The sequence below is a fragment of the Wyeomyia smithii genome, chromosome 1 (assembly GCF_029784165.1).
Source record: "Wyeomyia smithii strain HCP4-BCI-WySm-NY-G18 chromosome 1, ASM2978416v1, whole genome shotgun sequence".
In the NCBI taxonomy this organism is placed as follows: domain Eukaryota; kingdom Metazoa; phylum Arthropoda; class Insecta; order Diptera; family Culicidae; genus Wyeomyia; species Wyeomyia smithii.
In genome coordinates this window covers 12,405,165-12,612,395 of record NC_073694.1, presented here as the reverse complement: position 1 = coordinate 12,612,395, position 207,231 = coordinate 12,405,165, and the positions used below count along the sequence as shown (strand labels likewise).

The following is a 207,231-nucleotide window of genomic DNA, read 5'->3' as shown; positions in this document are numbered from 1 at the left end:
TTATTTGATTGATTCTAGTGATGAAGAAAGTGATTTCGCAAAACAAATTTCCTTATACGCGATTAAGAAAATGGTTTTTGGAAAGATTCAGGGCGACTCTCAGCCTAGTAAATACCCAAAAACCGCCATACGGAGGAAGGTGCCATCCAGCGTTTTCACAACGGTCTACACCGATGACCATTCCCAACGCCGCTTTCGAACGCATCTTAGGTTGTTTTTGAAGATTGAAACAGCGGTAAAGGAGAAAAATGGTTTTTTATACAACGACCGAACGAAACGGGAAAATAGTTGGTAATACTCCCGAGCAGATTTGCTTAAACCTTCCAGGTTTATTGAATAATATTGGCCAATCTTGTGAGGATTTGAGCTTTCCGCATCGTTTAGGTTGCAGACCGAAATGCCAGCCAAAATGGTCATCTCAATAAAAAAACCTTACAAATGTTTACCTGCCCGAAAATAACACCCTGTGCAAAATTTCAGCTCAATCGGAAATAAAATTGAGTAGTGGTTCACGCCGACACTTGCGTCCTACGACGTGTTTAACAAGCGAGGCAAAACACTTCGTCCTCCGAGGCCGACCAATTGAGTCCGCATTCAAAACACTCATCATCTTCGTAATATTATTACGAACATTCACTATCGAGCACAAAAAAAAACAACAGTTTGACATTTCATCAAATAGCAACGATTCGGCTCGTTGCTATCGCGTTGCCAAATTTAATAACTCACTACTACCCGAGGTGGGGATTGCTATTTCCCAAACCAATATAGCAACGCCCGGTGCGGTTGCCGCGTTATGGTGGGAGTTGCCAAACTAGCTTTAGAAACTTCAATTTAGCCAATGGTGGGCTTGCTCTAATCAAGCTTTTTTCATTTGAGCTTTGATCAGTCGAACGAGTGGAAACAAAAAAACGCTGTTTTCTATTCCATGTTAGAATTCCGGGTTAAAACTGGAAACGGTTAGAGAGTTTACCGCAATGATCCCATAATCAGGCATCTAGCCAATTGTGTAAATAACACTGGTGGACAAAATGAAACAAAAAGTGCTTTTCAAAAGCTCGAACCGAAAAAAATGAAAGATTTTAGATATTTAAGGCCCGAATACACACACGGCGTAATGAAGCCTTCTCCATACAAATTAGAATGCATAATCGCGCCTTCCGTTGGGACGCCTTTCAACCAGAACCTTTTAGCTGTTTTAGTGAAGAAGGTAGTCGTTCGCCGCCTTCGGCTGCGTACTTGACTGCCTTCCGTGTAGACACATCGTGCCTTCCACACGGTCTTGTGTCGCCTTCTTTTGGCGAAGGCGCTGGCAACGCCGTGTTGTATCATTTTTCGCCTGCTGGTGATTCTAGAAGTGTGTTGCTTTATTTTGAAGTAGAATACTTCTCTCAGGAAGTTCGGCTACATAGGGATGTAAAATGAAAATCTAAAACCGAAAAAAGTGAAAAATATGTCCAATTTCAAATGCTAATAAATCGGTTAGTATTCGATGGATTTCCTTCGTTCTTGCAGCAATAGATTGGAAAATCTTCTAAGATTCTTCCCAAAATAAGATAATTGTAATTTTATTATTCACACTATTGTACTATTGGAAATAGTCAAGCCTTGTCAAAACGAAAAATACGACCTCTGATTGGTCGTTATATGCTTGCTTCCCAAGCACGGTCGACATGATCATATACCTTGCAATTCAAAACATGCTATTTGGCCTATATCAGAGCCTGTTTCAGCCGGAGCCGCTCATAATAGTTCTAGACAGCGACAACAGCAGTCGTCCTTCCTTAGCAGCAGCACTAGACCTGTGGTTGGTCACCACGTCTCAGGAGCAGCGCGGTTTTTCTCAGCGTGTGTCGCCAGACAGCCATTATTCCCCCGTGTTGGGGCAGCATGATGATTGCCATCAGGGAATCCAGTTTCGGAAATCTAAATGCCTTTTTTAAGGCAAATAAACAAGTCATTGAAAGTTAATAATTTTTGTCAACGCAAGCAAGCATTCTGTGTTGCATCCTAGCAATTCAAATTTGTCGCACCCGTCTAGTTTACTGAATGTGAAATAGCTTCCACAGTACATGTTGTCCATGTATCTTAATTCCCCCAATGTTAGGGCAGCTCAAAGGTTGTAATTAGCAACCGATTTTGAACAGCAAAATGCTTTTTTGAAGGCAAATAAAAAAATAATTGAAGGTTAATAATTTTCTGGCATCAACACAAGCAGACATTCTGTGCGGGATGCAATCAAATTCTGTTGTAGTTGTCTAATTTTTACTTTATTTAGTAAACTCCCCACTGTAGGGGCAGCGCAAAGGCTGCGATCAGCATAACCGACATTGAATAATAAACTGCCCTGTTAGTACGCATTCACAAAAGCAGTTAGTTCGACTATGCAGAGCTAATATGAAGTCGATTCAATCAATCAGCATAAACAGAATTTCGTCGTCTCCCAGCTGCCAAGTTGCAACATGATGCAACACGCAACAGCGAGCAAACGAAATCGCTTGATGTTACAAACCGCAATAAGATACGGGCTAAAACCGTTGCGTGTGTGAGAGCACCATCGGTGTTTATTCGCTGGATACACTATCTACTGTCTACTGAACGCAATAATCTGCTTACATGCGACACGGGGACGGGAACATTTTCTTCAACCAAGCTGCACAACACTACACAAAACATGTTATTTTGTTGCTTCAATGAGAGTGCTATCGGTCCGGCTCGACAAGAAATCATTTTTGTGCATCCGTGCTACGAAACTGAGGAAAAACTATAGAAACTGAAAAAGAGGTGGAGCTTATCAAATGATCGCTCTGAGCCGGAATGAAGTCACACATATTTTTCAAGTTATATCATTCCACCACGTACGTAAAATAATTCATTCCTATTTTCATCCCTATATAAGAGCCAGTTTCAGTCGAAGCCGCTCATAATAGTTCTGAACAGCGACGACAGCAGTCCTCCCTTAGCAGCAGCGGGAGCGAGCAGTGGGTACTATCGATAGCGGATAGCGGCCACAACTGTGGCGTGGCTGCGAATAAGCGTAGCAGTTTCAGCGGATCTCACCATCGATAGCAGCAGAGCCAGCAGATGCAGGTACAGCGGATACCAATGGCGGCCACAACTGTGGCATGGCTACGGATAGCGTTGCAGGTGCTCAGCAGTTAAGCCAGCGTATAGCGGCCACAACTGTGGCATGGCTATGCATAGCGTAGCTGTTACAGCGGGTATATCAGCTCGATAGTAGCAGGGTCAGCTGATGCAACGACACTCCCTTCACTAAAATGCTGTTTCAGTGTGGTAGCAGGAAGCATCAGCAGCAGGCTTGCATGAAGTGAATACATCAGCCAGCAACTTTCTCTAAGGCCTCTGCCATAGTTGACGCGAAAAGCGGCGCGAACCGATTCGCTCGGCCGTAGGTTAATGTACAGCCACAGAACGGAAGGTCATCTGTGATACGAAAACTGCTAAGTGCTCAATGAATTTTGCAGCGCTCCCTAGGGGTGGAAAGAACGCTTTTTACACGGAAAATAAACAGAATTTATGCTACTTTTATCGAAATCAATCAAACACACTGGTATAAATCTGTCGGCGAAAACACTACAGGTTAACCCTGCTAAGCATCTGTGAGAAGGAAAACACATTATTTCTAGGGGCTTGACAACTTTATTTCATGAAAAATATTTCGGTAATATTACACGATATTGGTTAATATATTTATTAATATCTATCATTAATTTATTTATTTATTTACATTAACTTTTCAATCATAGCGACATGTTGAAACGGTTTGATCAACAAGTAGGCACGAGCGGGGAAGCGTTTTTTTGTTTTGTACGGTTGGAGACGAAGCATCACCAAGCGACAGCAAATAACTTTTTCTACTTGTTAATAGATTCTTACTAACTAAGCAAATGAAAATCGCAAATTCATGTGTTTCAAGTTGTGAATTGCTTCTAAAATGAATGAATATCAGTAGCAAGGTATGTAGCTTTACCGGATTTATAATATGAATGCATCGAAATAGTATATTATTAGATGCGATGAATTTTGGTCATCGGTTGTTTTAATAAACAACTTTAGTCTTTGGCATTTTTTTTTGCAATATAGCCGGTTGTACTTTTGGCATACCGTTTTACTATGTTTCTATACACCAACATCACAACGACGATTATATGACTTCAAAGAGTTTTGATGTAACTAGAGGTGTGTCTGGAAATGCAACGATAAACACTTAGTAACAATGAATACAATCGAATTTTGCTAGTTGCACTAAATTCGTAGCCCAACTAGTGAAGGACTTTCACGCGTTGGGTTGAGCTATCCAGGTTGCAAGATGACACCGGTTGTTTCTTTTTGTTAGGATTACTAATCACCTATTGGGTTACGCAGTGTCTTGCCCCTAGCATCCTTCAAAACAGCTGACTCAGATAGCGGCATAGATAATTGTAGAACTGTTCCTTTATTGTTTTTCAGTAATCTACTCCTTTCAACTGTGAAAATAATCAGATTATTAACACGAGTTACATGAAGTGAGAGTCGCATCTTTTATTTCAAGTCTCTAATTACCACCTCGTTTAGAGTCCTCTTAAAGAATATTCGTATATAACGTAACGTGAAGTTCGGAAATTTTCAAAACCCCCATCAACTAAGTAACGCAAATTTGCATGGTGGTCTTATGCAGTTTAACACTTCGCTGGATACCTTTCCTCCACCTCTCCCCTGAGCGCGTTATCTATTATACGAATGTTTCCATATATGAACGAACGCTAGAGGTAAGGCACTATTGATATACAATGGTGATTCGCTTACCAAATGCTCCTTAGTCGGGGGTTTGTTAGTTGGGCCCTCATCCATCTAAAAAGCGCTCTTATGTCAAAATTGAACGTCATTCAAATGCATGCAAGAAACCCAAAAAGTGAATAAATAATAAAATAAATTTTGACTACTCGTACTTGAGTTTATTTGTCATTGATTGTTGATGGTTACCTTGGATTACTCGAAAAAAAATGACATTGATTAATTCGGAGTAATCTCAGGTTACGACGCATTTCGAAACCTCTTGAAACGAACCTCTTGAGATCCTTTTTCAGTGTTCTGTAAGGTTGTCACTTTCGGTTGTCAGCAGGGATACCAAATTTGTCAGCAAAACGCTGATTTGTTTTGATTCGCAGGTATGTGCTTTTTTTTCAATCTCCATCCCGCATAATCAATAACCATAAACGGATGATAATCCATATGGTTTAACGATACCCCATACAGTCGAAACTATATCCCGAACTAGTTGTTAGGCACGTTTTATGGTTATTGATTATGCGGGATGGTTAACTACATTTTTTTCCCTATGACTTTCTCAAAATGTGTGCAGATTTTTACAGACTTCTGCCTGCTCGAGCGCATTTTTTCGAATCACGATTAGATTTTTATCAGATTTCAAAAAAAAGACTGCACAATGGAACCAGTACCTCTTACAATCGCATTATTCGTTGCCCTAGAAGCTAACCTGATCTTACTTAACCTTATTCTGCTTATTTTTATTTAAATGGCATGTCGCATGTCGCATCAATGAGTAGAAAATCTATACTCTCCAGAATGGACTAGAGTCAATCGGCAAAATATTTAATATAATCTAATAAGAGGATGAAACTAGTTTATAAATTTTATTTCCGAATAAAGATGTGATTCATTTATTATAAATATTCGGAAAATTTGCGTTAAAAAATCCATCTGTGCCATGATTTTTAAAAACTCAAAGTACTTTCTTGAGTTGCAAAAAAAAACTCACGAGCTGCATTTTATATTTTAACAATTTTCAAAAAAAACCATCTATAACACATGGTACAATTGTAAATGGAAGAATTGCAACATTACCGGTTTAAAACGCAAGATTTTTCAATAACATTGATTGTTGCTCGTGTTTCAAATCAACACTTGTCGATTACAATACCTTCGTTACACTATTGTAATATGACAAACTCCACAAATGTGAATAATTGCGAATTTTTCCCAAAACGTTTTTGCATCGAACGTAAGAGATTGTATTAAACGGGTTAAACTGTTGAAATAACCGTCAACTCAAAACATCGAATAAATTATGCCACATTATACCACTGGCAAAGTGGCATAAACGTACACGACAAATATATATTGCCCGAGAGCACAGAAAATTCAATTTTCATTTTTCAGTCCTTTTTGTGTGCACTTTCTGTTCGATCATATACATGAAGTTGACCTTCCGTTCTGTGGTACAGCTCTACTGATGGCTGTACATTAACCTACAGCCGAGCGAATCGGTTCGCGTCGCTTTTCGCGTCTATTATGGCAGAGGCCTAATGGGAAAGTTGTATCATTTTGTTCAGGAGAATATTATTGTCGGTAATATTACAGAGATGCGATTGCGTAAATCCGATTCTTTTGAGAACAAATAAAACACTTATTTGAAGAGTTAATAGCTTTTGGTACCAATAGCAGTATAGTGACAGCCTCAGCAGTAGATGCAGATGCAGCCGGTACTTCCCTGAGGCCGATGTAAAGGTAAATGGGAGCAGCACGGCGAAACAGTTCGGGTTATGCTTAGACGCGCGTCATTTTTCGTTGTTGATATTCCCCACATGAAACGACGCGCTTTCGTATGATAGCGGTGGTATTAGCGGTAGATGCATTTGCCAACACTTCCTCCAGTAAAGCCGTGTCTAGTTTTCAATGTGAAAACACCTTTCTCATTGTGTTGACCGTGCGCCTTAGTCCTCACTATCAAGGTAATACAGAGATGTAAGATAAACACTACATCCTATGATAAATTGAACAATTGTTCTTATAAGGACAACAAATGAATTAATGAAGATTTAATTTTGAATTAGAATACTTCTCTCAGGAAGTTCGGCTACATAGGGATGTAAAATGTAAATCTAAAACTGAAAAAAGTGAGAAAAATTGCAAATGCTAATAAATCGGTTAGTTTTCGATGGATTTCCTTCGTTCTTGCAGCAATAGATTAGAAAATCTTCTAAGATTCCTACCAAATGCATGAAATTGCAATTTTATCATTCGAACTATTGTACTATTGAAAACTCTTAAGCCTTGTCAAAACACAAAATTCGACCTCTGATTGATCGTTATACCGCGCTTTCCCAAGCACGGTCGGCAGAGTTATGGACCTAGTAAATTGGAAATGCATCATTTGGCCTATTTAAGAGCTTCATCAGATAATAAACAAACATTTCATCGGATATTAAATTGAACAACTGAAATTTGAAGAACACAAATGATTATTTGAAGAGTTAATATTTTCTCGTTTTGCGCTATAATCCAAAGTTAATTATCTTCATCTACATGCATACTCTGACTATTATTACGTGTTTGCGTCGCTTAGTGTTTGGCTACGGTCATGCAGAACGCAAATAACGGCGCGATGCGATTCGGCAAGACGAAATCTGTTGAAATGTATAGCTCTACTTCGCCTTAAAAAGAGCTGTACATTTCACCACGGTAAGGCGAATCGCATCGCGCCGGCATTCGCGTTCTGCATAACCGTAGCCTTTGTTCCGTTCCCGTTTAATGATGTCGTATTAAATGTGCATATTACAATTCGGCAGCACTTCAACTTCTCATTTGCACAGAATTTAAAAATATCCAATGAACTGCATTCAAAATATCAGACAAAAAGAAATTACAATACTGCCAATGAACGGTCAACGTTTATTTACTAGAAAAAATGACTGACACGCAAGCAGCCAGGTTATCTTTCTTGTAAAAGTATTCTACTTCAACCTTGCGGTCGTGGCTTTGCATACAACCTTCTTGTGATTTTTTCTTCCAACAAACATAAACAAACATGAATTGGGTGACATGACGACAAGAAGGTTGGCACACGGCAGGGTTCGAGACGGCGTGATTGCACCTTTCGTGTAGACTAGCGGAAGGCGGCAGATGCTAGAAGGCACATTAGAAGGTTTTGAAAAAGGTACTGACACTTTTCGTCTGGAAGGCGTTGCCACGCCGTGTGTGTATTCGGGCCTTTAACCATTCCTATGAATTCTGGTGTCCCTAGCCATTACCAAAACACGTCAACTTACGTGAGTGTTCGCATATTAATTGTTCGCCGGGTTCAGCGCTTCAACGTTATGTTTACGAGAAAACCAATTTAAGTCTCTGAAAAAAGGGTTGCTAGGGACATCACAGGTTGAATAGCTATAAACATTCATTTTTCCGGTTTGAGCTTTTGAAGTGCAGCTGTGTTGACCACGGTTAACAAGTTTTTAGATTATTTAATTCTGTGCCATTTTGTCTTGGTGATAAGTCGTACTAGACGGGTTTTCGTCCGGAGAATTTAAACTCCCGAATATAGGCTGATCAGATTTTCTCGGGATAAAAACGGGGCAAATGGATTCAAAAAACGGGACACATGATAATATTGATTTTTGAAAATTCTTACCAACCAAAGCATGGAAACAATTAAATTGCTTTGATGGACTTACCCGATCCTGAATTTGTGCGATTTCTCAACTTTCAATCGCGACTTTTTCGTCAGTTCACGATAGGGGATGTCCTTCCAGTGCGGTACTGTCAGGAAGGCACAAAACGTACTCAGTATTATTAAAAAAATCCCGGCTACTTGGAAACCTATTTTCCATTTAGGAAAAGTTTCAACGCAAAGCTCTATGTAAGATTTTTTCAAGGAGTATCCGAAAACGGTACAAAATGGCAAAAAGACGGGACGGTTAAAAATAGTCGAAAAAACGGTACTGTCCCGTTCAAAACGGTACGTCTGATCAGCTTACCCAAATATGGTGAGAATCTTAGTAATAGTACAGCGTTAGCTTCGAATGGATAAGTTTTTTGGAAATAAGTGTTCCACATGTTTTCGTATAAAACCATAATCTACGGACAACGGAAACATTGCATAATTGGGGAATTTTTATACTTCTCCGCACAAGTTTTCAAGTTAACTTAAAATTTGCCAGTTATTTTTGGAAGAAAGTACTTCAAATACAAGTCAATACAAATGAAATAGAAGCTGTTTTATAAAATTGGCTGATATTTCGGTAAGTTTCATTTTTTAAGGAAACCGAATTTTATTTGGACTGTATATTTTACAGTGTGACAAAAGGAAAAAAAGGCAAGTACTTCTGATGTGACCTAGTGTAGGTTGTAGCTCTAGTCGTGTTTTATTTGCGCCCATACTTGAAATTTTTCAAGCACCCATCAGATTAGAAGTGCAGAGGGAGTTAAGGGAAGGGAATGAATCGAGTGATACCTAGAGCAGCAGTTCTGTAAGATATGATGCATCGTTTGCGATTGAGCAGCCGGAATCAAATGCATCTATAAACGTTACGCGCTCCGGAACAAACAATGGACCAAAAACGACAACAACTACGAGACGAACTAGCTTTCCAGATGGAAAAAGCGTTTACACAGTTTCGGGGAATAGACCCGACTACCCGGCACAGAATACCAAAACTGCAGTATTTCTACCGGCTGACGAATGCAGTAAGAATCTTCAATAAGGATATTTTGCCACAGTACTCGGAAGCCGCTAAGAACCTTGAGGAGCTGCAGTGCACAGTGTATTGCGCAGACTGCGAATATATCCCCAAGGTAACGGTGAAGGTCGTGCTCGTCCCAGCGAGCAGAAACCCGCATGGATGCGATGACTGGAATTCAGGATTGCAGCTTTGCGGATAAAAATCGGTCGGTTAACACATTACACGAGGTCGCAAATCGCAAGTCCGCGGAGCTCCGAAATCTCAGTGAACTCTAAATCATGGAGATCCCCGACACCCATGTACAACGGTTGGGCGCTCTTGCAAAACGGCGTTAAGGTGAATGTTTGAGGCGAAAGAAAGAAAACCGGATGTTCAACACGAACGAGAGAGAGAGAGAGGAGTGGAATGACAAGCCCGATTACAGCGAGAGGCTTCAGCGACATCGCAGAGTGTGGTGTTGAAGACTATAACCTGGCGCCCTGCGTTAGGCTATCGTGACACGCAGATGACCCCTTCTTTCGTGGCAAACTCGTGGGACTAAAAACTGGAGTTTAACAAATTTTCAAAAAAGGACCCCGGCAACCTCAACCTGTCGGAACAAATGGAGCCAACACACTCCATGGCGTGCAGACCCACAAGGCTGCACGCTACAGGCAGAACCGAGGAGATGGAACTGGAGATGGATTTCAACCTCGACAGCGAATCGCTGGACGGAGGACCTTCAGTTTCATCACTAATCCTCAGTTCGCCAAGCGGGAAAGAAGAGAGCCCGACGGACAGTCTTCCCGATCCGGAGACACAGCCGATTGACAAGGGGAAACCTAAGTCACCTCGTGCTGATGTCAAACGGCTCTCCCAATCGCAACGGCGGCGTCTTAAAAGACTGCTAAGCCTGGGTCACTCACGCGAGGAGGCCATAGGCATAGTTCGTCAACCAGTCGACCAAGCTGACCGCTCAGGTCAGGTCGCAACCAAGCGACAGCGGTCGACTGAGACAGCGTCGCCAAACACAAGCGCTAAGGGCCCGAGCAGCAAAAAGCCCCGGGACTTGGCTTGCGCGGAGCCCCCTGCACTGCGACAAACGTCAGGGGTAACATATAGGGAGATGCTGGAGGCCACGAGCCTGTCTATCACAACGATAGACTACCCAGCCTCCCTACTTACCCCTGAACAGTTAAAAACTGTTCGAGATGCCATTCTGGACTGCATTGCGGACCAGGAGTCACCGGCCATCAGGCCCAAGTTTAGGAGCTGCCGCCTAAAAAACGGTACCCTACAACTTGACTGTGCCGACAACGACACAGTTAGATGGCTGGAGACGGCGTCTTCTCTCATACCGTGGGAGGGAGCACACCTTAGTGTCTTTCGCACGAAGGACCTGCCGAAGGCCCTAAAATTTGTAGGGTACTTCCAGGACAGTGTGGACACCACAAATGAGAGAATTCTCCGACTTCTCCAAAATCAGAACGACGGTTTCTCCACACGTGCATGGCGAGTATGTCATCGCAACGTTACTGGAAAGACTGTCGAATTGATGGTGGAGCTGGACCAACAGTCTGCTAACCTCATAGCGGCACAGAGCTTCCTGCTGAACTACAAGTACGGCAAAGCACGCATGCGGCAGGTTGGCAGAAAGTCCTCAAACACAGGCGCGAAAGGTTCTGGTGCAAAGGCAGGAACGGTACGTTCGGAGACTCCCTCAGGGAGTGTACCGCTACCACCTGCTCGACGCACTCCCGCGATAGCGAAGAAGGTTCCGCCGAAAAATCGAAAGAGGAGTAAGCGTGAGCATCTGAACAGTCGCGACCCTCAGAGCCAGATTCCGCCGCCTAAACGTGAGAGTAGCACTTCTGTCGCCTACTGTCTGCTGCAACAGGAGCCTGTTGCTGAGGGTATGCAGACTACCCATCCCAGCGTCACCGCTGATGGCAACCGTCCGCCAATCGGATCTCAACCAGATCCGACGAAGGACGCGCTGCCAACAAAATGAGCAGCATACGTTGCGTTCAGGTGAACCTCCATCACGTAAAGGGCGCCTCTGGTGTTCTTTGCCGGAGGTTCACCAAGGATCAGCTATCCGTGGCGCTGATCCAGGAACCATGGAACAGAAACATTGAATTTGTTCCCATTACAGAGTTCATCCAACGGGATTTGGTTGCCATTGCGGTGGAAGTCCCGACAACCAACGGCACTCAAGAAGTGGTTGTTGCCTCCGCTTACTTCCCGGGGGACGAGGACGATATACCGCCATCCGAAGTCGCAGCACTTGTGCGATACTGCCGAAGCATCAACAAGCCACTCATCGTCGGCTGCGATGCCAACGCGCATCACACAGTCTGGGGCAGCTCGGATGTCAACACTCGAGTAAGTACCTACTTCAATACCTTACTTTTAACAATGTTAATGTATGCAATGTGGGAAACGAGCCAACTTTCAGTAATGCTATTAGACAAGAGGTCCTAGATCTCACTCTATGTAGCGCCTCGATAACGGAGAAAGTCAAGAACTGGCATGTCTCTGATGAACCCAGTTTATCAGACCATAGACACATCAGATTTGACGTCGAGGCTACTCCTCTGAGAAGAGAACTTTTCAGGAATCCTAAGAAAACCAACTGGAACTCTTTTAAGGAACATTTGGTCAATTCGAGAACATCCTGCCACCAAAATATTCGAACTCCAGGTGAACTGGACATCGCAGCAAGTGACCTACAGCACAGGATCACGGAAGCTTTTATGTCAAACTGACCGTTAACAAATCGAACAGTCTGCCGTGATGTGCCCTGGTGGAATGAAACTCTCAGCAACCTTCGTCGGGAAGCTAGACGCTTGTTCAACAGGGCTAAAATCACGTCCAACTGGGAAGCCTATAGAGCATCCCTTACAAAATACAACGCTGAGCTACGCAAAGCCAAAAGGAGGTCTAGAATTCGATTCTGTGAAGACATTCAGACTCTACCTGAGGCAACGCGACTGCAAAAAGCGATGTCCAAAGATCACACGAATGGTCTTGGGCAGTTGAAAAAGGAAGATGGTAGTCTGACTGTCACCACCAAGGAAACACTGGATGTCCTTATGAACATTTACTTTCCTGGATCGACAGCAATCTCCGGTTCGAACGTCGAAGAGTTACAGAGCCTCGAATCCAGACGCATAACGTCACGTGACTCCGCAGCGCGCGCTCGTAGAATCTTCACGGAGACTTCTATCAACTGGGCACTAAGCTCTTTTGAGCCTATGAAGTCACCAGGACCGGATGGCATTCTACCAATCTTTCTACAAAAATCGGACGGAGTCGTTATGTCCGAACTCATCAGCCTCTTTCGAGCCAGCTTTACTATGGGACCTATCCCGGTCAACTGGCGGAACGTTAAGGTGGTGTTTATACCAAAGCCGGGCAAAAAAGACAAAACATTGCCCAAAGCCTACAGACCTATAAGTCTGACGTCAACTCTTCTCAAGTTGATGGAGAAAATTACGGACAACTACATCCGCAGTGAGTTTCTGAAGGAGTTACCCTTACACAAGCATCAATATGCTTATCAACAGGGTGAATCTACTGGAACCGCTTTGCATTGCCTAGTGACGAAGATCGAGAAGTCCTTGAAATATAAAGAGACAGCGGTCTGCGCTTTTCTTGATATTGAGGGAGCTTTCGATAACACGTCCTTTGCATCAATTTACACGGCTCTACAAAATAAAAGAGTCGACGATACTACAATGAGCTGGATCCAAGCAATGCTTTCGAGCAGGAAGATCACAGCTGCATTGGGGGATACGTCTGTCACAGTAGGGGCAGTGAAAGGGTGTCCTCAAGGAGGAGTTCTCTCTCCACTGCTATGGTCACTGGTGGTAGACGTTCTCCTAACCAAGCTATCACAGCTGGGCTTCGAAGTCATTGGATATGCTGATGATATAGTCCTTATTGTTCGGGGAAAATGTGATGCAACTCCATCTAGTCGTATGCAAACGGCACTTAACACCACCTCTCAGTGGTGCTCAGAAGAAGGGCTAAACATTAACCCCGCTAAAACGGTCATTATACCATTTACCAAGTGAAGAATGCACACAATCATTCCTCCGCTACTGAATGGGGTAAGACTATGTTTCAGTAATGAGACCAAATATCTTGGAATCATTCTGGATAAGAAGCTGAACTGGACTGCTCACCTAGACTACGCTATCAAGAAGGCAACTTCAGCTATCTGGGCTTGCAGTACACTGTTTGGCAAGACCTGGGGGCTAAAACCACAATTAGCGCTCTGGTCTTACATCACCATTGCTCGGCCACGTATAACCTACGCAGCCCTCGCATGGTGGCCTAAAGTAAATGGAAAGACAGCTCAGGCGAAACTTACCAAAGTCCAACGATTGGCCTGTCTCTCAGTTACCAGTGCCCTGCGCACAACACCGACAGCAGCCTTGGAGGCCTTGCTTTGCTTACTTCCTCTACATCTCCATGTGAAGAAGCAGAGCTTGGCGCACTAAGGCTGCAAAGAAATACAGCGATGCTCGAAGGTGACCTAACGGGTCACCTAAGCATCCTAAAGGAGTTTAAGCTGACACCTTTAGTAACAACAGTCTCGGACTGGATGGAAGCGAAGCCAAACATGGACGTTCCATATATAGTGATCGACACAGATCGCTCCATGTGGAACAATGGAGGGCCGAGTCTTCCATCGGGCACAATCCGCTTCTACACGGATGGCTCAAAAATCGGACCCCAGACTGGTTCAGGGATCTACGGACCAGGTATAAAGGCCACTATCTCAATGGGTAAGTGGCCAACCGTCTTTCAGGCGGAGGTATACGCAATATATATCTGTGCTATAACATGTCTACATCGCAAATATAGACATGCGAAAATCGGAATCTTTTCGGACAGTCAGGCGGCACTAAAGGCATTAAAGTCTACTACATGTGTCTCCAGACTAGTCTGGGAGTGCATCGCAACACTCAGGGAGCTCTCCCGCCTCAACAAAGTTATGCTACTTTGGGTACCCGGTCACTGCGGAATCGAGGGAAATGAACATGCCGACAGCCTCGCAAGACAAGGATCTGCTCAGCAATTCATTGGACCGGAACCGTTTTTGGGTACTTCCACATCCGCCATTAAAGGCGAACTAAGTACATGGGAAAAGCTAAAGATAGCATCTCAATGGCAACATGCGCAGGGTTGCAGGCAAGCTAAACAGTTTATCTACCCTAACCCTACGGTTACCAAACGGCTACTTAGTTTAACTCGTAGTGAACTACGCATCATCACGGGACTTCTCACTGGACACTGTCCTGCTCTTTATCATTTAAAGAAAATCGGCAAAGTCCTAACCGACTATTGTCGCTTTTGCAACGCTGAACCTGAGAGCTCAGCGCATTTGCTTTGCTTTTGCGGGGCTCTTGCTTCATCGAGGTTTAACTTCTTTGGAAGTTACCTCTCAACTCCATACCAGGTATGGAGCACCAATCCCAAAACGGTCACAGGTTTCATCAACCATGTAGTTCCGGATTGGGGCACAGGCTTACAACCAACTAGCTCAACTCCATCAATGAGTTCGAGCATCTTGTAATCTGTGTAAAGTAATCGGGACCAGCCACAAAAGACAAACATTCCTGTCGCAGTGGCGCTTTCTACCCAATGCCCTTCAGGCATACAAAAAAAAAATAGGACCTTTTGAAATGTTTATCTAGAAATACCGAAAGTTAGAGAATATTATATTTAGAGAGTGTATTAATTTGTTCGTAATCTTTTTATTTGCGTGGCCCTGCCTTTCGTAAATTTTCACAGGGTTTTACCCTCACGAATTTGAGCGAGTTCTAGACAGGAAGAAGCAGTTCGGTAAGGGGCTGTCCACATTCCACGTGAACAACTGAGGGGGGGGGAGGTAGTACGCAAATGTCCACGCTTGTCTACTGTAGGGGGGGGGGAGGTAATGATAATGCCCACGTGGACACGATATTTTCCCAAAAGATGAAAATCTTTCGTAAAACATATTGGCCTGCAATGAAAATCTACAGATGTTCTTATTTTAGAGTCTTTGTCAACTGTATTTGTGATAAATTTGGCTTCTAATATATATTTCTGTTTTAAATTATTTTCTTTCTTTAGCGGAGTTCACTTGCAATGTTGGTGGGGGGACTTAATCTCAAGATTCTTTTCATGCATAAAAGCAGTACAAATATGCGGCGCTCGTTCATTTCTGATCTGGCTTCCGAAGCAGAGGCACCTGCAGCAGTTCATAAATATTTTCAGATAAATGATGCATATAAAGCACATATAACTATTCTACTATTTCAAGTTTCGTCATTCTCGCTTCTGCGTTTACGAGCTGGTCGTTTTAATTACCTTAGAGAAACTTTTTCTGGATCTATTTTTAAAACTTTTCTGAAACATATTTGAAATATTTTTGAATAATTTCCGAACCATTTTTGAAACATATTTGAGATATTTGCGATATTGATTTTTTTGGTTGTTGAGATATATTTTCAAACATTTGCGTTGAAACGATGATGCTTTTGCTGATTTTTTACTATTTTTTTTCATTGCCTTAGAGAAAAAACCGAGTTTCGTAAACACAGAAGCAAGATTGACTGAACTTGAATATGTTAAATAGTTGTATGTGCTTCATATGTATCATCTCTCGGACAATATTTAACAACTGCTGCTGATGCTTCAGCTTCAGAAGCCAGACTGGAAATGCATACCTGTACTGCTTTTATACATTAAATACATTGAGACCATCTCTTCGGAGGGAACATTTGGATGATTGATGAAACGACCAATCACGTGGTAGCGATGAAGATGCGAAGTGTAAAGGCAATAAAAAATAATATCGCTCGCTTAGCTTCGGGGCTAATAGCGGTCTCGATCAACTAGATTAGTTGAGAGAATTCGTTATCGATATTGTTTTTGGCACAATTTGCATGTGTGGGATAACATGGCCATCATGGCTGTAGTATTTATTCCTCGCTCTGCAGAAACTGCTCCTGCTACTTGCCGTGCATCTACTACCTGCCACACGAATTCTAAACAATTAACTAGATACTCACGGTACTGAAACCAGTCTCATCCGGGTTCCATCTTCGATTCGCGGAAACTGAACAATTCCATAAATCATCTGGAGGAGATGAAAAAAGCGATCAACACTGGATCGATTGACTTCCTTCAAGCGAGCAAGAGATGTTGGCTCTGGGGATCTAAGGGAAATTTCCGGATGTCTCTTCAGAAACCCCACCAGCCAATCACGCCCCGCGAATTTTTTCTTCCGACGAATGGGATGAATTATTTTATTTTATTTTTCCGCTAGTTGAAATGATAAGCTTCGCAGTTCCTCTCGTGTCACTTCCTAATCACAGCTAATTCGTCTTCCTGAACAGTAATAAACACAGGAGAAATATTTTCGAGCGGTAAGAAAGTTGGGAAATGTCAATTTTCAGAGCAGTCGTTGCCAAGATACCGCGTAAGGGTTCTCCTTGGAATTTTGTAGGCTTTTGAAGCTTGACTCTTCGACAGCTCCGTTCGCACCGTTTTCATTGCTGCCGCAAGTGCAGCCTCCGTCCAAATCCGCCGGTCGGGTTTTCCTCACGTACGTAGGTGGCACTTTAGCTGGTTTACCTGGAGCAAATCACAACTAAACTAAACTTAACTAAACTTAACGCGTATTAAACTGCGAGCGTTTTGACAATTGTGATGCGCGTGCAACCTATGCACGAATGTGTTGTTGCACCCAAGGTTACTAGATCGGCAATTGTTTAAATCAGTATAAACGTTTTGTTTGGTAAAGTGGTGCTTCTTATGGCGCATTTTGACCCGCCTCGAGTAGTTTGATAAAAGTCGTTTTAATAATTCAAATATTAATTAGATCAAGTTATTTCGCGTTGGCTACTGAATACCAGGACTTTTTTTTCATAAGAAGAGTAATTTACAGGTACGTAATAATGTTAACTGGTAACGTAATGTCTTACGGAAAGAATTGTAAAAGTTGTAAGAAATAATAAAATTTCCAATTTTCGTAGGATCTATATACCACAGGATGTTTATATGATCCACACGTGTTAAAAATGTGAAATATAAGCGATTGGTACCTGAATTACTGGTAAAAAGCGCACATTTTTCTCATTATTGCAGTAGGGCGTTTTGCCCCGACTGGGCATTTTATCCACAGTTCCCCTACATATGAAATGTTTCACAAGATGTTGAGATAAATCTCAAAATGGAGTTTTTTTTCTTGGTACATATATTTAAATCTTATGGTTTTTAGGGCCTGCGATGCTTTAAATGGAGAGATCGCTAAATGGCGTTCGTTCATCGCTGTTAAATACAGGCTTTGCCCTAGAGCTCAATTCTTTTATAATGGGACACTAAAATGCATAGGAATGGTTGAATAGTTATAATCATTCATCAGTGCGTCTTGAACTGTCCTACAGATCAGACGTTTTTTCGGTTGCTTGTGGACTGGTCTTTGACTGCCTATAGCTTCAAAGTTTGTGTTTTGTCAGTGTGTCTTTTAAAGACTACCTGAAAGTTATTTCCCATCAGTCTTTCTCAAGACTACCTACTTTTGAATTTAACATTTGTTTTAACTTTTTTCGTATCACCTGAAATGGCTGGACGGAAAAAGAAACCTCGCATCGCTGCGGGGAGGAAAAGAGAGGCATCTCTTTCTGACACTTCGAGTGTCTGTAGTGACAATCCTTTTGATATTTTGCCTGAGCAAGAAGCTGGTGAAATGGAAGTTGTTAATAATGAAACTATACAAAATATAAAATCTTTAAAAAAGGAGAAAGTTCCACCTATTGTGGTAACTATTTCTTCTGAATTTAATATATTCAAAAAGGAACTTTCAACGTTTGTTTCTGACGTTAAAGTTACCTATCAAATTGGCCGTAGAGGTGAATGCCGCTTATTAGCCGACTCAGTAAAGGGTCGTGATCGTCTTGTTCAGTATTTAACTGACAAGATGTACAAATTTTTTACATATGACACCAAGAACGCCAAGCCGTTCAAGGTTGTCTTGAAAGGTCTCACCAACGATCAAACCGTTGATGAGATCAAACTTACTTTAACAGAATTACTTGGCATAGCCCCTACCCAAGTAATTCTAATGAAACAAAAATCACGAGGCAAAAACAGTCAGAGAACTGGAATTTCCCTTGTTAATTATTTAATTCATTTTAACCGCAATGAGGTTAACAACTTAAAATTTTTGAAAAAGCACATGCTTTGTATAATGTGCGTGTAAAGTGGGAAATTTATAGGAAGTATGGCGGAGGTGAAAAGCATATCACCCAATGTCGTACTTGCCAACGTTATGGCCATGGTTCCAAATTCTGTAACATGGACCAAAAATGTCTTAATTGTGGAGACTCTTCTCACAAAAAGGACACATGTCCTGTGAAAGAGAGTAAAAATTTTCGCTGTGCGAATTGTAATGGCAACCATATGTCGAATTTTTATCAATGCCCAGTCCGTTTAGCAATTGTTAAGGCAAGGTAAACAAAATTCAATTTCTCAATTAAAACCAACTTCAAAACAAAATTCTCCAAGCGTACCAGTGACGCATAGTTTACCTACTCCTTTGCATACCCGTTTAACTTATGCACAGGTTACAGGTAGTTCGAACATTATACCGCCTAGTGTTGGTAGTTCGAAAATGACCGTTAATATGGGTAAGCAAAACACGCTAGAAAATAATTGTACACCTATCACTCCAGCTAATATTGCTACCGAAAATATTTTTTCTAATGTCAACTGCCTGGCGCCTATTACAGCAGGTAAACTTTCTTTTTTGCAACAGGCAATGTTCGATCTTATGAACGCCATGTTGCAGGCAAAATCAATGTTTGAAGCCATTCAAATAGGCACAAATTTTACTATTAAAATTGTTTCTAATTTAAAATTTAGCAGTGATTTTAAATAAAACAATTAAAATATTAAATTGGAATGCTCGCTCATTGAAGGCCAATGAGAATGAGCTTTTTAATTTTTTAACAGTAAATAATGTGCATATTGCAATTATTACTGAAACATTTTTGAAACCTAACATAAAATTAAAATATGATCCCAATTGGGATAATTTAATTACGTGGTTCATAGATATGATAGGATTCAGGGTTCCGGCGGTGGAGTTGCAATTGTTATTCATCGCCGAATCAAACATCGTGCTCTTCCCCATCTTGAGACGAAAGTTATTGAAACTTTGGGAATTGAAGTTCAAACTGAACTTGGGATTTTATTTATTGCCGCAGCATATTTACCATTTCAATGCACACGCGAGCTCAAAAATTATTTTAAAGGTGATTTACAAAAACTCACCAGAATAGTTCTAAATTTTTTAATGGAATCGTTCATGGTATAATTCTCAAAGTAATTCCAATGGCAAAATTTTATTCAATGATTGTTCTTCAGGATACTATTCTATTTTGTCTCCGAATAGTCTCACATGCTTTTCTTCTGTAAGAAACCCTTCAACAATTGATTTGGTGCTAACAGATCAAAGTCACGTATGATAGTGATCACACATGCTGACTTTGATTCTGACCATCTTCCAATAACTTTTTCTTTATCACATGAACCAGTTTTAAACCCTATGAGCTCCGTTTTTAATTATTACAAGGCTAATTGGGAAAGATACAAAACTCATATTGAGAGAAATTTCAATAATGAGCTTGATTTGCAAAACGAAGTGTATATTGATTCCGCTTTGGAAGCATTAAAATGTGCAATTGTTGATGCCAGGAATTATTCTGTTCCAAAGGCTCAAGTGAAATTTAATTCACCAATAATTGACGAAAATCTTCAACTTCTAATTCGTTTGAAAAATGTCCGCAGACGTCAATATCAACGTTCTCGTGACCCTGTTTTTAAAACTATTTATAAAGATTTACAGAAAGAGATTAAACATAGATTTACTCTTCTGAGAAATCAAAATTTTGAGACTAAAGTTGAAAAATTGAAACCATATTCAAAACCTTTTTGGAAGCTGTCGAAGATTCTTAAGAAACCTTCAAAGCCTATTCCAGTTTTAAAAGATGGTGAACGTTTTCTTGTATCCAATGAACAAAAGGCTCAAAGACTTGCTCAGCAGTTTGAGAGTGTTCATAGCTCAAATTTGAATTTTGTGAGTCCAATTGAAAATGAAGTCACACGTCAATTTGATTTAATTTCTTCCCTGCAGAAATAATTGAAACTAACTTGAATGAGATTAAATCAATTATTAAAAATTTCAAAAATATGAAAGCACCTGGTGACGATGGAATCTTTAATATACTAATCAAAAATCTCCCTGAGAGCACAATGGAATTTTTAGTGAAAATTTTCAATTGCTGCTTCAAAATTGCATATTTTCCTAAATTATGGAAAAATGCAAAAATTACTCCCATTTTAAACCGGATAAGAACCCAGCTGAAGTTTCAAGTTATCGACCAATCAGTTTGCTTTCTTCAATAAGTAAACTGTTTGAGAGAATTATTCTTAACAGAATGATGTCACACATCAACGAAAATTCAATTTTTGCAAATGAACAGTTTGGATTTCGCCATGGGCATTCCACAACTCATCAATTGCTCAGAGTTACTAATATGATACGAGCTAACAAATCTGAAGGTTATTCCACTGGAGCTGCTCTTTTAGACATAGAAAAAGCATTCGACAGTGTTTGGCACAAAGGTTTGATTGCGAAATTGCAAACTTTTAATTTTCCAATTTTCCTAATCAAAATTTTAAAAAATTATCTTACTGATCGAACTCTGCAGGTTGTCTATCAGAATTCAAAATCTGATAGATTTCCTGTCAGAGCAGGTGTACCTCAAGGTTCAGTCTTGGGTCCAGTCCTGTACAACATATTCACTTCAGATCTTCCTGATTTGCCTCCAGGATGCACAAAGTCATTGTTCTGCGATGACACAAGCATTTCCGTAAAAGGAAAAAGTCTTCGTGTCATATGCAGTCGATTGCAGAAAAGTTTAGATATTTTTTCTTCCTACTTGCAAAAGTGGAAAATCTCTCCCAATGCTTCTAAAACTCAAATGATAATTTTTCCGCATAAGCCTAGGGCTTCTTTCCTCAAGCCAAACAATAATCACGTTGTCAAGATGAATGGGGTTATTTCAGGTTGGTCCGACAAGGTTAAGTACTTGGGACTAATTTATGATAAAAAACTTATTTTCAAAGAGCACATTGAGAGTATACAAGCCAAGTGCATCAAATATACGAGATGTTTATATCCTCTCATTAACAGGAATTCTAAACTTTGTTTAAAGAACAAACTTTTGATTTACAAACAAATTTTAGGACCAGCAATGCTTTATGCTGTACCGATCTGGTCAAGTTGCTGTTCAACAAGGAAGAAAACGCTCCAAAGGATTCAGAATAAAATTCTGAAAATGATTTTGAAGCGTCCTCCTTGGTTTGGTACACTCGAATTACATAGACTTACTGGTGTTGAACCATTAGAAGCTATGTCAAATAAAATTATTAACAATTTTCGACAAAAATCGTTGCAATCCTCAATTGCTACGATAAGCTCTCTTTATAGCCAATAAGTTAGCAATTAAGTTAGTTGTAAGTTTACTTCCCCTTTTCTGACAAGTAGGTTTAAATCCCTACGAATGATAAGTCCTAATTGCGAAAGCAAACAAATCCTAACAATTAAAATTACAAATTTCTAACAGTGTTGAGAAGTCACCATTTGTGATTGGACACACATACTCATTATTTACTAATATTTATCATAAATACTTAAGCTACTAACAAATCCCCCCTTAAAAAAAAAATTTTTCATTTTTCCGGTTTGAGCTTCTGGAATGCACCTGTGTTGACCTTTTGATTTTGCTGTGTGCTTTCTCAGAGTTTCCTTCATATTTTGTTAATGAGTAAAATTGTAGATCCATCGTCCGACACAGCTAATAGTAAAAAACAAATGAGAGAGGCTTCATCAAAAGATATTCAAAAATACCATCAGGGACACAGCGAATACAGCTGTCGATGAACCTTTTCCACCTATGTGTCTAATAATAGCCTGATTACTTTTCAGGTGATCCAAGTGGGCTGAGGCTTTCTATCGTTCATCATTATTTACACTAATTACTATTCAACAACTAGGACTAACAATTTGTTTACTTTTTTAAAGCTGACATTTTACTGCACAGTTTTGTTTGGTTACCATGACAACATTACGTGCTGCTATTTGTAGTTTGCTCCACCACCTATCGCGATCAACAGTGGTAAAGCAATCACAACTTTGGTTGTAGAATTTTTTAGTGCGTGATTACACAATTTATAATAAGTAGGGGTAAACACGGTAAGACCGCCCACCGTAGTTTCACTGCCAAGTTATATAATAAATGAAAAATTTCCCTTATAGACATGTTACAATATAATAACATAACATTTTGCACCCGTTTCTGCTTTGATAGTGCGTGAATGGTCACAAAAATAATCAAAAACAACTATTTAGCTGGCAACCGCTCAATGCGCAATTGTTTTGCGGCAACGGGTTTTGAAGTTTTTCTGTTTAAAAATCTTTTGTTTTGTTTGTGAATATACGTTTAATCGGTTGCCTGAATCTGTCTTCTTTTGGAAATATCGACAGCCGTGAGTAATCTTGTAATTTTGACTACTTTTTCGGTGAAATATGAAAATGTTACATTGGGGGTAAAGCTGCCCACTATACATGGGGTGGAACCGCCACGTATACAACTGTTTGTTGTTTTACTTCAAGACCCGAATGCCGCGACACTACAAAAGGAATATTGCCAGGATCAGTTAGGCCATTTTAAGGCACAAAAGACAACGATGCTAATCGACTTTTCTAGTAATATTTTTTAACAAGACTAATTTTTGAAAGAAGTAAACTTGTGTAAAAATTGTATCAATGAGCAAAAATTATTTTATAGCCAGAACGGTTTGTTGGATCGGTATGACGTCTTTGGCAATGTTGAAAATAGTATTTTTGCCCTTCCGAAAAAAGTATCCACTGTGAAAAAAAATTAAAGGAAAGATAAAAAAATTGAATACAAAATAAAATTTTTAAAAATATAGTTCGAAATAATTACAGGGTTGTTACAGAAACCTTAATTTTGAATCCGCAAAATCCGCGCCACGGGTTTTTGGATCCGCGCCGTGAAAACTAAATCCGCGCCGAAAAAAAAAAACTAATAAAAACTTATGATTCAACTTGGTAAAATCAATACTATCTTTAAAATGTCATGCTGATATGTATAACTTGTTTGTATTTAGCTTCAAACGCAGGACAGTTGACTTACTGCGGTCATGTTTAGGAATGATGCTGACCAAAAATGTTGTTTGGAAATTCTCATATACAAATGCAAAATGCACGTAGCACTGATTTTTTCTCTCGCGATTTTCTCTCGTTGAAAAGAGTATGATTATGACGAGTAAAATTCCTGTGAGACATAAGTTAGATATAAAAAATGAGAATTGAATGACGAGATTTGGAAAGTGATGGATAACCATTTAAACCCGTATATTGTCGGAACATTCAATAAGTAATTAATAATCTTAGTGAGCTGCAAACGAGAGCAAGTTTTACTAAAATTTGCAAAAAATCTTGTTGAAAATAATTCTCGAAAGGACGAGATAGGTTTTAGCTAGAAAAAAAGGTTAATAATACGATTAAGTATATGTAACTCACGTATAGCGCCAAACTCGAAAAAGTAGAAACAATCGAAAAAGTAGAAAAATCCCTCAACTCGAATTCAGGTCTAACATTCAAACATAAGTTGAATGCCATTAAAAATGTTTTTCGGAAAGTCTGAACAACATCTTCTGTAGAAACATAAAATAGTCTCAAGTAAAAGTTTTTCAATGCAGAGTGACCACTCAAAATCAATTTTCGATTTCCCGCTTTTTTCCCGGTTTTCCTGATGATAGGTTTTAAATTTTCTCGGTGCTATATTTTCAAAAAATATGTGAAAAACATCAATTTTACATGTTTATATATATCTTTGCGAGAATAGTGTTATTAAAACTGTAAAAAATATTTCTCCTTCAAAAATTTCTCTTCCTTTAACTGTTTATCGACTTTAGCGAGTACCTTATGGAAACCTGCACAATTTGCGCCCTTTTTATCTAAAAATCGTTGACAATCTTCCTTCTGCTTTTACTCTTTGTCAACCTGCTCTTGAATGCCAATGGAATGTATGGAAAAAAATTAAACATCGATCGTTTTAAATTATAGCTTTGAAGTTTTGTCTTCTCATGCAAAATTTGTTCTCAAACGAACATCGATCGGGAAAAAAGGCCTCAAAGTGACCAATGAAAAGGTTCACATAAAACTGTTAAAATTATTGTTTTTATGGTAAATGTGTTGGAAATTCATAAAACGTTGAGATCTGTCATCTCGGAACATAATTTTTTTCCGAAAAGTTTCGATCTTGGGACCAATTAAATATTTGAGAAATTCTCTAGAATCCGTAGAATAAATTCAACCGACACTCTGAATAAGCAATTTAAAAAGTATATTATTTGAAACAATCGGTGTAAAACGCGACTTTTCCTGGAAATCCGCATGATAAACCACGGAAATTCCGAAATTCGCATTAAAAAAGACGTGAAAAACCAAACCAAAAACTGCGTAAAAAGCAATTTTAATACATTTCTAAACGAAAGCTTGACAGTTTTTCAGGAATTAGATAAATTTGAGCTCCTTTTTTGAAACAGTATACAACACGTCCTAACGAAATCGTCTTGAAAAATCTAAGATATATCAAAAAATTGTATTGCCAAAATAGTTTTTCAATGACATCAATTTTAGATCGTTATAATTTGGAAAAAAAAGAATAACAATTAAAAAATAAATCATTTTCTTTTTTAATCCAATGTATATATTTTCCAGATCTAGGAATTAGTTTGCTACAACTCGTTCATTGGCAATATTAGTAGAAGTCATGCAGGAGGATGATTTTCCTGATGTGAAGCCTAATTTCCCGCTTTTCCCGTCTTTTTTCCGGTGATTTGAAATTCCCGACTTTTTCCGCTTTTCCCGGTAGAGTGGCCACCCTGATTATCAATGTACGTAAACATTTTTTTGATGCAACTGCTAAGTAGGCGTCTCAAGGTACAATGCTGGCCTAACAAGCCAGTTGTCGTAGGCTCGAGTCTCGGCACGGGAAAGACTGTTAGTGTCAGTAGGATCGTAACGCTAGCCCCGCAATTGTCCTGTACACTTAACAGTCGACTGCGAAGTCTGTGTATAATAAACAGAAGGTCAAGTTCCGAATCGGATTGTAGCACCAAGGCTTTGCTATGCTTTGCGTTGGTAGCTTTGTTTACTTTTGTACCTAAACAAACAGTTTGAAATTAAGAAAAAATTAAACACCAACAATATTGGATATTTGCATTTTGTACAAGTTTGAGATTTTCAAATAGAGAAGTTTTTGTTAGAAAAAGAAGGGGGACTGGCACCACTGTATAGTATTACTGAATACCTTTTTTGTCGTGCGTGATCTTCGCTTAATTTTGTAGTGTTGTACTGCCCCTAAAATACCGGAATGTAGTAGGTCTGTCTCTGGTGGACGTGATTTTCATCATGGTATCGGTGGTTCTGAGCTTCGGGTGACCAAGGTGCTCCAATTTGTGATTTTTGAAGTATCATCTTCATTTCCAGTGGAATCCATTTTGTATACGGATGGTCGTGTGAGCGTCAGGCGAAATTTTTGCTGCTGCTGTAGTGTCGGTGCTTTGATGTATCCAGATACATCTTGTGTTAGTGAGTGCAAACCAAGGGGCTCCGCTAAGCAGCATTTGTGTTGGTGCTGCGGGGCATGATTGCAAATTAGTAGGGTATGTCTTACTGCTGCATGCAACGAGCAATGCTCCAGTACATTACTGGTATACATTGGAGATATTGCTGCTGTCTGAGAGATAAATCTGACTGTGTCAAGTACAAGGTAACGAATATTTGAGATTGTAAGTAATTAATAACCACATGGAATCCAGGTGAGTACAGTGGAACATTGTCATTACTCATAAACAAAAAAGTTTTTTGCTAATTCTCTAAATACCTATCTTTCATCGTTCCGTTTAACTTTCTGGCAACACTTGATTTAGACCAAATCTTTAGTACACTGGTTTTTTTTTTATACTATCGAAGAACTCACACATACATCACTGACCCTGGTTTTACTTTGTTTTGGTAGCATATGTGGTTCACTGGGATGTCACATTTAAATATATATTTTATACTTTAAAAATGTTTTACATATTTGAACATAGAAGTTTGTATAAGATCTGCAGTTTTTGTGAAAAATGTACAGCAATCAATATATTCTTGCGAAAATCTTCAATCTGTATGTGAAATGTTGTCCAAAAATCTGTATTTTAAGGATAAATATGTATATGTAGCATCCCTGGCTGTTTGCCGCTCTGTGTGATTTCTACTCCTACGAACGTCAGAGGTATGCATTATAGCGGTAAACAAAACAAAAATGTGCGAAAAACCAATGCGATAATTAATTTTTGGATCCCGTTTTAAAGTTTCTCTTATTTTTTGTGACTATAATGTGAAGATTGAACAATACCCATGGTGAAAATAAACAGTGAGTCCGACATCGACTTAAAGAGTAGCTTTACTTAAAATTGATAACTGTGTCGAGTTCCTATCTTATGAAATTCAATTAATCGTTGTTTGTGTATCTTCGACAGGCAGCCGTGAGCACCGTCTTTTCATTGACTTTTTTTGACACATTGTTAATTTGGAATAAAAATCAAATAAATTGCAAATGCAATGTATAGTAGCAGATCGGCAGTGTACTCCACTATTTGCAGACCAGCTCTGGGTGAGTCTCTGGACTGCCTTGTTATGTGGGGCCCAAAACAAAACGACAGTCAACAAGAGAAAATTATGGTTTTGCTTATGGTTTTATGTACTACATTGTCATCAGAGGAGAGCACCTCGATTTCTTGGAGGATGTAGACTCATTTTAAGGTCAATCTGAACCAGCAGACGGATCACTTCGTCTCGTTGCCAAAAGGAGTAGACAGAGTACAGTAAGGTTGCTTTTTACGCGGTTTTTTTTACGCGGGTTGCTTTTCTCCATCACTCAAAAACGGCACAAGATATCGACCTCGTTTCAATCACGTTTTCCGTTTTAGGTCACGAGTGATCATATCCCAGTTTTCAAAAAAAAAATCACAATTTTTGGTGTAAATACTCAAATTTTAAAATATTGAATTTTGGTCTCTAGATTGGCCACTATCATATTCAAACGAGGTTTTAACGTTTTAGGACGGATTCTTTGTTATATTTGCAACTCAAAAAAGTCGTTTTTTACGCGGGCCCATACAAATTTGGAAGGCATCCCCCGCGTAAAAAGCGACCTTAGTGTACAGCACTAATGTCAAACCAGACTACGGATTGCAAAGCCTATTTGAAGATTTCTCACACGAAGCAAATTAGAACGTACCTATTCATGTAACCGCCGAATCGCTCGCTCGCGGATGCTGAGCTGAGCGGACGCACAAGATTGGATATTATTAGCTGATTACGAAACGATCTTGCCTTTCTTTCTTTTCTTATCGTTGTGTTTTCATGGCTGGATATTTCGGACATAATTTAATCTGCCGAATAAGCTTACCAGATACGACTAGCTTTCGGATTGGAACAGGGGACCTTATTCCAAACTACAGACATTTGCTATTGAAGACATTTGCAATTGAGCGATTGTTGAAACAAGTTAAACATAAGTTTGGTGCTATAGTCTTCTTTTATGTGGAAAGCCCTTCAACCGAATTTTATTCAATTTATCCCTCATAACGCACAAGGATATCCGGCCAGTCGTAACAGTCAAATCTCATTAGAGAAATTTTCTGAAAAAGGAAAAGTAAAAATATGGCTTATTTATCTTTAAAAAGTTTAAGTTACCCTGGTCGCTGATATCCGACTCGTTAATATCGTAAATAGTATCCAGCTTTTTCAAAAAAAATCCTTGTTTGATGCTAACTCTTCCCATTGATCGTAGGATAGGTCTCCATATCGTTCAATAGTCTGATGGATGCTATCCCACCAAGTAAAACTTGGCCTACATGATCGTAGGCGACTAGCCTGTAACCGAGCTGCACAACGAAGTGGATGAGATCGATGCCGCCTATATACATGTCCCCACCAGCGCATCTGATAAACGCGAATTTTTTTCGTTATGCGTCGTTTATTAAGCAAGTGATTTGTTGATGTTACAGGTATAGTAGTGCAATCTGTGTTTTGACATAAAGCGGCCATATTCTGCACCACCTGCCTCTCATAGCCACGAAGGGACTTCCTGCTGTATTTGGTCAAAACTGCTACCTGCGTTATGATTCATTTTTTTTTATTTTTCTAGCTTTTGAGCAGAGGTTTTTGTATACTATGTCCCAATTATGACTAGTTTGGCATTTTGTCAACAAACTTAAGATATATATTTTGGTCAATTTGCATATTTGCATTTTTTAAACTATTGGGGCTTTGGATGCATGAAACTTTGCCAATTTTTCTATTTGATAGGCAACACTCGCATCAACAGCTAATAGAGAATCGGCGTGAAAGACCGTGCTCCCGAGCGTCTCCGTCGGTAGGCGTGGATTGAGCGGTCGTGCATAATGCTTCGGTGTAAACGCGTCTCCGGCCCGGGAAAGTTCTGCTCATATAAATGTTTTCGAAATGTAGTGACCCAACTCTATAATATGTTAGTTCAAATCGTCCACATAGTGTAGTATAACATTTTGCGTTTCACTAGGATATACCACACACACCTGTGCGTGGCCCTTATAACACTCTATTGTTTATTTCTGCTTTAAATCGGTCTCAAATCAGAAAATCGCTTTTTAAGATCAGACGCACAATTTACAAGAAACGTCGTTAGTCGACCTGTTAAGCACAAAGCCAGATGTCCGGTTCACCGAATATCTAGAGACTTCGCGTTGATACCTTTCATGAGGTCGTATTTTCTACTGTTTGGTTATAACCGTGTTATAATTTTCGGTTTAAAGAGGGTCACTTCACGAAGAAGTGATAGGAGTGGCGAGGCGTTAACGTAGACTCAACACTCGTAGCTTTCGTAACATTTTGTAGTCAGCTGAGATAAATCAATGAGATATACGTTTCGGTAGTTGCATGATGACTTCATAAACAGATTGAATCTGTCTTGATTGAGTCATAGGTCCGGTATCCTCGCGTACGCTTTATTTTTGCGGTGTTAAATCATCAACCGGAATGAGTTCGGATCGCGTTATGATTTCCGTAGAAGTTATAATGAACTCGTACGCGCGATATTTGTTATAATGAACCCGGTACTTGGACTCAGCGCATCGTTTACCAAAACGAAACCTGCTGCAAACCTTACTCTTTTCTCCAACATCCCAGTGATTACTCGTGGAAGTGCAGAGGTGTTCTCGGCTTCCAATAAAGCGAGTATCACGTCAACATATTCCTATACACACTCCTTCTTTGACCTGCATTCGGATGCGACCGGCGCTGGTATTGCCTAATATAAAGATTAAGGTCACCAGTTTTTACACATTAAGGATGAATGTTAATCCTAAGCATCATCCATTGCTTCTCTGTGTAATTACAGCTGATCTGGCAATAACGGAGTAGCAACCGCGGGCGGTCAATCATGCTCATGCTCATGCTCATGCTAGAGAAGTTTTTGTTAGAAAAACTTTTTTTTTTCTTAAGAGTGACCATTAGGGTGGAACAAAAAATAAATGTTAGCTCTCATGCTCTTTTCGTGTTCCTTATGGGTCCCATAACAACTGTGTAACTTTTCAGATCGATCGGTGAAACGCCCGATTTGCGCCCGATTTTTAAAGTTTCCATACGATTTTAAATGGGAAAATCCACTTTTTCAATACTTTTTCTCTAGAGATGTCAAGTTGGCTCTTAAAAAAATATCAATACATGATATTAGTAGGAAATTTTTCTGGGAAAAACTTTTCTGGAGACCGTAAGGCGCTACGATGCTTGTAGAAACAGCTATTCACCCCAAACTGATTGAATGTTTGACGGACGGCTCACCATTGAAATTTTCCAGCAACACTGCTACAGCATGCTGCTATTGCAAACTTGCTTAAGTATGTGAAATAATTTCGCGTGGAATTTATTTTCAAAGTGTGATTTTTGCTCATAGTATCTTCGGGGAAGCCTCCAAGATAAATTTAAGCGATATCATTTCTCATCACATGGTTGAATTTCCAACAGCAGCATGCTGCAGCAGTATTGCTAGTAAAATTCAATGGTGAGCCGTTCGTCAGACATTTAATCAGTTCGGGGTGAATATCTTTTTTCACAAGCAAGGTAGCGCCTTGCGGTCTTCAGAAGAGTTTTCCCAGGAAAATTTCCTATAAATATCATGTATTGATATATTTTTAGGAGCAAACTGGACATCTCTATAGGAAAAGTTTTGAAAAGTGGTTTTTCCCATATAAAATGGTATAGAAGCTTTAAAAATCAGGCGCAAATCGGGCGTTTCACCGATCGAACTGAAAAGTTACAAAGTTGTTATAGGACCCATAAGGAACACGAAAAGTGCATGGGAGTGAAAAAATAACACCATCTCTTTTTTCCCATATAACCGTGTCACAGTCTAGTGACCATGTTGAAATGTTCAGAAGAGTTTCAATGAATAATCAATGAATTTCAGACGGTTTTCTATGCGCCAGCCACTTTTGGCAACTTTTCTCTAATTCTTGTCACATCGATGAGACGCATGTGATTTCAGAACTTGTTAACAAGTAATATATACGGTTATGGGTATTTCCGAAATCAGGATGACCTGAAATCGACCCTAGACGTCGTTTTGAAATCCAAGGTGGCAACTTCCGGTTCATGAAAATCAGCCAAAAATGGCCAAATACCACCCAATATGAGTATTTTCAGAGCCGGGACGACATTCATAGGCCGTAAATCGACCACAGTTGCCATTTTGAATCTATTCAGGGCCACCACAAAACATCCAAAGAGTTATGTTATTAGTGAAGCCCCAGTAGAATCTTTTCGGGAAGGACCATTTTGGGGGCACGTAAGGGTGTTTTATTTTCGAGCACATAGAGATTACGATAAAATTTTATTTTTGTAGTATCTCAATTATTTATTTTTATCAATATTTTTAAATGGAAATTCAGACATCTTTCTCAAAGTTATTCTTTGACGACTTTTTTCTCCTGTCATTATTCAGATATATCGATTTACAAAAAAACTTCATTTCTCTTTGAATGTAAGTCTAGATAATTTCTAAAAAATAGTAATAAAAAATAGGATGCCAACCAAAATGGTAATTTTAAGAAACCATATACAAAATTTTCACCTGCCCGAAAAAACACCTAGTGAAAAATCGAAACCCAAGAGGGGTTGGCTGCATGAAATTTCGGTTTTCGAAAAATTTTTGGGGCCAGATAGCTTATAAATGCATAAAACGTCGAGATCTGGTATTATATGAAAATAATCATGATTTTTATGATTTTTCGGATTTCTCAAGGTCTAACTTCGTTTTGCGCCACCCCATTTTGAATCCAACTGACCTGAAATTTCGCACAGGGTGTTTTTCGGGCAGGTAAACATTTTGTATAGGGTTTTTTTCCTAAATTTTTTGATTACTTTTTTCTCATACAAGTGATTGGCACCCACCATATTTCATAGAACTCTGAAAGGGTGCTGCCAGCTCATCAGACGATATCCTAATTTTTAGGTAATTGAAAGCAAGGTTGCAAGGCTTTCCGCAAAATCCGCGCCATGGAGTAGTAAAAACGCGCCAAATCCGCAAAAAACGCAAAATCCGCAAAAAACGCGAAATCCGCGCCGACTGTAACAACCCTGTAATTATATTATTGCCTGAAAAATCTACAAAAGGTTAGCTAAACTTTGATGGTTGATGGATCGTGGAGAAAAAAAATTAATAGCTCAAATTTTTTAATGATTTTATTTGGCCGGTTTGTTTGATTAGTTTAGAGTCGTTGACATTGAAACATTAACATTAAACATTAAAAAGATTTAAAATATGAGTAAAAAAATTCATAATTTTTATTATTACTCTATATAATAATTCTTCGAAAAAATCTCAAAAACAGGTTTAATGAGTATTTATTTTTAGCTTAAAGGCAGATATATTATAAATTGAATATCTTGAAAAACCACATTTCTGAAAAATCTATTTATTGTGAAAAAAACACAAAAAGGTACCTAAGCTTAAATAGTTAAAAAATGAAAAAAGCAAAAATTTTGAAAGAAAAATTTTTTTTTCACATTTTTTACAGTGTATATTTTTTTGAAAAGAAAAAAATACCATCTACAACTTTGCCAGAGACACTATACCGATAAAATCAACCGTTTTGGCTCTAAAGATATTTGTTATCCTCAATAGATGGTGGGCGGGCTTTCCTCGCATGAAAAAGATCTGCAAATTTTCAATGCATTCTTAAACTCGAAAAAAGCTGGAAAATTAACGAAAATCTTTCCGTTCTAATTTTTTAGATGCGGGTATTGAATAAAATAGCCTCTTGGTACAGAATAAATGAAATTGCAGCCGCAACTTTGTTTTCTATAAACAGAATTGCTTAAGGGAGCGGCCTTACCCCGCTTTCCCCTACAAAGTTTTTCACGTATTGAAAGGCAGTTATTCGTTAGTGATAAAAAGAGCTTTTTTAGTGGACTGTGTCGAATTGTGAGGTGCACAGGTGTGATATTGCGGGGTGAGAGGATGCGTCCTTAACGTGTTCCTGTGTTATTGTTTTGGTCGTGTCTCAGAAACAACCCTTGATAATTATTATTTTCTTTTGAAGTAGAATACTTCTCTCAGGAAGTTCGGCTACAAAGGGATGTGAAATGAAAATCTAAAACCGAAAAAAGTGAAAAATATGTCCAATTTCAAATGCTAATAAATCGGTTAGTATTCGATGGATTTCCTTCGTTCTGGCAGCAATAGCTTGGAAAATCTTCTAAGATTCTTCCCAAATGAAGAGAATTGTAATTTTATTATTCAAACTATTGTACTATTGAAAATAGTCAAGCCTTGTCTAAACGAAAAATTCGACCTCTGGTTGGTCGTTATATGATTGCTTCCCAAGCACGGTCGACAGAATCATATACCTTGCAATTGAAAATATGCTATTTGGCCTATATAAAAGCCTATTTTAGCCGAAGCCGCTCATAATAGTTCTAGACAGCGACAACAGCAGTCATCCCTTAGCAGCAGCAGTAGCAGAGCAGTGGATATCAGCGTTAGCGGATAGCGACCACAGCACAGCTGTGGAGTAGCAATGGATAGCGCACTAGTTACAGCGGATCTCAGCATCGATAGCAGCTGGACCAGCTGATGCAGGGACAGCGGATACCAATGGCAGCGTATAGCGGCCACAACTGTGGCATGGCTACGAATAGCGTAGCAGTTGCAGCGGGTATATCTGACCATGAAGCATTTATGCAATAATTGAATGAAAATTGCGATTGCAGCAATCGGCCTTTTTCGAGGCTACTAAATGTTTTTGGAAGAGCATAGTGAATGGTTATTGATAAACTGCAACTGAGGTTTGATGCTGCTGCAAATGCACAACAATGTGATGTTTATTACGATTTGTTGATACTGTGCATAACAAGCGGTATATACGAAACAAATCCGATTTCAAACAGAAAAGTTCGGTACGTTCTGCTCACGATGCTGAGTCTGTTTTAGAAAATTCACAACACTTCATTAACAAGGATGTAGCGCCTTGAAGAAGACGGTTATGGTTAGACATCACAGCAGAATTTCGACCTTTATACTCATGTCTACCATCGGCAATATCAAACACGCAACAATTTACTTCCATGCGACACGGGAACGGGAACATTTTCTTCTTCCAAGCCGCACAAAACGACACAATACATATTATAGCTTAATGAATTGCCTTAATGAGAGCTCTATCGGTCCGGCTCGAAATAATGTCCACAAGAAATCGTTTTTGTATATCTGTGTTGCGAAACTGAGAAAATCTGTAGGAACTGAAAATAAACTGAAATGAATGAGATGTATTTTTCGTACATGAGTATTACGCCATAGGAAATAAAATTTTTCGAACGTTGTAGAATGGTATAACTGGAAACAATTTAGCCACACCTATTTTTCCAGTTATATCATGCAACTGAAGTTTGATGCTGCTGCAAATGCACAGCAGTGTGATGTTTATTACGATTTGTTGATACTGTGCTTAACAAGCGGTATATACGAAACAAATCCGATTTCGAAATGACTGACACGCAAGCAGCCAAGTTATATTTCTTGTAAAAGTATTCTACTTCAACCTTGCGGTCGTGGCTTAGCACACAACCCTCCTGTGATTTTTTTTGATAGAACAGGATAATTTTACTGCATTAGAAACGTTTGAAAGCTCTTAATGAATGGCCTCAAATTTCTAGGTATAATTTTTTTGTTATGTCACCAGGATGTTCGTTCCAGATGTCGGAAGGTTCTACATGTCACTTACAAAAGATACGCTTTCTACGTTGTAGAATAGGTGTTCCGAGGTTTTGCTTCCGAGACCATATAGGCGATATGTGCCATCCTTAACCCTGATCAGCTTCTTGAGATGACACTTACTCGGACAGTGCACGTAAGTAGCACTCACCGAGCCTCCACAAAAAGGTTCTAGACCAAACAAGTCAGCCTTCTTATTCCCTTCGATTCCACAGTAACCGGAAACCCAGTACAAGTTGACCTGATTTTCCTTTTCTAGCTGTCGGAGCAAAAGGATGCATTCTAACACTGTTTTAGAGTGAAAAAAAAGGTGTCTTACTATCGGTAATTTTTTTTCAGACACGTATTCGCACATATTTCCGCCTGGAAAACTGTTGGCCAGTGTTCCATGGGAAAAAAATTATTGATAGGAATAAAATTTTCTAACACGTATTTTAAACTTTCATCGACTTTGCAGAGCGATATTTCCAACTTCCGCTTTGATGACTTGCAATAATCTGGTCTTTTGGAAAAATTTTCTTTTCACTCTGTTGTACGAAATGTATTAGCTAAAACAGTTTATACGGTTTATTCGCATTAGTGCTTTCTTGATCGATAGAACAAACCAATTCTGAATTAGAAAAAGAATGGTTCATCAGACTACCGTTGCGAGTCATTTATTGCATCCACAAACCATTCTATTATCAACAACAGTTCATTATGCGATGAATGCTTTGTGTGAATGAAATTTACTGGTTAACAAAACCATTCACGGAATGTACAAGACCATGCGCCTCCATCGCGTTGACAATCGAAGCAGCCACGGCGGTACGCTGTTCGTTATCGAAGTGCTAAAACGACATTCACTTCTCCATATATACATTTTTTTTCAAAGGGCGCACATTGCTGCATAACTGAATAATCTTTGCACAAACAGAGATGGATTTTCCGATGTAAGCAAAAAAAACTCCCCGGAACAAGCAAACAACCAGCAACGGTGGTGGCGTTAGGAAAGCTGCCAGGAAAATCAAATTTGTCCCCCTGTCAGACCGTGACATTCTAAAGCGCGCTCCACTAACGCATTCGCGTTCTGTCGAGTCAGCAGCAGCAGTAGTACAGCCCCAGGTGGCCCCATGGGAATGAACATCGGTGTCCGGTTCGAGGGGGAGGGAACGACGTGGAGAAAAGATTGTTTTTATTTTGTTCGGCCGATATGGTTTCCTTCGAAACTTCATTCAACAAGGGGGACCGCCCTACCACCCGAAAAATATCCTACTCGACCCGAACGGAAATTTAATAATTTTTCCTCTCCCTCGCTCCGAGAGCGAGTGTTGGTTTGCATTTTCCACCACCCACTCGGAGATTGGTTGCTCTCGCACGGTGCCCGAGGGATGCTGCTTCGCTAGGAGATTCAAGGCTGTCAGCTGCTCGGTGCTCGCTCACGCCAGCTCAGAAGTGTTCGAGCGCTGGCGATGAGCAGTCACCTCGCGTGTTTCGTCGTCGTAGTCGTCACCACCATCGCCGCCGGTTCTGGTGTGTCGTTCTGCCCACTGTAATTTTTGTCAAAAATTTAAATCTTAATTACTCCGGTCAGGGTACGATCGCAACGCGATCGAGTAGTGTTTGACGTGTGCGTGTTTTCACATACAGGCGCGTGTGCTCGTTTTCGTGAGTGGTGAATATCGGCCTGCGAAGAGTACTATCAGTCTAAGAAAAGAACGCACACACACAGTTTGTCACGGCGGGACAGTTTTTTTTTTGTTTGTCACGCCGCTGTGTTCTGGGCGATCGCAGCAATCGTCGGGAGAAACCAAAATAAGCAATGACAGGAGTAAAATTTAAACGTGAAAAACGTCAGTTTGGCTGTGTGATTGTGCGGGAATCGTGGTAGCTGTTGGATTGGGGAAAGAAACGGTTCCAAAAAAACGAAAATTCCCCAACGATTCTTGAGTGTTGTAAGTGGTTTCGCGAGTAGTTCTGATTGAGGGGGGTTGAAAAGTGGTCGGTTTAAAATGTGCACAGTTGAAGAATGCATTAGTGGCATTCACGAAGCAAAAAAGGTTCGTACGGAGTGGACCGTGAGCGTAAAAGTTGTCGTGCACGAGCGCTGAGCGCAAAAGTGTGCAAGCAGGGAGGACGATTTTTCGTCCATTCCCCACCGGCTGACCAGTGTGCAAGTAAGAGGAGTAAGAGTCCTTCACAGTCTACTTGTGGAGAGGCGTTTTTTTATTTCGGAGACCAAGAATGCAGGTACTGGCGACGAGGGGTCTCCGAACCCGCACTCGACCATTGCTCGGCAAAGTGCTCTTTACATACACACAGACGGACGGACAATTTTCCGCCGTCATCGGCGGTGTAGCTGACATTTCTGTTCGAAGCGCCACCGGCGGCGGTGCGCAAAGCGAGGAAACCTGAACAGCTGAAATTTTCTTGTGCTGCTTTGCGTCTGGCCAAAACTGCAATCAATAATCTCATACCGATGCATACGTACGGACGGAGCACCAGCGGTTCGCGATTGCACGAGAGTGAAAGAGATCCCAGTCGGGCCAGCTGCCGAAAAGAGTCGAGTCCCAGCATCAGCAACGACAACAACAGAGTCGACGACGCACAGCGGGATTTTTCGGATTATACGTCAAGTTTTTTTGGACGTTAAAAATGTTAGAAATGTCTGGCATTTCAACGATGTCAAAAGTATCGGTATTTCCAGCTTATCCAAAAAATAAAAAATAAAATGGAACTTTTTTTTTGAAATGACAGGTTTTGAATCGTATTTTTTCCTAGCTTGGTTCTACTGTGCGATAACGAAAAACCATTTCGAAGAGCAAATTCTTGGCTCTCGCTATTGCAAGAGTAAAGAAAAGTTCGCGCGCGACAGAGGTGCGACAGGGGAATTAATTCAGGGCAGTCTCGGCTGAAGCCGTAAACGGGAAGAAGCGGACCGATTTTGCCATCAGTGAGATGTTTAGAAATTAAGGTCTTAGCAGGCGTAACGGGCGACTATTAAAACGCACAGTTGAGCGACCATCAATCATCGAAGATGGTCAGAATGATGGTGAGAGGGAGGGGGGGGGGGGGGTGTTTGGAGAGGGACGGTTACGCTCGCGTAATGGTCAGCATATTTGAATAATCGAGGTAAACCATGGCGCTGCTGCCGAGAAGGGATTCCGCCACGATAAAATTGTTTAATCGGATTGGGCCGATTATCTGCACGGGGAATGTCTATCTTTAAGCTTATTTAAATCGGCTGGTTTTCTACTTAGAGTTATCTAATTTATAACGGTAAACAGTACTAATTTTATGCTGTATCAAGTTCAGACAAGATTACCGCGCATTCAGTGTTGCTCTAAATTTTAAAATGTCAGGATTTATTGCCTTTACTAAACTGGGAATGCTGCACCAATTTAGATGCTTTGTCTAATGTCTCAAATTTTGATCAGACCTCACTGAACGATGCAACCCAGTGGAACGGAATGCGAAGAATAAAATAATTTCATTGCAAACCCCTTCCATAAAATGGTTTCGAAGCACGTGCCGTGCGCTTCTCGTGTCCATGGCGACACACATCTCGACGGACGGATACGGACCACTTGGATGGAATGCAACAACAAAATGGTACCACCAGAAAACGTGCACCATTATACTTGCATTAGGAGAGTTTTACTACAAGTCAGGCGGACAAATTTGATCTATAGTTTTTTCTTTCTCTCTCTATCCTCGTTTCGAAGCATCACGTACTCTTACTTAGCTGGGCAAATGTGGGTCCTTACGAGAGAGAGAGAGAACGAAACCGGGCTCAGCTGCGTGCTCGTGTGCTGCGTTTCGATGAAGTTAATAACGCGATGATGTTGTCGGAAAATTGTAGTAATTTCATTCGACATAGTTTCGACTGTTCCAACGGTCAAATACCATGGCAAATTGTTGGTTGAAATGGTTGCGACATTTGTTTATAGTTTTCGAATAAGAGAAATTGTGAAAACGCGCTTTTACAGAAGGTTTTGTGATTTATTATCGATCAATGAAATACCAGCAACATACTGCGGCAAATCAGTTAATGGTCTCATAGTTGGAATAGATAATTGAATTTCATCTTTCGTTGGTTTTCTAACGAAATTTTGGCTCATTTCAAGATGGCTTGACAAAGTTTTTTTTTTTTTAATTCTTTTAGCACCAATATTTAGTGGTTAATTTGTGGTTTCTAAATCCAATTTGTGGTAATTTGTGGTTGAGTAAGTTCTGAGAAATTTTCAGAAAACTGAGTCAAGCCATCTCTGAAAATGATTTCGCTTCAAATGAATCGGACAACGATGATATATACATCAATCGAAAGCTCTTAATTTGTGGTTCACGAAAATGTAGTTTTGTAGGCATACTTCATAATAAAATAATTGAAAAACTATTATTTAAATTTGTGAACATTGTTTACCTCTTGTTGTCAACACCGACCGTACGCGGCGCTGGTAGACCATCAAGATGATTTTTTCTCAGAAAGCTTTCGTGTAGCGATGAGTATGGTGAACTAGAGATACTCAGAGGGAGAGATATGCGGTGAGCCAAACGAACCGTCAAAATTGGAGCCAAACGAACAAGAAAGGTAACACCACATTGAGAGGTATTGCAATCAGGTACAAAAAAGAACGTGTTCATTTCTATACGATTTTTTGTTCTATTGCCAATGAATGAGTGATTTTTACCCGGAGTTCAACAAACCTTGTGTATAGGTAAGTGGTCCCCGTGGTTTTGTGGTTAGCGATGTCGGTCGGCTAGCTCTCCCACAAGGTTGTGATATCGGGTTCGATTCCCGATCGAGTCGAGGAACTTTTCGAGCTGGAAATTTACTCGACTCAGCACTGGGGCACGGTGTATCGTTGTACTTATCCTACACATGCAAAATGTGCCAAAAACAATATCGATAACGAATTCTCTCAACTAATCTAGTTGATCGAGACCGCTATTAGCCCCAAGGCTAAGCGTGCGATATTGTGTGTGTTGTGTATAGGTAACAAAATAAGTGAAGGTGTATAAAATTAAACATAAGCATAAAATATATCACCTTAACAGTTTTTGCGAAGCACTTCACTATTCTCAAGGACTTTCACCGTCACCACCGATTATACAAGTCGAATATTAGTCAACATTGCGCTTTGAGAAGAGATCTGGCATCTCTGACATCTGAAACCCAGTTGCCGAATTGGCGATTTTTTTCACCGCGAATCTCTTCCTCTGAGTATTTCTAGGTGAAACAGTATGTAAACACCAGGGATACTATATGTGCAGATTTGCTGCGAAATGCAAATGTTGATCAATGAGCAGATATTTGTAGGTGACAAGCCTCCGTGTGTTTTACCTAAATTTCCTCAAAATAAGTGAAGTTTTACGTAGACATGCGAGCGTAATTTTCTCGATCTTCGGTCGAATCATTTCCGGAAATGTAGTCTTGCCGTTTAGGGGCCGTTCCTCAACCACGTGGTCATATTTTGGTCACTTTTTATACCCCCCGTACCCCCCCGTGGTCTTTCATGGTCTTTTGACACCCCCCCCCCTTCTTGCGACTTTAACCACGTGGTCTTTTCATTTGTCAAGTGCCAAAAATTCACTTTAACTTTTACATTTTTATCATTAAACTTTCAGTACATTCTATGTTTCTAAAATGCAAAAGCTTCATTCTTGACTTGGTGGCAACAATTAATTCGTCCCCTTAATGCTAGAATTAGATAACTCGAAAATTGACTTTTCGAGAAAAACGGGTTTGAAAATTTGACCTATTCTGGTGATGACGATTCAAATGTAATTATTGAAAGTTCAGATTTCATGAAACGCATTCATATCGTTTCAGGACCGTTATAGCAACGAAAAAATCAGCAAAAAGCCGAGTTATTTAGTTTTATTACAAAATACACTTGTTTTTCGTTGAGATATCTAGTTTTTTATTTGATGAATATCACTTTTTCTTGTAATCGTGTTTTAACGAGTCTTGGATATGATATAGAGCTCGACGCGATAGATATGATGTCATACTTAACTCAAAATTGACAAATTTCGAGTTATCTAGTTCTAGCATTAAGGGGACGAATTATAAGTCAGGAAAAAAAACCACGTGGTCATTTCATAAACCCCCCCACCCCCGTGCATGGTCTTCCGTGGTCTTTCGACAAACCCCTCCGTCCCCCTCTTCCTGACCACGTGGTTTAAGAACGGCCCCTTACCGATTGTTTGAAAAAAAAACCTAAATTAATACACCTAGGGGTGTGATCTGGTCTTTCTCATACAAAATCTTTTATATGTTAAAATCTATTAGCACATACGTTTTAACTCTTGGAATAAATTACAGCCTGATAGTAATAAAGAACAATTTTTTGTTTCGATAAATATAATAATATTTTGGTAACCAACTACGCAACTGTATTCGACTGTTGGGTATTTTAGAAACCGGAATGATACCTGAAGATCGGGAATGGGCCTTAGAACTGTAGGGAACGGTTGAAACGCATGGTAAATGCCCAAAGGTGTGAGTCCTGACTAGAATTAAAATTCGATATTTTCTCGTCTCAGGAATATGCTACTACAACTACCCCCTGAATAATAAAACAAAAAAGCTTTCAACGGCAGCGACAACTGTATGTCGTATACAGTAAGGTCGCTTTTTAGGCGGTTTTTTTTACGCGGGTTGCTTTCCTCCTTTACTCAAAAACGGTACAAGATATCGACCTCATTTCAATCACGTTTTCCGTTTTAGGCCACGAGTGATCATATATCAGTTTTTAAAAAAAAATCAAAAAATAAAAAAAAAATCAAAAAATCAGTTTTTAAAAAAAAAATTTTGGTCTCTAGATTGGCCACTATCATATTCAAACGAGGTTTTAACGGACCCATACAAATTTGGAACGCATCCCCCGCGTAAAAAACGACCTTAGTGTATATGAACGACTGTCGATATGTTCTAGATAGCCCACTAGCACTAACATCGGCAGGTGCCAGTACTATGCTCATCCAACGCCGCGTACGGTCGGTGTTGACAACAAGAGGTAAACAATGTTAAAAAATTTAAATAATAGTGTTTTAATTATTTTATTATGAAGTATGCCTACAAAAACTACATTTTCGTGAACCACAAATTAAGAGCTTTCGATTGATGTATATATCATCGTTGTCCGATTCATTTGAAGCGAAATCATTTTCAGAGATGGCTTGACTCAGTTTTCTGAAAATTTCTCAGAACTTACTCAACCACAAATTACCACAAATTGGATTTCGAAACCACAAATTAACCACTTAATATTGGTGCTAAAAGAATTAAAAAAATACTTTGTCAAGCCATCTTGAAATGAGCGAAATTTTGATGTCTAGTGGGCCATGACTAGTAGCCATGGTACAATATACACCATTTTACGAGACGTTTCTGAACTCAATTCATAAATGAAATTTTGACAGAAAGCTCAGAACCGCTGACATAACGCACGTAAAAGCAACATCAATATCAGCAGGATCCGTGACACCTGTCAGTTCGTAAAATGGTCTATAAGCAAATTGCTTTGGTGATTATTATGTTTCGATAAGGCGAAACCCCGTTCCTCATGCCATTATCGCGTCATAATCACAACTACCTGAAGAATACTGTTATACTCTCTTCTCTGACCAATTAAGAGGAAAGATAAGAGGGGTACTGCAGAATTCAGCGTGAAAGAAAGTTATGTGATAAGAAGAGCCTTAGAATTTTTAAGTTCTTTGACAACCAAGTGCCCTAATTCTACTTAGACACGAACCCACGACCACTCCCGGATCTATCAAAGCGGTTTTTGTAACCTTGCGGTTACGGAGCCTCTTCGAGATAGTTTTGTTGGCATTTATAATCACCTTTATTTTCACCATTTTCTACATTTTGATTAGAGAATTTTAACAATAATAATACATTTTACAAAAGCAGTAGTCTACCTTCGGCTCAAACAAATATCATATTAAATATCAATATGCAACACGCTATTGCGTCGCGTGGCTAAGAGTGCGGCACCTCCTGCTATGCGACATGAACAGAATTTTGTCCCCCAGTCGCACCGGTGCAATGTGCAACACACAACAGCGTAATAAACTGTTGCGTGACTGGGAGTGCTCCACCTCCCGGGAGAAGATTTTGATTGTCTGTTTACTAAGCCGCAACACGATAAAACATGTTATTTTGTTCCGTAGTGGAGAGCTCCATCGCACAGTGGTTCTAATTGTATGGCAAATGCGGTCATAAACCATTTTATGTACAGTATTGATCTTGAAATTCGACGGAATTAAGTGTTTTTTGACTACGAAACAAGCATTTCTGGGACTACCACCACCCCTCTGTTATAAATTCTCTGGCATTAGGAGAAAGTTTGTTTAATGAATTTCAAAAAACGACAGCAGAATTTAAGCTCAATCGGGCTTCGCTAAGCTTCTGTATTTTATCACCAATTAATAAATTTTGAATATATACAAATTTTCAAGAACAAATTTGTAATTTTGAGCTAAATTTACAGCATAAAATTGAAACAAAAAAGTGATCATCTTTAGCCGAAAGCCATCGATTTAGTTGCAAATATATGCAGCTGAAACCTTCAAAAAATCTATATTTACATCTAAGTCCCTCGTTTGGTGGTAGTTCCGTGATGATATCTCGCGCGGAAAATACTTGGAACTTTACATAAATTTCAATAATAGTGGCTCTATAACTACGTTCTCTATACGGCCAATTTTGATTACAGTTTTGCATATACCATTCTAAATAACACCGTAATAGCAGAATAAATTGAAGGTTTATGGTTAAAATAAGTAGATAATGCAATTGAATTTATTCTTCAGCGGATATATACGGGTCATTTTATACGAAGTGCACATGCCACTATGACTATCACAGATTTTGTCCAAATTTGGGGGAATCATTCATCTTTTGTTGCTTTGGAAAAATCCCAATTTCGTTGTCGACTGGAATGTCTCTCATTCTGTTGGACCCCCTCTTTTTTGCAAGATAACGCATTTTTTTGTCAAAACCGCTTTTTTCTGTTTCCTACAGTTCGTAAACGTAGGAGATCCGAAAAATACTGATAGATGATTTTTGTAAGACAATTAGTAAGGGATCCAAAAAGATTTTATTTTTGACCGGAAGTGTTGAGTTTTTAAATAGTTTATTTGACACGGCACGATACAATTTATGTTTAACTAAGCCAAGTACATTTTTTTTTAATTCTAAATTAGCAGGCAAAAGAGGGAGGCCTTTTCTTTATTCTCGCGGCCGACTACGAGCTAGTGGGGATTTAAGGTGAGAGGAGGGGTGTTACAATTTTGTTTTTAATTATTTTATATTACAGAATGTATTCATTTGTACGTGGCTAACCAGTGATGTTCTGTTTGAGCAGTTTTGGTCTGAGGTGTCTGCGTAAACATAGAGATGCCGAGTCTTCGTTTTAGTGTCTCCAGCCGGGTGTATCATTCTCTTTCAGTTTGTGACAGAAATTGTATTCTAGCAAATAGATAAAAGAAATCAAATTTTAATGCCAGCATTTTTTATAAACCCGTATAGCTGTGTCATGTACTGGAGATCACCGCTTCCCAGAATGTCTCTAACGGGTACGTTCGGTTGTTTTCCTCGGGCCCGAAGGGAATCTATAAGCTCAAACCTAACACCACAGTATTCGGTACACGACCAAACAACATGCTCGATATCATGATAGCCATCGCCACAAACGCAGTGATTACTGTCTACAAGCCCTATACGAAAGAGATGCGTGTTTAACGTATAGTGATTGGACATAAGTCTGGACATCACGCGAATGAAGTCCCGACCTACATCCAACCCCTTGAACCATGCTTTCGTCGATACCTTAGGAAAAATGGAATGTAGCCACCGTCCCAGTTCATCTGAGTTCCATGATGATTGCCAACTGTTGAGTGTTCTCTGACGCAAAATGCTATAAAATTCATCATAAGCAATTGGTCTTTCATAAATATCGCCATCAGTAGCACCCACCTTAGCTAAAGAGTCAGCCTTTTCGTTACCCGGAATCGAGCAAAGAGAAGGGACCCACGCTAAGGTAACCCGGTAATTTTTATCTGTTAAAGCACTTAAAAACCGCCGTATTTTCCCCAGGAAATACGGGGTGTGCTTCACAGGCTTCATTGATCGCAGAGCCTCAATGGCACTGAGACTATCTGTAAGATGAAGTAGTGGTCTATGGGTAGGGTTTCGATGATTCCAAGAAAGTACTGAATAGCGGCAAGTTCTGCGACGTACACGGAAGCAGGAGCATCGAGTTTGTAGGAGGCGGTAAAATTTTCGTGGAAAACACCGAAGCCAGTGGACTCATCTAGATTTGATCCGTCAGTGTAAAGCCTTTTATCATAACTAACATGTTTAAACTTATTGGAAAAAATCTTAGGGATCTCTTGGGGTCGCAATTGATCCGGGATACCAGAAATGTCTTGTTTCATGGTGGTGTCGGAGAATATAGCATTATTAGAAGTATCTAAAAGTGCGACATTGGAGGAATCGTATGAAAGAGGATTAATATCTTGAGCCATATAGTCGAAATATAAAGTCATAAATCTGGATTGAGATTGAAGGTCGACCAACCTCTCGAAATTTTCAATTACTAATGGGTTCATAACTGTGCATCGAATTAGCAACCGGTAAGAGAGATTCCAAAAACGATGTTTTAACGGAAGAATACCCGCTAACACTTCAAGACTCATCGTATGGGTCGACTGCATGCAACCCAAGGCAATACGCAAACAACGATATTGTATTCTCTCTAATTTTATAATGTGCGTGTTCGCGGCGGAGCGAAAGCAGAAACAGCCGTACTCAAGAACTGACAATATCGTTGTTTGGTATAACCTTAGAAGGTCTCCTGGGTGAGCACCCCACCAAGTTCCGGTAATCGTACGAAGAAAATTAATCCTCTGTTGGCATTTTTGTGTCAGATACCTAATATGACAAGCCCAGGTGCATTTAGAGTCGAACCAGACCCCGAGATATTTAGCGACTAAAACCTGAGAGATCGTTTTACCCGTTAGTAGGAGCTGCAGCTGAGCTGGGTTATGCTTCCTAGAAAAAACGACCAGCTCAGTTTTCTCCGGAGAGAATTCGATACCCAGCTTAAGAGCCCATTCAGACAAATTGTCTAAGGTATCTTGCAATGGTCCTTGCAGATCGCTAGCCTTGCCACCAGTAATGGATACAACGCTATCGTCTGCAAGTTGCCTTAGCGTGCATGAATTTGCAAGACATTCATCGATGTCACTGACGTAAAAATTATATAAGAGAGGACTTAAACATGAGCCCTGGGGGAGGCCCATGTAACTAATTCGGGAAGTTGTCGAATCGCTATGTGAGAAATACATATGCTTTTCTGACAACAAATTGGGCAAAAAGTTATTCAAATTTGGTGAAAGTCCCTGCGAGTGAAGTTTCGCGCTTAAAACTTCTACAGAGACAGAGTCAAAAGCCCCCTTAATATCCATGAACGCAGAAACCATTTGCTCTTTTCGAGCAAAGGCTAGTTTAATTTCAGTAGAAAGCAACGCTAGGCAATCGTTCGTCCCTTTGCCCCGGCGAAAGCCAAATTGAGTATTCGAAAGTAACCCGTTTGTTTCGACCCATTTGTCTAACCGTAAGAGGATCATTTTCTCCATTAATTTCCGGAGGCAAGAGAGCATCGCAATCGGCCTATATGAATTGTGATCAGAGGCAGGTTTCCCGGGTTTCCGAATAGCAATGACTTTTACCTCCCTCCAGTCATGCGGAACAATATTTAGCTCGAGAAACTTGTTGAACAAATTCAACAAGCGTCTTTTTGCAGTGTCGGGTAGATTCTTCAACAGGTTGAATTTTATTCTATCTAACCCTGGAGCCTTATTGTTGCACGACAGGAGAGCCATTGAAAATTCCAACATCGAAAATGGAGGCTCTTCCGTAGTTACTAATAACGCGTCGCGAAAGGTTTTCTGTTCCGGTACAGAGTCCGGACAGACCTTTTTGGCAAAATCGAGTATCCAGCGATCTGAATACTCCTCACTTTCATTCGAAACGTCACGGTTCCGCATGCGCCTGGCGGTATCCCAAAGGGTGCTTATCGCTGTTTCCCTCGACAACGCGTTTATGAACCGCCGCCAGTACCCGCGTTTTTTCGCCTTTACTAAGCTCTTCATCTGCCTGCCCAGTGCCTCGTACTTTCGAAGCAGGTTGACAGTGCCGTACTCCCGGTAGTCCTTATACGCCGCGGACCTTCGCGCGTACAGCTCAGAGCACTCTTTGTCCCACCATTTGTTGGGAGGGCGCTGTCTAATCGTTACCCCGGGTATCGGTTTCGTCTGAGCTTGAGTCGCGGCGTCGATTATCAAGCCAGCTAAGAACGCGTATTCTTCCTCCGGAGGAAGTTCCTCGTGAGTCTCGATAGATTGCGCTATAATAGACTCATAATACTTCCAATCAATATTACGTGTAAGGTCGTAGGAACTATTGATTGGGTTCGGGGGAGTTGAACCATTAGCAATTGATATAACGATTGGAAGATGATCACTACCGTGGGGATCGTTGATTACTTTCCACTGGCAATCTAGCGCTAGTGATGTCGAGCAGAGGGATAGGTCAAGCACGCTCTCACGTGCTGGAGGATTAGGTACACGTGTCGCTTCCCCAGTATTCAAAACTGTCATATTGAAGTCGTCGATCAAGTTGCAGATTAAAGAAGATCGGTTGTCGTCGTACAGCGACCCCCATAGCGAACAGTGAGAATTAAAATCTCCCAATATCAAAAAAGGCGCGGGAAGCAACTCTGCTATATCAGTGAGATGCCTCTGTTCAATCCGCGCGGATGGAGGGATATATAACGAAACAAGGCATAGGTCTTTTCCATTCATATTCGTTTGAATGGCAACGACTTCAATGTGCGAGATCGAGGGGAGGTCGATTCGGAAGAAGGAATAGCACTTTTTAATCCCTAAAAGTACCCCTCCACCGTGTGAGTCTCGATCTCGACGAATAATGTTAAAATCGTGGAAATTGAGTTGATCGTTTGAATTGAGAAAGGTTTCACAGAGCGCAAATGCGTCACTATTGTATGTATTTATTAAATGAGAAAATAGATCGAATTTGGGGATGATACTTCTGCAATTCCACTGTAATACAGTGATAAAATTCCTAACCTCTTTCGCCGTATTAGTCATCGAAAGATATGATAGCTGAAATGAGGGGCCAAGTTGCTGCTAGTTGCTTCAAAAAGGTTTTCACTGTAGGAAGAAGGGTAAGAAGAATATTTTGTAGGGGATCTGGTATGTTGAATGTTTTAAATATCCAGTCCACAATATCAGAGAATTTTATGAACCCTGTTTCTTTTTTATCTTCTGATCGAGAAATGGGTGCACGAGGGGTTTTTGGTGCCCCAGGAAGCGGTGGGTACTCCTGGTTTGATTTGAAAATAAAAACCGGGAGGTACTTGCTTCGGTTTTTCTTCACCGCTTCCTTTTTGTGTTGGTTTATTGGTCGTTCCGCTAGGGGTTATCTTGCGACCTTTGCGAGAAAGATTAGGAGAGCTGATCATTCTCCTCTTCCTAGATCCTTCTGGCATGGCATAAGAACACCCTTCGACGGGATCGTCAGATGTACCCTCATCGGTTGGCAAAAAGGAAAGATGTTTCCTGTCGAGGGTGGCTCAGCACTCTTCAGCATTTCTGCGAAAGAGCGCTTTGATCGTTCCTTGAGGGAACGCTTTATTTTTTCCTCGCGCTGTTTGTACGCGGGACACGCCGAAGGGTCATGCCGAGTTCCCTCGCAGTAAAGACACTTTTCAGTATCCTCACTGCAAGCGGTCTCAGCATGATTGCCTCCGCACTTGCTGCAGCGTGCCTTGTTGCAGCAGTAGGTGGCTGTATGACTTAACTGCTTGCAGTTTTGGCAATGCATGACCCGCGGTACAAACAGGCGTACAGGCAGACGAACCCTGTCCAAAGAGGTGTAGTTCGGCAGTGCGGATCCGGCGAATGTTACACGGAAGGAATCCGAAGGGAAGAATTTCTTCTTCCCTTCTTCGATGGATACTGAATGCAATTGCTTGACATCCAGTATCTTTACATCTTGAATCAGGGGGTTCTTGAAGCAGCCAACCCCGTGACGCAAAATGTCATCGACCGTGAGGCTTCCTTCGGTAACCACACCGTCGATCTCCACGTCCTTGGCAGGGATGTACACGCGGTACTCTCTCGTGAAGAGCTCGTAGCTAGCAATTGCGTTTGCTTGCTTCAAGCTACTCACAACAACTCGCAGTTTGTTCGGTCTAACCTTCGTAATTTCGGTTACGTCCGAAAACTGTTTTGCCAGGTCCTTGCCGATTTGAATAATATTTAGAGGCTTCTTTATGGGCCTGAAGTAAACTACGAACGGACCTTTCGGAGCATCTGGGTAAGCTTTCACCCGTGTTGCCGGTACCCTTGGTACGGGGCTAGGTAGCGGGGAAGGTAGAGGGGAATTGATGGGGGAGATCTCAATCTCTTCCCCAATTGTTTCCACATCCAGGAATAGTTGCACCTGCATGTCGTCCATTTTGCGGGAGATTTACGCTCTACCGCACACAAACGATAAATATAAATAAAATGTGGGGGGGGGGGTCAAGTAGTTGCTATTAAATTTTAAAAACAATTTTTCAAACTACAATGGATCAAAATAAAAAAAAGGCAGTAATACTAATACTAATAACAATAGTAATAATAATAATAATAATAATAATAATAATAATAATAATAATAATAATAATAATAATAATAATAATAATAATAATAATAATAATAATAATAATAATAATAATAATAATAATAATAATAATAATAATAATAATAATAATAATAATAATAATAACTATAATTATAATAATAACAATAATAATAATACTATTAATAATAATGATAAAAATTCTAAAGTGAATACTTCACCGAACGTCTAAGTCACGACCTCACGGCTGATAGTAGAATTAATCGAGCGTCTCCGCAGAACAAACAATGACGATCCAGCTTCGTGTTGTGACCAGCGAAGGAAAAAAATCACCTCTAGCGATTAATGAATACATATAAAACATGCCTAGGATGCGTTTACATCGTCGTCAGTATGCGAAAAACAAAGTATCGGTGCTGGTGCACTCTTTTTGCTTTCCTCTTTACGACATATTTCTATTCATTAGTGTACACCACAATACGTGGTTCTCAATGTGCACAACTCGGTATATGAAGTTATTCGTCTCTGTTACAGAGAGCGATCAGAACTTGTTATATCCTTATTCTTTTGACTCATGAATATGATTTTTTGTCAGAAAAAGAAAGAAAATGACAGTGTATGCTCTCCTACTCTCGCTTAAACTCAACCGCTGCCGAAGTAGTTCCTTCCCCCACACATTCCCTCTCACCGCACCACACCTCTGCTGCTGTTTAGGCGACATGATTTTCTCCTGTTGCTATCCTTTCTTCCCGTAACTACCGGCCTATGGAGAGACAAACGCAACGATCGAATCGCTTCTCAGAGCTGATGTAGTCTAGGTCATGTGTTTGTTTTCTCCCAGAAACCTATGCACGCTATCATCATTTCATTATGGGTTGAGAGGATTCGAGTTTAGTCCCGGCCTGTACACTTCGTGAAGTGCACATATGATGAATAAACGACGATTGCATCATATTCGTTTCGTTTCCATCACTGGTTGTGACACAGTGGCCGTATCCTACACGCGACCTTGTAGATGCCATTTGTAGTTGACTTCCACTCCGTGCTGCTAGCGGGGTAACAGCGGTGCGGGAGAATTATTCTTGCTGATATATCAGCTGCGTATCAGATCACTGGCGGAGTAGCCTGCCCCTACCAGTGTGCAGAAGATGTTTCTGCCGATAAACTGCCGGCTATTGTTATCGCGCAGCACAAGAACTAATCGACAAAAAAACACCCGTACGATAACTCGTGTATTGTTATTTTGCGAACTCAAACGGAGATGAACAATTTGCGTCTAATCGAGACGAAAGCAAAACAACGAATGACCGGAAGTGTTGCCAATAGCTTATTTTTGTATTTAAAAATTAGGTGTGCATTTCGGCAAATGCAGCTAATTTTATTTTAAATTTGGTAGCTTCATCGTATTTCTCAAAAAAAAAAAAAATACAGGAGGGTTGTGTGCAAATCCACGACCGCAAGGTTGAAGTAGAATACTTTTACAAGAAAGATAACCCGGCTGCTTGCATGTCAGTCATTTTGAAATCGGATTTGTTTCGTATATACCGCTTGTTAAGCACAGTATTAACAAATCGTAATAAACATCACACTGCTGTGCATTTGCTGCAGCATCAAACCTCAGTTTCAGTTTATTAATAACCATTCATTATTCTCTTCCAAAAACATTTAGTAGCCTTGAAAAAGGCCGATTGCTGCAATTGAAATTTTCATTCAATTATTGCATAAATGCTTCATGGTCAGATATACCCGCTCCAACTGCTACGCTATCCATTGCTACGCCACAGCTGTGGCCGCTATTCGCTATCGCTGGTATCCTACTGCTGCTGCTGAGGGATGACTGCTGTTGTCGCTGTCTGGAACTATTATGAGAGGCTTCGGCTGAAATAAGCTCTTATATAGGCCAAACAGCATATTTTAAATTGCATGGTATATTATTCTGTCGACCGTGCTTGGGAAGCAATCATATAACGTCCAATCAGAGGTTGAATTTTTCGTTTTGACAAGGCTTGGCTATTTTCAATAGTACAACAGTTTGAATAATAAAATTACAATTATCTTCATTTGGAGAGAATCATAGAAGATTTTCCAATTTATTGCTGCAAGAACGAAGAAAATCCATCGAATACTAACCGATTTATTAGCATTTGAAATTGGACATATTTTCAACTTTTTTCGGTTTTAGATTTTCATTTCACATCCCTATGTAGTCGAACTTCCTGAGAGAAGTATTCTACTTCAAAAAAATACGTATGAATCACTTATCACCCCGAGGTGATACGAGCCAATCTCGAGATATAACATTTCTACGAAAATAGTTGTAAACTTCGTAATTAATTTTTCTTACAATTCATAGACTCAAGATGCCCGAAAAATACCGATAGGTATTTTTTGACGAAAGTAAATCAAGTATTAAAAAAAAATATTATTTTTGATCACAAGTGTTGATTAGGTTTGTGTTTAAAAACTAAATTTGTATTTTTCGGCATATGCAGTTAATTTTATTTTAAATTGATAGCTTCATCGTGTTTCTCGGAAATTTTTACGTAAAAAACACTTATCATCCTGTGGTAATAAGAGCCTTTCTCGAGATATAACATTTATAGGAAAAATTAATTATGAAATTCGAAACTATTTCTGTAAAATGTTGTATCTCGAGATTGACTAATATTACCTCAGGGTGATAGGTGTTTCTAACGTGAAATTTTCTGATAAAATTGGCTACATTTGTCGAAAAATGCAAAATTTGTTTTTAAATACAAAAATAATCTATTTGGCAACACTTGCGGAGAAAAAAATTTTTTTTTCTTGATTTTTGCTTTATTTTCTTCAAAAACCACCTATGACTAGTTTTCGGACTCTTATGTCTATAAATTGTAAAAAATATAAAAAAGTGGATTTGACAAAAACTGCGTTATCTTGCAACAAAGAGGGGGATCGCACTGAGCGGGAGATATTCCAATCGACACCAAAATTCAGATTTTTTCAAAGTGACACTAGATCAATAATTCCCCCAGCGTTCAGTAAAATCTTTGATGGTCGTGTCCAAGTTTGTACTTTTTCGTGGTCACTTTGTATGGAATGACTCATACATAAGAGGGAACACACGTACTGCTTTAGCTGTTTTCAAAAGTGTCGAAAACCTTCACGTATTTCGTGTTCGAATAGTTTTATTCACTCTCAGGTTCATATTCGACCAATAAATCGATAAATGGAAAACGAAAAAAAATTTTTCCTATTTTTGGCTTATGAGCAAACCACTAAGAGTGTATGATGCTAAAATATCCGATACTTTTGGCCTGAGTAACGATACAAGCATCGCCCATCCCTACATTGAACTGTATGATTCAGTGCAGTTCCTTACCAGAATCCCTACGTCGCACAGTGCTTTGAATGTAGGGTAAGACGGGACAAAAATCAAAACAACACGATTTTGTCGATAAAACATGTTGATGTAACAAGGAAAGTTGTTTGTTACCTTAAGAGCTACTGAATGCATAAAGGTCTTATGTGATACACTAAATCCCAAAACTGTCCCAAACGCCAACGCACTCATTCTATACCAGACACCCTTAATCTCTTTATAAAAGCTGTACATTGTAACGAAAACTGCGGTTTCTATGTTTGACTTACTTTTACATCATTGCAGAAGTGACTTATGCGCAATTACAACGAAATGAAAGATTTTTTTTAGGTATTCTTTTACGTATGATTTTTATTATTTTTTATATATTTAATTACCAGAGTAACAAACAATTTAAAATTCTTCGTGATGCATATTATATTATCAAGTTAAGTTTTGGGTCATCTTCAGACGAATTGGAACAGTTGTTCGAAACGGTAGCAGCAAATACTAGTTCTTTTGGGGAGTTATTTGCAACGAGCTCTGCAACTCGCCGTTTTCAATTCTCCTTGAGCAGCTTTCAGAAAGTTTCTGAGGACGCTGACGAGTAGAAATGTGGTTGTATTCATAATTATCATTCTCACCGAATTGAGGAAGAGCAAGCGGTGACTCCAACCAAATTTCATGCTTTTTCATAAAATACTTTTTTATTCTATTGCATTTCTCCCATTTCGAGTTCAATTTCGGACAATATACAGCAGAAAACTTGTGCAAATCATCATAAACATGCTCGACTGTGTCTCCTGGTAGAGACAATATCGAAATACACATGATGTTCTTTTGCTTGCATTACAGTTAAACCACTTTTCAAATATCTGCTGCTTCACGAGCGATCGGCATTGACATACGAAAAATGAAAAATTTCTCAGAGTTGCAGGAAGTTGCAGCTAATTTTTATATATTTTGTAGAGGACACTTCAAGCAAACTTTTGATGTATGTTTTAGAGAGAAACTCGGTGGAACTTTTTTTAAAACGCTAACGAAAGTTTGAGTTCGCGTTTTTTTTAAGGATTAATACCTTCACCAACTCATCATACCGATAAATCATACACGCAATCGAAACCAAGTCTCTCTATCAATGAAATATATTGCACTAGCCTTGATTGTTATTTTCCATTTTGTTGTATTGGAATACACGAAGTAATTAAGTTTTACCAAGGTTTAGAAAACGCGCGACAATTTAGCACGGAATGTGAAACTAATGATTGCTCTGGACGCTGACGCTTGCTATGCTTGTATTAGTATTTGTGATGCTTTCCAAAGCTCACCAATACTTGTTCATAACCCAGGAGATATCTGTGAACATATCTGGGTACTTGGTGCATCCAAATAAAAAAGAAAAAAAAAACGATTTTTGTCTATGGTTCAACGCACTGTGCGTCGTCGACTGCAAAACCTATAACTTCGAAGCTTTTTTCTATTGGGTTAAAGTTCCACTTTTAGGGCATCCTTCAGTGGTTGTTCTTGTAAGGCATGTGCCACCGAGTTGAGCAGTTATTTCGCGGTTAATCAGCATGGCGTGAATCCACTTTATCGTGTTCCTGTCTATGTTCGGAACAATTGTTTGTATGAATGACCTGCATAATCGCAATTTGTCAAAAAGTATGAAAAGTTTACTACACTAAAAAAAAATAACTTTTTTGTGTTGAGAGATAGAATAGTTTGTTCAGCAAAGTTTTAGAATATGAAACTTTGTTGAACAAATGAAAATCCTATCTTCTTTCGGTACAAAGTTATAAAGTATATTACATGGAACTTACTCAAAAGTTAGTTTTTTGTACTTAACTTTTATTAGTTGCATTTTACAAAAAAGTATTGTTCGGAGGAATTATTAGGGCACACAAAACACACATTTTTGCCAAAGGTCATATATCTCCAGGACTTTTCCTTACAAAGTTATACATGTTTTAGCTTATTTTTTCGATGTTAGGTGTTAAAGGTTTTAAAAAAACCTTAAATTTGATTGTTTCCAAATTTCTTGTTTACTTTTTCTTTTTTTTTATCGACCCAATGACGCAACACTTCTGTTTTTTTGTCATTTTTTTTTTAATTTCTGCAATACCATTCGCAGATTTTTGGGTTTAAGTCATTTGTTTAAATTTCTATCATTTTTATTTTTTGTGTGTCTGAGTTTTAAACTGCATCGAAGGATACAGTGCAGTGCTCTGCATCGTTCTCCGTATAAAGATGCCTCTAGTAAGCAGAGTATAGCGTTGTACATAAAGCGCTGGCAACTGAAGGACAGGCCAAACAAATCACAAATTACAAAATTACACAAAACATTGCAGTAAGATAAGAAAATAACCAATTCAAAAATTGGGAAGTCCGCTTACCTTCTTCCTACCCCCGTTAAAGGCACTGCTTGGAACCAGCTCACAGTAGTATAATTGTCGACTCCTTTATTTTGTAGAGCCTTGTTATCGAAAGTTCCCTCACTATCAAGAAAAGCGCTTCGACACGAAGCAATGCAGAGCACTGGAGACATCGGAGATTGCGAGTTCGAGTTCTGTCTGGATGAGGTATATTCGATAATTTTTCACCTCAAACGTAAAACCATATACACTGCCTGCTTGCTTTACAAAAACCTGGATTGTAGTCGTAAGGAAAAAAAGGAAATTAGTTTGTAAAGTAATGCAGAGTGGTTCCACTGACTTACTCTCATCGCTGCGGTTATCTAAACTCGCTGCGGATGTAATTATCCGTATTCTACTCTATGAACTTGAGAGGAGTTGACGTTGGGTCATTGGTCTCAATAAATAGTGCCCAGTTGATGAGAGTTTCCGTGAACAGTCGAAGAGTGGGCACTACGGAGTCATGTGACGTCGTGCGTCTAAGTTCGAGATTCTTTAACTCTGTGAAGTTCGACCCGGAGGTCACTATCGTGCAAGGAAAGTTTCTTTGGTTCCGCGAATGGCAGGTCTGATTGGACCCCTAACGCTTGTGTTTGGCGACGTTGTCTCAGTCGATCGTTGCCGTTTGTTTACGATCTGATCTGGGCGGTTAGTCTGGTTGACTGGTTGATAGAATAAGTGGCCTAGGCTTAGCGGTCTCTGCAGACGCCGCCGTTGCGATTGGGAAAGCCATTTGATAGCAGCACGACGTGATTTGGGTTTCCCCCTTGTTATTCGATAACGTCTCCCGCTAGGCGAACTAACGATTAGTGGTGAAGCCGAAAGCCCTCTGATTCGCTGTCGAAGTTGAAGCTTCCCAGTCCTGCTTGTTGCATGCGGCTTTGTTGCGCTGCATGTCATGTATTAGCTGCCCTCATAAATTCTGCGGCGATATAGAATGAAAGTTTCATTTTGCAGCATATTGCGTTGACCGAAAGGCGTCGTACACAAATTACAAATCTAGATTTCCGGCCCCCTCCTCCCTAGGTAACAATAAGCATGCTTCTCTTCCTCCTCAGTAAGCCTCTAGAGTGCAGGAGAACATCTTGCACTGCGGAGACAACTGCCGTCACACTAAAGAGCAAATCAATACGCTCATGCTAGAAGAGAGCGACAAACGATTTTTTCTGTTGACCTACCTGAACGTACTGCGGTGAAATCTGAAATCTCTCTCTTGCGAGACAATGAACTATGGTGTACTTTCTCACACTTGTGGACGCACAATAATTACACTGCAGAGCTATCTGCGGTGCGTTTCACAGTTGGTTTCTTGAGCATGGCAGAAGAGGAAAAGAGATTGGGAGAAAAAAAAAATAGACTGCGTTGCTCGTGCCGGTCGAATTTACTCTGGTGGAATTCGTTCGTAGCTTCACGAGGACTACATTTTTCCCGGTAGGTTTTTTTTCACCTTCCGGACTACTCGCCAGTGGACACTGTTGTGCACTTTTGCGTTTGTCTCTCTGTAAGCTGGTTGAGACACTTTGGAGTGAGAAAGAAGCAGTGTGGTGAAAGCATTTGCTACACGCAGGCACATACTGGAAGGGAAGTGCGCCGTGAATTTTTTCTCCTCTCCTTTCACATACTGAGGAGAATGACAAGCATGACAATAAGTATCGTTTGATATGACTCCCCCTCCCCTAAGATTACGTAACGCTAAACAGCCTGACCCCCCTCCTAATTTTCAATTTTGAGCAAACATTTCAGTTAGGTAACTATGTAACGGCTGTGATCAGTTTTGCTTTAAACACAGCTTATGAGAAAGTTCTCTATTGTTCCAAGGTTCCAAGCAGTAGGAGTAGCAGTAGCAGTAGGTTATTCCAAGCAGTAGCGCAAAAATCCCAATTTTCGAACCCCCACCTCTCCATATGTAACGAAACGAAACGACACACACCTACCCCTTCATAAAAACGCAGTAACGCAGTTACAATTTGCTTTATTAAAATGCTCGTTTCTGGAGAGTCTCTCCAAAGATTTTTTATTACGTAACGCTGATCTTACCTCTAACAAATAACAAATCGTTAAGTTCAAGGATATCATCTCCCTTCTCTAAGCGTTACTCAATGTATGAATGCCGTCTAGGATTTTACTCTATCGCCGACGGAAACCACAAGCTGTCCGCACACGCTTAAGGGAACATTCATAAATGACGTAGCATTCAAGGGGGGTGGGAGTATTTGCAGTTTTGTGACGAAATGTGGCGAGGGGGAAGCTGTGAGGTCAAGTCAAGTTATGTAGCAAATATAAAACTAAGAAAAAAAAAATGTATTTTTTATAATTGTTATTCATTTATGATACAAGGTATGTTTTTGATAATAAGATTTGCAACAAAAACGTCATGGGGGGTTATAAAGCTACGTAATTATTTATCTAGAGGGGGGTCTGACGCTGTGACGAAATAGTAGGGGGAGGGGGGTCGAAAAACCTTAAAAAAGCTACGTCATTTATGGATGTTCTCCAATATGTCCAAGCTTATAAGTTTTGGTGGTACATGGGTCAGAGCATGTTCTATCTGTGGAGCAGTGATCAGCGCGAAAAATACAACCTGCAAAAATTTGACTTCGCTTGGAACCTTAAACAAACTCGATCCAGCGAACTCAAAGGTTGTGGATCTTATCTTTTTCACTGGGGTTTACCACAGACTAACAGACATAACACTTCGAACAAATTTTCAATAAAATCATCGTTCAGATGATTCCAGTACTTTACGTTAGTAACACCAGCACCATCTGCTGTCGTGTTCGCTCTGCATCATGTATTTCGACATCAGCGCCAGCGTTACTGCATGTGTCAAATGGGGAACCACAAAATATGTATGAGACTGCATGACAGCGCCCCAGACGGCGTTATCGCGTGATGACTGTTATTCGATTGGAAATTTGTAATGATCGTTTTTTGTGGCGATGGAACTAGGTTCCAGCGTCTGTTAGTCTGTGGGTTTACTTTTTTCACGCACGCAAACGCTAGTGAAAAAAGCAGCAGCAAAACTTGAAAACTTGACTTTAAGTGCGTTCTGTCAGTTGCAGCCAATTTTCACTTCGCTCGGAGTGTAGACTCTAGAGGTGGGAAAAATGGTTCACTATAGTGAGCGGATCAGAGCGGTTCCGCTCACTAAGATGAACTAGTTCTTTTTAACAGCTCACTCGCTCTTTTCGTTCCTACATAATTTTTGGTTTTTATCAGTGTAGCTAATTATCAGACACCGCAAGCGAGAGCCAGGTGAAAACTTTACACCCGATTTGCCAAGCGCAAGGTCGCGCGCAAAATTACAATAGAACTCCCAGAAACAAGCTGCCACCAAACGTCTGCCCTGATATGCATGACTTGCATTTCTCATCACCAAGCCACCAGCCAGCCGCAAGAGCATGCAAAAAAAACAACTTGCAACAGTCTATACACAGGTACACGGGTTGGCTAACGCCGAGTACGCACACGAATGGATGTGGAACGAAAAGAACGAAAGAACGGATTCACTGATCTGGTAATCCGCTCCCAGGCTGATCAAAAGATTCAGTTCTTTGAAAGAGCGAAATCTTTCGCTCTCAGAAGAACTGGTTTTTCCGATGGCTCTTTTGTTCAGCTCGCAGGCAATCCGCTCGCGATCAGAAGATTTCGATCTTTTAAAGAACTGATTTTCTGATCAGCTCGCGAGCGGATTGTCTGCATAGATTCAAAAGATCAGTGAACCAGTTCTATCGCTCTTTTCGTTCCACTTTTCGTTTGCGTCCCGGCGTTAGCCAGCCCGTGTGCTGTGTGTGAACTGTGGCAAGTAGATTTTATTTTTTATTCCCGCGGCTGGTGCGGCAGCTATTTTCTGGGAGTTCAATTGCAGTGTCGCACGCCGCTTTGCGCTTGGGGTGTAAAACATTCATATGGCTCTCGCTTGCGGTGTCTGATCAACAAAATCAACTTCAGCTTTTTGCTTGAAGTAAGGGGTGAGTTACCGCTCTTTAAAAAAGAGCGATAGATCATTCACTCACTTTGAAGAACCAGCTCTTTAGATCAGTTCGTGAGCGGATTGCCCACCTCTAGTAGACTCGTTAATTTCGCTTCACTTAAACTGTGAACTGCAGGCTGGTGAAATACCTGCGTGTTCCAAAAACGGGTTTTCACGACAGATTTCGCTAGCGAAAATTTACGCTGTTTCGCTTGTCGAATTTTTCACTTCGCTTGAAACTGTAAACTATGCTTTAAGCAGTGTTCCATACGTCAAGTACAGCAATCATTTCTGGTGCATCCAAAACAAGGCAAATAAAACAAGAATCTTTGTTTATGAAAACGAGATCCAAGCAACGTGATCGATGATTGCAATTGCAAACTTCCGAATTTCCGCGAGCAGTAAACCAATCACGCACGCAAAGACGCCATGAGTAGACACCAATCGCCTACTGTGATATCCCTTATATCAGCATTTAAAAATTGACAGAACCTTTCCGTACCAAGAGGTCATCTAATGTTTACTACCATCAGCCTGGACTATTTCGATGCCACGAAGTTAAAACTTTATTGAAAAGCTTGCAACTACACCAAACAATTTGTTGATCATCTGTGAGAATACTACTGATACTGCCGGCTTGAAGAAACAACATGCTAATATAGACAACAACGACCTTGATAATGCACGCACAGTACTAAGAGCAGTACTTACTTTGCCAAGCCAAGCACTCAAGAAGTCGGTTTCCGCTGCTCGTCTTCGGCTCGGCACGCAACGCATGAAGAACAACCCACACAGCGATTATTTTTTGCCTTTCTTTGCTCTGTACCGTCTTCTTGTATTCTGATTTGCGTTTCGTGTCTGCCGTGTAGCTTCACCAGAACTACACCTTTGTATTGTAGCTGCTTTGGTCATTTCACTTTCATTATTTGTTCTGTCACGAATGGTTGCATTTCACTGTTAGAAAATTTATTTTTTAACTTGACAAAGAATCTACTTATACTAGTTGGTTTCGTAATTGAGTGAAGGTCATTCTAGGAAAATTAGAAGAATAATTTGGCAAATTGAAAACATTGCCTACGGTTGTTTGTCATAATTTATTGGTTATTATGTTTGTTCTGATGTTTCTAAAGACTTTCAAATCATTTTCAGAGTAAGATTCATACATTGTTTGAATTGATCAGTCGCATATAAGACCATATTGCTCGTTTTGGTGGATTTAGGAAATCGGGCTTTTGGTTTTTTAGAATATAGAATTTTTTTTTTGCAGTAGGTGTAATTCTTGGTGTTCACTTGAAAATGCGAATTTTGAAAACACAGATGAGAGAGGCGCGCTCACGTCACTCATTTTCAACACGGGTAGCCTTGTAGTTGGGACATGAGTGCGGGAGATTATTAAAGAGAGAGAACAGAAGAGAACGACGTAAAATATGAAATGTTTTCCTGCTATTTTAGTGATACTATCGTACCGTGCAACACACGTGCTGTTTAAGTAAACCGTTGCGTAGTTCAGTCAAGGGTCAGTTTAAGAACAACATGCGAATTGTTGTTTATCGCGTGATATGACCAGTAGGGTGCCAGTGGAATTCGACTTTTCGAATTTCGTTTAGCGGTAGGACTCAAAAGTTTCATTTCGAACATTTTTTGTTTTCATGACAAACGTCTCAGAAATGCATGAATTGACAAGATCTGGTGTTGTCCCTAAAGTCGTGTTTTTATGTCGATTTTCTGGGAGTCAGAAAGTTTTCGAGCTGGAAGACGAGAAAGTCGATTTTCATAAAACAATTCTTTTGAGACAACTCCAGATATTGAAGTTTTTTTTTAAGCATTTGAGAGACATTTGATTTAAAAAAAAAATCGATTTCGAAAATTTCATTTCCGTGTCGTCGATAAAAAAAAGTAGGAACTTTGACCGCTTCGAGGAACGTGTTCCCGAAATCCGATTGAGCTGATATTTTGTATGGGGACTTCTAGAGAAGGCAAAACTGTTGAGCCTTACCGCTAAACGAAATACATACAGTCTATAACAAACCGTAATACAGAAACCGAATAATTCTGGTACCGTGGAATGGAGTGAAATTGATCAGTGGGGTGAAATTGATCACCTGAAAACTCGTGATGAAAAATACTAATCAAAAGATAGTGCTCTTACAACACTAGGCAATGTTAACGTGTCTTTTAAAACAACTTTTGCATGATTCACATACCTGTCAAAGTTAACCCTTGCATGCCCGGTGGAATTTTTCATATTTTCGAAAAATTCTTCTAACTCAGTCAAAATTCAATCAAATTAGATCAAACAAGTTCCCAAATAACAAAAAAAAGTATTGAATTTACTTAAAGTAATCTTAGTTGAGGGTTAATTACGTTAAATTTGGAGAAGTGAGTAAAGTTTGATAAAAGTTCAAAAAATGTAGTTTTCAACAATGATCACAATACTGATGAATTCGCAGGAAACCACAAAGATTTTAATTTTAGAGCTAGTTTTTGAGATTTTGCAACAACCCGAGTTGAAATCGGTCTAACGAGGATGAAATAAGAGCAAATTTAGCAAAAAGCAGCTCGTGAATCAAAATGAACAAATTTTAACCTGAAATATCGTTATTTTCGTTTCTAAACTAGCTGTAAATGATATTTTTCAGCACAGAAATCATCATTTATCTTTAGCATATCGAAAAAAAGCACATTGCCAAAAGAATGTATGGATTCCAATGGTGATCAATTTCACCCCAATTTACCTCATAGTACATTATAGAATTATCGGATTTATTTCATGAAGTAGACGATAGAAATTTCACCAATAGCTATAGAGGTTTACTGGAGCACATACCAGTACTTGTTTTAAAATTATACAATTTTGGGAAAAATGTACATGAAGCTAGTTAATTGGAAATCGTTATAAAAATTGATCAATTTCACCCCATTCCTTGGTACGGTTTTCTACAAGAGAAAGCCTAATATTATTTCATATATTTTTTTTACTAACCCCAAATCTCTCCTCCTCTTCTTCTAAATCGTACGACAAAAAATTAAAATGATTCGTAGAAATTTTTGTCATTTTTAGTTTGGTAATCTTTTGTCTTTTGTGTAAATTTTGGAAACTTCACTGATATGAGTAAATTCTAAAATCGACGTAAAAAACCGCGTGAAAATAGTCGCGTTCAGGGCGACTTCAGTGTATTTCATATCATCAGTTTCATATCTTGATTTGTTTTGGCTTAATAATAACCGAAAATTGAAATTTCCTTCTCCTACTACTTGATTTTGCATAATTATTCAATTGCTCTACTTGCTTCTGATTTTATAGCACTACAATTGGTTGCTAACAACTCTCTCCAAGTTTTCAATAATAACCACTAGAAACTTCCACACAGTTACAGTTGACAAGCACGAAGTGCACGATGTCTACACTGCAACACCGCCTACTTGGACCGTTTAGTACGCTAGACGCGCTGTACGACAGAAAGGACGCCATCTCGGCGCTCCCACTTTGCTCGAGTATTTTTCGAGGGCAGGTACTTGATAAGGGAATTGTTGTTGCCGTTGCTGCTGTCGTGATAATGTGTACGTGCAGTCTGGCCTGCAGATGCAACAGATGCTAAGATGTAGAGTGGCACAAAAGAAAAGGATAACAGCTGAATGCTGTGGTGTAAAGATGAATCAAATAAAGCGGTGATAATGGAAATTGGAGTGCCAATTGAAGATTAGTTCCGAGTGACGTGAAGTGTGTGGCTCTTCAGCACTTTTGTGAGATAACGAATAATTGAATGATGAGAATGTCAAGTTTTTTTAGTTTTCGTTTAGGTGCTAGTAAAGAGATGAAATTAAGCAAAAAAAAAAATATCGGAAGTGAAAAACAATCTCGAATCGAGAAGAAATCAAACCTAACACAAAAATATCTACCGAAAGGCCGGCTGCTGGTGTGAGAGAAACCGGTGGTGGGGTGCGGGGTTGCAAAACCAACCGAGTCAACCGAGGAAGTGGCATCACGCAACCGAGCCGAGTGTGTAAGTTTTTATTTAGCATACAAAAAGAGTGCGATACGAAACGGAAAATGTGTCAAGACCTGACGCCTGGCCTAGGCCTCCCGGCAGCTGCTGCTGCTGCTGGTTTTGTCGTCGTTTTTTCCACCATCACCATCACCATCACCAGCAGCGCCCTCGGGGGAAAGGAATGAAATTGTTTGGATTATATAACTAAAATAGAATCCATCAGCGTTGCCATTTGCGTGTACAACACGGTGTTGATTCGGGCGTCGAAAAAGTTGGCTAACCCGGACTGTGCAAACAAGAAGCAAGAAAAAAGAAGAAGAATTGATAGTGAAAAAAAGTGAGACCGTGTGGGTAGGTTACACCACATCACGTCACGTCACGCTCGTTAGAATCGTATTCGAACGGGATAAGTAAACTAGCAGGCGGGGAGAAGCGAGGAACTGTACCGGTGGTGGTGAGAGTCGTCGAACGTGAGAGAGAGAGAGAGCGAGCTCGACTACTCATTCAACAGTGGTTTGGTATTTCCCTCGCATCATCCCGGCAGAAAAAAAACCTGCTAACCCAAAGGTGAGTGATGATGTGTTGTACTGCATGTACTGCATGTGCGGGAAATGTGTGAATGAAGGAAACTTAGCAAATTGTCGCGCTTTCGAGATCGACAGACATCGCATCGGTTGCTGGGATCAATCGTGAATGGAATGGTTTGATGGTTGCTGCTTGGTTGGTTGCGTTCGAAAGAAGGAGACGCACGGAGATTTGTGATGGCGAGCGCTCGCACAGCTCTCCATTGATGTTTATTTGCCTCACTGGGTGCGTAAATTTTCCACGAACTGTTAGCAATTCCGAGCGATGTAATAAATCAGGGATTTAATTATTGAATCGCTTCGCGATTGCTTTTACGGCAAATTTAAGCTTAGCGCACAATTTGTGCCACTGCGAAACGATATTATCGCTTTGCTCTGCTTTAATATTTATTATCATCGGTAAAGTTTTTAAATGGTGTTTCAAGAGGCGAATTGAAATCAGTTGCGAACGGGAATTGATTGCTGTTTGTAATCATTTTGCTTGTTGTTCTACCCCCCAAATTATTATTAATTCTTAGCTGTTGGTAGCTCCTCAGTTTCAGTGGAGTTTTAGACTGCTGCTCAGTTTTCTTAGAAAATTGTGTTGACATGTTGTCAGCCGTAATTTATTCTGCTTAATTAAAACGCACGCTGTCTCCCCTTCCAATACTCAAGTGCTTCTTAGAACTGATACTGCATGGAATCAGTGACGTTTCTGTCACCGTGTTATATTACCAATTCATCCTTGCATAGCAAACTAGATGAATAAATCAGTTCCGCCAGAATTTTATTCCGTGAAACCGGAGCAGGCTGCGAATAAAGGCAGCCAATCATAACTCGAATCAACATCCATGCCAAAATACACCCCCATTCTCCGTCCACTCTAACAAACCATTCCGTGGCCATAGTTTTGTGTTTACGCGCTCGAACTTTTCGGCTGCCTACGATCGGCAAACTTGGCACGCTGCAACCCAGAGGGTGCACTTGAGAACGTCCCCCGGCTGGCGTCATTTTTGGCTTTGGATGACAAATACCACCGGCAAGATGAACGAGGCCTCGAGGCGCACGAACCACAAACCAGTTTGTAACGCTATTGGCACAGTTTCGGAGGACGGGAACAATCATAAATTAAAGTTTGGCTTCTTCTTGTCCGTTGGTGAGTTATCATAACATTAAATTCAGTTGAATTCTCTCAATGACAACGTAACACCACCGATTACGGGGGATCTGTTAGAACTAAGATTAATAACGCCGTCGAACGCCACACTCGAATTCATCATTAATTATTAACTTCGGTAGAAATCAGCCCGAAAATATCCGAACCAGTACGACACTGCCGGCGCGGGCAAATAACCGCCAAAATTCCCATTCCTTGACGCTGCCGGTGGGACTAATCGCGATCGATTGCATTTACCGGGACGTCTGACAGCCGAGAGGATGAAAGAAAATAAGTTAGAAACCAGGCGAAAGCCGGTGACTTGTTCGTTTGTTTTTTTTTTCTGTTTCCTTTGTTTTTCTTCGGTCGCCTATAAATACTGGTTCGAAATCGTCCCGCTCAGTAGGCGCGGACCGGTAGAAAAGTTGCTATAGCAAGCAAGAAAAAAACTCAACCTGAGTTGGGAATATGTAATACAGTGCAGAGGGGAAAGTGATACCTTCTGTATACAGCTTTTCCCAGTTCGTGACTAGAGGCTTAACCTGGGAAGTGTTTCACATGCTTTTGGGAATAAAAAAATATGGTGTAAGAATTCGGCGTGTTCTGCTAAATTGAATATTGTGAATAATTTGCTGTATCGAAAATGTCTTGCCTCTAAGTTAATCCTTACATTACTTTCAATTCTTTAACATTGCTCAGATGTTTATGTTTACCTTTCGGCGGAAATGATAGACGATTTTGTAGGTTAACACATATGTGCTTTACTGTATTGTACCGTCTAGACTCAGAGGTCTCAATACAGCCAATTTTCAAGTGAACAAAGTTTGCAGTTTTCCGATGAATAAAACGAGCAAAAGTTCATCGCAACCGAAGCAAAAACCAAACCACCGCAATACAAGACTTCCGACCGCTGGTAACCAACTTTTTAGACCAATTCGACACAACTAAAGTGAGTGACTATTCATGTTTTAAGCTCTATTACTAACTTTTTATGTTGAATACAGTTTTCCCTTGAAAAAGGCCACCAAAACGGCCGAAACGTCGGGCAGTTTTGCTAGATTGTCGTGTATTTCCTTCATAAAGACTGAGAAAGCCAAAAAACAGACCAACCTTTCCATAACCATTACCAGTCGTTAACATAAAAATAAATTATTTGGGGATTCCAAAAAAATATCAATGTTGAGCGACAGATAGATTGTTTGTGCATTTAAAAAATGTAATTGCATTTTTCGGCAAATCAGTGTACACTTAAGTCGCTTTTCACGCGGGGGATACGTGTCGCGTAAAAAAACCACGTATATTCCGGAACCTGCGTAAGAAACCGCGTAAAAAGCGATTTGTATTTTGTTATCAAATTAAACAATTCCATCGTGCTCCTGAGAAAATTTTACATCAAAAACACTTATCACCCTGAAGTAAGCAATGCAAAGCCTTGGTGCTACATTCCGTATCGGAATTCGACCTTCTGTTTTACTATTATACACAGACTTCGCAGCCGTCTGTTAAGTATACAGGACAATTGCGGGGCTAGTGCTACGATCCTACTGACACTAACAGTCTCTCCCGAGCCGGGACTGGAACATACGACGACTGCCTCGAGACCAGCTGGAAGATTTTCACCCTGATGTATTATGAGCAAAACCCGAGTTAAAACATTTCTTGTTATTATTCTGCTAATATCTCTGAAATTGGCTTGATTATGGACATTCTGAATAATGCAATTTGAAGAAAATTATTCAAGAAATCCGAAAACCAATGGTTGGAATATGGGCGAACTGTCATTGTAGCAATTTCGAGCAGTTTCTATTCGTGATTTAGAAGTTTAATGACAACGAAAGAAAATTTTTGAGAATTAAGTTTTGCTCAGAAAATGCAGCTCTTTCAGATGATATAGAAAACTGATATAGCTAAGCAACCCAATTGATATGAAGTAAGCAAATCACAAAGCTCAAGGATAATACTTAACACAAAATTTCGAATACTATTCTAGTGTGTACACAAAACAGTTATTTTGGCAACACGGCTGATAAATGTCAAAATAAGCGCAGATTTAGAAATCTTCTGCAGGAATGGTGTTCTGAAAAACTGCCTTGTTCAAAACCAAAACAGATATGGAGAAACTTATTCTCTACAGGACTTACCGAAAATCCAGTGGACCGTAATAACGAAGGTTTCATCACAACGCACTGGTAGATATTGATAAAATAGAATTTTAAGCAATAAATAGAACTTTTGAGGAGAGATTTGTTTCTTTCTATTCTAAAAATCTATTTATAAACATGAGGTGAAGAGGAACTATCGAAATAGTTCCTGTAAAACCCGAACTATGCACAACATCATTACTCTGATGTTGATACGTGTGGCAACACATTTTTTGATCATTTTTTCACGTACTTTGGGAAATGGCTGTTTAAATTGTAATTTTTTTTTAATTTCCAACATGTGGTCAGTATATCTCCATTTTTTCAATCATTGTGACTGCAGCGTTCATGCGATTCGATAAATCGAATCATCCTAGCGATGGTTTCACCAGGTTTTCCGTTGAGTTGTCTCTGCTTTTCTCAACCAACTGTTGAATGAATTGTCCAATCTCAGAGTGAACTTTGTTCAATCGTCGTGCCAAATACGGATACGTATTCCACTCCATCCTTTTCTCCCATAGTTTGTTCTTCTGGTCGATATTCCCATTGATCTTCTTCCTCGCTAGATGCAATTTCGCTCTGCAATATCGTTACTTCTTCTTATCAGTCTAGTCATGATGTAGTTTTCGTCAACTAACAAGTTCTGAGTGTTTTGGTTAACTTCTATCAGACGGATCTCTTGCAGGTAGCGTACGATTAATCGAAACGGCTGAAAAACATTTTACAGCGAGAGCTAAGAAAGTATTTAAAATGATTATTGTCTTACCATTTTTAACGAGACATGGTCGATGACCAACAAGAAACTGGCATTCGAAGTCCTTTGGTTCGGAGTGCTGGGAATACACAAGCTTTGCATCAATCGACAACGGAGACCCACAAAATTGAGCCTACTTTCTTCGGCTTGGTTCATGCCGCGGAAAACTATGCATGCTAACTGGTAGTTTGTATTTCCGTATCCTTTTCATGATGAAATTTCACATAATTTTACTGAGCAAAACGGCATTAAAAGCATCAAAAAAAATGAATGCACTTCAATTTTCAAAACAAACTTTATGACGTTATATTCCCGAGTGCTTTGATCGGATTTTATGTCGGGTGTGTACCTATAGGAAGCAGGCACCTCTCGGAAGCAAATACTTCGCATTATGTTCTGCTAAAAATTGTGACCCATTCAATGATACGGGCCTATTCGTGGCTACAAAGTTGAAAGACATTTTAAAGGTTGTTCACACCTAGGCAATTGTCAAAATGTGTGTGATGACAAAAACTAAAATAATGCATCGTTGTAGCCGCGAATAATCAAAAGGCATCTCGGAAAGCATGGTAAAGAAGCAAAATCCGTTGACAGTTTTGAGAATATGTGGTTCGCGGCATTGTAAAAAGTTTCAGTGACAGTGGTACGCAACCAAATGGAGATCACCGTTAGAGAAGTTCGAGGATTCTCTAGAAACAAGCGGTAACTCTTATATTTTATATGATACTAGCTGAGTACCCGATTCTGCTCGGGAATCAATATTAACTCTTGTTGTTATGGTAGCTTAGAAACTACTGAGGACTAGTTGAACTCGAAAATTGATATTCCTTGTCCCTATTGAATCGCTTTCACATTTTAAATTTTTACATTTTAATAAGCTTTTAACAGCTGTTCAGATACCGGTAGACGCTATCTTGAGTTTCAAAATGGTATAAGACATCTTTTTCAAGTTTCTGGGTGCAGTCCCGGTTCAAGAATCTAGATATTTCAGTATTGTTTTGCACATGGCGTGGTTCACAAGGGTTCTGCCGCTCTCCAAACCCGGGGACACCGTGTATTCCCTGCCAGACCCCACTACCTGGTCAACATATCTCGCCCGCTGAGCCGTCATTTTCCGTTCTCCTGCATGCCGTAAAAGTTCGAAAACTCCGATCTTTCGCGGGTCCTCCTCGAGCATTGTCCACGTTTCATGCCCATAGAGAACAGCCGGTCTTATGAACGTTTTGTACAGGTTACACTTCGTACGGGGGCTTAGACTGTTCGACCGCAATTGCTTGTGAATCCAATGGTAGGCACGGCTTCCGCTGATAATAAGCCACGACTGGTATCATCCACAATCACCAATAAGCCAAGATAGACAAACTCGTCGGTTACCTCGAACTCGTCACCGTCGACCGTAATACTGCTGCATAGGCGGTGTCGGTCGGCTTCGGTTCCACCAGCTAGTATCATACTAACCCATACCCCGCATGTTGTTGTCCGCTCGATTTATTACACTCTGTAGCGCAATGTTAAATAGAGACCATCACATTTTTACTAACACTAATAAAATAGCTCTCTACAAATAATATTGTGGCCCTGAAAAGACTCAAATCGGTATCTGGGGTTGATTTCTGGCTTCTGCGAATCATCACAGTTGGTCTCGAGGTACAATGCTGGCCTAATAAACCAGTCGTCATAGGTTCGAATCTCGGCTCGGGAAAGACTGTTAGTGTCAATAGGATCGTAGCCAGGCATACCAATGGTACAGTCTTTTTTCTTACTGTCTGCTAAGGGTTCCATCCCTGTTGCTGTTTGTTCGTGATACATATCGTGCTGGCAGTCCGATAGTTACATTGAGAATGTAATGGCAACAAAGCATCACAAAAGGAAACGAAAAATGTACTCCGTGTTTCGATTTGGCATTATTTGAAGGTGTCTTCGGGATGACGAATGTAGAAAAGAGGAGAAGCTGTGTGTATCGCATACCGAATGTTATATACAACCAAACATGCTATCGCCGACGTGGGAATAAGCTGAACAGCAAAGAAAAAAAAAAAACATTCGTGTCAGGGCTGAAATTCACCTCAGTGCAGACAGAACCACACAAATTTGTACACAACACATACGCCATCAAACCGTGCATGCCACTCCCGATATTTCGTTTGTGTTCTCTTCTCCCCATTCGCTCTTTTCTTCTTTCTTTCGCACCGAAAAAATGCGACTGAGTACGCTTGGGGCATTTGCCAAAATGTGCGACACCACACATTGTGTCTTACTTTGTGTGTTGCTTGGGGCATTGATTATCGGATTTGACAAACGAACGATTATTGTATCCAATTTTCTTTTTTTGGTTTTTGCACTTCATTTGACTCCTATTGAAATAATTTAGGAGCTAATTTTTAGTGCTGCTCAATGGGTAGATATCGACTTTTCGAATTTCGTTTAGAAGTAGGGCTCAACAGTTTCGTCTTTGAAAAAAGTTCCCATACTAAACTTTAGCTTAATCTGACTTTTGTGACCAATGAAAAAATGCACTACATGTGTGTTCATAGATTTCTGAATATGAAAAAATTTTGATGCCAAATGTCTTAAAGATGCATGAAACATCGAGATCTAGTGGTATCCAAAAACATAAAATGAAAAACTCGATCGGTTATAGTTTCACTTTACGAATGAACGAACTTTTAAATGCGACGAAGGACAATTTTTTTCCATATAAGTCATTACCACCCTAATGAACGGTATCAGTAGTGAATGCATGTAGCGATTGTATATGAATACCGGGACAGAAACATGTCTGGACGTGCGTAATATGTCCTAAGAAACACGTCCACACCATTGAGAATCGTGTTTAAATGAATTTTTAGAAAAGTATATGGTCTTTTCTTGGTTCCTTTCCTCTGCTATTTTTTCTACCCGCAACGCAACGCAAACTGCTCAAACTGAAGCTGTTTGTTCTCACGCAATGTGTCACAAAAAGCAGCACAAATTTTTGTTCCGTTCTTCCTCTCTTGAAATATTTCTCACTTGGTGATATCTTTCGTAGTCATTTCGTTTTCGCTCTTTCTCTATGTGCCTGTTGGTTGTCAAAATGTGTAGGTACCATTCTCGTTGTGCCTTGAAGTAAAATTAACACACTGAGCGCAATGAGTGTGCGAATGACTGCCCTGTGTATGGGAAACTAGACGGCAACGTCATAGTCGCAACATAATTTATCTGTCGGCTGTTTTTATTTTGTCAATACCGACACTGTCATAGAGGGACGCTCTCGGATGTCATCAAAAAAATGTCATCGTTTGGTGCATTTTTTTCTTCTGGCTAACAGCTATATTTTTTCATTTTTTCTGGTTTCAGTTTTTGGACCAATGACCAATGTTGTCAAGTCAATCGCTTAGCTGTTGTCACTCACTTGAGCTGCACGCACCGCCTTCGTCCACGTATGGCGGAGGTAAACAGAGAGACTGAGACTGATGTTTTGATTTTGATTAACTGATGTTTTGGAGTACTACACTTTCTCCCTTTGAAAGAATAATGTAATATAAGGAAATTCAGTCAGTCAGGATGAGATTGTATTAGAAGGGGTGAGATTATGCCATCCAATCCGTGATTTGTCAGGCATCTCTTCCGGGTCAGCAAACTAGTCTTTCTTGGTTATGTATTCGAGGAAATTTATTCAAGAAAGTTTGGTCTTGTGATCGCCATAAGACTGACAAACAATGGGTTTGTATGGCACAATCTCACCTCGGCTTACGGTACCTTAACAGCAATTTTGCAGATTTTTTTTCCATACGTTTAGAAGTCACTGCCAATATTTTTCATGGAGAAAGTCCATTCTCTGTTCTAATCGCAAAATACATGGTAATTTTTTTTTCGGGCATATGTTTTCTGAATTTGGAAGATTTTTTTCGGGCGTCTCCCTTTTTCTTACTATCTTTCCCATTGTAGGAGTTGCCATCCAGAATGATATGCACACACAGCCGTGAAGCATCACGATTAAAACTTCATGGTAAAATAATGTGATAATATTAACGGGACTGCAACATTATCGAAAAACGTTTCTCTTCTATCTACGAAGATGAAAGAGGTTAGATTCTTGGTTCATTCGAAAATTCAGGTCATATTAATTTTTGATAATTTTTCAATAAGCGCTTTATCATGTGTAACAGCTTTGTAGAAGAAAGTTTTTCCCTAGAATGTTCGAAATTAGTTTTACCCAATCCATTGATTATTCTCCATTTTATAGAAGTTGAAATTTTGTGATTAATCCACTTAACAGTGAGAAGCGAATTTTACTTTTTTCATTTTTGCATATAAAGATTCACTTTGTTCGGCAAAGTTGTTGCACATTTTATAATAAACAATTTTGTCAAAGGTACCATACGTCTATCTGCCTTTTTAAATGGACTTTTGTGGAGTTTTCTACAGATTGTCACTTGAAATCAATTTTTTCAATATAACATTTAGTAGTGATTTTCTACAATTTTTCAATGTTCTACATTGTTGTTTGCTATCACAAAATAAACAATGTCATCGAAGAAAGTTTATTTTTATCTCTCATATTTCATTGGTCATAGACGATTTTTATTAAAACAATGCACTAATTTAATAACAGATATCTTTAAAAGCTGAAAATATCTGCAGATTAAACCATTTCTATATTTAAGTATAAGTAAAACATCATTCAATCCAGATATAGGCATTTGTCTCTTGCTGTCTCCTGTGCAGATATTTGTAAATAAATAAGTGCATTATTTTAATAAAAATCAATAATAACTAAATAAAGTTAAGAGATAAAAATAACTTTCTTCAGTGAACTTGTGTGTTTTATTATGGTTAATAACATTGAAAAATTTTAAAAATCACTTTAAAAAGTTATCTTAAGAAAAATATTTTAAGGGGCATTCTAGAGAAAACTTTACAAGAGTTCATTTAAATTAGCAGATACAAGTATAGTGTCTTCGACAAAGTTGTTTCTTACAAATTGTCCTAAAACTTTACTCAGCAAAGTGGATTTTTATATGTAAAAATGAGAAAAATAAAACTTATTTCTTTATTTTAGGTAGAATCACAAAATTCTAACTTCTACAAAATGGGGAATAATCAATAGAACAACTTTACTGAAGACACTATGTGAGATTCGAAGATAATGTTTGTTTCGATGTAGCAAACAATTTTATAGAACATTAAAAAATTGTAGAAAACCACTATGAAAAGTTTAATAGCAAAAAAAGGTTTTAAGTAGTAATATATAAAAAACTTCACAAAAGTCCATTTAAATAGATAGATAGAAGTATGCTGTCTTCTACAAAGTTGTTTCTTTTAAAATTTGCTACAATTTTGCAGAACAAAGTGGATTTTTATATTTCAAAATGAGAAAAGTAAAATTCGTTTCTCACTGTTGAGTGGATTATTCATGAAATTGCAACTTCTATAACATGGAGAATACTTAATGGAACAACTTTGCTGGAGACGTTACAGCTCTAAAATCAATATTTTTGGGTCAAAATGATTTCGATCACGTTTTTGCAACTTTGGAAACAGTGTGCACCCGTCACGCATGTTTGCTTTTCGCATGCAGTATACAGTAAGGTCTTTTTTACACGAGGGATGCATTCCAAATTTGTATGGGATCGCGTGAAAAAAGACTTTTCTGAATTGCGAATATAACGATGAAAACCGTTTTAAAATGTTTGAAACTTGTTTGAATATGATAGTGGTCAATGTTCAATATTTTAAATTTTCAGTTTTTACACCAAAAATTGTGAATTTTTTTGAAAACTGATATATGGTACCTAGAGGCCTGAAACGGAGAACAAGATTGAAATGAGGTAATTAAGGAAAGCAATTCGCGTAAAAGAAACGTGTAAAAAAATACCTTACTGTACTCCGCACGGCGTACTTCTGTGTATTCTCAATAGAGTGATTCACCACTCTAGTTTCTCTCAGCTGTATTAATTTTTCTGTGAGTGGCAGAATCACATCACAAAGCAGAAGAAAGAAGTGTTGTGCAAAAAATTGCTACACGCAGCGCTCATGCTGGGCAAGAAGCGAGCGGTGAATATTCACTTTGATTTTTCCACTCATTGAAGAGAATAACAAGCCTGATAGTGACATCCACTGAATCTTATCCGCCGAGCTGCTAACCGTAACTCTTAAACCAAACGCCGCTTTTGGTTGCCGAATCGGTTTCATTTTCTACCGGACGCTGCAGCGCTGCGAACAATAGTCAAAATTGAATGAACTTTTTTGGCAACCTATGCCAGAATCGGAACAAACTTTAGTTCTGACAGCCCACTTAAGGCGACAGATTTGTGTGTTCCTCTGACGATTAGTAATCCTTTGTGATTGCCACCGTCATCAGCAGTAAACTTTTAAAGATTTTTTCGATACTTCAACAACGAAAGTTGATGCAGATAAAAACACCATAGTACTGGCAATTCATGAAAACAATTATTGCTGGCTTTTTATGATTCATTTTCACAAAATTATCCAGAAAAATAACAATTAAATTGAATCATAAAACTATAAACATAAAACACATATGTTAATAATGTTTTAATATACTTTCTACAAGTGAAACTACATTATTCGAGATATACAATTCTTTCGTGGAAGTGTGATAAAATTGAAATAGAAAGCGTGAGAAAGCCGAGCGTGAATTTGTCGAGCAGAGATGAAAACGAATGTTGATAAAATTTACACAGCACAGTACTTTCCTGAGAAGTAACAGTGTAATTTTATTACTTTTTTTTAACAAGCGTAAGCTGACAGATTTTCGGTCAGATCAGATCAGATCGGAAAAAACAGACTATTTATTGAAGCTTCTTGGGGTAATAATTCGCAGTCAATTTATAATTACGAAGTAGTTTTTTCTACGGGGTGGATTTTCTCATGCACAACCCGCAGGAAAAATGAACCCTGCCTTGTCCCTCTTACTGGTTTGTCAGTTTTCTGTACCATTAAATCTTCCTATTACCATTCAGCTGTGCCTGGTGGCAAACGGAAAAGAGCGTGTAGTGTATGTATGCTGGCATCCTTTGTTTCGTTCTGCTATACCACGCCAGGAAACACCGACCGAAGAATATCCGCAAGGGAAACCGCAGCCCTATTCCGGAAAATGTACAATCGAAAGCAATAAAACCACACAATAAGATGGTTCATGTTGCTCGTTCCGGTTGGAAGTGAAACCTCTCGAACGTCGAGGACTTACACACACACACACTAACTTCTTTAGAATAAACACGGTACAAGTATGAGACCTGGTCCTGATATATTTCTGGTTTAGGTTGAGAAACTGACACGTGGTTAATTTTTACTTTTTTTTTTCACAGCCTGCTGCAGAACAGGACTGCACAACTTTACGAGGGTGATTCTCATATTCATCATAAGATTTTACACAGACGCAGATTTCCTTCTCCCTAAAGCATTAGCGAGGACCCGTCGTCGGCCGGTCTGCCGTAAATGCGATTACGTGGTCCCGCCCAGTTTATGAGTCGTACCATATTCATAAAACCGAAGTTAATTGAATCGTTTTAGCCCCTCAATCTGTGGGGTTCCAGACCGAATGCTTCTACTAAGGTCATATATAACGCACATCTCCTACCGAAGGATTGTTGATTCAGGCCGAGTCCTTTGCATCTTTTTTGCCAAGGGGAAAGCCATTAAATCAGGTGAATTGAGAGCTCGCTGATTAGGTATAATTTAATACCGGCCAATTTTACGATCGTTATCATCCCAACAAGTTTGGGACAGGTTAGCTACGAAAGGTCACGCTATGTTATATTTTTTGCACTTAAAACTTAAACACTTTGGTGGAAGTTATTCGCCTTAGAGTGAAAATCAAGAAGCGTGAAACAAACATTGTCAATTTTAATACTCGTTTGTTTCAGTGTCGAAACCGACGTAAGCAGAGCTGTCAAAGCTGTCAGATTACGAACTAAATTTTATCAACTTGTCATAAATCCACCGTTTCGAAAAGGGAATCTTTCCCATGTCGAAACAAATCCAGTCAGCCGATGCTTTCGTTCGCACCGACTTTTGCACGTCTCGGAGGAAGTCCGATGCGGTCAACCGAAATGATTGGTTGGGATACCGGTTATTGGGGTTGAATAAAAGATAATACTCTCACCGCTCATCCCCCTCTCCTTTCGACCAAGTCGAAACCAGCACCAAGTTAATTTAAAACTTACGCATCCGGAAAACTTTCCTCGGATAGAGTCTTCAATCATTGTCGAAGCTTTCTGCTCCCTTCCCTTTTCGCTGTTCGCTGAAAAAATGATGTTCGAGCTAAATGTGACAGATTTTTTTTCTCTTTGTCGATTCTATTATGTGTGACACAAACACACATTGGCTGGGATGTCAGGAACCTAATCTTCATCCCCCTCGAGGAGAAAATAAGTCTCGATTCGTAAGACACAACCCTGCCCACACTGACAGCTGACGCTAACCGTACGTAGGTGGTTGTTGGAAAAGTTTCGATCCGAAGCTAATACGCGACGATCGAAGGCAGCTGTGACGACCGGCTTGCAATGATGAATTAAACTCCGCTCTCCGTGACCTTGACTAATATTTAGACAGGGCAGTTTGAATTGGATCCGGGTAGGAAGGAGAAAAAACATTATTTTCAGTCATAAAAAAGTATTAAAAGTGAATATAAACGTTACCCAACATATTTGACTCTTTTTTCCGTTATTTATATCCTTTTGCCTGCAAATTTCAGCACGTACTTCGGATAAACCGGACTGGCCATGGAGACTTTAATAATATTGGTTGATAACGAGTTAAAAGATAAAAACAAGAATGCAGCATTTTTCGAGTAGGAACGAGACAGATGCAGGGCGGGAGAAGCAGGCCATGGCCGGATTCGGACGTCAAAATTTTCGTTCGTGCGATTTTTCGGAAGAAAATTTGTTTAATATCGCGAAGTGAGTTTTTTCAGGAATGTTTGTGATGTTGCGTGAGCTGCGAAACTTTTACTTGATGCCGTGCCGTGAAGATTATTCGATAAAATAGCTGAATTAGCATATGGGATTGGCGCCACGGTCGTTTGCAGCGGGTTTTGTCTTCGTTTATTGCGTCCGAAGTTGTCGCGTTTTGTCGTGATTCATAATACGTGGAAAGTGTAATTCGTGTTGTAGTCATAGTCGAGAAGCCTTCGTTCAGAGTCCAGTGTGTTTAAAGGGTATTACGAATGAAAGGATTGATGAACACTGCTTTGAGAAGTGTAGAGTCAATCCTGTATCGGGTCGTAGAAAAAAACTAATTTTAGTGGTGCAATTGGGACTACCGAATCCCGTGTGATAGAGGAAGTGAACATTAAAACGATGCGGCTGAAGATAAGTATAGTGAACATGCGGGAGGTAGTTTAAAAGTGATATTTTTGTTACTTTCAAAATTGTTTATGCATAGAAAGTGACAATCGGAACGAGCGTCGCTTGCTTTCCACATTAAGGCTTGCATGCAAGCTTGTGTGCAGGTCCGAGTGGACAGACAGTGCTGCGGTTTCCACCACAAATGAAGCAAATGCATTGCAAATAAATGTCTTTTTTTGCTTATATTTCTTAATTTATCATTATTATTTAAGTTCTTATTGTAGCAATTGCATAGGCGACCGATTGACACATTATTTATTACAAGTTTAGCAATTTGTCATCAGCTTTTAGGTAATATTTTGGTACATACATAGGTTATATTTTGGTACGTTTAAATGGTAAAATTTATTCATTTTACTAATTGGCACTAAATATAACATGCTATTAAATACGGGTCAATTTTTTTGATATAAATGTATCAAACGAATTGAAAGTCTGAAAATATTAATAAAATCTGTAAGATTCTAATATTATTTTGAGGCGGGGCTTACCGATTGGAAAATTACTCCGGAATGTACTGCAAGTACTCAGTCATTCTGTAAAGGGTCTTTGGAAGGTCGGTAGAGCTAACACCTTCTAGAACCCGAAACTAAGATAGTTGCAGAATTGAAATATAATTGCAACTGTCTTTTTTTCACTATATCACTGCCAGACAGTGGGTTCTAGAGAGGTTCCACACACACACAGGGATAACGAGTTAAAAGATAAAAACGACAGTGATCCCGGTAACACTCTGAGCACGTAGTCGTACTGTTTCCAGTCAGGGTTACTGATAGCTTTCCGTTATGACAGTTTGGGAGTTATGAGTAGAAGTGTGATGAAACGAAATGTCGGAAAGCAGAACCAGAAAATAAAAAGTAATTTTCAAAGTCTTCAAAATTTCGATTTCAGGTAATCGAGATGAGTTCGAACGACAAAACTTCTGCGACAGAAGTTTTGAGTTATAGCAAACTATAAATTTTATTATGCGCTGTACACATTTGACAGATGTGTTCTGATCGGAAAAGAAAACGAGCCAGTTTCGAAGAACCGAAGACGGATGGAAAGATAGATTGAATGGCGGGGCCTACGTGACCCACGGCAAATGTTTGCGAAGATAATTTTAAGTAAAATTCTGACTCTGTTTTCGATCTCAGTTACTTTTCCTGGTGACACAAGCCTGGTTAAAACTACAGCTGGACTAAAATTTATTATCACAGCATCTGCACGTTGTTCGCAATAATAGATAACCCTACTCGTAACGAATGTTCCCATTCATTGCATGACAGCGCCAGTAAAACGACAGAGACAAAGAGTCGAAGCACCCTCACGCAGCAACCAGCGAAACCCGAGCACGTAATCGGTTTCGGTTGCCTTGGCAATGGTGAAGGCGAAGACGACAATGACGCCAGGGGGCTATTGGATACGATTCTCTTGCGTCAAATCACTGTCAAGTTATGAGGTTCATAACCAAGCAATACGTACATTTCCAGAAACTTCATTTACTCTAAAACACATTTCACCAATTGTTTCATTCGTCTCGAAATTAACAGAGTTCCAATGTTCCCAAAAGTCTGACCTCACCATAAGCGTATGTTTCGCTGACAAGTTGAAGAATTAAATTGAAATTTCTCCTTGTGTAGCACACGAAAAGAAAAAACAAAGCGAAATCACATACATTTCAGTTGGTTTCACTGAAACAATCTGTCACCGGAGTGTTCCATTTGGCTTCGCCAGGATCACCCAGCCAAAAGCTGACCCTCCGTCTGGTACTTTACCAACTTTACCTGATGGCAAATCCGGCAGAACACTGCACATCTGCTCGGGCGTTCCACGACACGGCTTCTAACCGAAAACAAGACGCAGTCCAGTGGGGGGGGGGAGGTGTAACAGCAGTTGTGATTCCATCTGTAGCCAACTTACCTGTGCTCCGCAGTTCTAGGTTTTAGTCACCAGTATTGCTAGTCTGGTGAAGTGGGCTTCGGATTAAAAATGTGTCGTCGCATACATACAATTGGAATGTGTTGCGCTTGGACTAAAAAGCACAAAACTTGACATACATTTTCATCCCGATCTTTCTGCAGCGTGGCATTAAGCATTTCTGTTGGCTCGTGGTTTTATCTTTTCGTTCAGCTAGAGCTCAACCAAGTGCAAACTATAGAAACGAGGTGCGACACAATTTACGGTGCACAGTACGAGACAAATAAAATCCCGTTCCAGCGGTACACACTAACAGTGACAGCTCAAAAAAAAAAAAAAAAAAAAAAAAACTGTGGCTGTGTAATAATCTTAACAAGAACGAGCGGCAGAGGGGGATGTCATAAAACTCTACTTTGACGCGCCCGACAATGGCAAAAACGAAAAAGTTGTTCCTCCGTGTAACCCCGGAAGAGGTGAAAAATTTATGCAAAATTAGGACGCATTCTAATGGTGGTTAAACACGGTAGTCGAGTTTTTCATGCTCTTTTTGCTGGAAAACTTTCCCCAAGGGTTAGCACTTTAGCTTGTTCGTTAAGGAGGATCATTATTTCTGCCAGGAGGAAGGAAGATTTACATATTATTAAATTATGACGAACTGGGTGCAAATTATGGGAAAAGTGCGGTTTTTACTAGGTGTGTAGTAATTGCATGCATTAAAAACAGGGGAGGTTACAATCTAACTTGTATTAGACGAAAATTTTAAGAAAAACAACACAAAAGTGGGTTTTAAATTTCTTCCACCGCAATCCAACGAAAATAAAAAAGACACGTGTTGCGTATATTTTACAACCAACGAAAAATAAACTGTATTCCGGCGGAGAAAAAAAACAATATAACCGACCGATCGAATGATTTATTCGCTGCCGTAAGTTTATACCTTCTTCAAACTGGGCGAGGACCATCGTCATGTCCTCGAAAGAGAGCTCGGATGTAAAAGCTGTTTCACATTCAGTAAATTAGACGACCGCTACAGATTTAAATTGCTAATCTTCAGCACAGATGGCTCGCATGAGTTGTTAAAAAATTATTAACATTCAAATACTTGTTTATTTGCCTTGAAAAAGGCATTTTGCTGCTCAAAACTAGATTTGCTGATGGCAACCTTTATGCTGCCTCAGTAGTGGGACAATAACGTCAGTCTTGCGACACACGCTTAGAAGTGAGAAGATCCGCGCTGCTCCTGAGACATGGTGACCAACTACTAAGCCACAGGCGCAACCCGCTGCTATTCGCTGCAATCCGCTGTAACTGCTGAGTGCTGATATCTGCTAATACTGCTGTCAACGTTGTGAACGGTCTAGCCAGCTCACCTTCCGACTAATGAATGTAGCTGATTTTACCAGAAACACTCTTTTATGGTCGAAGGTTGCTACGAAATAGGCCACGCCTTTCTGTTCATTTTTGCCATTCTGTAATGTTCTTTAGACGAATTATTCCACAATTCGCATTTAATTTTTGTATACAACGAATAAACACCGATCGTGCTTCCACACACGCAACGATTTTAACTCCTATCTTGTCGCGGTTTGTAACATCAAGCGATTTCGTTTGCTCGCTGATGCGTGTTGCAACTGAGCAGCTGGCAGACGACGAAATTCTGTTTATGCTGATTGATTGAATTTCAATTTATTCCTGTAAAGTCGAATTGATGTTAAGGTGTTCTAACAGAACAGGGTGGTTTGTTGTTAAAAATCGGTTATGCTGATCACAGCCTTTGTGCTGCCTCAGCAGTGGGGGGGATTAGGTAAATAAATAGAGTAAATTTTTTTATTGCGACTGAATTTGATTACTAGGATTTTTCGTTTCAACAAGGCTCGACAATTTTCAATAGTACAATAGTTCGCATAATCAATCGACACTTTTCTACATTTGGGTGGATGCGTGTATAATTTTCCAATTAATTGCTGCAAGAATCAAGGAAATCGGTTGAAAATAAACCGATTTATAAGCATTTAAAAACGGGACATTTTTCGTCCCCTATTCGTTAATAGTTTTCCTTTTTACATCCCTATGTGGTAGGCTAAAGAAAAACGTAGTTCTACGTCAAAATGTCCGCTTGCGCGTCGCACGGTCATTTTTGTTTTTGATATTGTGAACGTTTAGCCGAAAATTGCCCAGAAAACTTTTTTGTTTCTGTCTCTATGAACACGAGGGAACATTCTAGTTTTTGAATGAGCGCGGGTATCGGCGGGGATACCATTAAAAACTCTACATAAAGTTGGAGTGACACGTATTTTATTTTACTTATTTTGTGGAGAGATTACATCCATGAAACAACTATAAAGAGGATATCTGAAGTTGTTAAAATACTAGAGTAAGGCCATATAATCATTTCGACACTATTGTAACATTCATTACCACTTCTGCATTCTGTAATAAACCACCTGGGTAAACAACGTGAAAATGAAGAAGGTGTGAGTGCAGAAGAAGCCTAACTCAGTGCAGAAGAAGCCTAACTCAGTGTAATGTATGACAACATTAATAATCTGAACATTTTGATGATTTTCCACTAGCTCAAACCCTGCAGAAATGATTCCCGAAGAGAGCTTGCTCGATTAAAAAATTGACTTTTTTTCCGACTTTATGCAATTTTAGACCACTGTGCAACGCCCCCATATTCATCACATTATTAATCGCGAATCAATCACACTTTCATGAATGAACGTAACCGCAAACCGTCGTAGTAGGTTACCTAGGCATCTACTGCAGTTGTTTGCCTGCAAAAATGGTAACCTAGGTAACCGCTGTCGATTTATGTCAATTATGTCGGAATAATTCAACATTTTTAGTATAATCTTTTCGTATTAACAGAAACTGATGTGGCAACTTTTCATTCTCTTCAACGCAGGTAAAAAAAAATTAGGATTTGTAACAATCCATCTCAGTTCGTGCTCATCTTCCAGCTAGAACAGACGCAAGTGCTCTTGATCGCGAGAACAATACGCATTCGATATCTTTTTGTTCGATTGAAATTAGGCGTCGTACACAAATTACGTAACACATGAAGGGGAGGGAGGGAGTTTTGAGTCTGCCTTACTTACTGTTACGTAGGGGGGAGGAGGGGTAGTTAAGACAGTTACGTAATTGTGATGTTTGCTCTGAATTGAAAATTTCGGAGGGGGGTCAGGCTGTTCAGCGTTACGTCACTTTATGGAGGGGAGTCATATCGAACGTTACCTATCGTTACATAGGGGCGGGGAGGGGGTCTGAAATCTAGATTTTTAGCGTTACGTAATTTGTGTACGACGCCTTATGAAGCCATAAAAGGAAACAGCAATTTCATCTGAAAGTTAATAACTTCTATTCGAAACGAATTGATAGCCATTCCTCGTTGAAAAAGAGATACCGAAAAAACGGCGGAATGGCACTGACTCACACGTAAATGATGATGGAACGATCTGTCCGAACGGCTCGGCCAGCCGTATTTTGTTGCCGTCTGGCAGGGCAGCGGAGCCGCTTGGGATTTTCTGCTGTGATTTTTCTTCTTCTTCGTTCGCCTGTCTGCCTGTCTTCACACTAGCACACAACCACCACCATTTGCGTAAAGTTTTCCTCGAAAATATCTGTCTTCTGTCCATAATAATCTCAATTCATTAATCTTACGGTCGCACGGTGGAGCAGTGAAGCGAAAAGCGAGGACAAGCGTAGCGTCGTCGACCGAGTCATCCTAGCAGGCCTCGCCGTGTCGAACGAGACTACAATCGAAGGGCCCACCGCACTGTGGGGCCGAAAGCCGGTCATGTTCTTGTTATTGAAACTTTTTACTCACGATCATGACAATTGGCTGAGATTTTTTCATAAGAAAGAACTTTTGAAGTTTCGATATTGCTTCGCCTGGAAAACTGTCTCTGTGCATAGCGTTTTGAAGATTTTCCATTAGACCAATTCTCTTCTCATATCCTCATATTCTCGTACACTGCATGGCGACCGTGATGGAAATGTTTCCAAATAAAATATCGTACGAAAAAAAAAACAAAATTGATTGTTCTGTGTGGTTGCTCAAAAACATCAGAATCTAAAACGGTACCAATCTGCTGCCAATCGTGTACGAAAGCATTACTAATTGATGAGGTTTTCAGTTTTCGCTACTCATCGTCACCCGACGCGACGCCTGCTTAGTAAAATTATTCAACAAGCCTGCAGCGATCAGTTCACACCACACCACAACTCGAGACTGAGCAGGGACCAGAAAAGTGCAAACTCGCATGAATACTAATAACAGTACTGGTACTGGTTTCCATGAAATATGTAAATGAAAGTGAAACAGCAAATCTCCCGTTCGGATCATGTTGTTGATGCAAATCGTATATGCTGATGGTTTTGAATTTTCAAAAAGCAGTGCGTGCCGCACAAGGGGTTGCTAGTTTATTCAGTGGGTCGTGCAGTTGTTTACAATGTTGGTTAGAGAGGATTGAGCAGCGAGCAAACAAAACTGACGTGGTATCGTTTTCAAAGGAAACTGTAACGAGTCCCTAACCGATTGTAGATGAACAATTGTTGACAAACTAGATTTTGGTAATTTGTGAAACAAATACCCCATCTACTTTCTTCGTAGCGTGACGCTTTTCGGCTCAATGTTGTTTTTTTTTTCCCAGACCCACACCTGAAACCTGTCAGAGCTTCAGCAGGCAGAGGGAGCGGAGGTGGATTACTGGGATAAAACTGACTTCCAGAGAGAGCTTCAAAGCACCCAGCCGCTAGAAGGTAAACAATGCTCTATTACTATTCAGCAATCCCTTTCCAAACATTGCCATACGGTTGGTGTCTATTCTTCCTGACGGGTAAACACGTTAAATCTTGGCTTAGCCCGGCTTACGGGAGATTTGTGTTTACATACCGTGGCAGCCGGGTTTCGTCTGACTGGCTGCTGATTGCGGAACGATAGGATTTGCAGCTCAAACGGGAGCAGCTGGCAGCACGGTAAACATGTATTAATTTTTACTGTCTGTCGGTTTCAGAGCTTTCAGGGGAAGTGCTGATTCGGATACAAAGCCACAAACGTTCCCAACGGGGGGTGGGACAAATTGTTGTGTAGCGTTTTTTTCTGCGGAACATTGAACATAAAAAAGTTCAATTCTGACAGCGAGAGGTATACTTCTCACTCGCTTATTAAATTGGGTAAAGTTAACTTTTTTCGAAAGGTTGTCATCATATTTGAAGCTCTGATTGAAAAAATAGCAGTAGGAATTTTTGCGCTCACAATGCCTGTCGGACTGCACATTAAAAATTCCGATCCCCTCTCCAGTAGTCAAGAGAACTTGAAGGTTCTTGGACAGACAAGCGAAAAAAATCAACAAATGTCAAAAACAGACGTTCGAAAGCGCGTGCGCTAGTTTGATTTTTTGATTCACTACCCCCAAAGGTTATGTGCATCATCATTGCCAACTCTGCAAGAGAACAGATGGAATTACTTTACCCTACTTCCCCACCCCCAGGGCCTGTGACGAGTTGGATGGGACGATAAACGTCAGCAGTGCAGGTGAGCCCGCTTTGGCCAACCAGCCGAGGGATGAACCGGAAGCAGTACAACACATGGTGAAAATGTATAAATAAAAGCGATTATCTGTTTCACTGGTTTTGCTTCCGTTCAATCGCACTGCTGCTGCTGCTGCTTGGCCACCATTCTCGAATCGACCGTAAATTTCCCACTGACGATGATGCTGATGATGTTGTTGCTGCTACTCTAGTTCACCAGGTCATCCTAGTAAACTGGAAAACGGGACTAGAATCAAGAAACTTGCAGCGTCGAACGTGAACTCGATTTAAAATTGCATTCCTAGAGGCAAATACTAGTTATAGAACCGGAAAAACTATTTGCTCTAGAAAATCCACTTGCGGCTGCCAGGGCTGGGTAAGAATTTTCAATGGCAAAAATGAATGCAAATGGGTTCGGTTCGACTGGAACCATTCATTTGTGAAACCGAGCAACCGACTGCATTTTGCAATGCTAATGCCAATATCGGTGGGATGGAATTCAATCACCAACAATCAGATTATCAGTCAGTAACTGGTGCAATCCTAGTGGGGTGCCAGTTTCCTACAGCATATGTAGCAGACATTGAATATGGAAAAATAGAATAAATTAGACGGAAAGTATAGAAATAAAAAATTAAATAAAATAAATTCTATAATCGAAAATCGAAGACTGAGATGTAAAATTTCAATTTAAAAGGTAAAATTCTCATATTTCGGAATTTGGAACGAATTTCGATGATTTCAAACCGAACGCCAAAGATTGATGTTCTAGAATACAGAGTCCATGTAAAACATATATTGTAGCATTGAGTAGAAAATTACCCTGCTGTGGCTACTGCTGTAAGAGCGTGTACCCAGTATGACAACCGCTCACCACTGGCGCTGCATAAGGCAATCCACGAGACAGTTCAGATCACCTGATTTCAGTTGGTTTTCAACTTTTGAGAGCTTCAAGTATGTTCAAACGGTCGCAACTTAGATACAATCCGGCGCGAAAAGTGTGAAAAATAAACGTCCGATCGGTTGCTCTAGTATCGCGAGTGGCAATCTTTCCAAAACAATAAAATTTCACTTTAGATTTTTTCCCGACATTAAATGATTTTGTTTTCGGTTGTGTTTTGGTTTTAAAACTTCAGAAAAAAAAACAAAAACAACAATAACAAACGTACAAGCAGTGAAACGTCACCCGTGGATTGCCTTCACGCTCACTCTGGATAACCCAAAACTGAGTCAAAACCTAATCAGTTTCGCCAAAACCGTATGTACTCAAAATTGAGTAGAAGTTGTTTTACTCATTTTTGAGTACCACCGAATGTTATAAAAATTGAGTAAATATTACCCATATTATACCTGATTTGCATTTTTGATGAATTTTACTTTAAAAGAGGCTTATTTCAAGAAATGATTTTATTATCTTTGAATTTATTCGCCGTATGTCCAACCAACGAGTCCTGGTGAAAAAGAAAAATGGGCATTAGTTTCAGTCAATTATTTCAAATTATGAATTACCTACCGATAACAACTAATTTCAAACATTTCTATTTTCTCCTTTTTTCAGCCGGTTTGCTTGATTTTCTGTTTGCTTTTAATTGCAAAAAAAAATAACAAAAAAAAACGCCCAAGCACCAGTTACCCAATTTTGAGTGAATTTGCCGCCATGATCAATTTAATTCTACTTATTTTTTGACGTCTTCGAGCAACTGAAAAAAAATGATTAAAATTCAACTCAGCCGCTGAGTAACCCAGAGTGAGCGTGTTATAAACGAAAATTTGTTTATTTTCGTTCGTTGTTTCATTTGTCAACGATGTTGTCGCGATAGATAGGTATAGCACAGATAACAGACGTCCAAGCTAGAACAAAAAACTCCAGATAATGTTGTAGATAATAACTTTGTCTTTCTGACAAAAATAGAAGACGTCATACCAATTAAACGAACCGTTCTGGCCCTAAAAATATTTGTAATCATCAATACCTCCCCAAAATGGCGTTTCCAATAGCTTCTCATGCTGCAGTCATGCTGCAAAAATTAAACCAATAGCATAAAATGACATCTTTTGCCTAAAGAAACGTCTATGCGAACGTAACATGTGCATCCACTTAGTCTCAGTAGACAGGTTACTACCCTATCCCTATCGTTCCTATTTACAGAAAACTGCTACTTACATAACGACGTTTAGAGATATATCTCAAATAAAACATCAAGAATTGCTCATATTTAAATTTTTTTGAAAACTGTTTCGCCCCTTAGTGACCAAGGGGTCAACAAATTCAATCAAATAAAAATGGCATTATAATTTTTTCTCTATTTCTAATAACTTTGTGCATTTATATCAAATTTGAAAGACCTTGTGCCCCTAGTGGCCTAGTTTTAGCGAGAATTGCTAGTATGTGTCGAGCAGTTGGTCTCGAGTCACGATGATGTCCTAACAAGCCAGTCGACGTAGGTTCGAGTCTCGGCTCGGGAGAGACTGTTAGTATCAGTAGGATCGTAGCGCTAGCCCCGCAATTGTCAATTCTCGTCTGTTATGTTTTTTGTCTATGGTGGTGAATTGTTCGGCCAGCTGTAGCGGGATCGCTACTTTTGCTACGTTCGTCATTGTTGGTGTCTCCGCTAGTGGTGGTGTCTCAACTGATTCCTTCGGGGTGTTGGTGCAGGCTAGTTGAGTGGGAGCGGTTGAAGTTATGTTCGGTTGCATATTGGATGGTAGTGGTGATTTGCCTTTCGCTGCTTCAGTGCAGGATTTTCCAAAATGCACCTCCTTAGTGCAATATTGGCAAGTTGCTATCTGGTTTTCGTAGGAAACCCGACTCAGAAACGACTCCGAAAAATTATTCAATACAAAGCCAACATAGCTCGGGTGGTGTAAACACCACCAAAAAAATTTTTCCACTTATCGTATCTAGTAGATACAACTTCTCCGTATGCCGCCATTTGCTCACAAATCGCGTTCGATTCGACATGAATCGGCAAATCGTGCACTCGAACTTCGATGGCATCGTCTTCAATGTGCACTGGGATGGTGTATCGAGTTTGTTGATGGGAGATAGCGTGTTTAAAGCTATTCTGCTTCACACACTGTTCGGCTATTTCACGTCCCCCGAGGAAAGTTATTAGAATACAATGCTAAAGACTAAAATCCAACTTCATTTTGTCTCTGAGGAGTTTTTTTACCTCTTAATTGGCGATCGTATTGTACATACTTTGAAATCGACACAGGCAGTACACAGACAGTTGTTCACTTCCATTAGTCAAATGCGGCGAGTAAACCACTGCGAAATAATAGCAAATATAGCAACGTACGGTAAGGCGTCGTATACAAATTACGTAACGCTAAAAATCTAGATTTCAGATCCCCTCCCCCCCCCTATGTAACGATAGGTAACGTTCGATATGACTCCCCATAAAATTACGTAACGCTGAACAGCCTGACCCCCCTCCAGAATTTTCAATTTAGAGCAAACATCACAGTTACGTTACTGTCTTAACAACCCCCCCTCTCCCCTACGTAACAATAAGTAACGCAGACACAACCCCCCCCCCCCCCCCCCTTCATGCGTTACGTAATTTGTGTACGACGCCTTACTCCGACTATTCACACATTAGTCACCAAGAATTATTTCGCAAAACACTTCACTAATTCATAGATCCGGCTCGAAGGACCTTATGTTAAGTCTGTGGACTGTATGTTCTCAAATTTTCTTCATACTTTAACACCATTTACTTTTCAATCTATAACTAAACTTTACTTCTAAAACTTTCAACACTTTATTTATTTTTAATAAGAGATAATAATTTATCTCACTGAGTTTCGGGTCTGTTCACGGCAAGCTCTTAACATGTTCTCTCTTGTACTTCCCCTTTATACCGGAGAAGCAGGAAACGTCTGTTGTTCTGTGCGTTGCGGAAATACCTCATCGCTGCGTTAAAAATCTTTGCGATTGCGTCGTTGGGTTAGCAGCGCTGCGTTATTATCTTGCGTTCGCATCGTAGCAAACGGGGGTTGCTCACAAGAATAAAAATTTTCGGTCTGACAGCACGAACACAATGACTCTTAATTTTTAAAACAGATTTTTGACGTTACTGAGGATTTGTTTTCTTATGATGGCGAACTTTTCTTCTTCAGCACCTTTATATTTCTAATTCTGTTTCGTTGCCATTGCTTTCCTTCTTCTTGACTGTATAAGAGGGGGGGGGGGTATATTTATTTCCAGCAGAGCTGCTAGAACGTGACTTCAACGACATAACATTCGAGAAACGTCAAGCCAATATTCAACATTGCTGCAATTTTCAAATATTAAAAAAAAAAAAAAAATTCAAACTAATGCCTTGTTCAGACTACGCCGGATATCACCTGATATCGAGATCGGATATCGCCGGATATCACCTGATATCGAGATCGGATATCACCTGATATCGGGATCGGATATCGCCTCGAGCGTTCACACTTCAGTGAGCTGATATGATTTGACATTTGCTTTGGTAATTGAAAAGAGAAGAAAACGAAAATAAGGTCCAAGCTAAAACAAGACAACATGAGCAATGGGATAAGGATAGAGATGTCAGTTAGTTGGCTCGCACCAACGCGAGCTCTTATATGCAATTGTCAACATGTGAGGAATGAAAATAGCAAAAATTATTTCCTTCCTTTTTTATCGCATGCAACGCGAATTGCGAAATTTGTAGGGTTGCGTCAAATGTCTGTTGGCCGTGTTGCCAACTGCTGGAAATGTGGTTATTATTGGTTTTCGAACATGATATCCGCGATAGCATGTAGCCGAGGTGATATCCGTTGACAGCTTACGTACACGCAAAGTTTTTCCGTATTACTTAATTAGCAATAATGTGAAATGACTCTTTAGGTTACAAATCTGTTTCTCAAAAAGCAATAAAGTTCATCTCCAGTCAAGTAATAACACATACTGTCACATATTTAGCACGTATTACGGGAGTACGACTATCTAATAATGAACGTTTCAACCACATGCAAAATTTTCTCTGTCGAAAAATGCTCCCTTTCCATCTCCAGTCAAGAAAGAACACCGTCGCATATGTTGTGCATGCGCTGCGAGGGTGACTCCCCTTGCCGCAGGTTAATGTACAGCACTACTAAGAGCTGTACATTAACTCACGGCAAGACGCAACAAGCGTTGCCACTAAGTTTTGAATAGAATCTAAAATCTAAATCAAAATTTCAAGTGAGGACCTTTTTTTGCTCGCCGGGTGTAGGTAGGTGAAGGCCGACCACAGCCCATCTCGCGATGATGACCTTTTTGCGAGATGACGCGGATGAAATCTGTCTCATTTTCAAATATCTGGCAGACCCTGAGGTTTACCTGTTTGTCTAGCGCGCAAACAGAAATCTGGCAAAATCCAGATTTATCTGGCATACTGGCAACGTTGATTGCAACTCAAGCCGTTCCTTCTATCTCCAATTCATCCGGTGTGCTACTTTTGTATTAAAATGGGTGTCTACGTCACTTTGTTTTTTTTTTTTTGATTTTATACAACGTACGAATAAGTAACAACGAAAAGGAAGATACCAAAAGATAGGTCTTCGAATAGTGAACAAATTGGCATGAAAAACCCATTTTCGAAAAAATGGCCTTTACGTCAATTTGTCATCTCACGACAGTGCAGAAACACATTTTTTTTCTGTGTGGACTTCCTCACTGCGACCAGAATCGTAGATCTTTGTGAGATATGCCCGGGTGTCTGCTGTATCCCACACTTCTATTATAAAATGTCAGCAAAATGTCGATTTTGCCCCAATTCCCCTACAATACTAAAATAGGTTTATCTGCTGACATTTTACGAAGATCAGACACCTACCATTCGATTTCTGAGACTTTTTTACTCAAAATAAGATATAATTTGACTACCACTTCAAGATATTAGCGAACTACCATTATTGCTCAAAAATAATCAATATTATTTTGCTTTGTGAAAAATATACTAAAACTATGCCAAACCCGGTTTCGTAGAATCACCGTTTTGAGCTCAGTTTTTGTCCGATTTAGGATCTGTTTTTTTCAAAAGATGGGTAAAAGGATGCTAATATGTGGACAAACTCTTAGAATTTTGATATTTGGCCTCAAAACAAAATGGCGTCGAAAAAACCACAAAAATTACCGGTTTCTCAAAAATTCAAAATGGCGCTATTATTGCCCCTTGAGTTGAAATATGTTCAAACTCGGGGAAATTCAGTTTTGCATAAAAATACACAAAAAATTATATATAGAAGCCAAGGCAGAAAAAAAAGTCAATTTTTGTTGCACTTTGTTAATAGTAATACCGCTATTGAAAAGGGGCATGCTTATTATTATTGTTTTTCAGTGCTTGTGTGTAATGTGATACTCTTCCTTTTACTCGCTTACTGTTCTACTATACCGATGCTCGTTCCTCTTGCCAAATATCACCAATTATAATACCCTGGAGAAGTGTCGTCCTTCTTGCCAGTTTTATTAATAAAAGGAACTTATGTCACGCAAAGGTGTTATAGATTTCAGCGTAAAGGAAGGGTGAGTGGTAGGGAGCCTGAGAGTGAACTCATACTTCAAGTCCAGTTTTGACATCGAATGGCCTGATTCTACTGATACTGATTTTTACGAAAAGTCGACAGTGCATCAACAATAGCGTGCTAATGGAATGTTTAACCCTCTAGTTAATTTTCAGACTAACTTCGGAAAAATCACTATAAAGCCTTATAAACATTTTTTAAGTCCTTATTGAAGCTTTTTAGAGGTTTGACTGAAGATCGTCTGAAGGCGGCTCTGGGCACTAGAGGGTTAAGAGAAATTAGATTTTCGAATTTCGTTCAGTAGTCATGTTTCTTATTAATTTCCCATGGAAGGCAATTATATAGGCTCATTTGCAAAAGTAATTCCACGCCCTTGCGATTGACTTTCCGAGAGTTTATCGGAATATTCGCCATGGTGGACATGCGTGTAGGCATGATTTTGAGTTCTTTCTTCGTTCTATTTATCAATACCTCCTCAATTTTCGCGTCAAGATTGTTGAGGAAGGTCTCACCAAGCATGGAAAAGTTCACTCACTAGCAATATTTCATGCAAATGTGTTCTTTGATTTATCAGTTATCGTTCAACTATTTCCACTCGCGTACAAGTTTCCGAGTTCCGAATACCATAGAAGGAGACTGAATGATTCGAACACGATAATATTTATTGTATCCAAGTTCACTTGCATTCAACATTATCGCGAGAAGCTTTGAGATATTATCGCCAGTGATACAAAATTATGAATCCAAATGAACGTTAGATTGCGTTCAATTGTTTGCTTGCCGGAGCAAATAGGTTTCATCAATGCTTACGGAAATTGTAGCATGGTGCATCTGATACTTGAAATCACCAAGAATCATCGTGGTATATCACGGTGAAAGCACGACGTGGAGTAGCCGAATTACGCCTACAAGCAACCAACATTTGAAAGTATCATTGCGATCGCTTAAGTGCAATCGTTTACGATTCTTTCGTGAAACACTCGCTATATGTTGCTCGCTCCGCCTAAAGCAGGCAATACTGAAACAAAATCATCAAAGAAAGCTACCATATATTTCTTTGCTCTAAGTTGTCTCTTGCAAGCTTGAGAATGTGTAACTTTTAATAGCGATGGTTTGCTAGGATTGAAAGCTTATAAATAGCACGTTCAGAAATGATACCCGAATGATTGTTATGCGATACGAGTTTTTCCATCCTTGGGTCTCACGCTTCTGGTTCGTCCAGAAACTCTGGATGGGATGCAGCTGGGGAACGTTGGGTGGGTTGGCCGACCTGGGTACCGCATCGATTTTCAGCCGCTCCATCTCCTCCAACGATTGCTTCGAGTAGTGGGCCGACACCAGATCCGGGCAGAGCACCGCGTCTTCTCCCCTACGGTATTTCTTGATAAACGACGCAACTTCCGGCAGGCACTTCGCACTATAAATTTCCCCGTTCACGACCAGCTTCTCGCTGATTGTCAGCCACAGCAGCACCTTCTTTGGGAACTTGGTGGGTTCTTCGTGGGTAATATAAATAATGGAGTGCCCTGCCAGTCGTTGTCATCCAGGGTGAGATAGGTCTCGGCTTGGACCACCATCATCACGTCGCGATTCGCCGGGAAAATCGAATCGACCATCGCGCAGCTCCGAGACCAATGGACGGGACTTTCGCTTTCTGATGTCCATGTTCGCCAGGTACTTTTCCACTGTTTGGGCGGTTGAACCAACCTCCCGATCAAGCGTACGCAGCGTTTTAGCCACTTCCCCCTCGGTTTTCCTCTTCAGCATTCTTTGGAGCTTCTAGTCGCTCAGGGTCGTCGGCCGTCCGGAACCGGTCTTTCTTTCGATGCTCTGATTGTAGTCCAGCAGTGCCAAGATGTTGTAGATACCGGAACAAGCGTAACCGGCGTCCCTTTTCCGTACGATGTCTGTTTTCGACGCGACGGGGTAACGTTTTTTGATTGCGCACACTTCTGAACGGAGTAGCTTCACTGTTTTCGCCATTATGGTTAGAGTTTGAGTGAGTTTTTTTCTGCTGACTCATGGGTTACTATGATTGATGCTGCATGGGTAGTTTCGTCAGTGTGTGTAAAGGTAAACTCATGAAAAATCGGCCTTTTTTGAGCATTTTTTCAATGCTGACGTTAGAGCTCAACAATTTTGTCTTCTCGAAAAGAGTTTTCATCCAAAATTAGAGCTTAATCGAACTTCTGAGAGGGTTTCACTTACAGTCGTGAAAGTCTTACATTTTTGACTAACCTAAAAATGCACAAGAATTGTTCTTGAAGTTTCAGAAATCGATTTTTCTTTAAGACAAATCTCTTGAAACGTCGAGAACTAATGTTGTTTCATAAAAATTTGTTTAAAAAAAATTAAATTTCAGGGACATGGAAACTCCTGCGTTGGGAGACTCGAGCTACACCAGTACACACAAGAGACACTCCCAGCTCGAACATTTCTTTAATCGATCAAAAAGCCGTAACTTTGACCGCTTTGAGGCTCTACTTCCCAAAGTCCGATTGAGCTCAAATTTGGCATGGAAAGTTTTTACGAGAAAAAAAAACTTTAGAACTCTATCGTAAATGAAACAATAAAAAAATAATCCTTTTCTCTGAGTAACGTTACAACTGTACATGAGTCTGTAGATTTATAACCTCTCGCTCAACGATATCCATCAAAAAATCTGACGCTCGCAATAGTACTTTTTTTTGGTTTTGTCCGACAGTTCCGTGTGGGTAAGTATCCACATGGATATTTTCCGAGCGGGTACTACTACCCATACTACCCACATGAAACGCCAGCCCTGTATATTACGAGTAACATAAAGTTTTCTATGAAGAGTGAAAATCACAATACCTTTAATTGAAAGTCTGAAGATAGTTATTTCATCGTATGAAACTGCCACGTGCGTAAAGTTGCGTAATTTTGAGATGATTGAGGTGAAAGTATCCCTAAAAATATCGAATTGTGTCAAATAACTCTTTTATTTTAGGAGATAGGAGAACATGCATATTGGGATGACTGATAACTTTGTAGAAGATTTGGAGATTCGGAAAAATCTGTGAAAAAAGTTGTGACGAAAATTGTGAACCTCTTCATAGAAAACTTTATGTTACTCGTAATGTATGAGAGATAGAAACATGATGTCTTCGGCAAAGTTTATTGTTTTGAGATCACCTAAAATTTTTCCGAAGACACCATGCGTTTATCTCAATCTGATGAAAAAGTAAATTTTCTATCTAACTTTTAGGTGGATTGATCACTCATATTCCTACATCTAAAGATGTATTTTTGAATATCTTGCAACTTCTCCGAACATACATTATGGCTATAATCAACATTTGAAACGCTATTTAATTAATCGCACGAAAACGGCAAGATAAAACACTGTGGAGCGGCTCAAAACAGCGTGTGTTTCTTTTAACGTTTAATCGTCAGAAAAAATGGTAAATTTTGAAATAAAAATTGGCTAAGCTTGCCATTCATTTTTCAATATTTTTTTTAAGTTTCTTTAGTGCACTACGAACTTCAAAGAATAATTTTCATGCGAGCCACTTTCAGAAGAGTGATATCCGTGAGAACAATTCCAATTCATGCGTGTTATCCTGATTCGATTGAATGGATTTGCTGTCAACTGTGTGCTGCTGCTAATCTTTAATCAAGTCAAAAGCCGCTTCGAAACTTATGCTTCTAACGACAAAAACTATGCAACAAATCGTCGAAAAAAAAAACATCGATAGCATTTGCTTTTAATAAGGGGTAAAATATATTTCAATTTTTTCATTTAGCTCAAAATATGTGCAGATTTTGGCAGGTTTTTTTGTTCGAGCACAACTTTTTTTAACCTCTAGTAGATTTTTCTCTGATTTTGAGCAGATTTTTTCCGTTTCCAAGTAAGTATAGATATTTAAAAAAAATTATCTGGCATCCTTGAACAAAATACAATATGAAAGCGACGAAAAAACGCTTTTAAAGGCCTGAAAAGATTAAAGTGGAAATGATTGATCTCAGAAAGTCGTAACCCCCTTTCTCTTGGGTAGAGAAGGTCGAAACAGAAAATGAGATCAAATTGGCTTAAATAGCATATTTGGAAAAATAATTATTCAGCATCCTCGCGTAGAAGCAACACTTTCTCGTAATAAAATCATTTTCATATTCGTGAGTGTTATTGAATTTTTTACATCAATAGTTGAAAGTTCTCTCATCTATATTGCAGTGACTTAATTACGTTTTAATATACAAGCAAAAAAAACAGAAAATGCCGTTTTAAATGAATTCTGACTAGTCATGCCCTTACTGAAAAAAATTAATTCACTGATGCACTTTGTTTTCCTCTTCGAATCCTACCCAAATGGATCTGTGCAAACATTTACGTTGCCCGCAATTCAATCCACATCAATCAAGCAGGCTATCCCACAGCCACCTTCGATTAGTCGCGTCTGGCTTTTGAGAGTTCGGGTCAAAACCTTTTTCACTTCTTTCTCGGTCAGCGCAATGGCAACTGTCAGAAAAGTTCGTTCGAGTAGTAGAGAAGTCTTACCAGCAGTTATGTGTATTATACACGAAAGAGTTAGTGGTTTCGCAAGAGGTGAAAAATATTGCCGATAAAGTTTACTCGTTTCACAATAACGGGTAACGTGTGTGCAAGCCCGGATTTGAGGGGGGGGCGACCTTTTTTTTTGCTCGCCACCTTCCAGAACGTTACCTCTAAATGTTTTAAGAAAAGAGGGCCCCACAGACAAATTTGCCCCGGGTCTCCCAGCGTCTAAATCCGGCCCTGCGTGTGTGGGAATAACTACTGAGTGTCCTGAAGGTCTGCCATCTTTTATGGAAAGCCACACAACACATAGTAGTTCGGAGCTCCCCCATCCCGGGGGTTAGGATAAAGATAAGCTCAGCCGAATGCAGCCACCAAGTCAAGATAACTGTTTACCGATTTGCTTTCTGTTGAAATGTTACCGGCGGAATCGAATCGATGAGTTTAATGGCACCTTCGGTACGACCATCAATATCAACATTTTTTTTTAATTCTATAGCTTAACAGTACAACCTTACTGGGCCGAACATCCAGTAGCGCATATTTTTCGGAGAACTTCCTGAGCAAATAGCAATTTCTTCTAGCAGAACATTAAATTTCGTTTTTCCTGTTTACATAGCTTTAAAGACGGAAGAAAAGAAGGAAAAAACTCCCTTTTCTGTTGAAACGAAGAGTGGTAAGTCTTATTGAACATTAAAGAAATACATTTCCCAGCCGTCTTGTGATTGGCTCTGGGCCTCAACCCAGCATCCCCAGAGATTTATTGGCAGAAAGTCTATAGTAAGGTAGTGCTCGTTTTCTTTAACTCTATAGTTTAGAGGCTCTATATAATCCTTTGCCTAGAACACATATCTTCGAACGTTTGGAAAAATAATTCAACTTAAAGTTAGATGCAAGTCTACTGTAAAACCACCCCTCGATATGGGTCAAGCCCAACATCGGTTAGGAGCGAATAGCTTCGCATGTTAAAGTACCTCTTAACAGGTCAAACTGCAGCGGACATGGAAGATCAAAAAGGCTCATCGGTCGTGGTTAAAAAGTTTCCTTTGTCACCTTCAGGGGAACCTACTGCCCGCAGCCGAACTGAGGACAGTAAATTTTGATGAAAACAAAAATTGAATTTGGGAGTCCGCACAGCACATCCTGCGCCTGCTACTGTCTGACAATAGACGGAAAGGTTTCCACTTTGCTTTGGTCACTGAGCTAAAAATAATAGCTAATCTTTTGTGCTTATCGTCATCAACACGAGCCGGGGGCTATCTGAGTAGGCTTCTGCTTAGCAGTGTTGCCCTCCGGCCGCATGCCACTATAAACTTGGTCGGTGCACCCGTCCGGAAGTGAACATTTGCCACCGAACGCGAGGCGGGGGGAGGGGGGGGGGTAAATGACAAACATCACCTCCGATAGGGCGAGTCATTTTCTAGCTTTCTGGCAGCCACCACTAGAGCCCTACAGTCCTGGTTTGGGCGAGTTGTTGTATGTTAAAAAGAAGTTTAGGAACAAAATTCTTTCCATTACTTCGTTACTAAACAACAATACTTCCCGTTCCTTGTGGAGAAACTTGAAAACTTGTCGTTTGACAGTCGCCCAAACTTTAACTATAGGGCGTTAGACGGCTCAGGAGGAGACACACCACCCACTGGATCTGTAATAATCTTTTGTTTGAGATAACTTTCTATTACACGATTAGTGGGGTGGAAGGAAGAAGGTAGGGAAACGAAGCAGGATTTTATCACTGTGTTTTGGGGACTTTTGTTCTGAGAGTGAACGGCAATTTTCATGGGTTATTATTTCATTTACGAACACACAGTATTCTTCTACGAACGGGCGGGCTTTTGTGGACTATCTGATCTGTCGCCTAATGACTCTGTTGACTTTTTCAATTCTATCCTCTTGGCAGACACTCTTGTAATGAAGTTCATTCGGTTGGTCGTTAGTCGTGGACTATACAAGTTCAAAGGAACGGGAGTCCGCGATTCCACCCATGAAAACGTCAATTGCTTAACATTACACTTGAATCATAACGTTCACCATAGCATGCGTGTTCAAAAGGCGAAAGGTTATTCCCAGAAGGGGTTTAACGCACATCAATCCAAGCAAAGCAGGCGCTACCGATTGCAATGACAGCTCGATTGAAGCCGGTACGCTGGCAACCAACAGAATCAAACTCACAGCGTGGGCGTGTCAAACGTCAATGTGTTTTATTTCATATTTTGAAGTAGAATACTTCTCTCAGGAAGTTCGGCTACATAGGGATGTAAAATGTAAATCTAAAACCAAAAAAAGTGAAAAACATGTCCAATTTCAAATGCTAATAAATCGGTTAATATTCGATGGATTTTCTTTGTCTTGCAGCAATAGATTGGAAAATCTTCTAAGATTCTTCCCAAAATAAGATAATTGTTATTTTATTATTCACACTATTGTACTATTGAAAATAGTCAAGCCTTGTCAAAGCGAAAAATTCGGCCTCTGATTGGTCGTTATATGATTGCTTCCCAAGCACGGTCGACAGAATCACAGACCTTGCCATTTGAAATGTGCAGTTTGGCCTATATAAGAGCCTGTTTCACTCGAAGCCACTCATTATAATTCTAGACTGCAACAGGAGCAGTCCTCCCTTAGCAGCAGCAGTGGAAACAGCAGCAGTAGCAGTGCAGCGGATAACGGCCACAGCTGTGGTATGGCAACGGATAGCGGAGCGCGTCTCAGCATCGATAGCAGGACCATGTGATGCAAGGCAGCGGATACCAATGGCAACGGAAGCGTCCACTACTGTGGCAACGAGGATAGCGCAGCGGTTGACGTTGGTCTCAGCATCTATATAAGCAGGGCCAGCTGATGCAGTGTGGCATTTTAGTCAAATGCTGTCTCTGTGCGATAGCAGGCACACTAGCAAATGCATACAATGAAAAGAACGTTCTGGAAAACTTTGCAGTGTTTATTTTCCCCTTTATTCGCGCTTCCGGTGATAACGCAAAGATGTGATCGGCATCTTATCAAACATTGAATTAAACAACAAACTGTCCTTTTCAGGATGAAATAAAAACCTAATCGAAGAGTTAATATTTTCTTTTAAATCAATTTACACTTTCAAGAAATTTGGAACAGAGATATTTGGCTTCATCTCCGTGTCTCAGAACGTACTGTATAACCTTTTCCTTCAGTCATGAGCACAACATCCGTAAGCTTTCATTATCAGCATAAAAATTATTTTTCGCATAATCAAAATTCCAAAATTATTTTTTTATGGCTCTTTGTCTTCGAAAATTTCGTACAGACTAAATGCCTAATTCTATTAACAAAAACATCTCTACTAATACAGAAATCAAAATAGTAGTAAACAGCGTTAAAAGCACGGATGCATGCACTTAATGGATTGTTAAATCCATAGTTTGTCCTACTAGCTGGGAGCCAAAGTGCGTCATGGTATCGAAGAGTACGAGATGGGACGTGGATGTTGATGCTTTGCAGTAAAGCTGGACAATTCATACGGCTAGTGAGAATGTCAAAAACGAACATTCGTTGTAGCTTCAGACGTCTGTCGGATAAAGTTTCCAAGCCAATCAATAGGCAGCGTGACGGGTACGGTGGCAAATCTGTAGAGTTGGCCCATGGAAGCTGACGGAGCGCGAATCGTATGAAATGCTTCTGTACTCGTTCTACCGTCAGACCATGCGAAATCTGATACGGTGTCCAGACCGGTGCTGCATATTCTAGGATACTTCGCACCAACGAGCAATATAGTGATTTAAGAGCATACACATCTGTGATGAATGCAGCGTGGCGACGGATAAATCCCAATACGGTGAACGCTTTGGCGGCAGTTGACGCAACATGCTCAACGAATCTTAGCTTGCTGTCCAATATTACACCTAAGTCCCGTATAGAATCTACTCGTTCAAGAGTGATCGAACCGATCTTGTAGTTAAATTCTACGGCTGTTTGGCGACGCGTGAAGGAGATTATTTTACATTTCTTTATGTTCACGTTCATCCCATTTTCGTCACACCACGACAGGAGTTTGTCGATATCAAGCTGCAGGGATGCGCAATCCAGAACGGATGAAATTACTCGGAAGATTTTAAGGTCGTCTGCGAAAAATAGCTTTCCTGATGACAAACGGTAAACGAGGTCGTTTATGTACAGGATGAAGATGAGAGGTCCGATGATGCTCCCTTGTGGTACACCAGATGTGACATCGAATGTTGCGGAGGCTTTAAGATCTACTTGGCCGAAAGCTTTTCTCTCTGTGAGGTACGATCTCAGCCATTCAACTATCCAGCATGGGAAGCCCATATGTAGCAGTTTTTCGATTATTAGAGGTTATTAGAGACCACATCAAAGGCCTTCGAATAATCTACATGAATTCATCTACTTGGCAACGGGCTTCTACAGCAGGGAACAGTGTGTTGGTATAATCCATCAAGTTGGTCGTAGTTGAACGGCGCGCTACAAAACCTTGCTGAAACTCGCTGATTATCGGCTTAGCGGCGTTGTTCAGGAAACCATGGACGATTGTTTCAAAGACTTTTCCCAGACAGCAAAGTAACGATATTCCACGATAGTTTCAGCAAAGTAACGATATTCCACGATAGCGAGGGAACGATTGAAAATTATCGTTAACGGTATAACTAGTCCGGGAGCACAAATCTTCAGCATATGTGGCGTCAATCCATCAACACCAGGACCTTTTGAAGCATCCAGGTTGTTCAGTGCTTTGAAAACGTCCCTATCAGAATCAAGTCCAAATCATGACAAGCAACTATATTATTGAGAATGGTTAATCCATGTTGAAGCGCAAAATTCGACTGATCTGATAAGTCCTTAATATGATTACTTCCCGAGCACGGTCGACAAAATCATAGACCTTGCCATTTTAAATTTGCCATTTGTCTGTATAAGCAAGGATGGTTAAAATCGTAAACAAATTCGAAATAAAAGATAATTCAAGTCAAGTCGAAGCTACTCATAATAGTTCTAGACAGTGACAACAGCAATCTTTCCTTAGCAGCAGCAGTAGCAGTGCAGTGGATACCAGGCGGATAGCGGCCACAGCTGGGCATAGCCATGGATAGTGCACTAGTTGCAGCGGATCTCAGCATCGATAGCAGCTGGGCCAGCTGATGCAGGGACAGCGGATACCAATAGCAGTGTATAGCGGCCAAAAAATTGGCATGGCTATGGATAGCGTAGCAGTTGCAGCGGGTTTAGCATCGATAGCAGCTGATGCAGTGAGGCACTTTAGTGAAATGCAGTCTCTGTGCGATAGCGGGCACTAGAAAATGCATTTAATGAAAAGTTGACTCATTTTGACAACAACTGAGCCGTCTTGTTTTGAATGTTAAATCAGCTTTTCACTGTTTATTTCATCACAAGGAATACTTTGTTCGCACTGTCAGTGATAACGCCAAGATGTGATCGGCATCTTATCCGATAATGAATTGAACAACAAATTAAAAAATGACTGACACGCAAGCAGCCGGGTTTTCTTTCTTGTAAAAGTATTCTACTTCATCCTTGCGGTCGTGGCTTTGCACACAACCCTCCTGTGATTTTCTTTGTCGCTAGGCTTCGATCGAAATCAAGTTCAATTTGGCTTTGATTTATTTCACACAAGTTCAATTGCAGAGAAAAAAATAGAATTTGAGAGGTATCTATCTCGCTATCACGGTGCTCATAACCATGTTGTTATGGAATATAGAATTAGTACTGGAAGAATGTATCATTATCATGATAAATTTATTTTAACAAGCTGATAAAAAATCTAATCAGCATTAGAACTTGATCGTGAAGGTTTTTTTTTATTCTACATCTGTTACAATTAGTTTCTTTTTTGAGGTTATCGAGTTAAAGGGTAGGGGACATATTCTAAGCAGCTTTAGAAGCCGCCTGTGTATTGAGACGAAATACTTGAAATCTGTAAGTTGAAATACAAACATAAGTATATCAATTTGTTCTCTATCTTTCTCTCTGTCAGCACTTGTTTTCGGATTCTAAAACCGATTTAGCAAACTTAAACAATTATCAATTAAAGTTTCCTATCGTGGGACACTATTCCAATCACCCCGAACCTTTTAAGCAGTTTGCATCTGTTTTGAAGGGGATTTTCTATGCGATTATTTAGTCCCTAGATAAGTAATGTCGCTAGTGTGCCCATTGTACTCGAGGCGAATCATGCTGCACAAAAGATCCCAAGCACTAGAGTCGATTTGTCGCGATTCGACTTGAAAACTGCTTTGAGAATCATGATTTAGTAGACCTACCTCTATTTTGTGATTTGCTATGGACAAAAACTGCCAAAAGAAAAAGCAGACTACACTGAACCAAATTGCTCGTACATAAATGAGTTATAATTACTCGACTTCAGCCCCATAACGATTGTATTTCATTTTAGAACTGATTATCGCCCTTTTACTTGCGCAGTTCAAATGAATAAGGAAGAGAATTCTTTTCAGAAGAAAAACACTTAAACACAATTAAAAAATAGCTTGATTGTTATTAACTGTGGGAAAGATTAAAAAGATTACGAATGAGCACATCGAAAATGAAACAGTGTGAACCTGAATCATGAAACCGTTCATGTTGGTACAGTGAGATCCTTTTTTACACGAGGGATGCGTTCCAAATTTGTATGGGATCACGTAAAACAGAATTTTTTTAATTGAAAATATAACGAAGAAAATGGTCTTGAAATGTTTGAACCAAGTTTGAATATGTTAGTGGTCAATCTACGGAGCGAAATTCGATATTTTAAATTTTCAGTATTTACATCGAAAACTGTGGATTTTTTTAGAACGAATATATGATTACCATTGGCCTAAAAGGAAAAACGTGATTGAAATGAGGTCGATATGTTGTACCGTTTTTGAGTAATTAAGAAAAGCAACCCGCGTAAAAAACCGTGTAAAAAAGACCTTACTGTTTATGATTTCCTTTATAGGGGGATGATTTTCTTTCACGCGCGTAGCTTGAATTCATGCTGTAAATTACCGACAAATATAAATGCAAATTAAAATGTTTTTTTACCACTGTGCATAGCGAATCACATAATTTAACGTAAATTGTCAGTGACGTTTGATGACGTTACGGTTCCAAACAGATCAACTCTGTACATAACCTGTAAAAATTCAGCGACGCCAGCGACATTACTTATCTACAGGGTGACAAAAAAGCCCGGTCACACAGGAAAATCTCAATATTTCAAAAAATAAGAAGAAAATCTGAATCTGGCTTTCATAGCTTTATTTAGTAACTCATAAAGGTACTTCACAGACGATATCTCGGAATTACACCACCTTTCTCTGATCGAACCAGCTTCAGACGTCTCGGAAAGTCGTCACAAGCGGCGCGCACGTGCTCCATCGGCATCTCGTCCCAGATTTTCGTGATAACTCGCTTGAATTGCTCCAGATTTGTTATTTTATAGTCGTTCGGCTTCGACATCATGTATCCCCACACGAAATAATCCAATGGATTCAGATCCGGAGACGACGGAGGCCATTCATTCTTCGAAATGAAATCGGTCAAGTTTTCCTCACACCACGCCTGAACAACCTTTGCGGTGCGGGATGGGGCGCCATCTTGCTGGAAGCAGTAGTAATCGTCTTCAAACAATAGTTTAGCTTGAGGCAGAACATTTTTATTCAAAACCGTGTCCAGGTAGTACGCTGCGTTGATTTTGACCCCTTTATCGATAAGAATAAGAGGCAGTTTACCTCTCTTGCAAATGGCTCCCCAAACCATCACTAACGTCGCATTTTGGAACCGGGAAACGTTCAGCTTGTCCGCAGGAGCTTGCTGGAGGCTCACACTCCAAACTCGATCATTTTGGCGATTGACTGTTTGCTCCAAAACGGACAGCTTCTCGTACGAAAAAATAATCTCGTCATCTGCGCGCCAACCGAGCAACTCCCGCGACCGTTGGTACCTCTTGTCTTTTGTAGCTTCGGTAACCCCATGAACCACCTGTTTTTTGTACGGTGTAAGTTTTAAATCCTTACGCAGAAGCAGGCGGATTGATTCTCGGTTCATTTTAAGGTTCCTGGCCAGCTTCCGTGCAGATTGGGCGGGATTCCGGCGAATCCGGTCTCGTATAATCTTTTTCAGCCTTGGAGTTCTTACAGACCTTGGCCGTCCAGATCGTGCCTTGTCCTCGGTACCTCCGGTCTATAGGTACCGATTTATGGTCCGGTACACGAGTTTCCGGCTGATTCCGAGCGGTTTTAGGTGTTTGAATATGTGTCCGGGTTTGTACCCTTTCACATATTCAGCGATAACAGCTGCTCTTAACTCTTCCATGGCTCACAACTCAATGTAAACAAACTGCACAGAAACGAAACTCTGCCACTTTGGGCAGCAAAGTTACCCCTTTCATTTGACTTGGCACCAGAGAGATGCAACGTGTAGGCTACATGCGACCCCAAAAAAAAAGTGACCGGCCTTTTTTTCACCGTGTAGAGACTAAATAATCTTATAACTTTCTTCAGCACCCAAATAGCGCCTGAATAGCTGCAACTTTTTTCGTTTGATGTTTTTTTAAAGATTTTTATGTGTTGAACGGAATTTTATGTATTCGTAAGACAGCTAGTTAATCAGAGTTTTCGTTCTCAACATCAAAATTGTCGATATTGATGAAAATTCAGATGATTGAGGCCCGTTTATTTTGACTGATTAAAATAGGCGCCACTGCTCAGCCGTTCTCTACCCTATATATGAAAATTAACAGTGCGTAGCTGCAGAGTGAATAGATAGAGTGACGCAGAGTCTGAAACCAGAAAAACCAAACGAACCGTCAAACGCTGTACCTAACGTGCAAAGTAAACAAACATTGCTGTTCGCTAGATTTGTTGGAAAAAGTATTGTAATCATAAAAAAAAGTTTTTCATTAATTGAATTTTTTTTTCATTTTGTTTATTTGATTGAATCATTTCCTGGTAACAATTAGACAAAAGTACGAAAAAAAAACAGTTTATTTGCCTCAATTCAAATTTTTTATGTTTTATACGCAAGAAACTACGACATAAGCAGCAGCAACAGTTTCAACGTCGCAAGAAGGCTACAATATAGAATTAACTTTAGTCAAAAAAACAAAACACACATAAAGTAAAACAAACCTCTTCCATGCAATCGTCCTGGTTTGTTTCACTGAAATCCGGCACAATTTGGAAAACCGGGAGCACACCCGGCATAGCTCATAGCCTCCCACCGGCTGTGGCCACGTACAGGTCTTGCCCGTAATTGAAGTGAAGTTTAGAATGACAAAAAAAACTATTTATTAATCACTTGTAATTACTTTCTAATTTACTTACACTGCAAAGTCGGGTGTTTTCGTCAATGAAATAGTCTGCTGGGAGACAACAAAAATCCATCCACTGTTTCCTCACAATAGGATTTTTCGGGAACCGAAAAAAAATCACATTCCTTACTGTTTTTTGTTATTACACAAAACGCACTTCATTTTATCTATCTCTCTCAAACTTTATCACACGAACTTGTTACAAATTTAAATACAATAACTATCTATTCACTCTGACAATAACAACACACCGTTAAAGTCAACTGAAACTTGCGCTAAAAGGGGCTGCCAGAAAAATATTTTGGTGGATGCATAAAAAAACCGTGTTGCTGTTTTGACTGAATTTCTCTCTGCGCCACTCTATCTATTCACTCTGCGTAACTGGGGGCACTGGTAACTGGTTTCTTGCTCCAAGGTTCGTAATCATTTTTATTTTGTAAGTTCTAGTGTTTACGTTTTGCCATTCATTTAACATCAAACAATGGCTTGACATGTCATAGAATTGAATACATAGAGATAGCTGTGGTAGTTTGCAACAAATGGAATGGGATTGTATCTGAGTGGCGACCTCGTTGACCCCTTTCCGGACGCAGAACCCCGCTTGGGAACCACTGCATTAAACTAGTCGCTGAAATTTGCGGTGACCCTGAAAAGAACCGTTTTGATTGTTTATGTGGGCGGAAATGGTGAGCTTTGTACACAAATTACGTAACGCATGGGGGGAGGGAGTTGGTTGAGTCTGCATTACTTATTGTTACATAGGGGGGACGGGGGAGAGTCAAAACTGTCAATTTGAAGGCGGCAGATTTTTCAGCGTTTCATAATTTGTGTACGATGCCTAATATTGACAGCCATTACCAAAAGCAAATAGGAGGAGGGTGGTATCCGTGATACGACCGCATAGTTGACGTAGGACTACAATAGTTTAATATTTCGCTTTGAGGCTCGTTTTACTTCTAGCACGGTTCGATTTCGGCACACATGTGCCAAAACGAGCGATTATGTCTAAACACATTTTTTAGTCTTCTTGATTATTTCAACAAATTTAAGCTCAACATCCTCCAAAGGAAAGGTATTTTGGTTCTTTATGTTGCCAAAGCGAATGACTGGAATTGGTAGAACGGTTCCTGGAACATGACAATACTAAGCCTCTAATTACTCGGGTAGTAATATCAAGTATCTAGGTTATCAGCCTCAATTCATCAAGCTTGGAACTAAAACTAGTTCATTGGTGGAAATATCTATGAAAAACGTTATGAAAAGAGAACCGTTCATTTTTGGCAAATCCCGCCATGTCGTGTTTGGCAAAATCAAACGGCGTCTGTATTTTGATTATTTATTTGCAGCACTCTATTTTAGAAGAAAAAATATTCTCTTCAACATTGATGAATATCTTTCATTCTAATACAGTAAATTTTCTTCAATACGCGAAAAGGCAAGCTTCTATACAGACCTAAATTGAGTACGATTTAGTAGAAATTAAACAATATTTATTTGTTGTTATGGCTCACTCTCCAATCACCAAGCGGCAAAGATGTCACATAATAAAATTTTCCTGCAATTACAAGTTCGTGGAAAAAATAACGATAAAAAATTACAGTTTTTGAACAAAAGTGTTATTAACAGAAAATTTAAAATGGTCATGAGAAAAACAGAATGTAGAGTTTAAAAATAAACAACGCATTATATCTGTACAATGGACCTAATTTATATACCCTGCTATCTGCCTCTACCGACACGTACAGAATTTTGCTGTCCCCGGTTGAGCAGCGTATTTTGCGAATAATCATATTGAATTCTGATATTTGCTACTACATATACGAAACAAGAAGAAGAAGACAATTTAAACGGCAATTCGATTGTATTCCAGATCGCCAAACGATACCTACGCGCTAACCCAACACGCCCCATTGTGCGTCGACAACCGCAATGTAGTCTAAACTTGGCTTGGCTGCACACAAATTGATATCGAGTTCTACTGTACCGATAGACGACGAGTGACCAGTGCTCTATTCATACATTGCTCGATGCAGTACTGTTGCCTGTGCCAGCATGTTTTCCATCAAGACATCAGTTTTAATAACATTCTGACAGCAGAACGTGAAACTGTCTGAAAGTGGAGGTGGTTACGAACTTTCCGAAAAAGCTTCACCTTCAAGACATCAATATAGTCTAGGCTCATAGAAGCAAACGTTAGTTGACCTATTGGGACGGGGAGATTCTGTCAAATTTTTTTTTGCCACTGCTATACGGGATATCACAGCAACCAGTTGGTGTCTATTCATGAAGTCTGTGCCAGGGGTGCTCACATGTGATTGGTACATTGTTCGTGAAAATTCGACCTTGAAACTTTTATTCAATTTTCACTGTTAAACAATTAAATGATAATGATAACTGAAGAATCACAAAATTGTCCATCATTTTATCAATCCAACGACATATTGATTATTGTAATCCATCATGTGGTTACATCAGCATTACCGTTTGAAATCTTTCATTCCAACGTTACACTTTGGTTTCAGTTTCCGCAGAATGTATCTCGATATAGTGCGGTTAGACGTAGTCCTACGTCAAAAGGTCACAAAACATTTTCACAGAAAAATGACATTGTAATACAACACTCACTCACTATATCAACACTAAGTTACTATACGTTTTTGGCGACAGGTTATAGAGATCCTATGCCGAATCCGTAATGCGGCTCCATTAAACTCGGTCATGGGCTGCTCCTCTCCTACTCGTTGGTCGGGCATCCTCGTCGACAACATATATCCAACGAGTGCGGGGTCTCACTCGGAGTTGTCAGCCTTTATCCGGCTCTACTGAAAATTATCTCTGTCGGTCGCTCATCCGGCATACGTACTACATGGTCAGCCCACTGTAATGCGCCGTGATGTTTTGGCAGCGCGACAATATAGGCATGTTGTTACGCTTCGCCATACTCCATTTTCTTGTTTGCCGCCGAGTAGGATTCTATGCTTGAAGATCCCATCGTCGTCTACTATTCATGTTCGTAGAGCGCCACCGGTACGATCAGTGTACTGCAGAGCGCCATGTTCGCTGCCGCAATCCGTCTCTTCACCTCACGGCTCACTTCGTTATCACACGTTACGTGTGTATCAAAAAAGACAAATTCATCAACCACTTCGAAAGTATAACCAGATCTTTTTTCGCCTCGAACAGTCATCGGGCGCGGACGCGTTTGCTTTTCGCTCCGCAATTAACTTGTATAGTATACATTTTTTTTGTTTTTTTTTTCACACCTTGACAACGTCGCGTGTTTTTGCTGACCGTGTCGTAACTCTTCCGCTTAGTGTATTAACGTAAATAACCATGCCGTGCGGTGTAAATTCGTGCAGCATAAACGACGACCGCTTTCTTTGGAAGTGCGAGTTCTGCAGTAGAACTTACCATGCTGCGTGTATCGGCGTACAACGACACCGCGAACTTTTCATCACATCTTATATGGCGCCAGTGTGTACGGAATGTCAAGAAATTCTCCGGAAGGAAGCTGACGTACGGAAGCTGCTTCATCAACAGGAGCAGCTTGTGGAGGCAATACATCGACAGACGGACGCCAATCATCGAATTGCCGCGGATATGAAAAAATTCTGCTTAGTGTCAGAATTGTTCGACAGTATTGAGCACCTGCTTAATGATGTCAAAGAAACTTTGTCAGCGATTAACAAAAGCAATCAAAACATGTGCAGTGCGGTCGGGCTGCCGAAAAAGCCAAAAGAAACCGTAAAAAAAGAAAACAACAAATCACTCATACCAGCAGCGTTGCCAGGTCATTTTTTCAAAAATCTGGAAAAGGCAAAATAAAAATCTGGAAAAAATCTGGCAGTGGGGTGAAAGGTTAATTTTTCGAATAAAAGTCTTGGGGTACGCAAAATTTGAGGTGACAAAATTGCAAAACTTCGTGCCAAAATTGAAGTGATGACCTTTTTGCGGAACAGAGAAAATAAAATCTGGATAAAATCTGGATCATCCATGAAAAATCTGGATAATTGGACATCAAAGCTGTCTACCTGGATACATGTTCAAAAATCTGGATAATCCAGCTAAATCTGGATACCTGGCAACGCTGCATACCAGTAAACAAAACAACCAGCACAGCGGTACGCAAAACTATCAACGTATCAACGCATCAGACAAAGAATTACTAGCCACAGCAAAAGTTCAATTCGCCGGGCCACCCTCATCAACCGACCATCCGATAGCTGCCCTTTCTGCTCCAAAACTCATCAACTTCAGGAAAGGAGAAACTATCAACCCGTATCGATCTGAAAAAGGTACACAAAAAAAAAAAGGAACACAGAGCACTACTTCACAGTCAGAACCGGAAAATACTGCTCCGCTGCTAGATCCTATGCGTCCACCGATTGTCAGACTAACGGAGCAATCCGCTGCTGGTGACAAACGCTATCTGAAAGCACGGCTGCGTGATCACAAAATTATGGATACGGTACGAACTTTCCTTGCTTTCCTGCATGATCACCAAAATTAGTGCATCGGTGATGCTGGCAGCTGAAGGACTTAAACCTGCTACGTGAAATTTTCCTGGACGTACATGAAGAACTGGAAATATCACGTGATGACGCTTTAGCAGACCTGCAGTCTCATCGGACATCGTTATCCAGTGAACGAACACACCGCCTACAACAACTAAGAGAAAGCACCGACAAATTTTACAAACCGAGTTTTCGGAAATAACGACCCCTTTCGATGAGAAAGAAGAAGACTTACAGGTAACACTCACCATCCCTCAAACATCGTCAACCACCATATCCCCAAAAATTTCTTCACCAACACAAAATGCGACTGAAATTTTGGTTTATTGTCAAAATTTCAATCGCATGAAAGGCCCAGCCAAAATGAAACAAATTTACAACAATCTTTTAGGCTCATCCTTTTCAGTCATATTGGCGACTGAAACAAACTGGGATGAAAGTGTCAAAAGTGAAGAAATTTTTGGAAATATGTTCAATGTATTCAGGAATGACAGGAATCTTCAAGAATCCGAAAAGAAGTCAGGCGGAGGAGTCCTCATAGCGGTCTCTGTGAATTTTAATTCAGAAACTGTTGCTGCACCTAAATTCAAAGAATTCGAGCACATTTGGATAAAATCGTACATAGCAGGTGAAACACACGTATTCGCCTCTGTGTACTTTACTCCACATAACGCTAATAAAATTACGTATGAAAAGTTTTTTAATTGCGCAGAAAAAAATTTATCTGAACTACCTCCTGAAGTGAAAGTTCACATCTATAGGGACTTCAATCAAAACACCGCTGACTTCATCTTGGACCCTGAAAACGAGAGCATCCTACTCCTCCCAGTCGTTGGAGATAACATCACTTTGCACACATGTTTGACGAAATTGCTAAACTAGGTTTGAACCAGATTAACCATGTAAGAAACCGTGAAAATTGCTATTTGGACCTACTCTTAACGAATATCCATGAAGATTTCTGTGTGACCGAATCAGTTAACCCACTGTGGAAAAACGAAAATTTTCACACAGCAATTGAATATTCTTTATTTCTACATGAATATCAAAGACCCAACGACTGTGAGTATGAGAAAGTCCTTGATTTCAAACTCGCGAACTATGCAAATATTAAAAACAAATTAAACTGTGTCAATTGGCAACAAATTTTTAGAGATGAAGGAAATGTCGAATCATCTGTTAGCGTGTTTTACAAAATTCTGTACAACATCATCTCTCAAGAGATTCCATTGAAGAAAAAACGACGTCACGCTAACACTAAACATCCAGTCTGGTTTAACAAACAAATAAAAAATTTTAAAATCCACAAACAAAAAGCCCACAAAATTTTCAAAAAACAGTTTTTTTTCAGTAAATCTAGCAATTTACTTGGAAATATGTGATCAACTGAACTTTGCAATCAGTGATGCATTTGAAGAATTCAATGCAAAAACTGAACTAGAAATTAAGTCTTGTCCAAAGAACTTCTTCAATTACGTCAAAACAAAACTAAAATCAGACAATTTTCCATCAATAATGCAACTCGATGAACATGTTGGTGATAACTCGGAGAAAAATTGCAATCTCTCTGCAAAATTTTTCCAGGAAATCTATACCACATTTTCCGAAGAAAATCGCGACCGCGATTATTTTGCATTTTATCCAGAATATCCAAGAAACATTGGTGTCAACCAACTTCAGGTACAGGATGTTTTGCAGGGTCTGAGAAATTTAGACCCTTCCAAAGGACCTGGACCTGACGGAATACCTCCAGCACTCATGAAAAATCTTTCGAAGGAACTTACATCTCCTTTGTTCTGGCTGTTCAATATGTCGTTGGAAACTGGAGTCTTCCCAAATATATGGAAAAGCTCATTTTTAGTGCCTATTTTCAAATCTGGGCGTAAATCTGACATACGTAATTATCGTGGAATCGCTATTATCTCTTGCATACCTAAACTCTTTGAGGCAATTGTCAATGAAAAGATATTTGCTCAAGTCAAAAATCGATAACTGACAAACAACACGGCTTCTTCAAAGGCCGCTCTACATCCACAAATTTACTTGAATTCGTAGATTACTCATTGAATGCAATAATATAATGGGAACCATGTTGAAGTTCTTTATACAGACTTTAGCAAAGCATTTGATCGTATTGACATACCAATGCTACTTTTTAAACTGCAAAAAATTGGAATTGAGTCTGGTCTCCTGAAGTGGCTTGAATCATATTTAACAAACAGGCAACAAATAATAAAATTTAATGCAAAAAAGTCAAATCCCATTCAAGTTACTTCAGGTGTTCCCCAAGGCTCCCACTTAGGACCACTTCTTTTTATTTTGTACGTAAACGACATTTCCTTCATCCTCAAAAATATTAAAGTTCTAATATATGCCGACGACATGAAGCTGTTTTTGGAAATAAAAAGTCAAGAAGACATCAATGTATTTCAGAATGAAATCCACACATTTTACATCTGGTGTAAGAAAAGCCTACTTGAATTAAATGTAAAAAAATGCAATGTAATATCCTTTATCAGAAAACTAACAACGCCCAAAATTGTAATTGTATTAGGGGATCAGAATGAGAAGAAATGTGATAATGTTAGGGATTTAGGAATAATCTTAGATTCTAAACTTAATTTCATCGACCACTATAACACTATCATACACAAGGCAAACAACATGTTAGGGTTCATCAAACGCTTCTGCTACAATTTTCAAGACCCGTACACTATCAAAACTATGTATATTGCCTATGTGAGGTCAATACTGGAATACTGTAGCATTGTGTGGTCTCCTCGTCCTGGCGTACATGAAGAAAGAATAGAATCAGTACAAAAGCAATTTCTACTATATGCTCTTCGTAAGCTAGGTTGGATCGCACATCGTCTTCCGTCATATGAAGCACGCTGCATGTTGATTGACATTCAAACATTAAAAGAACGGCGAGAGTACGCGATGGCTTCATTTGTAAACGATATCGTTTCGCAGAACGTTGACTCAGCAGTACTACCTTTTAAATTGAACTTTTATGCACCCATTCGACAACTTCGACACCGTAGTTTATTTGCTCTTAACCATCATCGTACGGAATACGCAAAAATGGACCTATAAATAGTATGATGAATTCTTATAATCAACACTGCGAAGCCATTGACTTTACGATGTCCCGGTATAAACTAAAACAGTATTTCAAGTCCTTGAGGCTGAGGACACAAAATTAATTTGTTTTATGTTCGTGTATAGTTTAGAAATTATTGTAACCAGTCTACATATATGATTGACGAAATAAATAAATAAATAATCCGAAAGATCTTGATACATTAGATCGAGAACAGCTATGGTAGATCATCCACGACGACGGGGGCGTTTATAGACACGAGGAGTTATATACAGCTTCTGGACTTCGCAGATGACTTTGACATCATAACACGTAACTTTGCGACGCCGAAGGACGTTCGACAAATGCGTGTATTTGAGGTTACTGGTGACCGCCAACAATAACACTAGCAAAGAGATCTGGAGACGCATCCAGGCTGGAAATCGTGCTTCTTCTCACTTTTAACTTCGGAAGACACTTCGATCGAGTCGAGTGCGATGACGCTGTACAATATCCTGATAAGACCGGTAGTCCTCTACGGAATCGATACAACAACGGAGTGGAGGATCGCAACGCTCTTGGAGTTTTCGAACGGAAGGTGCTGCGAACTATTTCGGGGGAGTAAGGATGGCGGTCGACAACTCTGTGATATAACTTCTCTTCAGCAATTCTGCCGACACCAGAAATAAGCGTGCACGATGGCTCAACCATATCGAAGAAGTTTTGCGGGTGATGAGACGCCTGGGAAACTGGCGAAACACAGCCCGACACCGAGCAACATGGCGACAACTTTTGATACCCTTGCGACTAATCGGTAAGCAGGGGAGATCTGGCAACACGATCCAAAGGTGTAGCGCGTGAAAATTGCTTTTCTTTTTTTTTAGTTTTATTAATGGTTTTCTCTGATAAATATTAAAAAAAATCTCATTAACAAATCGCTTTATCAAGAACGTCGTAGGTGAAGCTTGAAAAATTGTGAATAATTTATCAATCAAAGTGCAAATTGGCCAAAAAGGTGTTGTTTACTCGTGAATGATCCTGACGGTGTTGAAGAAAATGGCGAGATATATGTGTTGTGAAAATATATGTGTGCTTTACTTGAGCGGTGCTATGGAAAAAATGAGAGTGTTGTGTTATAATAGCCCTTTTTGTATTGTAAAAGCAACAGTGGGACTGAATTAAAAGTCAACTGGTTTGAACGGTTACTAACTAACGAATGAATAATTTTATTCTCTCTCATATCAAATGTTTGCTGTGATTGAATTCGAAATGTTATTTGGTTGCTTCGTTGTTATGCAATTGAGATTTGCATACAACACTCCTCCTCAACGAAGTCAACGATTGCCTTCTAGATCTCTCCGGACACCGATTGCATATCGATGTTTCTCCAGCTTCAACCGCTCTAAAGGTTTGGTCATCAGATCGGCTTCCATCTCGGTGGTTGGTAAATATTGCAGGTCGATGATCCGTTTTTGGCGAAGATCTCTGGTGAACGCATGTTTTGTATCGATGATTCCACCATTTTGATACACGATTGATTGTCCTCGTAAATGATGGTTGGATTGACTGGTTCCTCGTTTACGTCCTTTAGAAGTTTTCGCATCCATAGCAGCTCCTGGCATCCTTGTGCCAGCGCCACGAACTCGGCTTCTGTTGAAGAGAGAGCAACGCAGGTTTGCTTGTGGGTGCCCCAACTTACCAGGCCGCCACCAAACTTAATTAGGTAACCGGAGTTGGATTTTCGGTCTCCTTCATCTCCAGCCCAGTCTGCATCCACAAAGCACTCCAAAACTTCATCTCTGGAGCCAAGATGCAGCGAAAACTCTTTGGTTGCCTTGAGGTACCTTGGCACTCGTTTTGCCTCTGTCCAGTCCCGATTAGTTGGTTTGGATACCTTTCTCCCTAGCAGTGATGTGCTCAGGCAGATATCTGGCCGGGTGTTGACCCCGACGTACAGCAAACTACCCACCATGCTTCGGTACGATTCGTTGGTAGGCAGCTCTTCCTCCTCCTTTTGCTTGACGTAGGCAGGATCGATAGGAATTTTGGATGGCTTGGCATTTTCGTGTCCGAACCGCTCCACGACCTTGTCGATGTATCCGGACTGATTCAACACATAGTGACCATCTTGCTTTTCAATTCTAATTCCAAGGAACAGTCGCAGCTCTCCCAGGCTTGAGAATTTGAACTGTTTTTCCAGCACCTTTCTTATTGTATCGTATTCTTCTTGTGTGTAGCAGCAAACGACCATGTCGTCCACGTAGATGATTATGTAGCTACGCTTACCATTCAGCATCCTCACATACAGACAAGGATCCGAATCGGCAGGTTTGAATCCCATCTTCTTAAATACGTTATCTATTTTCTGGTTCCATACCCGTGCTGATTGTTTCAGCCCATAGATGCTGCGTTTCAGGTGGCAAACTTTGTCACCATCCGTTTTTAATCCAGGTGGGGGACGCATGTATATATCTTCCTCTAACTCGGCATACAAGTAAGCGGTTTTCATGTCCATGTGTTGCACTAGCATGTTGTCTCGACCAGCAATGGTCAGGATGGTTCGAAGCGTAGATTGACGAGCAACGGGAGCAAAAACTTCCTCGTAGTCCGTCCCGTATTTCTGCGTAAAGCCTTGTGCGACCAACCTGGCCTTGTATCGCACCGTCTTACCATTTTCGTCCTGCTTTTTCTTGAAGGTCCATTTGCATCCTACGGTTTTCCTTCCAGGTGGTAGAGACACTAGCTCCCACGTTTGGTTTTCCCGTAGCGACTGCAGCTCTTCTTTCATCGCGTTTTGCCAAGCTACTGCTTCTGAAGACTGGATTGCCTCGGAATAGTTTCTTAGCTCGTTGGTGCTGTTGCTGGTGACACCAGTGACCTCTACGTAACGTTGTGGCTGGATTCCCTTGGTAGATCTCTCCGAAAGTCGTGGACCATTTGGTGGTTCGATGTTCACAATGGTTTGCTCATCGTCTTCTTGATTTGATTGCTCGGCATTATCGTCATTGTTGCCATCCGAATCACCTCCGACAATGGTATTGTCACCTTCATCGCCGCTTTCATCACTTTCCTCTTCTTCATCGTCATAATCATCATCGGGTGTCTTTTCTATTGTTGGCTTCAGGCTAGAGTGGAACTCAACCATGTTCTCCTCCTGCACGCCTTTAATAGGCTCATATTGTTTACTCTCGACAAACGTGGCGTCTCGGCCAATGTAGATCTTCCGGGTGGTTTTGTCCAGGAAACGGTACGCCTTGTGGTCCTGAGAATATCCCACAAACGTTAGTTTCTGGGATGTAGAACTGAGCTTCTTCCGCTGCTGCTTCGGGATGTGTACCCAGGCGCTAGCGCCAAAAACTTGGAGATGGCCAACATCAGGTTTGCGACCATTCCGCAATTCATATGGCGTGACTGAAACGGATCTTGATGGTGATATATTTTGTAGATATACAGCCGTGTTCAATGCTTCCGCCCAATAACACTGGTCCAGTCCTTAATCGAATAGTAGACATCGGCTCATCTCGACCAAGTACCGGTTTCGTCGCTCTGCTACTCCGTTTTGCTGCGGACTATAGGCCACCGTGTATTGTGCACCTTGATGCCCTCTCGACGATAGAACGATCGTAGCCTTTCGCTGCTGTACTCTCCTCCTTGATCGGAGCGTACTACTTTTGGTTTACAACCGAACTGAGTTTTGGCCGCCTCAACATATTCTTGAATTTTGTCCGCTACTTCCGACTTCTTTTTCAGCAGGAACAGCGTGCAGTATCTTGAATAGTCGTCGATTATCGTCATGAAGTATCTGAATCCGGTCACGGATGGTACCTCCACTGGACCGCACACGTCCGTATGTACCAGGTCCAATAGCGCCTTGGTACTCGATTTCGATTCCTTGGGGAAGGGTGTACGGGTACTTTTACCCTTACAGCAACACTCGCAGATTGCCTTTGCTCCGCACTCGTGGATCTCCAATCCGGTGACTAAACCGTCTCTCTTCATTTTGGAAATCGCGTTCAGGTCCCGGTGACCGAATTTCTGGTGCCATTCGTGTTTGCAACCCTTATTATGGCTCTCACCTGTCAGTAAGGTAACTTCTTTCGGTTGCTTCAAGTAGTAGAGGCCTTGTTTGAGCATTGCTATGGCTGCCGTTTGGTTGCCACGCATCACTCGGCAACCGTTGATGTCGAAAATAACAGTTGCATTTTTCTGCACCAGCGATGGAACGGACAAAACGTTCATCGCCAGCGTTGGTGTGTAGAGCGCTTTGCTCACAGTCATTTCGGTTTGCCTACCCTGGTCGTTGTAGCACTGGATTACACCGGGGCCTTCACCTTCGACGACAGCTCGCTTTCCATCGGCAAGTGTGACGTGTTTTATCTCGCTTTCGCGGAGATTCGTGAAAAATTCTCGACTAGCAACGGTGTGGCTACTCGCTCCTGAGTCCATGATCCACGGTTTATCCGCGCCTCGATCGTCGTTTCGCTTGGCCAAAAATGCGAAAGAGAGTGAATTGGAATTTCCCTCTCTCTTTGATGGCGATAATGAAGGTTTTCCTGGTTTTCCGGGCTTCTGTTTCGCCTCGTTATCTCGGGAAAATTGCCGACAATCCCTCTGTAGGTGGCCTACTTTCTTGCAGTAATGGCAGGCCAGTGGTTTCTTTTTACCTTGTCCGATTTTCATAGCCGAATCCGTCCCGGGACCCAGCCGTTTCGAGGCTTCGTCCAAGAGTTTTCGCTTGATAAGCTCCAGGGTCAGGTCCTCATCCGACCGGGTCTCAAGGGCGGTGGTGAAGGTATCAAATGAACTTGGAAGACTCCTCAGGATCATCGCGACCATGAGATTTTCTTCCAGCTTTTGTCCGGAATTTGCAAGGCTGATGAACAATTCCTCCATGGCAAAAATGTGCTCCGCCATGTCTTCTCCTTCCGAGTATTGTTTGTTGCAGATTCGCTTCAATAACAAAACCTTTGACGTGAGGCTCACTTTTTGATGGTGATCTTGAAGTGCTTTCCAGGCTTCTTTCGCGGTCTTCGACGGACGAATCAACGCATGTTGATTGTCTTCGATTAGCAGCCCGATAGTCGCCCTGGCCTTTGCATCTCCAGTGATCCAAACTGTAGCTTCAGCCTCAGGAGTCGGTTTCACGCCTGGTTCCACGTAATGCCACAAATCCTCCCGCACCATGAGAGTTCCACCTTGAAACGCCAGCTTGCATAGTTTGAATTGTTCAGCTTCTGTAGATTGAATAGGCTTCCGTCCATCTTCCAGAAAAATCTTATTGAAATTTTCAGTCGTGCGGAAAACTTTCCGTGCTTGCCCGTAACCTATTGTAAAAGCAACAGTGGGACTGAATTAAAAGTCAACTGGTTTGAACGGTTACTAACTAACGAATGAATAATTTTATTCTCTCTCATATCAAATGTTTGCTGTGATTGAATTTGAAATGTTATTTGGTTGCTTCGTTGTTATGCAATTGAGATTTGCATACAACATTTTGAACAGCGTTTTACTAATTGGAATGAAATTAGAGGGTTACATAATTGTGCAATAATGAGAAAGTAGATTAACGAAATGGTGTGAGACTATGCCACCAGCCATAGTGGTATGCGTGAATTTTGGCTTTTGCTTTGACACGTTAGCACACGTTAGCTTAAAAGAGCTTCGCATAATATATTTGAGAGACAGGAGATTTGATTTTATATCCCGACAGTGCGGTGATTTCCTTTTGCGAGAATCACTGTATTGAGCAACCAATTGGCCAGATAAGTACCAAAATTACCAAAAATATATTTGTCATAATATTGCTTTCATTGGTGATTAGTGCATCCCATACATTTGTGTTGGCTGCGTGTGAAGCGTGAAGAGAGATGATGGTTGCTTGTGTTGTCCCCGATTGAAGTTTGCTTGTGTGTGTGTGTGTGTGTGTGTGTGTGTGTCGGAACGTGATGAAGTCGATGCGAAGTGTTGCTGTGTTTTCAAATATTTGTGTGAGTCGGGGTAACATGAGTCCACACTGACCACACCAACTAATTGTTGTTAATAATTGTTATTAGTTTAACATATTGTCAAAAAGCTTTGCTCAGTTCGGTCAAAAAAAAAATATTTGTACATATACACTTTTTCGAATAATTAAGTTGGAAACATACAACACGCCGTCCATGATAACCGCATTTCAGTTGTGATCAGTTTGGCATTTTGCATATAAACTAAGAACTCTACTTTGTTTGCCTTTTTCTAAGCTTGTAGTAACTAGTAGTAACGAGCATTGATCTAACATTTGCTTCCTTTAATTGACCGGCAGGTGTCAGTATTGATTAGCATGCAGGCGTGAATAAATTATTAATCGATGTACAATTCCTACTGATTCTGGTCAGTAGCTCAAGCTCAGTAGATCAAGCTCAAATTCAAGCTATCTGATCCATTCCAAGTATTTACAGGTATTTTATTCGATGGTACGCTCCAATTTTATGATTTTACTAGCTTTTGGACGAATGTTGCAAAACCTGAACAGTATTTTTTTAAATCAATTTTGAAAATCTCGGTGGTCGGCATAGCAATAGACCATGCGACTGAATGTTGATAGCGATTGTTTTGGCATTTTGTAAATGAACATCGAACTCTGTTTGGTTTGATATGCATATTGGCATTTTTTAAAGTTTTTTTTGCTTCGAAGGCATGCAACTTTTCCAGTTTTTCTACTCAGTAGGTATTATAGTTTATATAAAATTCTCCGCGAATTATTAAGTCCGCGCTTTTTAGGCAAATATCCTTAGCCGGTAACCCTGGTCGGTTTCTTCCCCGAACCGCATTATTACTCAAGACAAGAATGGTGCATAAGTAACCGCGTTTTACATTTGGCTTTGCGCGCGGTATTTCGACTGCGCTCAGTGTAACTATCCTCATACATCGGTTTCGAAGTTCAATGACCACGTATCATCGACCCTACATCGTATAATGCTCGGGTGTGCCTCGAATTGACTCTTTGGTCAGAGATCTTTTCCCCCTTACTTGCTTTATCGGTTATTTGAGCTCTTATCCGTCATTTCACGAAACAACGCGGTGTGATATTTTCCACTGGTACCAGTAGTTTGCTTAGTTTGCGTTTGGCGTGCGGTTTTTGCGTTTTACGAAAACCATTCGTTTCATGATTAATTTAAAAAGTTCACGGGATAAAACGCGAAGTTTAGTGGGATACAGACTGTTAACGATTGGTAGGTTGCCGAAGATAACTAGATACTTCAATTCTCCTGTATGCCGATGCAGCGATCGTGGCGTGGTTCTATTTATATCGTCTCCTGGTGGCCGGTTGCCCAGAGACCGAGAAGTAACCATATCGTGCGCGAATTTGTGTAGGAAAGATCGCACCATCAACCTCGATGGATCCAGTCAATTCCTTTCCACTAACACCAATTCCTTCCTTTGATACTTGTGGATGATGCAGAGGATTCCTCGGTCTCTAGTAGCAATAAGTATTAAACTAACACTCGCGATATCCCTTCCTCTATTGATCTGCATTGGGCATGGCCAGCTACGTTATTGACCAGTGAAAAGAAAGATCACCAGGAATTGTACACTGAAAGTGGCTTGCTACTTCTAGGCACCATTTTGACGGTTCTTTGTACAATTTCAGCTGATTCTGGTCAATCGCGGGCAACACACGGGCGATCAAATATGCTGTGCTAGGCTATGCCTTGCGACTTATCGGTAAGCAGGATCCCCTCTCTGTCCGATTCTTGATTTCGTAAATGGCTCTATAGAAGCTCATTATGTCATACCTGGTGAAGCAGTTCTCCACCTCTTCAAGGACGCGATCGTAGCGTTCACGTTTCTTGTAGCAGTGGAGCCCCTTTTCACGGCAGCTCTAGCTTCCCGATATCCCTCCCGCATTTGACGCGTCACACGGTTAGTTGCTCCTAACGTGTTAGCGTAGGCCCAGTTCTTTCCCTCAGTCACTTATAAACATTCAGCGTAAAACCATCCACTACGCATCTCCAACTGCCAGGCCTATCACCTCTCACGCTGTTTCACTGACCGTGTCGTGAATGTGCTTCACCTGCCCGTTCCACTTCAACTGGGGCATCGATTAGTTCATTAACTTTCCGAGAATTCTGCCAGCGTCTAACAGCATGCAGAGTCCTGTTCCTTCTTGTGGCTACGCAGTTTCGCTGAGGTACGTACCCAGCGGTGAATTCGGCCTTAATTCCTTCATTGATGTAGAATTTTCGTAGAACGTTGCTGGTGTACTCGCCATCTCGGTCCGAACGGACTACTTTCGGTTTTCGACCGAACTGAATCTCAGTGAACCTCACAACGCCTTGCAATTCCGCATAAGATGTCCCCGTTGTTTGCCGCAGTGGTAGCACTCGGCACCTTTTTTACGACGTTAGCTTTTCCGTCGTTAGCGGTTCAAACGACTCCGGAAGTCCTCACTGAATCAACACCACCTTCAGGTACTCCTTCATTTCGAACTTGGAATTTACAAGACGAGCATACATTTTTTCGATTTCCGACAAATATGACTCCATGTTATCGCCTACCTTGAAGTTCTGATTCGTGATCTGTCGGAGCAGGGTGCCCAAGCGTGGCCTTTTCGTGATGCTCCTTCAGCACCTTCCACGTGTCCTGCGCCGTCGTCTTATCATGAATCAGTGCGTGGAAGCTTTCATCCAACATCAAAGAGATCATCCCGTCGAATAATGCCTTGTAGGGCTTGGACTATCCGGGAAGCAATCGCGCTGACCGCTGTCTAGATGACCTCGTCCGCGCACATTCTACCAATCAAATTTTCTCGCAAGCAGTTTGCGTTTACTGCCGTGTACCGCTGAACTATTAGTCGCCGATTTGAGGTTGTCTAACAACCGTCTTGTGGTGCGTTTTGAACATGACCTTTTTCATGGCTTCGTCATAGACTTCTAGAGTTATGTCGTCCGCAAAGCCAACAATCCCCATTCCGGGAGGGAGCTTTAGTTTCAACACATCGTCATACATGGCATTTCACAGCATTGGGCCCAAGATACGGTACTCCTGCGGGGACTTTCTGACCCTCCTCTGGTAGTAGTTTTCCAGGATCTTACACAGCGGCACCGGCAAGGCAAGACTCCGTAGCGCAAGAGCTATAGAGTCCTATCTAGCGCCATCAAACGCTTTTTTCACCGATTATGCAATTGCGGATGACTCTCCTTTCAGGTTGGAGTGTTATCTCGATTGTCACTCACAGTTAGTGGTGGTTCGACAACCGGAGGCCAAGGATCGTGGCGGAAATAGTCCTTCAATTATCCACGCTAACATCGCTGGTAAGTGCTTGGCAGTTGCCGACCTTCCTCGAGTCTTGGCCATTACGATCCTGTGGGCGTTTTCCCCGGGGATTCGTGTTGGCATTAGCACACAATCTGTCTTCTGAGCGTCACCTTCGCAGATGCGTATGCGGTACTGTGTTTCTCTCTTTGAAGATCGGTACGCGCTCGCTGCAATGTCCGCTTCGCACGAGGCACGTTCTGCGATGGTCGCATCAACCCACTAGTATACCGACCGCCTTCCGTTTCTAGGTTGCCTAATCCTAGGCATGGTGGCGTCACACGCTCGTGATAGTATAGCAATAAATTGATCGGCACTCGGTTGGACTCTTAACCTTCGTGATCTCTTTCAATTACTTCCCCATGTTCATCGGCTTTAAAGTGCGATGTCTTCCAGCCGCGGATGGTTGGAGTGTGGGCTCTGTTTGGCGCTAGCCGCTTCGGGTTGTGGTCTACGTTAGCACACCGACTTGTGGTCGCTATTGGTGAAACCCTCGTCTACCCCTCAGATCCAGTTAAATGACCAAAATCCGGTCAGTGGTATGAAGTTTCGATCATTTGAAATCTTCCATTCAGCCATTTCACTCCATCCTCGGTTTTTGGCATTCCACTCTACTAAAGTTAGACGTAATTTTACGTCAAAGCATTATTTACATAACAGCATTTACATGACAAAACTACAAGGTATACAGCCCTAGGGTTGTATAAAATGGAGACGTGGAAATAAACACTGTGATTCGAGGGATTTTTAATTATGTAAGTTAAAGAGTTCGCAGGCAGATTCAATTCGTTTGTTCAGTGTTAGTTTAATTTTCAGTCTCCCCTAAAAATTTTTTAATAATATATTTAGCAATACTCGAAACTCTGATTGGTTCATTATTCGCGGAAATTTGTCCTTGAAACTTCGTTCCAGCAATTTTTAACGCTTAGCAGTGAAATATAAGTTATTACTAGCGTATTAAAAAATTGTGCAACATTTTATGTATCCAGCAACATATTAGTTATTGTTATTCATTATGTGGTTATACTGTTATTATCGTTTGAAATCTGACGCAAAATTTGTCAGTTTTATTTCCATTTTCACAAAATGCATCCCAGGATAGAAAACAAGGACTACGTCTTTACTACGTCTCCGACAAAAATTGCAGTTAAATCCATAACTGCAAAACTTTAGCCGAAAAATGGTCCTCCACAAATAAAATAACCTTTAAATTACAGTCGATTAAACTCAAACTTTGTCCGAGCATAACTGCCGTTATCGCCAACCGTTGAACAACTCAATCGTTGGCCATTTATTGTTCAAATTGAACGATTCCATTACCTTCTCGCAGTTCCGGAGTGCAATGAAAGCAGGTTCGACCGTCTTCACGTAAATCCCTTCCTGCTGCAGCACGTAGCCAGCGGCACGTACTGCCAACAAAATGAAAGCACAATCCAGCGCAGCAACGCACTCATCATAACTCCATTCGCCACACCCCGCCCAGGATCGACACCGGAAACTGTCAGCCTGTAGCCGAGGAAATGCGTGACCGAATTCGAAAATTGCTAACATCCTTCTGTCGCGTTGAATTCCTCCCGAGGATAGAGCAGCAGACAGGCGAGGGTTGCATGATGTTCAATAATAAATAATAATATTTCAAAATGGGGATGAAAAAATAGCCTTTTTATTGCTGTCGTTATTCACACTCTCGTTTCGTCGCTTTTCAAGTCTTCTTCTGGTTTAAGCCTTGAGACGGTGTGAAATTTTAGATTCAATCGAAGGCGGCCGAGTGTTGTGATGGGAAATATCGCCTAAAACGGACATCGATAACAATCGATAATTCCGGGGCTTTCATCGATATTATCGATAAGTATCGATAATTTGACAGCTAAAGTTTGCGTAAAAAAAATTTTTTTTCAGATGGTGATGAAAAAAAAACTATGACAGATAATTGAGTTGGATAAATTTCCCATGGAAGGTTATCATTAGAGACAGTGGTAATTCGCGGCAAAAAAGTTGAAATTTCGCGGGTGGCAAAATAAAAAATATTCAAAATTCGCGGTAATTTCGCGGCAACTATTTTTACACTATTTTTTCCTTTTTTTTCGGAACAATAAAAAACAACTGTTTTATTTAATTTAACATACGGTAATTTAACCGTACGATTCATAATTTTTTTGCTCACTGACTATAAGTACATACTGTGCCAAATTGTGTTCAGTTATATTTTGGTGTCGATAGGCACGTAGTTGTGGCTTACGCTGCGTTTCGTATTTTCCGAGTCTCCAGGAATTGATAAATATTTTTTTCCAACCGTAAAAAGCTCAGGAAAACGTCCGCGATCCGAATACCTACAAAAATTATAATACCGTACCGATCTCACTGTTCGCTATTTTAGAATTGCTTACTAGTAGATACTTAGGTCATTTAGCAACTTCATTTTGGCTGCACACTCTGGAATTCTATCAATCGCCAAAATATTTGCTCGAAGAGGATCTAGCAACCGAAGACAGTTCCAGGTTGACAAAATCGCGTTGTAAGAGAGCAGAAGTACTGTTTCATTTTATTGGTTGCGTAGGAAAAGTTGCCCTCGAGGTGCCCATTATTCTTCAGCTTTGTCCGTGTCGCTGGTTTTCAGAAAATTCGCAGGTTACGAAAAATGTTTCAAGATTGACATAGAATGCTGCTATTTTTCATTACTTTCGCGGCATTTCGCGGGTTTTTGTAAATTTCGCGGCCGACGCAGGATTTCGCGGAATTCGCGGCTTCCGCGAAATCGCGATTTACCACTGTCCCTAGTTATCATGTTAGCTTCCTCACAAAAAATATTACGTCCTTGCGTGCAGCCTTCCGGCAGTTAACCGGAACATTCGCCATGGCGGACGAAAACATGCGTGTAGCCATGTTGTTAAGCTCTTTCTTCGTTTTTTTTTATTAATTCCTCCTCCGTTTTCGTGACAAAATTGTTGGAATAGATCTTGCGCTTCAAGCTTGCCCAGAAATTCTCGATGGGAAGCAGGTTTCGCCGAATTCGGTACCACATCGATATTCAGCCGCTCCATCTCCTCCAACGATCGCTTCGAGTAGTTGGCCAACGTAAAATCTGGCCAGAACACTGTGTCTTCGCGCTTATGGTATTTCTTGATGAACGACGCAACTTCTGTCAGGCACTTCGTACTGTAAATTTTTCCGTTCACGGCCAGCCCGGAGCATAAAAAGAGCAACTTTGACATCCCTTTTTCGCTGATTGTTAGCCACAGCCGCACCTTCTTGGGGAACTTGGTCTGTGAAATCAACTTTACCTCGGTGCTCGCTTCCTTCGTGGGGGAGGTAAAATACGAAGAACCTTGCTAGTCGTTGCCATCCAGGGTGAGATAGGTCTAGTCGTCCAATACCACTGCCACGTCGCGATTTGCCGGGAAAATCGACTTGACCATCTTATTCAACCGCTGTCGTTGCGTCATTGCCTGCCGCTCCGAGACCAGTGGACGGGACTGCCGCTTCCTGCATGTATGTCCATGTTCTCCAGATGCTTTTTCACTGTTTTAGAGCAAGCACCAACCTCTCGGCCAAGTGCACGCAGCGATTTAGCCACCTTTCCCTCGGTCTTCCTCTCCAGCATCCTTTGAAGCTTCTTGTCGCTCAGGGTCGTTGGCCGCCCGGAACCGGGCTTTCTTTCGATGCTCTGATCGTTGTCCAATACTGTCAAGATGTTGTAGATGCCAGAACCGGCAAACCCGGCGTCCACAAAGTGCCGCACGATGTCCGTTTTTGACGCGGCGGGGTACCATTCTTCGAACGCGCACACTTCACTTTTTTCGCCATCCCAGTTAGAGTTTGACTGATAGAGCTGTCAATTTTTTTTTTTGCTAACTCATGGGTTACTATGATTGATGACGCATGAGTAGTTTCGTCAGTGCGATTAAAGGAAAACCCTTGAAAAATCGGCAATTTTTGTTAATTTTTTTACCGCAAACGTTATTCGACAAATGCAATTTTGCTATATAAATTTGTTAAAAACAGAGACAGTGATGGCCCAAACAGAATGGATACGTTTGCGTTGCGTTGACGTCAATGTGACAGTAAATGTATGGGCTAACTGTTAAATTGCCGCAAACGCAGCCGCAACGTATCCATTGTGTTAAGGCCTTAAATGACAAATCTTACGATACTGCAAATGAAAATTCAAACAACCGGACGAGTTAAACAGTTTGTTTTGGAAAGTCTTCGGGTTTTACGCCGAGAGTACTTTCTACGGAGTAGTTTCAAGCCGAAGTTCATTTTGAAGGTTGTATAATAAGGGAAATAATTGATGCAGGCAAAATTCTGTCAATTTTTAAATGGCCAAAACTTCACAAAAAATGAATCAATTCTGACAAAACAGGTTTCATTTTACTGGAAAACTGTCCTAGTTTCCCAGTATTACTTGAGAACTGGACGTGACCAAGGGTCACTGGAACTCGCTTGGAAGCGAAAACACACAAACACTACGACACGGCCCGCTTTACACTGTATATTGAAATTTGTGAGAGTGTGAATCAAACTCGGTAGTTTTTTATGCTCTCTTTCAGATGACAGTTCTCACAGGTGACAAAAAATTCTTACAGCTAACAAAAAATAAATCGTAAACATCGCACTAATACAAACGCACCTGGAGAACTCTATACATGTCCATCACATTATAAGAGTTGGCAAGCCAAAGAAAATGCATTTTATTACAATTTTGTATCATTGCTTTTTATGAGATGGTGCAAAAAGTTTGGATATTTTTTCAAAGTACTCTAGTACTAAGTTGTCGAATTCATCTGTTCTTAGGAAACTAAAAACTATAAATACCTTTTTAGTTACCATTATTTCTCAGAAACTCAGTGACACCCGGGGCGAACCTTTACACCACCCCCAACAATGCTAAATCTTGTCGAATAGCAGCACTCAACAAATACCTAGCGGCAAAAGCAACTCCTGGGGTAGGGTAGGTGAGGTCTCCTTCTTTTGGGTCTCCTCCAGTAGCCTACCGCACTGACTTGTGCTCACCCTTAAATATCGATAATTATCGTTAACGTCAAAAAATTAGCGATAATATCGATGACCAGCATTTATCGATATTATCGATAAGTATCGATAAGTTTCCCATCACTAGTCTCGCGTTCGCGTGAGTGGAGCTTTTATCACACTGTCAGCTTACTTTGTCTGTAAATTGTCCTCCCAGCGAAGAAGGTGAAAAGTACCATGTTGAAGCGATTACCATTTCCGTGAGGCTGACGAGGCGGAGAGGACCGAACCCCAAATGCATTGGGGATGGTTTGTGAAATGAGAATTCCAACGATGTGAGGTATTTACGAGTGGAGACAGGTGTTGGAATTGGGGGAAAATGCAATTAAAAAGCAGCGTTCTTGCAAAGGAATCCGAAACATATTTTTTTGTGGCAGACGCTTTGTTTCCTATCAGGTTGGCTTCTTTCCAACCTCTTATGATATGCTTGCCCTACTGGTTTTACTCCTAAAAGGAACACACGCACGCAATATTTCACTATTATATTACAGTTTTCGTTGCGAACATCCGCGTTTGGAGTTCGTGACTTTTTTTCTTTATTAGAGAGGCTTTCAGCCGTTGGCTGGTTCGCCTCTAACGGTTCGTGACTTTGTGGGCATTGGCACAGCTCCAGGAGGTTCTTGTGAGTAAAAGCAGTTTTATTCCGTTGTTGTTGTTCAGCTTTGTACGAAAAATCAAATCCTTCGAAAGAATTTCAGTCGCTGCCACGGTCGTCATCCGGTTTATTTTTTCTTTTTTTTAAGGGGGGGATTTGTTAGTAGCTTAAGTATTTATGATAAATATTAGTAAATAATGAGTATGTGTGTCCAATCACAAATGGTGACTTCACAACACTGTTAGAAATTTGTGATTTTGATTGTTAGGATTTGTTTGCTTTGTCATTTTCGAACTACCAACACTAGGCGGTATAATGTTCGAACTACCTGTAACCTGTGCATAAGTTAAACGGGTATGCAAAGGAGTAGGTAAACTATGCGTCACTGGTACGCTTGGAGAATTTTGTTTTGAAGTTTGTTTTGAATTTTGTTTACCTTGCCTTGCCTTAACAATTGCTCAACGGGCTGGGCATTGATAAAAATTCGACATATGGTTGCCGTTACAATTCGCACAGCGAAAATTTTTACTCTCTTTCACAGGACATGTGTCCTTTTTGTGAGAAGAGTCTCAAGTCACAAGTGAGGCATTTTTGGTCCATGTTACAAAACTTTGAACCATGGCCATAACGTTGGCAAACACGGCATTGGGTGATATGCTTTTCACCTCCGCCATACTTTCGATATAATTCCCATTTTACACGCACGTTATATTAAGCATGTGCTTTTTCAAAAAAATTTAAGTTATTAACCTCACTGCGGTTAAAATGAATTAAATAATTTACAAGGGAAATTCCAGTTCGCTGACTGTTTTCGCCTCGTGATTTTTGTTTCATCAGAGTTACTTAGGTAGGGACTATACCAAGTAATTCTGTCAAAGTAATTTTGATCTCATCAACGGTTTGATCGTTGGTGAGACCTTTCAATATGACCTTGAACGGCTTGGCGCTCTTCGTATCATATGTAAAAAAATTATACATCTTTTCAGTTAAATACTGAATGAGACGATTCCAATCTTTCAATGTTTAGGCCAGTAAACGGCATTCACCTCTTCGGCCAATTTGATAATGATATTAATGATATTAAATTCAGAAGCAATAGTTACCACAATAGGTGGAACTTTCTCCTTTTTTACAGAAATTTCAATGGTTTTTTTTTTTCAATTCATCTTGCACACAAGCAAAACCGGCGTAAACAAAACTATGCAAAATGTGGTTTGCATATTCCGGGCACAAATAAGAACACGAATTTTTCCAATTAGCCTTTCCTATACGGAACATTTGCCAGTTACATTTCCAATTTTATAGAATATGCCGCAGCATAGAAAACGAAGACGTAGTCCTACGTCAAAAAATCTTAGTGAAGTAAAAAATCATCGTCATTAAAAAATGAAAAGAAAAATGACAAAAAATGATCAAATAATATATTTTTTCGTATTTCGGTAACTTTGTCAGCACCTCGCATGCGGTTAAAATTTCAACAAAACAACTGAGATTCCGGTTGTTATGGTGTTTAAAGATTCGATTGAAGAATGATCATTAACATAATTAGTAGTGTATAACAGATCTGAGCAAGTCACATCGTTTGCGGGTGATGTTTACCCGAAAGGCCTTGTCCAATCCCAAATCCATTGAGCTCCATGATAACGCTGGTTAACGTTTGGTTATGGTAGCAGGTAGGCCCGGTCGTAATCCGGGCTGGTCACGAACGACTGGTGATAAAAATGGCCTACTTCGGTATGAAGATGTAGACATACACAGCGCAAAGAAGACCTGGCAGCCAGCCAGCAGCAAATTAGTCTGAGAGGATGGAAAAACAAATCAGACAGCCATTCACTGAGGAGGTTGGAGGGGAGCTTCTTCATTCATTGCTGGCGGTTTTGTTTTTTTTTTCTTTTACCAATCGAACAGCCGGATTTTTTTTGTCAAGACAAATTTTCTCTTCCTTTCGTCGTCTGATACGTTCCTTGAATTAAATCGGATTTAGATTGTCGAAATCGAAGGATTCCTCCGCTGGTTTGAGAGTATCGTTATTTTCGTCTGAAGCGAATTGGCTTTGAAAGCGGCGATTTTTTTCCAATAGAGCACTCAATTGGCTTGTTTCAGTGAAGATTGAAAAAATGTGAATTGGCTTTCAGACATAAAAGGGAAGGTGAGATTTGTATTTCTCACCTTACACACACAACTTCGAACTGTCAAAGCTGATAGACTAGGGGATTTGAATTTTGTTTGAAAAGTGAGCGAAGTGTTATGGAAGGGGGCGGCTTTCGAAACATAATTATTGTGGCGCCAGCACTAAATTAAAGTTCGGAAGTCGGACTTCCGACTTCCGAACTTTCTTCCGACTTTACAAACACATAGAATAAATGCGTGTTCACACAACATGAACTGCGGGAATGAATTCAATGTATTTGTTTTTGTAAGCCGTAGTGACAGCGCAGTGGCGGCTGAGATGGTTGCAGTGTTGCGAGAACAACAAAAATAAACATCGGAAGTGAGCCTGACTGCCAGATCATCAGCGACGATTTGATCATTTTTATTTAAATGCACAATAATTGTATGAATTGGATTATACGCACAAATTAAGCGATAAACAATGTACGGCAAAAATCGGGCCGCACAATTATCGATAATTTGGATAGCAATTTCGAAACTCAAACAATCCGGCCGATTACGAAATTAATTATTCATTGCCGGGAGGGAGGCGCTTCAAATGGCAATAAAAACATGAAATAGTAATAATTTTAATGGAGTGCCACGTCGAATGAATTTAATTGGAAATTAACAAAATAGACAAAAAATCTTTTGTGAGAAACTTGATTCGCAGCTTTCAAAAGTTCTCATTGAGAGCAAAGGCTCACGGTAATAAATTGCCCAAACAAATTGCGGTAAACATTATAATTAAGGGTTAGTTTACACCCGTTCCGCACTTCCGAACGACCCCAAAAATGAGAGGTGAACGCAGCAGGCGTGAATTTAGCGAACAAAACAGCCACAAGCCATGGCTATGTTCCTCTGTTCAACGACCCTTCTGGGCGAACGGAAGGTGGGAGCTCTGAGGCGTGATAAAATATTGATAAATTACTCTTACACCGCGAAAATTTTCCACTCGAAGCATTCTTTTCGTCACTCCATATTTTCGCACTTGGAAGCGCGCGAACCCGGAGAGCAAAAATTGAGCTCAAGCTCATTAGCAAACGTACCTTCCTGTTAACCCTGCAGGGTGCGCGCGGTACGACAAATATGTAATGCCAAGGCCGTGACCTGCCCCTCTGCTGTTCGTTCGGTTCCAAGCTGTGGCAAAAATTTACGACTGGTACAAATTCCGAAAAATGAAAAATCACTCGAAAAGTACGTGATAAAGCACATCAGCGTCACGTTTACACGGTTAATTTTTTTTTGTTAAACTTTAAGCCGTGATAACCCGGGCTGCTTCGATTCAGCGCGGATCGAAAGATAACGGTGCTGGAATATTTTACCATATAAATTTATCCCTTCCGCGAAGCGATACATTTTATATTTCACAGGCAACACGGCACATCGATTCGGTAAGCTTTCAACAAAAGATTGAACGCCGTCGAGATAAGATCCGATTCTGGTCATGTTTATTCTATTAGTTCCATTCTATCCAGCCATTAATCCACCAACATTCGCTTCCTTCCGGAAGCTTTCGTTGAAAAACTCATTAGCATTTGCTTCATCGCTTTCCAGCGTAAGCTCAGATTCAATGTTCGTCATGATTTTTCCCACTACCATTCACTGCTAGTAAATCCGTGACGCCGTCGTTCTTTGGTGCCTATCTTTACGTACATTCTAAGTCCTCACGGTAATCTTCACCATCAATTTCAGCTTTTGCAGGTTAACCGATTGGGCAATAAGGCGAAGGTTTGCTCTCAACCTTGAGGCAAGATGCAAATATCTTATAATACCAATATAGTTCACTTACGCGAAATCATGAAGACACATTGAAAATGACAGAAGCACTAGTCACCTTATCGACCGCTAGGAGCGTCACTTCTGATTTTTTTTTCAGGTATGACGTTTATGGCTCAAGAACTTCTGATTTTGTTCTACAGGACATCCGAAAAAAAATCACTTTTGACAATAATATTACACACTGAAAAAAATGCACATATTAGGTACTGTAAATTTTATAATGAGAATATAGTTCGCTTTTGTATGAGGCAGTACACGGGTGACGTTTCACATGTTGCTACGTTTGTTGTTGTTATTGTTTTTGCAACCTCAAACCCAAAACAGAACCGAACACAAAATCTTAATGTCTGCAAAAAAATCAAGAGTGGTATTTTATTGTTGTGTTAAGGATGGCTATTCTCGCGATACTGGAGCAACCGATTAGATATTTGTTTTTTCTCGCTTCCCCGATCGGGGTTCTACCCCGAGTAGCGACCTGAACTGTAATCCTGTAATCAGCTGATCACAACTGTTGCGTACGCAAGCAGCAAATAATAATTACAACCAGCGTTGCCAGGACAATTTTGTGAGGCAAAAGGTAATTTTTTTCGGACAAAATTCTTGAGGCACCCAACATTTGAAGTGACAAAATTGCAAAATTTCGCGCCTTTTTGCGAAACAGAGAAAATAAAATCTGGATCATTCATGAAAAATCTGGATAATTGAGCATCAAATCTGTCTACCTGGATACATGTTGAAAAATCTGGATAATCCGGATAAATCTGGATACCTGGCAACGCTGATTACAACAAAAATGGTACTTTTTTCTTCTTGACAAATTAATTCGGTATCGGTGCACCTATATAAGATGCGCACTGCGCAGCTTCACTGCCATCATCCTTAGAAGTTATCAGTTCCTAACAACTCCACTGCGATGGAATAAACAATCTACTCGAGACGCACAGTGTTCCCTATTTCACCGAACTGCCAAGCAGTAGCCAGCGAAGAGTTAATTGAAAGAGTCTTTTTCAAGACTAGAAGAGTTTGAAATTTTTATGCAGTCCACAGCTTGCAGTCAGTTTGGTTTCTCTGACTATCGGAGGCGCGGACAACAACTGTCTCGTGGATTTTCTTAACATCATGTAGATAAACCAATTGGCGCTTCTAATGACAATACAGGTGACTAGTACATCTAATCTGTTCTACATGTCAGGTGAATATAAATAATATTTAAAAAAAGTTTAACTGAGAACTGAGTTGAGTAGGTTTTAAATTATGAGTATGGAAGATTTGTCATGATTTTTTTTTATTTTAGGAATTTTAAAATAAAGAAAAAATTATATCGCATCATTAGCATTATTTCCCCAAAAAAGAAAGTGAAAGCTTTAAACAATAGTATACACTGTGGTTGCTTTTTAAGCGGTTGGTTGTACCACATTTAACAGATAAGATTCGATCTATTTATACTAAACTTATTCGAAACCGCGTACAAATAATCTTCCGAATCGAGTAAAAATAATCCGCGTTCACGGTGCTCCCACAGACCGTTATTATCAAAGAAAAAAATACCATCAAAACGGTGAACGCCAGTTTGTTCGTTATGATGTTCTCCATCTCCGGGTAAATTTTTGAAAACAATCGTTGGTGGCATTTTTGAGTTATGTACATTTTATGTTAAAATGGCCGATATTCTTGGGAAATTTATACACACCGGACCAAGTTTTAGCCTCTAAGATTTTAATGGTACTTTGTAGGTATAGATGTTTTACCTACCTATAAGCAATTAGCATAACCAAACAACAAGTCTAACCTTTGAAAAAGGCGTAACTTCTTCATTTCAATAAAAGTTATACAATCCAGCGGTAAAAAGTGTATTTCAAGTTATGCTGTGATTACTGAAGAAAAACCTTAAACTGTAGTAGGCGTTGAAAATTGACAGGAGTATCAAAAGGTTGCGTTGAAAAATTTGAATCATAGTTAGCATCGTTACCGAGAAGGGTTTCTGATCTTGGTTCGAACTATTTTAAAAAGTCCCGAATAATAATATTAAGTTCAGTTATTTCAGATTAGAATGCTTGCATAATATGCATTTTATGTATGTCTAAGTATCCCAATTTGTTTACGAAATAAAAATTACAGCCTTATGCTCAATTACTGCCAATTAAAAAAGCTTTGAATTGGGTCTTGGTTGTTAATATACGACATGGTTTTCCGACTTAAATGTAGAGTACTCAAAGGACTTATATATAAGCAAAACCAGGTTTAAAATGTGTAGGCATAAATATTCTTCCATTCCTGTAACCTCATTTCATTGAAAAGTTAACCAAAATTGGAAAGTTCAGCAAAAATGTGACTGTAGTATTTGATCCTGCTTCGAACAACCGCTGATCGTGGTTTGAACTAGCAAGCTTCCATATATCAGCGCTAGAGGCGCTACACATTGTTGATATTTCAATCATAGTAGTCTCAATGTTTTGGACGAAGGTTTTGCGGAAAGCTGTAGAAAAATTGTCCGGAAGCACCGTTATTGATCGAAAAAGGCACAATCTATCTTCCGACTCGGCTTAATTGGTGTTTTGAATGCTGTTTCACATCGAAGCGAAGCGAACCCCAGAGACCCTTGGAAGAGCATCCGCAAGTTGACCGCTGAACAACTTCAGGGATATTTCGAGCTCGTTTAAAGCCTATTTGAGAACGAGGGACAATTGGATCTCCTTAACCGACCGGAATGTTGGTGGAACGCGGACGAATCAAACTCTGTTATGAATCCGATACCCAGGAAAGTCTATGCAAAAAAAAGGGCAAAGGTGGTTTACAATGTCGAGGGAGGAAAGCCCAAGGAGAACATAACGTGTACGTACGCCGTAGCTGCAGACGGGTGTTTTATTCCTCCGTTAATCACTTTCAAGGAATCCTTTAGTGACCTTGTTGCTGCAGCTACAGTGTCCGGAGCTGTTGGTGCCAATTTTGGCTTTAACCAGGAGATGCTTTTTATCACTTCGTAACGCAGCACTTGAATCCTCGTTGGATCGAATTAGATATTCCACGTCCAATTGTACTGGTTGTCGATGGCTACTCTGGCCAACACTCGTTGAAGCTGTATTAGCGGTGCTACGAGAATAAAGTGAAGCTGCTGGTATTATATCCCAATTCGACACATATTTTACAGATTCTTGACGTTGCTGTATTTGGACCTGTCAAGGCAAAATACACCGAGCTGTACCAAAAGTGGAAATCAAACAATACTGAGAAAATTTTCAGTGAAGTTGAGTAAACTTCGATCCATCAAAACTGGTTAATATTTTTATTATGAAACAACAACTAAGCATAAGTGAACCGGTTGTAATTGAAACATCGCTTGCCATCCCTCGTGCACCTTTGGACATATTGCGGGTACCACGGGTTGTAAGCAAGACCACTCGTCCAAGAAAGGGGTTGAACTGTCGTATGGCGTAATGTCTGATTTTGAGATTATCAAGGAGATGGAACAACGTGAGAAGGATTATCAGAAGGCCTGCTGAAGATCGTGAAAATGATCAGATTGTCCGTGCTGGGCGAGAGAAACAGATGCGTGAACTCAAAGACGAGCTGTTTTTGGAAACTCCACGAATCAAATCCACTCAAGGTATTGGAAACCGAAGCAGCCACAGAGCGGAAAAAAGTTGCTGCTAGAAGAGAACAGAACTAAACCACTTCTTACTCCTGACTCGCAGATTTCGAAAGCCTTAGAGAAACGAATTCGATTAGCCTAAATTAGTACCAATGATAACTTTAGTTGAATGTGCAATAAATACAAATTTTACTCAACGCTATATGAATTTATTACATTTGTGATCCTGAACTTTTCGATACATAGAATTCTTCAGTTGAATATGGCATTATGCATTTCATAACAGTTCCATGTCAGAAATTGACCAAGGCCACCGAGAGTATTCGGAACATGTCCAGATGTAGTCAATGACATTTGATGTGACGTTCATTGAGACATTGGAAGAGAATTGAGTATTTTGAGTGAAAAAAATCGCACGGTTTAATCAGTAGTTCGAACCAGAATCATAAATGGTTCGAACCACTATCAGCATGGTTCGAACCAGGATCATTATATCTCGGAAATGAAATATGTATCAAAAAGTAAATTCAGACATTGAAAAACATTTTCAAGTACCAACATATAATGGTTTTAAGTGTATTTTCCCACTCAAAATCACTTTTGGTACATAACTGCCACACGCTATGTTTAAAGAAGGTTTTTATACAAAGTCAATGTACCTAAAATGTTTCTCCGTAGGATCATAGTTTTAGCCCTCTAGTTTTAAAGTATGAATACCCGAAAATATTTCATCGGTGAAAATTAGTTTTTTCCTCTATTTTTCATTTTATATTTAACAAAATTACACATTCTTATTTTTAAAAAAATCTAGGAACAATGTATCAAAAATCTGAATACAACATTTTTTTCCGCTTAAAACTACTGAAATGTTCGTGTAAAAACATTCTTTATACGTTAATCCAGCTTAAAATGAGATCAAAAACACTCCATTTAGTTATGTTTATTCTTCATCTTTTTCGGCTCAATATTGAAAACCAAGTCTTCCGATGCGCATAAATGTTATTTAGTGTGCGTAGCGATTGCCATGGTGATAAAACAATTTGAAAAAAAATTTCAACTGCATATTAGGCTTTTCACTCAGTTGAATCAGTACTCAGTACTCAAAATGTATGGTCACGAAGAAAACCGCGAAAAAGTGTGCATTTTGTGCTTCAAAATGGCCACACAACTTGATCAAAGTCTAAAGCAGGTCATACAAAGACTTTTCAACAAATTATACTAAAATTATATCATCTATTTTAAAGTGTTTTGTGGTAGTTGCTACAATATGGGGTACAGGTTTTTTAAAGGTAACTCCATGATAATTAACTGTCTTGAATTTTGTTTATTTATAAATTCTCGTTAGGTTTGTCCTTCAAACATATGAGGGACACCAAAATTTCACATCCCGAAATTTCATGAGCCAGAGTTCTGCAAGCGATCACATGAAGGCCTTGCGAAATATTCAGACCAAACGACCGAAGCTCTTCACAAGGAAATTTATGAAATGCAAGAAACCCATTTGAACTACAAACCTAAAATATGTGCTGCTGTTTCAGCATACGACATTAGTCACATTCTAAAGTTAATTTTTTTGCTGTATCGAATATTTCAGCTTCTATCATTTTATGTTTGAGCTATTACTATTACAGTCAAACCTATTTTTGTGCGAGAGATAGAAACCGCCAAAAAAATCATTTGAAACTTCACAATAAAACAATGTTTCTGCAACATTATGAAAAAATCATTTTTAATGCGGTGAATAGGGACCACATAAAAAAATCTCATTTAAAAACAAACTCGAAACTTGATGATTCTGATTCTGAATATCTATAAGAACATATTTTAAAACATCTAATTGATTAACGTAACTTTTTTTAACATAATAATTTTTCCAACCGCTGTACTTCGTAGGCTAACAATACAGGGGTTTTCCTACGTAAAACTTGCTCGAAAAGCAAATTGCTGACGCAATGCTCATGTAATGCGTTGAAATTCATATAAGGATCGAAAAAAATCGTATCGGATGTGGTCCTTTTTCATATACCGCACAAAAAAAATCGCAAAAAAAAGTCGCACAAATAAAAAAACCGCATACAAAAAGTCGCACAAAATAAATTTCGCACAAAAACAGGTTTAACTGCAAAGGTTTTAAATGTAATGAAGGATAAAACTGATCTAGTTAGATAAATAATGTTTTTAATTACAAGCTACATATCTGAAAAGGACTTACTATTCACCACATTATAAATAACTATTTTTAAATGTAGTAATACAAAGACTTGCTCACTTTGATGATGAAAAATCTTCAAATCGTTTTATCACCATGGCAATTGCTACGCACACTAAATAGGGGAGAACCGTACAAGACGCACCAGTTGGGTAAGATGGCCCATGCTATTAATTCCCCAAAATACTTACACATGTGGCTTTTTATGACGGAATTCTTCGCTTTTCTCATAAAAACCCAGCTTCTCTACAGTTCTCATATAAAAAAGTGTGCCATAATGACTAAAATACTCAAAAAACTGTGCAATTGGCTGTGGCCCTGTCCAACATGTAATCATTCATATATTTTATTTAAGCTTTTATGATTAACTGACTAGTAAATAATACAAAAAACTATGGTTCCCCTAACCTATACACTTTTTGAGTTTATAATACTATGAGTATTTCAAATTATTTCACTAACTTTCGTCAACTTTTACCTGAAAACAATCAAAATTAAAACTGGGGCAGAATGCACTATGAAGAGCTTGCAGGAGATTGCTTGACAACTTAAAGCATGTTCTATTATTTTTTATTTTACTTGCGAGACTTCAAGCGCTTCTCACTTTGCGTGCTGATTTCTGCTAGTGGCATATTAGCCTTCTGCTTTGGAGCATACTGACCTTTGTTGTGGTGCGTATTGGTCACGGGCTTGTTTGGTGGCAGGGGTAATTTTTACCAAAAAAGACATTGAAATCGAGTATTTTATAATAAACTTCATCATAAACATACAATAAATAGATCCTACAATCATCCTACATGTTCAATGTTGCTTTGAAATGATTTGAAGCGCTGTAAATCGCGAAAATGCTTAACTTGTGCGTTTTGTACAATCCTCCCCTAACATTGATGCGCATCGGAAGACTTGGTTTTCAATATTAAGCCGAAAAAGATGAAGAATAAACATAAGTAAATGAAGTGTTTTTGATCTCATTTTAAGCTGGATTAACGTAGAAAGAATGTTTTTACACGAAAATTTCAGTAATTTTAAGCGGAAAAAATGTTGTATTCTGATTTTGGATATCTGGTTCCTAGATTTTTTTAAAAATCAGAATGTGTAATTTTGTTAAATATAAAATGAAAAATCGAGGAAAAAACAAATTTTCACCGATGAAATATTTTCGGGTATTCATACTTTAAAACTAGAGGGCTAAAACTATGACCCTACGGAGAAACATTTTAGGTACATTGACTTTGTATAAAAACCTTCTTTAAACATAGCGTGTGCCATAATTTATAAGAAACGATTACATCAATCCAAGTGTATCATGCAAAACATTGAAAATGGTTCGAACTAGGATCAAAAACCCTACTGTGAAAATTTGCACCCAGAGGTTTGCGAGTATAAAAAATGTAATAAATATGTTGATATTGCTATTATCTCATTATCTCATTAGCGTCGGCAAAGAGGGGGTGGGGATGATATTTATACTTAGTAAACTCGAAAACGTCCTTCACGATAGCTGTACATATTTTATGAACAAAAGTTTCTGGGTATGAGGCGGGGTTTTGCGACATTACTGTGTCATCTGACACTTTGGTATACCTCAGTGGAGTCGTAAAATGAAAAAAAAGGAAGGGAGCATGAGTTATGTCATCATTTAATAATTAATAATTCGATACTGACTGGCTGGCTGACTGAAGATTGATTTGCTACTAATGAAAGTTACGTCAAACCGGTGGATAAAAATAAGCGTATAACTAAATTATTAAGAGTCTAAACTCTACGTATTCATTCACCCATAACCACAAAACATAAAACAGTAAAATTGCTATATAAATAACCTAAAAATTCAACTGATAAAATACGAATCAAACTAAAAAGTCACAATAGCCTTAGCTCTTCGTAGCTCTCAAAATTCATACCTATAATGTAATCAATTATCGACCCGCAACATCCAACAGATGAATTCCAGGATCTCCCTTTCCTACTAAAATTTCCCATCTCACGTAACGTTTATGAGGGCCATAGAGTTCTCTGCGGTTCTCTTAAGTAAATGTTGGACTAACATTTCTTTTCCGTTCCCCAACAGTTGCAACGACGTAGCCAGGGCGGTAACAATTTTCTGGAGATTTCTGACCTTTGTTTATCAATATACAGGAGGGCTATGGGGGTCTTTCTTATTCCACTGTTCGGGCAAATCTGCCGAGTAATAAAGAAACGACATCGCAAGGGAGAAAACGATGCCAGATAATTGTTTACAAACTAAACACGTGCGGTGGCGGGTTGAAGCTGGCAAATTTTACAGTGCGCTTCGAGCAACACGCAGGTCAATACTAGGTCAATATCGAACAATACAGAAGGGTTTTGACAGCAGTTAGGTTGCTTCCAGGTCAAAACGAGGGGAGCTGGTGGAATAAAAAAATTCGCTATTAGTTCAACAGTCCGCTTCGGATCAGTCGTTGTTTAAGCCGCCACTATCCTGGGGAACAGACGCTCAAATAAGCTGCTCTCCAAGGAGAACAGCTACCCCTTCCCTGTCAGCATACGACCAAGTTCCCACCGGTTCACCGATCTTCCCTTGGTTACTCGTATTCCGGTCGGTACAACGTAGAGGTACCGAACCAGTGTTGCTGAAAGAGGTTGGCGTTGACGCTGTGTGCGCATTTTACCTCTTTTTTTAAATGAAATGTATGAAAACTAGCCACCCCCCCCCCCCCCTAGAAATTTTCCTTAGTTGCGCCCATGCCCAAATTTCATGTTGCTGCTCACAAACGACGGTAATTTGTTCTCGCGAACAGAATATTGTTGCTGACACCACCTACGAAGTTGTGCAGCTGTTTATGCTATGCTATGCTCATAAGCGTGGTCATGAAGGGGGTGCAGCAAGGATGAATTCATTCTTTGTAAACTCCATAATACCAAACTCGATCATTATGCCAATTTGTAAACGTTGATTCTCCAATCCTAGGTAAATTCACGTGCTAATAATTTTTCGGTATCACGTAGTTGAACAACCGTAGAACTGAGTTGAAAAGTATTTATCTATCTACCTAAGTGAGGACAACTGGCTTCTTACTTTCTTTCTTCTCGCACATCCATGAGCCCTGTTGTTCTTTTTTCTGGATTGCGTGTTACGCTACGCAGTGTTACCATATGCACGGAATATAATTAAATGCTTTTAATGCTAATTTTTAACATATTGTTACGTTCGGTGAACAAATAACATGAAATGAAAATTAATTCTAAGAACCTTAAAGGTTTCGTAAAAGCTGATTAGTGTGTAAACATCTGTTAGAACGAAACGAAGGCAGACGACTGTTGGTAAAAGGTTTTTTTTTCAATTTAGGCATAAAAAATAAAAAAAATATATATATTTAAGAAAAAAACAACGCGTAACTTACAAATTGAAAAAAAAAAAACAAGATAAGAATGTCAAACAAGTGAAATCAGTACAGCATGCTTCTGCTGTCAAATTTTTTCTTCCCTTTTTTTTCTCGCTTCGCCAGTTTTTAAACGGAATTGCACAAAAGTTTTCACCAGTACATCTTTGAATTCCGAGCAGTGAAATAAATGACTTGGAAGAAGGTCCATTTCCTTTACAATTTTTTGTTGTACCTGATGTTCCTGGTTTGAAAAGGAAGCTTTGAAGCTTCGAAATAATACTTCCATCACTCGGAAAAATTCAAATATCAGTTCTGAGATAGTGTAGTACCCTTTATAATTCCTCCTGCGAAGACGAGTAAAATTAGACGAATTCTTTTCGAGGTATTGAGGCTAGAGTAGTTGGTTCAGGCATTGTTGGCATGCAAGCGGACGCGTGGCCATTTTCCGACATATATGACCAGCAACATGATAAAACGTGTATTGCTCGAGCGCATCCAACAGTTCTTCAGATTCTGCGATCAAAGATTCGTAATCTAAAAAGTAACATATTGCTTCTTCAGTATTTGTTTTCGATTGCACTCTGTTGTTGAAAAGATGAAAAACTAACCTATTTTTCAACCTTTTTGAATTATTGTATTCCTGTCTTACCTGGTGTTGTCTTCTTCCTGTGGTTGTAGAATCTCGCTGGACTTGGAGAATTTATCTTTCAGCAATTCCTTCTTACGCATTTTCATTAAATCCTTTGAACCAACTAAATGCTCTTGATCGTCCATGTAATAGGAAGATGGGACCTTTGCCATATACTGCGTTAATGTGATGATCTTCTGAATTTGTGAAAATTGTAATGATGTCGGACGACGCTGTTTGAAACGGACCAACGAAAACACACTTTCAAGGCAATCCTGTATGAACTTAGCTGTTAAAACTGTTTTGTGCCCTTTCTTTAAAAGACGGTCGCTTAGCCTTAGCACAGTGCGTGTACACATTGGAAGTGCTGATTTCCACGGTTTCCAATGACCTAGTGCCCCAACTCTTGCATCATGTATCAACTGGGAAGTTTGGTTTAAATGATTACACACATTTTGTAGTAATCAGGGTTATCCAATCTCAGCGATACCTGCTTCGGTGTCTAAGATAAGTGCATACATTTATAGACGTGTTTATTTAAACTGCTGGTGGCTTTCACCGACATGAATTAAATACTTATTTTTTTGTATCCGCGTGCGTGTTGTATCCCACGATTTCTTAGGCTGGCTAGACGGCGCAAAGCGCAGCGTTCTTATATATTTTCTAATTGTTGATATTCATATTTCTTACCTGAGAAAAGATGCGTACCGCACAGTATGTTTGTCTGTTTCGCGCTATTTTTAATTGTTAAAATGTTTTGAAATTTTGAACTTAAAATTTGTCCGATTACTTTGTTTCGATATGCATTGTCTTTTCTTTGCTGTTCATGACTTATCTGGCTTTTGAATGATTATTTTTGGCTCCAAGCTAAATTTTTGCTATGTATTTATAGACGCAACACAATCAATTTAGGACGTTTTGGTTTTGGTGTGTGTGTGTCTCCTTTTTTTTAATTTATAGAGCTTTAGATGCGTAGAACTTTGCCATTTTTATCTTTTATTAGGTATTTTTTGCGTTAACGATCGATATTAACGGTGAATAACCGCTTGAACGCGACCATACCTGCGTTTAAAAATAATTTACTTTTTACAACTCGCATTCGAATATAAGTCACATGTCAAATGTGATGAAGACAGCAACTGAATACCGTGTATTGGCTGCTTTAAACAACGTTATCGCGAAATATATTAAATTTTCTTAGTATTGTTTTTTATTTTTAAACATGTCAACTTTATTGATTCTAAAACAACAAAAGAAATAATAGGTTTTATTTTTAGTACAGTAATTATTCGTTTGAGGTCGGTTTGCGGTGGCTGGTGATCAGAAGATTCGTATCGCGTAGCTTACTCTCACAGGACAAAATCGGTGCCTGCAAATCAGCTCGTAGATTCGCGCTTAGCTTTTGTATCTATCGATTTATTATTTGGTTCAAAAAAATATTCTTCTCGCGCGGGATTAGAAAATATCTGATCGTATTGCCTACCACGGTGAATCCTGATCTTTCCTACCCCATCATACTAACACAAATACCCTTCCTGTGACATCCGTAGAGATGCAGAGGAGAACTCGGTCTCATAACAACGTTTGTCGAACTAACAATCCTCTTTCTATTTTTCCCCAACGACTGTAAGGACGTGGCCGGCGCCGTTATTGATCTTTTGACGTAGGACTACGTCTAACCGCACTATATCGAGATACATTCTGCGGAAACTAAAACCAAGGTGTAACGTTGGAATGAAAGATTTCAAACGGTAATACTGATGTAACCACATGATGGATTACAATAATCAATATGTCGTTGGATTGATAAAAGGATGGACAATTTTGTGATTCCTCAGTTATCATTATCATTTCATTGTTAAACAGTGAAAATTTCATAAAAGTTTCAAGGTCGAATTTTCACGAACAATGTACCAATCACATGCGAGCACGCCTGGCACAGACTTCATGAGTAGACACCAACTGCCTGCTGTGATATCCTGTATAGCAGTGACAAAAAAAATTTGACAGAATCTCCCCGTCCCAATAGGTCAACTAATGTTAGCTTCCATGAGCCTAGACTATTTTGATGTCTTGAAGGTGAAGCTTTTTCGGAAAGTTCGTAACCACCTCCACTATCAGACAGTTTGACGTTCTGCTGTTAGAATGTTATTAAAACTGATGTCTTGAAGGAGAACATGCTGGCACAGGCAACAGTACTGCACCGAGCAATGTATGAATAGAGCGCTGGTCACTCATCGTCTATCAGTGCAGTAGAACTCGATATTGATTTGTATGCAGCCAAGCCAAGTGAAGACTACATTGCCGCTGTCGTCGTACAGTGGGGCGTGTTGGGTTAACGCGCAGGTATCGTTTTGCGATCTGGAACACAATCGAATTGCCGTTTGAATTGTCTTCTTCTTCTTCTTCTTGTTTCGTATAGTGGCAAATATCAGAATTCAATATGATTATTCGGGTGCCGCAAAATACGCTGCGCCACCAGGGACAGCAAAATTCTGTACGTGTCGGTGGAAGTAGATAGCAGGGAATATAAATTAGGTTCGTTGTACAGATAAAATGCGTTATTTATTTTTGAACTCTACACTTTGATTTTCTCATGTCCATTTTAAATTTTCTGTGAATATACATTTTTGTTTATAAACTGTAATTCTTTCTCGTTATTTTTTCCACGAACTCTCTTTGCCGCTTGGTGATCGGAGAGTGAGCCATCTTTCACAAGACAAATAAATATTGTTTAATTTCTACTAAATTGTACAGGTCTGTATAGAAGCTTGCATTTTTGCGTATTGAAGAAAATTGAGTGTATCAGAACGAATGGTATTCATCAATATCGGAGAGAATATAAAATAAATAATCAAAATACAGACCCTATTCCATTTTGCCAAACACGACACGGCAGAATTTTTCTGTTGTCAAGATTGAACCATGCCAAAATTGAACGGTTCTCTTTTCATGACTTTTTTCATAGATATTTCCACCAATGAACTAGTTTTAGTTCCAAGTCGTTTGAGGTGTCGCTATATGAATTAAGGCTGACGACCTAGATACTTGATATTACTACCCGAGTAATTATAGGCTTAGTACTTCTTAGATCATGATCATTATATTACCGGCACATGTTGCGGTCATATTTCAGGAACCGTTTTACCGATTCCGGTCATCCGCTTCGGTAACATAAAGAGCCAAAATACCCTTCTTTTGGAGGATGTTGAGCTTGAATTGGTTGAAATAATCAAGAAAACTAAGAAATGTGTTTTGACATAATCGCTCGTTATTGGCACATGTGTGCCAAAATCGAACCGTGCCAAAAGTAAAACGAGCTCAAATCAAACAGAGCCTCAAAGGGAAGTATAAAACTATCATAGTCCTACGTCAACTATGCGGTCGTGTCTTGGATACCACCCTCCTACTATTTAAAGTGAGAGTTACTGAATTGTTGTACATTGAAGATGGTATAACATCCTGTTCGCACCCGAACGCGAATGATAACAACATCAGTAGCAGCCAGCAAGCATCGTAAACTCCGCCTTGTATCTCAAACCATCGAGAATCGAACCATCAAGAAAAAAAAACCATCGCGAAATGAAACGAGCAGTGAGAGCAAGGAAGAAAAAGAAGATGTAGCGTTTGCGCGACGCTATAAAAGCGGTGCACGCAGTTGCACGTCAGTTCATTTTTATTTCATTCTTTAATCGGTCAATATCTAGAGCAGCGCTTCTCAACCTTTTTTTCTCCGCGTACCCCCTGGAGATATTTTTCATATCGATTGTACCCCCTGGTTTGAAATGTTCTCGCAGAGTGGGAGAGAGTAGTGGTAAATCATGTTGTCGTAGTCTAGTTAAGGTTGCAAATTGAACTATGGTTTATTTGATTGCTACAGTAGGTTGGGGAAAAGTGACCGATTTTCCAGAACCAGGTTTTTTTGTTCCTTTTGTGGCCCCAAACAACCCTAAACACTTTCCCACAGTCAGATTTCTTAATACCAAGCCAACATTCCAACAAACCGATTCTCACAATCGAAATCGATTGTTCTTAGTATCAATTTCCATAGACGCAATCCTCATCAATTCACATTTCGGCAATAACCTCAAGTGCATGCCTTGTGCACTAAACAAAATTATAATTTCACACGACTCTAGCGGCGCTGCGTGTTAATGCTGACATGTATGCATGTTCAGGCTCCTCCCTGAATTGTGACTTAGACTTAAGAAGTGGACTATATTGAAGTCTAAAATCTTTTGAATAAAGCATTAATGTTCTGACCATCAACTGAAAAGTGTTGAGTATAAATTTACATGGCGATTATAAACTACAATAAAACAATAATATTTACACTGTTCAAAATTGAGTATGTCGATTTAAATGCAGAAAATCTTGTTTTCTGCCAACATTACCAAAGTACCGGCGCCAGCAGGATTCCCATCAGAAATAACCTGTCGTACGAATTTATACACTCAGCTGGGTCAAACAAACAAAATCAGGTTAATATTCTAGGCATAGGTAGAATCTACAACGTGTTTCAGAGGTTACTTCTGATGGAATCTGACTAACGCCGATACACTGGCAGTGTTGGCAGGAAAAATGATTTGCAACGAATACTTCGACATACTCAACTTTGAACAGCTCCAGTATTTTTTTTTTTGGGACACCTTAGCTCTTTGATATCTTCGGCCAAGTTGTTAGGCATCAAAAAACCTACCATTTGAAGTCATGAAACTTATTGTTTGAGCCACTTTGAAAGGAAAATGCAAAAACGTTGGCTTTTTCATACAAATCTCCATATAAATTTGAAATGCAATGCGCCAAGCGGAGGCTGAACCAATCGACGTCCGATAAATTTAGGATTGTTTGGGGCTCCAAATAGAACAAAAAAAAACTTGGTTCTGGCTTTCTGCTATCAAGTTTCGTTTTTTCCATATAACGATTCCCCACCCTATTGCTACAGTCATTGCTTTGTCCGCCATTACTAATTTTTCTTTCGCGTACCCCCCGAAGGCTTTCGAGTACCCCCAGGGGTACGCGTACCCCAGGTTGAGAACCGCTGATCTAGAGGAAAAGTTGCTAATTAAAATGGAAAGTTAAATACAAGTGTGCTAGTGTTTTTTTCAGCATCCTCTGGAGACGCCTGGAAGTAGCTGTTGAGTACAGTCCACTGACGAGAAAGTGCTTGCTGTGGACGGACTTGCGGGCCAAAATCGTCCTTTTTAGGATAAGGGAGTTAATTTTAATCCGCAAGTGCCCGAACAGAACACTTATTTTCCTGACGGCTTGGCTTGAGCGGCACCCGTTCCCTTTCCTGATGTGTCAGGACATATTGTGTCATGCCGCAAGAAAGTTAGCTAGCCCCCCCACTCCCACCTTCCAGAGCATGATAACGCTCAGACACATCCACATCACATCTCTAAGGCTACAAACCGAAGAGCACTTGCGTTATCTAAAGTGCAAAATTAAGTGGAGTTTGATACCTTCATCTTATCAACAGAAGACATTCTTGTTTCGAAATTAACATCTACTTCCTTTAGCATATATGCCATCTTCAACTGGTCGCCATGTTCATAACTGACAAGCTCCTTCAAGTGGTTCCGGTGTACAATACTGGATGGGAGTTTTTCTAGCTCAACATACCACTCCGGTAAGGTCAGGTAAACGTTGTTCAACCATCCGTGGAATAAGTTTTTAAAAACGTGTACTGCATCAGGGATAATCTCCAATCGACGTGAGCTATCTAACGGATTAACGAAGGACAAGTCGTTCATTACATTGCGGCGAGGAAAATCAATACCGAAATCCTTCCACATTCGCTGGTTCTCTGCACCAGATTCGGAAGTTATGAAGTGGACCTTTAGATTAATTTCCTCTGCTTTGACCATCATATCCATAAAACTTTCTTTCAATATGCTTCCTGGTATTGAATTACCAGTAAAGTCGTAACCAACTATTTGTTTCCACCGTGAACCAATGCCTACTAAAATGAAGACTATTGCTTTGGTAGCCAACGAATCGGACGGGGGCAGTATACGCGTGCTTCCTCCGTACTCATTTCATCAAGGGCCTATAAACGTCAACATTTTGCCTACCAATCATAAATTCATCACGGCGGTAATATTTCATTTCAAATGCTCACAAAACTTATCTGATTCATTGAAAGTGCACATTGTACTAGAAACAAATGCTGAGCTCTTGTTTTTTCCATCTAAAACGACATTTACTCGAGAATAAGTTTACCGACAAAATGGGACGTTTACTCTATTTCAATTGTTTTAGGGCAAACCAACCAAAAAGTGGGTACCAGAAACGCTGGTTCCACAATCAATGAGTGGTAGATGGAAAATGTATGGAGTTTGACAGCCACACGAGCCCCTTGCATTTCATCGAACACAATCCCGCAGTCCCTATCTTTCTTGGTCATATTTGCTACTTTGCTCTGTAGCAATATAAAAATGTCTTGCAGGATTCCTAAGAACATCAAAATTGTTGAATTTTATTACCTAAATTATCTAAGAACACAAAGAACAAGTTAGTTTACCGGTATCATAATAAATCCCATCAACATATCGCTTGAGTGTCCTACTGGAAGGATAAGGGAAACCTTTTTCCATTAGCTTCTCGTAGCCACCTCCACAAGCGAAGCGAACCTTAAGTCCCTCATCAATCGTTTCATTCGACCACTGCTTTACTTTTTTGACTTCTCCATTGAGCAGTTTTATTTGATCACTTCGAAAAAGTTTTTATTTTGGTCGCTTCCTCATTACTTTCTCAGATTTCAGCTTGAAATATTTTGCTCTCCAGCGATTAATATTTCTAAGAGAGTTCACGATATTTGTAGAAAAATGATCTAGGTTGTCGGATGATCGGATTAAAGTATCGGATCGAAGGGAGTACCGTAGTTAATTAAAGTTTGAATGCGTACCCGGTTAAAAAATATAAAGTGTTTCGTCTGTATACCATATTTTTCCGATAAACAGAAAAAATACTAAGGAATTCACGACAGAGTTAGATTTCATACATCTTGAACTATAGAAATATAGAGCACGGATCTCTACCTAAATATTTACCTTTTCATCCTGTACAATTCGTCCTGCAGGTAGAGGATTTTCCGTATCAGCTTTACCGTAGAATCTGTGTCGGTTCTGTTCTCAATATTTCCACAATCGAAAGTGTCATCCATCGACGATGATGACTCATTCATTGACCCATCCAATTTGTACTTCCCGCACGGAAAATGTGCCTGCAAGTCAGGCCAAGCCTTGGTGCTACATTTCGATTCGGAACTGGACCTTCTGTTTATTTATACACAGACTTCGCAGCCGACTGTTTAGTGTACAGGAGAATTGCGGGGCCAGCGCTACGATCCTACTGACACTAACAGTCTCTCCCGAGCCGAGACTAGAACCTACGACGACTGGCTTGTTAGGCCAGCATCGTACCTCGAGACCATCTGGATGAGCGTGCCTGCAAGTAGGAATTGTCAAAATTTAATCCATAAAGGATTCAATAGTAGAATTTAGTTTACACTGCACAATCTACTTCCGGCATTCACATTAACCAAAGGTATGTCGCTTTCGTGCTTCACGCAAAGCCGTATCCAATTCCGTATTCCGTATTCAATTCCAGCTAATCAGCGAGTGGTCCAAAGTGGATGCAAATCTATACCCAGTTGTCTCCTCTTAGCTATCTACCTTCTATTGTTCATGGGTTAATTCGTTAGGGCGACCTCTCACTAATATAATTTATATTGAAATGGAGAAAAAGGCTAAGGCTTGGTTTTATATTATGTAAATTGCTTGTAGCTGGGTGGATGATTCTACCTACAAAATACCATTGAAATCTGAGAGACTGAAACCTGGTCGAGTGTGTATAAATTTCCTAAGCACATCGGCCAAGGTTGTTAATCGATAATTTATCGTAAACGCCGATAACGATACCGTCCGTTATCGTTATCGACGATGACGCTCACGTCTTCAGAAATTATCGTCATTGTCAATGACGATAGCTACTGGACGGTATCGAATCAATAACGTTCGTTTATTACCGTCCACTGCAATACCATCTTTTGCTTCATTAGATATATCATTCAGATGCATTTTAAATGCAGATATGACAATGCTACATACCTTACTATTCGAATTTGTGCTTTAAAAAGCGCCTCATAAGCTAAAACAATCAAAACTGAGAAATTTATTTTCCTGATGAGAAGCGAAACATAAACAAATAAGGAAAAGTTTCTCCCTTTTGCCTAGTGATGTTTCGTCTCCAATCCTCCGGAGTGAAAAAACGTTTCCTCACCCCGTGCCTGCCGTTTGATCAAGTCATTCACCATTCGCTACCACAGCAGACAAAACTGGCACAAGGCGTTAGTGAGCTGATAACGTCTAGTGACTATCGTTATCGCCGATATCGTTAATGTTTGAAGACGGTATCGTCATCGTCAATAACGATACCATACGTTATCGCTAACGGCGATGACGATTATCGACGATAATCTATCGTATTAACAACCTTGATATCGGCCATTTTAACATATAAGGCTGATACAAATTTCGAATTCTTCTTATGTCCAAGGTTATCAAAGTTAGCAGAGGGGGTGGCAAAAAATAAATAACACCGAGACGAAAAAAAAAAAGAAATATCTTTGATCAAAGTTTGTGTGCAAGTTATGACGTTTGTAACTTGCACTCAAATAAATGTTGAAAAACAACACTTTATTATAATTATTATTTATTTCGCTTGCCTTTCGACGCCACACTTGCTGTCACCTGACTTGTTTGTTGCTAAATTAAGCATTTATGCTGTCGGAAAACGAATGAAATGAACAAAACGGTTTGAGTTTTTTTTCTTCCCCTTTTAATATTCAAAATTTTTGAAGGGGGGGGAGAGGGGGGGCTGACATAAAATGGAAATTAAAATTGTAACAGCCTAATGGACATAACTCAAAAATGGCACCAAAGATTTTTTCAAAAATGCTTCCAGAGATGAAGAACATCATAACGAACAAACTGGCGTTCACCGTTTTGATGGTATTTTTTGTTTGATAATAACGGTCTGTGAGAGCACTGTGGCGTTATTGTAAAAATATACCGTTTAAAAAAACGCATAAAAACAACCCGCGTAAAAAGCGACCCAGTGTACATATATCCACCATTGAGGAAACAAGGAATTTACAAGTGAAATTTCCACACGGCTTTTAAAAAGTAAATATGGTCGAGATATAACCACATACTTAAGACATACGTAACACTGACGATTATTTGCTGGCACAAACATTTTAAACTAGTCGACAAAAAAATCATTACTTCGCTCTACTGGAGCGCTAATAAAATCCCTTAAGTAGCTGTGAAAGTATATGCAGTAATCTTCGAGCACGCAGGAAAAAGCATGCAGGTATATTGTTCGCATAAACTGCCGTAATCTCGCAGACTGACGTAAGCGCCATTTTTCAAATATGGGATTCTTATGCCAATTTGTTCGTTATTCGAAGACCCATCTTTTGGTATCTTTCTTTTAGTTGTAACTTATTCGTATGTTGCATAAAATCAAGAAAACGAAATGACGTATACGCCATTTCAATACAAAAGTGACAAGTAACCCGTTCGTTTTTGGGTCGTATTGAAAAACTGATCAAATGGATGTACGTCATAATGTTATATCACGGCAGTAAAGTACTCAATGCTCATTATTGAAGTTCTAGTAATTCTAGTTCTAGTTCTAGTAAGAAAGTTCTAGTAATTTATTTGAAAAACATTAGTTTCAGAAGATTTCTTCGTTACGGGTGTTTTGAGTATTTGAGATTTAATGTTTAACCACAGACTAACAGACATAACACTTCGAACAAATTTTCAATAAAATCATCGTTCGGATGATTCCAGTACTTTACGTTAGTAACACTAGCACCATCTGCCGCCGTGTTCGCGCTGCGTCATGTATTTAGACATCAGCGCTAGCGTTACTGCATGTGTCAAATGGGGAACCACAAAATATGTATGAGATTGCATGACAGCGCCCCAAGCGGCGTTGTCGCGCGATGACTGTTATCCGATTAGAAATTTGAAATGATCGTTTTTTTTTTGTGGCGATGGAGCTAAGTTCCAGTGTTACGTCTGTTAGTCTGTGGTTTAACCAAGCTCAAACTAGCCATGTATTTTCTACTATTTGATACAGAGCGGAAAATTGCGGGCTCGAATCTCAGTACAACCAGGTCATTGGTTGTTAAGACATCAGTTTGTGGTAAACTATCATCGAAAATTGAATTAGAAAATTGAAATTGAATTAGAAAGAAGATTGTCAAATCTTGAACCAAAGAGAAGCAAATCATGTTAAATTTTTCACTGCCACTCGACAGGACCATTTAAAGGCGCTGCAGCTGAACGAGCGAAAGCATTTTAACTCCTGGACCTGAACGTTGTCACTCCATTCCTGATCCTAATGGGAAAAATGCAAAAGATTTATATCCATTGCTCTGTCAACAAATAAACACTAGACTCCGGATGAATAAAATGATAAGTCTAGGAAAACCTGCGCTCGCTTCGGTCGGTATTCCGTAGCGGAGAGCGTTTTCGCTTCAATCCCCACCACCTACCGACCGACGTTTAGCCGTAATCGGAAACACTGAGGGGAGAAGTGAAATTGATTTATCACACTAATTTTGTCTGTTACACAGCGCTTGCTGCGATTTCGATCCTAGCAGCAGCAGCAGCCTCTCGAGGAGGATAGCAAATTTATACACTGCCACCATTACTAATCTTATTTTCCGTTTCTCGACTTTTTCTCCCGTAGGATCCAAAAGCGAAATTGGAAGACGCCTGTCTCTTGCTGTCGGGGCGTTCGGACGGCGTTCGAAATCAGGACAAATTTCAATCTAATCGTGCTGCAGGGTCGAACCCGGATGTCGACGCTGGGTCCTCCCGAACCTTGTGGAAATAAACGAACTCGGAAGAAACAGTCGCCTTTAAAGCCACTGCGCTAGGTAAAGGTGAACCGTAGGAAAAAAAAAAAATCCTAAACCAAAAAGGACAAATCAAACGTAAACGATAGAGAGGGAGAGAGAGAGAATTCACTTTACGGTGTGCATCTCAAACGAAAGATAACAAAAACGGAGGAAACGGAGACGAACCGGCCAGAGTTGGACGAGAGACATGAGTCTCCGAGGATTTATAGCGGTGCTTCTGGTCGGAATTAACGTTATCGTAGGTAGGTTATGGCTTGGACAGTGTCGGTTCTGGTCTTTGCATAATTTCCAACTTACACAATTAATGGGTTTGTTGATTTCGCACAGCTGGAGCGTCGCTTCTGTTCGGGCTGCTGATTGCCCTTCCCCGGCCCGTTCTGGTGTTCGGTGAGACAACATCCGAGGGCAACAGTGCGGGTGGTGCTGGGGGAGCTCAAAGTCAGCAAGCGCTGGAAGTTTCTCCGCTGGGGCTGCTGCCGGCTGTCATCGCCACGGAAGCGACACCGAATGTGGCAGCCGACATCATCAACATCGAGCAGGATGGACAGGTCAGTTTTATCCCCCGAAAGGATATCCGGCCGCAGCGGGCAGTTCCACCGGAATACGCGGGACCGTCGGCTATGCCGCACTGTGAACCATTCACGATGGGTAATCCGGATCTGAAGCTGCTGTACAGCCCGGGACATCCGGGCAACTATCCGAACAATAGCGACTGCGTTGTCGTCCTGGAAGCCCAGGTCGGATCACTGGTGAGGCTAGATTTTCGCGATCATTTCCACATCGAACCGTCCGATGACTGTAAATACGACTACCTAGAGGTGAGTGTCCTTGGCAGCCGCCGTCCGTCCGTCGGTGTGCGGCCATGACCGTTTGCCATTCATTGCAAGCGCGACGATGCAAATGTGCAACCCATCACACTAGCAGAGCGTCTGTCCCTTTTCTTCATCCCCCACCCGCCCCCGAGTATGAGGAGGCATGCACTATTTTTACTACACCCCGACGATGTCGTGTTGATTCTTGTTCACAGATTCGCGACGGCGCCCACGGTTTCTCGACGCTGCTCGGCAAGTACTGCGGGACGAACTATCCGCCGATGATCACCTCCAAGGATCGCTTCCTCTGGCTGCACTTCCACTCGGACGAGAACATCGAGTACAGCGGGTTTGTCGTCATCTACGACTTTGTGCCAAGGCCAACGTCATGTAAGTTGTGTGTGTGTGATGGTGTAATTTTGTTTTAGAATTAGCAAGCCGTTTCTCCTCCACTTCACCAAAGTACCGTTCGTGTGTGTTCGTGTGGGCAGAAAGAAGGAAGAGGGCTCAGCTTGCGCTCGGAACGTACGGTGTTTGTTTTGGTGGTCAAAAACAAAAGAGGTTATAATTGATTGTAGTTGACAAAATGACGTAAAATAGTAAAGTGGATAATCCTAGAAGCTGAACAATGAAAAGATCTACAAGCATTGCGTTGTAGATTCGCGACACCAAATATTCAAAACTCGGAAATCCAAACAATTGATTTAAATATATGAAAGTCTGGCCTCCCAGTCAAGCATTTAAAATATTGCAAGGCCACACAACGGACAGTACGTTGATTGCTTGGTAACACGGGATAAGAGTCAAAACTGCATAATTTTGTCGACTACTAAACAGTTAGGTCCCTCATTGGACTTTTATGCTGAAAAAAAAAAAGCGTTTTGGCGCTGAACAGCCGTTTGAAAATCATCCCGTCTCGGTTAAATTTTTTCCCTGATTGTTTTGTTTTTGTTTTCCCTGATCGAAATTTAATTCCCTGACCTTCCTTGATTTTTTTTCTTTCCAGGACTTCGGCACCCTGTGCCCTGTGTGAGATGTGCCCTGTGAAGATTAAAGGATTCAAAGATTTTATAATTTTTCAAGTTTCGAGATTTTGAAATCTTAAGATTTAAACGTTTTTTTAATGTGGGAATAAAATTCTTAGTGGTTAGAGATTTTAGGATTCTGAGTCTTCTTGTTTCATTTTCCTGGTATTTGAGAATTTTATTCTCTGGAAATCGAAAATACAAAAATTCCAATGTTTTAGGTTTTTACGATTTTGATATGTTGGAATATAGAAAGGTTAAAGTAAGTTAGAGATATTTCAAGGATTTTGGAAGTTTTCACGATTTTAGTGTAATTAAAGAAAGATTCCAGGTTTTTGGGATAGATTGTGTTAAAAAATTTTGAGAAGTTAAAAATATAGCTCTTGCATGTTTCTGTCTAAAGGTTTTAAGAACCTGAAACCTGAAGAGATTCAGGTACTAATAAATTGAAGAATTCTTCCTAATTATTGTTTTTCAAAGTTTCGGTCTTTGAGATTTAAATATTTTAGAAGTTTAGGGTTGTGAGATTGTAAAACTTTGGGTTTCTGTAACTTTGAATTTTACCAAAAAACCACCGTAAGATGGCTAATTTGGGCTTTGTGTAAGATTGATAACGGCGCCGGCTGCGTTCATACGGTCGGTTAGGGAAGGAAAAAAAAGAAGTGTTAAAACCGTCTGCAGGGTACTTATGGCCTCAGTGGTAAGTGGCAGATTTTTGTTATTTATGACCTTCCCTCTACACTTAACTTTACTGATCTTTTTTACCGAGCCAAGTATAATATAATTGCCTGGAGAGGTGTTTTATCCATTCAACTGTGTGTCGGATTTTTTTTAATTCTGCATGAAAAGTCAAAGTGGGAGGATAGGGGGGAATCTGGGAATAACCCCATGCGTAAAAGTCCCTCTGACTCTGACATGGATCGGTTTGATTCTACTAAGATTAGAACTCGTGACCAATCGCTTGTTAAAACTCTATAACCTTGGGGCTACGAGCAAATATCTTAAAATAACAATACAGTTCACTCTCGAATTTCCCATATATTTCCGTGAAGACAGACAGGGAACACCCCCTCTTGTGGTGAAAAAGGTAACTAAACTCATTGCACAGTGGTACAGTAAGGCGATTTAGGCGGACATAAGCTTTTCGTTGCGATTTTGGTTTGCGGTTTAAAGCCATAGTTTTTGTTAAAAGTTGTATCTTATACATAGTCCTCTATTTATGTGCGAATGAAAATTAGGGTGGTCATTAAATCAACTAAATAAAACAAACTTACTTGTTTTCATTTGCATAAATAATTGTAAACATTCTTTGGCAAACTTGTGGACCAACTAATTCTAAGTAACTTTGTAAAAAAAAAATTTTTGTAGACATTAAATTTAGTTTCCAAAAACAGCCTTTTCGCTCTATTTTTTCAATTCAAATTAAAAAAAAAAGTTTTCTTCGGTAACTTTAATCAAAAATACGTCAATTTTGACGAAAAAACATTGTCGATATATTGTACAGATAAAGAGTTTTCACTATTTCTATTTTAAAAATAGGCCCTTTTAATATATTGATGTCTCCGTTTAGGGCAAACATAAATAATATTCTTGGTATTATTTGAAAGACCAAATATTGTATAAATATTGTGAAGAAATATCGAAAGTTGCTTGAAATTAGTTGATCTACAACTGTGCCGATGAATGTATACATTTATTTCTGCAAATAAAAAAGTTAGTTTTTCATTTAGTCGATTTCAGGACCGCCCTAATTTTCATTTGCACATAAAAAATAGACTAAATATAAGAAACAAGTTCTTAAAAAAAATTTTACTCTAAAACCACAAAATCGCATCAATAAACTCATGTCCGCCTACATTGCCTTACTTTACCACTGTGCATTGTTGTTGAATTTCTGCGAGCGTGTAACCGCCATTCTCATACACGAAACTGAATTTACTCAATTTTAGATTTAGTTGACTGAATTTCATACTTTCACAGAAAAAAATATGCTGCAGATTTCGTGCGTATATTGTTTGTATGTAAAACTAACGCCATTCCGGGAGTTAAATATTGATAATATAATAGATGTAGCTTATTGAGGCACGAAAAAGAAATATTCAAATAATCAGGCCACGACGTCCCAAGTTGCTATATACGGGGTTCCCTGTGTAACTTCACTAGCTCAGATCCATCACGGGAAGCAACTACGAAATGTGCGGCCGTCAAGCTCAAGCTCAATAATCAGGCCACGAAGTGAACAATTAAATGAATGTTTCAATTACCTCGTGGAAAAGATAAAAGGAGAAACCGCACAATGGTTGTCAATAGTCGGTTGTTGTGCAACTTTGAGCTTAGATAACACTTGAATGTTCTATCAATTTAACATTTAAAGTATGGATACATATAATGTTGTAATTGGTTTAAAACCTTTTTTTTTATTATATACAAAAGATATTCAACAAAACAAACATAATTAGTGAAAACAACTGTTATGCAAAAACTATTATTTAATGTTTAGTTTTCTTCGTTTTGAAAGTATTTTTTTGTTTTTTTTATCCCTCCGAATTTTTTGCTTTCGAGTTCTAATCTTCGCATTAATCACTTGCAGCTTTGCTGACCCGGCAAACTTCGTCCCGCCTATTTTTGTGTTTAATTTAATAATTTTCAACATTCCAACTTCATTGATTTCTTGCGATTTGTTTATATCGTTTGAAATTATTGGTTTTATCGGAATAACAACATCCTCGACTTTTGCCTTTAGTACATCACCTCTATTGCGAAAACACTCATATTGGGTGGTATTCAGTTATTTTCGTTGTTTTCCAGAAACTGAAAGTGGTCATCTTCGAATTCAAGATGGTGTCCAAGGTCAATGCTTGGCTTCTATACATTATTTCGATTACGGAAATATTCATATGCGGTAGTATTCGGCTGTTTCCCAGAAGTTGGCATCTTACAATTCAAAATGGTGTCTGAGGTCAATTTTTAGCTCCATGCATCATTCTGGTTAAAGAAACACTCATATTGGGTGGTATTTGGTCACTTTAGGCTTTTTTCCAGAAACCGGAAGTCACCACCCTGGATTTTAAAATGGCATTTGGAGACAATTTTTGGCCCCTGAGCGTCATTCTGGTTTAAGAAACACCAATAACACTGTGCTACAAATGAAAAAAAAAAAAATGCAACTTTTAAGACATATTTATATGTTTCAAGAGTTCTATTTTTTGCCTTTCCAAAACAACCAAAATATAGAAAAATGGTTGAAAAATAACTGAATTGAACATTAAAATGTAAGCTAGAGTAAAAAACAGGGTTTTGACCATAACTCATAATTTTTGGGGTATTTGAAAAACTTCAAGTAAACGCGCAAGTAACATTTGACTAAAGCTACAACCCACACTAAGTCACATCAAAAGTTCTTGCATTTTTTCATCATTTGTAGCTCCATGAAATTATTGCGCGATAGAAGCCAAAAATTCTGGTTTTCTTAAAAAATATATAACTTAGCCAAATATCAACCGATTTCCACAAAACTACTTTCAATTGATTCAGAATTGAATAAACTTTCAAAATTATAGTATATGTGTGGTATGTTTCTCACAAAAATAGACGGAAAATTGACAATTAAATTGAAAAATTGCGTGAAAAAGTCTAAAAAAATAGATTTAAACTCAAATAACACAACATGTTTTATTGATATTAGAACAAACCTGTACATACTTTGAAAGCTCTATTTGTCTTCTTTCTAAAACTGCTTTAGTATTGAAAATCGGTTGATAAATGACTGAGTTAAAAAATATTATATGCGCTGAAGTCCAAAAAATCGTATTTTGACCATAACTTCAGATTTTGGGGGTGTTTGGAAAATTTCTAGTATGAGCGAATGTTACACTCAACAAGACCTACAATCTACACTAGGTAAATTCAGAAGTTCTAAATCGCTGTAGCACAGTGTAATAGATGTTATTTAGTAATTTTCGGCTGTTTTCCAGAAACCGGAAGTCACCATCTTAGAATTCAAAATGGTGTCTGTGGTCGATTCTAGCTCCTGTGTATCACTCTGGTATCGAAGCATCTCATATTGAATGTAAATCGGCCGGTTGAAGAAATACCCATATTGGGTGGTATTTGGTCATTTTCGGCAGTTTCTCATTCACCGGAAGTCGTCATCTTACAATTCATAATGTTGTCCGCGGCCGATTTGTGGTTTAAGTGCATCATCACGATTTCAGAAATACCCATATTGGGTGGTATTTGGTCATATCTCGCTGTTTCTCAGAGACCGAAAGTCGCCATCTTGGATTTCAAAATGGTATTCAGAGACAATTTCTGGCTTCTGAGCGTCATTCTGGTTAAAGAAACATCCATATTAGGTGATATTTGGTCATTTTCGGCAGTTTTCCAGTCACCGGAAGTCGCCATTTTACAACTCAAAATATTGTCGGAGGTCGACAAACGTACAAATTGTGGAACACCACCCATGGATTGCCTCATACGTCATTTTTTCAGTGTACCCATTAGGGTAATATTATTATATTATTCGCATGTCGTGTAGAACAAAATCAGAAGTGGCGCACCTAGCGGTCGAAAAGGTGACTAACGCTTCTGTCATTTTCAATTTGTCTTCATAATTTCACGTAAGTGAACTATATTGGTATTTAAGATATTTGCTACGAGCTTCCCTTTATAAGATAATATAATTTACGGATATTAGAAATTCAAGATTCCAGAATGTGAAAATGAAAATGAAATTGAAGATGCTATTAGGAGTCATCCCGGTCCCGAAAACATCTACTTTGAGCGGTTTTCAGGTTATTCCACAGTCGTGTCAGTAGAACCTCTTTACATTACTTTTGGTGCCTCGCTAAGAAAATTAACGTGAAAAAAATTGAGCATGACCATTCACGCTTAGTTCACCTCTAAACTGAAATATAAAGCCGTCAACTGTGTTTTTTTATTCATAAAAATATTTGCAGGTAGAAAATCATGACATTTCATGCTTAATTCGTTTCCCATTCCTTTATTTAAACGAGAATATTATATTGAGTTTGTATATTTGACTCGCACTGAGCCAAAACATGAGGCAATAAAATATTTGCAGCAGTTGACAAACTTCTTGTAAAAGTAAAAGTAAGTCTTGCGTATCGGATATTGGTGGTTAAGGTTCTCATAATTATTCTTGGGTTCAGGTCTAATAAACCGCTTGCTACAATGTTCGTAATAACGTACCTAATAAAAATGGTGTCGTGTGCTTGAGATGTATAGCGTACAACCATTTATCATATATCATCGTTTTCTAGAATGTCCCGATCGTCCTTGAGTTTAGGTCAAATGATCTACTAGGTCATACAAGTAACGTTTGCAATAAAAAAAGGACTTTTTCGGATGGTGGTAATAAATAACTAAGACAAATAGTTGAGTTTGATAAATTTCCCATTCCCATTCGAGTAGTAGGCCGACACCAGATCCGGTAAGAACACCGCGTCTCCGACACCGACTATAAATGTCCCCGTACACGGCCAGTCCGTAGCGAAAAAAGAGCGGTTATGACATTCCCTTCTCGCTGATTGTCTGCCACAGTAGCATCTTCTTGGGGAACTTGGTCTGCGAAATGAACTTTACCTTGGATCTCGCTCTCATCGTGGGGGAGATAAATTACGAAGTGCCCTGCCAGTCGTTATCATCCAGGGCGAGATAGGTCTCGTCGTCCATCACCACAGGCCCGTTGCGATTCGCCAGGAAAATCGACATGACCATCTTGTTCAGCCGCTGTCGCTGCATCATTGCCTGCAGCTCCAAGACCAGTGGACGGGACTGCCGCTTCTTGACATGTATGTCCATGTTCGGTGGGTACTTTTTCACTGTTTGCAGCGATCCAGCCACTTTTCACTCGGTCTTCCTCCCCAGCATCCTTTGAAGCTTTTTGTCGGTTCGATGCTCTGATTGTTGCCCAATAGTACCAAAATGTTGTAAATGTCGACATAGGCGTACCCGGCGTCCACAAAGTGCGCACGATATCTATTTTCGACGCGGTGGGGTTCCGTTCTTTGAACACGCATACTTCTGAGCGGAGTAGCTTTACTGTTTTCGCCACCACGGCACGATTAGAGTTCGACTGATGGAGCTGTCAATTTTGTCTGCTAACTCATGGGTTACTATGATTGATGCTACATGGGTAGTTTCGTCCGTGACTGTGAAGCTTCTAGAAATGTTCGATCCTAGTATTAGAGCATTTCATGATTAAGATTCTGTGCGAATTTTAACAATGGTTTTGGGAATCATAGATTTTGGATGGATTGTTCAATTGGACGGAATTTGGTTTTTAGGGATTCTAGATATTAAGGAAAAACAACTGGCACGGCAGATTTGATATGAGAAGTCACTTTTTGGAATTTGAAGGGCTCGTAAGAAAGTTGAAAAACGGTTGGTACTACACTGGTCGAGGTAGATTTGGTATCACAACTCTTCTTAACTCTGCCAGACACATATGACCCACTTGTAACGGCTCTGGAAAATGTTACTGAGAAGGATCAAACGCTGGGATTTGTCGGGCAAGGGCTTTTGGCAAAGGGTTGAAGCGCACAGATCGACAAGGAAATTAGTAGACGAAAAACCTGCAGCGTTTTCAGGACATGAGCAGAAAAAACAGCGGAACGGGTACATTCCAAGAGCTGAGGAAACCGGTGAAATCAACGTTTTGAGTGACTAGAGTGTGCAGTTCAACATCAAGAATGTTTTGCTGGTAACAGACCTGCGAGAAAATTCCATGTCTGTCAAGAAAATGAGGAAAGCCGGCATTACCGTCCTGAAGAAGATCGGAAATAATTGGTAAGCTAAGACAAAACTTGTCCGAATTAGAGCCATCAGCGGAGAACTTTTGTGCAAATGCATGCGACGTGGAAACCGGCAAGTTGTGGCATCGTCTGGTCAACTGGAATAAATGGCCCGACAAAGCTTATTGAAAGGAATTGACAAGGCTCCATGGATCAGCATTTGTAAGCAGTGTCAAGAATCCACTCGGACGATCCCGATATTTCGTCAGTTTCACTTCGGAATAATTAATCTACTAAAGAGAAAGTCTGAAGTTTCCGATCGATTCAGAGAGTACGAAGCAACTGTTACTGCAATGATGGGTGAGCCAATATTTCCGTTAAAGACCATGGATCAAGGGAGGGAGTATTTTTCGACGTGATTTTGGACGTGAAAACAGCGTTCCTGCATGGAGCATTGAAGGATAAAATTTTCATGGCAGTTTCGGATGAAGTCAAATCACCACCAGATTGATCAAATCTCTCTACGGAATGAAACAGTTGTTGGAACGAAAAGTTCAACCAGAAACCATTGGAGCTAGGCTTTAAACGATTAGTGCACGATTACTACCTGTACAAAAGAGTACATCCGGGAGACGAGATCTACACCGTCTTGTATGTAGACGACTTGATCATTGTTGGTTGAAGGCATGATGTCAATTTTCGCCATGTTGAATTGTAGGGAAGCTATTCACTTCATAGAAGCAAACTGGGTCTTAACAAAGAAGGAACTTGTATGCCTTTGTCTCAAGCTACAAATATTGAAAAGTTGTTAGCGCGGTACCAAATGACGGAATGTAATCCATTTAAAGCGGTTGTTTTGCTTTCGTCTCGATTAGACGCAAATTGTTCATCTCCGTTTGAGTTTGCAAAATAACAATACACGAGTTATCGTACGGGTGTTTTTTTTGTCGATAAGTTCTTGTGCTGCACGATAACAATAGCCGGTAGTTTATCGGCAGAAACATCTTCTGCACACTGGTAGGGGCAGGCTACCCCGCCAGTGATCCGATACGCAGCTGATATATCAGCAAGAATAATTCTCCCGCACCGCTGTTACCCCGCTAGCAGCACGGACCACAATACGATCGAGCGAGTGGAAGTCAACTACAAGTGGCATCTACAAGGTCGCGTGTAGGATACGGCCACTGTGTCACAACACGAAGCTGGATCGTCATTGTTTGTTCTGCGGAGACGCTCGATTAATCCTACTATCAGCCGTGAGGTCGTGACTTAGACGTTCGGTGAAGTATTCACTTTAGAATTTTTATCATTATTATTAATATCATTATTATTATTATTGTTATTATTATAATTATTATAATTATTATTATTATTATTATTATTATTATTATTATTATTATTTTTATTATTATTATTATTACTATTGTTATTAGTATTAGTATTACTGTATTTTTTTTATTTTGATCCATTTTAGTTTGAAAAATGGTTTTAAAAATTTAATAGCAACTACTTGAAATTCTTCCCTTCGGATTCCTTCCGTGTAACATTCGCCGGATCCGCACTGCCGAACTACATCTCTTTGGACAGGGTTTGTCTGCCTGTACGCCTGTTCGTACCGTGGGTCATGCATTGCCTGAACTGCAAGCAGTTAGGTCATACAGCCACCTACTGCTGCAACAAGGCACGCTGCAGCAAGTGCGGAGGCAATCATGCTGAGACCGCTTGCAGTGAGGATACTGAAAAGTGTCTTTACTGCGAGGGAACTCGGCATGACCTTTCGGCGTGTCCCGCGTACAAACAGCGCGAGGAAAAAATAAAGCGTTCCCTCAAGGAACGATCAAAGCGCTCTTTCGCAGAAATGCTGAAGAGTGCTGAGCCACCCTCGACAGGAAACATCTTTTCCTTTTTGCCAACCGATGAGGGTACATCTGACGATCCCGTCGAAGGGTGTTCTTATGCCATGCCAGAAGGATCTAGGAAGAGGAGAATGCTCAACTCTCCTAATCTTTCTCGCAAAGGTCGCAAGATAACCCCTAGCGGAATGACCAATAAGCCAACACAAAAAGGAAGCGGTGAAGAAAAACCGAAGCAAGTACCTCCCGGTTTTAATTTTAAATCAAACCAGGAGTACCCACCGCTTCCTGGGGCACCAAAAACCCCTCGTGCACCCATTTCTCGATCAGAAGATAAAAAAGAAACAGGGTTCATAAAATTTTCTGATATTGTGGACTGGATATTTAAAACATTCAACATACCAGATCCCCTACAAAATATTCTTCTTGCCCTTCTTCCTACAGTGAAAACCTTTTTGATGCAACTAGCAGCAACTTGGCCCCTCATTTCAGCTATCATATCTTTCGATGACTAATACGGCGAAAGAGGTTAGGAATTTTATCACTGTATTACAGTGGAATTGCAGAAGTATCATCCCCAAATTCGATCTATTTTCTCATTTAATAAATTCATACAATTGTGACGCATTTGCGCTCTGTGAAACCTTTCTCAATTCAAACGATCAACTCAATTTCCACGATTTTAACATTATTCGTCGAGATCGAGACTCACACGGTGGAGGGGTACTTTTAGGGATTAAAAAGTGCTATTCCTTCTTCCGAATCGACCTCCCCTCGATCTCGAATATTGAAGTCGTTGCCATTCAAACGAATATGAATGGAAAAGACCTATGCATTGTTTCGTTATATATGCCTCCATCCGCGCGGATTGAACAGAAGCATCTCACTGATATAGCAGAGTTGCTTCCCGCGCCTTTTTTGATATTGGGAGATTTTAACTCTCACTGTTCGCTATGGGGGTCGCTGTACGACGACAACCGATCTTCTTTAATCTGTAACTTGATCGACGACTTCAATATGACAGTTTTGAATACTGGGGAAGCGACACGTGTACCTAATCCTCCAGCACGTGAAAGCGTGCTTGACCTATCCCTTTGCTCGACATCACTAGCGTTAGATTGCCGGTGGAAAGTAATCAACGATCCCCACGGTAGTGATCATCTTCCAATCGTTATATCAATTGCTAATGGTTCAACTCCCCCGAACCCAATCAATATTTCCTACGACCTTACACGTAATATTGATTGGAAGTGTTATGAGTCTATTATAGCGCAATCTATCGAGACTCACGAGGAACTTCCTCCGGAGGAAGAATACGCGTTCTTAGCTGGCTTGATAATCGACGCCGCGACTCAAGCTCAGACGAAACCGATACCCGGGGTAACGATTAGACAGCGCCCTCCCAACAAATGGTGGGACAAAGAGTGCTCTGAGCTGTACGCGCGAAGGTCCGCGGCGTATAAGGACTACCGGGGGTACGGCACTGTCAACCTACTTCGAAAGTACGAGGCACTGGGCAGGCAGATGAAGAGCTTAGTAAAGGCGAAAAAACGCGGGTACGGGCGGCGGTTCGTAAACGCGTTGTCGAGGGAAACAGCGATGAGCACTCTTTGGGATACCGCCAGGCGCATGCGGAACCGTGACGTTTCGAATGAGAGTGAGGAGTATTCAGATCGCTGGATACTCGATTTTGCCAAAAAGGTCTGTCCGGATTCTGTACCGGAACAGAAAACCTTTCGCGACGCGTTTATAGTAACTACGGAAGAGCCTCCATTTTCGATGTTGGAATTTTCAATGGCTCTCCTGTCGTGCAACAATAAGGCTCCAGGGTTAGATAGAATAAAATTCAACCTGTTGAAGAATCTACCCGACTCTGCAAAAAGACGCTTGTTGGACTTGTTCAACAAGTTTCTTGAGCTAAATATTGTTCCGCATGACTGGAGGGAGGTAAAAGTCATTGCTATTCGGAAACCCGGGAAACCTGCCTCTGATCACAATTCATATAGGCCGATTGCGATGCTCTCTTGCCTCCGGAAATTAATGGAGAAAATGATCCTCTTACGGTTAGACAAATGGGTCGAAACAAACGGTTTACTTTCAGATACTCAATTTGGCTTTCGCCGGGGCAAAGAGACGAACAACTGCCTAGCGTTGCTTTCTACTGAAATTCAACTCGCATTTGCTCGAGAAGAGCAAATGGCTTCTGCGTTCTTGAATATTAAGGGGGCTTTTGACTCTGTCTCTGTAGAAGTTTTAAGCGCGAAACTTCATTCGCAGGGACTTTCACCAAATTTGAATAACTTTTTGCTCAATTTGTTGTCACAAAAGCATATGTATTTCTCACATGGCGATTCGACAACTTCCCGAATTAGTTACATGGGCCTTCCCCAGGGCTCATGTTTAAGTCCTCTCTTATATAATTTTTACGTCAATGACATCGATGAATGTCTTGCAAATTCATGCACGCTAAGGCAACTTGCAGACGATAGCGTTGTATCCATTACTGGTGGCAAGGCTAGCGATCTGCAAGGACCATTGCAAGATACCTTAGACAATTTGTCTGAATGGGCTCTTAAGCTGGGTATCGAATTCTCTCCGGAGCAAACTGAGCTGGTCGTTTTTTCTAGGAAGCATAACCCAGCTCAGCTGCAGCTCCTACTAACGGGTAAAACGATCTCTCAGGTTTTAGTCGCTAAATATCTCGGGGTCTGGTTCGACTCTAAATGCACCTGGGCTTGTCATATTAGGTCTCTGACACAAAAATGCCAACAGAGGATTAATTTTCTTCGTACGATTACCGGAACTTGGTGGGGTGCTCACCCAGGAGACCTTCTAAGGTTATACCAAACAACGATATTGTCAGTTCTTGAGTACGGCTGTTTCTGCTTTCGCTCCGCCGCGAACACGCACATTATAAAATTAGAGAGAATACAATATCGTTGTTTGCGTATTGCCTTGGGTTGCATGCAGTCGACCCATACGATGAGTCTTGAAGTGTTAGCGGGTATTCTTCCGTTGAAACATCGTTTTTGGAATTTCTCTTACCGGTTGCTAATTCGATGCACAGTTATGAACCCATGAGTAATTGAAAATTTCGAGAGGTTGGTCGACCTTCAATCTCAATCCAGATTTATGACTTTATATTTTGACTATATGGCTCAAGATATTTATCCTTCTTCATACGATTCCTCCAATGTCGCACTTTTAGATACTTCTAATAATGCTATTTTCTTCGACACCACCATGAAACAAGACATTTCTGGTATCCCGGATCAATTGCGACCCCAAGAGATCCCTAAGATTTTTTCCAATAAGTTTAAACATGTTAGTTATGATAAAAGGTTTTACACTGACGGATCTAATCTAGATGAGTCCACTGGCTTCGGTGTTTTCCACGAAAATTTTACCGCCTCCTACAAACTCGATGCTCCTGCTTCCGTGTACGTCGCAGAGCTTGCTGCCATTCAGTACTCTCGTGGGATCATCGAAACCCTGCCCATAGACCACTACTTCATCAGACAGTCTCAGTGCCATTGAGGCTCTGCGATCGATGAAGCCTGTGAAGCACACCCCGTATTTCCTGGGGAAAATACGGCGGTTTTTAAGTGCTTTAACAGATAAAAATTACCGGGTTACCTTAGCGTGGGTCCCTTCTCATTGTTCCATTCCGGGCAATGAAAAGGCTGACGCTTTAGCTAAGGTGGGTGCTATTGATGGCGATATTTATGAAAGACCAATTGCTTATGATGAATTTTATAGCATTTTGCGTCAGAGAATACTCAACAGTTGGCAATCATCATGGAACTCAGATGAACTGGGACGGTGGCTACATTCCATTTTTCCTAAGGTATCGACGAAAGCATGGTTCAAGGGGTTGGATGTAGGTCGGGACTTCATTCGCGTGATGTCCAGACTTATGTCCAATCACTATACGTTAAACACGCATCTCTTTCGTATAGGGCTTGTAGACAGTAATCACTGCGTTTGTGGCGATGGCTACCATGACATCGAGCATGTTGTTTGGTCGTGTACCGAATACTGTGGTGTTAGGTCTGAGCTTATAGATTCCCTTCGGGCCCGAGGAAAACAACCGAACGTACCCGTTAGAGACATTCTGGGAAGCGGTGATCTCCAGTACATGACACAGCTATACGTGTTCATAAAACACGCTGGTATTAAAATATGAAACTCTTCTATCTATTTGTTAGATTACCATTCCCGCTACACGCTGAAAGAAGATGATACACTAAGCTGGAGACACTCAAACGAAGACTCGGCATCTTTATGTTCACGCAGACACCTCAGTCCAAACTGCTCAAATAGAACATCACTGCTTAGCCATGTACAAATAAATAAATCGTATAACTCAATATAGTTAAAATCAAAATTGTAACTCCCCTCCTCTCACCTTAAATCCCCACTAGCTCGTAGTCGGCCGCGAGAATAAAGAAAAAGCCTCCCTCTTTTCCCTGCTAATTTAGAATTTAAAAAAAATGTACTTGGCTTAGTTAAACATAAATTGTATCGTGCCGTGTCAAATAAACTATTTAAAAACAATCCATTTAAAGCCCCCACGGAAAGACACAAGTCACTGTGTGGTGGTAAGCTTGCATTCTTGCTTGAATTTTTTATGAACTTGGCATTTTGACTTTAGAATTCTTGAATTTTGGGATCGAGTTTTATTTTTTAATATTGGAACACAAAAATCTTGAGGTTTTAGGATTATGAAGTGGTAGGATTCTAAAATTGTTAATTTCTGGGGCTTTCATGATATTTGCCGTGTCACTCATTGAGAAGTTAACTTCTTCTTATAGTGCTTGTTTTCCTCCAGACTTATTGCCTTGGGTCGATGAAATTTATGAAGGTTTAGATGAGAGTTTTTCAGTTTGGAGAGAAGGGTATCTTTTAAGACTTAAAAGTTTTGTGATTCAGGCCTTCAAGATTTTAAAATTTGCAACTCTGAGGTTTGAAAATTGTCAAGATTTTGAAACTTTAGGAGGTTTCAGATGATGTTTTACGCTTTTGTAATTTCGAGATTTGAGAAATTCAAGATAATTTTCACGCCTAGGACTTTAAGATTCTTCTTTTTCTGTAGAATTTTGAAATTTTGCGGGACTCTAGTCTGGGATTGGGGTTTTTCAATTTAAAGTGTTGTAGATTCACTTAATTTTGAAATATTTGATTTTTTTGAATTTTTAAATTTAAGAATTTTCGAAATTTGGGGAGTCTAGATTTTCAAAATACGATATTGAGCTTCTAGAATTCCGAACTCCGGTATTTTATCAGTTTAGAATTTTAGGGGATTGAGAATTGAAAGAATTCATAACTGACTCTAGGATTGAAGGATTCTGGGGCTGATTTTTTAGGAACTTTTATATTTTTAATCTTTAAGATCTTAGGATTTCAAGGTTAGGTTTTGTGATTTTCATATTGTAGGGTTTTTTATTTGTGGGTTTACCGGACTTTGTGGTTGTAAAATTGCATACTGTAACAGTTCTAAGACTTTCGGTTGAGGGCTGTTGGATTTAGAAATTTTAGGATCTTAATTTGAGAATTTCAGGATACTAGGAGTTAAGTGTTATAGATGTTCAGGGTTTTATGGGTTTTAAGAATTGTAAGATTTTATGATTGCGGGGTTTTGCAATTCTTGAATTTCATTTCACGAGTTAACGGTTTTGAGATTGTCGGTTATTGAGTTTATAAATTGAGAGCCTTGTTTCGGATTATAGAATTTTTAAGTAAAGTATTTCGTGATATTAGAATAAGTGAACTCATCTAAATTTCATGGATTCTATTAGGAATCTAAAAACTTTGGCATTGAAAAACATTTTCGAACTTTATGATTGTTTTAAAATTTCATGTTAGGATTCCACAATTGCCCATATACATTTCAATCACACAGACTAATTTCTCACCTTGATTGTAAGAGTCAACCTGTATCATCTTTCAATAGTTTACCTATCGTTAATCGATTTTCCTCCCATAACGGTCTGCAGCAGAAAGACGCGCGCAAGAAAGCTTCTTGCGAAGGCCGAAACCTGTTTCCGAAGGCAAATCAATTTCCTGGGGTTGTCTGCGACTATGAATTATTTGTAAGAAGCATCAACCCTTTTTTGATGTTTCTGGAACCTGGGCGAACGAGCAGAACAGCTCCAAGCCTGTGGCAGGGCCTACTTGATTGCATTTGCTTAATGGAAACGTTAGCAGCACACGCGAAGCACCTGATCAAAGTACACGTAAAAAGTTGTTTTTTTTTTTTCAAACCAGACCGAGACCTACCTCCCATTGGGGTTGACATTGACAGCTTCATTCATCATCATCGAAAGCTTTCAACGGTACATTTTTAAAGGAGAATAAAGCTATCAGAATCAACAACAGAGGGTGAAATTGGTTTCTTTCACATCGACATTCTCATCATTACACGGCACTTTCTTGTGTTTTTTCTTCCCCGCAGCCATCTACGATGACGAAGGATGCCGCATTGAGGTGTCCGGTATGGAGGGTTTCGTTAACCGGACGGATGTGCCCCGGGAGAAACAGCAGACCGTGGTGGAGTATGGACTTTCGCTGGACTGCATGTGGGTGATTACGGCCTCGGATGGCTGGAAGGTCAGTCTGTCCAGTAGTTTCACATTCATAGTTTTCTGTTGTTGACTCACTCCCTGTACACAGATCCAGCTGTCCTTCCTGATGTTCAAGCTAGAACGACCGAACGACTGTGAGAGTAATTTTGTCGATGTGTTTACCGAACGAACGGATCTGCCGTCAAGGTGAGTGTGAAGAAAGAGTGTAAGCTGCAGCTTAGTAGGCTTCAATCAACTTGTCATCGGAACTGATTGGCTGTCAATTTGTCTTTCCACAGACTGAAAAACTTCTGCGGCTCAATTGCCGACTCGGTGGTGTCCAAGTCGAATGTTTTGCACATTCGCTTTTTCGCCGAGGCCGCAGCGATTAATTCTACCTTTTCGATTTTGTTTACCGCTTTCCGGGAGAAAGCCGCGGGTGAAAGTAAGTATCCCAAAACAGGGCTTTAGTTTAGAATGGATATTTCATTCGTTTATTTTGTTCCGTTTCTTCAGCTTGTGATGATGACGAGTACGATTGTGAGGATGCGACCTGCATTTCGTCCGATCTGCGGTGCAATGGGCGTATCAACTGTCGCTTCCGGTGGGATGAGGATGACTGCCAGGTAGCCATTTTCTGGATTTTGTTAGTGTGTTTAACCTCAATTTCCGGGTTTTTAGAAGCAAACTCAAAGCCAATCGGAGCACGTGACAATCATCATGGTCGTGTTTGGGTTGATCTTCGGCAGCATGGTGATCGCGTTCGTCATTAAAATTGCACGGAAGATCGTACGGGACCACAAGATCATCCGCGAGCATATTCGACAGTCACGGGAGAGCAAGCTGAACGAGTTGGGACGGCATTCGACGAAAAAGCCGGTCGATTTGGACATCACCAAATTTCCACCGCCGGCCTTCGATAAAGAGCCGATTAATGTGCTGGAGAATGCGGCCAACAGCTACTACCGAGAGGTGATTTCGCCTTCCCTGGTCGGGGGAGGAAGTGGCGGCAGTGGTGGAAGCGGTGGAGGAGCCAGTGCGGGTGCGAATATGTTCAGCAGTAGTAGTAGAATAGATCTAAAAAATGACCCCGGCCGAAGTCAGGAATTGCAGGACATTCTGAGAGGCAGCTACCATGATGATCCTTTGAGGGCGGCGATGAGCCTGAAGGATTCCGGAATGTGCGATATGGCTTGTCAGACGAGGTGAGTTCAAATGGCGTGTCTACTAGAATCGTGTGTAACCTTTACGATCATTTCAGGGAATCCCTCTTCCAGCCGGTGTTCAAAAATAAAATTACTCAATCGCCGAATCCGAACAGCATCCGTTTTTCGACGTTTGGCTACGATATGGGCGCCCAGCCGGGACTGCCCGCACAGCTGCCAGCGGTGACGCCTCCACCGCCGAAGGTGAAACATCACCACCACCGTCATCACCTTCATCACGGTGCGGGTGGCGAAGCGGGGCGTACCTTGGAACGCACCAAGTGCAATAAATTTGAGATGCAAGATCTCAGCGGAGCCGGACTCGCGGTGTCCACCGGAGTTGATACCGGTGACGACGAACCGGAGCGGGATCTCGCCGGTGGCCCAGATTCAAGCCATCCTCCTCATTCCCATCACCATCACCACCATCATCATCATCTCCATCACGGCCAGAAGCTGGCGGTGGATCGAGCCGTGGACCCATCGACCGGCGGCATCCGGAAGTCGGCGCCGGACGTTATAATAATGACATCGTCACATTGACCCCCCGCAGTACCGCCGTTGGCTGGTTCATCATCCGCCTCCTCCTCCTCTTCGCTCTCGCCAAGAAGGGAACGAGACGAGGGACGACGCTGGGGATGGTGGTGGTTCGGAAAATGATAGATATTCGTTTTTAGACGGGGCAATCCTTTTGTTTTTGGAAACACAATTTGTAATGTTTAGTAGGACTTGTTTTCCGTTGGATGGACACTCAAAGCTCCACATTATTTTGGAACTTGTGAGTGGTCGACGTCCAATTCTTGTTTTTATGATCTCGCGAATTCGAAAAAACTGGCTGAGGAATCTGGCATTGGAAACTTCACCCATGCACTGTACTTACTCCCCACAAATTCTAATAGACGACTGACGCACAACAACTTATCGTTTTTCAATCACCCAAAATTGGATGAAAGTCAACGTGTGAGGGAAGTTCGTGCTTAGTTTGTTTACGTTTCTGCCAAACTCATCGCCCCTAAGTTAATCATTGTTCTAATTCAGTCATGTTTACCCACCAGTCGAGTAAAACGAGAGAAAAAAAAAACACAGTGTACATAATAGTTGTTTTCTAGCTTTATTCGTCGTGCCTTCGCACGGCTAGGAATTGTTTAGGCCTTAAAAAGATTTGTAAAATTAAACCATCATGACACTAGCTTTCTTAGAGAAATTATAGTTGAATTTGTTTACATTGTAGAAGCACCATTTTTTTCTCTAGAGTAAATAAACTGCATTTTTTTCGTATAGTTCCAATTCGATGATGGAATCAATGTAAAAAAAAACAACAGTAAGCAAACAAAAACGAATAGTAGATAGTTTTATTTCTGAAAACTGTTCTTGTTATGTAATGCATAGCGAAATTTTACCCAATCGATCGGTCCCTTAAAATAATCGAATAGAAGTGAAATCGATCAAATTAACACACACTAGAGAGAAACCGGGGACCAACCAAACCCAGAGCAAAAAAGTAAGCCCGCAGATCAGTTACTGACAGAATTGAAAAAAAAGGAAACTGAAAACACCAAGCGTGGTAGTCAGTCAGCCGTCGAATCGGTTAGAATCCGAATCCGACAGAGAAGTAAAAAAAGACATGTTATTTCGGACATATACCCATTGCAGTAAGCAGTTAACCGGAGCGGCATGCAAGACACGGCCGAAGTGAAATCGCGAACACTTTCATTGCTAATGTAATGTATTTATTAATAAAAAAAAAACAAGTGATTGCACATGAAACCGAAAAAAAACACCAGAAGCGAGACTTGTTATTTTCTCCATGAGAAAATACCACCCATAATTAGTTCCTAGATTTCAAGTTATATTTGTTTTACAGAGAAAATTTTTTTATCTTGGAACCCTAAATGTTACCCAATCTATCAAAATTTCATTCCAATTCAACACAAATGAAACAAGATAAGATTATTAAGTCCCTAGATAAGTAATGTCGCTGGATTTTTATAGGTTATGTATAGAGTTGATCTGCTGGGCAGGGATGCCAGGACATTTTTCCAAATGTCTTCACGTTCCAATAAAAAATGTCTTCACATGTCTTCCAACCCGAGATGGCCCGTTAGGACTGACCAAAGACTGAAAAAGTTACCGGCAAATCAAAAACTGTCGAGCAAAAAAAAAGGTCACCACCTGGGAGGGAGAAACGGATACGAAGCTGTGTGAGTGTCAAAATGAACCAGAATGAGCTGTCATTGACTGTCAATTTGAACCAAGGAAAAGAAAAGCATTTTTTTTGCAATGAGTATTGTTATAACAGAACGGTATCGCGTTGCTCGAAAATATATTCATCGCAAACAGTTTTACAAAAACTGTCATTGTCATTTTACAAAATATTTTGGTTTGTTTTAACCAGGGGCGACTCGTGGCTTTTGAACCTGCCTGTTCAACTACAAATTCAGAAAATCTCAGTTGGAGGAAGTAATTTCAATCATGTCCGTGTTAACACACAAGTCTCGCGTAACTTTTCAAAAGGACCTATCTAACAATTTACTCATTCCGAGAAAAGTGGTGGTGAAAGTTGTAAGAAATAATTTTGAAAGTATTTTGAAACGAATCAACTTTTACCAATTCCATTACCTCTATAGGCAAGAAACGATGAATAACTACCTATACAGATGAACATTCATGTTATTTTTTGATAATTTCGCACTAAAATGTCAACAATGTCACTTAGGACCTTTTGACAATCATTATGTACATTGGACGTATCACATAGGTCATTTCGAACTAATTACTGTTACATTGGTCTTTTAAAATTCGAATAATACTGATCACATATTTGAGTGAGATCTGCATTTTTTCTCACAAAATATTTTTCAACGTATGCATTCCACAACGAGGTAAGTACTTATATTTATTGAAGTTGGTTCGTTGTTTTGGAAACATTGAATAGTAAGATGTCCGGTTCAGTGGGAAATCATTTAATTCAAAGTTCTTAGTATTAACGTTGAAAAGTGATTTTATGAAGTAATCAATCTTACCATGTTTTCACTAAATATATCCTATGAACCGTCTCCATTTTGTTCCTGCCCTCCATAAGGCAGCAAGAACTAACCACGTAGAAGTCATGACAATAGGAACAGCCAGGTTTTTTAATACGGGTTTTTTTACGGATTTTCTAATTACGGAGTTTTTTACGAATTCACACGGTTTATACGAGGTATGCAGCCTTCGCGTAAAAAAAAAAACCTGACTGTATAAGAACATTTAACAAGCACTTGCGTTTTGAGTAAAAAGCACACAAAATCAAATTATCGTTGCATAACAAAAAACAATGTGCAAAATCCTCTGTATTATTTCTCAAATATTCACAAGTATAAAACAAAACTTTGAAATTTTTATTTGAATAAATTCCAATATATACACTAACAAAAGTTAATCTTCCTCATATACAGAGTCTATATCTGAGTCAAATCCTGCATTTTCTCGGAATTTTCTTTTTCTTCCTCGGCCGGGAGGTTTTAATGTTTTCAGAAAAGCCTCGTAGTACCATTTTTGCGTAACGTATGGCAATAATTTTCGAAGATCTTCTATTTTCGCAGTAGGTAATTGAATAGGAGAAGAAAGTATTGGTTTAAGATTTAGTTTATCCAGAGGGACAGATTTTTCCGTTAGCAAATTTATAAAACTGAAAGTCGTGTCGCCTACATCATTCTTGAACATAACAATTCCAGGCGTTTCTGTGAAGCACGAGTAAATTCTTGCTGCTTTGAATTTGAATGGTGTTTTATCTGTGCTACATTTAGGTAACGAATACCGTTCATTTAGAACTAACCAATCAAGGAACCGGTTTTACTCCATTTCTTCAACAGTCATTGGAGTGCTCCGTTTAATTGAAGCGATTAACAAACTCCAATCTCGTGGAGTTTCTATGTTGACTTGCGTTTTTTTCTTGGCACGTTCGATTGCTGCATGTATTGTGTCACACTCCATGTGGCTATGTCCACTTGTCATAAATTTATGACGAAGGGTAAACTTCCGGCCTTCAGAAGCCATGATTTCGACAACGTATGCCATCAGAAATAAAACGGTTCTGTTGTTGTTTTGGCCTGCACATCGATCACTATACATGTTAACTTCGTGCACGCAAGCGGGCAACCCTCGCAAATATGACCACAAACATGATCCGATTTTTCGTGATCCCCGCTTAGCTCGGGTCTCATCCCATATGTAGCATATTGGAACATTTTTACTCGATTGGGTTTCGAAAATTGTTAAATTGTATGTATATAGCTGGCGGCAATAAAAAGATCGGCCACATGTTAAATAGGGAGTGGCTAATTGTTTTTGCAAATCAAATGAAATTGTGCGTACAGAAACATCAGCATTCGCCAGAGATCTATCATGTCTCTTTTCTTGATACATGCGTTCAGCCTCTAATTGATGCGCATTCTTACGAGTAACTATTTCTGCTCGTTTCATGTTGTCCTTCTCTATTTGCAACTCCACTTTGAACATATCGCAGGTGTTGCAGGTATCAATTTTAGGCTTCCGAAACTTAATATTCAAGGAGTTAAAGGCAATTCTATATGTGTTATAATGAACTGGGATAATGTTTTTTTGGTCACACAGGTTTCGATAAAGTTCGTACATCCGATTAATCTTTAAATCGGAAGATAAATACAGACATGATGACTTTTCGCGGCTGTAATGACTTTCTTCGGTTGGAAATGACTTAATATGCTCAATAATGTAATCAGCATGTTCAGGGTCGATTTGTTTTCTCGTGTGATTGTCCTTCCGCATATCATCTTTAGCAATTCCTCTACCAAGAATTAGCTTATCGGCCAGAACACGAACTTTACGTTCTTTAAGGTCAAACGTAGACAAAAACATATGCTTGCAAACTTTTACTGCGCCTCCCACAACTGGTAGCTTATAGATCCTGGACCAACTACGCCGTGAGATAAGAACCTAAAATAAAGAAAAAAGACTGATGTTACCATCAGCTTCGTTTTGAAAAAGGAGTACACAAAGATTTACTAAAATTGAAAATACATTGCTCGATATATCTACACAAAGTAAGTCAAAGCAATAACTAGTATAAGCACTAATATTTGAAATGCCAACCTTTGGTCGGATCGTCTGGATTACATCTATGTGATTTGATAGAAATTGGTTTTGTCCCGATTGAGTTAGTTCTAGAAGGCCACCTAATAAACTCTTACGAACGGTTTCAGAGAATTTTTCATAGCACCGCATTCTACAACTACAGGGTAGTTGTACTCGCCTTGCTCGAACAACAGTTCCATCACCTTTTGTATACTGAAGCCCCTTTATTTTAAGTTTTTTGTTCTTCGTCCGCAAACTAGATTTACTCTCCTTTGGTAGCTGTTTATCTTTTGTTGTTAGATCATCACGCATTGTATCTTCAACTTCCTCATCAAATATTTGTGTATCCACATCAGATAAATTATCATTCTTGAATTTTTCATTCGTAGATTTAAAATTCATTTAACAATGTAGCATCACCGTCAGGCAACCAGGCTGGATCATTTTCATCATCTGTATAATCTCCTTCATAGTTAAAATCGTTTGAACCTACAGTGTGAATCGGGACACTTGTAGCATTTCTAATATCTTTTGTACTGCGGCTCGCAGTATTCTGCTTTCTCAAATCAATCACTATTGGGTTTGGATTTTGATCGGGTAATTTGATTGTGGGTGATTTTACAACTTTTAAATCCAACGGCTTATCATCACTGGAATTTCCATCTAGTGAAAAGTCCAGAGCAAAAGGAATTAACGGAGTAGATGCTTGTACACGCTGGAAAGATGGTTCTTCGTCCCACTGTCCATTGATAAATGAGTCTACAAAAAAATTTAAAAATTACCCTCCATTTCATTCAGAATAAAAAAACGGTAAACTATATTACAGTGATGATATATTACGACACGACATTCTAGAATTTTCATTTACTATACTATATTGAATCAATTGATCGCCTTCGTTAATTAAAGGAATCAATTTCAATATGATTATTGCGGTACTTTTGTATGTTTTGTATAGATAACTTACCAAAGCTGCTTCTTGTTAAATCTTGCCGTCTTCGTTTATGAATGCTAAAATGGTTTGATATGTCCTTAAAAGCAACACGTCTGGTTAATGGATAAGTCAGATTTGACTGAAAAGTTTATGAGAAGTAATTATCAAAATATGTAAAAAATATGTCACGCACAACTACCGTTTATTGCTTCGTGGTTTTTAACGAAATATGTCGTTTTCTCTGGTTTTCGTGCCATGGACATCTTAAAAGTACATATTCACTTTGCTTTCGTTTGTTTTGACTGTTTGACAGCTTATCCAATACAAACGTCCGATAACGAATAAAACCAAAAGGACCGAAGTTCATATTTCTGTTGTTGTGTTCGTTTCGGTACTTCGGACATTTGACAAGGTTGCCAGAACTAAACGTCTTATGTAATAGTGAAGTTAGTTTCAGACGAAATTAGACATAAAACTTTTTGTTTGATTTTAATTTATAAATTATAATGAACATAAATTGGAATGATAGTTTTTGTACGATATTTAGAGGAAAATATGTTAGAGCATGTACTGATAAACTCGTTCGTTTACATTTGTTACTTAGGTCCTTTTGAAAAGTTACGCGAGAAGTCATTGTATTTGTTACTATTTGAGAGCGAAATTTAAAATCAATAAAATATAATATTAAATTTGCGTTTGGAATATATTTTTTGTCAGGCGTACCCCGTGTGTATTGCACAGGTTGCACCTATGGACGAGTCGCCCCTGGTTTTGACGTAAAATTATAAATTTCATAATCTTTAAGTACACACTTATATTAAATCACCGAATTCGTCTTTTTTTCGCCGACTTTACAACAGCTGAGCGCTCGGTAAAACGTTCGGTAATATAAACCACTACCGATCGATCAGTAATCAAATTTTTGTTGCTTTCTGTCATTATTACCCACCTAATTTGTGAAAACGGCAAATGCAATTAGTTGCCAAAACCACCGATCAAATCTGTAAGTTGTGTGAGACAATACGGAAAGATCTGTGATATTTGTTATTTGTTCACTTTTAATTATTTAAGTAAACCAGAAATATGATGTAACATTGTTTTGATAAAAAAATATTTTTATTCGAATATTATAAAAAAATTTACCTATTAAAAATAAAAAAAAAATCAAAAATCGACGCTCGCCGCACCGAATTTGTCAGGGTGAAAATCAATCAACCTTCATGCCAGATGTGCTCATAGTTTCAAAGCCGAAGATCTTCCGAGTGGTGGTGGTGTAAACTATTTACGTAGCGTGTAATGGTTTGATGCCTAAAATATTTACAAAATTTGTTATTATATACTTACGAAAAATTTGTACTATGCGATCATCTTTTAGCTGAAGTTGTTGGAGAAAGTCCTCCATTTTTTCGTGGGAACTTCAATGTTCAAACGGAACCGAGAATATGACTTGACAACCAGAACGAGAACAACGAATAGAAAAAAATTGACAGCTCTATAGTTGGTCCAGTAGTTTTTCACCAATATTCGGTAAAAGTTTAATTTACCGAACAGTTCAGTAGAAAATATAGCAGTATTCAGTAAAATCATTTGCTGAATACAGAAAATATGTAAAGTTATATCAATTTTACAAACTACTCTGTATTTTCTCAAACTTACCGATCGAAATTGTAATAATAATTACCGAACATTCATTATCTGATTGAGTGTGTAACAATCATGCTAGCGTACTGCGATTATTAAACTTGCGTTTCTTTGGATTTAAGACGTTGGTTACAATTTCGAACACACTTCATCACGGACGAACTCAAAACTCTGAAGAAACTTTTATACAATGGCAAATTGAAAAAAAAAACGCAGACTCGAAAAATTAGTCTGTAAAAATCGCACATTCAGTATTCCTGATGTTTCTAAAAACTAAGTTTGAGTCATGCATGTGTTTCAGCAAGAAGATAGTTACACGCTATCAGAAAACGACGCATGTGCGTGTTCTCTGTTTTGAGTGTAGTATTCGTTTCTCCCTCCCAGGTCACCACCTCTGCAAAACGCGGGTCATATCACATATTTTCTAATGTCTTCACATATTTTTGAATGTCTTCCATTTGTCTTCACAAACAAAGATGTCTTCACCGCAGGTTAAATGTCTTTCATTTGAAGACATGTCTTCCAATCTGGCATCGCTGCTGCTGGGGATCGTAACGTCAAACGTCGTTACACTGAACGGAATCGTGGAGCCTTTATTAGATGATTTATTATTCAGAAGTATTAGACGGGGGAAATTCAGAAAATCATTCGAAATACTGGATGCACTATGCACACTGGTATAAAAATAGTATCAATGAATGATTTCGCATTTATATTTTTAGTGATATTTGTCTATAGTTGACAGCATAAATACATATGTGAAATAGAATCATCCAGGGAAGCCCCATTAACCCATTCACGGCGGGTGTTAAGTTTGACAATTATACTTGAAAATTTGCACGATGAAACTATTTAGTATGGTTAGAGAAGATTAATCTTTAATATGTAATGATGAGTAATAAGAGTTTGAAGTTCATTTTTGGAGGTAAAAATTGATTTCTCTCCGCCGGGAATGAGTTGATGAAATCGTACACAAACATGAACTGTTTTACGAGTCAGTTTCACACCGTTTCGCTTTCGATGTGCGCGTCTATAATCTTTCCCATAGTTAATAACAATTATGCTATTTTTAACTGTTAAGTGTATATTTTTCTTCTGAAAAGAATACTTTTTCTTATGTGTTTGAACTGCGCAAGCGAAAGATGATAATCAGTTCTAAAATGAGGTACATTCGTTATTCAGGACTCGTTGTTATAGCTGCTGATATTTGTTTGGTTTTTTGCTTAAGAGTAAAGGAAAAAAATACTTTTACTTTTGTTAACACGCATATTCTGACAATCTATATGAGAGTTTACGTGAGTATGAGCAGCTTTTAAAATCTCTTTGAGCTTCGTAGTCGCGAATGGGGCTTCAGTCAAGTAATGATAATACATTTATGTGCGAGCAATTTGGTTCAGTGTAGTCTGCTTTTTCTTTTGGCAGTTTTTGCTCATAACAAAGCTCAAAATAGAGGTGGGTCTACTAGATCATGATTCTCAAAGCAATTTTCAAGTCGAATCGCGCAAATCGACTCTAGTGCTTGGGATCTTTTGCGCAACATGATTTACCTCGAACACAATGGGCACATAAGCGACATTACTTATCTAGGGACTAAATAATCTTATGAAAAAACCGATTCGCTATTTGAGCCGTGAATTGTGATATCGCATGTCTCGAGAAAAAAAAAACATACTTTGCTTGTGCTCAGCGTCTGATCTTGCATGCAGGTAACAGCACGCTTCTCTAATTTTCCCCTAAACTGAGTAGCATCGGTTGAGGATTTCTATGCAAAATGTCAAAAATCGAGTAAAAGCAAATTTTCTCGCCAAACATGTGAAAAGGGCCCATGTGCCATTTGTAAACAAGCCAAATTTTCTTATTTTGTGATTGATACAAGCGTAATCTATCCCTACAAATAAGATTTGTTGATAAAAGAAGTTGTTTTCAATCAACAAATCTTATTTGTATGGGCAGATTAAGCTTGTATTTGTCAAAAAACGTGAAATTGTGGCTTGTTTACATATGGCACATGGGCCCTTTTCACATGTTTGGCGAGATTTCTTTATTCCACTGGGTCAAGTAAATGTGTTTTAACGACGAGCGGTAAAAGCTATAATTCTCAATTATTCTTCTGTTTTCTGATTAACATATACTATACGGAGGATAGTCATAATAAGTAGGATAGGCAAAATTTTGATGAAATTTGAATTGCTGTAGCTTTGCCAAATGTTATTCGATGTTAATAATTCAAACACCATTGAACTGGAAAACTTTTGAAGTTTGATTTTCTGACCTCAGATCTAGCCTAGGTATTTGGATGGATTTGGTAATGGGTTGCCTGATGAAAATGCTTATTTGCATCATTGGTATAGATGACAAAATCATGTCTGAAGCGAATGGTTCATCAAGATGCGGAATCGGCCAAGAACTCATCGAGAAATGGCTATTTTTCATCCGGAAATCCTCAGAGGAACCTTTAGTAGGGGTCATTTACGTTTTTGCCCCAAATATAGCGTGTGACACCTCTATCTTCAGGATTTTTCATCACGAATCTTTTAAAAGACATATTTTTAGGCTGTATTGGCCACTTCAGAAATCACCTGGATGCCCCGAAGGAACTCGTAGTGGAAGAATTTACATTTCTGCATCAAAAAAAATGCGTGCGACACCTTCATCTTCAGGATTTCTCATCAGGAATCATCCAAAAGACATATTTTTGAATACAGACTACGTTGGCCACAATCGGAACGATCCGGTTACCCAGTAGGAACCCGGAGTGGGGACATTTACATTTCTGCATCAAATATAGCCTCTAGATTCATGATTTTTTATCGGGCATCTTCAAAAAGACATTTTTCTGAATATAGGCTGCATTGGCCACTTTCGAAATGACCTGGATGCCCCGGATGAACCCGTAGTGGGAGAAGTAACATTTCTGCATCAAATCCCTTTTATTCAAAAATGCAAATGCCCGCACTCCCAGTTCCTACAAGGCATCCGGATCGCTCCGGCAGGGACCAATGCAGCCTATATTTAGTAATATGTCTTTTGGAAGATGCCCGATAAAAAAACATGAAGATAGAGGCTTTATTTGAGCATGAGCATAAGCATGATTGACCGCCCGCGGTTGCTACTCCGTTATTGCCAGATCAGCTGTAATTACACAGAGAACCAATGGATGATGCTTGGGATTAACATGCATCCTCAATGTCTAAAAACTGGTGACCTTAATCTTTATATTAGGCAATACCAGCGCCGGCCGCATCCGAATGCAGGTCAAAGAAGGAGTGTGTATAGGAATATGTTGACGTGATACTCGCTTTATTGGAAGCCGAGAACACCTCTGCACTTCCACGAGAAATCACTGGGATGTTGGAGAAAAGGACAAGGTTTGCAGCAGATTTCGTTTTGGTAAACGATGCGCTGAGTTCTAATACCGGGTTCATAATACCAAATATCGCGCGTACGAGTTCATTATATCTTTTACGGAAATCATAACGCGATCCGAACTCATTCCGGTTGATGATGTAACACCGCAAAAATAATGCGCAAGCAAGGATACCGGACCTATAACCTAATCAAGACAGACTCAAATATTCGAAAATCTGTTTATGAAGTCATTATGCAACTACCGAAACGTATCTCTCATTGATTTATCTCAGCTGACTACACAATGTTACGAAGCAACCAGATATGCATTAACCGAAAACAAGAAAAAAGTAAATATATAGGCCCTCAACACATACTGCAAGCGGTCAGCAAGAGAACTTCAAAAATGGCCTATTTGCTTGGACATCGCCGTTTGAAACGAACGAAAAAAGAAAGAAAAAGAAGGATGTGTGCGTTGACAGACGAGTCGCGTATAATCCTGATATTAATTGCAAATAATTGCGATATTTGGTGGCGATTAATTACGATGTTTTGTCACGATTAATTATTTACGATATTAATCGAACGAACGGAACCTACTCCGAATCACTGCGTGCTTAAATAGAACCTACGGGTGGACAGTCTGCGAATAAATGGTTTGGTACACCTCGGCAGTCACAACACACCGAAAATCCATAGTTGAGCAAAGCTCACCTGGGCCGAAAACACGTTTACCCCGGAAAGTTATGCGCGACCGCTCTATTCCCTCTTACCGACGCATACGCGGAGACACGGTATTTCGCGTTGATTACCACTTACTTCTTGAATAATGAAGCGAAGTTACCTACTGAGTATGAAAAACTGGCAAAGTTTCATGCATTCATAGCTAGAAAATTTAAAAAATGCAAATATGCATATCTAACAAGACCGAGCACTAATTAGATTCAACAAAATGCCAAAACAATCGCAATCAAAATTTATTTGCCATGCTGACCGACAAGATTTATACTTAATTAAATTGAAAATTGTCTATGTGTTTCAGTATTTACTCAAAAGCTAGAAAAATCATAAAACAAGGGCATAAAACTGCTCAAAATGAAAGCAGAGAAAAAAAAAACAAAAAAAAAAACATTGCTTCCCTTTTGCCATGCAAATCAAACAAAAAACACAGGCAAAATGTCACTAACACTTATACTTTTCCTTTAATTCCCGCGTCTTCTCTGAACCATCATGCAAGTGCGAGAAAGTGCCGCACGCAAGAGCAACGGTCATCCTGCACTCGCACTTCTCTCGCTTTTCCTTGTTCACCTTGCACTTACTGACACACACTTATGACAAGGCAAGGGCTAACGGGAAACGTGCTCCGCCACTGAAAAAGAAATGCAGCTCTCACAAATTAGCCACAAAATTGCACGAATCTTTCACGGATTTCAATATTGACGTCACTCTCACCGATAATACGAAACCGCCACATTTCGTATTACCTTTTACTCCACCCTTTGCACTTAAAATATAACGATTACGCGACGGGAAGGCTAAATAAAATACGTCGACATTATTACACTATCCCCAACCGTACTCGACAACCCTCGGAACACTTCATCGCGATTCAAATCAATAACTCTAGCCATAATAATCTTAAAACTCAACAACAACAACAACAAATCAAACACTCGGAATTCACACCGAAACAACAGCGGCCTTCATTCAATAAACGTAGACACATTCCTTTCATGAAGATAGAGGCTATATTTGATGCAAAAATGTAAATGTCCCCACTCCGGGTTCCTAGTGGGCATCCGGTTGTGGCCAACGCAGTCTGTATTCAAAAATATGTCTTTTGGATGATATAGAACCATTTTGGACGCACTCACGGATGTAGTTATACCGTATATCCAAATGTTCCATGCGCTTTTGATCTCGTGGTTCAGTTGCAATGTGGATACATGACTGATTGTCCTCGAAGATTACTGTAGGGTTTATCAAAATGACGTTGAACTCAGATAATAAATACCTCAACCAGGATGCTTCACATGCAGCTTGACTGAGAGATATGTATTCAGCCTTGGTGGAACTCAACGACACAGTAGACTGCTTCCTTGCTCCCCACGAAATCGAATTTCCAAAAACCTGGAACAGATATCCAGATGTTGACCGACGATCGGTAATGTCACTGGCCCAATCAGCATCAGCGAATCCAACAATCGGCTCAACGTTATTCCTTCGTTGGTAAATTAAGGAGTAATTTCTCGTCTCCTGAAGGTACCGCAAGATTCGCTTGAGATGAGTCCAGTGTGAATCGGATGCACTACTTTGAAATCGACTTAGAATGTTTACCGCATTGCTTATGTCAGGGCGAGAAGACAGCATTAGATAGGTTAGACATCCAATAAGTTCACGGTATGGATGACAAGTTGTTGATTCATTTTCTTTGAGTTTTTCCAATTTCAAATTGACTTCCATCGGGGTAGATACTGGTTTACAGTTTTCCATCCCAAAACGCTTCAGCAAATCACCAATATACTTAGATTGATAAATCGACAACGTGCCTTTGCTTCTATTTAAATTAATGTTCAAACCAAGGAAATGGCGAAGCTCCTGCATATCTTTCATCTCGAACTCTCTTTGTAAACTTTTCTTAATAAGCATCATTTCATCCAAAGAATTAGAAGCTAGCACAATATCATCAACGTAGAGCACTAGGTAAATACATACGCCTTTCGTATTTTTCACATACAAACAGGTGTCATATTTTGATCTCCTAAATCCCAGTTTCAGCAGAAAACTGTTGAACCTTTCATTCCAACTACGCAGTGCTTGTTAGGCCATACAGTGATTTGTTCAGACGGCAAACCTTATTCCCCTTCTCAAATCCTGGTGGCTGCCGCATGTAGACTGTTCCTGTAAGCTCGCCATTGAGAAAAGCAGTACACACATCCGTTTGGTGTAGATGAAGATTTTGTTGCAACGCTACTGGCAGCAGTATCCGAACAGTAGTCATACGCACAACTGGTGCGTAAGTTTCTTGATAGTCGAAACCGTAACGTTGAGAACACCCCTTCGCTACCAATCGTGCTTTATACTTGGGAACTGCATCACCTGCTTTAATTTTGAACACCCACTTACACGGAACTATTCTTTTATTTGCTGGAAAATCTACGAGATCCCAGGTATTGTTTTTCTCCAATGAACACATTTCTTCGTCTATAGCAGCTTTCCATAACAGCCAATCGTCGCGTTTCTGCAGCTCTTCAATTTGTTGCGGTATCTCTTCCACAAAACTTTCCGCATTTAAAGCAAAAGCAGCACATGTATCGAAATACGCCAAACGATCTGGAGGCCTACGTTCACGCATGCTTGTCATTCTCCTCAGTATGTGAAAGGAGAGGAGAAAAAATTCACCGCGCACTTCCTTTCCAGTATGTGCCTGTGTGTAGCAAATGTTTTCACCACACTGCTTCTTTCTCACTCCAAAGTGTCTCAACCAGCTTACAGAGAGACAAACACACTTCCAGCTCACCCCACATCTGATAGAAACAAGAGGAGTGAATCACTCTACAGAGAAAACGCAGAAGTGCACAACAGTGTCCACTGGCGAGTAGTCGGGAAGGTGAAAAAAACCTACCGGGCAAAAATGTAGTCCTCGTGTACCTACGAACGAATTCCACCAGAGTAAATTCGACCGGCATGAGCGGCCAGAGCAACGCAGTCTATTTTTTTTCTCCCAATCTCTTTTCCTCTTCTGCCATGCTCAAGAAACCAACTGTGAAATGCACCGCAGATAGCTCTGCAGTGTAATTATTGTGCGTGATGTCCACACGTGTGAGAAAGTACACCATAGTTCATTGTCTCGCAAGAGAGAGATTTCAGATTTCACCGCAGTGCGTTCAGGTAGCTCAACAGATGAAAATCGTTTGTCGCTCTCTTCTAGCATGAGCGTATTGATTTGCTCTTTAGTGTGACGGCAGTTGTCTCCGCAGTGCAAGATGTTCTCCTGCACTCTAGAGGTTTACTGAGGAGAAAAGACAAGCATGCGTTCACGCAAGCTGCGTCTAATCGTAACAGGCTCTTCTAAATCACTTTTATCCACATCAACATCGGGTTTATCTTCAGCGTCTTGTATCTGCTGTTCAGCGTTTCCAGTATCAGGATTTTGATTGTTCTCGTTCAACGATAATTGATCTGTTACCAAATGATCATCTGTATACATATCTTGACAATGAGTAACCTTTGGTTTAGTTTCCCCTATTATCACGTCTTGAGATATTATGATTTTCCGCTGAGCTGGATTCCAAAGCCGATATCCATTTATTCCGTAACCAACCAAGTAGCAGATCTGACTTTTGGCTTCAAGTTTGGATCGTTTTTCCTTTGGAATATGACTGAATACCTTACTTCCAAACACTCGTAGCTTTGACACAGTTGGTTTGTGCCCGAACCACATTTCATATGGTGTTTTAGACTCCTGCAGTGCAGCCGATGGACTACGTTTAATAAGATAAACAGCAGCCATTATAGCTTCATTCCACATGGACCTTTTAAATCCGGCATCATCAAACATCGCCCTCGAGCGCTCCATTATTGTCCTGTTCATCCATTCTGCAACGCCATTCTGTTGTGGCGTATATGGTACAGTCGGTTCCATGGTAATTCCTGCATATTCACAATATGCGATGAATTCTTCGTTGATATATTCTCCTCCATTGTCGCTTCTCAACCTAGCAATTTTTGTTCCAAAATGTGCGGTGGCCATTGCTGCATACTTTCTAAAAGCTTCCAGTACATCACTCTTTGCTTTCAGTGGGTAAATTGCGGTAAAATGCGTGTAGTCGTCAATAAAACTCACAAACACCTTGTAGCCATTCCAGGAAGCAGGCGTGAACGGACCACATACATCTGTGTGAATCAAATCGAGAGGACGAGTAGAACGGGGTTGATCAACTTCTTTGAACGACAATCGCGTTTGCTTTCCTTTCATACAAGACTCACAAACTTTCGAATCCAATGAAATATCTGCTCCAATATCGATGCCCTTCACCATGTTGCAACGAATTAACTTCTGCAGACCAGCATTTCCTATATGTCCATACCGTCGGTGCCACAAAGACATTTTTTCTTCCGATTTTCCAATCATAGCCAAATTGGTACGTTTAGCTTCCACGTCAAGTTCATATAATCGGCCCTTACGACTAGCTGTACAAACTAATTCTGAGCCTCTCATAACGCGTGCACTATTTCGACTGAATACAACTTCCATTCCTTTTTCTGCGATTTGTTTTACCGAAAATAAATTGGTGAATAAACCAGGTACATACAAAACATTGTGAACTGTGCAATTCAGTTTCCTATTTCCAACAGCTGCAACCATTTTAACTTCACCGACAAAGCTGCTCGTTAGTGAAACTCCAGATTTTGCCACATTTATCACTACTGGTGTTTCCAATTTTCGAGTATTCACTAAATATTCCTTGTCACCTATCATGTATTCGGATGCTCCACTGTCTAAAACCCAGCGAAACTCGTCTTCGGATTTATCTTCTGCTGTAACGAAAGCCACATCGTCGTTTATTTCCGATAGATTGGCTTTTGGTTTCCTCTGCTTTCCAGCTTTTCCCGAAAATTGTTCCGGTTTATTTTCTGGACAGTTTGCTCGTTTGTGACCAGGTTTTCCGCAAGCGTGACATTTAAAAGTGAATTTTCCACCTTTACCAGCAAAATCCGTACCAGGTTCCAGCTGTTCACCACTGTGTTGCCGCTTGACATCTTCATTAAGCAGCCTCGTTTTGACGAATTCCATAGAGCACTGTTCTACTGGTAACGTTTCCAATACAGTTATCAACTGGTTGTAGGACTTTGGCATTGATTGCAAGAGGAAAAATACCACCACTGGTTCAGCAAATTTCATTTCCGCAGATTCCAATTCTCGAACTACTTTTTCGAACGCCAAAATATGATCTTCCATTGGTAAATGATCGTTGTACTTGATTCCGACCAGCTTTTTCAGTAAAAAGAAAATTCCAGAAACTCCTTTTCGTTCCAACGTGTGCTTCAGCGTTGTCCAAATGGCTTTTGGAGATCGCGCACCTCGAATATACTCCAACTGATAGTCTGCAATTTTGTGAATCAGGATTGACTTGCATTTGGCGTCTTCTTGCTTCCGCCGAATTCGCTTTCTTTCCTTCTCCGCAACAACTTCTGCAGCTTCTGCCTTGTTATCCGGGAAAAAATCTTCCTCTTCCAGAGATTTCTGGATACAATGCAGCAAACCAACCTCTTCCAGGTATGCTTTCATCCAAAAACTCCAATTGGAAAAATTTCGCCCATCGAACAGGTACACTCGTTGAGTACGGTCTTCCTCCATTTTAACGATATTTCGCGACGTTTAAGTTACGATAAGACTTCCGGAAAAAAATTACTTCGAGCTCGACGAAAAAATTAAAAATCAACGCAACTGTTACTATGGTTATTTCTGCTGTGGGAGCCCATAACCTGTAGAGATATACGAGTTGTTATCGCAGTGATGGTTTATTAGCAACTAGTTAGATATATAACAGAGCTGGGGGTATTTATAGAAAATTCATTAATCTAAGCTTACTTGGACTTCTTTATAAAAACTAATAGATTAAGTCTGCATATCAACATCCCCTACTAAAGATTCCTCTGAGGACTTCCGGATGAAAAATAGCCATTTCTCGATGAGTTCTTGGCCGATTCCGGATCTTGATGAACCATCCGCTCCAGAAATGATTTCGTCATCTATGCCAATGATGCAAATAAGCATTTTCATCAGGCAACCCATTACCAAATCCATCCAAATATTAGCAGGTTTGATATGCCTACCGGAACTCAGGAATATTTCCTACATCCGGTGACCTACACACTTAATTTATCTCGTCAAACTTCCCAACAGCTGATTGAACTCGGCGAAGTTTTTAACGAATGTTAGCAGTATATTTCGACGAACATTCAGCAAATATATCGATTTACCGTAAACCAGCAAGTATTGACGTTTCGTTTGCCGAAGTTCTTAAAAATTCTGCCGAGATCTTGTAGAACATTTCGCTGAGTTTATCAGCAGTTGAGTTCTCGGCAATAAAATTTAAGTGTGTAGGCCAATTCTGAGGTCAGACAATGAAACTTCAAAAGTTTTCCAGTTCAATGGTGTACGAGTTATTAAAATCGAATAACATTTGGCAAAGCTAAAGCAATTTAAATTTCTTAAAAATTTTGCCTATCCTACTTATTTTGACTATTCCCTGTACTTACATTTAGTTTTTCCTTACTTTTTTACATACTCAATCAAATTTTTACTGGTCGGTAATTTTTTTTCACAGTTGACGATCTGTAAATCAAGAAAATTACCGGAATTTCAGCATTGTCTACGACAATTACTGTCTCTCAGTATATTTTTTTTATGATTTACTGAAAACGGATAACAAAACCGCCGATATTTCCGTAAAAACATCTTACCATACCGTAGTTAACAGTCGGTAAAATAAAAACCGAGTTTTCAGTGATTACAAAATTTTACCGAACCATTAGCAAAATTTCCCGAGAATCACTGACGCCATCATATGTTTTTTTTAAATGTATTTCGGCTCCGAAAAAGTAAACAAATGGAACATATTTTTCACCAATTCAAGTAGATTGATTGATAAAGAAGTAAAATGTATTTTCGTAAGTAAAACTATTCCTCAACCATTTTTTGCCGAAGGCATAAGACAGTTTTTTTATCTTTATTTGTCGAAGAAGATGGATATTATGTTTGGACGAAAAATAAATGTTAGCTCCCATGCATTTTTCGTGTTTCTTATGGGTTCTATAACAGCTGTGTAATTTTTCAGACTATGGGTGGAACTATATTTTTGCGTCCGATTTTTAAAGTTTCCATACGATTTTATATGGGAAAATCCACATTTTCTCTATAGATGTCCAGTTGACTCCTAAAAACATATCAATACATGATATTTGTAGGAAATTTTCCTGTGAAAAACTCTTCTAAAGTCCGTAAGGCACTACGATGCTTGCAGGGAAAGTTATTTACCCCAAACTGATTGAATGTCTGACGAACGGCTCACCATTGAAGTGAAATTCAAACTTCTGTTTGCTTCCCTAAACAACCAGAAGTTTGAATTTCACTTAACAAACTTAGAAGTTCACATAAGGTTCAGATTTAGTTCCGCTGATCGTTCTAGCTGAACAACAGGACACATTACGTATAAACCGAACTTCATTCTAAACAAGGTACCGCCAGTACTAGAAAGCAACTTGAAAGTTCATAAGAAGCTGCTTGCTCCTCTTTTTTTAAACCTTAAAGTTTACACGTGGACTTCGAAACCCCTTGAAATTAACCCTCTAGTGCCAAAATTAATTTCTTGAGCGGGGGCCTAGTGTGGTTGGTAACGTCTCCGCCAACCACACTCGACGCCTGGGTTCGAATCCCACCGCCGACATAGGTGTCGATGGTTGTGAGGTGGCGTGATCCACTCACAACCAACCCAACTGGTCTAGATTCAATCCTAGCCGACACCGGGAGATTTTCTGAGGCGAAAAATCACTGGGATAAGCGAGAATAAAAAAAAAATTAATTTCTAGACATGCTTCGGTCAAATCACTATAAATTATTATAAACACTTTTTAAGTATTTATTGAAGCTTTTTAAAGGTTTGACCGAAGCCCGCCAAAAGGCGGCATTGGGCACTAGAGGGTTAAAGCACATACAAAAAAGTTGGTACAAAATTAACTACCCGAATGGTACCACGCTCTGAATAAAATCACCGTTTGAGTTGTTTTTGAAGGCAGTGTACCTGCGCAGCCCTGCATTTGTCTCGTTCCTACTCGAAAAATGCTGCATTGGTTTAGTAAATAACTTTTTGACAGTTCCTTATGGGATTTTTTTAGGGCTCGATAAAGCCGAGAAAAAGAAAATTCATTTTGTTCATTATTTGTCGAGCAGTTGGACAGGACGAGGTACGGAGTACTATGGTGCAACGTGTACTAGAAAAAAACGCCAGTGTTACGTATGTCTTATGTATGTGCTAATTGGGTTGTTTAGCTATTCACGGATTTCCAATTTTTATATAACATCTGAAAGAGTGTAATTTTATATCATTATTCTTCGATTTTTAAATGAAGAATTAAATTTCGCTCCAAATCGCTACAATGACAGTTGGTATATGGGCGATCTGTCATTGTAGCGATTTCGAGCAGTTTTAAATCTTGATTTAAAAAGCGAAGGAGAACGATAGAAACTTCTTTCAAATCACGTTTTACTCAGAAAATTCAGATCTTTCAGATGATATAAAAACTGATATAGCTAAACAACCCAATACTCCAATAGGTAATATTAGCATGCTTAAAGGCTTTCGCTATATAAACATTTTAACTTGTTTTTTTCCCTGTTGGGTATCTTCGTCACTGCGACCAACTTTTGATATTTTATGATGTTTTTTGATATTTTGTGATATTTTTATGTTAACTCACAGCAAATCAATCATCCAGCTCAAAAAAAGTTTTGCTCACACGCTTTGGAGATATTCTTCATTTTTTATGCATTCCCCTGACTAGCAACAAGCGCGCACCGACACACAAAAACTCTTTTGTATTGCTAGTCAGCGACTGTAAAAGAGTACGCGAGTTCCTGCTTGCGAGTAGGAGCACTCGTCTAAAATTGCTCGACTAGGAGTGCTCAAAAATGAAAATGCTTTCTTCCCGGTTTTGCTTCATGCACCGACAGCCGAATGGAGAATGGAGAATTCTCCACTGTTTGATAGCGGCAATGAGAACCTCACATTAGGTGTTGCATGCTGCTTACGAGCGAGACTAACAACGCTACATGTGATGAAGGTAACAAAGAAAAATCAGCACATCAAGTAAAATCGATGCTGACCTCATATAACGGGAACGGAACAGTGGTATGAATCTAGGCTACAATGCGGAAGGACTCGAGCTCGAAGCTTGTGTGGTGTGGTGGTAAGTTGCAAAAAATCATGAAATTTGTTAATAAATAATAAAGCCAGGCAATTATTCTTTTGATCTATAATTTCTCCAGTACATGTTTAACCTTCATTGCATCCTAAAAAAAACTTACGTTGTTTACCCTGGTGTGTGGTTTTCCACACATACAACATTTGAATTTGTTTTGGACAAGAAACAACTTAATTTTTCCCCAAACTTATTTTTTTCATTGAGTGCATACATACCTGAAACTATAGGTACCAAATAATTCTGTTTCGAAAATCGAATGAGGTATGTATGTGTGCGGAAGTATGTGTATGTGTGAATATTTTCATTTATACGACCATCATATATCGATTTTCTCAGCATCGGCTGAACCGGTTCGATTGTTCTTAGTCGCGTTTGAAAGAGCTTAAAGTCTAGTTATTTGACGAAAAATATCGTTTTGATTTGATTTGAATCCTTTTGGTGCTAGATGCGTTTGTTAGGATTTGGAGGGTAGATTTTTATTCAAAGATATACTTAAAATTAAATGATAATTTCCAAAGGTACGTTGAAAAAAAAACAAAACTTGTGGAAACGCCTAGTACATTGCAGTATTTTGGAGGTAACCAATTGTAGAATATTATGCGTAGTGTACGAAAAAATCCTAACATCGGTTTGACCAAATGAAGCAAATGTTCGTAAGAATATTCTGATATCTATGCTAAGCAAAGTAAGCAAAGATCCTACTAACACTAACAGTTTCTCCCGAGCCGAGATTCGAACCCACGACGACTGGCTTGTTAGACCATCTCGGGAGATCCATTCTAAATTTATTTCAATATACCTAAAAGTGCGAGTATACTTGTCTTGCAGTAGACATAAAACTGTGTAAATGTTGAACACTGCTCAACCAGGCTGTGCAAACACTAAATAGGTACTATTAGCATTAGCGTATTCGTAACCCATATGTGTGAAAATTCTCACACGGTTTCCGGAACAACACTTCAGGGATCAGCTCATCGCAATTCGTCTTTGCTCTCCACAATTCTTGAATGAATATTTTACCGTGGATAAGAGAGAAGCATAGAACACCAATAGGATCAAACGGACTCATCACCACCCGCAATGCCTGTCGCTTTGTGTTGTGCTAAACATAGTGAGCACGTAGCCCCGGAAATTGCAACATCCATCCAGAGAAGCCGCTGAGCATGCCGATCTTCACATTGAATCTGCACCTGATGAAACATATCCCTAAGATCCGCAGCAAAAGGCACTCCCAACAAGGTATTCTGCAAATCGGTATTCAGGCAGATTTCGTGCACCTTGGCTGCCGCATCGCAAAAAATCTGTATCTTAGATGGCTTCTCTGGATTCAGCACCACACTAAAAAGTAAGTACCATACACGTCGCGGATCCACTTCCTTCAACTCCTCCGTCTGGTAATGCCTTGGGGATATATGCTCTTACTTCCTACTCGGGAATCTGTATTCTGTAAACTCGAAGTAGTCATACTTCCAAAGAATACCCGTCTCGAAGCGCTGTCTGACTGTGGTAGCTGCTAGAATCTGATTAACACGATGTGTTTCTTTCCATTCCGGAGTACATTTAGCCCCGATATCAAGACTCTCCACAGAGAAAAACTGTTCCACCATCGTATGAAGCGATCGATCAGCCTGACACTAGCAAATATACCTCCTTCTGTCGTCTCCTTTAGCTTCCCGTTCACTGTTTAAAAGTGGATGACACCCATCGGCTTCACATCGTCACAGAACCTTACAAGTGCGGTTTTTTTTTCTGCGAAATTGGGACACTCCTTCACCCGATGCTTCGGGTCTTTACAAATGAGATACGCTGGCTCAACCAACGGAGATACAGCATTCTACTGCTTATTATTTGCAAAAAGCATCAACTATTTTGGTATTTGCACATCTAAAGACGGAAGCGTCGGAACAACTAATTTATCACCCGGTATCGGGTTAAAAACAGAATATTCTATCTGCTGCTTGTTCCCTGCTTGCACTAGTGTGCTTGAAGTTCTATTGAGGAAACCTCCTAAGGACGGTCCTGAGCCTGCCTCATCTAAACAAATACCTGCTATCGCCCTTCTCAAAACATTCTGCCAATTGCTGGGTGGTTGTGTTTCATCATCCAGCCCAGCGAGGGTTTCGCCAGATATAGCCATTGTATTTACGACGTTTTGCTCAGCATCGCCGCTTTCAACCAAGTCTTTCTGCTCCCGTTGTCGATTCAGCCACTGATTAATCTTGCTGAATGAACCGCTGTCACCATTTTGATCGTCGTCCATCTCAGCTACTTCCCGTAGCCGAAAAGGTCCTTTCAATAGACCTATTTACGTACGAATGTGTTAGTGCCACTCATTGAGAAAAATATTTACTAATCGCTGTTTTGTTTGCAATGCTATGTTTTTGAATACTTATTAGAAGTTCTCACGGTGTCTCTGGTAGCAGAAACTGATCCGAAAAAAAATAGTATCGCTCTTATACTCATCATTCAAAAGCTCAAGGTGTCCCCTTTAATATGCTACTAAAATTAAAATGTTCTATCGGCGGGTCCAGAACAATTTTTTTTCAGACATTTTTTTTTTGTAATTGAAAAGCTGGTGGAATGGGAACTATGTATACTTATCAAGGGGGGCCCGATCAGATAGTGTTGAAACCTTCAAGTTTTGTTTTTTCATATAATGAAACAATGTTTGGCATAATCTTAGATTTTTTGAAAAGGGTAAAGTGGGGTAAAAAAGACTCGAAAATTTTGAGTCCACAAACTGCTGAAAAGACAAAAAAAGCTATAACTAATCTATTTCTCTGAAAATTGATATGGTAATTCTATCCTATAAAAATATACAATGTTGGTTATTGAAAGTTGCTGTCGAGGTTACATAATTAGACATTTACATTTTTCTTCAAAAACTTGTGATTTCTGGAGTTTTTTTTGTCAGAACTAAACAATTAAAAAATACGTTTTATAAATCAACTCAAGAGGTTTTATTGGACGTATTCAAAAAGTTCGCCGTTTAAAAATAAATCGATTTTTTCATAACAAGGTTTAGGCCATCATTTGAACCTGTTACACAAGGAGCGCAACTCCATTCTGTACCTACATTTAAAATGCTGGCTACAGCAGGCTATAGCTCTATAACATCCCAGTTTCAAATTGGTTTAAAAAATTGACCTCCAAAAAAAAATCTCGGGTTCGGGTCTGGCTTGGGTTTCACAGTTTCGGGTTCGGGTTTCCCAAAAATAAAATTTTCGGGTTCGGGTTTGATCGGAGAGAAAGTTTCGGGTCGGGTTCGGGTTTCAACCGAAAAACAAAATTCGGGTACGGGTTTGAAAAAAGCCAAACCCGACCATCTCTGGTACAATGGTACAATAAGCATACCGAATTGCAGAAAAATCGATGTATTCTACTCAAAGTTACAGTAACATTATGATTTTAGCAGCACCTGGACATTAGAGTTTAAAATGCCATTTCACCAGGCCCAGATTTAAGTGGGGAGGGCAAATGTCCTGGGCTTTTCGACACGAGGGGTCCCCCTGATTCTAGACCAGACGTGAATACAGGTTGGAGACCTTTTCACTCCACTAACTCTCTTCCCAAAAAACTTATATGTTTAAATTATTTCATGAATGAACAAACCCTGGAAATTTAAGCTCGATTGGGGGACATCGATACAAAACGTAGTTGCGCTCCTGACACGATGGGTTTAAATAATGATTTAAAACATGTATGAATAATGAAATTTTCTCAGTCGTTACTAAAACGGCGCAGTTTTTAATAACATCAAATGAAAGCTCTTGAGTTGCTCTATAAAACGTATAGCTTAGATACAGGGTCCAGCTTTGTTGACAAGCAAAAAATAGCTGTAATAATCATAATTCTTTGGAGAAAAATGCAAATATCCTATAATGAAACCACGACAGCAACTCTTAACAACCGGCGTTTTATATTTTTTTTATAGAATAAAATGTCGATTTTGAAGAAATCAATCAAATCGATCATCAATCAAAATCAATGTAATCAAAGTCACAACATTTTATTTGTTTTGAGCTGATTTTCGACTCCAAATTTTCAAGGATCTACCCCACTTAACCCTTTTCAAAAAATCTGATATTATGTAAAGCTTTGTTTTGTTATATAAATAAAAACAACCCTGAATATTTCAGTACGATCAGAGAGCCCTGATAACTTTTTGTATTTCTGAAACATATTATTTATTTCCATTTCACTAGTTTTTCAATTACAAATATATGTTCGAAAACAAATTGTTCTAGACCCCCCCGAAAGAACATTTTTATTTTGGTATTATGGATATTAAAGGGGACAGCTCAAGCTTTCGAATGACGAGTATTAGAGCGATACTAATTTTTTTTTGATAAGTTCTTCAACCAGAGACACCGTGTTCTAAACTCGTTTCTGAATAAATTTTTCATTCATGATCATAAATCGGAAGAGGCTGCTAAACATAACCGCCCAAAAATGGTAAAAAGTGATAAAACGTCGAAGCAACGAGATGCGATGATTTACAGTTTGGTGAAAACAAAAGCAACTCTACATGGGCTTACACGTTCACTAGTGTGCGTAGGTGAAAAGTCACTTATCTCTGGTCGTGCTGAACGTACGATCCGGCTCTGCGATGCTGTCGTTGTTTCCTACACAATCGAAATGCCACCACGATTCATCGGACTGTCAGCTGACCGCGGTGACTTTCGATTGTGCCGTTACCCTGTTACAAGTGTTTTTACTCATTTTTGCGCAGCTGTTTTAATCAGTCTTATCCACTTGCTCATCTTCGTGCATTTTTCAACACATAAACTGTATCACATCAGTTTATTAGTAGGCATTGTGATAAGCTAATAAAAAAGCACAACCTTATTGAGCGGTGCCTTTGCGCGAGTTAACAACCGAGCTACCAAAGGAATTTGCTGACAATTCAGACAATGCCATCGACGAGCAGGTTGACGACAATCGAACGATCGAGGCCACCACCGAACGATGCGGAGTCAGCGGTTCATATTCTGACCAACGTGAATCGAACGGCGGGCACAAATGTAATCGTTAGAATTAATAAAGTCAGTCTTAATTGAGCAGTGAAATGTGTCAGTAGCTTTTTTAAAAACTCCGAACAACACCCAAGTGTTTAACTGGCGCCCGAATAGGGACCCAGAAGTCGGGAAAAGTATAAGTGTTTTAAAGTGTGAAAATCTTCATATTCGGTTAAAGCAGCCGGATCACAACGGTGGAAAGAGCCACACACCAGAAACCAAGCGATCTGCAGGACACTGAGGTAATCACCCGATCGATGTGAGAGTCCCGAGTACCGCTAGGAAAAAGGAGCAACTCGTAGCATCTGCCTGCCGATCCCCCGACGATAAAGGGATTCCCGTCAACCCAGGAAAAGAAAGTCAAGATATGCTGGCATTCATGTAAGTGATAGTTTTAATAAATAGTGATAGTGTTTTAGTGCAACTGACAAAAGTCCAGACTAGCTGGCATAGTGAAATAAAAAAGTGTGTTTAATTGAGCCTCAAAGAAATCAAAAAAAAATAATAAGTGTTAAATTCAAAAAAATCTGAAGAAAAGTAGATTAAATTTTTATTTTGCAAGAATAATGAATCCACCTATACCCACGTCGGTGAACTCATTATCAAACCAACAGTTCTACGAACTAGGTAAAATACCGGATCTTCTAAGAGATCTTCAACCGTTTGACGGTAGAGCACAAGAATTACTTGCATGGCTCACAGACGTAGAAGATATTTTTCGACATTATCGGGAAAAACACGCAACCCCAGATCAGGTTGCAATTATAGAAAAAACAGTCAGACGTAAAATTCGTGGTGAAGCCGCAGATATTTTGAACGCAAATAATATTACTTACGATTGGCTCGAAATAAAAGAAACTCTCTTACTTTATTATCGAGATAAAAGAGATATCAAAACATTGGACTTTTAACTGACGACAGTGAAGAAACACCTGTCTGAAAGCCTCAGCAGCTATTACAGCCGAGTAAATGAACTGCTAGCTTCTTTTATCGTCCAAATTCAAACAGACGAGAGAATGAGTCCAAATGCCGATTCACACACCACATATTTTGGAGAAAAAGCATTAGATTCATTCATTAGAGGATTAGAAAAACCCCTCAATGTGTTATTGAAAACGGCTACACCAACAAGCTTGGCAAAAGCATACCAATTTTGTATAGATTTTTACAACATGGATGCGAGAAGCGCACCATTCAGAAATGAACATTCCAATTATTCAATCCCCAAACCCAGAGAGCTAGACTTGCCTCGACATCCGCCAGAAATTCCACCACGTAACCATAACTTTCCTCCTCCACCACCTAGAAACTTTCAAAATTCTTGTTTACCCCAACAGTACCGAAACCTCTTCATATCAAATCAGAGAAATAACACGAATCCATTTGTACAACCTCAACCCCGTTTCCAACCAAACTTCAATCCATTTTTGCAACCTCAAAATAGATTCCCACACAATCCAAACTCCTTCGATCATCCACCGAAGCCTCTCCCGAGACCCGAACCAATGGAGGTAGATCAAAGTGTCCGATCTCGGTTTTTAGATTATGGAAACCGACCTACCTTTCCTATCAAACGCCAACATCCCCCATCATCTGAAATACAAAATTTTAAAAGACTAGCTCACCCCATAGAAGGAACATCAACATTTAACGAAGTAGAAGCCAATGACGAAACAGATGTTAAACAATATCCCGAACACCAGTTTGAAGAGTACGAAGATTATCATGATTTCTATGCATACGATAGCAATAGTCACCCCCCCGAAAACATAGATCAAACTGATGCAACTCAAGAAACCAATTTTTTAGGATGGAACCCGAGTTGGTGAAACCGATTCTACCATTCATCAACCTAAAAACAACAATTGGAAACTTTCCCTTCCTCATCGATACCGGAGCGGATATCAATTTGATTGATCCTAAACTAGCCTGGAGTTATAACATTTCAAGACCATATAATTTCTCAGCAAACCAAATATCAAGTGCTAATGGAAATTTCGATGCCACATCAGCAATCGACATATATTTCTTCTACCCAAAAATAAACTTCAAAACGCAATTCCTACTTCACAAATTTCATCCGTTTTTCCGTGGAATTATCGGTACAGGTATTTTAAAAGCACTTAATGCCACAATCGATATTAAAAAGATGACTCTTACCTTATGTAGAAATTCTGAAGAACTAGTAATCCCTTTACAAGAATATATACCTCAGAAACAAATAGCTAATAATGTAGAGCAGTTTAGAACTTGTCATCTAACCTCCTCAGAAAAGAAAAAATTGGAAGAAGTTTTGAATGCCAACAAAACGGCATTCCATGAGCCAAATTCGAAACTTACATATGCGACAAAAATTGAGTGCACCATCAACACAACTGATGATATTCCAGTACACCAGAGAGTTTATCCATACCCTGCAGCCTATACAGAAGAAGTCAACAAACAAATTAAAAAGCTTTTAGAAGATGGTATTATTCGACCTTCTCGTTCAGCCTGGACAGCCCCAGTTTGGGTGGTCCCGAAAAAAACAGATGCCTCTGGCGAAAAAAAATTCAGAATGGTCATTGATTATAGAAAAATCAATGAAAAAACAACTTCAGATCGATATCCCATGCCAGAAATCAGCTATGTAATTGATCAACTCAAAGGCCAGAAATACTTCTCCACTCTCGATCTAGCTTCCGGCTTCCATCAGATCAAGATGAAAGACGATGATATACAAAAAACAGCATTTTCTATAAACAATGGCAAGAACGAGTTTACTCGAATGCCATTTGGCTTAAAAAACGCCCCTGCAACTTTCCAAAGAGCAATAGACGACTTTTTAAGAAAACATATTGGAAAAATATGTTATGTGTACATTGACGACGTCATAGTCTTTGGAAAGACTCTCGAAGAACATTTGGTGAATTTGAATATTATTTTAAACACGTTGAATAGAGCGAATTTCAAGATTCAATTGGACAAATCCGAGTTTTTACATTCTGATGTAGAATTCTTAGGATACATCATAAGCTCAGAAGGTATCAAACCGAATCACAAAAAAATTGAAGTGATTCAAAAATTCCCAGAACCCAAAACAATAAAAGACTTGAAATCATTCCTCGGAATGATGAGCTATTACCGTCGATTTGTAAAGGACTTTGCAAAAATCGCAAAACCTTTGACAAATCTTCTACGAGGGGAGAGAAATCCGATGTCGAGCAAAAAAATTTACCTTTGTGATACTGAAAAACAATGTTTTAATAAAATGAAAAACATACTTTCTTCCTCTGGTGTTGATATACCCTGACTATGAAAAACCATTTTTATTAACTACAGACGCTTCAGACTTTGCTATCGGAGCGGTACTGTCTCAAGGAGAAATGGGTCGAGATAAACCAATACATTTCGCTTCAAGGACCTTGTCTGTGACAGAAGAAAAATTTTCTGTTCCTGAGAAGGAAATGTTAGCGATTTTTTGGGCTTTACAAACACTTCGGAATTATTTATATGGAACCAAGTTTAAAATTCTCACAGATCATCAACCCCTCACATTCGCACTCTCGCCAAAGAATACGAATGCCAAATTGAAAAGATGGAAATCGTACTTAGAAGAGCACGATTATGAGATAATGTATAAACCAGGAAAAACAAACGTTGTTGCGGATGCTCTAATCAATGGTATGTTCCATGACAGGAACCCAACATTCTGCCGATACTAGCGATGATTTCTACATCATATCAACAGAGGTACCAATTAACGCTTTCCGTCATCAAGTTATCATTAAAAACGGTCCGAACTCAGTAATAGTTGAACACCCTTTTGAATCATATACAAGAATTACTATAACGATTGCCGATATTAATGAAAATTCTATTTTGCAGATCCTAAAAACTCACTTTAACATAGGTTTGGTAAATGGATTATTAACAGACGAAGACACCATGGGAAAAATTCAAGAAACATATAGAAAATATTTTGGACAACAAAGACTGTTAAAAATCCGATTTACTCAGAAGCAACTCGAAGACGTTCAAGACGAAAACGAGCAATGGAACGTCGTAAGGAACGAACACATGAGAGTTCATAGATGTGTTCAAGAAAATAAGCTTCAAATCATGCGGAAATTCCACTTTCCAAAGCTGCATCAAAAACTCAGAGATTTCATTGTGAACTGTCGTATCTGTAACGAAAACAAACACGACAGGAATCCCATTAAATATCCTCTTCAGAAAACCCCGATACCGAATGCTCCTTTCCAAATCGCTCATGTAGACATATTATTCCTCGAGAGCAATCATTTTCTCACCTACATAGATAAATTTTCTAAATTCGCTCAAGTGATGCATGTCCAATCCCGAGCAGCAATTGATATTGTCCCAGCCCTCAAGGAACTCCTGTCCAAATACAAACCACCAGATATTTTAGTCATGGATGGTGAAAAATCATTTATGACCGGAGACCTGGTTAATTATTACAATGGTACTGGAATCACCCCCTACATTACGGCAACAGGAAGAAGTGAGATGAACGGTTGAACGGCTCCATTCAACTCTCTTAGAATCATACCAAATAACCAAAACTGAGAATCCCACTAAACCTCTTATTGAACTCATGCACATGGTCCTTCATAAATACAATTCATCCATACATACCGCAACAAAATTTACTCCTTACGAAATTATCCTTCCATCTCCCCAAACACCCGAAATCATCAAAAAAGTATTTGAAAATTTAAAAAGGAAGCAAAAACAAGATCTTGACCATCATAATAAATCAAAGAAAATAAGGAAATCCTAGAGAAAATAGCGAAGCATTTGAAAAAACCCGACAAAGGCTGAAACACAAAGCAAGATATAAAAAAGTTAAAATAGCAAAAGTTAATAACAGTACAATAACCACCGATGATGGAAGAAAAATTCATAAAAACGACATTAAAATTCGAGAGATCTAACTCAATGCACTTCAATTACAGACTAGGACTTTTAATCCTACATTCAGGATGGTCATCAGAACAAACTATATCACTCCGGAACCTAACTAACCAACCAATCCTAGCATTCGACCATGGAACTAGCAGAGTAAGAATTGACTCATATTTTTATATCCATCATTTTAACATAAGTTCATATCAATACCATGTACGAAACCTTAGAGACATGTTTGACGAAATAGCGACCAATCAGTTTTCCATATTAATTATAGAAGAGTTTAAACAAATCGATCAAATACTGAACAACCTTATTTCAATTAAAAGATCAAAACGCTGGGACAGCCTAGGATCAGCATGGAAATTTATAGCAGGTAGTCCAGATGCTAACGATTTAAAAATAATTAACTCCTCTATCAATAATCTAATTCAGAATAATAATGCTCAGGTAAAAATTAACCGGGAATTAAACCTACAGATGAAGGAATTCGTACGTAAAACTACTCAAGCCATATCATTGTTCAATACAAAATCCATAGAAAATCATTCCATTAATATATTTTTGAACCTAAAGTATTTACATGAAAAATTATAGCAAATTGTAGACAGTATAAGTTTAGCAAAGATAGGAATCTTAAACAGCAAAATTCTAAGTACAGGAGAAATACAAGTATTAGTAAGAAGACTACACGACGAGAACGTGACAACCAACTCTATCACCGAAGCACTATCATATGCAGAATCATCAGAGGCAACCAACAGCAAGGAGGTAGCTCTGCTTATCAAAATTCCTAAACTAGACAAAACAATATTCAGGAAAATTCACATTTATCCGATTCGTCATAAACAAAGACAAATTTATCTTGAGAGACAAAATTATTTGAAACACAACAAAGAGATCTAGGCCGTACCTTCTTTGAATCCAACGATATTCAACATAGAAGACCTAATACCCGAAAACTCAACATGTATTTCGGAACTCTTAAACGGAAAACCAGCCAGTTGTAATTTTACCCTCAACCTCATACAAGAAGAAATCATCACCGTTAACGACAAAAATCTGATCATCAACTATGATAGAAATTTTTCACTTACAAGCAACTGTGGAATTTTCAAAAGGAACCTATTCGGTCCATTCTTCATCTCGTTCGAAAACTGTAATGTTTCGATTGACAACAACACTTTTAGCAGCAATATTCATAATCTCGAAGAATCACCCTTACAGATACCACTAGAAGGTATCTCTGTGGAGCAAGGACATCTCATTGTTAACTTGAGCCTCGAACATCTCCATGAACTACATCTCGAGACTAGAAAAGAACTGGAAAATATCAAATTGCAAACAAACAGCTTTCACTGGCCAAAGTTAACCATTTTTGGAGGAATTACTTTCCCTCTAACCATAATCATCAGCATTGTTCTCCTTTGTAGTTTCATATCAAGCAGATCCACAAAAATCAAAATTCAACATGACGATCCATTAAAGGACATTCCAACGATCTCAGATGCAAAACCAATTAGAAGATTGACCATTGCGGATGTGATTTCCCTGGAGTCTCATCACTCAGCCGGGAGGAGTTAACAACCGAGCTACCAAAGGAATTTGCTGACAATTCAGACAATGCCATCGACGAGCAGGTTGACGACAATCGAACGATCGGAGCCACCACCGAGCGATGCGGAGTCAGCGGTTCATATTCTGACCAAGGTGAATCGAACGGCGGGCCCAAATGTAATCGTTAGAATTAATAAAGTCAGTCTTAATTGAGCAGTGAAATGTGTCAGTAGCTTTTTTAAAAACTCCAAACAACACCCAAGTGTTTAACTCGCGTAAGGAGTGTAGAATATACTTACGCATATGAGTAGGCGAGCCAAAGCTGCGTACTGGTGAGTAAATCAACTGTTTCTGGGTTATATTTATCATAGACCTGCACCGTGATAATAAAAAAAACTCAGTGAGCGTAACACAGTGAGCATAGCGCCGAGCCCTACGTAGACGCTACGGAACAGCTTATTAAGGAAATAGCCAGAAAGTTTTCAACCAGCTAGAATTATCATTATAGTACCCTTATCAAAAAGCAATTTTGTATACTGTGTAATTTTGTTTGTATTTGACTTTCTTTACACAGTGTGCATTTGCTTCCAGCGTGCGAAAAAAATTATCAACTCATCCGTTTTTTTTTCAACATGCTTCTGTGTTCTGTGCAAATTCTATGAGCCTCCTTGTTTCACACGATGAGTATGCCAAGCCTGGTTTTAATGCTCACGTTTGACGTTTTTTTTTTCAACTATGTTAAAAGTTTAGAGCAACTCAAAGCCCAAAAGAATGCCACAAAGTGGCGGCTGTGAATGCGCAATCGTCCCGCAAACAAAGGGGTAGCTTTCACTCAGTTTCACTGATTTGTGGTTAATGGAAACAGAATAAAATTTGCTTAGTTTTCAACAAATTGACATGTTATTCAAAATTGAGTAATTGTACGAACTTCAACAAACGTCCACTTTAAACGAAACACAGTGGCATTTTACTCAGTTCAGAGTTAGATTAAATGAGCGTGTATAGGTCAACATATTTGCCGGAATGTTGCATGCAAGAAAGGAAATTAAAGCGTCGCCTCATCTTTGCCTCAGCCTTCGGGCATAGAATTTTGACAGTTCTGCATTGTAGTTGTGCGAGATAAACATCGTAGTTTGTAAACAAATTCAACCGACCCATGAACTGGACGTCGGAAACGATTATAGGAACGGTAAAACCGGCCCAGACAAACACTCCCGTCCCCTCAGAGCCAATCGGAGCTGTCCCTATACCGGTTGCTGCCACTAGCAAACCACTGCTGCCGGGAACTGTGAATAACAGTAATCAACCCGGCAAACCGTCGGGTAGAATTGCGGGCACCATCAACATTGCCGGTAGCAATCATCCCGGTGTGAGCGCCGACGAGCTTACTAAGTAAGTACCTTTCGAACAGTGGCCCGATTCGTTTGAGCGTTTTCGAGTGCGATTTTCAGGCGTGCTATTGAGGAAATCAACCGAGATGTCCGCATCGGTCGGATCCGTTCCGAGCAAGTTGGTGCCCTGGGGTGGCGTCCGTGTCCATTGAAAAAGACAAACAAGCGCTTTCTCAACCGGACGGTACGTTCTGCGGTACAGCACAACAAGCGGGAAGCGGTGCGGCACTTTCACTCATCCACCCGGAAGCTGATCGAACTGGACCAGCCGGAAGGCGACACCCGTTACCGGCAGCGTAAGAGATCGGTTAGTGGTAGTAGCGCGAAGGTGGTGGTGCTGGACGATTTAGAGGATGGCGAGGTGCGAGATGATTGAGCGATTAGGTCTAAGATTATGTTTATTATTGTGATTTTGGAACATAAAAATAGATGTGCTTCGGGAACGATGGATAGATTTGTATTTTTTTCAGCCTAACAACAGTTTTTTTCCTAGCTGTGAAAAGCTCCAAGATGAAAACAGTCATCACTGAATAAAATTAGATTTAGTTTAGATTTTGGCATATCTGGCAACTTTGCTCACGGGAAAATTTGGCGCCAAAAGTTGTGCGCATGCGCATCTGTAATTTGCCTTGATTATTGAATAACAATTTGTAGTTTTCATCGTTTAAGAGGTACTTCATGTTAAAACGAACTCCTGAGAATGGCACCTTGGGTGCCAGGAACTACAGATAATATGTCTCTCAGTTCGGAATAGACAACCGATATATTGTTATCATATAATAGATTATAATACAATATAATATATATAACCCTCTCCTGCTCACAAGGTTTATCATTAATATTTATAGCTTCACGAGAAAATTCAAGCTGAACACTTTGTAGACTAACTAAAATTACTGTCAACCTTAGTATTTTGAAGAAAATGCCCAGTGATGCTCTGAGGCAGCATATAAAAGTTTATGGAACAATCGTAAGCACAACCAACTATTTTATGTCAAGATATGATGATTATAATTCTTGGTGCTTTAGAGTCACCATGAGCGGGAAAGGGATAATATAATATAATAGATTATAATATAATAGATTGGTTGTCTATATCCAAAAGAAATTTGAAAATTTTGAACGAACATTTCAATTGCAGTCCTTCCCTTCAAATGTTTACCATCCCGGTATCTAAAATCAGAACCTTCTCAATTCCCATCTCCAAACGACGTCGTCGGATTTTAAAATTCCCACATCGGCACTATTCGTGTCGTCACTTGGTCACTTTTGGCTGTTTCCATTTTCATAATGGCAAAACGTGATAATTGATTCAAATTAGATTTGCCTTCTTCGGGTCCACTCTGGGCCAAAACTCGTTGTTGATGTTTTGTGGGGAAGCACCAGGAAAGGATATAAAAAGGCTCAGGAAAAAAACGACAGCCATTTCGTCGAAGGACAAATCGAGGTATTGTAAGGATGGGATTTCGCGATAATCAGAAGACATAAAAAAACGGAAGCGAGGGCAAGTTGAAACTGGTTTATGGATGTGAAGAGAGGAAGAATAAATCGAACGTGATATCTTTTCTGACTGGTAAACTCCTAACTAGACAGCATTCAGGGATTCAATCAATGACTTCATTTCTTTCACAAATTGTTTCTTTTAAAAACAGAACATTTTGCGCCTCTGAGTTTGTGATGTGTTGCGTCAATAGTATTCAGCTTTCCAGACAAAATATTAAAATATAGTTTACGATTTATTTGAATTAAATTTACAGGGTGACAAAAAAGTCCGGTCACACAGGAAAATCTCAATATTTCAAAGAATAAGGAAAAAATCTGAATCTGGCTTTCATAGTTTTATTCAGTAACTCATAAAGATACTTCACAGACGATATCTCGGAATTACACCACCTTTCTCTGATCGAACCAGCTTCAGACGTCTCGGAAAGTCGTCGCAAGCGGCGCGCACGTGCTCCATCGGCATCTCGTCCCAGATTTTCGTGATAACTCGCTTGAATTGCTCCAAATTTGTTATTTTATAGTCGTTCAGCTTCGACATCATGTATCCCCACACGAAATAATCCAGTGGATTCAGATCCGGAGACGACGGAGGCCATTCATTCTTCGAAATGAAATCGGTCAAGTTTTCCTCACACCACGCCTGAACAACCTTTGCGGTGTGGGATGGGGCGCCATCTTGCTGGAGGCAGTAGTAATCGTCTTCAAACAATAGTTCAACTTGCGGCAGAACATTTTTATTCAAAACCGTGTCCAGGTAGTACGCTGCGTTGATTTTGACCCCTTTATCGATAAAAATAAGAGGCAGTTTACCTCTCTTGCAAATTGCTTCCCAAACCATCACTGACGTCTTATTTTGGAACCGGGAAACGTTCAGCTTGTCCGGAGGAGCTTGCTGGAGGCTTACACTCCAAACTCGATCATTTTGCCGATTGACTGTTTGCTCCAAAACGAACAGCTTCTCGTCCGAAAAAATAATCTCGTCATCTGCGCGCCAACCGAGCAACTCCCGCGACCGTTGGTACCTCTTGTTCTGTTGTCCTGTTTTTTTGTACGGTGTAAGTTTTAAACCCTTGCGCAGAAGCAGGCGGATTGATTCTCGGTTCATTTTAAGGTTCCTGGCCAGCTTCCGTGCAGATTGGGCGGGATTCCGGCGAATCCGGTCTCGTATAATCTTTTTCAGCCTTGGAGTTCTCACAGACCTTAGTCGTCCAGATCGTGCCTTGTCCTCGGTGCCTCCGGTCTCTAGGTACCGATTTATGGTCCGGTACACAAATTTCCGGTTGATTCCGAGCGGTTTTAGGTGTTTGAATATGTGTCCGGGTTCGTACCCTTTCACATATTCAGCGATAACAGCTGCTCTTAACTCTGCCATGGATCACAACTCAA

The 207,231-nt window shown here is 39.8% G+C and overlaps 3 protein-coding genes and 1 long non-coding RNA gene across 15 annotated transcripts; 3 read left to right on the top strand and 1 right to left on the bottom strand.

Annotated features, from left to right (window-relative positions):
• Window positions 1-36,360: 36,360 nt before the first annotated feature.
• On the top strand, window positions 36,361-172,247 carry LOC129717487 (uncharacterized). Of its 12 annotated transcripts, XM_055667411.1 has the most exons (12): window positions 36,361-37,071; window positions 63,131-63,344; window positions 63,543-63,896; window positions 152,077-152,490; window positions 152,576-153,066; window positions 153,276-153,450; window positions 169,148-169,302; window positions 169,366-169,463; window positions 169,556-169,701; window positions 169,773-169,882; window positions 169,938-170,461; window positions 170,518-172,247. In XM_055667411.1, the coding sequence occupies exons 4-12, from the start codon at window positions 152,436-152,438 to the stop codon at window positions 171,002-171,004; spliced, it is 2,241 nt and encodes a 746-aa protein (XP_055523386.1). In that variant the 5' UTR covers window positions 36,361-37,071; window positions 63,131-63,344; window positions 63,543-63,896; window positions 152,077-152,435; the 3' UTR covers window positions 171,005-172,247. The 12 variants fall into 12 exon arrangements, with proteins under 12 accessions (XP_055523386.1, XP_055523388.1, XP_055523387.1 ...); XM_055667413.1 differs by having other exon boundaries at window positions 36,361-36,849; window positions 63,142-63,896; XM_055667412.1 differs by having other exon boundaries at window positions 36,361-36,849; window positions 63,131-63,896.
• A 1,686-nt stretch (window positions 172,248-173,933) lies between these two features.
• Window positions 173,934-184,842, bottom strand: LOC129716577 (uncharacterized). Its single transcript, XM_055666412.1, is given in 5 exon segments — window positions 173,934-175,417; window positions 175,574-175,937; window positions 175,939-176,314; window positions 176,523-176,628; window positions 184,333-184,842. Coding segments are annotated over 5 exon segments (2,478 nt in total). The 3' UTR covers window positions 173,934-174,295.
• An 11,660-nt stretch (window positions 184,843-196,502) lies between these two features.
• On the top strand, window positions 196,503-203,420 carry LOC129717486 (uncharacterized). Its single transcript, XR_008726681.1, has 3 exons — window positions 196,503-196,864; window positions 201,442-201,547; window positions 202,902-203,420. It is a non-coding gene; the product is annotated as an uncharacterized LOC129717486 (long non-coding RNA).
• A 626-nt stretch (window positions 203,421-204,046) lies between these two features.
• On the top strand, window positions 204,047-204,788 carry LOC129717485 (uncharacterized). The gene is made up of 2 exons (XM_055667402.1): window positions 204,047-204,343; window positions 204,403-204,788. Exons 1-2 carry the CDS (start codon window positions 204,108-204,110, stop codon window positions 204,716-204,718), a joined length of 552 nt encoding a protein of 183 aa, XP_055523377.1. The 5' UTR covers window positions 204,047-204,107; the 3' UTR covers window positions 204,719-204,788.
• Window positions 204,789-207,231: the final 2,443 nt, after the last annotated feature.

Bases quoted from the DNA above. Each gene is read 5' to 3' on its own strand.
- LOC129717487 (XM_055667413.1), top strand. From the start codon at position 152,436: ATGAGTCTCCGAGGATTTATAGCGGTGCTTCTGGTCGGAATTAACGTT. The intron at 153,451-169,147 runs GTAAGTTGTGTG...TCTTCCCCGCAG, and splicing joins TGTGCCAAGGCCAACGTCAT to CCATCTACGATGACGAAGGA. The intron at 169,883-169,937 runs GTAGCCATTTTC...CCGGGTTTTTAG, and splicing joins GGGATGAGGATGACTGCCAG to AAGCAAACTCAAAGCCAATC.
- LOC129717485 (XM_055667402.1), top strand. From the start codon at position 204,108: ATGAACTGGACGTCGGAAACGATTATAGGAACGGTAAAACCGGCCCAG. The intron at 204,344-204,402 runs GTAAGTACCTTT...TGCGATTTTCAG, and splicing joins AGCGCCGACGAGCTTACTAA to GCGTGCTATTGAGGAAATCA.